The sequence below is a fragment of the Manis javanica genome, chromosome 15, assembly GCF_040802235.1.
Source record: "Manis javanica isolate MJ-LG chromosome 15, MJ_LKY, whole genome shotgun sequence".
NCBI lineage: Eukaryota > Metazoa > Chordata > Mammalia > Pholidota > Manidae > Manis > Manis javanica.
The window spans coordinates 30,439,497-30,696,961 of record NC_133170.1 but is presented as its reverse complement, the minus strand read 5'-3'; the positions used below and the strand labels follow the sequence as shown (position 1 = coordinate 30,696,961).

Sequence of the window (257,465 nt, the reverse complement as noted above, 5' to 3'; positions counted from 1 at the left end):
TGGAGAGTCTTTTCTTCTCTCCCTTCTTATTCCTCCTCCTCCCTTCTTCATATGTTGTGTGTTTTGTTCTGTGCTCTTTTTAGGGGTGCTCCCATCTAGAGCAGTCCCTGTAGGATGCCCTGTAGAGGTGGTTTGTGGGAAGCAAATTCCCTCAGCTTTTGCTTGTCTGGGAATTGTTTGATCCCACCATCATATTTAAATGATAGTCGTGCTGGATACAGTATCCTTGGTTCAAGGCCCTTCTGTTTCATTGCATTAAGTATATCATGCCATTCTCTTCTGGCCTGTAGGGTTTCTGTTGAGAAGTCTGATGTTAGCCTGATTGGTTTTCCTTTATAGGTGACCTTTTTCTCTCTAGCTGCCTTTAAAACTCTTTCCTTGTCCTTGATCCTTGCCATTTTAATTATTATGTGTCTTGGTGTTGTCCTCCTTGGATCCTTTCTGTTGGGGGTTCTGTATAATTCCATGGTCTGTTCGATTATTTCCTCCCCCAGTTTGGGGAAGTTTTCAGCAATTATTTCTTCAAAGACCCTTTCTATCCCTTTTCCTCTTTCTTCCTCTTCTGGTATCCCTATAATACGAATGTTTTTCCTTTTGTATTGGTCACATATTTCTCTTAGTGTTGTTTCATTCCTGGAGATCCTTTTATCTCTCTCTATGTCAGCTTCTATACGTTCCTGTTCTCTGGCTTCTATTCCTTCAATGGCCTCTTGCATCTTATCCATTCTGCTTATAAATCCTTCCAGGGATTGTTTCACTTCTGTGATCTCTTTCCTGACATCTGTGATCTCCTTCCGGACTTCATCCCACTGCTCTTGCATTTTTCTCTGCATCTCATCCCACTGCTCTTGCATTTTTCTCTGCATCTCATCCCATTGCTCTTGCATTTTTTTCTGCATCTCTGTCAGCATGTTCATGATTTTTATTTTGAATTCTTTTTCAGGAGGACTAGTTAGGTCTGTCTCCTTCTCAGGTGTTGTCTCTGTGATCTTTGTCTGCCTGTAGTTTTGCCTTTTCATGGTGATAGAGATAGTCTGCAGAGCTGGTACAAGTGACCGCTGGAAGAGCTTCCCTTCTTGTTGGTTTGTAGCCTTTTCCTGGGAGAATAGCGACCTCTAGTGGCTTGTGCTGGGCAGCTGTGCGCAGACAGGGCTTCTGCTTCCTGCCCAGTTGCTTTGGGGTTTATCTCCACTGTTGCTGTGGGCTTGGCCTGGCTGGGGCTGTTCCTCCAAAATGGTGGAGCCCCGTTAGAGGGGGAGCAGCCAGGAGACTATTTATCTCCGTAAGGGGCCTCTGTGCTCCCTGCTGCCTAGGGGGTTAGAGTGCCCAGAGATCCCCAGATTCCCTGCTTCTGGTCTAAGTGACCTGTCCTGCCCCTTTAAGATTTCCAAAAAGCACTCTCCAAACCAAAACAACAACAGCAACAATGAGAGAGGGAACAGAAAGGAAAAAAAAAAGAAAAAACACGCGATTTTTTTTTTTTTTCCTCAGGTGCCGGTCCCAGGCACCCGCGCACTGGTCCTGCTGCCCTGTCTCCCTAGCACCAGGGTCCCTGTCCTTTCAAGGCTTCCAAAAAGCACCCACCCACCGGTCCCGCAGGGAAGGAACGCTCAATATTCTTTGTCCTCAGGCACTGGTCCCACGCACCCGCTCACCAGTCCTGCCGCCCTGCCTCCCTAGCACCGGGGTCCCTGTCCCTTCAAGGCTTCCAAAAAGCACTTGGCAAAAAGAGAGAAAAAAAAGGGGAAAAACGCGCGATTTCTTCCGTCCTCAGGTGCTGGTCTCAGGCACCCACCCACCGGTCCCACAGGGAAAAATGCGGGATATTCTTTGTCCTCAGGTGCCGGTCCCAGGCACCCGCTCACCAGTCCCGCCGCCCTGCCTCCCTAGCACCGGGGTCCCTGTCCCTTTTAGGCTTCCAAAAAGCACTCGCAGAAAAGAGAAAAAAAAAGGGGAAAAACGCGCGATTTCCTCTGTCCTCAAGTGCCGGTCTCAGGCACCCGCCCACCGGTCCCGCAGGGAAAAACGGGGGATATTCTTTGTCCTCAGGTGCCGGTCCCAGCCACCCGCTCACCAGACCCGCCACCGTGCCTCCCTAGCACTGGGGTCCCCGTCCCTTCAAGGCTTCCAAAAAGCGCTTGCCAAAAAGAGAAAAAAAAAAAGGGGGAAAACGCGCGACCTCCTCCGTCCTCAGGCACCGGTCTCAGGCACCCGCCCCCAGGTCTTGCAGGGAGAAACGCGGGATATTCTTTGTCCTCCGGCGCTGTTCCCAGGCACCTCCTCACCGGTCCCGCCACCCTGCCTCCCCAGCAACGGGGGCCCGTCCCTCTAAGGCTTCCAAAAAGCGCTCGCCAAAAAAAAAAACTGCTCCGGTTTCTCTCCACCCGCCGGGAGCCGGGGGGAGGGGCGCTCGGGTCCCGCCGGGCTGGGGCTTGTATCTTACCCCCTTCACAAGGCGCTGGGTTCTTGCAGGTGTGGATGTGGTCTGGATGTTGTCCTGTGTCCTGTGGTCTCTATTTTAGGAAGATTTTTCTTTGTTATATTTTCATAGCTCTATGTGTTTTTGGGAGGAGATTTCCACTGCTCTACTCACGCCGCCATCTTGGCTCCCGCCCCGGTCATTTTATTTTTTTAATGGAGATGTAACTGACATATAATATCATGTAAGTTTAAGGTGTACATCACTGATACACATATATTACAACATGATTACCACCATAGTGGTCGTTAACACCTCCAGTACATCACATAGTTACCATTTTTTTCTTGTCCTGAGAACATTTAAGATCAAGTCTCTTAGCAACTTTCAAGTATAGAATACAGTATTGTTAACTATAATCATAATGCTGTGCATTAGATCTCAGAATTTATTCATCTTCTGACTGTAAATTTGTACCCATCACCAACATCTGTCTCATTTCCTCAACTCCCTGTAACCACCATTCTACCCTCTGTTTCTATGAATTCAGATTTTTTAGATTTCACACATAAATGAAATCATAGACTATCATTCTCTGTCTGAATTATCTCACTTAGCATAATACCCTCAAGGTCCATTCATGTTGTCACAAGTGGCAGGATTTCCCTTTTTTTTTTTTATGGCTGAACACTATTCAATTGTATACATGCGTCACATCTTCTTTATCCATTGATCCCTCAAAGGATACTTAGGTTGTTCCCATGTCTTGGCTATTTTGAATAATGCTGCAATAAACATGGGCATGCAGATATTTTCTTGATATCCTGTTTTCATTTCCTTTGGATATATATCCAGAAGTGGAATTGCTGGGTCATATGATATTTCAATTTTTATTATTTTGAGGAATCTCCATACTGCTTTCCATAGTGGCTGCACCAATTTATATTTCCACCAATAGGACACAAGATTCCCTTTGTCTGCATCCTTGCTAACACTTGTTATTTCTTGTCTTTTTGTGATGGCCATTCAAACAGGTGGAAGATTTTGATGTGTGGTTTTGATTTGTATGTCCCTGATGATGAATGACATTGATTATCTTTCCATATACTGTTAGCCATTTGTATGTCTTCTCTGGGGTAAATGTCTGTTCATTCCTCTGCCCATTTTAAAATTGGATTATTATATCTTTTTTGCTATTGTGAGAAATACACTCACTGGTCCAAATTCAATAAGTGGACATGGAGACAAAGAGAACAGCAGAGCAGGGCTTTAATGATGGTCTTGCAATATTGGGTGTCTGGTGGGCAGGCACACCTGGGGAGTTTGGCGCCAGTAATTTATCTTCTAGTGCGTGAGTCCCTCCCCTGGTTCCTCACTGGCTGACTACTACAGGGTTCACATTCTTCCCCAGACATCACCTAAGCCAGTTATATCTTTCCATTACATTTGTCTTAATCTTATTGGTAGGTTTAAAAACTCAAACAGGTATGCCAGGCCCTTATCAATTCCCCCACCCCCACTCTCAGCAGGAGCAGCTTCTACCACGTGGCTCTTTGTTACTGTTAAAATGTTTAAACATCCTAGTGGGAATAAATCACATTTAGGTTTTATACTCTTTCCTAACACTATTGACTGGCATGAGTTTTTTCACTTCTGGATATTAAGCCCTTGTTAGATATACTATAGGCAATTTTCTCCCACTCTTTAAGTTGCTTTTCTATTGCTTTGATGGTTTCTTTTGCTATTCAGAAGCTTTTTAGTTTGATACAGTCCCACTTGTTTATTTTCATTTCTATTGCTTTTGCTTTTGGAAGTTGATTCTTTTAAATGAAGCATAAAAACTAAGGCATTAAAGGGACAATCTATGAGGGCTATCTTTAAGATTCTGGACTGAGAGATAAAATACATTAAGTCATCTGTTTTCTAAACAAGCCCCTATCCCTTACACACACACACACACACACACACACACACACACACACACACACACACACACACCATAGGTACTTCTGGGCCACCTACTCTGTGCCTAGCACCATACAACATTCTTACCCGGAATTCTCAGTCTTAAGGAGGGTACATACAAGTAAACAGATAAATTACAGTACAACACAGTGTAAGCCTTGTATAGATAAGGAATTTGTCAACAAGAAAGACTGAAATGGTACCAGGCATAGAGCCCAGATTCTTCAGATTTCTTTCAGAACTTAAACAATAGTGCCTACATTTTTCTGCCATTGATATGCAAATTATTTTCTATGACCTTTCATTACCTTAAGAACAATTTCAGACAACCAACTCCTGATTTTACATGGCAACAAGGGACAATTAAAATCTACAGAAATTCTTAGATCACACTGAAGCCAATAAAGCCAACCTAATTTACTTAATGTTTTACCAGAACTGTTGTAGCAAATTTGGTTTCAGTTCTTTGCTCATTTTTGGGTAGAGCTATTAATGAGTTGTGTAAAAGCCAGACTGTAGTCATTCAGAGGGGAAGAGAAGCAAGCAGTCCGAATAATCAACACTACCTATGTATTAGCGCTTAAATAAAGAACACTTTCTAGTATATGCAGTAGATTAGTTTAACTGTAGGTTCAAACATAAGAAATTGCTGATAGTCACCCATTTGTAACCTGTAAAAAAATGGCTTTTCCTTATGTTCAAACTAAGATGTCAGGCAAAAGAAAGAACTTACCAAAAATAGGTAGAAAAAAGGGACTAGATCAAATTTGCTGAAGTCCTGCAGTCTACCTTCTAGAGTTCATTTATGTGGTAACTATTATTGAGCAGCTAAGTGCCAGCTACCACAGTTTAGTCAATTAGCACATAGCATCTAAGAAGACAGTAGCATGGTTCAGCTGCGGACTGATACAGTCTTCCCACATGCAGCTTTTCTGAATTGCTTTTGTTAAATCATGAAATTCCAGTGTTGAAAAGGGATTTGGAGGCCATTTAGTCTCAGGCAGTAAATACAGAACAAGAGACAATTTTTTAGGATATAGATCCTCTGTAATAAATGGGCAATAAAGTTACTATTGATCACTGACCCTTCTAAAACAATGAAACCAACAGGCAATCTGTTCTGACTGTAAAAAGCCTCTCTCAGAAGAGCAATAATTGAATTAATGGATACAGAACTAGATTTATTTTCTGTTGAAGCTACAAAAATGAAGTAAAAATAATTGTTTTGCATTTGTAGAAAGCCCTATGGTTTGGAAAGATCTTTTCTGTACTAATAATTATGTTTTACACTTGCAGGGGCACTTAAAGTTTACAATGCACTTTCACTCACAAGATTTTATTTGATCTTCACCAGAATTCTATGAAATGCATAAGCAGGTATTAAAAATCTCCATTTTAAAAGCATTTCATTGTAGCATAATTTCAGTCTTAAAAGATGCAATAGTACAAAGAATTTCTATGTACCTTACGCTGAGATTCTCTGTTAACATTTTACGACATTTGTTTTATATCTGTGTAAAATGTCTTTTTCTGAACTGTGTGAACATTGAGTGCTTTACCTCTAAATACTTCAACATATATTTTCTAACCACAAGTATATTCTTTAATTTTAATTTTAAATAGCATAATTTTCAAAAACAGGAAGTTAACATCAATGTAATGCTATTATAGTTAGTATATCATTAGCTTAAGAACAATTACAGACAACCAACTCCTGGTTTTACATGGCAACAAGGGAACTGATATTTCATGGACAATTAAAATCTACAGGAATTCTTAGATCATACTGAAGCCAATAAAGTCAACCTAATTTACTTAATGTTTTACCAGAACTGTTGTAGCAAGTTTACAGACATTATTCAAAATCTGACAATTGTCTCAATACTACTATTTATAGAAAAAGTAAATTCCAAATCAGGTATTGAATTCTATTTTCATGTCCCTAGTCTTCAATCTATAGCAGTTTCTCAGGTTTTTCTTACCTCTCATGCCTTTGCATTTTTAATGAATATAGGCATGTTGTTTGTAGAATACCCTTCAATATGAGTTTTTCTGATGTTTTATTTTCATTTTTTTAAGTGAGGAAAGTAAGACTCAAAGTTTGAAAATAGGCAATAAGGCTGAAACTTGGGACTTCTGACTTCAAAATAAATTCCCCTATGCCTCTAAAATAATAACTTAATTCGTGTTATGTAACAGCATAAACTACTTTTTATGCAGTATAGCAATCTATGAACACAGATACCCAAATATTGGCTGCTTAACTCTTTGCCAGTTAAGTTTCCCCTTTGAATGTATTTTTCAGGTAGGTAGTATTTTTCAGATTATTCTGCAGAGAAACTTAAAGGCCAAGAGGGCAGAGTTTCGGTTTACTGCCCAACTTTCACTAAGGCAGGATCACTGCATTTTCTCTGTGGCGGTTCCACTTACAATTTCATTTTTAAAAAAGGGATACTGCTTCTAAGATTATGAAAAACATTAAATAAGTCTTTTTCTTTTTTTTAATTGAGGTACATTCAATAACATGTACAAATCTTAGTGTACACCTCAATGAATTTCAACTCATGTATACATTCATGTAAGCATCACCCAGATTGAGATATCGAACATTCTCACTATTTTTTTTCTTCCTCCACCTATTTCACCCATCCTGCAACCCTCCCCTATGGCAACCACCAATCTCTCTTCTGTGTTTGTAAGTCTTTTCCCATTTTGTTTGTTTCTTTGTTTTATTTATTGGATTCCACATATAAATGAAATCATGATATTTGTCTTTGTCTAACTTATTTCACTTAGATTTATTTTATTTTTATGGCTGAGTAATAATCATTACATATCTGTACCACACCTTCTTTATCCATTCATCTGTTGATGGCCACTCAGGTTGCTTCCATATCTTCACTATTGTAAGTAATGCTGTGATAAACATAGGAGCGCATGTATCTTTTTGAATTAGTGTTTATGTTTGCTTTGGGTAAATTCCCATAAGTGGAATTACTGCATTATATTGCATTTCTATTCTTAATTTTTTGAGGAATCTTTATACTGTTTTCCATAGTGGCTGCAACAATTTGCATTCCCACCAACAGTATACAAGGGTTCCCTTTGGTCCATATCCTCATTAACACTTTTTATTTCTTGTCTTTTTGATACTAGCCATTCTGAGTGGTGTGAGATGATCTCATTGTGATTTTGATTTCCATTTCCCCAATGATTAGTGATGTTGAGCATCTTTTCATGTGCTTTTTGGCCATTTGTATGTCCTCTTCGGAAAATGTCTATTCAGTTCCTCTGCCCATATTTTATTTGTGATTATTTGGATTATTTGTTTTTTTGGTGTTGAGTTGTATGAGTTCTTTATATATGCTGGATATTAGCCCCTTACTGAATATATCATTTGCAAATATTTTCACCCACTCAGTGGGTTGCCTTTTTGTTTTGCTGGTGACTTCCTTTGGTGTGCAGAAACTTTTTAATTTGATGTGGTCCCTCTGCTTGCTTATTTTTGCTTTTGTTTCCATTGCCTGGGAGACACATCTAGAAAAAAAATTACTGATGTTGATGTTGAAGTGGGTACTGCCCACGTTTTCTTCTAACAGTCTTATGGTTTCAGGTCTTAGGTCTTTAATCTACTTTTGAGCTTATTTTTGTGTATGGTGTAAAAAATGATCCAGTTTCATTTTTTGCATGTAACTCTCCATTTTTCCCAATGCCATTTGTTGAAGAGACTGTCTTGTCCCCATTGTATATTCTTGCCTCCTTTGTCATAAATTAATTGATCATATAAGCATGGGTTTGTTTCTGGGGTCTCTATTCTGTTTCACTGATTTTTGTGTGTATTTTTTGTACCAGTACCACATTGTTTTGATTACAGTGGCTTTGTAGTATAGCTTGAAATTAGGGGGTATTGTACCCTTAGCTTTGTTCTTTCTCAAGATTGCTTTGTCTATTCACGGTCTTGTGGTTCCATACAAATTTTAGGATTATTTTCTTGAGTTATTTTCTTGGTATTTTGACAGAGATTGCATTGACTGTGTAGATTGCTTTGGGTAGTATGGCCATTTTAGCAATATTCATTCTTCCTATCCATGATCATGTAATACTTTTCCATATATTTGTGCCTTCTTCAATTTTTCATCAATGTTTTCAGAGTACAGGTGTTTCACATCCTTGATTAAGTTGATTCCTAGATGTTTTATTCCCTCTGAATCAATTGTAAATGGGACTGTTTCCTAAATTTCTCTTTCTGCTAGTTCATCATTTGTATACAGAAATGCAACAGTTTTCCTTGTGTTAATTATGTATCCTGTGACTTTACTGAGTTCATTTATTAATTCTAATAGTATTTAGTGGATTTTAGAGTTTTCTGTTTATAGTATCATATCATCTGAAAATAGTGACAATTTTACTTCTTCTTTACCTATTTGGATGCCTTTTATTTATTTTTCTTGCCTGATTGCTGTGGCTATGACTTCTAGTACTATGCTGAATAACAGTGGTAAGAGTGGGCATCCTTATTTTCTTCCTCATTTTAGAGGAAAAGTTTTCAACTTTTCACCATTGAGTATGATATTAGCTGTGAGCTTGTCATATATGGCCTTTTTAATTTTGCAGTATGTTCCCTTTACACCCACTTTGCTGAGAGTTTAAATTGAATGGATGCTGAATTTTGTTAAATGCCTATTCTGCATCTATTAAGATGATCATATGGTTTTTAGCCTTCCTTTTGTTAATATGGTATATCATATAGATTCATTTGCAGACATGGAACCATCCTTGCATCCCTGGAATAAATACCACCTGGTCATGACAAATGATCTCAATGCCGTATTTTTAAATTCAATTTTTAAAGATTTTTGCATCTATGTTCATGAAGGATATTGGTCTGTATTTTATTTTTTTAGTGTCTTTGTCTGATTTTGTTGTCAAGGTGAGACTGGTCTTATGGAATGAATTAGAAGCTTTCCTTCCTCTTTGATTTTCTGGAATTGTTTGAAAAGTATAGTTCTTAACTCTTCTTTACATGTCTGGTAAAATTGTAAGTGAGGTGATCTTAAGCTTATTTCAAGTAGTAGTGAATGGAAGAATAGATAAGAGAAGTAGAGGTAGAGACTTACACTTTGCTAAGCAAGAGAGAAAAAAAAACCAAACTTACTGAAATTACTACAAGTAAGCAATTTCTAAAAAATTCAATAAACTTCAAAAGTAATGTTTGTAGGTTATTACATTAGGTATACTATCTATGGTTCTGCAGCCTGAGTTCTGGTATTAGTCCAGACAGACATTAAATTCCAGTTCCCTTGCTGCTTCCCCTATGAAGCCTTCCTGCTGACTCTTAAGAAGTAACATCCTCACTCATCTAAATTCTATTATCTGGACTTATCATTCACTATGTTTAATTTGTGTTGTAGTGATTTCTGTATATGTTTTATTTCCATAGTTCCCTCTCTTTGTATTCTTTATAGTTCCCTGCACTGTATTTTGCACATAAGTGCTCAATCAACACTTGTTGCATGAATGCAATACAAGCAATGCCCTCATTATTTGGGAAAATAAAACTAGAATGCTAACACATGAACTTGTATATTGTCCCAAAGGCTGGATCAAGAAGTACAAAATTTTGATATAGAAGCACTTTCTTCCAGTTGCAGTTTTCCAAAAATAGATTTGCCAGGCTGCGAGGTGAGGTTTTCTATCTTGCATGGTTTCTATGAGCTGAAATGGAGTGATTACTGACAATGCATTGGGTAGAATTTTCTTCAGCTCTTAGTAGCAAAAGCATTGGCTCTAAGGCCAAGACCACCTGAGTGCAAAGTCTGACTGAAGCCACTTACCACCTAGGTGGTTTTTGGCAAACTGTTAAATCTCATGCCATGATTTCTGCATCTGCAAATTGGGGATAATTTCCTTGATTCTATAATACTATTATTTTAACATTTCTGAAATTGGGTTCCTTAATACAATTACTGTCAGCCACATGGCAATTGTGACATAATTGTCAGTTCGTATTGCTCATATTTGAAATGATCTCTATGCAATCGTAGTATATCACATGTGTTGAGTTTGACTTTCTTTTAAAATATCTTTCAAAAGATTACAATAAGTCACTGCTGAAACTAAGCATTTTGTATATGCAAAAAGGCAAGGAAGTATTTATTGCTGATTGGAAGTTTTTTTCTCTTTCCTAATGGTAAATAAAATAATGATAATCCTTAAAGTTGACAGCATCTTAGATTCAGTGAATTGGTTATTTTATTGGTAATTTCATGAAATTATTTTAAAAACTGTAAGGATTAAACAAGTTAATATAAGTAAACTACTTAGAACAGGGCCTGTCACAAAGTTAGCACCATGTAAGTATTATTATTATTTTATGTTATTTATCTAGTCAGCATTAATTTCAACAGTTGCACCCTCTAATCTAGCTTCTAATAGGGTGTCATAAGCAATAAGGTCATGGGTGATGCAAAAGGAAAACTAGTGGTTTCTTCAAGATGAAAGTATAACTTGGAAATTAGGAATTTATGTCATTCAAGTGGAGGCAAGCCTCTGACAATACAGTAAATTCTTGTAGAACCAGAGTCGTTAACCTCTTCTCAATGAAAATGCATGCAAAGGGAAAGACTTTGGAAATAATAACATCAGGGTTACGGTGGCAGCACCAGCTTTATCTCTCTCTTATTGTCAATAGTTTCTGTGCTGACCATTTCCATTCTGCCATATCACTGCCTGGCAGGTATTCCACCATTCTGAAGATGAATCACTTGCAAAGACTCACTTGATTTTTTTTGTTATCATTAATCTACAATTACATGAAGAACATTATGTTTACTAGGCTCTCCTCTTCACCAAGTCCCCCCCATAAACCCCATTACAGTCACTGTCCATCAGCATAGTAAGATGTTGTAGAATCACTACTTGTCTTCTCTGTGTTGCACAGCCCTCCCTATGCACCCCCCCCCCACATTATACATGCTAATCGTAATGCCCCCTTTCTTCATCCCTGCCCTTATCCCTCCCTTCCCACCCATCCTCCCCAGTCCCTTTCCTTTTGGTAACTGTTAGTCCCTTCTTGGGTTCTGTGATTCTGCTGCTGTTTTGTTCCTTCAGTTTTTCTTTGTTCTTATACTCCACATACGAGTGAAATCATTTGGTATTTGTCTTTCTCCGCTTGGCTTATTTCACTGAGCATAATACCCTCTAGCTCCATCCATGTTGTTGCAAATGGTAGGATTTCTTTTTTCCTTATGGCTGAATAATATTCCATTGTGTATATGTACCACATCTTCTTTATCCATTCGTCTACTAATGGACACTTAGGTTGTTTCCATATCTTGGCCATTGTAAATAGTGCAGAGATAAACATAGGGGTGCATCTGTCTTTTTGAAACTGGAGTGCTGCATTCTTAGGGTAAATTCCTAAAAGTGGAATTCCTGGGTCAAATGGTAAGTCTATTTTGAGCGTTTTGAGGAACCTCCATACTGCTTTCCACAATGGTTGAACTAATTTACATTCCCACCAGCAGTGTAGGAGGGTTCCCCTTTCTCCACAACCTCGCCAACATTTGTTGTTGTTTGTCTTTTGGGTGGTAGCCATCCTTACTGGGGTGAGGTGATATCTCATTGTGGTTTTAATTTGCATTTCTCTGATAACTAGCGATGTGGAGCATCTTTTCATGTATCTGTTGGCCATCTGAATTTCTTCTTTAGAGAACTGTCTATTCAGCTCCTCTGCCCATTTTTTAATTGAATTATTTGCTTTTTGTTTGTTGAGGTGTGTGAGCTCTTTATATGTTTTGGATGTCAAGCCTTTATCGGATCTGTCATTTATGAATATATTATCCTATACTGTAGGATACCTTTTTGTTCTATTGATGGTGTCCTTTGCTGTACAGAAGCTTTTCAGCTTGATGTAGTCCTACTTGTTCATTTTTGCTTTGGTTTTTCTTGCCTGGGGAGATATGTTCATGAAGAAGTTGCTCATGTTTATATTCAAGAGAGTTTTGCCTATGTTATCTTCTAAGAGTTTTATGGTTTCATGACTTACATTCAGGTCTTTGATCCATTTTGAATTTACTTTTGTGTATGGGGTTAGACAGTGATCCAGTTTCGTTCTCTTACATGTAGCTGTCCCGTTTTGACAGCACCATCTGTTGAAGAGACTGTCATTTCCCCGTTGTATGTCCATGGCTCTTTTATCGTGTATTAATTGACCATATATGTTTGGGTTAATGTATGGAGTCTCTAATCTGTTCCGCTGGTCTGTGGCTCTGTTCCTGTGCCAGTACCAAATTGTCTTGATTACTATGGCTTGGTAGTAGAGCATCAAGTTGGGGAGTGTGATCCCCCCCCACATTATTCTTCATTTCTAAGAGCTTTCTTTAATACATTTTTCTTTTTTCTTGGAACATACCACTCTATTCATGGAGTGCAGTATCTTCTTATCTGAGAATATTTTTTTTCTTTTGAAAAAATGTTTTTGTTGGCCTTGTCTCTTTTCATCTCTTTTGATAGCTTTTATATATGAGATATTCCTTGTGATCCTTTTTGTCGTAAATAAGAATAAGGTATTAATCAGTTCATTTGAATCTTTCTGAGGGTATGGAGGCTCTGTGATTTGCTTTGTTTTATGTAAGCTTTTAAAAATTATTTTAATTTTCATAAAAAAATTTAATTGTGGTAAAATACACATAATATAAAATTTACCATCTTAAGTGTATAGATCATTCACGTTCTTGTGCAACCAATCTCCAGAACTCTTTTCCTCTTGCAAAATTGAAATTTAGTATCAATTAAACAACAGCTCTTCCTATCTCCCCTCACTCAGCCTGGGGCAACCAGTCCTCTGCTTTCATCTTTGTGAATTTGACTATTTTAGGTATCACTTATAAGGAGAATCATACAATATTTATTCTTTTGTGATGGGCTTAATTCACTTAGCGTAATTCCTCACAGTTCATCCATATTGTAGCATACGAAAGAACTTACTTCCTTCTTAAGGCTGAGTCTTATTCTATATGTATTTACCACATTTTGTTTATCCATTTATTGGTTAGTAGAGAGTGGGGTGTTTTTCTACTTTTGGCTATTGAGAGCAATGCTGCTATGAACATGGGTGTACAAATATCTCTTCAAGACCCTGCTTTCAGTTCTTTTGGGTATATACCCAGAAGTGGAATCGCTGGGTTAGATGGTAATTCTATTTTTAATTTTTTTGAAGAGCAATCATACTGTTGCCTACAGCATCTGCACCATTTTATATTCCCACCAACAGTGTACGAGGGTTCCAGTTTTTCTGCATTCTCACCAACACTTGGTATTCTCTATTTTTTTAATAGTAGCCATCCTAATGGGTATGGGCAAGCTGTTTGTGTATAGTTTTGACCCCTGCTTTTTCTTTCTTTCTTTTTTTATTGAAGTGTCATTGATGTACAATTTTATGTTGGTTTCAAGTACACAATGCAGTGGTTCAACAGTTGCCATATCATTAAACCCTCACCCCCACCAGCGCAGTTATGGTCAACATAGGAAGGATCCTGCTTTTTCCACAGAAAATGATCTTGAATGTTTTTCCATGTCAACATTTTTCTAATATGATTTTAATGGCTGTATTATTTAACAGATTCCCTAATGTGGTATTTTAATTTGTTTCCAGTATAAGAAATGTTGTGCAGAATGTTCTTATAAAGAAATCTTTATGTACATTCCTGATATTTTCCTTAGTTGGTAAGGTCCTGGAGGTAGAATTTCTGGATCAGAGGGTATATATTTTGAATATGTATTTTCAGATTGCTTTCCTGAAAGGTTGCATTGTTTTATATTCCTACTAGCAGTGTGAGAGTATCATCTATATTGAATATTGTGTAATGAAATTATTTCAATGTATGATCATAAATACAAGGTCAGGAAGAATATATATATCAACTGATAACAATTGTTAACTCTGAGAATAGGACTGGTTTTGAGTCCTAAGTGGTCAAATAAAATGTTAACTTTATTTTTGTTTGTCTTTTTCAATAAGAATATCCTCGTGTAATATTTGTATGAAATAAATATTGTAATTTCCTATTTTAAAATGAAAATGGATGAATGGTATACTTATTTTAACATGTATGCTTTTCACTTTGATTAAAGTTAAACCTTTTTCCTATTTATTGTATTTCTCCTTTTATGAAATATCCATTCATTTGCCTATTTTTGAGTTGTTAGAACATTTTATCTATGAATATATTTTTCCCCCTTTTCTTGTTTACTTCTAAAGTTTTATTTTATTTTCTACCCCCAGCTTGAAACTTTTCTGTAGGTAGTTATATTTATCCCTCTTTTGCTTTACAATTAATTTCTCAGTTTATATATTTAGAAAGCCCTTCTCCATTCTGAGGTCAGATATCATCTGTGTATTTTTTACTTTGTTATGTGTATCTGTGTGTTTAACATTGCACCCTTGACTTGTAATTTATTTTGATGTATATTTTCATAAGGAATCTAATCCAAATAGTTAACTAATAAGTTCCAGCACTATTTTAAAAGTAAACATTCCTTTCTTGGTTGATTTGAAATGCCACCTTTATGAAATAAATTATTTATATATTAGGTCTGGTTCTAGGCTCTTTACTAAGCTTCCGATAGTGTTACTGGGAGTCCAGGAAATGGCTTGCTCTGGCGTATTACTGCTCAGATAATAAACTGTGATTAACAGGGGTTTATTGAAACAGTCTAAGGAACTCCCTTCCCACAAGTCTCCACACACCCATTTCCCTCCGGTCCCAGCTAATTTAACAAGCCGTCAGGTGATGAGTGGGTGTGCGCGAGAGAGGCTGCAGAGCTCCGAGAATCAGTACCCGGGTATGTCCCCACTGCCTCGGTAGGCTGTGCCTGTCTGGGGCGGAAGCTAGGAGGGGCTCTCTTAACCATTCTTGAGACTTAAAAGCACGGTTTTCTTTCCCGGCAAAACGCCTAGTGTCTACAGATAGGTGCTGAGAAGCTCCTCCTCCGCCGGTTGCCGCATTTTGGGTTTGCGCGCTTGTGCGGGGAAGAAGGCGCGGGAAGAGTGGGCTCCAAAAGGCCTCAGGATAAGCCTCACGCCCGGGCATGCTCTCCGGGCTCGCCAAGGGGCAGCAGAGACAGGGACTGCGGTGCTAGGACATAGGAACCCTCGCAGGACAGAGGATCAGACCTCGTGGCCAGCTTCGCGATTCTGGCTTGCTTTACGACTTTCGACAGGTTGCTTTGCGGCTCTTCTCCCTTTCCGACTTGATTTACGCCCCTCGTCCTGTCCGTAGCCTCCCTGCGGCTCTCGCGGTCTGGACCTTCTTCCCAGGGTACCTTGCACTTCCTTCCCAGCCTCCTCTGCGTGGCCCTCTCTAAACCCTCCCTGCGACGTTTAGCGCGCAGAGATCAGTACGTGCACCGCGCGCTTCCCGAGGCGCGTAAGTGGGGAGGGGCGGCCAGGTGGCGGCGCCGCTGCGGGGCCACTGGGCCGTGGGCCCTCGGAGCCCGAGCGGAGCGCTCGGCGACGTGGGGTTGGCCTCGCGGGTCACGAGCACGGAGGCCGGCCCCCAGCGGACAGTTGGGGTGGAGGGCCCGGGCTGCCGCGGCTGCTGTGGAGGGGCGCGGGGCCGACACCCCGGCGGCCATGGGCGCGGGGCGTCGGCACCTGGGCCAGGGGGAAGGGATTACCCATTTCAAAGGAACTTGGCGCTCTGTTTCTGGACCTTTTTAAAAAATTGAGAGAATTCATGTGCAACTAAATCCATCTAAAGCGAACTGTTGAGGGGCTTTTAGTATGTTCACAGGCTGTGCATCCGTCTCCCTTACCGAGTTGGGAGGCATTTCTCACACCAGAGGGAAACGGCTCAGTAGCAAACTCTTCTTCCCACGTTCCCCTGTCCGGCCCGCCTCGTCTGCCTTTTGATTCTGTGATTTTGCCAATTCCAGTAACTTCACGTAAGCGGACTCACGGTATTTGACCTTTTGTGTCTGTTTTACTTCACTGAGCATGTTTTCAAGACTCATCCACGCTGTAGCCTGTGTCAAAATGCCACTCCTTTTTATGGCTGAATAATGATATTCCACTATAGGGATGCACCACATTTTGTTTCTCCATGAGTTGATGGGCATTTGGGTTAGCACTTTTAGCTTCCTGGCTTTCTGAGGCAAAATTTGAAACGAATTTTCCATAGTCCAGCATTTAACTGTGGGGTTGAGTGAAGTGTTTCATTGGGCTCAAATTCTCTGTTCCGCACACATCAGATGGCTGAGTACCGGGCACCGAGCGGGGAAATGTATGCACAGTGTCAGCAGAGGCCCTGCTCTGTAGTTTGTAGGAGAGTTGAGTGGGTGAAAAATACAACTGAGATAGCAGTGGGTGAGAGTTTTTACCTAAGAAAGGAAACCAGAACAGGCGATCCTCATTCATGAAGTGTGTATTTGGGAATTTCACTCGCTAAAATTCTTTGTAATCCATAAACCAATACCAGCACTTTGAAGCATGACGAAAATGGGAGTTGCCCTTCCTTCTTGTTTCAGTACTCTGCCCTGAGCGAGTTGTGGGTATATTTAGTGCCACGTTTTTCTCATTTTTATTTTTGTGTTGGTGATTTCACTGTGTGAAATGGCCACCAAGCATAGTGCTGTCCAGTGTTCCAAGTACTGTGATGCACCTTAGAAAAGACGAGCTTTTAGATAAGCTTCCTTCAGGTATCAGTCATAGTGCTGTTGGCTGTGAGTTCATTGTTAATGAATCAACAGTTTACATTAAATAATGCGGCTTATTTAAAGAAACAACACATAAAAACATAACATGGTTAAGTATTGACTGGTGATCAGAAATGTTGGGGCCAGAGGCTGTCAGGAACGTAACCCTGTATTTCTCCTAGGAGCAAATTCACTATTCATGGTGACTTTATAGAACTATCATGACCAAAGAGAATGGACTGTATAACCAATTTAATTTTCAATGGCAGAGCTCCTCGTGTGGATATTTCTCAGTCTCTGTTAACTTTTACCATTCTTACACTTAAGGCATTCATTTTTAATACTGTACTGACAGTTTCAAAGTGGAGAGAAGCTAAAATAAAGCTAAATGCTCTTTATACCATTGCTGGGTGGGAACTCTGTTAAGTGCTGGGGATTCAGTAATTAGTATATGGCCTCTGTTCTCGAATGGCTGCATGTGGATTATAGTATGATGTGTGTTTTGACATATGATTAATTCTTTTCAGAGTGTAATAAGGTGCATAAGGCTTCAAAGAGGAGATGACATTTTGAGACCTGTTCTTTTTTACTTAAAACATTTTTTTCTACTCTCTTGCAAATTTTTCTTGAAGTCCCACAAACAGCAGCATGGACACAAATGAAAATAAAGAAAAAAACTTGATATCCATTCTGCTGTTTTAGATTCTCACTATCAGAACCTTAACTCAGCAAAGTCCTGTCAGTCATGCCTCCTGTAATACATATCCAGAGTCCATCCTTTCTCTACATATCCATGATCTTTGTTGAGCCTCTATCATTTCTTCTGTAGACTGTCGTAATACAGACTAACTGATCTTTCCCAGCATTCACTGTTGACAGAGAGCTTTCTGAGGCATAAATATAATCTTAGCATTCTCAGTTTAAAATTTCCTTTGCCCTCCCATGGTTTAGAAACTAGTTTCAAGCTTTTTAAGGTGGCTTATATTACTCTGCATGAGCATGCCTTCTCCTGTCTTTAGTAAAGATAAGAGGTCAGAGAAAAGGGGAAAATTTCCTTTATAACAAGCTTCATTACCTTTTACTCCCTCCTTTCTCCCTCCACTTATAATTAGAAATACTTTTAGGTGATAAGGAAATGGATAAGAAGAAAAACATTTTGCCGATCTTGCCTACCTTCTTATCTGCTGGGTTCAACCATTTCTTGCTCACAGCCACTACTCTAATTCAAGCTCTTTCCCTTTATGCCCACAAGTCTTTTTTTGATCATATAATTTTATTTCTCTGGGAGAATACCTATGAGAAAAATTCTTGGGTCATATGACATTCTTATTTTCCAAAGAAATCAGATTAATCTCCAATATTACAAAACTGTAAAGCTTCTAGGAAATTTAGAAGAACATCTTCCTGGCCTGGGGGTGTGCAAAGATTTCTTAGACAAGACTCAGAGAGCAATAACCACTAAAAAGAAAAAAAATGTTATTACATCAAAGTTTAAAACTTCTCATCAAAGACAAATCTGAGAAAACAAGTAGGCATGAACAGACACCTGTCTGACAGAGGACTGATATCCTAGGTATATAAATACCATTAGGGTTCAAGGCCTGGGAATAACCTCTGTGGTCTTCTGCTCTACCCTCTGGACACATGGCTCCACCTTAGAGTCATTCTGTTTCAGGTATGGTAGCATGTGTTTACAGCGGATAAGTTTTATCAGCCTGTTACCTGCCAACAGTGTATGAGAGGTCTACTTGCTTCACATTCTTGCTAGCTTTTGGTATTGTCAGTCCTATTTTTAGCTGTTCTGGTGGGTATGGAGTGGTATGTCATTATGATTTTAACTTTAATCCTTGAATACTAATGAAGGTGAACATTTTTTCCTGTGAAATTTGTTTATCTTCCTAATTTTTAAGTGCCTGCTCAGATCTTTTGCCCATTTCAAATTGGGTTTAGTCTTTTTTTTATTGAGTTGTAGGAGTTCTTTCTATATCCTTTCTTTATCTGGATATCAGTCCTTTGTGATTGCCTGTTCACTAGAGTTGTTTTGGATAAGTAAAACTTTACATTTTGATGTAGGCAGAGTTGCCACTTTTTTCCTTTATAGTTGCTGCTTTCCTAGTCTTGTCTGTGAAATCTTGGCCACCTACAGGTTGTTAAGATATATGTCTGTTTTCTTCTGGAGATTTTATTGTTGTAGCTTTACATTGAGGCCTATGATCCATCTCTAGTTTTTGTGAATGTTGTGAAAAGTACTTAGTGAAAATATTTCCTCATATAGATACCCCGTTGTTCCAGCAGCAGCTGTGGAAAATGCCAGTGTACTGCATCATTACCTTTGCAATTCAGAATACTGTGTAAATGATGGTTGATTTCTGGGCTCTTTTTTCTGTTCCATTGAGCAATCCTTTTCTCAGTACCAAACTATTTTAATTACTGTAGTTTTATAGTAAGTCTTGAGGTCACATCGTGTAGGTCCTTCAATTTTGTTGTCTTTCAAGATTGATTTGGAGAGTCTAGGTCCTTTGCACTTTTCATGTAAGTATTAGAACCACCTTACCAGTTTCTACAAAAATGTCTGGTAGGATTATGACTGGGATGGCACTCAATCTGTAGATCAGTTTGGGAAATTAATATTTTAAAGAATTGAGTCTTCAAATGTATGAACCCAGTATAGCTCCCTTCTTGTTTTTAATTTCTTTTAGTACCATTTGTAGTTTACAGTGCAGAGGTATTACGCATCTTTTGTTAAATTTATTCCTGAGTGTGTTTCCTTAACTGTTGTGAGATGGAGCTATCATTTTTATTGTTACTACTTATAGGATGTGCCATTTTTCCTATAACTGCTATTAAGATTTTATCCATTTTTGGTTTCCAGCAGTTTGCCTACAGTGTCTAGGTGTGATTTACTTTGTATTATTCTACTTGAGGTTTGATGACATTAAATCCATAAATTTATGTCTGTCTCCCAATTTAGGAAATTTTGGTCAACTTTAAAAAAAAATGTTTTTTTCTGTTCCATTCTCTTTAACCTGTTCTTTTGGGATTCAGCTTTATGTGTTAGTTGGCAAGGGTGTGAAGCAACTATATATCCTACAAGACTGTAAGGCTTTCATTATTTTCAGGGGTTTTTTCCTCCTCCTCAGACTGTATAATTTCTCTCGGTCTATATTAAAGTTCACTGATTCTTTTTTTAATCTCTAATTTTGTATTTTGTGAGCAGGATTGACAGATGATTTACGAGATTCACTGGCCAAGATTAAGTATAAGTGTAATGAGTGTGGTTTATCAGAGGGCTTCTTGGGGGTGGGTGGTGGTATATGTCCTTCGACTTTTAAATTTTCTCTTGTCTGGCAGGATCCTGACTTTCTCCTCTTTGTCCTGCACAGCACTGTTTCAGAGGACATCCGTCATTCCTTCGCTCACTCTCGTGCCCAGAAACACTGACTTCCAGGCTGCCTCAGCAGCCCAGCGCACCCTGAGTGTGCTTGAGTCTCTCTTCCTGGCCCGCTGTGACTGACCACGGCTCTGTCAGGCTCCTACTGCATGGGGGCCGCCGCCTCCTTTCCCAGGGAGTGAGTCAGTGCTGCCTTAGGCCCCCCCACCTCCTCTTCTCTTCTTCGGGGTCCTGCCTTGCTCTCCTTAAAGATTTGGGATGAGAGTTTTGAAAAATATCTCCACCAGAATTTGATGTTAATTTTTTCTTCTTTAGGCAATGGAAAGTTGTAGTAGTTTCAGTCTTAATTACTTTGGAAGAGACGTGATACTGTTTTATTTGTTCCTCTTGTGGCCTGTATAGTTTTGGAGGATGTACTGGATAGTTGGGTTTATGTAGCTGCCATAACCTTGGCTAGGTAGGAAGGCTTTCCTAATATTTTACTTTGAAAAATTTGAAGTCTTCAGAAAAGTTATACAATAAGTGCCTGTATATCCTTCACCTAGATTCATAAATTTGTTAATTTACTTTGTCTAGTTCTTTCCCTCTTTACACACACAAACACATTTTATTAATTGAATGATTTCAGTGGCAGAAAACATGGCCCTTAAACCACTTCATCGTCATGTATCGCTTTGTACCAAGAGCCAGTCTCCTGCACAGTCACACCCCAAAAGTTAAGCAGCAATGTACCACCATCTTCTGATATGCAGTCCGTTGTCAGGTGTCCCTAGTTCATGGCTTTTTTCCTTCTCTCAGACCCCAGCAAGGGCCACCTCGGGGGTCTCAGCATTTAGTTGTCTCTTTAGGTTCCTTCAACCCAGAAGGTTTCACTTGCCTTTGTGTTTGTTTCGTTTTTGAGACATTGCCATTGAGTCCAGGCCCTGTAGATTTGAACTTACCTGATTGTTTCCCATGATTAAAGTCATGATTAGGTTGGTAGAAATACAGCTTCAGTGATGTGACCTTCTCAGTGCATTCACCAGGGAGCACGTGATGTGACTTATTGGTGACAGTATGTTTGATAACCTGATTAAGGTGGTTATCTGCCAGATTTCTCCATTGGAAAGGTATCTTCTGCGCCCACTACATTTTCCCTCCAAGTGCAAGTAGTTTATTTGGGAGATGATGCCAGGACATACTGGTAGAGGAGAGGGGAAGTGAGATGGGAAAGAAAAGGCAGGTAACAAAGGGTGCAAAGTCAGGCCAGTTCCATCTGGGCAGGAAACCAAACCTCATTCCACTGGGGACCTCTGGAGCCAACGTAGAACTCACAGCTCAGCCTTACCACACAGAAGGAAGAAGAACTCCAGGGTCTTAAACACCAACTCTTTTCACCTACTGTTAGAGGACTGCTCCCAGGGGTATCAATTCTCTGGCATGTCCGGCTTTACAGAAACAAATGGGCCCAGGCTGCCAAAGCAAGCCTTCAGCTGAAGAGATACAGATGCTGGCATTTGGAAGTCCAGCCAAGTGCACCGTGTTTTAAGAGTTGAAGGGATAATTAGCAGAGCATCTGTAGTGTCTGTTAGACCTGAGTACTCCAGCTTGAGATAAAAACTTATTTGTGATTATTTTTTCAGGAAATGAATTACAGGAAGCAGAAGTGAGGGAAATGGGAATTGAGGAGAGAAGGAGCATTCAGTCAGTTCAAGGGTACATATTCAGATTGGCCACCCCTTGGTAACAAGTACAGCTGATGGCTTGACCTCCTAAAGCTGTCTCCTGGGAGGATGTACAAGGCCTGCATTCCAGGGCATTCCACCCGAAGGGAGGAAGGAGAGGGATTTACCCCTCCGCTTCTGTGTCCCACTGGTAGAGCTCATTGCCCTGCAGCACCAGTTATTCCTCCAAGTTTTCAGATTGTGCATGTGTGGGCATCACGTGGGTCTCACCTAAAAGACAAGAGGGAAGCCAAGGTGGGAGGCGAGAGGCACGAGCAGGAAGTAAGGGGCCATGGGTTGTGCCCATGTGCAGTCAGACTTCATGCATGTTGGGACCACATAAGGCAGACAGGGTGGAAAAGGTGGTCGGGGCCTCAGAGTAAGGCAAGGCCAAGAAGATTTGAGATGCCACGTAAGATACGCCTGATATATTTGGATCCTACTCTTAACAAATATGCACATAGACACGCACATAATACACATACATAAACAGAGACAAAAGCTATCTCCTGCTGGTGGGGGGGATTCAGCCAAATTTTACTTCTTCCTCTGTTTTTATGGTATATGTCTAAAACTTTCTAAAATAAACATTTTAATTTTATAATGGAAAAATTGTGGACAGTTTTAGAAAGGGAGGCAGAGCAGTAAGTATTTTTTTTTTTGAAGTAGAAACTGGTAAAAAATGATTCCATATTTCACTTTATGGGCAGAGACAGGATTATTCTTTTCTTTACTAAAAGGTTGAATCTTTTAAGATATTGTTTAGAAAAGAGGCAACAGGTTGCTTTTTAAATGTGAGAGGTGTAACTCATGCCTCATAAAATTAGTTTCTCAAGAATTAAAAAATATACTTCGTTTATATAGCCTGCATTATGAGTGTCTTTCATTCACTCATCTATTCATTCATTTAACTACTCAACAAACACTTCCCTTCTTGACCCCCTGCTATGTGCAAGGTGTCCTCGTAATCACTGGGGGGTGCAAAGGAGAACATTAGTACTCACCAAATGTTGGAATGCTTCTATTTCCTAGCCTCCATTGCAGTTCGGTTTGGGGCCATGTGATAATTTCTGTCTAGTGAACTGTGACCACAGGTGATCACTATCACTTCTGGCCTGCAGCTGCTCTGAACTGCTGTGACCACTTTGGCTCTTTCTACCCCTGCAGTAATGACCTTGGAGGTCACATGTGCTAGGTCACAGCTACCATGTGCACTCGATCTTGCCTGAATGAGCTGTAAAAGTTTATTGTGTTAAGCGGTTCCCCCTCCCTTTTTTTATTATGATGAAGTACACATAAAAGTTTTCATTTTAACCATTTTTAAGTGTGCAGTTCAATGGCAGTAAGTAAGCTCTATTATCTTTGTTTTTATTCAGTAACTGGACAGGTGCTCATTTGAGGCTTTGTGAATATCCTGTTCCCCAACTTTTTAGTATTCAGTGATTAATCTTGCTGGATGCTATTATCACATCATTTTAATAGGACAAACTTATGAGGTTGATCTTATTAATATACCCTTTTGCAGATAAGGAAATTGGGGCATAGAGGGGTTAAGTAATTGGCCAATTTAGGTAACTTTCCTTGTGGAGCAGAATATTGAGCCACATATGACTCTAAAATTCAAAGTATATTTTATAGCAGTGGTCAGCACAGTATGGCCTGTGGGCCAAGACTGCCACCTCTGCTGTAATTAAGTTTTACTGGGACACAGGCGTGCTAATGTCTTACGTCTGTGTTTGTTTATATCTGTGGCTGCTTCATGTAAATGTCGAAGCTGAGTAGGTAGAGACCATATGTCCTGCTCAATCTAAAGTATTTCTTATCTGGCCCTTTATAGAAGTTTGCCAACTCCTGCTTTATAAGATAGGTAGTTACATTTTTTTGTTTTTATTTTTATATGGTAGATATTTACATTTTGTTTTTATTTTTATTAAAATCATATATGTATATACTTGAAAAATGAAATAGTGCTAAAAGCTGTGTTTTGAAAAACGAGACCCCTGCCGTGCTATCCTATACCCCAGCACCACTCCTCAGAGGCAGGTGTGTGTCATTCTTTTAACCATCTTTTCCAGCATTCACACTTACATTCTAAATAATGTGCTTATCCCACAATTTCTTGATTAAACAATTTTAGACACGAATGATTGACTTATCCTACTTTTCAGTGCTGGATTATAATAATTTATCACATAGCTGAAATTAATGTTTTATGATTTAAATAGTTTTCTGCATCTTCATCATAATGTATATAAGAAAATAAACATGAACTTAGCAATAACTAACATTTATTTAGTACTTCCTATGTGCCAGGCACTATTCTAATGCAATTTTCATGCTGTATCACATTTAATCTTTTCAGAGCCCCAAGGAAATAGGTACTATTATTACGTTCATGTTTCTAGATGAGAAAAATCATTTAGAGAAATGACATGATTTTTTCCCTTGGTCAAGCATGTAGCTGGTGACAGAGCCAAAACTGGCTCGTAGAACTTGTGCTCTTAAGCATCATGTTGCAGTGGTCTGTGGAGAGGCATACCACTTGACATTCATAGATTTGTAGTTCCCTTACTAGGTAACAGACTTACAACATGTAAGTTTGCTGAGGCACAGCTTTGAGGCCGGGGTGGGGGGGTCAGGCTGTGGGTCAGCCGGGGCCGGTGCTTCTGTGAGGGTCATTGATCCTCTGATGGTCTATACATTTGCAAGGTCTCAGTTCACGGCACTGGCTCTCAGACTTGAGTTTGCATCAGAATCACCTGGCGGGTTTGGTCAACAACTGATTTCTGGGTCTCACCTCTAGTTTCTGATTTCTCAGGTTTTGGGCATGGCCTGAGAATTTGCATTTCTAATAGGTGATGCTGTTAGAGGCCAGCATCTGACTGGGATCCAGAGGCATACCAGTCCCCAGGAGATGCCAGTGCTGCCAGGAACCCACTGGTCTAATGCTCTCTTCTTCCTGAGTGATAGGGGCCTTCTGTGTTTCTTCCTTTTGCTCTTGAATTGTTTTCTGTCTGTAAGTCCTCACCCTCCAACTAGCTTGTTAGCTCCTGGAAAGCAGTTGAGTTTCTGTGGCTTACATTGCTTTTTTGACCCCTAAGGCCAGGGTCCTTGCTCATGTGGAAGTCAGCAATAAGTTCATTGCTTTCCCTTGATGTTTCTGTAATTTTGACTTTTTCAATTATGAACATTATAGTACATTCTCATTGTAAAGATCCTTGAGTAGCACCCATTACCCTAGCAAAACTGCTAGCAGAATGGTGGAAGCAGGCCCTCAAGGCTTTCCAGGGGCTTGTAGGGTGGGAGCTCGGCCCTGAGGAACAGGCCTTCGTTGGGGCAGTTCACGTGTGTGAATAAGGTGACTGGCAGCATGTTGCATGTGGTCGCTTTGACCAGAGTTTCAGTGGAGGCTCTTGCCTTTTACCTTTAGCATTCTTTGAGATTTTCTTCTAATCTTCTGTTTATGTAGAGGTCAGCCAGAATGAACATGTTTGCGACTGAGGAAACAATTCTTGGAGGCCGTAACAGCCGGCCCTCAGCTGCTGGTGGCGACTCTGTGCTGTGCTTTGGACAGGTAACTGGTTTTCATATCCCGAAAGAAGTGGGTTGTAGAGCACTGCTTGTGTGTAAGCTGTTTATTGTTACGATTTTTCCTTAGAAGCACTATTTGGGAGTCTTTGATGCTTTTTGGGACTTTTGGGACTTAAGCATCAAAATAAGGGCATTTTGGGACTTTAGCATCAAAAGACTAATAGTACTGGGGATTACATTTAGACTTTAATTTCATGCATTGTTTGGATCAGTTACAAATTCATATGCTCTAACATTCAAAGTAAAATGGAGACTAAGTGTGAAAAGTCTGTCTCCTATCACTGTGACATTTCACCCAGGTCTCCTTTCTGGAGGCATCCAAAGTTTTCGGTGTCATATTCTTTGTAGAGATATTCTGTATATATAAAAGATGTTCTTGGAGGCGGGAGCCAAGATGGCGGCGTGAGTAGAGCAGTGGAAATCTCCTCCCAAAAACACATAGAGCTATGAAAATATAACAAAGAAAAATCTTCCTAAAATAGAGACCACAGGACACGGGACAACATCCAGACCACATCCACACCTGCAAGAACCCAGCGCCTTGTGAAGGGGGTAAGATACAAGCCCCAGCCCGGCGGGACCCGAGCGCCCCTCCCCCAGGCTCCCGGCGGGTGGAGAGAAACCGGAGCAGTTTTTTTTTTTTTTTGGCGAGCGCTTTTTGGAAGCCTTAGAGGGACGGGCCCCCGTTGCTGGGGAGGCAGGGTGGCGGGACCGGTGAGGAGGTGCCTGGGAACAGCGCCGGAGGACAAAGAATATCCCGCGTTTCTCCCTGCGAGACCTGGGGGCGGGTGCCTGAGACCGGTGCCTGAGGACGGAGGAGGTCGCGCGTTTTTCCCCTTTTTTTTTTTCTCTTTATGGCAAGCGCTTTTTGGAAGCCTTGAAGGGACGGGGACCCCAGTGCTAGGGAGGCACGGTGGCGGGACTGGTGAGCGGGTGGCTGGGACCGGCGCCTGAGGACAAAGAATATCCCCCGTTTTTCCCTGCGGGACCGGTGGGCGGGTGCCTGAGACCGGCACTTGAGGACAGAGGAAATCGCGCGTTTTTCCCCTTTTTTTTTTCTCTTTTCTGCGAGTGCTTTTTGGAAGCCTAAAAGGGACAGGGACCCCGGTGCTAGGGAGGCAGGGCGGCGGGACTGGTGAGCGGGTGCCTGGGACCGGCACCTGAGGACAAAGAATATCCCGCATTTTTCCCTGTGGGACCGGTGGGTGGGTGCCTGAGACCAGCACCTGAGGACGGAAGAAATCGCGCGTTTTTCCCCTTTTTTTTCTCTCTTTTTGCCAAGTGCTTTTTGGAAGCCTTGAAGGGACAGGGACCCCGGTGCTAGGGAGGCAGGGCGGCAGGACTGGTGAGCGGGTGCGTGGGACCAGTGCCTGAGGACAAAGAATATTGAGCGTTCCTTCCCTGCGGGACCGGTGGGTGGGTGCTTTTTGGAAGCCTTGAAAGGACAGGGACCCTGGTGCTAGGGAGACAGGGCAGCAGGACCAGTGCGCGGGTGCCTGGGACCGGCACCTGAGGAAAAAAAAAAAAAATCGCGTGTTTTTTCTTTTTTTTTTCCTTTCTGTTCCCTCTCTCATTGTTGCTGTTGTTGTTTTGGTTTGGAGAGTGCTTTTTGGAAATCTTAAAGGGGCAGGACAGGTCACTTAGACCAGAAGCAGGGAATCTGGGGATCTCTGGGCACTCTAACCCCCTGGGCAGCAGGGAGCACAGAGGCCCCTTACGGAGATAAATAGTCTCCTGGCTGCTCCCCCTCTAACGGGGCTCCACCATTTTGGAGGAACAGCCCCAGCCAGGCCAAGCCCACAGCAACAGTGGAGATAAACCCCAAAGCAACTGGGCAGGAAGCAGAAGCCCTGTCTGCGCACAGCTGCCCAGCACAAGCCACTAGAGGTCGCTATTCTCCCAGGAAAAGGCTACAAACCAACAAGAAGGGAAGCTCTTCCAGCGGTCACTTGTACCAGCTCTGCAGACTATCTCTATCACCATGAAAAGGCAAAACTACAGGCAGACAAAGATCACAGAGACAACACCTGAGAAGGAGACAGACCTAACTAGTCCTCCTGAAAAAGAATTCAAAATAAAAATCATGAACATGCTGACAGAGATGCAGAAAAAAATGCAAGAGCAATGGGATGAGATGCAGAGAAAAATGCAAGAGCAGTGGGATGAGATGCAGAGAAAAATGCAAGAGCAGTGGGATGAAGTCCGGAAGGAGATCACAGATGTCAGGAAAGAGATCACAGAAGTGAAACAATCCCTGGAAGGATTTATAAGCAGAATGGATAAGATGCAAGAGGCCATTGAAGGAATAGAAACCAGAGAACAGGAACGTATAGAAGCTGACATAGAGAGAGATAAAAGGATCTCCAGGAATGAAACAACACTAAGAGAAATATGTGACCAATACAAAAGGAAAAACATTCGTATTATAGGGATACCAGAAGAGGAAGAAAGAGGAAAAGGGATAGAAAGGGTCTTTGAAGAAATAATTGCTGAAAACTTCCCCAAACTGGGGGAGGAAATAATCGAACAGACCATGGAATTATACAGAACCCCCAACAGAAAGGATCCAAGGAGGACAACACCAAGACACATAATAATTAAAATGGCAAGGATCAAGGACAAGGAAAGAGTTTTAAAGGCAGCTAGAGAGAAAAAGGTCACCTATAAAGGAAAACCAATCAGGCTAACATCAGACTTCTCAACAGAAACCCTACAGGCCAGAAGAGAATGGCATGATATACTTAATGCAATGAAACAGAAGGGCCTTGAACCAAGGATACTGTATCCAGCACGACTATCATTTAAATATGATGGTGGGATCAAACAATTCCCAGACAAGCAAAAGCTGAGGGAATTTGCTTCCCACAAACCACCTCTACAGGGCATCCTACAGGGACTGCTCTAGATGGGAGCACCCCTAAAAAGAGCACAGAACAAAACACACAACATATGAAGAAGGGAGGAGGAGGAATAAGAAGGGAGAGAAGAAAAGACTCTCCAGACAGTGTATATAACAGCTCAATAAGCGAGCTAAGTTAGGCAGTAAGATACTAAAGAAGCTAACCTTGAACCTTTGGTAACCACGAATCTAAAGCCTGCAATGGCAATAAGTACATATCTTTCAATAGTCACCCTAAATGTAAATGGACTTAATGCACCAATCAAAAGACATAGAGTAATAGAATGGATAAAAAAGCAAGACCCATCTATATGCTGCTTACAAGAAACTCACCTTAAACCCAAAGATAAGCATAGACTAAAAGTCAAGGGATGGAAAAACATATTTCAGGCAAACAACAGTGAGAAGAAAGCAGGGGTTGCAGTACTAATATCAGACAAAATAGACTTCAAAACAAAGAAAGTAACAAGAGATAAAGAAGGCCACTACATAATGATAAAGGGCTTAGTCCAACAAGAGGATATAACCATTCTAAATATATATGCACCCAATACAGGAGCACCAGCATATGTGAAGCAAATACTAACAGAACTAAAGAGGGAAATAGACTGCAATGCATTCATTGTAGGAGACTTCAACACACCACTCACCCCAAAGGATAGATCCACCGGGCAGAAAATAAGTAAAGACACACAGGCACTGAACAACACACTAGAACAGATGGACCTAATAGACATCTATAGAACTTTACATCCAAAAGCAACAGGATATACATTCTTCTCAAGTGCACATGGAACATTCTCTAGAATAGACCACATACTAGCTCACAAAAAGAGCCTCAGTAAATTCCACAATATTGAAATTCTACCAACCAATTTTTCAGACCACAAAGGTATGAAAGTAGAAATAAATTCTACAAAGAAAACAAAAAGGCTCACAAACACATGGAGGCTTAACAACATGCTACTAAATAATCAATGGATCAATGAACAAATCAAAATAGAGATCAAGGAATATATAGAAACAAATGACAACAACAACACTAAGCCCCAACTTCTGTGGGATGCAGCGAAAGCAGTCTTAAGAGGAAAGTATATAGCAATCCAGGCACACTTGAAGAAGGAAGAACAATCCCAAATGAATAGTCTAACATCACAATTATTAAAACTGGAAAAAGAAGAACAAATGAGGCCTAAAGTCAGCAGAAGGAGGGACATAATAAAGATCAGAGAAGAAATAAACAAAATTGAGAAGAATAAAACAATAGCAAAAATCAACGAAACCAAGAGCTGGTTCTTTGAGAAAATAAACAAAATAGATAAGCCTCTAGCCCAACTTATTAAGAGAAAAAGAGAGTCAACACAAATCAACATAATCAGAAATGAGAATGGAAAAATCACGACAGACTCCACAGAAATACAAAGAATTATTAAAGACTACTATGAAAACCTATATGCCAACAAGCTGGAAAACCTAGAAGAAATGGACAACTTCCTAGAAAAATACAACCTCCCAAGACTGACCAAGGAAGAAACACAAAAGTTAAACAAACCAATTACAAGCAAAGAAATTGAAACAGTAATCAAAAAACTACCCAAGAACAAAACCCCGGGGCCGGACGGATTTACCTCGGAATTTTATCAGACACACAGAGAAGACATAATACCCATTCTCCTTAAAGTGTTCCACAAAATAGAAGAAGAGGGAATACTCCCAAACTCATTCTATGAAGCCAACATCACCCTAATACCAAAACCAGGCAAAGACCCCACCAAAAAAGAAAATTACAGACCAATATCCCTGATGAACGTAGATGCAAAAATACTCAATAAAATATTAGCAAACAGAATTCAACAGTATATCAAAAGGATCATACACCATGACCAAGTGGGGTTCATCCCAGGGATGCAAGGATGGTACAACATTCGAAAATCCATCAACATCATCCACCACATCAACAAAAAGAAAGACAAAAACCACATGATCATCTCCATAGATGCTGAAAAAGCATTTGACAAAATTCAACATCCATTCATGATAAAAACTCTCAGCAAAATGGGAATAGAGGGCAAGTACCTCAACATAATAAAGGCCATATATGATAAACCCACAGCCAGCATTATACTGAACAGCGAGAAGCTGAAAGCATTTCCACTGAGATCGGGAACCAGACAGGGATGGCCACTCTCCCCACTGTTATTTAACATAGTACTGGAGGTCCTAGCCACGGCAATCAGACAAAACAAAGAAATACAAGGAATCCAGATTGGTAAAGAAGAAGTTAAACTGTCACTATTTGCAGATGATATGATACTGTACATAAAAAACCCTAAAGACTCCACTCCAAAACTACTAGAACTGATATCGGAATACAGCAAAGTTGCAGGATACAAAATCAACACACAGAAATCTGTAGCTTTCCTATACACTAACAACGAATCAATAGAAAGAGAAATCAGGAAAACAATTCCATTCACCATTGCATCAAAAAGAATAAAATACCTAGGAATAAACCTAACCAAGGAAGTGAAAGACTTATACTCTGAAAACTACAAGTCACTCTTAAGAGAAATTAAAGGGGACACTAATAAATGGAAACTCATCCCATGCTCATGGCTAGGAAGAATTAATATCGTCAAAATGGCCATCCTGCCAAAAGCAATATACAAATTTGATGCAATCCCTCTCAAATTACCAGCAACATTCTTCAATGAATTGGAACAAATAATTCAAAAATTCATATGGAAACACCAAAGACCCCGAATAGCCAAAGCAATCCTGAAAAAGAAGAATAAAGTAGGGGGGATCTCACTCCCCAACTTCAAGCTCTACTACAAAGCCATAGTAATCAAGACAATTTGGTACTGGCACAAGAACAGAGCCACAGACCAGTGGAACAGATTAGAGACCCCAGAAATTAACCCAAACATATATGGTCAATTAATATTTGATAAAGGAGCCATGGACATACAATGGCAAAATGACAGTCTCTTCAACAGATGGTGCTGGCAAAACTGGACAGCTACATGTAGGAGAATGAAACTGGACCATTGTCTAACCCCATATACAAAGGTAAACTCAAAATGGATCAAAGACCTGAATGTAAGTCACGAAACCATTAAACTCTTGGAAAAAAACATAGGCAAAAACCTCTTAGACATAAACATGAGTGATCTCTTCTTGAACATATCTCCCCGGGCAAGGAAAACAACAGCAAAAATGAGCAAGTGGGACTACATTAAGCTGAAAAGCTTCTGTACAGCGAAAGACACCATCAATAGAACAAAAAGGAACCCTACAGTATGGGAGAATATATTTGAAAATGACAGATCTGATAAAGGCTTGACGTCCAGAATATATAAAGAGCTCACACGCCTCAACAAACAAAAAACAAATAACCCAATTAAAAAATGGGCAGAGGAACTGAACAGACAGTTCTCCAAAAAAGAAATACAGATGGCCAAGAGACACATGAAAAGATGCTCCACATCGCTAATTATCAGAGAAATGCAAATTAAAACTACAATGAGGTATCACCTCACACCAGTAAGGATAGCTGCCATCCAAAAGACAAACAACAACAAATGTTGGCGAGGCTGTGGAGAAAGGGGAACCCTCCTACACTGCTGGTGGGAATGTAAATTAGTTCAACCATTGTGGAAAGCAGTATGGAGGTGCATCAAAATGCTCAAAACAGACCTACCATTTGACCCAGGAATTCCACTCCTAGGAATTTACCCTAAGAACGCAGCAATCAAGTTTGAGAAAGACAGATGCACTCCTATGTTTATCGCAGCACTATTTACAATAGCCAAGAATTGGAAGCAACCTAAATGTCCATCTGTAGATGAATGGATAAAGAAGATGTGGTACATATACACAATGGAATACTACTCAGCCATAAGAAGTGGAAAAATCCAACCATTTGCAGCAACATGGATGGAGCTGGAGAGTATTATGCTCAGTGAAATAAGCCAAGCGGAGAAAGAGAAATACCAAATGATTTCACTCATCTGAGGAGTATAGGAACAAAGGAAAAACTGAAGGAACAAAACAGCAGCAGAATTACAGAACCCAAAAATGGACTAACAGGTACCAAAGGGAAAGGAACTGGGGAGGATGGGTGGGCAGGGAGGGATAAGGGGGGGGAAGAAGAAGGGGGGTATTAAGATTAGCATGCATGGGGGGGAGGGAGAAAGGGGAGGGTGGGCTGCACAACACAGAGAGGACAAGTAGTGACTCTACAACATTTTGCTAAGCTGATGGACAGTAACCGTAATGTGGTTGTTAGGGGGGACCTGATATAGGGGAGAGCATAGTAAACATAGTATTCTTCAGGTAAGTGTAGATTAAAAATTAAAAAAAAAAAAAAAAGAAAGAAAGAAAGAAAAGGGGGATTACTCCTTAACAGGATAAAACTATTGGTAAATCAAAGATCAACGCATGCTTTAAATATCCTTAATGTTGATCACTTAAAGGGTGTCAGATGATCAGCTATGGAGGTACTCTTTTCTGATAATATTCCTTTCTCTTAATTAAAAAAAAAAAAAAAAAAGCAGTTACTGTGTGCTGACCTCCAATGAGTTCTGCACAGTGGTATAGAGGGCATGTCAAAGTGTGGGCAAAGGGTCTGTTTGTTTCTACGCAGAAGATCAAGGCCTAGCTTGGATACCCAGAAAATGAACTAAGATACGATATGAGGAGGAGCTTCCGGCATCAGCACTCTCTGGAGGACTCGTGCCGGGGGATGATCATCAAAAAGCCTCCACAGGGATCCGGACGATGCTGCGGTTGTGGCTGCATCCAGCCCACCATCTCCTGGACTTGCCATGAGAAGGAGGAGGGAGATGTCTAGGCTGGCATGTGCATACAGTGAGACAACGAATTTGACCGGATCTGTCTGTTGGAACTCAACCAGGAGTTGGGAGGGGTGCAAGTTGTAGCACCCCAAAATCTCATGACTATAGACTATCTATGGTTAAAAAAACATATGGGATGTGAACAGATCCCAGAAATGGGCTGCTTTAATTTGTCTGATGGTTCAAGTACAGTTGGAAAATATCCATCATATCATAGATAAATTTTCACAAATGCCTAGGGTGCCTAAATGGTTTTCTTGGCTTCACTGGAGATGGCTGGTAATTATAGATTTGCTTTGTTTATGTCACCGTATTCCTATTATGTCAATATGTGTGTGCAAATTAGTTAGTAGTTTAAAACCTATACATACTTAAGGTACTATACAAGAAGATATGTCAAAGAAATAATCAATCCTCCCAAGTTTCCTTCATATGCTACATCTATAGCTTTTCTTCTTCCTTCCTAATTACAAACTTTAAATAGAATTCGTGCCTCATATCGAATTTACCGAGTATCATAATTCCTCCAGGTGGTAAAGATACCTCGAGACAAGTGCTGGGCATAGAAGCCACAGGGCATAAATCTGCAAAGAAGTAAAAAGCTAACCTTTGCAAACAATATGGCTTCTCTCTCACTTACCAACTTTACATTTCCCTGTATGGCCCCGGAAGATGACTGGTTAGCCAGAGACGGGTAAGATTCCTCAAGGGAGGAACAACCTAAGACAGGCACAGTCGCAGGGGGGCCATCAGGTGAGAATTTGGGGATCAACAGAGGTGAGGCTCAGAACCTCACCCCCCCTGTTTTGAGAGAAATCTTCTGCATCCGTGGATGTTTTGCTGCCCTTGTCTAGCCTGGATTAATACTTAGTCCATAGGCACACACCTGATCATCTGATCATCTACATTTGCCTTCTTACAGCACTAAACTATGTTTTCTACCTTTATCTTGCATCTACCTACCACTTCAGCATTTTATTAAAAATAAAAATAATAATAATAATAGGAGAAATGTGGGATCAACATATAAATCAAGTACAAAAATCAAATGAATATTCATATTTGACCTGATGGTTTATAGGTCATATTTCATGATCAAAACCGAAAGTTTCTGTGATGACTGCCCTTGTACTGTTCACCATGTAAGAATTTATTCACTCTGTAAGAATTCGTTCACCATGTAAGAACTTGTTCGTTATGCTTCAGAAGATTGGAGACTGACGAGAATTAGGCTTGAGATGGATTAATGATTGTACATTGAGCATTGACCCCCCTATACTGAATTTTATTGTTGTTAACAACCATTTGATCAATAAATATGAGAGATGACCTCTCAAAAAAAAAAAAAAAAAAAAAAAAAAAAAAAAAAAAGATGTTCTTGCTTTGTCCACCCAAATTCTGTCTTTTTTACCAGAGGTCTGTTTCTCAGTTATTTATTTCATTTAAATAGGGCAGGTGGGAAGCTATGGAGGGAAATCATCAGAGCAAGTAGTAGTGATGTATCTGTGTGCAGGGCGGAGAGGGAGTTGAGTGGGAGAGGTGCTCACACTGTGGACGAGCACTGCCCCTGGCCCTTTGCCTGCGTACACATCATACACAGACCGGGAGGCACAAGGCTTTATTCCCTGGTTCTGGCTTGAGGAAATTTTGTCAGGATGGTAGTAACATCTGAGGCAGTGGTTCTCAAAATGTGGTCCAGTGATCCCGGGGGTCCCCAAGACTTTTTCAGAGTCTGTGAAGTGAAAATTAATTTCATAATAATAACTAAAGTACTGCCTGCTTTTTCACTCTCTCTCATGAGTGAATGATGGAGTTTTCCAGAGACTGCATGGCATGTGATGATGTCATTGCTCTGACGGCTAATAGAATATGTGCCTGAAGTTTGCCAGTTTTAATTTCTAATATTGGTAGACATAACCCACACAGACAAAAGCTCTGAGTGTCTCAATACTTTTTAAGAGTGCAAAGGATTCTGGAGACCAAAAAACCTGGAGACTTGGTGATGTAAGGAAAGGCAGAAATGTGGATTTGGTTTTCCTTTCTGGATTGTAGTACCAGTACACAGCAGAAGAGTACCAGGCCATCCAGAGTGCTCTGAGGCAGAGGCTGGGCCCGGAATACATAAGTAGCCGCATGGCTGGAGGAGGCCAGAAGGTAGGAGAGTTTATGCCTGAAAGGTGGAGGCTGGCTACTCGGATGACCTTGCCAGCTTCTTCTCTGGGTCCTTGCGGAGTCACAGGGCCTTTTGTTCACTGTTCCTGGATGTTTGCTAGTGTCTGTGGGAGGGGAAGGGGTCCCTCTTTCATTGCCATCTGAGTGACCCAAGCATTGTCTTGAGACTTCCATGCCAGCCATCTTAGGAATTCTGCACTTTCTTTTCAAAACGTTTCTTTTGACATTTGCTTCTGATTTTAAGGTCTGAGTATGCTTTTAGTTTTCTATAACATGTCAACCTGAGATTTGTACTTTTTTGGAAACTGAGTTTTGGAAACTGAGGTGAATGGCTATTCTCCCCGCAGACAGAATATTAGTTCTAACTGGCTCCTTCTGGAAGATCTTTGACATAAGTTCACTGAGAATTTCTCTGGAATATTTAAGGGGAGTTTTGACAAAAAAGGTGGTAAGGAATGAATTAAGTAAATTTAAGTGTGATAAGGAGTTTTAACAAGACTTTTTTTTTTCTTTACTTATATTTCCAGGTGTGTTACATTGAGGGTCACAGGGTAATTAATCTGGCCAATGAGATGTTTGGTTACAATGGCTGGGCACACTCTGTCACACAGCAGAATGTGGGTGAGTATGTTTCCTGGCAGTGGTGACATCTTCCTTTCCCTACTTTGTCTAATTTCTGATATGAGGCTGCAGGGCAGGTACACTTGGCTGCCAGAAGGAGAAAGATGGGTGAGGCATAGGCATTGGCATCCTCTTCACCTGGTTTTCTTTCCCACTCCTAGATTTTGTTGACTTAAACAATGGCAAGTTCTACGTGGGAGTCTGTGCATTTGTGAGAGTCCAGTTAAAGGTGAGGGTGTAAGAGGTCTGCTGCCTCCAAGGCTTGGGCGGGAGGTGAGAGAGCGTGGGCAGGTGGGGACGTCTGTTGCCTGTGCCCAGCCATGTTGGGGCGCTGGCCTCATTCCCTTAGGATGGTGGTGCTCAGACATTCTAGGCGTGTGTCCCCAGAAGAAGTTTGAAAAACTTTCTCTCACACATTTTTAAGTTAACACCTAAAAGCTTCCCACATAAATATAAATACAGGTATCCCTCACATTCCAGAAGTTTGCCTCATGCCATTTGCTTTACAAAAGGCTCACATTAGTACCTGTTTTTGCTAATGGGAAAGAAATCTGATGAGGATTTTCCCTTCTACAAAAGCAAAAAGCGAAAATAGCATTCACCATTTGTTGTCAGCAGCCATCATGAAGACAGTGGGCACGCCAGGCAGGAAGAGGCCCCCAGCACCTCAGCATTGGGCACCCAGAGCTTTGAACTGCGTCTGTGAACATCTGCGCTCTTATCCCGATTTAGTTGGTGCCTCTCTTAGCAAGGTGTGTCTCAAGGGATCAGAAAAGCCAGAGAGGTTATTTTTTAGATTTGGAAACACTCGAAAATACCTCTGTATAAATGAATGGTAACCACGTCTTTGCTTTACACTGTTAAGGTTTATGAAAGGTTTGTAGGAAAGCTCCACTTGGGGATGGATAGTGGGGAAGGCATGCAGTGGCAAAGGTGTGTTTTCTGGCATATTGTACAATTTGACATTCTAAAGGAAGTTTGTTACCTCTTTTTAAAAGTACCAATGGTTTCTAAATAAAGAGGATTAAATATTGTCATTCATTTAAAAAATACCTGAGCAAGCTCTTTGGTTTGAGCAAGCTATTCTTAAATCACCAGAAATTTTACATGGTTTCTTCTGGATCTCATATTTCCATTCCGTTTACTCTTTGGCTCTTATCCTAACATATGTTTATGATCGAAATCTTTTATTAATAACCTTATCTATCTCTGCCTCTTTGTGTGTGTGTATAAAAATAAACTTTTTTGATAAATTTCCAGTGATCTTAAGGCTCTAAATATTAAAAAATTTCTTTTGAGTTACTATTACAGATATTAACAAACAGTTGACAACATAACTACATCAAGATTTTTATACTTAATAGAAATAAAATTTATGGAAAAGGAATTCCTTTTTTGAAAGTGCATTTTTTAATGAGGTGGATAAAACCGTTTTTTTCTTTCAGCCAGTTTATATGCCCATAACTTAATATTACTTAGTCTTAGATAGAACATCCAGCATTAAGTCTATGCTGACTTATTTTTGTAAATAGTACTGAAAAGCCTTATTTACGTAGATAAATAGGAATGGAGCCAGTTTTGTTGTAGTGCCCTTCATTTCTTTGAATGCTTTCTGAGTTATATTCCAAAAATCACAGAGTGCTATCATCAAACATTATATTCAGTTCTCTACCAGCTAACAACTTGATCAGGTCCACCTTCACTTTTGGCAAAAGCCAAGAAACAGATACCACCTGACTTGCAAAAGGATTTGCTCTCCAGTCATTAGAGTTTTTTAAATACAGTATTTCAAGTGTTCCTTTTGTTTGGTGTCCCAAAGGTTTTTATATCTTGGGGTGATGCATCTTAGTAAGATTTGGAGTGGGATAGATATATGCCTTTTTGTGTAGAAGAGAAGTGGGAAGACAGTTGTCTCGAGGCACATTTCCAGGCAGATCGGGTTTAGCAAATAGTCCTGGCCGTTGATGCTTTTAGAGCTGCATGCCCGCTGGCTCTGTCGCATGGCCCTGGGCTGGATGTGCCCAGTTTGAACATGGCTGCTTGAGGGGAAGGAAGGCTGTGCAGCTTTTCATGTGAGACCTTGACCTCCTCCTCCACCAGGATGGTTCCTACCATGAAGATGTGGGCTATGGTGTGAGTGAGGGCCTCAGGTCAAAAGCCTTGTCTTTGGAGAAGGCCAGGAAGGAGGCAGTGACAGATGGGCTGAAGCGAGCACTGAGGTAAGCACATGGTTTGGAGTCTGACCTGCTTCATTTCAGCTCTTGTTTCAGAGCTGTTTGGTTTTGTTTTTTTTGAAAAGGTAGCATGTTCACATGGTTCAAAATCAAAATAACATGTCTCACTTCTGCCCGTGTCCCTGGCTGCCCTGCTTCCTTTGTCTCTTGTATTTTCCCAGTGCTCCTTTAGGTTTAGGCCTGCCCTTGTGGGGAACAAGTGGTAGGATTCTAGTCTGTTTTGTAATTGATTTCGCATACCCAACCTCTGCTCATTAATGTATCGTGGAGATCTGTCAACCTGAGCACATAGATAGCATCCTCATTCTCTTTAATACAACCAAACAGTTCTTTATTAGGGGTGTGCAGCAGAGTTAATTTAGGTACATAGAGCAAGGTTTTTAACCTTTAACCAAAGGGCATAGATGCCTGTGAGAATTGAAGTGAATTGAATCATCAGAAAAATACATGTATGAACATGCACCAAAAACTTGCAATCCCATAGCCTTTGGGGAGCCTTCATAGCTCAACTAAAGAACACGAGTCCTGGAGGATTGTGTCAGCCCACCATTACTTGGCAACTGGAGCACTCTTTAGAAAAAAATCCCTGCTCTGAATTTGAGTCCCACGTCCAGGAGGTGGCTAATGGGGCTTTGCGAATGGGTTCCTGGTCTTTCCATACTCACTTCCTCTCCTGGAGGGCAGGGGTTTTGTCTGCTATGGCCACTGCTGTATTCTCAGAACCTAACATGGTGCGGGAACATGGTGATGCTCAGTGAATATTTTGGAATGTATATGAGGGTCCATTTCTTCTGTCGCAGTTGAGAAGCAGCTTCACAAAGGTAACTGTTCTCTGATGCTCACATGTAACAATTCTTAACCTTGTCTCCCCTCCTCCTTTTTTTCTTAACCTTAGAAGTTTTGGGAATGCACTGGGAAATTGTATTCTGGACAAAGACTACCTGAGGTCACTGAGTAAGCTGCCACACCAGGTATGTTAGGAATGGCTGAACGGAGTGCAGTGCAGTGAAGCTGTAGTCCACTTGTGTCATGGGTTGAGTACTTGGGGATGGAGAGAGAAGGGAAGATACAGCAACTTAGAGGGTCTGCAACGTGTATTTGGCTTCTCTGAATATTACAGCCAGCAGAAACCAGCCAACTTACTTTATAGATGAAATTGAAACCTAGAGAATCTGTGCTGTCTCTCTGTAGAGAGAGCTGTGGTTGGGAATGGTCTGTGGAACCTCAAGAGGAGCACATGGCTCTTGGTAGCACCTCTGTCCTTTCTTAGAAATACTCAGAACCTCATTTGTTCAGCCCGCTTTTCCATATTAGCCCTGGTGTCTTTAAGGCTCCCTTCTGCCAGTGCCTCTCGCATGACTGAGCAGTTTGCCTTTGGGAAATGCAATCTGCAGTTCAACACCCCTGGGGTTGCACTCGACCTGTGCTGGGGTGGACATAGAATGTCCTGTTGCCTGGTGGAGTGGGGCTGCTCTCTGTGGCGTTCCCGGGGAAGATGCCCTGTCTTGTACTTGAGGGATGCTTTTGGTGGAGCCTCTGATAGAGGTGTGTGTCAGTTGGCATCTGTCAAATCTCCATTTCTTCCCTTTTTAAAAATTCTTTTTATACATTATTGGATTAGGTTGCTAATGTCTTGTTAAGGATTTTTTACATCTATGTTCATGAGAGATGTTAGTTGTAGTTTTCCTTTTTTATTGTGATAAAAAATCCAAATTTGCTATTTTAGCCATTTTCAAGTGCACAGCTCACTAATGAATAGCTCTCTAGAATTTTTTTTATCTTCTGGTGTTGAAACTATATACCTGTAAAACAACTCCACCTTTCCCCTTTCTCCCAGCCCTTGGTAACTATCATTCTACTTTTTGTTTCTATGAATTTGACTACTTGAGATACCTCATGTAAGTGGGACCACGCACTTTTTGTCTTTTTGTGACTGGCTTATTGCACTTAGCATAATGTCCTCAAGGTTCATGTATTGTTTAGTATGTGTCAGAATTTCCTTCCCTTTTAAGGCTGAGTCATCTGTTGTGTGTATATATCACATTTTCTTTATCTCTTCATTCGCTGAAGGACATTTGGGTTGCTTCTCTCCCTTGGCTGTTCCGAATAGTGCCGCTGTGAACCTGGGCGCACAAATACCCCTTTAAAACCCTGCCTGCAGATCTTCCGGATGTATGTCAGGAGTGGGATTGCTCAGCATACAGTAGTTCTATTTCTTACTTTTTGAGGAACGTTCATACTGTTTTCTATAATGACTGCACCAGTTCAGCCAACAAACAGGGCACAAGGGTTCCAATTTCTCCACATCCTTGCCACCATTTTTTATTTTCTATTTTTTTGATAGTAGCCATCCTGATGGTTGTGACACCTTATTGTGGTTTTGATTTACATTTCTCTGCTGATTAATGATCTAGGTAGTCTTTTCTTGGCCATCTGTATATCATCTTTGGATAAATGTCTATTCAAGTCACTTGCTTTTTAAATTGGGCTATTTGATTTTTTTGTTCAGCATGTAGGAGGTCTTCATGTATTTCTGTTTTTAAGTTTGTTGTCACCTCTATCCATTTATCTTGGCTGTTTGCATTCCCATGATAATTAGTGATGTCAAGCACCTTTTTATGTACCAGATAACTGTTTGTATGACTTCTTTGGAACAATATGCATTCAGTTCTTATGTCCATTTTTAAATCAGATTGATTGTTTTTTTGCTATTGAATCATATCAGTTCTTTATATATTTTAGATATTAACCTGTATTAGTTTTATCATTTGCAAATATTTTCTCCCATTTGGTATGTTGCCTTTTTGTTGTGTTGATGGTGTCCTTCACTGTGCAGAACTTTTTGGTTTGATGTTGTCCCAATATTAATTTGAGCAGGAAATATCTTTCCATTTTATTTGTATCTTCTTAAATTTCTTTTATCAGTGTCTTAAAATTTTCAGAGTAAAGGTTGTTCACCTTCCTCGTTAAATTTATTCTTGGGTATTTTTTTCTTTTTGATGCAATTGCAAATAGGATAGTCTTAATTTCTCTTTCTGATAGTTTGTTTTTAGAGTATTGTCTTTGACTTTTGACAGTTTGTAATGTATCTTGGTGTGAGCTTCTTTGGATTTATCCTAAATGTGTTTTTTTGTATGGCTTCTTGAATTTTATGTCTACTTACCTCAGATTTTGGAATTTTTTAGCCATTATTTCTGCAAATAATATCTGCCCCATTCTCTTTTCCTGACACTCTTTTAATAAGTAGTATAAGTGTTCTGTAAATCCCTTAAGGTCTTTATTTTTGTTCAGTCTTTCTTCTTTTTGCTTCTTTGACTAGATGCTCAAATGACCTGTTTTCAATTTGGCTGATTCTTTCTTCTGCCTGATGAAGTCTTCAGTAGAAGCCCTCTAATCAGCTTTTCAGCTCTTGTATTTTTGAGCTCCAGAATTTGTTTTTTTATAGTTTGTTTTTGTTGATCTTCTCATTTGGTGATGCATCATTTTCATGATTTCATTTAACTATCTATTTGTCTTCTTTTTTAGCACACTGAGATCTTTACTACAGTTATTTTAAATTCTTTGTCAGGCAGCTCATAGATCTGCATTTCTTTAGGGTCGATTTTTGTTTTATTTTGTTCCTTTGCTTGGGCCATGTTTCAGGTTTCCCTTATATGTCTTGTGATCTTCTGCTGAGATTTGGGCATTCAAAAAACAACCATCCCTCCCAGTCTCTAAGTACTGGCTTTGTGCAGGGGAAGACTTTTACCTGTCAGCCCAACTGGAGGGTTCTAGGACCTCTCAACATTTTTATGATCTTCTTTGCTTCCTGGCATCTGACTGCAGAACTGTTTCTCTAATGTGCTTTGGTGCTCATCTCTGTGTTTAGTGGCTTTCAAGCTCTGCTGCCCATCATCTCAGTGTTCTGAGTCAGGTGAGACAGAAACTAATGACTTGGGCAGGCCCGATGAGCCAGAACGTTGGACTCACAGTCCACTCTTGTGCTTCCCTCCTGCAGAAGCAGCTTCAGTATGGGAAGGTTCTTCTCGGTTGCGTTGCTCTGTGCCAAGTAGGGGCAGCCACATGGTTTTTCTTGGTTTTATGTTGGCCTGAGAACTGTAGCTTCTCAACTGGTCATTAGAGTTCTTACAAAGTATTCTACTCTGTATATTGTTGTTCACTTGGTGTCTGTAGGGAAAGGAGAGCCTGGAGTTTCTTAGTCTACTCTTCTGCTGACATCACACTCCATTTCTTTTTTTACTTTAAATTAATTTTTAAAATGAAGTACAATATATACACAGGAAACTGCATAAATGATAATGGCATAGCCTCATGAATATTTAGAAGTGAATTTATTTAAATAAATTTATTTACAAGTAGATATGTTTAACAGCTATTGACTCCTAGGTAGGAAATATAACATTACCAGCACTCCTGAACCCCATTTTGCCCCATCCATACACTACCTTGATTTCCCCTTTTCAAAAGTAATTACTGTCCTGACTTCTCTATTCTGATTGCCAGCCTCAGAGATATTTTTTCCTGTTTTAGACTTTATATAAGTGGAAATATAGTTATGCTTTATAAAAAAATCATTGAGGTAAGGGGGAAATTGGATTAAAGATGGCAGCATGACAGGTGAGACAGAGACCTCCTCCTAAAACCACATAAAATAAAAAATATAATTAATACAACTAATCCTGAAAGAGCAATAGGAAAGTAGGCTGCACCAGACTGCATGCACCTGGAGGAAAGAACAGACCTCATGAAACAGGGTAACGTACCAAAGCTGTGAGCCAGCAGGGCCCAAGCCCTTCCCCCACCCCAGCTCACCAGCGGGAGGAAGAGAAACAGAGCGGGGAGGGAGTGGAGGCCTGGGACGCTCTGGTAACACAAACCTACATTGCATGGTGCTCTGGTGATTAGTGGGGATGAAAAGCTAAGACAGGCAGAATACCTGGAGAGATGGAGATTCCAGCTGCTTGTGGAAAACAGGGACCCATATCTGGCTGAGCAGGGCGGGCAGTCTGAGAGACTTCCTAACAACGAGAGGGCTGCTAAAGGGGCAAGGATTGCACAGAGCTTACTGCTCAGGAGAAAGGACAGGGAGACAAAATTGTCTGGGTGCACTCTGCCCAGCAGGTTAAACAATCTTAAGGCACTCCATCCCCCTGACTGGCTATGCACCTCCAAGGCCCCACACTGTGATATGCAACTTGCTGCGCCTTCCTCCCGGCTAGTCTCTGCACCTAGCTCGCAAACTGGCAACCCCTGCCTTGGCATCAGGCAAGCCAGAGGGAAGCCCCGTCTATGGCAGCTACAAACACAAAGCATAGAGGCTTATACCTGTGTGTTCACCCACTGGTTCTGGCAGTGGAGACAGGCATAGCAGGCGGGAAGCAGGAAACATGACTTCCCTCCCTGCAAGGACCAACATCGCTCCCCTGTGACCCGTGACATTGCTCCTGGGGCTGAGCAGCCCCAGAGAGTAGAGCTTCTGGGCACTAGAGGATATCACAGACAAATATGAAATGTCAAAGGAACCTGGTTCAAAGCAAAATCTCAACACCAGAGAAAGGCACAAGTGAGACTGAATTAATAAATATTCCTGAAAGAGTTTTCAAAATAAAAACCATAAACATGCTCATGGAGGTACAGAAAAATATTCAAGAACTCAGGAGTGAATTTAGGACAGAGATCCAATCATTGAAGAGCACAATGGAGGGTATTAAAAGCAGATTAGATACAGTGGAGGAGATGATAAATGAAACAGAAACTAGGGATGAAGAATACAAAGACGCTGAGGCAGAGAGAGAAAAAAGGATCTCTAGGAATGAAAGAATATTGAGAGAACTGTGTGACCAATCCAAACGGAACAATACTCATAGTGGTTCCAGAAGAAGAAGAAGAGAGAAAAAGGGATAGAAAGTATCTTTGAAGAAGTAATTGCTGAAAATTTACCAATCTGGGGAAGGAGACAGTCTCTCAGGCTATGGAGGTACACAGATATCCCAACAGAAGGGACCCAAGGAGGACAACACCAAGACATATAAAAATTAAAATGGCAAAGATGAAGGATAAGGACAGACTATTAAAAGCAGCTGGAGAGAGAAATAAGATTATATACAAAGGAAAACCCATCAGGCTATCATCAGACTTCTCAGCAGAAACCTTACAGGCCAGAAAGGAGTGGCATGATGTACTTAATGCAATGAAGCAGAAGGGCCTCGAACCAAGAATACTTTATCCAGCAAATTATCATTTAAATTTGAAGGAGGAATTAAACAATTTTCAGATAAACAAAAGTTGAGAGAATTTAGCTCCCACAAACCATCTCTACAGTGTATTTTGGAGCGACTGCTATAAATGAAAGTGTTTCTAAGGTTAAATAGCTGTCACCAGAGATAATAAAAAGGAATAGACAAGGAGTACAGAATATGATACCTAGTATATAAAGAATGGAGGAAGAAAAAAAGGAGGGGATAAAAAGAGAACCTTTATATTGTGTTTGCAATAGCATACTGAGTTAAAGTAGACTCTTAGATAGTAAGGATGTTACCCTTGAACCTTTGGTAACCACGAATCTAAAGCCTGAACGGCAGTAAGTACATACCTGTCGGTAATACCCCTAAATGTAAATGGTCTGAATGCACTAATCAAAAGACATAGAGTCATTGAATGGATAAAAAAAAAGACCCAAATATATGCTGCTTAGAAGAGACTCACTTCAAACCCAAAGACATAACACAGACTAAATGTGAAGGGAAGGAAAAAGATATTTCATGCAACTAATAGGGAGAAAAAAGCCAGGTGTTGCAGTAGTAGTATCAGTCAAAATAGACTTTAAAACAAAGTCACAAGAGACAAAGATGGACATTACATAATGATAAATGGGTCAATCCAACAAGAAGATATAACCATTATAAATATATATGCACCCAACACAGGAGCACCAACATATGTGAAACAAATACTAACAGAATTAAAAGGGGAAAAAGAATGCAGTGCATTCATTTTAGGAGACTTCAACACTCCACTCACTCCAAAGGACAGATCAACCAGACAGAAAATAAGTAATGAGACAGAGGCATTGGACAACACATTAGAACAGATGGACCTAACAGACATCTACAGAACACTCCACTCAAAAGCAGCAGGATGCACATTCTTCTCAAGTGCACGTGGAACATTTTCAAGACTAGATCATATACTAGGCCACAAAAAGAGCCTCAGTAAATTTTAAAAAATTGAAATTGTACAAACCAGCTTCTCAGACCACAAAGGTATGAAACTAGAAATAGATTATGCAAAGAAAATGAAAAAGCCTACAAACATATGGTGGCTTAACAACATGCTCCTAAATAACCAATGGATCAATGAATGACCAAATAAAAACAGATCAAGCAATATATGGAGAAAAATAATAATTCAACACTGCAAAATCTGTGGGACGCAACAAAGGCAGTGCTAAGAGGGAAGTATATTGCAATACAGTCCTACCTTAGGAAAGAAGAACAGTCAGATATGAACAGCCTAAACTCACAATTAATGAAACTAGAAAAAGAAGAATAAATGAGGCCCAAAGTCAGTAGAAGGAGGGATATAATAAAGATGAGAGCAAAACTAAATAAAACCAAGAAGAATAAAACAATAGAAAAAAATCAGTGAAAGCAAGAGCTTGTTCATCAAGAAAATAAACAAAAACCCCTGGGCAGACTTATCAAGAAAAAAAGAGAGTCTACACACACAAACAGAATCAGAAATGAGAAAGGAAGTCTAAATCCCATACACAAAAGTAAAGTCAAAATAAATCAAAGACCTGAATGTAGGTCATGAAACAATAAAACTCTTAGAAAAAAACATAGGCAAAAATCTCTTGGACATGAACATAAGCAACTTCTTCATGAGCATATCTCCCCAGGCAAGGGAAACAAAAGTAAAAATGAACAAGAGGGACTATATCAAACTAAAAAGCTTCTGTACAGCAAAGGACACCATCGACAAATAGACACCATAGAACAAAAAGGCATCCTACAGTATGGGAGAATATATTCATAAATGACCTATCTGATAAGGGGTTGACATCCAAAATATATAAAGAGCTCATGCACCTCAACAAACAAAAAGCAAATAACCCAATTAAAAAATGGGCAGAGGATCTGAACACACACTTCTCCAAAGAAGAAATTCAGATGGCCAACAGGCACATGAAAAGATGCTGCACATCGCTTGTCATCAGAGAAATGCAAATTAAAACCACAATGAGATATCACCTCACACCAGTAAGGATCACCACCATCCAAAAGACAAACAACAACAAATGTTGGTGAGGTTGTGGAAAAATGGGAACCCTCCTTCACTGCTGGTGGGAATGTAAATTAGTTCAACCACTGTGGAAAGCAGTATGGAGGTTCCTCAAAAATCCCAAAAAAGAAATACCATTTGACCCAGGAATTCCACTCCTAGGAATTTACCCTAAGAATGCAGGATCCCAGTTTGAAAAAGACATATGCACCCCTATGTTTATCGCAGCACTATTTCCAATAGCCAAGAAATGGAAGTAACCTAAGTGTCCATCAGTAGATGAATGGATAAAGATGATGTGGTACATACACACAATGGAATATTACTCAGCCATAATAAGAAAACAAATCCTACCATTTGCAAAAACATGGATGGAGGTAGAGGGTATTATGCTCAGTGAAATAAGCCAGGCAGAGAAAGACAAGTATCAAATGATTTCACTCAATCTGTGGAGTATAAGAACAAAGAAAAAAGTGAAGGAACAAAACAGCAGCAGACTCACAGAACCCAAGAATGGACTAACAGTTACCAAAGGGAAAGGGACTTGGGAGGATGGGTGGGAAGGGAGGGATAAGGGGGATTACAATTAGCAGACATAACGTAGGGAGGTGGGGGATGGGGAAGGCAGTAAAGCACAGAGAAGACAAGTAATGATTTTATAGCATCTTACTATGCTGATGGACAGTGACTGTAATGGGGTATCTGGTGGGGACTTGATAATGGGGGGAGTCTAGAAACCATAATGTTGCTTATGTAATGCTATATTAATGACAGCAAAATAAAATATAAATAAATAAATAAATAAATAAATAAATAAATAAATAAATAAATAAAATGAGAAAGGAAAATCACTATGGCCACTACAGAAATACAAAGAATTACTAGAGAATTCCATGAAAAATTATATGCTAACAAACTGGATAACCTAGAAGAAATGGAAAACTTTCTTGAAAATTACAGCCTTCCAAGGCTGACCCAGAAAGGAACAGAAAATCTGAACAGGGCAATTACTAGCAATGTAATTGAATTGGTAATCTACCTAAGAACAAAAACCCTGGACCAGATGGCTTCACCACTGAATTTTATAAAACATTTAGTGAAGATCTAATACCATCCTCCTTAAAGTTTCCCAAAAAGTAGAAGAGGAAGGAATACTTCCAAACTCATTCTATGAGGCCATCATCACCCTAATACCAAAACCAGGCAAAGACACCACAAATAAAGAAAATTCCAGATCAATATCCCAGATGAACATAGATGCAAAAATACTCAACAAAATACTAGCAAACTGAATTAAAAAATACATCAAAAAGATCATCCATCAAGATCAAGTAGTATTTATTCCAGGGATGCAAGGATGGTACAATATTAGAAAATCCATTAATATCATCCACCACATCAACAAAAAGCGTGGCAAAAACCACATGATCATCTCCATAGATGCTGAAAAAGCAATCAACAAAATTCAACATCCATTCATGATAAAAACTCAACAAAATGGGCATAGAGGGCAAGTACCTCAAGATAATAAAGGCCATGTATTACAAACCCACAGCCAACATAATACTCAACAGCGAGAAGCTGAAAGCTTTTCCTCTAAGATCAGGAACAAGACAAGGATGCCCACTCTCCCCACTTTTATTCAACATAGTTCTGGAGGTCCTAGCCACGGCAATCAGGCAAAACAAAGAAATACAAGGCATCCAGGTTGGTAAAGAAGAAGTCAAACTGTCACTGTTTGGCAGATGACATGGTATTGTACATAACAAACCCTAAAGAATCCACTCCAAAACTACTTGATCTAATACCTGAATTCAGCAAAGTTGCAAGATTCAAAATTAATACACAGAAATCTGTTGCACTCCTACATCCTAATGATGAACTAACAGAAAGAGAAGTCAGGAAAACAATTCCATTCACAATTGCATCAAAAAGAATAAAATACCTAGGAATAAACCTAACCAGGAAGTGAAAAACCTATACATTGAAAAGTACAAGACATGAGAGAAATTAAAAGTACAACACATCCCGTGCTCATGGATCTGAATAATTAATATTATCAAAATGGCCATCCTGCCTAAAGCAATCTACATATTCAATACAATCCCTATCAAAATACCAACAGCATTCTTCAACAAACTAGAGAAAATAATTTTAAAATTCATATGGAACCACAAATGACCTTGAAAAGCCAAAGCAATCTTGAGAAGGAAGATCAAAGATGGAGGGGATTACGCTCCACAACTTCAAGCTTTCCTACAAATCCACAATAATCAAGCCAATTTGGTACTGGCACAAGAATAGACCCATAGACCAGTGGAACAGACTAGAGAGCCCAGATATATACACAAGTATATATGGTCAATTAATATACAGTAAAGGAGGCATGGAAATCAGTGGGGAAATGACAGCATCTTCAACAGCTGGTGTTGGCAAAACTGGACAGCTACATGCAAGAGAATGAAACTGGATTATTGTCTAACCCCATACACAAAAGTAAACTTGAAATGGATCAAAGACCTGAATCTAAGTCATGAAACCATAAAACTCTTAAAAGACAACATAGGAAAAATCTCCTGAATATAAATATGAGCAACTTTTTTCTGAACTTATCTCCTTGAGCAAGGGAAACAAAGGAAAAATGAACACATGGATCTACATGAAACTTAAAACCTTCTGTACAGCAAAGGCCACCATCAGCAGAACAAAAGGGCGTCCAACGGTATAGGAGAATATATTTGTAAGCAACATATCCAACAAGGGGTTAACATCCAAAATATATAAAGAACACACACCTCAACACCCAGAAAGCAAATAACCCGATTAAAAAATGGGTGGAGGATATGAACAGACAGTTCTCCAAAAAAGAAATTCAGATGGCCAACAGGCATATGAAAAGATGCTCCACATCACTAATCATCAGAGAAATGCAAATTAAACCACGATGAGATATCACCTTGCACCAGTAAGGATGGCTGGCATTGAAAAGTTTAAGAACAACAAATGTTGGTGAGGGTGCGGAGAAAGGGAACCCTCCTGCACTGCTGGTGGGAATGTAAGCTAGTTAACCATTGTGGAAAGCAATATGGAGGTTCCTCAAAAAGCTAAAAATAGAAATACCATTTGACCTGGGAATTCCACTCCTAGGAAATTGGAGAATGTAATTTCTCAGATTCAAAAAGACTTATGCACCCCTATGTTTATCGCAGCACTATTTACAATAGCCAAGAAATGGAAGCAACCTAAGTGTCCATTGGTACATGAATGGATAAAGAAGATGTGGTACATACATACAATGGAATATTATTCAGCCATAAGAACAAAACAAATCCTACCATTTGCAACAACATGGATGAAGCCAGAGGGTATTATGCTCAGTGAAATAAGCCAGGAGGAGAAAGACAAGTGCCAAATGATTTCCCTCATTTGTGGAGTGTAACAACAAAGCAAGACTGAAGGAACAAAACAGCAACAGACTCCAAGAAGGGACTAGTCGTTACCATAGGGGAGGGGTGTGGAATGGCGAGTGGGGAGGGAGGGAGAATATTGAGGAGTATTATGATTGGCACACATGGTGGGGGGGGGATCAGAGGGAGGTCAGTGTAGCACAGAGAAGGCAAATAGTGACTCTGGCAGCTTACCACATGTCGCGCGCCCCGTCCTCGCCGGCAAGAACAGCACGCAACAACAGCAGGATTCTTCTGCAGAAAGCTTTATTCTTCAGCTCTTTGTGAAACAAATGAGTTGGGCAGGACCCAGAGGGGAAGGAGAGGCTTGCTTATATAGTTCTCATGCTCTGACCTGGTTGGTGCGGCTCCATACGCTTCATTAGCATAACAATTTGGTGGGTCTCATTGGTCCTTATGCCAAGGCGCAATTAGCATGTGGTTTAGTGATGTGGGATGTTTTGTCACTAGGAAGTTCGGGGCTTTCCGGCTGCCCTGCATTGGGTGCCATTTTCTGAGCGCGGCTGCCAACATCTCCCCCTTTTTTGTCTAATAGAAGCTCAAGGCAGAACTTGCCAGCAGAGGTGGAGACAGAGGCCTGACCTCCATCACACTTTCTGATGCCCCTTTTTTGGAGAGGGGTTTCTGGGCATCTACCCCTATGCAGTCAGGCATGCCTCTCAGAGGGGTCCAAGACCTCTTGCAGTGCTTTGCCTCGCATCCTCTGGCTGGCGTTGGGACCGCTTGGTACAAAGGGCTTGGACCTTTCCTCTCGACCCTCTTGCACCATGAGCTTCGCAGAGAAGGCTGCGAGCAAGCACTGAGGTCCTCGGACCTGGTGCAATGCCACTTGGGCTCAGGGTGCAAGAGCAACCTCAGGCTAAAGCCGGGCTTCCTTCTCAAGCATGTTGAGCCATATTTGGGGAGAGGCGCCAACGTCTATCGCCATTAGGGCTTGAGCAAGGACTACTTTGTCCCGCTTATGTTGGCTGCGGAGCCTGCATAACAACCAGAGTAGGAGCATGAGACCTCCAAGCATGAACACGCCCATCCCAGCTATGCCCGCCCACTCCTTGACGTGGGAGAGAGCTTTGTGGAACCAGGAAGAGAGTCCTTCTGCTACGGAGATATCTAGACGGGTGGAGTTGATGTGGATTATTTCTCGCCGCAGTTCTTCTAGTGCCCCATCGACGTCTTGGGACCAGTTTCCTGAAAGATACTGGGACAGGTCTCGTGACAGATTAGTGAAAGCATTTAATACTTCTGTTAGTGATCCTGGCTTGTTTGTGGCTCTGTAATATGGCTGCGGCTAGGCCCGCGTTGGTGAGTGGTCCTCCTATTTCTCTACAGGCTTTCAACCAAGCGTGTATCCCTTTCTGTTTCCAGGGTGTTATCGCCTGTCTGCATTCATTGGTGCATTGTTCAAACACTAATTGCTCCACTAGGGGCATCGCTTGTTCCTGATCTCCAAATATTCTGCCTGCGGCCTCCATCATACGAGCGACAAAGTCAGAAAATGGCTCGCTCGGCCCTTGAACAATTTTTATTAAATTGCCTGACACTTCTCCTTTGTTGGTGAGGGCTTTCCATGCCTTGGCGGCGCACGTGTTTATTTGTGCGTATACCTGTAAGGGGAAGGCGGTCTGGTCGGCTACCCACTGTCCTTGGCCCGTCAGCATATCATATGACCACGCAGGCTGTCCCTCGGCTGCGTTTGCGCGTGCCTGGGCCATACTGATATCATGCCACAGTGCCTTCCATTCTATGTACTGCCCCATACTAGAAAGGCATGCCTTAGTTACATATTGCCAGTCTGCGGGTGTCATTGCTGTCTCTGTTAGTCTTTCAATCTGTGCTATGGTGTAGTTAGCACTGACTCCATAAGCCCGAACGGATTCTGCTAACTCCTTAACTTGTTTATGGCTCAGGGGCTGGTGAGAGCGTACGCCATTATCCTCAAATACAGGAAACATTTGTCTAATTGCCTGAAGAGTATCTGGGTGGCAAAAAGAGAGTGCGCCGCTCACGTAAGGTGGCGGGGCAACGGGCGTCGGGGGACACCCTGCTTTCATTTTTTCCTTGGTCCGCTTTTCGACTTTGCTGGTTCCCTTACTTCTGCACTCTGCGGTTTTATTTTCTTCCCCTTCCTCTGTGGACGTTAATTCCTCCTCAGATTCCCTACTGGAGAGTTGGAGGTCCCTCAACTCTTTCCAGGGGTATTTACTATTTTCTCCGAGGCGATCGTCACTCGCTTCTCGGGGCTCTTTCGCTTTTGCCCTAGGCGGGCTTTCTCCCTCACTTTGGGGTTTCTTTACTTTCGTTTTTGTGGCCTTTTTTCGGCCGCGAGCTCGCTCTGTCTCCCGTTCCGTTTCTGACATGCTCTCTTGGATGTCTGTCAAGGCTCTCTGACCTTCTTTTATTTACAGAGAACCATCAGCCACTAGCCTAAAAAGCGCGTCTCTCGGAACTTACCCCTCCGGGTTTTCTTCTGTCCTGCAGTTCTGAATCCTCTCCAGATGTCTGAAGGGTCCTCCCTGTGCCGGTGATGTTCTGGTTCCCGGGTTTCGGCACCACTTGTCGCGCGCCCCGTCCTCGCCGGCAAGAACAGCACGCAACAACAGCAGGATTCTTCTGCAGAAAGCTTTATTCTTCAGCTCTTTGTGAAACAAATGAGTTGGGCAGGACCCAGAGGGGAAGGAGAGGCTTGCTTATATAGTTCTCATGCTCTGACCTGGTTGGTGCGGCTCCATACGCTTCATTAGCATAACAATTTGGTGGGTCTCATTGGTCCTTATGCCAAGGCGCAATTAGCATGTGGTTTAGTGATGTGGGATGTTTTGTCACTAGGAAGTTCGGGGCTTTCCGGCTGCCCTGCATTGGGCGCCATTTTCTGAGCACGGCTGCCAACAACCACACTGATAGGCAGTGTCTGCAGTGGGGTCTGGGGGGGACATGGTAACGGGTGAATGTAGTAATCCAGTTGTTTTTTCATGTGATACTTTCATAAGAGTGTATATCAATAATACTGTAATAAAATAAATAAAAATCACTGAGGTATTAAAGTACATATAAATGTGTAGAAAAGTACACATATCATAAATGTTTGGCTTGATGATGTTTTAAAAAATTGAAATATAGTTGATGCGCAGTATTTTGGTTTCAGGTGTACCACATAGTGATTTGGTAATTACATACATTATAAAATGCTCTCTAGAAGAAGCTTAGTTACCATCATCACCATATAAAGATATTACAATGTTACTGACTGTATGCCTGTGCTGTACTTTCATCTCTGTGACTAATTTATTTTATAATTGGAAGTTTGTACCTCTTTATCCTTCACCTATTTTGCCCATCACCCCATGCCTCCCCTATAGCAACCACCAGTTTATGAGTCTATTTCTCTGTCATTTGTTCTGTTTTAGATATCACGTACAAGTGAAATCATATGGTATTTACCTTTCTCAGTCTGATTTGTTTTACTTAGCATAATACCATCAACTTGATGAATTTTAAAACCAGACACATCAACTTAAACCAGCAACTGAATCAAGACAAAACAATTGCAATAACCTCAGAATCTCAGTTGCGTTCCTTCCCCTTCTCATCACTACTAAGGAAAACCGTACTTAACAACGTAGATTAGTTTCGACTGTTTTGTAGTTTGTTATCAGTGTGAATTGTTTGCGTGTGGCCTCCCACCCTGTTTGTGAGATTCATTGTTTGCATGTGGCACTGTCATTGCTGTGTACTTTTCTATCACATGAATATGTCACAACTTATTTTTCCATTCTGACTTTAATAGACATTGGAGTGTTTTGTAGGTTTGGTTGTTTTGAATTGGGCCACTATTAGCATTCTTGTATGTGTCTTTTGGGGCATATGCACACTCATTTATCTTGGGAATAATGACGTCAGCCCAGAGGATAGGCATATGCTTAGTTTTAGTAGATGCTTCATTTTCCAGTGTGGCTGTGCTAATTCCCATGCTTACAGAGCAATATGTGAAGAGTTGTTATGTTCCATATCCTCAACAGCATGTAGCGTTGTTTGTTTTTTTTCAAAGCTCACTTTTTTTCCGATTTTGTTTTGGTGGTAAGGTATACATAACAAAATTTACCATCTTAACTTTAAGTGTACAGTCCAGTGGTATGAAATACATTCAGAGCGGTGTGTAACCATCACCACCATTCCTTTCTTTTCATGTTATAAAACTGAAGCTGCTTACCATTAAACACTAACTCCCCACTCCCCACCCCAGCCCCTGGTGACCACCATTCTGCTTTCTGTCTCCATGCTTTGACTAAGTACCTCCTGTAAGTGGAATCATACAGGTTTGTCTTTGTGTGATGGATTTACTTGAGTGTAACGTCCTCAAGGTTTATCAGTGTTGAAGTGTAAGCTCATTTCTTTTTAACCTACTCATTTACTTTCCAGGGTAGATAAGAAATATCACAGTATATTTTTCATTTTCAGGTATCTATCAAAATAGAGTAATCTCAATCCCTCAGTTCAATTATTCTGTCAATGTGACTTGAGGGAGAAGTTCTCCCAAGTGAGAAAGCTCTGGGTTTCTGTAGTGTTCACAGCCTAGAAATAAAATGTGTTGCCCTGTGCCACGAAGGACACAGTCACTACTTCTCACACTTGGAGAGATGCAGGAACGGCCTCTACTGGGAGACCCCCTTGCAGCCTTGGTCAGCAGCCTCTCTCAGCGCTTCCCCTTTCTGTCGTTGGAAGGATGCAGTCGTGCCTCAGCAAACCCGAGGCTGCCATGCGTGTTGTCCTTGCAGGGGAAGTGCTGGCAGAGAGGGCTGAGAAGGTGCTGCGAAGACTATAACCATTTCCATAAAAAACGAGTGAAGATCCAAATTACAGTTTAAGACCATTTGCTCTGAGTCATAACTGAGATTCCTTTTTAGCAAAACAATACAGAATGGCACAAAGCAGAAAGTGAGGTTGTTCTACTCATAAAATTAAAATATTTCTTGATGTTGTAGATCCTTTGTGTAAGCATCTCAGGACCTTAGAGGGGTTGATGGGTAGAGGATTGTGGAATCTAGATCTTTAAAGCAGGGGAAGGAAAGGGAGGGGAAAGAACTGGAGGGAGTTATTTTCCCCTTTCATCCCTTACTAGTTGCCGCTGGAAGTGGATTTAACTAAAGCAAAGCGACAAGATTTTGAACCATCTGTGGAACGAGCGAGATACAGCAGCTGCCAACAGAATGTGACTTTGGGACCCCCAAAAGCACCAGAGGTGACCTCCCCTTGCAGACCAAGCCACTCGGATGACCCCCACATGGTGATGCAGGGGGACAAGGACAACGGCTCCCGGTATGGGGCCCCGTTGCCTCCCTCTCTGCTTCTTCCCACATGCTCTGCGTACCTCCGTTTCTACCTGTGCGGCCAGCGGCTTGGTGTGCATGCGCCCTCAAAAACCGCATGTCGTTTTCCTGTTAACTGGAAGCTCACGCCCACCTTGTTGCTGTTCTGCCGCAGAAGTCTAGCCTCCGCGGTGCAGAGCTGCTCTACCTACCAGCGGAAACTCCGGCAGAAACAGCTGCAGCAGCGGTTTCGAGAGCAAATGGAGCTACGGCAGCAAGTTCACCCGCCTGCGCCCTCAGCTGAGAAGGGTCAGGGCGTGAGGAGGGCGGAGCAGAGGCCCTGGGCAGGGCCACTATGGTGGGGAAGGCAGCCGGGCGGGGCCCCTGACCCCTGGCCAGAACAGCACACAGGAGGGGCCCAAGGCACTAGGATAGTGAAATCCTGCTGTGCACTTCCTTGTTTATAGACACTCATCTTTTGGGGAGAAGGAAATGGGCATTGACATAGTCGAGAACTAGGAATCTCAGGGTATATGACTGGCTTCGTTTACTTTGGCGCGCTCTGTATGAGAAAGCCTTTCTGAGCTGTGTTTGAATAAGGCAAGATTGGAGCTGAAGATGTGGGGAGCTTTTGGCAATTACCCATGAATTTTAGTTTGAGTCCAGGTTCAGCAGCTGTAGTAGAGATTTTTTTTGTCTCTCCCAGAGAGTAAAAACAAAGAAAGGGCTTACTGTAGGCTGACAGGGTATTTGCCCAGCTTCTCCCTAAGAATTACGGAGATCATCATAGAGGACTTGCTTCATGTTTAGCTAGCTAATATTCATTCGCTCAGTATAGACAGGCTGAAACAGGAAAAACAATCCCAGCTTTCCTGGGTATGTTCTTGAGAATACTCTAGATCTGTAGCTTCCCACCCATCACAGAAGCTCCTGGAGAGAAGGGTGGAGGAGTGCGCCCCCCCCCCCCCACTCGCCCACAGTATCCCTATGCCTAGGCAGACAATTTATATTGGTTTTACATACTGAATTTCTGCTCAAGATTTTGTTTGAACAAGGGTTATAGCTTCAAAAAGTAAAAACTGGACCAGATGGCTTCTAATAACCCTTCTGTTTTTGCTGCTAAAAGAGGAATAAACTTTTCTGTTTTTTTTCCCAATTTGGTAAGGAGAAAAAAATATATAGTGTTTTTAACTTCATACAGATGGGAAGGTAGGACAGACTCAGGCATGTTCAGTTCTGGCTGTGCTGAGAACCAGTGTGACATCGGGCAGCTCTCCGGCAGGTTAGTTACGTGGCTCTGTGCCCTTGTTCCCTCTGTAAACCACAGCGGCTCTGTCGGCGCCTGTGAAGCACGGCATTCCCGTAGCTGCTGTTCCAGAACCGCTCCCGGTGGAAGACTTCCTTGCAGGTCAGCAGAAGCTAAAGGATGACTTGTGTATGAATCAGTAAATACTTACGAAATGCCTCTAAGTTACTGTGCCATGTTTTTTGGCAGTCACAAATACAGGCAAACCTGCGCGATGTCGTGGGCTTGGTCTAGACTATTGCAATGTGAATATCACAAGTGAGTCAAATGAACTTTCTTTGGTTCCTAGTGCATATAAAAGCTATTTACACTGTACTGCAGTCTGCAAGTGCCAAATAGCATTATGTCTTAAATAAAGTACATACCTTAATTAAAAAAATACAGTATTGCTAAAAAATGCCATCATAGATGAGCATTCAGTGAGTGGGATCACTGACCACGTAACAGTAACAAACACGGTAATGAAAACGTTTGAAACACCGCTAGGACTACCCATGTGGCAGACACGAAGTGAGCAGATCTGTTGGGAAAATGGAACTGCTGGACCTGCTTGATGCAGGGTGGACACAAACCTTCAATGAGTAGAAAAACTCAGTATCTGCAGAACACAATACAGCTGAGCACAACAAATAAGGGTGCCTGTGTCTTTGAGAAGAGGGACAAAGTCTGCATTTGCATCTTTTATTGTCCCATGGAGTTTTAGGAGAAAAGAGGACCCAAAATGGGTTGATGGCATTCTGAATGATAAATATACAATCAGCTCTCCTGTTGCTCTAATCAAGAGAAGCTTCAGTGTACTTTTAAAAGTTAGGGGAAACAAATTCCCAAAACTGTCAAAAGTCCATTTGTGACATGGAATTTCTTAGGAACAGATTTCCCAGCACACCCAGTGTGTTGAACACTCAGTGAGGCTTCTTTTTCTGTGATCTGTTCTTCCAGCCAATCTTGAAATGTGGAGTATGGCTCAGGATGCAGGGAACGTTGTTGCCAAGCCCTTGTCTAAACCAGAGCCACACCAGACCTCTGCCACACCAGTCCTGGAGAACCAGATGGTCGCCCAGAACAGGAACCCACAGAGCCTTTGCCACCGGAATCCACAAGCAAAACCTGGACCCTGGCACCTCCAAACTGATGACGTTAACCAGGACCTAACAGGTAGCAAAATGTTTAGAAACAAAAATTGGAGAACTTGAGTTAAATTTTAAAGGAAGAAAGCTATTGCATTTTAGGAAGTCGGATAGAATCATGCTAGAGGAATAGCAGTGTGAGAAAATAGAAAATAATTGGTTTAAGAGTCAGAACTTTTCATTTAGGGTCCTGTCCAGAGGTATAACTCCTTTTTAGCCCTTGATGGTGATGGGAAGCTTAAGCATTGAAGAGCTTTTTTCCTATTAAAAGCAGGTCCATCATGACTGTTGTTAGCAGGGATCTGTCCTTCTCATGACAGTTCATCTTGGGCTTTCAGTCTAAATCAGGATGGCTAACACAAATTACCACCTGCCTCCCAAATACTCATCTTAAAATCAAGGCAGCTGTATTTAAATGGTTTTTTTTCTTCCACAGGCAACTGTGATTCCTATAGGAAGAACCAGGACATGAAGAAAAGGAAAGCAAACCATGTTAATTGAGGATCAGGTCACACATGGGACTATCACAAAGGAATGTTCAGAAATGACTTTTTAGTCATGAAATTGTTTCTAGGGAATAAGCCTTATGTCCAAGGATTTACCTTGCTTCAGTCTCAACTTCAACAGAAGAGCTGACAATTGGAGCCTGCTGCACAGGAAGCTGAGCAGCTGGAAAGCAAGCACTTTTAAAAAGCTGGTCACACACTGCAGTGGGGAGGCTCTGGGGAACTTAGGTGCCTTCTCTTGGCTCTTGAGGGTCTTCACTATTTATTCTTAGGCTATTATAGTAATAGATATTTTAGGGATCACCAGTGGCTACTTGCCCTCAAGCAGTAGAAGCTGTACTACTGCTGAACAACAACAACTTGAACAACTGCCTCCATTGCATCACTGCGTGCTGCATGTTAGGGCTCCACATGAGCCCAGCCATGTGAGCTCCGGGCAGCTAGCCAAGAACAAATGCTGTGGTGGTTCACTGCTTTGCGTGAGTCCAGGTTGCAGTTGTCTTCTATGATAATCTTGTTCAGATTTACAATGTCACTGTCTTGCATTTTTTCTTGATCAAGGAAGTAATGATCTAAGATCAAGGAAAGGGCATTTTAAGAAAGCAAAATAAATCCTCAAGCAGTGTTTCTATTTCCTCACTTGAGATGTGAAATATTACCCACCTCAACATAAATTGTTTTCTCATAGTGTTTAGCTTTCTCATAGCTGCTTTCCCCCCCCAAATGAGTTTCCATGTTAGTTTTTAAGGGATGTTTTGGACCGCATTTTTATCTAATCTTGAAGCAGTAGCTTTTGTCAATTTTGGGGTCACAGACCCGTTTGTGGGAAGTCATGAGCCTGAGGCAAGGAGTCCCGAAGCCTAGGAAGGCGGTGAGCAGCAGCTTAGCCCTGACTTCCCTTGTACGCCGCCTCTTGTTGCACAGACTCAACTATGTATTCATCTTTTGATTTTGATAACCGTACCATTTTCCTCAGAGAAACTATTATCTTCCTTCTCTGCAGCATAATCTTAGTTCAGGTCAGAAGTGCCACTGAAAAATTTTGTGGCGTTAAGAATCCAGTTATAAATTATGCACAACTCAAAACCAAGCTAAGATCATGAAAAAGGAATTTGCTGGAAATAAAACCCACAGCTCAACAAAAGCAAGTTTGGTTTATTGAATGGTTTCATTAAATAAGTCTACAAAGGTTACAAACTGAAGCACAAGCGCCATCTCACAAGAAGCACAACACCCAGAGTTAGTGCAAAATGTACAAGTAACGGCTGCTGAGAAACCCCCAGGGTTTGGATTCAGTTTGTTTTTTTAAAAGTACATTGTTAAATAATGTAAGGAAAACATTTAATTCAGAAAGTTTTTTTAATGTGGAAAAAGGTAACGTGTACTATTAACAAAAATAATTTAAACAGTTCAGTAGCACTAGTTCATTTCTCTAGGCTTCAGTTATTTCATCCACAGGAGGGAAAAATAATGAATAGTAAATAAAATCAGTTCTTATTTTTTGTGTGTGAGGGGAAAGATCCCAAAATTATTAAACCAAAATAACCAAACAGTAATGTGCTGCATTTGGTTCCCTCATTCCTCTGGTAGAAGTATATTGTTTGATCTGTCCAAGTGGCCTGTTTCTCATTCACTTGGCACCTTCTTTGTTCTATCCTTACTCTGACCATCTACCCAAGAATTATAAGCAGAGAATAAATAAGTAAACAATTCTGAACAGGGCTCAGAACCCCTGCTCTTTTCATTTCCACCTTCTAAAACCTTTGGCTCCTGTTGCACCTCGAGGGCCTTGGCTAACTCCGTGAAGAGAACGGGACCCCTGGAGGAACGGCAGGACACCACCCGGGATCCTGCTTGCGGGGGTTCCCAGGCTGCGCCCCTGGAGTGGGTGAGAGGTTGGAAATACGTCAATTCCCCAACTCGAGTCAAGAGAAGCAGCATCCAGAATTAGAGTCCTGGCTTTGTTCCTTATCTTCAGTAAGAACAGGGATCCCACAGGTGGCCAAGTTAGTACTCGAAGCTCTCAAAGTAGAACTGTGCCGGACAACTAGGTGCATGAATAAGTAATACTGGCTGGTTGCAATTTTCACTTAAGGGGAATATTTGCTTTATGAAAAATGAGATTAGTTCCAATTCTAGACACAAAGGTGGCACAATAGATTATAATCCCACAACCAATGGACATCCTAAGGAGGAACAGGAGTAAAGCGTTCTCTCCCACAAACCATTCCTTCAGATGTGGGTTCACTTCCCACAAAATGGGTACCCCAAGCTGAGGAATGCACATACATCTGCAATAAGAGGAAAGTAAGCCAGTTTTTCTTAGAGCAACTTTTCCACCTGTACCATCACGTCCCCCAACTTAACAGGCCCCACCCCCTTCCTTTGCATTCAGCCATTTCTTCTAGGTCTCATCTGTTCAAACCCAGCTCAAGTGAGGCTTGCTGCATCCATTGGCCAGGCTTCCTGTATCTTCAAGACAAGTCTGTTCTCTTCTTCTTTACAGTCTTTTTCTTTTCACTTTATCAAACACCACCCTTTGTCTTCAAACTGCCCAATTCTGTGACAACACCCTCCTCACTGTTCCTGAACAGAGCTTATCTGCTTTCAACCACTGATGTCAACTTAACTTCCTACCCTGCCTCTCTTACACCTGCTCTAGACAAAATTTAATGACTTAAGAAAAAATACTCTTTCAATTTCCTTTTGGTGTGAGTCCCTGCTGGAGTCACATGGACCTGAGAGTTCCTTCCACATGCCTTTTACTGATCTGGGGGGTCTGATGAGAATTTGATGCTAATGGCAGAAGCAATAGAAGTCCAAGGCACTAAGATATCCAGCAAGCAATACTGGGAGACAGAAGTATTCAAGTACAGTATTGTATACAATTTTACATTCACATTTATTTATCTAATACAATGGAAATACAAAGGAAAAAGTTAAAGTGTCTCAATAAGTAAAGGATAGAGCTTGCTTTTTTCCAACCTTTTAAACCTTTCATATTTTACTCTTAAAACTACTGTTGTCCAACAACATTTATATATCACAGTGTTTCCACATCAAAACTGATGGCAAAGTTACATGTCCGCAGGGAACTTGTTTTTTTTTTTTCCTAATTGCTAATGCTGCAGTCAGAGCTGCTAATGTTTGCTTAAAGCACTAATGACCTATCATAAGAAAGAGTTGAAACCTCAGCCCCCTGGTGTTTTTCACTGAGTTCTAAAGAGCAAAAAAAAGAAAAAGAAAAAAAAAAAGTGGTGGGGAGAGGGTAGAAGAGGTGCCCATTATTTTTTTGTCTTGAGGCTTAGGTTTGTGAGGGAATAAGGGATTTGGGGTGGGTACCTTTTAAAATTAAGAGCTCCATCCACTTGAAAACACGGATGGGGTATAGTTCTCCGCTGAGCTCTCCCACGGTTCCTTCCTAGCCCTCATCGTTGCCAGATAAATAGGAAACCATATTTTGAAGCTGCCCCATCATGAGAAAGCTGCTCTTTTCTTCTTCTCCCCACCAATAAATGGGATGGGAGGAGGGTGACTCTTCACTCTGAGGGCTCTCTAAGCAACATTAAACACATTCATTTCTGGCAGGAAATAACCAGTTATATGCAGCACTAGAAGTTAGTATGTAGGCTACTTCCCCCCCACCCTCCTCCCCCGCCCCTCAGCATTCCACCTCCTGCCCCTGAATCTACTTGGTTAATGTCTCTAGGTCTAAGTGGTTCGCAGGTTGGAACCTGGGGGGTTGCTGATGGATTTCTGCAAACTGCTCATGTTGAAATTCTGTAAGGAGGCAGTTCCCACTGGTTGGAACTGGCTAAGCGGCTGTGGTGCTGGACCACCTGTCCCACTCCATTGAGTCCCAAACGGGGGAGCTGGGAAACCATACTGCTGGGGGGGGCACATAGACTTGGTGAAGTGACCTAGAGAGGTAGCTGATGCTGCAGAGATGGGGGCAGAGCTGCCCAGGTTTGAGGTCATGGAGACGCACAGCTGACCGGGTGCAGAGAACTTCCTTGCCATCCCAGGGCCCTGAAAACAAAACAACTACATGTAAAGTTTTGTGTGGGTAGAACACACATGGGTGTGAAATGGGTGGTACTAAAATACAGTTCTAGAACTGGGACTGTTCTTAGAAGGTACAGTGAAACAAAAGCCAAAACAAAATCTTCCATTATTGGCTCTACGCTCATCAAATCAGGTAAGAACTCCTGGTTGGGAGTGGCAGTGTCTGTTCATGCTACTTTGTGTCTGTGTGTCCAGTCCAGGGTGTTGAAGAAAAAGGGAAGAAGAACTGAGCTGACCAGCAGGGAACTAGGGACTCAGGGGGGAAGAAGTAAAAGGGTACTTGGATGATTTTTGTCTTGTTTTTCGAAAAGTGTTTAAATTCATGAGCTACTAAGTATAAAGTTCACTAGCCTAGGTCATTTACATCATCTCTTGATTCAGATGTGTGCTAGGTGGTGCTATAACAAATGGGAAAAATGGCAAAAAGGGAACATTTACCTCATAATTCATGTGTCCTTTGCTTCCTCTCCTGCCTGAAAGATTCATGGCATCTCGGGCCCAGTTGTCTACCAGTTTGTGCAGGTCATCTGTGAATGTGCCCTTTCTGCTGGACGTCATGGCAGGAGGCTGGGCTTGGGCTGCCTGGCTGTTTACTGTTCCTGCCACGGTGTTTGTGCTGCTGGTCCCTAGAGTTAGAAGGAGCACGAAAATGTAACCATGACAAAGAGCATGGGCTGTAACTTCAGGAAGAGAGAAAACTTTACAGGATGATGAATGGCAAGCCACTGAATGGGGAGGGGATGAATGGGGAAGCCATGCAAGACAGGAAAGTCCCAAGGTCTGTTTAGCCAAGTATTTGGCATCACAGGGTAATGAAAACAGATTCTCTTCAGGAGCTGCAGAGGAGGCTCAACAACGTAGTATACTGGCAGGTGCAAAGGGAGGGGGGCCCCCTCTGCCCCTCACAGACCCCCCTGGAGCCCTGCTAGTACTCCAGTCCCAGGGCACACTGCTGAGGGCGCTGTGGTATGGCCAATGAGGTGAGTTGCTCTAGAATATTGTGGAATGTAGGGCAAAAGAAGAGGATTCTTGAGCATTGAGTTGAGCTAAAGGAGTGCAAAGATAGGTGCTTGGCCCAGGGAAAGATGGGGTTCCCAAAGCAGGAGGCACTGCCATAGTCATTAGCCCTTCTTCAACAGAAAGAGGTGTTATAAGAAAGAGCATGTTCTTTTCAAAAAACTTTTCACCTGGACCCATAAGCATGAATCTGTAAACATAAACTTTGGGAGAGGTGGAACTAAGGCTTCAACCTCTCTCAATTTCCTGAGTAAAGACCAAGACTACTCATGAGGAAGGTTCTCTATGTTGTGCCTGAACCTTCAACTCCAGGAAGACACGATTTTCCTGAAGATGACTTCAGGTCCAGTGGGGTCAAGGATTCTCACTCTTTCCCCCCTCTTCCCAAAGAGCAAGCACTCTCATGTGGAAGCATCAGGAACATTCCAGCTGAGGCGGGTGTAAAGAAGGGGGAGCGGGAAGCTTTGAGGTCATCATGAAGGAATTCTATTTCTATGGCTTGATGAGAGGGAAGGAAGGAGTCTGTGTCCTGCCTGGTTTCGGCTCGGCCGGAGGGCACACTGAGGATTATTCGAGCGGCAAGTTGTGGGGAAGAGGGAAAGAAGAGTCATGGTCTTGTTTTTTTCCCTCGCCCCCCACTTTCTTACCAGATCTCACATTGGCTGCAGAATAAATAAAAGCTACCAAAGTAGGTTGTGAGCCACTAGGCCTTAAGATATCCAAGTAATGCTCGGGTCTAAACAAGTGCACACAAATCCCACTGCTTGCAAGGTCAAAGCAGCCCCAGAGCACAGCAGCATGCCTTAAGCAGCTCTGCCATTTAAAAACCCCATGTGATCCACTGCTGGTATCAAGTGTGCAGCTGCTCCCAAGGAACGGCACCCACAAGCATGTCTGCAGTAACAGCTAACTCTTGAGGTGCAGCTGCAGAGTGAGGAAAGCCACATGCTTCTCATCACTAAGGCAAACCCAGAACTCTGCGGTGTGGGCAGAAGCTTTCTCAGTGCCCGCGGGAGCCACGAGGGGTCGCTACCCACACACAGTGTAAAGGTGAGTGAGACCCCTGAGGCACAAAAAGGCCAGGGGGCCCAGGACAGAAGCACAGGAAACAGCCTTCCTAGGAGAGTAAGAGTGAGGCGGCGGTGGAAGGGGGAGCACAGGCAATGAGGGTGGCAGCCGAGATGACAATGAAATCCAGAAAGCAAACACGTCACATGCACGAGGACTGTCACCCTGTCTGATGAGTAAGACAATCACAGCGAGCAGAGCGGCCACAAGCCAAACGCCAGGCCCAGCGCAGGTGGAGCTGCTCGCTCATGCTCGTGAGGAGCTCATGCGGGGAGTCCCACCCCGCTAGTCTCACGTAGTTCGCCTTTGGTGCTGTGAGGTCCCCTTTTACCCAACTTTCATTTTTCATTTTAATCTTTATTACACACTATTAGATTCTGAAAATGGGGTTTATACCACGGGGGGACACAACTATACTGTTAACTTTCTTTTTCTGGCTTCTGAAAACAGGCTTTCTCATTAAAAAGCAAACAAACTCAGCCTCCTCCGACCAGTAATTAATTCCTGGGAAAAGTTGACTTGAGCACAGAAGCTAGGATAATGGGTTGCATTTAGTCTATTTTAGTAGGAAAGTGTTTAAGAACACTTGTCATCCAAGTATTTCTGAGAACGCTGCTTACCTTCCAGAGAGCATACTGACTGGCCTCTATACCTTCCCCAGTTCTGAAGAGCTCTGAGAAGTAGTGTAGGCTTTACTACCAAAAGCCCACTTACTGATTTTCTGCTGCTATAACACACTTCCCCACGCCACCAGATCCTAGGAACAATAACCTGCTATGAGCCACAATTTACTGCCCAGGATCCCAAGTATAGTTTTCTGGTTGACCCTCTAGGTGGCCTACTGGGCTGTTGAACTGTCTGCACTTTAATGAGAAATCACCAGTCTAAGAAGCCAAACTCTACAAAGTAGTGTTTCTGTCCTCACCGTGCTGGCAGACACCTCACTATGACGTGAGGGCGTGAACTTTTGTCTGCTTGGTGACTGCTGATTTTCCAGTGCCGGCACACAGCTGCTGACTTAAGGACTCTCCAAAGGAGATCCCTGACCTCTCTACACTACCTGGGCATCATCAACCCCCAAATGCCACAGAGCTGGGCTCACAGGGGGTCATCACCGAGAGAACTATGAGGTGATTTCCAATCCAGGACAGCCAGTGGTCAGCAATCAAACATATTAACTAATAAAGTAGAAAAAGGAACAGTCTGGACGGATGGAAGCTGGGAATCAGGGAGTTTGTGAGGCTTCAGGGTTCAAATAACTCATGGAAAACAGGCTTTGCAATCAAGGGCCAAAATTAACAGAAAGAAAAGATAATTACTACAGAGCTGGTTGCAAGGACAGACTTTTTTCACCATCTTCCCTGAAGCACAAAGAGAGAGCAATGTGTTAAAGATTCAGAAACATCAGTGTAAGTATTTAGAATCTCCAAACAGCACATCAGTCCCAGCAAGAGAAAGCAGGAGGGGAGACAGATGGTAGGACCTGGGAGCCCTTGCCACAGCTCCAATTCTATAGGCTGTATCTTCCTGGCTGTTTTATCTGATGGACTGTGGTACCTGGCTGACACAAGTTGAGTTTCCACATCCAATCTCTGTATCTGAGAGTATCCTGTGCCCTGTGTTTAGTTTCTGGGATGAAATCTCTCAGGTTTCACTGCTTGAATTTCAAATACCCAAGCAGTCTTTCCACTGACCCTGTCCCACTTTCTGTTTCTCCTGCTGGGTTGTTAAAAAGCAATCAATTAAATACATTAACAATTCTACCATAGTAGGTTGGTAGTACCATTGTTACAGTTTCAAGTTAATTTAAATTGGCCAATATATTTCACATCCTAGCCATATATACTAACCCCTTTCCCTCTGGAAAAATCCTTAAACCTATGTGGAAAACAAGCAACTTTTGAACATAAATAAAGCATTAAAGCCAAGCCGTGCTTCTAAACCATTATCTATTTTGAGAGCACAGAATAATGTATCTGAAACTAGTTAAGACCCTACACATATAAGCACCTGTTTTCTTTGCATATTTGGTTTATATCTGCCTTTCTAGATTTGTTCACCAAGGCTTACATGATGTACAGTATATGCCTTCAACAGATGTAGGGTGTTGACCCAAAAGGAAGTAATAAAACTTAGTATTTCTAACCACTTTCATTTGAACGACAGTTTAATATTACCTGCCTTTAAGAATGTGATGGGGATTTGTTGATTTAACTAATTGGAAGTGGCACCTGTCACATTATGTATACTTCACAAAAAGGCCTTGGCTCTCCTTCCCTCAGACATTTCAGGCTGTGTAACAGAGACCTGACATGTCAGTCTACTTCATAACATCTGTCTCCTACTATTAATGTCTTTTCATCTTTCTAGCTGGACATACAAATTAAATGATTTTCTAAGTGTCAAGGTGCCAATATGCTTGGTCCAGCCCACTCTAAACAGAAGTCATTGATCTGAGTGCTTAAAAAATCACACGTGCCTGGAAAACTACCAAACTGGGTAATGCCTGCCACCTCCACCTTTTTAAAACAGCCCTGGACTAGCAGTGATAGATGAGGCACAAGGACCTCTGAACCACATTTGAAACAATGATGGCCTTAGCACATGCATTTAAAAAGTACTTCAATAACCACATCAGAAGTTTGAGACCTTAAGAGAGAAGATTTTTATTCAAACTCTAACCAAAGCTTTCTACTCGGGACTTACTTTTTTAAACTTTTCATTTCAATATACATTTACTGACTACCTACTGTGTGGCAGGTAGGCACTGGCTAGTCAGAGGGAAATGATGTGTGTTTCCCAGGTGCTGTTTCTGTGCACATGATCTTGTTTGATTTGTACAATGGCCCTAGGAGAGAGGCATCATCTTCACTTCACGTGTGGGGAAGATGGGCTGGAGAGGTTGGGTGGCTTGCTAACGTGTCTTGTTTTAAGAAAGCTGGGAAATCCCAGTAATCATGTCAAAAAGACCATTTTCACTTGAGGTACTGGGCTTCAGTCTTTAATAAAATTAATACTTTATCAGAATAACTGCAGTGAAACCCCTTTTGAACTACTGATTTTATGAGGGAGGTAGTGGTGGTGAAAGGATATAATGAAGAGATTCTAACATCTTTTCAAATGATAGATGGTTAGGCTTTATTGAGAATTAAAAAAGATTACAACCTACTCTGGAAAAGAAGAGAGAAATAGGGTGTAACTTTTACTTACTGCTAGGATTAAGTGCCTCATGGTCAAGATGTTTTGTTACTTCTACTGCCAGAGCAAGGGATAGTCCTGAAAGGACTGTGGCGTTCAACTTCTGCTAGTCTAAATATGACCCAGCAGTTTATACTGTCTTGACATTTTATCTACCCTCTGTCCCAGATCAATGAAGAAGCAATTCTACCAGGAAGTTATTCTGAAGTGTATAGACACCTATTATTTCTACATCATCACAATTAACAGAGACCCAAACTTCTGAGGGTAATAGTAGTTCAGCGAAGCCACTGAGTAGATGATAAGAGACAAATGAAAATGGACTGCATGAAACAACAGATCCAAGCAGCAGAAAAACAAGGACAAGGAAGGAGTAAAGGTGTTACACACAAAGAGCCAAGCAGGGCGTACTCAGAAATCGGGTCCTCCTGCCACCAGGTTTGAATGTCACCTGCTCAGATGCACAGTTAAACTTCGCACAGCCTGTGAGAGGGGGAAACAGGGAAGAACAGAGAGAGAAGAGACAGAACACAACTACAAGATGTTAGAAACTCGAGGCTGGAGTGGTGAAATGCACTAAGATGGCACATAGAAGAACAAGCTTCTAGGGCAGGTCAGATATACAGGATGGGAAATACTAGGCCTCAAGTTCCTCCATCTGCAAAACGCTGAAGCTCTTCCAGGGGGAATAATACTAGCAAGTCTGTGCGCTTACCACGCACAGGCATTCATCTTGGGAAGAGACAGTCTAATCTTCAATTTCTTTGACACTGTGCCAAAAGCACCAGAGCTACTCATTTAGACTTCCTCTCATTTTTTCCCACCCACCTCCTTTCAATTGCTGTTCTAATGTTACTAGAAGTTCTTTCTTGTACAGGAATGTTTTGAATGATCATTAGTAAACAAAACTGCATTTGGACAGTAGATTTTGGATAAAAAACTGAAGTGTGGGGCTATTTACCTTAGCAAGCTATTCCCATACTTATAAACTAAAAAGTCCACACCGGCTAAGTAAATGCAGTGAGCTTTCGGAAACTGCTGCAACACCTTAGAATTTGGTCCAGGAAATCTCAGTCTAGTATTAAAGCCTTAGTTCCAAATTCCAAACAAGTCATCAACCTGGTTATATGCTTATATAGGCACAGGTATAACTTTTTGCACTAATCCCTTGAAAAAAGCTATTCCACCTGATGGGAGTAATGACCCTGCCTAATCTAATCATCACCCACCTTCCCCTTTCTACCCAAAACATCCGTAAGTGCACAATATACAGGCTGTTCTCTGGCTGGCTGATCTTCCGAGCTACCTTAGCAAGAAGATAACCATCAGGCTTTTGTTACAGACAAGGCAAAATCTCCATCTTAATATTTTTGGAAGATGATGATTGCTTTGATTTCTTACCTTGACCTGGAGCAGAAAGGCTTGGTATTGACATGGCACCATCACTGGTAAAGGCTGAATAGAGGTTGTCACTGGAGGGAGATGGCTTAAGGGGCTGTAACAACTGACTCTGCCCAGTCTCTGGGATGCTGCCAGGAGGGTGAAGGGTCTGCTGGGGGTGCAAGACTGAAGCTGAACTCTGACCAGACAGATTACCTGCCAAAAGAAAGTGGTATGTGGCAACATGTACAGTTTCCCCAATGTACTTAACAGGCACTGTTCTTATTCCTCTGGTTTGTCCCACTGGGTTATTATTAATGGGCTGAAAGGTATAATCCTCACTAACAGGAGGGGAAGTAAGGAATGAATGAGAATCAACAGGCAATAGGGCTATAGGAAACTACCCTAAAGGAGTTTCAGGTTTAGATAACCTAGAGGGTTCTAAAGTCTGAGCTGCATAAGAAAACTAGAACATGTAGTAGATACAAGGAATTTCATTTGACAAGTTTATGAGTGCTTTTTACTCTGTTTTAAAACAATGAGTTGGATCACAATACAAGTTGGCTTGGTATGCATTCTCTGTGTCTTGTAAACATGTATCAGATCAAATACAAAAGAGGTGTCAAAAGGATGTAGATGACTACAGAGTAATGTGCATTTAAAATTACTGTTTGTAGGTGGCTCTCATTGCTAGCCAAGTGTCTTAAAACTGGCCAACGGCTCCGTTCCCTAGTAACTAGTGAAACAGAAGTCGACTCAAAAAAGTAAGTCAAAATTGGGATCAACACTCTGAATGAGCTGATATCCTTTTTAATCACATCTCTACTAATGAATTGGTTTTAACGTGCTAGAGAAAAGGTTTGCATTTCTGAAAGCTTCCAGATAACAGAAAGCTGCCAAGAAGTCTGCAACTGATCTCCACTATATTTCTATTAGACCTGAAGAGCAAATATGAAGTACAGACTTAGATTTTCTATTTCTTTGGTTACAACAACTAGCAAGTTTTTTATTCTAATACAGATAAATGAAATAAAACTTTAATCAAGGAAATTACTCCTTAAGATATACCCAAATATCTGTATGAAATTTATATTCATCCCAGTTTCAATTTTGACCAATTCATTCATTAAAAGAAGAACCTTCTTCACTGGATATGGCTGGTAATTGTAGGTCTGCTTTTGTTATGTATCTGTATTCCTGTTCTGTTAATGTGTGTATGCAATTTAATTAGTAGTTTGTTAAAACCTATACATGCTTATGTTACTCTACAAGAAGTTATGTCAAAGAAATAATCAATCTGCCCATGTTTTCTTCCATCTGCTACTTCTATAGCTTTTCTTCTTCCTTCCTAATTACAGCCCTTTAATAGAATTCATGCCTCATATCGAAAATTACCGAGTATCATAATTCTTACAAGTGGTAAAGATACCTAGAAGCCACAGGGCATAAATCTGCAAAGAAGTAAAAAGCTAACCTTTTCAAAGAATATTGCTTCTCTCTCACTTACCAACTTTACATTTCCCTGTATGGCCCCGGAACACGGCTGGTTAGCCAGAGACGGGTAAGATTCCTCAAGGGAGGAACAACCTAAGACAGGCACAGTCGCAGGGGGGCCATCAGGTGAGAAATTGGGGATCAACAGAGGTGAGGTTTAGAACCTCACCACCCATTTTGAGAGAAATCTTCTGCATCCGTGGATGTTTTGTTGCCCTTGTCTAGCTTGGATTAATACTTAGTCTATAGGCACAGACCTGATCATCTACATTTGCCCTCTTACAGCACTAAATTATGTTTTCTACCATTATCCTGCATCTACCTACCACTTCAACATTTTATTACAAAAAAAAATAAGGGAGAAATGTGGGATTCACATATAAATCGAGTATAAAAATCAAATGAATAATCATATCTGACTTGTTTATAGTTCATGATGCGTGATCAAAACCAAAAGTTTCTTTGATATGACTGCCCTTGCACTGTTTACCATGTAAGAACTTGTTCACCATGTAAGAACTTGTTCATTATGCTTCAGAAGATTGGAGACTGTTGAGAATTAGGCTTGGGGTTGATTAATGATTGTGCATTGAGTCCCCTATACAGAATTTTATTGTTGTTAACAACCATTTGATCAATAAATATGAGAGATGCCCTCAAAAAAAAGGAAGAACCTACATGAACTTTACTAAAGATAAAACAATATATTTTCTTCCAACTGCCCAAAAGATTAGTGAAATGTGAGTTATATGAATTACCAGGCAGAGCTAAATGTTTATCCTTAAGAACTATAAAAATGAAGACTACCAGTAGAGAGCAATATGGATTACAATGGGATAAGCCATTGTACTCACTGAGTCTATTCCCACAGACTCAAAGAGAGGTACTACAAATATGGGGAGTAGTCAAGGAAGCGAGATTAGGAAAGCCAACCCCTTTGAAATTTAACAAAAATTAAGTTTTCAATAGGTTATACAGTTGGAGACAAACAAAAACGGAGACAGCCATGATGACCTGGTCCAGGGCATTTTACCTGAAAGCTGAGGGCTTTTATTCCCCAAGGAACTGCTGCGGCTGGATTTGCTGCCTTTGCTTTTAGTGGGCCGCCTTCTCCTCCCTGAAAGAGGGGCGGCTGGGGGGATAATGACAGCAGGGGGCACCTTGCCCAGCTTGGTGTACAAAGATTCAATTTCGTGCTTCTGGCGACTCTGCAGGTCTTGAATCTCTTTAAGATGTCTATGAAGGATAACCAAACATAATTAAAAAATATTGTAACTACTTTTGCTTAAACAAGAATTAACAATAATATTCTTTAACCTCCATTCAGGTAGTTACTTACTCATGAATCTTTTTCACAAATGTACTTAATGTAACTTATACTACCCTGAGATTTTAGTTTGTCATCTCATCTTGCTGGCCACCATTATCCAAGCCAAATTCCAACAAGCTCCTAGCTAACAACAAATGGCTAATGATGTGTTAAGAGAAAAAGATTTCCTGACTTTTGAGGCTACATGTAGAGTACTGAATTTGCTCCTCTGATCTAATTTGTAGAGTATGACTGACAAAACCTGCCAACATTATCTACATCCCAGTGCCATGACTGGATTCATTAGGTAGATTAGTAAACAGCTAAGATTAGGTTAACAATGGTAAAAAGTGCTATTACTAAAAACAATAATATGGTAACAATAATACAAAGGTGCTGAAGAAATTCTATAACTAGAAATGTCATGGGTCCTTATGAATACCAGAAACCTAATGAGAATTTAACTAGTTTTTCCGTATCATCCTCTCTTTAAAAGAAATGAGATGTAAACATTGCACTGAAAAGAATACTAATTTAGGCACCAGGAGCTGGGTCTCAATACAATTCTGCCACCTTCTTTCACAGAAGAAAACATACTTACTTTTCCCGTAGTCGTCGCAGCTCTAGCTTTAGATCTTCATCTTCAATATCTGACTCGTTGTCACTACTCATGTAAGAGGAGTTGAATGAATTACTAAGGCTTTGACTTAGGTTCTGGATAGGAAGGCTCTTTGAGCTCAGCTGATGGGGGGAGTGTGGGCTACCTGAACCTTCATCCACATCCCTACTTAAGAAGGCAGCCTCCAGGTCAGAAGATGGCCCGTTCAGAGGTGAAGGCTCTGACAGTTCAGGCTTTTCTTTCTTTGGTATTACAGGAGAAATAGCTTGTTCCAAGTCCACAAAAGGAGGACATGCCACGGGCCCCTCTGTCTTCGCCTCGTTGATCTTGTCCTCAGTTCTTGACACGGAGAAACGACCTACTTTGTTTGCTGTAGTTGTCACCTGAAAACGTCCGACCTTGGTGGGACACCCAGCTTCTAAGCCAGGAGTCTGGTGGGCACTCTCAGGCCTAGCTGGAGAGACGCTGTGGAGGGCCATCCCACTGGGTTCTGACTTTACCAGGGTACTCTCTGGGCTACTGCTTGACAGCACTGGGGACTCTGAAGTGCTGGACTCAAAATGAACAGACTTTATATCTTCTGACTTACTTTTACCCTCTTTTTGGACATCATCCATTGCAACTGAAACCTGATGGAAAGAGACCACAAATCTCCAGTATTCAATTTTTAGAAAAAATGGATCATTAAAGAGAGAGAGAGAGAAAACTACCTTATTTCCCACTCAGTGAGTAGGCTGATTATCTGTTTACACAGTCCCTCCCTCTTTGACTGAAAATAAATTGAATACCATTATAGAGAACAATAATGTATGTCTGTTGGATTGTATAGATTAAATGTAGATTCTGAGTGACTCGCTACACTTAATAAATAAGTGATTTATTTTCACGTCTCAAGTTATGCACTAAGACTTATGTCTTAGAGAAAATATAATAAATAACAACAGGTCATAGAATCTTGGAAGGCTGCTTGTAAATAAGAAAAACTACAAAGACAAATCCAATAAATGTTAAGTGCCAGCTAAGCTTCAAAAATTAACACAACTAAATGGTACTAAAAGGAGTATCCAGATCCTGGCCCTGGTCTGTCCATGTGTTATAAATACAATCTTGGCCCAGCTACAAACCCTTAGAACCTCTACAAATGAGAAAAATATCACACAGTATCTCCATCCCAAGAATAATGAGAAATAATCATGAGAATAATCAGAAAATTGCTGTGAAAGAGTAAAAACAATGATTTTTTCAAAGCTTGCTTGGCACAATATAGTAAGAGCCAGAATATATTCACTTGTTGGACAAGCTGGGAAAACAAAATGATCTATCACCTGATACTGACTCAGTATTTTCACTTCAGAAATTAATGGTAAGTAAAGTATACTAAATATGGAAAATGTTTTTATATACAAAGATGTTTATTATGTTGTAAAAATTAGAAACAACCTAATGACAACAGGATAATGGTTAGGTAAACCAATTACTAGATGGGAAAAAGGCTGTAATAAAGAATTCAGAGGAAAGGCAGGGTCAATTTTAGATACACCCAAGTACACATAATAGGGATGGAAGAAAATACACCCCAAAAAGTAATCTTGGGGTGTGTGGTGATGGGAGGATGCGCAGAAAGTAGGACTACCTACTGCATCTCTACTGTTTTAAAGTCTTTATTTTCTTCATAGCATGTGTTATTTTAAAAAGAAAAATGATAAAGATCTATAAAGTGCTATATAAAAGAAATATATCATCAAATTGGCAATTATGTCCCAAAAGGTAGGTACCAATTATATTATGTATGCCCCTCCAAAGAGGGAGTCAAATCAAGGATAAATGAAGGTCTTACCTGAAACCGCCCCATCTTAAAAACACCAGTCCCTGAACTAGTTAATATGCCAGGACCTTCTGTGACTTGAGAAACTGAAACAAACACAGAGAGGAAGAAAATAACTTAGCATATGCTCTTTTTGTTAACTCTTTTTCCCTCTGGCCAGAAATACAGCAAAGTGAAACTACTTATCGGATGAGTAAAGTTAGAAGCAAGGAAAAATTTGCTTACCTTCCTTTCCCCTTAGGCTTTGTGCAAAAAGGGGAAACAAATTTTTTGCTCTCTTACTAGCTAGCTTCAGTATGAAAGACTGTACTGTTTTTGAAAACTTGTCAAAGGCTCAAGATTTATCATCAACCCTCTACCTTTCTTTGTATACATGTACAGATGACATGGCATCACTTGAAGGAATAAAAGTTATACACAAGCAAAACAGTTTCACAGCTTAACTAAAACATTAAGAAATACTATAAAAACTAAGGTTAACAGGCAATAAAAACTTAATTTTATTCTTTAACTCAAAATATAAATATTTTATGGGGACGATGAGGTTACATCTAAGATATTAAAGACCCGTTTTTAAATGAAAACCAACTCTGGCAAACAGGTTTAAGCAACAGGTAGGCAAAATCTCCAAACAGGACAGTAGAGGCATTGGCATCATTGTTGAACAGTTTTGAGCAACTTTAAAGCCACCTAGGTCCTCTCTAGTGACAATCACTTCATTTTCTTTCTAGAGATTACATAGATGTATACCAGCACTCAATGATTTATCTTAGTTGTCATTCCATATGTCCCATTCTTTTTAATGGTTGCATAGTGTTGTACAGTATGTATGCATTATATGTATTTAAAAATGTATGTATTTTTACCAAGCTTCTACTGATGGATATTTAAGTTATTCAGAATTTCAGTATTGTAAAAGTGCTGTAATGACTATTTTCTTAGAGCTCTGTGGAATAAATACCTAAGAATGAAGTGATGAATCTTTTCCATTTAAAACTTTGGTAGATATTACTAAATTGATCTCCAAAGAGGCTGTACTAAGTCACCCGTGTAGTTAATTAAACTTCTGAATTTGCAAATAAGAGATGAGAAATGCTAACTAGCACTTGCCATTTACTTTGGATTTCGGTTATCGTGAAGGAACTTAAGTATTTCCATGTCTATGTTTCTTTTTTTTTGTATCTTATTTTTTGGTCCATGCTGAATTTATAGGAACTCTTTATATTAGCAAAAGTAGTTCTTTTTATGATATGAATGTACATACATATTTCCTAGCTTTTCATTTATCTTTGGACCTAATGGCATTTTTTTTTCCCATGCAGAGAAACTTAAATCTTTACTGTGTTTGGGTTTGGTATTAAATATAAAAACACTTTTCTCTGTATCAGGATCAATAAACCACAATCATGGACCAAATTCAAACTACTGCTTGTTTTTATAAATAAGTTTACTGGAACACAGCCGAACTCATTCATTTATGTATTGTCTACTGCTGCTTTGGGGCTATAGGAGATTGGAGTAATTGTGACAGAGACTGCATGGCCAGCAAAGCCTAAAATATATACTGTCTGGGCTTTGACAAAAAAAGTTTGTTGACCCTAGACAGTTAAAACTTTTTTTCTGTTACGTTTTCTTCAGTACTATTTTATGATATCATTTTTCATCTTTGATCCATTTGGAATTTATTTTGGTCTAGGTTAGCGATCTGTGCTTTTTTCCAGATCTGTGCGTTTGTCCCAAACCATTTATTGCAGTATCTCCATCCTTTTCTGATTTGAAAGACGACCTTTTTCACATTCTACATTCTCTTTTGGTTTGTCCATTTCTAGACTTTCTAGTCTGTTTCATTGACTTTCAAGTCACTTCTCTTAAAATGAGGGAGCCATTTCAGAATGTAATTGGTTTAGAAATAATTTAAATAAGTTTTAAGTAAAAGTTGGCATTTAAGAAAGACAGAAAGAAGTAAGAGCATTCAGGTAATCATTAATAGTTATACAAAGAGTACATTTTTGCCAAGTGGTGCTGAAGAGAATGGATGGTATAAAAAGGGAAAATTAATATTAAACATGGGCTAAGGAAACAAAATCACATTGAATAAATACAGCTAACATTTAATTATTTGTCACTTTTGAATATAAATTATTCTGAAGGGAAAGGTAACAAAAAGTAGAAATTTCAAATTTACTAGGTTCTGTGGTACTGTTGATGTGGTGAAAAGATTCACAATAAAACTTCAGAACAGTAGTAGCTGATAGGAACTTATGACTATGCACAGGTGATAAAAATTCTAATTAAATATTTAAGTTATTGGTCTTGATGTGTTTTTTAAAATTAAGTTGGAAATATGACCTTATAAAGACATTATATTTATGAACAAACCAAGTCTAAAGATTTCAGAAATAAAAATGTTTAAACTGATTAATCGAAATCTTACATTTGTATTTCTATCATCCATGTTATTTGAAGCCTGTCTCTCTCTAAATACTCAGTGTCACAAAAGCCAAGAGGTTACCAGCAAACTAACTTTTATAAATATGACTGCATTTCCTTAACTCTTAGCAAGGATGTGTCCTACCTAATAACATAAGGTCTTATGCTAAGAAATTTATTACCCCTTATGTGCCCCCTTAAAAAAAGATAACACAAAAGAGTCATTAATTTCCATATTACTACATGCTCTATACATTATCAACACTCCTTAGTCATGAAATACATAAAAATGTTCTTTAAAGAGTCTCATATACATCTATGTTCTCAAGAATATATCTTTGAAACTGTAACATCTCTGATCAATGGCAGTGAGGACTGCAAGAGGGAATAGGAGAGGAAGAAGATGCTTCTCACCGTCCTTCTGAGGCTGTGCTCCTGCTTCCGGAACTGTTGCTGGAGCTGCCATGGGCACAGGCTGCAAAACACATAATCAGACACCACAGATCTTTAGCGCCAGTCATTCTTAAATGTTTGTCCTGCTACCTTTCCTCTGGTCTTTAAAAGGGGCAGAAAGATAGTGTATGTAAAGACACACTTACATCCAAGGGAATTTTCTGTTTTTTTTTTTTTTAATAGCCTAAGAGTAAGTCTGATGTAAAGAAAGACAGATTTTTAAGAAATTTTGTGTCTTACTTCTTCTATGTTGCTTTGTTAATTTCATGGGGTACTTAAGAGTGTAACTAGGATATTCACAGAGTAGTTTTAATCAGAACATTATTGTGTCACAAGCCTGAAAGGAGAAGGCAAATTCTGAAGTACAGCCTCCCCCAAAGCATGAACAAAAAATCGATAGGATCGGCCTATATACACTTCTAACCAGAGGCAAGAACACTATCTTTCAAACCAGATTTTTTCCCATAGTTACACTGCTGGATGAATGTTAATTTTTCATCAGTCTGTCTTATTTCTGTTGGCTGGAACAAACAGACTCTGAATAGGTGATAAAGGTATTAGTAATGACCTAGGTTAAGTTCCAGAATTATAATGTATTAGAGTTCAAGATTTTCAAAACTTACACCAACTGCAGATGTCACTGCAACAGTCTCTGGACTAAGTGTTCTTCTCAACTGAGCATCAAGATCTTCCAGAGGTTGCTGGGACTGAATAAAAACAACCACAGTTAAGTACAGGTCCTTGGCATACATATTCAGAGACACTACAGATAGCAAATTTATATAAGGCATACTGGTTTATGCTTTAGATTCATATAATATAACATCTGTCTTTTCACTGAATATAAAACTCAATATACTAAGTTTGACTTAGATTGCTTGAATGATTTACCAGTCTCAAAATTTTGTCAATCTCTTAAACTTAAACTCAGTTAATTTATGTTTTTATAGTTTTGAGTCTTCTTTCTTATCTTCTTATCTATTTATCTTCTCTTTAAAAACATATTTTGAAAAATGCTTCAAGATCTATTGGCAGATTAATTGTATCACATGTTCCCTATTTTTTTTCAGTTTGGTAAATCTTTGAGACCTTATAAATAAAAGATGGCATTAACATATTCTGTCACTATCAAGGGATACTATTCTTTCCTTCAGGTCTTAACAATCTATATACTTCTAATACCCTATAAATGGCAGCACGAAGGAACAGGAGGTCTGGACCCTCCATGCTCTTAATCAGGCCTACTACCATCCATTCCAAGGCCATAACTTTTACCTCTGCCACAGTCTCTCATCCTACATCTATCTTGGCTTCTATCAAACTATTCTACAGCCTTCATTTATGCTTCTTCCTCCATATCCAGGCACTATATTTGAGGGTACAAATAAAATTTACCCTCACCCCTCCATGTCTTATTTGCTGTTTCTCATCACTCTTTAAATCCTCTTAGGAATCTGAATACATGTTTTTAATAAGAAAACTGGTTTAAAACTACTCATTTTGCATACTTTCACAATGCAATTTTCTCAAAATTTAGTAGTTGATGAAGTGGGTTCTCTGAGTTATGTTATTATGGCAAGTTCCTCAAATTATGTTCTACTGTACATCTGGGATTAAAGATGTAGGGATAAATTCAGACTTCTCAAGTTAACAATTTACCATGTTTTTCTTTTATACAATTCGGAAATGAGTTCCTAATTTAGTTTCAATATTTATTTGTCCCATGGCAGAAATTGGTTATACAATGGATTCATAATGAGTACTTTCCTTACGGGAATTCAAATAAATGTGTTGGATGGTGTAGTAGCATGGGAAAGGGAAATAATTCAAATATTACAGGCAATTCTGACCACCACTATACCCAATGAGCAGAACTGAGTGTGAAATGGGAATCTCTTGTTCATGTCACTGGTCTTAGTTCTTTCATGAGCACAGGTTAGCTGAACGGTGTGGGTTTTTAAACTTAAAGATACAGTACATATGTTTCATGAAGAGTAACCCTTACACTCAACCGTATGTAAGCCAATTATTTTATCAGGTGGTCTCTGAAAGAAATGTCAAACTTTCAAGAAAAAACTGGCAGCACTGAACTCAGAATAGGGGCATTACCAATTATAGTGTGGTACCCTTTCCTAAGGAATTTTCAAAATTAACTTTGACTATGTAAATTGTTTACTTCCACAGTGGTCTAGAAACTAATCTCGTACTTAAGATGCAGTGTCACTATTTACAAAAGTGTGAATTAGAGTTATATTTGTCTGGCAAAATGTCAACTTTGCTATTTTCTTCCTTCATGGATATGAAAAGATATAAATACCAAAAGTTTTCTAGAAGACTTGAAGCAATGTTATGAACAAAAGAATGACGAAGCTTCTTACTTTAAATGGGGTCTGGGTCACCAGCTACAATGTTTCAAAAGAAAGCTGTTCTAAGCCAACACCAAATAGGAGCCAGAAGCCAAGATCATGCAATGGAGAATAAGTAAGCTCTGTGAAAGAAAGTAGGGGCACAAGAAGAAATCTGCCAAATCTTGGGGCACCTGAGTTAGTGAAGGTCCTGGAAAAGGTGGCAGCTGCTCACTGGGTGGAGTACCAGCTGGAAGTTCAGTACCCACTGGTGGCAGGACCTATAGACAGTGAAGGGAAATTCAAGTCCATGAGACACTCAAGAGTACAGACTGGAAAGAGCAATCAACTAATTTGAATGCAGCAGCATAAGAAAAAGGCACACGTGACACCTGGGTTATACTCTGGCATCTACCTTAAATAAAGGGCATTTAACCATCATACTATTATAGGGGTTACTACAACATACAAATAAAATATATAGTAAAATTCAGTAAAAGGTTTCCCTTGGGAAAACAGAACAAAGGCTGTATGGACAGGAGAGACACAGACCAGACATTCTTAAGCCACTTATTTGGTACAGTATTATTAGGCTTTTCCTAAAACAACAAGACTTTTCTAGGAAAACAAGAGTCCAGAAATAACCAAGGGGTAGGTGTGATATCAAATAGCATCAGAAATCTAACACTGTGAAGCAACATGTGCTTTGTCTGAGTGCAGCCTATTATCCTACTAAAAAGAATCCCACATCAATGACAATGCAGAAAGATGAGTGAAGCAAACAATACAGTAGAAAAAATACAGCCTGGTTATTTGGAGAAGATCAGAGAGGTTGAAGATGGTAGAATAAGAGGAAATCCATCACAGCTGAATTAGAAAACATATTCTAATTAATTTATTCCTAGGATTAGATTCTTTTCTCCTCCACTGTATCAAATTCATCAATTTCCAATTTTTTATAAACTCCAAATTGTATATCTGTGAAACCTAAATAAAGCAGAAAAAATGCTTCATTCTTACTGAAACTAAGACTGTGAACTCCTGTTACTATGTTTAATTGCCAGCAGAGGCATGTAGCTAGCTCCCTTTTGGGATATAGATTTCTTCAGTTTGTAGTAATTAGGAAGAAATGCCTGTATTTTACCTGACTATAGTACATTCTTAAAAAAAGCATGCAGTATAATCAACCCCCAAAATTCTGCTATATTTCAAAAGAAAAAAGTATCTCATGTTTAATGTACACATGCATCCTAAAATCACCTTCAATCAATTGACTTAATAAATTCTGAATGTCTACTATACGCCAGGCATCTCTGTAACTACATTTCTAATTTGCAAGGCTGACTTGAAAAAATGCACTTATTGGAGGGAAAAAGAGTGATCATATATATCAAATTATTTCTAAACAAAAAGCTTACTGGAGCCTTGGTCAAAGGTGGCTTTAATGGAGCCCCTCCTGCTTTCCCTCCTGGTGCAGTGCTGACCGGGGTGGAAACTTGTCCAGCTGTGACCACTGGTGTAACCGATGAGCCAGTTGTTCCTAATGGCAGACTGGCTGGTGGTGAGCAAGTGCTTGCTGTGGAAGTCACCAGCTTGCCTGGTGCAACAGCGGTGGTTGGCACACCAGGTGGGAGAGCGGTCTCTACTGCCATTGATGTCTCCAGTGAGACAGAGGCATGTGGAGCTCCAGATGAGCCATGTTCACTGAAGAGAGACCGCAGTTTCTCCTCTAGAGTCTTTATGTCATCAATGCCAGGAGCTTTGGGCTGTATATCAGCATCTATTTCAGGACAGTGAGTATGGGGCTGGTTGGGAAGCAAGGCTGGCTGAGGCTGACTATGAATTAGTGTCTGCTGTACAGCAGGCACACTGGTAACAGGTTGTACCACTGGTGGGATACTGGGTACCTGGGGTAATAAGGGCGTAGGAGTAGGTCCTGCTGCTTGGGGAAGGACAGGAATAGAAGCTACAGCTGATGGAATGACCAAAGAATGGACCCCAACAGGCCCAGAAACAGAACTACATACTCCTGCTCCAGGGGAAGAAGAGGAAGATGATGCAGAGAGGGACAAAGCCAACCCAGCTGCACTGCTATGGGATGTGTTATCCAGCGAGTGTGCACTAACCACCACCGTTTCAGCTGGGGTAGGGGTAGCGGAGCTGCTGCTAAGATGAACAGCTGGCTGTGAAGCTATGCTTGGGAAGGCGGGGGTGGTAGATGCCGAAGACACCATGGCTATCCCAGAAGTACTGCTTGCTGCCTGCTGAGGTAATATAGGTGGAGGCTTAGCACCTGGGGCAGCACCACCACCCCCTGCAGAGGCTGGAGCTATTAAAACTGGTATTGAGGTCAAAGTGCCTGTACTAGAAACAATGCTCCCAGGCGCAGGAGCCTGAGCTGGCTGGGATGTTGTTGATATTGAGACAGTGGTAGCTGCTGTGGTGCCTGACACCTCACTGGTAAGTCCTGGTGATTCAGACACAGATGGTACAGGAAGACCACTTGAGGTTATTACACCTGTGCATGTGGCAACTCCAGCAACCCCTTTCCCAGCAGGCACTGTAAGCTCAGACTGAATTACTGGGGTGGAAGTATCAGTAAGAGGGCAGCTAGGTGCAGGGCCTGATACAGCAGGCGTGGCTGCTGCTGTGGTTGGCACTCCAGAAATGCTACTCATGGAAGGAGGTACTACTGGAAATGTTGGTCCTGTATGACTGAAGTTGGGAGGTGCTGTACTGGGTCCTTCTGTCATTTGGGCATGTCTAAGTGCAGAAAAGGCCTGCTGCAGACTAAGGGATGAAGCAGAGTGAGACAAGTTCACTCCAGTGCCATGAGACGTAGAAGCAGCGACTGCAAAGGAAAATATAAAATCAGAATCAGTCTGTTTTAAGAGGGTGGATTCAAAAGATTGTCTTAATAATCTGCTTTTGGATTACCAATAATACCATATACCAACAGGGTTTAAATCCTCTCCCAAAGAAAAAACAGGCTCTAAAACAGCAAAATAAAATAGTCGTTTGATCAACATAAGTTATTTTGTATGAGTATCTATTTCTGAAGAAACACAGAGTAACCTTAAAGTATGTACAATAGTCCTAAATAGAGAAACAAACACATCTACTGTATTTATGCGGCTGTTATATAATATGGCTGTCCTTTTTTGTTCTCTTTAATCCTCTCTAGTCGTCATCTATTTCCCTCCTCCATACAGATAAACGTTTATCTGTTGGTTATAATTCCAATTTTTACTCTTCTTTATTGTCTGTGTAATCACTGAACTACAGCTTGATGACCACACTTCCAACATAGCAGAGATGCTGTAGGATTTATCTAAGTGTGTGGCAGAAACAATTCTTTACCTGTGTCAGCAGATATTTCACTGGTAAAAATTTTTGATTCTTGTAATCGACTTTCTGGCACAGGACTCACTATAAACCGTCTTCCAGCAGAATGAACAACTTGAGTTAAAGAACTGGTAGGAACACCTGGGTAAAAAGAAACAATCCACTTAATCACATTACTAGTATGTACACAGTCACCAAAATGAAGCTTTAAGAATTCATTAGTAGCTCACAACTTCTTAGGTCAGAGTTAAAAGCAAACATGGAAAGAAAAGAAATTCACCTATTTGCTGGGGCATGGAAGATGCAGGAATTGGTTGTTTGAACTCTCCTTCCAATTTCTACAACAAACAAAAGTGATTAAATCTGTTCTCAAATGCAATCTTGACTCATTAGGCAAGCCCAACTGCCACAAGCAAAGAGAACATAAATGTTTGATAATCTCAGTCAGAGGTATAATGTGGTATCACTGGACATTTTGCATGGTAAATTTAGCACTACAGAAATATTCTCGATTAAGCAAAGCTCCACTGTGGGAATGGAGAACCTACTTGAGAACCTGAAAACCCATAGTCATCCTTTCCCTGTAGACTCTCCAATCCTTGGTCACCCTCTGGCTCCACACTGACATCCTCACTGAGCATTTCATCAGCTTTTTCAATAATTTCCCGAACTTGATCCACAAATGACTCTCTTTCTATTGCTAGAATAAAGTCATTGTTAACCTGTAAAAGAAATGTGATATCAGTCTGATTAGTACAGTGTTTCTCAAGCTTTAAGTCACTCACAATCTGCACTACTCTCATGACTTTTCCCCTATCTGCACACTACCTGTATTATTATTTATTTGATATGAAAGTTCTTCAGTACCTAGTTAGACATGTTCTAGACAGAAATACCTCTAAATCACAGATTTGGTGTGCCCGTTATGTCCATTGTCAAAATAGATTTTATTTTGTTTAACATTGCGTATTTGCCTAGGACAGTGGATATTAAGATCAAGACTAAGGCAAAGTTTGTAACACCAAATGCAGACATACCATAATGGTTGCTATCTCCTCGGGGTTGTCACCATCTAAATCAAACTTAAATGTAACCATTTTCCGATTGTGAGTCTCTAATTGACACTCTACTACTCGGTCTCCTTTATTTGAAACCTAAAAAGAAAAAAACAAAAGGCACTTCATATCTCAGATCAAATTCAGCTTTGTTACTGAATTTGAGAAAGTAATGCAGATTAACACTTAAGCCTCACGTTACCACTATTCTATGAAGCCCTAGTAGTCTACCTCTTAAACTGGTAGCAAGAAAGCCTTAAGAGATTACCAGCCTTTGAGTTACTTACTCATCTTTCACTGAAGAATATGGAAAAAATGTAAAATCTTTGTTCTACAAACTAACTCTTCTTTTTCTAAAAGGTAAATAATGTCTTATCACAGAAATAAAGAATTTAACAATATCATGTGGGTAAGGAGAAGACTTTAAACTCGATTTATCAATACACCTGAGACTTAGAAATATTTAAATGATACTAACTAACTATATGCAACCCACAATCAGCAATACTTACATTCAAAATTCTCAATTTAGGTCGTGAAGTCTTTTCATGACGAGAGCGACTTCTTACAGATTTTCGATAATGCCGTTTTGTAGTTCTCCCTTCATGCCTTCCACTGGATGATGGGACATTCTCATTGCCATCACTCATACCTGAAGCAACATCTGAATGTGCACTTTGAAAAAAAAGTTCAGTTTACAATATGAGATTTAAAGATTTGATATTCTGACCTTCCAGTCAAGGAAGGAATCTGACTTTACATACCTGTCTATAGAGGAGACTAGAGTGGTAGGCTGAGGCTGGGTAGGCTGTGGCTGTGCTGTTGGAACTGGCTCTACAGGAGCAACCTGGGAGACTCCCTGAGTACTCTGCGAACAGAAAGGGTAATGCATATCCTGGCAGTAATGTATATTATTTATTATTGACCATCCCCAATAAGCCACTCTTTTTTTTTCTTCCCCACCAAACCCTTACCCCCAAGTTCTAGAAGCCCTTGATTTAAAGGTAATTCTTAATATTTAGCATCTAGAGACAGTGCACTTAAAATTCCAAAGGCAGTGTCTAAGCTAGTCTCTGGTATAGACTGCATGGACACCAGCCAACATAGCTGCTATGGAGTGAGAAACTATAACTTGACATGCAGCCAACATCTTACCAGAAGTGTGCAATAGGGCAGGTAGAGCAAAGTGCAAAGATGACTCAGATCTTTCTCCTAGTAGGGCAAAAATGACAGCTGGGAGTATAGCAGGCTAAGAGACCCCTATGACTGCCAATGTAAGAATTTGTGAGAGGATAAAAATAATGGCCAAAGCGCCAGCTAAGGAAGTGAAGTGCTAATAGGGTTACTCTTCCTCAAGGCACACTCACTTCCCAAGAAAACAGCCAGTGGCCACAAGGCCCCCATATTGGCATTTCATTCTGCTGTAAGAAAAAGTCATGCAGAAATCAGTCTGAGATAGTCTCCAAATGAGTTCTTTATCAGGGGAACCTATGTTTCTCCTTTGTCATTTTAATTACATTAAATATATTTTCTATATAAACATGCAGTACTTCCATTTACCTCCAGAGCTGCTTGCTGGGAGGATGTGGTGGGGGCTTGTTGTGCTAAACTCACAGCTGGTTGGGACACTTGAATCTGTCCTCCTATACTGCCCACAGGAACCAAAAGATTTGATTCCACATAAGGCTGCACCACTGTAGGAAAGTAACCTGGTGCAGCCAATGCTTCTGTTGACATGGGAGGGGACAGGACTGTAGAAGGGATGCAAACAGAAGCCACACTGGAAGAGGAAGCAATATTTGAATCTCCTGGGTATTGTGGTGGCAGTTGAGGTGGGAAGCCCTATGACAGAAATCAGGAAGGTGAGTTAGTGCAGGTCGGCTCATCATATTAGCAAAATAGCAAGACATGCAAAAGAAAAACCAAAAAAATCAAGCACAAAGCAAAGAAGAATAGTAACCCACTCTCTTTCCAGTAATTTAAAAACTTAAAGATGATTCTTGAAATAAAATGATGGACTGGTTTCAATTTAGGGGACAGGACTCTACAACTATACTTTAAATTGTTTTTTTTTTAAATTCATGGAGATTATTTAAATAGGAGGAACAGACATAATTCCTTCTATAAAAATACCTTTTTTAGCCAATCTTAAATGGGAGAATGCAAAAACTCAAAAGTATCATTCTAGGCATATCATGACATACTCATCTTCTAAATCCAAACCCTGAAGCTTTTTATTCATAGCATGTTGGCTACTCTGTTTACCTACAAAAAAAAAAAGGAGCCTGACGCACTCTATTATTAGCCATATCTAATCTTTCAATCACCTTCACTGTTTATTAAGACCATTTTTCTTCAAAGAGGTATCCAAGAAAAATGAAAGCAAATCATCACCCTATCTTTTCTCAGAATTTTATTTAGTTTTAGCTTTTCCAGTTGGGATCAGCAATCTCTGTTATTGCTAGTTATTTTAATATTCAACTATTAGATTTTCAAGTCCTTGATGGTTTATTACAACCAAACTTTCTGGTGCCCTTTTTCATTAGTTGACACAATACCTGGTACAGAATATCTCCAGAGGGAAGTGGAACCTCAGCAGCTTGTCCAAGGTTAGCAGGTATTCCCATGGACTGAACTGCTGGCTGCAGGAGTTGCGGGTGAACCTGACTTGGCAGCTGAGTCACAGACTGCAGGAGGGTTGGAAGCTGACTAGGAACCACAGTCGGTCCCCCTGGGATCACAGTTGCTGTAGCAGATGAAGCCAAAGTGAGCAGAGGCTGATTAATGCCAGCTGCCATTGTGATGGGAAGGGATGAGAAACCTGTCTGAGCTGCAGACACATGAGCAGTTGATATGGGAACTTGAGAGATGGGGTACTGAGGATGTAAGGAAGTAGGGAGTGGCTGTCCCATAGGGAGGAAATGAGCACCAGAATGCACTGGAACAACTGAGGGTTGTGTTGCAACTGGGATCTGAGGTTCGCCTTGGATAGTTGGTGCTGCCTGGGAAACTGGAAGCTGGGAAGGTGAAGAAAAACAAAACACACAGACTTAAAAAAAAAAAAAAAAGCAAGGCTGCCAAAAGCAAGATTTAAATATTAGCCAAAAAGAAGGAAAATTTAAAAAACAACAGAAAAAACCCCAAACCAACCCTGGGTACATTAGTGTTAGTTATGCCATATAAGAATAGGGAAAGGAGAGCAGAAAAGGAGGCTGATAGATTGGCTATGGTGCCAAATCTTTTGTTGTAGAAAATTTTGCTAAATCTTCATTGTTTAACAATAAAAGAGGACCTTCTACAGGCAAGGTTGTTGTTATTTACAGTTTTACTCAGATACAGTTCACATACTGTAACCCACTGGTACGTTTGCGGTCACTAAATCTATGACTGCTATTACAACAGTTACAAATTTCAAATGAGTACTTTCCCAGTGGAATCAGATTTTATCCATACTGCTTCCACAACTCTTAAATCTAACACAGGCCTATGAAAGTAGGTATAATTACCATGTTTCACTGACTTTAGGATGCAATCATCCCTCCCCAACTCCTGGGCATTTTAACATTTATGAAACTCAGATATAACATACATTTAATGGTATGTCAGTATTCAGTGCTACATAAAACAACGGTGCATTTTATAACAGACAAATCTACATGAAAATACAGCATAGGTGCAAACCTAGAATATTAAATATGGTTGACACAATTCTAGGAAATGTCATTGGTTCAGTTACCAAAGCACTTCTATTTAACCCATCATATCTAATACCTATCAGACCAATTTTAGATTGATAAACCTGAAAGTTTTTGGACTACCACCACTATCAGCATGTACCCATTTATATCAATCAATGCATATGCACTGAAGGAACAACTTTCACTTGATTTTTGCAATGAAAATGACCAATTTCGTTATTTTAGCACTAGAGAAGGTAGAGGCCTGTTCACATGAAAGGACAAGTTACATGGAAATCATGTTTAGGTATCCTTTTAGAAACTAAGAGTTTACCTGTTTTCCAGCTGATACTTGAGGCAAGACCTGTGGAGCTTGAGGCTGGCTCCCTGACTGTGCAGTAGGGGCCTCGTTGGAGGCTGATGTCTGGGGAAGTGAATACTGTACTGTCTGTTGAGGCGGGGCTGTCTGCTGTATCCCCTGCTGTGAGAATAAAATATAATTACTCAGTTTTATTTCAAGTTATTAAAACATGTTTCTAAGGAAGTATGTTTGCCTAAGGTCTTCAGTGGCTGTAAATGATGACAGTTTATTAGTAATCAAGACATACACAAACCCAAATTCATCAATTCCCCTTTACATTTATTGCTCTTATTCCTCTGGTGTTCTTTTTGGTACCACCAAGAACAATTAACCAGTATTTAAAAACTTGAGTCACCATTGGTTCTTTACCCAACATCCTCCCTGCCCCAGCAGTGGGTCATTTACAAAGACATTTGGACACCATATCCAAATACATCTTCCCTCCTCCAAACCCCCTCCTGTTTTTTCCCTGTTTCTTGGTATTAGCTCTCACTTTGGTCCTATATAAAATGAATCCAATCTCCTCCTTTAATCTTTTTTTATCAACTGTATAATCAATATGCTTGAAGAACAGTTCTGATTATAGCTACAAAATGGTGAGAAAAACTTTGAATTGGGAATTTTAGCTTTATCATTTACTAGCTAATGTAAAATTTTAGAGACTGCTCATCTTACTGCCAAAATAAGGTTTCCTTTTTTGAAAACAAAGACGCTATCACTTAAAGTAGAGCAAAGGGAATAACATTTGGGACTCAACCATGTGCAAACCACTCTAGTATAATATACGTGAACTTATAATGCATGCTGCATATTGTACCCAAATACTAAATTTTGTAATAAACTAATACTCCCCTTCGCCTAACAAAAAGCTGAACTTTATAGCTGATTTTTAAGACTGATGTAAAGTTTTTAATTTTAGAACAAAACATCTTTTCATAATAAAATTTTAACCAATATATAAGAATATAAAGTTAAATGAAAATATCTCTACCCTATTTCTCCAGAAGCAACCATTTTTAGTTTGGGATGGTGCCTCCACTTCATGGATTTTCATATGTATAAATGGTCATTTACTCACAAGTACATTTTTCATTGTTAAAAACAAAAACATACTCATTCTGTGAATACTGTTCTCCAACATGCTGTTTTCATTTCATTTACCTATTGCATCAACAGCCTAATGATGAATGTTTTGGTTGTTTTGATTTTTTTTTTGCTGCTAAGAAATGCTACAACCACCAGCCTTTCACATATGTCCTGGCCCATATAACTAATTGGTTACTGCTGGTATAAAGATAAGCTATTTGAGTGTGTATCTGTACATGTGCACATATACATGGAGATATAATTGACATATAACATAACTATTGGTATACATACATACATATATGTATGTATTATAAAATCATCACAGTAAGTCTAGGTAACACCTATCATCATACATAGTTACAATTTTTTTCTTGCTGATGAGGACTTTTAAGATCTATTCTTAGTAACTTTCAAATATATAATAGTCTATATACAATATACAATACAAATATACAAAAGTATAAACTACAGTCATCATGTGTATATACATTGCATCCCAGGACCTATTTTTATTTGTATATTTATTATGTATCTAGCCACCTCACTGAGCATCCTAGATTTTTTAGGGTGATAATCTGCAAATAATATTTTGCTCTTCTGATATTTATTCTATACTTCTTTCTTATTATACTAATTAAAACCACCAAAAGAATACTGATATATAATAGTGACAGCAGTCACATTTGTGTTAATCTTATTAATTTCTGATAATGTATTCTAACTTAAAAAAAATCAGGAACAAATGCTGAATTACATGAAATTTATTTTCAGCAACTAAGGTGTATCGTGTATCTAATTATAGAAGACACCTCTGAATATAATACAATTTCCCTATTTTCCCAGGAAAAAAAGAACTAAAAAACTAGAAAATCTTTTTGATCAACTTGAATATATTTAAACTTTAAGTAATTCACACTGAACTATCTAACAATCATTAATTTACATACTCAAATAAGATTGTATATTTCATAAACATACTTAGAAATATTGCTTCCCCTTTTTCATTCGAACTCTTCACATGTAATATACAAGTGTCTTTATCTTCACTGGAGCTACACTACAAATGCTCTAGTTTTCTGTAGCATAACACTTTCCTTTTGTGTCTTGAGGTAAAATTTATAGAAGATAAGCAACTGTTTAAGTAATATGATAGTCAAGTTTTTTTGCATTTGTCTTATAGGCTTATTATTCATGCAATATCTGTATGGACTCCTAAAAGTGATTTTTAAACAAGCTGTTTACAGTGACATAGAGAACCTGGAATACTGAAATGCCCCTAAGAACAAGAATCAAATCTATATTCAATTTCTTGGCTTTTATTTTAAAGGCAATTCTGTCGGATGTTATCTAAAAACATTTCCGACTACATATACTATTTAAGGTTCTTACAACCATATCTGTCCTCGCCAAGTTCTACTTTATACATTAGAATTTTTTTGGTTATTGTTCAAAATAAAGGACAATGAGAGAGCACTGTAATATCAAAGTATGATAAAGGTTTGAATACATGGTGATTTCCTTCTCTATTAAGGGGAGGGGATAAATCTGAGGAAAAAATCCCCACCTTATACTTGGGCATATGATTACCTCTCTCTCACACCCCAATTAATGCAGAACCATGCTTACATCAAGAACTGAAATCAATCAACAATTTTCTTAATCTATACCTTCACTTATTTGTGTTCTAGCTAAAATGAACTATATATTAGCATTATATTAATCCTCAGTTCCTTGAACGTTTGGGAACAAACTCCCCAAATTAGAAGTTTAAAGCAAAGTTCCCAATATAATTGTTCTTAGGACAAAATTCATTCACAGTGCCTCTTAGCTTAAAATCTGCTACCCATCCCACATATTAGAAATAATTAAAAAAAGAGTATAGTATTACTAGAGTCAAGCACAATGAAAGTAATGGCAAATGCTCATAAAAGGATAAGCATTAATATAAGTAAATTATGTGTAGAATCATCAGTTTAAAAAGGCAGAATTTATACCAATAATAATGAAGTTCAATGTATGTCTAGCAGATTATTAAAAATTATGTTTAATAAAAATACATTGTAAAGTGTCAATGAAAACAAGAAAGGTTATGCCTCTTGACTTTCCTTTTAAAAACTTACCAAACCATTTATACCAGTAATCTAATTCATAAAACACATAAAATAGTGTTTTGGCTACTGCTAATTCATAAAATGTAGCAATGTTGTTCTCACCTGCTGAGAATGTATGGGTTGGGAAGATGGAACCCCCGTTAAGCTACTTGAGGATGGCTGACTCTGGCTCTGTCCCTGTGCCTGAAGGAAAAAAGTGGATGCAACAAATTAGTGATGCCCTAAGTAAGTGTATAAAGACTTCAGGCTTTTGCAATAAATATTTAAGCTACTGAGAATTTGCTTGAGCAAAATGAAACCTGAGCTTGATGGAACATGTATGGGAGAAAACACTGGGACATCTTTTGTAAGAAAGGTTAGAGAAGGGTTGTTTATCAGAGATATTCTCATCCCATGCAAAAACCACTGATGGTTGAAACCTAACCTACCATTGCTGCTCAGGCTATAATTTTAGCTGGTCAAAATATTTATAATAAAGCTCTTATTGAAAATATAATAATCCAGACAATATTAAGACTACCAATGTGAAAAAAAATATGTACCTGAACAATTAAAGCAAAAAGAGTATTCAACAATACCTTGGCTCCTTTTGCTACTTCTTGTAGTACCATGTGACTTTTATCAAAAATGTAAAAAATCTATTATCATCAACTACCAAGAACCCAGACCAATGGCTGTCAACCAGCGGTGGTTCTGCCTGTCACAACTGGGGGAGGTGGCGACTACTAGAGGCCAAAGATGCTACTAAACATACTCTACACAGAAGAGCCCCCCAACAGAGAACTGACTAACCTAGAACATCAATAGTGTTGGATCTGAGAGACCCATATCTAGTAGAAGTTTAAGCTAAAATAAACGAGAAAGTGAGAAATGAATGGAGAACTTTATACAGATAACTTAAAGAAATGAAAAGGCCCACCATGGCTGTTCCACTTCAGCTCAGGGGGGTTTCTTTGAAGCTGACTTGGACATGACATCACATCCCACTGCATCTAACCACTGTAAATATTTATTCTTCTGCAATATGTCTGCAAATCAACTACCTGTTATTTGGAATTTTGCACTGGGGTTTGAAGAAGAATGGCTGGTAGTGCATTAAGAATCACTAGTACAGTAATGTGAGTATACTGCATGTTCAGGCAGTATAATTTCCAAGGTTCTGGATCTTCTTGTTTTTTTTAGTACCATTCTAAGTAACTGATACTTCATGTATACTTTCAGGGCTGTTCATGCCCCTGACTGGGGAAGAACATAGGACAAAAGTATGAAGAAGCACATACAGCACTTTTATAGGAGAGTGGAATATTTAAAAGATCCAAATGATGTCTTGGATGTATTGCTGCAAAGACTCCTATATAGATTTTATAAGACTTACACATTTGACAAATGTATCAAAGGCATATACGAACTAGTTAATACTGACTCTACTTATTGAAATCTACTATGTCCATTACTTTGTATCTGCAAGAGAGTGCATATGCTCATACACATACAAAACAAAATTCAAATATTAGGGAAAAAATCAAGGCCTTGAGATAGCTAACGTTCCTTAGCTTGCAACATACATCACAAATTCTCAAAATGAATGATCCAAAAAACCCCCACCCCCACATTAGATTGTAACTTAATTGCTAAAAATTAGAATCAGTCAATTTTTATGGATTAACATTTTATTTGGACATGTAATACACAGCGACTTGTTTAATCAATGCCATTTTAAAGGCAACTACATTTGTGCAAATTCCTAAGATGTTTTCTTTCTGTCTTTTAAGATCTTTCCACACTAATGAAAATCTGTGCACTTTCATTACTACTGCTACAAAAAGTATTATCTATTTTCCATTCTTTTCACTTTACAGGAAAAAAATCACCCTTTTTTTAAAACTAGTTATGGTTGTTTCTAGGGAGAAAGAAAAAATTCACATTGGTATTTGTAAATAATGCTGTGTCAACTTTACATTATAGACATTTGCATTTGCACTAGTAGTTGAAAATAGTCTATATATGGATAGAATTGACTTCACAAGTGACTAAAATCCTAGGTTTTTTGTTGTATTTTCCAAGGGTTTGCACATATTATAAGTAGGCAGCTTCTCTCTATAAGTAGGCAGCTTCTCTCATATTTTGTTGTAAATACAAGTAGCTTATAATCCCCCCCAAATGAAGAAGCTCTTAATAAAATTAAACAATATTCCTCATAATGGAAAGGAGGGATAGAAAATTAAATGTAATGGTACACAGGGTAGTTTAAAAGAATCGTGGAAGTTTTCCTATAACCTGTGGATGGAGTGCAGATCCTCCTGAAGAAAATGAGGCAGATAAAGCCTGCTGAGATGTGGTTCCTTGGGGAAAACAGAAGAAAAGTGGGGGTTCTTGTAACACTGTCTGAGGCAGACGGATAAAGGGTAATGAGACATCAGAGCCAAAAGGTGCAGCTGCTCCCCCTGTAGGGGGAGGTGACTGAAAATCACTGGGGTCTGAAGAAGTAATTTGTGAGGAATCACTGGAATATTCTGGACTTCCTATTGGCCAGTTCTGTCCGATAGGCTCTACCACAGAAATGGACAATTCTGGGGCATAGTAATTCTGCTGTTCTTCAGTCACAGGCTGCAGGCGGCCATGCAATCCAACTGATTGAAGAGGCGGTTCTTCCTGTTTCAAGTCCACTGTAAACTGTCGATTTCGATAAACACGCTGAGGTAAAATTCCTCCTTCTCCTGAAGAGGAGCTTGGAGTATGAACATGAAACTCAAACACACAATTGCTTCTGTTCTCACTGTTGTGAGTTAACACAGCGGGTGCAGAATGAGGAACAAAGACAGGGTGAAATTTCAAAAGTGTAGCATCTGTACTGATTGGTGCAGACATACTAGAGAGGGGAGATCCTGGACTCAGTCCAGAATCTAACGTTAAATTCTGAAGGTGTCCTACCAAGAAAGCCTGTCCAGATGGAAATTCAAAGACAGAACTTGAGGTAGGTCCCCCTTGTACTGGCTTCTGTTCAGGTATCTGTTTCACAGGACTTGACGGGACTGTTGAGTGGTACGGAATACCCTCGTACTGTTCTGCCACCTGGGCCTGGTAATGTACCCCAGCTAGATAAACTGCTTCCTGAGGAATAAAATAGTGAGCTTCTTCTGTAAGTATTCGTCCAGGTCTATAGTCACTGTGAACTTGAGCTGGTTCAAACATAGGATGGACCTGTATCTCACATGGCTCTCCAGTTACTCTACTGGCTGTAGTGCCCAGCATAACTACAGCCTCTGGTGTCCAGTTAGTTGGGCTGCCACCAGGTGGAAGAAGATTTTGGCCAACAGTCCTCAGCACAGGTTGGAAGTGGCGAGTCTGGGCTTCCAAGAAGGAGGTGCTCTTACGCCGCTGGGCAATGGCCACCTTCGGTGGACAGGTGGGAGGTGGTGAAAAAGAAACTGGACGTTCATGAATAGTTGGGAAAAATATCTGTGATTCTGGGTATGTTGGGGTCCCCCCACACGGATGCGCCATGGACTGAGGCTGTATCAACATGAATAAGACAAGTAATTCATACATTCATATGTGAAATTACATTAGACATGCACAACTGGGTAGCTCTGTGTAACTGTATGAAACGGTTACACCAAATTTATAATTAAAGAAATAACAATGTTTTTGAAAATCATGTGCATTGTAAAAATCCATTAAATACATCCAGGGTCAATAAAATTACTCTGTGGGACTCTTTGCATTAGGTAATAGCTGCTTTTCCACAACTTTGCTCTCTCAAAGGAAATGGAAGTATTTAGCTTTTAAGTGATTATTCTGTTTTTACTCACAATTATCATGCTTACTCTTAAGACTTTTTGTAAATTATATTAGTAGAAAAATAAAGGAAGAATAAGATTAAGGGAAGACAATAAGCCTAGTGATTTTTATGATACAAGAAATGTACTTCAATTTAAGCTACTAAATAAAGTCTTCCTATACTCTTATTATCCTGTGCTGTGTTAGAGGCTTCAGTGTTATTATCTTACAACTAATATTAGTATGTCTTCTAACTAGAAATCAGATAAGGTTTTTGGTGAACAATAAAATATATGCAATTTGACTAGTGATAGCAATGTCTTCCCCATCTATCCCAAACTAGATGCAATTAATTTTACTATATGAAGCATGTTACAGATGCTAAATCACTGAATGTCCACTTTTCTGATCCTAGTTAAGAGTTGAATAATTTGGTGTTTGAATTAAGTGAAAAGGATAATATAAATAACAGTGAACTTGATTTAAGAGCATTTTTTGTTCACAGAAGCAGCTCTAGATTTAAGACTAAAATCGAGAGTTCTATGTTGTCAAGTGCAAACACTGCACACTGTAATAGTTCATTTTCATGGTTTCTTGTCTTGGAAAAGTAGATCAGTTTCATTCTTTCAATAGGGAAGACCCCTATCAAGTTAGCAAAATGGCTCAACTGTTATTTGTACACAATAGCCAAAAGAGGGCTTCTATTTCAAATGAGAATGATCCATTTTACTGTTGTTTATTCACAAAGTATCCCAAGCCATAAAACACTATACAGTTAACCATTCTCCTAGGTGAACATTGTAAGAATTTGGGGTTGCCAATATAGTTAATGAATATATTAACTATATTTACTGTCTGGAAAAGCAGCAGCAAGGTCCCACAGTATTTAAAACAAACTTTAAAAGATCTTTTATTAACACAAGGGGTCACAGAAAATCACAGGTACTATATGTGTACCTAATGTATTATTAGAGTCAAGGTTCCACTTTATTTAATCTAACAAAAAAGCCTCCATGAGGAAACATTATGTGGCTTTTTAGGTTGCTGACACATTGTTTTAAACAGTTAATATAACCAACTTTGACTCTTTAATAACTCTTCACGGACTGTGGGGGAAAAATGGACTCACCCAGCTTCATTAGTGTCTCTTTAGAACAACGTGAGGAGAAAACGTGTTGATTATGTTTGATAGGAAATTTGCTTTTGATTAAGTCAAGAATGAATTTAAAATGAAATACTACACAGATTCTTTACTACGATATGAAAATGCAAGGGTTTTGTATGTCAGTGGGGAATAGGAGAATATAAAAGCTACATTTTACTGCACACACACTGGCATGTGCCAAAGGTATTTATAAGCATTCCCTCTCATTACCTCCTTGCTTTTTTCTCCCCCTTAGAGACTTCTAACAAAAAAATTTCCTCCAGAAGAACTGGTATCCTAAAAGAATAACATATCACTAAGTTGGGTCCTATTTTTTCATGTTTATTAAAATTGTTGATGCCTGGATGTATTCACTGGTAATAAATTTTCATTTGTCAGGAAGTTTATGGTTACATACAGTACTGACAAAGAGGGAAGGCAGGCTGGAGCGTCGGCGCTTGCGCTGAGAGGCAGAGTGCATAGGCAGGACACTCTCCAATGCTTTAGAAAGCTTTTCGGCAAAAGTTTCCTCAGGGGCAGTCCGAAGGAGGGAAGGAGAAAGAGGTGCAGACAGCACTGGTGGTGGGGTGGAAGGAGCACTGGGAGAGATGCGGGACAGATAGGGAACAGCAGAAAGATGGGGAACACAAACCGACATGCTACGGCCACGACGAAGCTAAACAGAAAACAAACACACACATGAAAAACACAGTACTTTGAAAACAAAATAACGAAATGTACAGTGGTAACAGGGCATAGTAGACATAAAGAAATGTTCCATCCTCCCCCAATTCCACAAAGCCAATTTTTTTGAGGAGAGATTAATTCCACACAGCACACCTGGCGGATAACAACTATCCTCTCTACTTTGTTGGTCAAGTACAGGTTTGTTTCTTTTATGAATAATCACAAGATAATGATCAATATCTTCCTAAATATTCTGCAAAAACATTAATCGTTACGAGTCAATGAACAAGAGTGAATATGACTGACTGAAAAAGCAGGACAGGGAAGACAATGAATATTGACTTGCAGTTTCTACAAACTTATGAAGACTAAATAAGAATGGATTCTGTTAGTGTACATTTTAAGATGCAGAATATTTTAAGACTAGATGACTTTGCAGGAGCTTTGGAAACCTCAGAAAAGGCTTCTCTATTCTGTTTTAGAAGGCACCAGATAAAAAGCTTTTTGGCTCACAGTGTTTTATTACACTTGTCTGTCTTTGTAAAGGTAAAAAGTCATTTTCTACTATGAAAAGCATTAACTTTCTAGATGTAATTCACTAGGAAACATCCTGTATTTTTACTAAAATAGCTAACAGAAAAATATCCTAATTGTGAATATCTAAAAAATAACTTCAAAAATTTTCCAGGCATATTGGAGATTCAACTTGGGTTTACAAAATTGAAGCTCCTTAACAAATATGGCTACAAAGCTGTACGTCTAATACTGTAAGGCTGTTCTGAGAAAGTCTGTTATTTCCTTTTAGAGATTGTGAATTGTTTTATTTTCCAAAACTGGCTGCTTAGAATACTCTGGCCAAAATTTGTGGCCCACAAAGAGCAAGTATGTAAGTATCATCATATGATTACTTAAGTTTCATTCTTGGTTCTATTTTTCTCTACCCTATTTATCCTTTATTCTAATTTTTTTATTCCACTTATAATCGATATATTTATATAAGCCACAATAAATTATTTTTGGAATAAGAAAGGAACAGAATCATAAAATAATTTAAAAAGCCCTCAACATTTAATAAGTTCATGATACTTCCACTGAGTATTGTCATTAAAAAGCAAGACTGTCATTAACAGCCTGCTGTTAGGCCATCAATATATAGCTATGTTTGTGGCTCAAATATTTAAAATTATCATAAGTGATCATTCCATTTCCTTTTCTAAAATAGAGACCCAATGTGTATAACCTTGTGATGAGGGAAGCCAAGAGTTTAAAAATAGTTTAAAAAAAAATCTAGTTATGATGACCCAGAAAAAAAAATCACTTAGAACAAGAGTAGAAACTGACAAGAAATGATGACAAATATTTGTCAGAACACAAAAATATGTCCTCATGTCTTTATAAAGTTCTTTTTCCCTACCTATTATTTTAAAGGTCAGAAAAGCAGACTGTTAAAATAGTACATTAGTAGTTTTGTGTTTCTGTGGCCATTCACTGTGAGACCTAGCTAAAGCCAGACTGATGAATAGACTCTGAAATAAACAAATGTCTTTTATTCCAAGCCATAGGATAAAAGGCCAGGGCAAGCAGAAGTGTTTTCTTAACAGCAAGAGATTTTCATTTAATACAGAGCAAGAGTTTCACAAAATCCAAATTAAAAGCTTTCTCTGAAAGAGAGAAAGTCTATCTGCCAAAAGATCTCACTACAACTGCTATACAGTGACCAATGACTCTCCAATTCTCTCCTGAGGCACATGATGTATTTTTTTTACCTCTGAAGACTTTATGGAGGATGAACAAGAGAAAAGGGGTATTATCTCATGATCTACCTTACAGTCTCTACACGAGAAGCAAGAGTGGCTAATGTAAAACACAGGTATAATGTGTACATAAGTGTATTTTACATATATATACATAAACACATAAGATATTTCAAGAAATAATCTCCACAAATTGATTCTGAAAATAAATCAGTAATAAAACAAATACCAAATAAAGGGAAAAAGCAAATGAACATATACTGGGGAAGGAACTTGTGTCCAACATAGACTTTAAGGCAGGAACACACATAGCAACTGATGATTAACTAATAAACACAAGCGCTAAATCAAATGGTCATACAAATAAAAGATTCCTTCACTCTAGAGTACTCACATGCAGCATTCTATAATGGTTTGAAGGTCTTACCTGTGTTTTATACAATAAGAAATCTTACAGAAAATACTTGGTAATTCTTTTAATAAGTACGTTTTTGAAAAAACTCTCCATGCCCCACCCCCAAGCCATTTCTATGTCCAACTTACGCTGTTTTTAACAGTTTCAACTCTAAAGTGCTAAAGAGAGCATTATCTTTAATCAATGCAGGTTAGTCTAAGGATTGTATAGTCTTTTCACATAGGAAATACAGATAATTTCCACATATTAATGTGTACATCCCACCTTGCCTGAACTACTCCAATCTCTGTAATAGACCTATTTCCTTTAGAAATACACCATTTAGATTTCCTACTTCAGCCTTCTGTTGTTACTTGGGTAGTATAAAGAATTTGAATTGAATGCATTATCTATTGGCTCTCACAGACTTCCACTCCCTTATGCAGTTACTTACCATACTTGAGGGTGGATATGCCCCATGGGGCTGAGATTGTGCTTGCCCTGAGAGTGTGCCAGTAGAATGTGCCTGTTCATGTTGGGAACCATATGAAACTGTCTGTTGGCTGCTCACTCTAGATTCTGTGAAGACAGAAGATCCTTGACCACTGTCAACTGTCCCGTCAGCTGCAGGAGAAATGAATTGCAAAAAAAACCCACAAACAACAGAGATGAATCACAAAAAGGAATTTTATAGTTTCCCATCATAAACTCATGACTTTGGGGTTAATCAGTTTTTTCTTTACATAGACCTGAACTAAATAAATTTTTAAAAAATGAAATCTAGTTATTTTACTAAGTAGGTTTCTATATTAAATGAAGGATCCATATGTCTTCATGTCTTTTAAAAAAATTTCCTGGCTATCAAAGAACCTTATTACTTGAAGAATAAGGGAAAATATTCATCAGTCTTAGGTTTGACACAGCTTCCAAAGTCTTTTTGGAGACCAGTGGGTTATATTAAGCAGGTAGTTCGATTAGTTAACTAGCAGTCTCATTAGTTTCTAGTCTTTATGTTAAAAGAGCTGAATGAGATTAATGGATTTAGTTATAAGTAGTGAAGAAGCTTTGTTAGAAGAGCTGAATGAGATTAATGGATTTAGTTATAAGTAGTGAAGATAAACATTCATTTTTCATTAATTATATTTTAAGTAACTGTGGAAAATAGAAATCTACAAATTAGAATTTCCAAGATATAAGAATCTGTAAACTTATTTTATATCTGAATCACATTCCCTCACTGTCCTGTCCTTTTATTTTATTAGCCATGGACATAGGAATAGAAAGTAAGGGTAGATGGCAACCACTTCAAATCTGTTAGTCCAAAAGGCCAATACCAAGAGGCCAGTACACAATAGTGAACAAGAAGAAAAAAGCCAATTATGAGTATCCTTAGCACACTGTGCATGTCCAAAAATACTTACATAATACAGACATACTAGGTTGCTGGTACTGTAATTGTTGATGTTGATCTGCCTCTGGTTCTTCAGGTTCTACTTGTGTAGAAACTGAAGCTGAAGTGGTGGAGGCAGTGGGCATGCCGGTGCTAGCAGCAGGGAGCTGCTTGGTTCCTGCCTGGGAAGCACTTGATTGTTGTTCTACCTGCTGTTTGAGACTCTTCTCTTCCTGCTTTCTTTTTTCTTGCTCTTCCCGCACCAACTGACGCTGCTCTCGTTTTCTCTTAATTAGTGACACTCTGTCTTTGATGGCTTTTGCCATGGTCTTGTGATCACCTTCACAGACATAACCAGACTCTACCTACAGGATGAAAGGGTGCGTTAGGAAACAGTAGAGTATCAAAAGAAAACAAACCAAATATAAAAAAAAAAAAAAAGGCACTTTCAGGAGAAAAAGGAAGAGAGGAAGGGGAAGAAAGAACTCTTTTAAGAACTGGTCATAACCAAACTGTGAAATTACTGGTCTGAGTTATGTATCTCCCTACCACTTTTGTATATATTACAAGGTGGATGCCATCACTTCTGTAGGAACCCATAGGGCGGATGTACCTTCACTCTATACAACAAAACAGTGGAGAACCTAAAACTAAAGTTTTTTAAACCAAGTAAGTCTCATTCTATACACTCTATTTCCTGCTCAGATGTAACACTAATATTAACCTGTGTTGCTTTTACTTCTTTTTCCAGGGAAAACTACTGTAGTAAATATATATTAAGGTTAAAAAAAAAACAAAAAACAAAACTCAAAGACAGTATAAAAACTAACAATTAAAAATAATTATCTTTTTCATACCTTACCCTTCTGAGAGGCAACTACTATTGAGTGATTCTTACAAGTTCTAGTACAGATATTCTATAAGTATCTTCACATAATAAAAGCTATTTTAGATACTACAGCAAGCCTAAAATTGAAGTGTTTCTTTTTTGAAAGTGACTTTTCAGATATACTTAAAAAAATGATTCATCAAAGGCTGCCTACTAGTAACTGATTTTGAAAACTCCCTTAAAAGTAAAAATAATTTGTGACCTATTTATAGGGCTTATCCAGATGACTGATCAAAGGCTAATTTATCAATATTTAGAAAACATAACTTGTTATCCAACTAAACAGGCTTATATATATTAGGAGTCATTCAACCTTAGACTTTCAAAATTACTTCAGAATGCATTCTAGATTGATCTCTATCTACCTTCCTACCTACTTACCAACCTAATCTTACTTACCTATTCATCCATCCATACCTACCTACCTACTTACTTACCTATCTATCCATCCACCCGAATCTATCCATCCATGCATCCATCCATCCCTGTACCTATCTATGTCTGTATATGCTTTCCTCAAATAAAAATAACTTCGGGGGCCATTAATCAATGCAATTTAGTAACAGTGGGATATGCCATACATACTGCTTCATAAATTGCTTTTTTGTTCAACAATATTAATGTATATAAGTCTACACCAATTTTTATTATTTTTATATATTTATTTATTTATTTTATTAAGGTATTATTGATATTACACTATTATGAAGGTTTCACATGAAAAAACAATGTGATTACTACATTCACCCGTTATCATGTCCCCCCCATTACCCCACTGCAGTCACTGTCCATCAATGTGGTAAGATGCCACAGAATCATTATTTGCCTTCTCTGTGCTACACTGTCATCCCCCTTACATCAATTTTTAAATGGCTATTAGTATACTAATTTACCATTTCTTGAGCAACATCTTCTGGCACATCTCTCTCCAAGTCAAAGGAAAACTCAATAGCTTCATTGTCTTTGTATTTTCCCTTTAATTTCTTAATATCCTCAATACGCAGCCATAATTTAATGGCTATCTTTTCTCCATCATCTTCTTCTGCTAATTCTACCCGTACCCCTGTTTCCTCCTGGAAGAAGGCATGGTTCAAAAGATCTTTGATAGAATATCTTCCGACCGAAGAGAGGGAAAAGAAATAAAAACAAGACAAAACACCATCAGATTGAAAACATAACTCTCAAGTGTGGCTGATTTTTATTATGCTTGGAATAATGAAAAAAGGACTATGAAAAGAAAGACAGGAAATTTTATAACCCATTTTTACATTGCTCCATCTGCATAGTGATTACAGAGTTTTACTCTTAAGTTATAGAACATCAGAACAATCTCATAACAGCTAAGTGACTTTAAAAAGTCTAATCTCAGTTAATAGTGTACTAATAATAGCAAACAATACATAGATATCCTAGCTTCAAAAGACCACATCATCATTTACATAACATTTATAGTTAGTAAAATACTCCTTATACGTATTATCTCATCTGATTCTTGATCAACATCCAATGAGGTATCATTTCCTACTAGGAAATGGAGGCTTAGACAGGTTGCAAATCTTGCTCATGGTTACAAAAGTTGTAAATGTTGGAATCAAAATGTGAAAATATCTTTTGATTACCTTCTTCTACAGCAACCTTTACTTAAGTAACCCTCCAAAAATTCTCTCAATTCCTTGTTCAGCGGTTTGTGTACTAGGCAAGCAGAAACTTAATTGTGAACAATCTTAAGATAAATGGTCTCAAAATACCAGTAACCTAGTAAACTGTTCCATCCAAAAAAGAGAGAGAGTAATTTGTTCTAAGACTGGAAACAAACATTCCTTTGTTTATAGTAAAAAAGTCTCAGCCAGATTAAGGACTCTTCTTCTACAGTATATAAAAATAGAAACTCAAACTAAATTTCTACTAAAAAACCTTAAAGATCATGATGTTAAGTTCCTCCAAATAACAGTTATGAAAAGAGTATGAGACTAGAGAAGTGACAATATGGAATTCTTTAACTTGGTTGATATACCTGATCACTCACATTCTTCAGATTGATTATGCTCAATTTACAACTTATATTTGTACTGGTTGGTCTACTTTTTCTTTTTTGGAGGGGGAGGGAGGACCGTGAAGGTAGATTATATTTCAAAAACAGACATTGGACCTCTGCCATGCCTAACGGGTGATGAATCAGCTATATGGCAGATCAGACACTTGCCACTCCTCTGAGAAAAGTCTTCTGTTGGTACAAATGACTAAACTGGACCTCCTCCTAAGCTTTGGGCAAAGTCGTACCTTTTTACTCAAAGGAATTTTGGTGTTTTTCTCTTCTTCTATTCTGGCATAATGACAGCAAATCAAGATCTGTATAGTTCAGTTGATTTTAAAGAGCCAATATTTTATTTCACCTTTTAGAATTCAACAGATAAAGAACTAAGGAACAGATTGGTACTTGGACAGAGATTAAACCCTACTGGGTTTTATAAATCATGCTGATGCTGTAAGTAAGTAGTTCTCATTGAATACAGTAGCAACAGAACAGAAGGGGGTTCTGGTTTTCTTAAACTCTACCAACCACATTTTTCACAACATTCTAGTATACAAAATCTGAATACTACCTTCAATGGGCAGAACTCTATCTTTAAAAATATTACATGACATAAATGGAGAGACTAATTATAAGTAAAGTATTAAATACATTTTAGCTTGAGTGTTCTACTGAGAGCGTATTACGGTTCAGGTTTTTGTTTAAGCAATACCTAAGGGGCAACATACCTTTCATCCTTGTTTTGCCGTATGCATCCTTCAATAATTTCCTTTACTTCAGGAATTGCTACTTTGTCAAAACTGGCTGGTTTCACCCCCTGAAAACCAGAAAAATAGCAATAGAAACATATTAATGAAGGCAGGGCCTTTGAACTTTGATTTTTAATTACCTCTTAAGGTTCTATTAGATAGCCTTCTTACTATCCTGGCTTTTTCCTGATGTGCCTGCAGGAGCTGGTCCATTGCAGGACCAGAGTTGGGTAGTAGCAATTTAGCTCTCACAAGAAAACAACAAGGAACAGTTAGATACTGTGGCCACTTACCTCCATGGCCTCTGTAGGTGGTTAGGAAAAATTTTAGGCTGTTGTCAACATAATCCTCTGTGTTTAAGGTAAAGGAAGTTAAAGACTAAAAAGAAGGCCAAATATTATAATTGGTTAGAAGATCTGTTGTTCAGCCTTGTTCCCTAACACATCAATCAACACAGCATTTAACTAATTTGAACAGTGAATCCATGTATGGGCATGAATTCACAAGCTCTGTCGGGCAGGTACTCTCTTATTATACTATTCTTTAACAAACTCAACAAATACAGGAGTTAAGGATATGGATTGGTTTGGCATGGTAACTGAAGAGCAAACTCTTGTTCATTTGAAATATAAAATGAAAAGTGATACACTAGATTCATATGAAAGATAAGCTTTCCAATTAATTTCATAAGAAAACTCAAAACCAGATTTACATGTAATACTAAACAGTATCACGGTGATTTGGAACCTTCATGAAGTGTAAATTCTTTGCAAATAAAAATTTCAGCATTGTGTAGAAAATATACATAAGATATGAGAGTAACAAAATATCCCTGAGAGGTGGTGTGGAAAAACACACCTCATTATTTATTCCCACCTCATTTAAGTAAACACATGGATTGAGTTGGAGTAGCTACACTGATATATTATATTGTCCAAGTGGCGCTGTGAGTCTATGAATACATAAAACACAGGGAATAGAAATTCAGGGAAAGGGACTAGGAAAGTTAGAATTTATAAAAATTCTAATCACCTATAGTCTCAGTGACAAGATATATTAAAACAATTAGTGATAATTGAATATATCATAGAAATGCATATAACCTCTCACAGGTTGAAAAATATATCAGATGGTTAGCTCTAAAAATTATTTTATATAGCTTTGCCTTTATTTTTTATATTAAGGTACATATAGTGCAATGCACAAACCTTAGTGTACAGCTTGATGAATTCTGACGTGTGTACGCTCATATAGTCTTTCAACACTAGAGTTGGGGTGGGACTATTCTCATCAACTTTCTCACTGAATTATTCAAAAGTCCTGATTTGGAGGATTCTACCCCTAGGGCTAACTTTCCCCAGCAAGGAACTGTTTGATAGGGCTGGCCCTAAATTTAATCAATATATTTAAAAGGTTTATTTCTGAGTAATGACTACAAAGATCACTATTTGTATTACTCAGTCTTCTTTTATTGCAAATCCAGCTGTTTTCCCAACTTATCTTTGTCTTCACATAATTCTAAGGAAAATAAGAAAATGCTGCTGCTGAAGCAAAAGGCTGATATAATTGAGCAAGTTGATATGGTATTTCAAACAAATATTTAAGAAAATAGGAACTATTTTAATAGAGAGAAAAAGATGTACTAAAAGTTTTCTGGTAGAAACACTGGAGATATGTTTTTATATTTGTTTTTAATTTTCTAAAATAAACACACAAAACTGTATAAAAGCAAACTTTTACAATGTTTCTTATAAAAATAATGGGAAGAACAACCTAAAATACTGTGTATTAAGTTTGTAGAACATTTATTATTGGCAGAATATTATCTGAAAGACTGTTCTTTGGTAAAACTGAACATTAATATATAGTTGGCCTTTGCATGTAAAAGACATTCCAAATGTTAAGGAATGTGGCAAGAGAATACAGCTGCTCTTAAGAAAACTGTTCCTTCTTCCATAGACACATTTTAGGGGAATGTAATTTGGCCTTAAATTTGGCAGTAAAACTCTACATATTAACTTAATAAAGCACACATATATGATTGTATTAAAAGACTCATCTGTTTCAATTTAGCAAAGGCCTATTGGAAGAAAGAAAGGATTGAATTCAGTGTGAATTAGACAAGTTGTAGAAGCAGTTCTGAGCTTCAGGTTCCTGTCCAGTAAATGGGGATACAACCTGGGCAACTTACCTATATTTATGGCAGCTACAATCAAAAGTGATACTAGGGTGAAACTCTTTGAATTATTAAGTTTGTTGACCTAAAGCCACCTTTGAGTTCAAAGGAAATCACCAAAGATAATAAAGCTTAGTTAGGGTTAAAAGAAAGTGAAGAATTCTCTTGAGAAACAAGATACAAAGAGAACCTATTTTCACCCTTGGTTATCCTTACAATTAATCTTCCTGTTAGTACTACCCATACAAACATATACATATATATATATTCATGACTTTACAGACAGGGTTTCCTATTTATAAACAGAAATACCAGTTAAACAAATGAAATACAAGGTCATTATACCAGAACTATCAGCTGTGCATCATGTAACACCTTGAACCCACTAGGTTAAGCTACGTTCTGAATCTACAGTCAAGATTGGTATAGAAAACTCCATACCAATGCCATACAACATCTTCAGACACCACTCTGGCTTTAAAAATGTGTTGCAGGTAACAAGGTAGCCAATAAAACTGGGAGACACCTTACCAGTTCAGCAGCTGATATTAAATAAAAGATTTAGGCTGCTTACAGTTACCCACTTAGACAATGAAAAAGGTAAGAAGAAATTTTACAGTTGGCTTACCATCAGGAAGCCAGGATTATTCAATATCTATAATAGGTATTCTGATTCATTTGAGAATAATCAAGAACACAGAGGAACTATATATTAAAAATGACCTCCTCAAAATGTAAAAATGAGTATGAAAACTCACTGACCCAGAAAGTGACCAAAAGAAAAGCCATATAGGACATATAATAGAGAGCTGCTTAAAATAAACAAGCACAGCTTTTGATATACTCATTATATTCATAGGCTTCCTGTTCTTAAGAGATGAGAGAACTCAATGTATTTTTTATAACTGGTAATTTTTTAATAAAAAAAAAGTTGTTCTACATTCTAAAACATGATTTCAAACACAAGACAGAACAAAGTAATGATGAGAAGATGTTTTAATGATAAAAGATTTCATCTTTTTTTTAGCTTACATACTTCAGCAAAGATGATAAACTTACAGCTTAAAAAATCCTCCAAGTATCACCCCTTTTGTTTACCCCATGCAGTCCTATTCTATTTAGTCATGTTTTGACCAGGAAAAGCTGTTTTGTTACTTCTTCTGAATGAGGTTCAAAAACACAAAACAGAAAAGAATATTAAGATAGATAAACTGTTAACGCTTTACACATAAGAAAAACGAAGTTAAAGACACACACCCTCTTGCTCATTCAGCAGAGCTATCAATTGTCTGGCTCTAGAAATACTTTTGCTTACTTTTGTAAATTATAGGGTGTCTCTTCAGGCAGTAGTGCCATGTTTTTTTTACATGGGACAGTAGCATGTTTTACTGCATTAAACAAAAGTACTTCTTGAACATTCAATCATACATTTAAGATACTTTCACGACTCTATAAAATTATGTATTCTTAAACAAATATACAAAGGCCAGTTTTGTGCAATCTTGAACGCAGTAAAAAAAAAAAAAAAGACTCCCCAAAGACATGTCAAAAATTGATTTAAGAAAACTGTTTATAAAATATGTTGCTTTGTTTGAACTATGAAAAACCACAAACACATACACGTACTTTATAGGCTCTGAGTTTTTCTCTGAATGCTGTATAGTTATGGCTTGCCAACTAATCTGCCAGAAAAATAGGTGAGTCATAATATAGTATTTTCTGGCTCATTCCTCTAGCTCTTAAAAACTGTCAGCACTTGCTTTTTAAAAGCTTTAATTTCAGATGTGTGACATTTAACTATCCTTTCAAAGAAGTAAAACTTTTCCTTACTGCTCAGAATTAAGAAAAACCTCCTTTGTGTTCATACAAAATGTAGTGTAAGTTAACTGAACTACAAAACTTGAAATATTTTTAAAAGCATTCTGAAGTAAACAATTTTAATATATTAACTGAGATTTTCTATACATATCACCAAATGGCTACAATATACCTTTTGTATTTATTGGAAATTCTTACCCACCTCATTTACACAATCCTTTTGAGGGCAGCAGCAGCAATGAGAATTTACGATGACAAACACTGAGCAAAAATCCTTCTTTGTAAAATCCATCAGAAAAGGCAAAATAGGCTTGTTACAGTTAGAGGAAAGTGAGGGGGGGGGGGGAGATAAACTGCAAATTAACAGAGTAAATTAACCCACAGCATAAGAAAGGCAAACATCAAAGTCAGACTGAAGCACAGTTTCTTGTGTAACACTGGCCATGCTTCTCCGACTTTCAGACCTGGGTTTACTGTGCTCAACCAAAAATCTGCTTCTTCTAGACTGGCTCTTTAAACAAAACTACATGCTGAATGGTGGGGAAACTGTCTGCTACTCTTCCTCCTGCTTCTCCTCCAACAGCAATAGATCCCTAGACAAGCAAAATGAGATTTTTTACATGCTCAGAGCTCCACCCATTATGTTCACAAGTTCTGCCTCCTTGACATCCAAACTTACATTGGAAATCTATTTATCTAAACACTCCCTTTCTCCTAATAGTGTTAAAATCATGCTTTTAAAAGAAAATGGTGACTGAGTTCAATGACTGAAATACATACTCAGAATATGTAGTCAAAAGAACACTGGGCAAGTAAATCACAGCACTGAGGCTGGGTTCTCAGTTACACCTCTCATACAACAAATCTGCGTGATCTGGGCAATATCCCTAAAACTCACTTGAAAAGTGCAGATAATAGTTTCTGTTTACCTAATTTAAAAAGTGGTAATATTAAGGTAAACTGTCTTACTACTCTTTCATGGTTCATAAAAAAACAAACAAAAAACCCCACACCACAAAGCTGTGTGTGATACGTAGTTAGTACACACAAGTGGTAGGAATTTGTCTCCCTCCCCATTTATTAAAAGTCTTAATGTGTGTATCTACCAGAAGACATTTCCATTTGCTAGGAAGACCTCATCCACCCAAAGATCTGCTATTTTGATTTGAGTGATTAAGGAAAGGCTTCTCTTCATGGCATTAACAAAGCTGGTAGAAAAAGTACTGTTCACTTCATTATTATAACAGGTAACAGAACAGAGTCCTATCCCTTGTAATTGGTAAGCCTGAATCCCCATAAAGACAGAGCATTCTAAGGCTTCAATTACTCAACAACATGAGCATAAGCTTAGAAGCTGTTTGGTAGGAATACTATTGTCAAGTCTAGAAATGACTATTAATTTTAACAAGCTATCTCAAAGTAGTTGCCACGTATCTATGGCTCAACAATATTCACCACTACTAAGTAGGTAGTCTAGGATATCAGGTATTGGTCAGAAATACAGCAGTGTAGTCCAGCATTACCTTTTATTTAGGTGTTTAAGCAAGCCTGTTCAGGACTACGTGTGGCTAAATGAAAACAACAGCTAGAAAACAGGTGCCTTGTTCCCTGCTTCATAGGTTTATCAGATATAAAAATGTGGGTGGGTTTTAAACTCTACAGGGCAACAAACAAAGCCAAAATGAGGTAGCAGTTCTTTGGGCAAAAGTATAATGTAGGTACAAATAAACAGATATATAAAGACCAGTCTTTTCTATATATCAAAATAAAAGTTCAACATATGCAATAAAACTACTATTCATATACAGAAAACAGTTTCCATGTCTAAACTTCAATTCCTCTTTCTCTTCAAGTCAGTGCTTTTTCTCTGGATTTCCCCATTTCTTTCAATGATATCATCATCAGTTTCATGATCCAGAATAGGGACCTGTTATTCTTGTATGCTTCTCTCACAATATTCAAGTACTATTATTCTCTCTGAGCTCCTTAGACAAAGATAAATGTTTAAACAGCTGGTAAACAGTTCTACTGCTCTACTAGTACTCCGACTGCCCCTCCAATAGGGAAAGATCTCTAGCTAAGCAAATTACTGGCTTACTTCTCCAAATCAGTGCTTCTCTTGCATAACAATTGTGACCACCAAAGTCCAGATTATCAACACCTCACCTCTTGAAGCTTAGACAAATTTAAGATGGGCCTCACTGCTGCCATTCTCTCCATCTCCAATTTTTATTTTACACAGTGGCCAGCTCAACCATTTGGCTTTATTTAATCATCTGACATTTAACCATTTCCAATCATCTGACATCATTTAACTCACATCACACTAATAAAAAATGGTTAATAGTTCTCTGTATCTACAAGACAAGCAGAGGACCACAGATCTAGAAAGAATCTGAGAGCCCCTCCTTGTTCAAATGAGACAACTGTGGGCCAAAAAGATTAACAGCACATCAAAATCAGAATTACAACAGGCACCTATGGAGTGTCTAGTCTAGCAAGTACTCAGATACATACTACAGACAATGCATTCCCTTCAGCACCTAGAATAAAACAAACTGAGTCTATGTTTCAGTGAGTAAAGGCCTAGCCAATGGTAAAGCAAATTTTAGAATCCAGATTCCACAATGTCTAGTTCAGTGTCACTTCTAGTCCATGTTAGAGTACTTTTAATTTCCTTAACCTGGTGTGCAAAGTCCTCACAATACAACTTTTATCTACTTCTCTATTCCTATGTCCTCCGAAACAAGCCCAGTTCAACTGGTTACTTGTTCACTAAATACTTAACGCACACTTCCAATGACAACAATACTCTTTCCACTCTCCCCCTTTTTAGCCAACAGAGTTTATTTCAAGGTGTACCTCAAATCATAAGTAGCAACTTTAAAGTATCTATATCAATCTTTTGGCATGTAAGTTATTTACAAGACAGCTGAAAACTCAATACTGTTATAATGTATTTAAACATAGAAAACACCTTTTTATATCACACCTGTTTTTATTCTATAGTTTAATGTGTGAATTATAGATCAATATTCAAGGTAGATAAATAAAACCAGCTTTTCTGAGAATTCTGAAATAATGATTAGATGATTGTTCTTTGGTACCTAAAACATTGGGAATGATACCCAGAACTGTTTGGTTTAAGATTAATGGGCTGATTAAGACAAAGAACCTTTAATCTTAATGAAATCACAGTAGGGTAATGGAATGATTCTGAAAATCACGCAAAATGTTCCCAAGATAACAGACTTGATACACAAAGGTTTTTTGTTTTGCATGTACAATCCAAATTTTTGGGTGAAACAGGAATAAAATTTATAAATTTTATTTTAACTAATTCTCTTCTGGATTTGGGTCTCTGGGATAGCCAAAAAAATTCCAGGTAACTATTAAAGAAAGAAAAATACAAAGTTTTCTTCAACTTTTCAAACCCTGTCTAATCAGGAATCAGTTTCATTTGTTTCTGTAAAGGAGTAGGGTGAACTGCAATCTGGTATATAAAAAGTAAAAGGAACTTTATCCTAACTGCTTTAATTCTGTTTTTCCCAGACAGAATGTTCAAACCTTGCAATCCAAAGGCTAATGGAATCAGTGACAAAGTTAAATTACACAAACAAAGTAATTAAAAATCCCCATTCTTTCGAGCTTGGTTGTTATGAGGCTGGATTCAGCCAGATTCTTACTGGGTATGAACCATTAGTTTACAGGAATTTGAACATATTTATGATCCCATTGGAAAACAAGGCTCTTCAAACTCCCTACCAAATTCAGCTAGTCTTATCGAAGGAAATTAGTTTACCTCATGATTCCCCAAGGCTCATTACTCTCTGGATACATGAATGTTTGTGTACTCTCCAACCTCAAATGCTCTATCCTTCATAGAAAAAATTGATGCCATTGCTTACTGCTGATTCTATTATTTTAACAGCAGACAAAAGTTGTGCCAAGTACATTACTACTCTTATTCAGATCTCATTACCAGTGGCAGAGATTTACAAAATAAGTGAAGTTTTTTCTCCTTTGAACAGGGTTCATGAACCCTCTACACAAGGGCTCAGGCCTGTGATACCAGTCTTATACTCATGATACTCATATACCCTATATTTTTTATTCTCAGATTTTCTTCCCCCTTGAGGTCTAGAAAAAAAGTTTAAAAACAAAAACAAACAGGTAAAGGAAAAAAAAGTTAAGGTGTGTATCAGTGTCATATTAGAGATGCTTAATTTCTGACCCTATTATTACTATTTCTCCTGATGTCCTTGGCAAAATACTTAACCTCTCAATCCATTTTCCTACCTGTGAAATGAATATAGTATCTACTCACCAGTATACAAGATTATAACAAGATAGTGTATGTAAAGCACTTTGCAAAGTGATTGGCAAGAGGCAAGAAGACAAATGAATTATTAGCTCATTCACTCGCATTTAAAACTTGACTTTACTATAAGTTCATTAAATACACTTTAATCACTGCACTGGATAAAAGAATAGAACAAGAGAGAACTTACTTCACTACTAAGCATGTCATAATGATATTAATGATAATAATGGCAATGCCTATTAAGTACTGATTGATAACTACATGTAAGGCACTTTATTATTTTTTTATTTACATTTCTCAGTAACTCTCATAAATACCTTAGGCTCTGAAAGGTTAAGTAAAGTTGCTCAATGTATCATAGCTAGGAAACAACACTGATGGGATTTCAACTCAAGCACACCCACCTTCAGAGTCCATTTCCTCCACAGGCAACATGAAATTGTGTTTCACTTCCTATGGCTCTGTATTCATGTATTCACTTCACAAATACTGACGGAGTGCTAATGACTGGCCACTGTTGCTACTTCTCTATGTCTGTAAAATCTATGTTTTACTGTAACTATTACTTCGATGTTTACCTTCCTTACTAGAAGGTGGGAGAACAAAACATACTATCTTGTTCACTGCTGTATCCCCAAACTGACAGAAGATATCTAATTAATAGCTGTTAAATAGGTGAACATTTGATAAAAAAAATTTTTTAAAGCAATTGAGAACTAGAGCTTGTGGTTAGACTATAGAGTTCTGTGATCTTAAGACCTAAAAAGTAATCCTGAGATATTAAAGGCAGACTCTTCTTTGTATCCCTTTTCTAAGTTAGTGCTAACCCTACAGAAGGCCTTGTGTGTTTAGAAGGGGACAGCTGACTGATTACTAACAAGGTACACATACTAGATCTGGTATGGAAATAAAAAATCTGGAGTAGGGGTGGAAGACAGAGGCAGGGGGTAGTTTGTATTAGAGAGCCCTACAATCTCTCAGTGAACCACCAAGCATGTTTCCTTAATAAATGTGCAACAGGTAGGCAGATTGAAGGTAAGATGTACTTTTAAAAATTAGTCATATTTATAGCGGTTCCCAAAGGAGAGGGGTGTGGGAGGGCAGGTGGGGAGGGAGGGAGAAGGGGATTGAGGGGTATTATGTTTAGTACACATGGACTGGGGGGTCACGGGGAAAACAGTGTAGCACAGAGAAGGCACATAGTGGATCTGTGGCATCTTACACTGATGGACAGTGACTACAAGGAGATATGGGGGGGATTCGATAATATAGGTGAATGTAGTAACCACGTTTTTTCATGTGAGACCTTTATAAAATTGTATATAAATAATACCTTAATAAAAAAATTAGTCATATTTACAGTCAAAGCAGACTTAAGAGACAGTATAATAATACTTCAAGGTGCATTCTGACAGTAATAACTATTGCTTATACAATTAAATAAGTCCTTGTATAATCTAGGCATTTACTTAAATCCCCCATGTTTATCTCAGAACCCAAAACATGGGAAAACTTCAGAAAAATAAAAAGGACATAGACCCACACAGGATCTGAACAGACACTTCTCCAAAGAAGAAATGCAGATGGCCAACCGGCACATGAAAAGATACTCCACACCATAATCATCAGGGAAATGCAAATTGAAACTACAATGAAGTAGTACCTCACATTAGTTAGGATGGACAGCATCCAAAAGAGAAGTAACAACAAATGCTGGCGAGGATGTGGAGAAAGGGGAACTTTCCTACACTGCTGGAGGAAATGTAAATTAGCTCAACCATTGTGAAAAGCAATATGGAGGCTCCTCAAAAAACTAAAAATAGAAATATCATTTGCTCCAGGAATTCCTCTCCTAGGAATTTACCCTAACAAACAAGATCCCTACTTCAAAATGACATATGCACCCCTCTGTTTAGTGCAGCACTATTTACAATAGCCAAAATATGTAAGCACCCTAAGGGTCCATTGGTAGATGAATGGATAAAGAAGATGTGGTACATATACACAATGGAATACTCTTCAGCCATAAAAAGAAAACAAATCCTACCATTTGCAACAACACGGATGGAACTAGAGGGTATTATGCTCAGGCAAATAAGCCAGCAGAGAAAGACAAGTCCCAAATGATTTTACTCATTTGTGGTGTATAACAACAAAGCAAAACTGAAGGAACCAAACAGCATTAGACTCACAAACTCCAAGAAGGGACTAGTGGTTACCAAAGGGAAGGGGGAAGGGAAGGTGGGTGTGGAAGGAGGGAGAAGAGGATTAAGGGGCATTATAATTAGCACACATAAGTGTGGGCACGGGGAAGCAGCATAGCATGGAGAAGACAAGTAATAACTCTATAGCATCTCACTATGCTGATGGATAGAGACTGCAATGGAGTGGGGAGGGGACTTGATAATACAGGTGAAATGTTGAAACCACAATGATGCTCATGTAAAACCTTCATAAGAAGATTGTATATCAATGACACCTTAATTTTAAAAAAAGGACATAGCCTTTTTATTCTTCATTGAAAAAAAAATGAGAATGGAGGTTGGTAAAATCAAGATGGAATTTCTCAGATAAGAAATACAATAATTGGCAATACAGAACAATGAACTGTAGATACTACAGAACTAAATTTTCATAGTTGAGAGGAAGCATTAACTGCAATTAAATGCCTACAGTACCCTTAGAAACTAAGGATTCTAACAGTTCTGACTCAGAGAACTCAAGCATTTTATGCCATCTTTTCTATAGCCTGACTGTTATGCCTTTTTTAAAAGCAACTCCTGAATAAGGCAGAAAAATGCAATTAAATAGAGTTGAATTTCTAAGTCTGGAATCAAAAAGCAAAACAAAACAGAATAAACAAACAGCAGTAGCCTCATAGACACTGAGAAGTGACTGGTGGTTACTATGAGAGGGGTTGGGGTGGGCATATGGGCAAGGTAGGTGGGATAAACGGGGACAAAAGTCTCAATCATAACAGAAGTTGGTCATGGGGACGGTAGTACAACATGGAGAATATAGCCAATGATTCTGTAACATCTTCCCATGTTGACAGATAGTAACTGCACTAGAGGGGGTGAGGATTTAATAATATGGGTAACTTGAACCTGTGTTGTATACTTGAAACCAATATGATTGTATATCAACACTTGAAAAATATTTCTAGAGGGGCGGAGCTAAGATAGCGACAGAAATCTCCTCCCGAAATCACATTTATCTATGAAAATATAACAAAGACAACTCTTCCTAAAATAGAGACCAGAGGACACAGGACAACATCCAGACCACATCTACACCTGCAAGAACCCAGCACCTCACGAAGGGGGTAAGATACAAGCCCTGGCCCGGCGGGACCCGAGCGCCCCTCTCCCCAGTTCCCGGCGGGTGGAGAGGAGTCAGCAGCGAGGGAGAAGGAGCCCAGGACTGCTGAACACCCAGCCCCAGTCATCCGGACCAGAGCGCAGACACAGTGCATGCATGGGGTCCTGGTTGCTAGGAAAACATGGCGGCAGGACCGGTGAGCAGGTGCCTGAGGCCGACGCCGGAAAACAAAGAAACGTGTGTGGCAGTTTTTTTCTTTTTTGGCGAGTGCTTTTTGGAAGTCTTAAAGGGACAGGGCCCCTAATACTAGGGAAACAGGGAAGCAAGACCGGTGAGCGGGTGCCTGAGATGGGAGCCTGACGACAAAGAAAATCGTTCTTTTTTTTCCCTCTTTTGTTGTTGCTCTTGTTGTTTTGGTTTGGAGAGTGCTTTTTGGAAGTCTTAAAGGGGAAAGGCAGGACACTTAGTCAGAGGCAGGCAATCTGGGGATCTCTGAGCACTCTAACCCCCTGGGCAGCAGGGAGCACAGATGCCCCTTACGGAGATAAATAGCCTTCCGGCTGCTCCACCTCCAACCAGGCTCCACCATTTTGGAGCAGCAGCCAGAGCCAGGCCACGCCTACAGAAACAGCGGAGATAAACTCCATAGCAAACGAGCAGGAAGCAGAGGCCCTGTCTGTGCACAGCTGCCCAGCACAAGCCACTAGAGGTCGCTATTCTCCCAGGAGAGGAAGGCCACAAACCAACAAGAAGGGAAGCTCTTCCAGCCGTCACTCGTACCAGCTCTGCAAACTATCTCTATCACCATGAAAAGGCAAAACTACAGGCAGACAAAGATCACAGAGACAACACCTGAGAAGGAGACAGACCTAACCAGTCTTCCTAAAAAAGAATTCAAAATAAAAATCATGAACATGCTGACGGAGATGCAGAGAAAAATGCAAGAGAAATGGGATGAAGTCCGGAGGGAGATCACAGATGTCAGGAAGGAGATCACAGAAGTGAAACAAACCCTGGAAGGATTTAAAAGCAGAATGGATAAGATGCAAGAGGCCATTGAAGGAATAGAAATCAGAGAACAGGAACGTATAGAAGCTGACATAGAGAGAGATAAAAGGATCTCCAGGAACGAAACAATACTAAGAGAACTATGTGACCAATCCAAAAGAAACAATATCCGTATCATAGGGGTACAAGAAGAAGAAGAGAGAGGAAAAGGGATAGAAAGTCGCTTTGAAGAAATGATTGCTGAAAACTTCCCCAAACTGGGGGAGGAAATAATCGAACAGACCATGGAATTACACAGAACCCCCAACAGAAAGGATCCAAGGAGGACAACACCAAGACACATAGTAATTAAAATGGCAAGGATAAAGGACAAGGAAAGAGTTTTAAAGGCAGCTAGAGAGAAAAAGGTCACCTATAAAGGAAAACCCATCAGGCTAACATCAGACTTCTCGACAGAAAACCTACAGGCAAGAAGAGGATGGCATGATATACTTAATGCAATGAAACAGAAGGGCCTTGAACCAAGGATACTGTATCCAGCACGACTATCATTTAAATATGATGGCGGGATTAAACAATTCCCAGACAAGCAAAAGATGAGGGAATTTGCTTCCCATAAACCACCTTTACAGGGCATCTTACAGGGACTGCTCTAAATGGGAGCACTCCTAAGAAGAGCACAGAACAAAACACACAACATATGAAGAATGGAGGAGGAGGAAAAAGAAGGGAGAAAAGAAAAGAATCTCCAGACAGTGTATATAACAGCTCAATGAGCGAGCTAGGTTAGGCAGTAAGATACTAAAGAGGCTAACCTTGAATCTTTGGTAACCACGAATCTAAAGCCTGCAATGGCAATAAGTACATATGTCTCAATAGTCACCCTAAATGTAAATGGACTTAATGCACCAATCAAAAGACAGAGCAATAGAATGGATAAAAAAGCAAGACCCATCTATATGCTGCTTACAAGAAACTCACCTCAAACCCAAAGACATGTACAGACTAAAAGTCAAGGGATGGAAAAACATATTTCAGGCAAACAACAGTGAGAAGAAAGCAGGGGTTGCAGTACTAATATCAGACAAAATAGACTTCAATACAAAGAAAGTAACAAGAGCTAAAGAAGGACACTACATAATGATAAAGGGCTCAGTCCAACAAGAGGATATAACCATTCTAAATATATATGCACCCAACACAGGAGCACCAGCATATGTGAAACAAATACTAACAGAATTAAAGGAGGAAATAGAATGCAATGTATTCATTTTAGGAGACTTCAACACACAACGCACCCCAAAGGATAGATCCACTGGGCAGAAAATAAGTAAGGACACATAGGCACTGAACGACACACTAGAACAGATGGACCTAATAGACATCTATAGAACTCTACATCCAAAAGCAACAGGATATACATTCTTCTCAAGTGCACATGGAACATTCTACAGAATAGACCACATACTAGCTCACAAAAAGAGCCTCAGTAAATTACAAAATATTGAAATTCTACCAACCAATTTTTCAGACCACAAAGGTATAAAAGTAGAAATAAATTCTACAAAGAAAACAAAAAGGCTCACAAACACATGGAGGCTTAACAACATGCTACTAAATAATCAATGGATCAATGAATAAATCAAAATAGAGATCAAGGAATATATAGAAACAAATGACAACAACACTAAGCCCCAACTTCTGTGGGACGCAGCGAAAGCAGTCTTAAGAGGAAAGTATATAGCAATCCAGGCACACTTGAAGAAGGAAGAACAATCCCAAATGAAAAGTCTAACATCACAATTATCGAAACTGGAAAAAGAAGAACAAATGAGGCCTAAAGTCAGCAGAAGGAGGGACATAATAAAGATCAGAGAAGAAATAAACAAAATTGAGAAGAATAAAACAATAGCAAAAATCAACGAAACCAAGAGCTGGTTCTTTGAGAAAATAAACAAAATAGTTAAGCCTCTAGCCAAACTTATTAAGAGAAAAAGAGAATCAACACAAATCAACATAATCAGAAATGAAAATGGAAAAATCACGACAGACTCCACAGAAATACAAAGAATTATTAAAGACTACTATGAAAACCTATATGCCAACAAGCTGGAACACCTAGAAGAAATGGACAACTTCTTAGAAAAATACAACCTTCCAAGACTGACCAAGGAAGAAACACAAAACTTAAACAAACCAATTACGAGCCAAGAAATTGAAACGGTAATCAAAAAATTACTCAAGAACAAAACCCCAGGGCCGGACGGATTTACCCCGGAATATTATCAGACACACAGAGAAGACATAATACCCATTCTCCTTAAAGTGTTCCAGAAAATAGAAGAGGAGGGAATACTCCCAAACTCATTCTATGAAGCCAACATCACCCTAATACCAAAACCAGGCAAAGACCCCACCAAGAAAGAAAATTACAGACCAAGATCCCTGATGAACGTAGATGCAAAAATACTCAATAAAATATTAGCAAACAGAATTCAACAGTATATCAAAAGGATCATACACCATGACCAAGTGGGATTCATCCCAGGGATGCAAGGATGGTACAACATTTGAAAATCCATCAACATCATCCACCACATCAACAAAAAGAAAGACAAAAACCACATGATCATCTCCATAGATGCTGAAAAAGCATTCAACAAAATTCAACATCCATTCATGATAAAAACTCTCAGCAAAATGGGTATAGAGGGCAAGTACCTCGACATAATAAAGGCCATATATGATAAACCCACAGCCAACATCATACTGAACAGCGAGTAGCTAAAAGCATTTCCTCTGAGATCGGGAACTAGACAGGGATGCCCACTCTCCCCACTGTTATTTAACATAGTACTGGAGGTCCTAGCCACAGCAATCAGACAAAACAAAGAAATACAAGGAATCCAGATTGATAAAGAAGAAGTTAAACTGTCACTATTTGCTGATGGTATGATATTGTACATAAAAAACCCTAAAGACTCCACTCTAAAACTACTAAAACTGATACCGGAATACAGCAAAGTTGCAGGATACAAAATTAACACACAGATATCTGTAGCTTTCCTATACACTAACAATGAACCAATAGAAAGAGAAATCAGGAAAACAATTCCATTCACAATTGCATCAAAAAGAATAAAATACCTAGGAATAAACCTAACCAAAGAAGTGAAAGACCTGTACCCTGAAAACTACAAGTCACTCTTAAGAGAAATTAAAAGGGACACTAACAAATGGAAACTCATCCCATGCTCTTGGCTAGGAAGAATTAATATTGTCAAAATGGCCATCCTGCCCAAAGCAATATACAGATTTCATGCAATCCCTCTCAAATTACCAGCAACATTCTTCAATGAACTGGAGCAAATAATTCAAAAATTCATATGGAAACACCAAAGACCCCGAATAGCCAAAGCAATCCTGAAAAAGAAGAATAAAGGAGGGGAGATCTCACTCCCCAACTTCAAGCTCTACTACAAAGCCATGGTAGTCAAGACAATTTGGTACTGGCACAAGAACAGAGCCACAGACTAGTGGAACAGATTAGAGACTCCAGAAATTAACCCAAACATATATGGTCAATTAATATTTGATAAAGGAGCCATGGACATACAATAGTGAAATGACAGTCTCTTCAACAGATGGTGCTGGCAAAACTGGACAGCTACATGTAGGAGAATGTAACTGGACCATTGTCTAACCCCATACACAAAAGTAAATTCAAAATGGATCAAAGACCTGAATGTAAGTCATGAAATCATAAAACTCTTAAAAAAAAAACATAGGCAAAAATCTCTTGGACAAAAACATTAGCGACTTCTGTATGAATGTATCTCCCCGGGCAAGGAAAACAAAAGTAAAAATGAACAAGTTGGACTATATAAAGCTGAAAAGCTTCTGTACAGCAAAGGACACCATCAATAGAACAAAAAGGTATCTTACAGTATGGGAGAATATATTCGTAAATGACAGATCTGATAAAGGCTTGACATCCAAAATATACAAAGAGCTCATGCACCTCAAGAAACAAAAAACAAATAATCCAATTAAAAAATGAGCAGAGGAGCTGAAAAGACACTTCTCCAAAAAAGAAATACAGATGGCCAACAGACACATGAAAAGATGCTCCACATCGCTAATTATCAGAGAAATGCAAATTAAAACTACAATGAGATATCACCTCACACTAGTAAGGATGGCTGTCATCCAAAAGACAAACAACAACAAATGTTGGCGAGGCTGTGGAGAAAGGGGAACCCTCCTACACTGCTGGTGGGAATATAAATTAGTTCAACCATTGTGGAAAGCAGTATGGAGGTTCATCAAAATGCTCAAAACAGACGTACCATTTGACCGGAATTCCACTCGTAGGAATTTACCCTAAGAATGCAGCAATCAAGTTTGTGAAACACAGATGCACCCCTATGTTTATCGCAGCACTATTTACAATAGCCAAGAATTGGAAGCAACCTAAATGTCCATCGGTAGATGAGTGGATAAAGAAGATGTGGAACATATACACAATGGAATACTACTCAGCCATAAGAAGAGGGCAAATCCTACCATTTGCAGCAACATGGATGGAGCTGGAGGGTATTATGCTCAGTGAAATAAGCCAAGCGGAGAAAGAGAAATACCAAATGATTTCACTCATCTGTGGAGTATAAGAACAACGGAAAAACTGAAGGAACAAAACAGCAGCGGAATTACAGAACCCAAAAGTGGACTAACAGGTACCAAAGGGAAAGGGACTTGGGAGGATGGGTGGGTAGAGAGTGATATGGGGGGGGAAGAAGAAAGGGGGTATTAGCATCAGAGTGTGCTGATGTTGGAAGTTCTTCATATCGTATCTTAGTTCATTTTCTGGGTAGCCAAATTAGGCTTTGATCTTCTGTATAAACACAAACAGACCCTTTGCCCACACTTTGATATGCCCTTTATACCATTGTGTAGAACTCATTGGAGGTCACCACACAGGAACTGCTTTTTTTTTTTTTTTAAGAGAAAGGAATATTATCAGAAAAGATTAGCATGCATGGAGGGGAGGGAGAAAGGGGAGGGCTGTACAACACAGAGAGGACAAGTAGTGATTCTACAACATTTTGCTATGCTGATGGACAGTGACTGTGAAGTGGTTTATAGGGGGGACCTGGTATAGGGGAGAGCCTAGTAAACATAATATTCTTCATGTAAATGTAGATTAAAGATTAAAAAAAGAAAGAAAAGGAGGATTACACCTTGATAGGATAAAACTAATGGTGAATCAAAGATTAAGGCATGCTTTAAATATCCTTAATTTTGATCACTTAAAGGGTGTCACATAATTGGCTATGGAGGCACACTTTTCTGATAATATTCCTTTCTCTTAAAAAAAAAAAAAAAGCAGTTCCTGTGTGGTGACCTCCAATGAGTTCTACACAATGGTATAAAGGGCATATCAAAGTGTGGGCAAAGGGTCTGTTTGTGTTTATACAGAAGATCAAAGCCTAATTTGGCTACCCAGAAAATGAACTAAGATACGATATGAAGAACTTCCAACATCAGCACACTCTGAAAGACTCATACCAGAAGATGATCATCAAAAAAGCTCCACAAAGATCCAGGCGATGCTGCAGTTGTAGCTGCATCCATCCCACCGTTTCCTGGACTTGCCATTGGAATGAAGGAGGAGATATCTAAGCTGGCCTGTGCATACAGTAAAACAACAAATTTGACTGGATCTATACTGTTGGAACTCAACCAAGAATTAGGAGAAGTACAAGTTGTAGCGCTCTAAAATCTTGCAACTACAGACTATCTACTGTTAAAAGAACATATGGGATGTGAACAGTCCCCAGGAATGGGTTGTTTTAATTTGTCTGATTTCTCACAGACTGTTCATGTTCAGTTGGACAATATCCACCAAATCATAGATAAGTTTTCTCAAACGCCTAAGATGCCTAACTGGTTTTCTTGGCTTCACTGGAGATGGCTGGTAATTATAGATCTGCTTTGGTTATGTAAGTGTATTCCTATTATGTTAATGTGTGTGTACAATTTAATTAGTAGTTTAAAACCTATACATGCTTAAGTTACTCTACAAGAAGATATGTCAAAGAAATAATCAATCCTCCCATGTTTTGTTCCATCTGCTACCTCTATAGCTTTTCTTCTTCCTTCCTAATTAGAACCCTTAAATAGAATTCGTGCCTCATATCGAATTTACCGAGTATCATAATTCCTCCAAGTGGTAAAGATACCTCAAGACAAATGCTGGGCATAGAAGCCACAGGGCATAAATCTGCAAAGAAGTAAAAAGCTAACCTTTTCAAACAATATGGCTTCTCCTTCACTTACCAACTTTACATATCCCTGTATGGCCCCGGAAGATGACTGGTTAGCCAGAAACAGGTAAGATTCCTCAAAGGAGGAACAACCTAAGACAGGTCACAGTCGCAGGGGAGCCATCAGGTGAGAAATTGGGGATCAACAGTGGTGAGGCTTAGAACCTCACCCCCCCTGTTTTGAGAGAAATCTGCATCCGTGGATGTTTTAATGCCCTTGTCTAGCTTGGATTAACACATAGTCTACAGGCACACACCTGATCATCTACAATTGCTCTCTTACAACACTAAACTATGTTTTCTACCTTTATCTTGCATCTACCTACCACTTCAGCATTTTATTAAAAATAAAAATAATAATAATAATAATAATAATAAAGGGACAAATGTGGGATTCACATATAAATCAAGTATAAAAATCAAATGAATATTCATATTTGACCTGATTGTTTATAGTTCATAATGTGTGATCAAAACCGAAAGTTTCTGTGATGAATGCCCTTGTACTGTTCACCATGTAAGAACCTATTCACTATGTTAGAATTTGTTCACCATGTAAGAACTTGTTCGTTATGCTTCAGAAGATTGGAGACTGACAAGAATTAGGCTTGAGATGGATTATGATTGTGCATTGAGCAGTGACTCCCCTATACGGAATTTTATTGTTGTTAACAACCATTTGATCAATAAATATGAGAGATGCCCTCTCAAAAAAAAAAAAAATTTCTAAGTCAACTTGGTTACCTATAAGGTGCCATGAAATGCTGGAATAGTAATTTATTCAAATAACATTTTGGTGTTGAATTATTTAGCCTACTTTTTATTTATTTAACAAAAAAAAGGTACATAGAACTGGAAGGGACCTCAGGTATTCACTCTTCCAGCTCATACTTCTCAACCTTTCATGTCCGTAAGAATCATCTTTGGAGCTTATAAAATGCAGGTTTGATTCCATCCATCTAAGATGGTGCCAAAATTTTACATTTTTAAAAAGTGGTCTAGTGCCAATTCTGCTAGTCTTGGGACTGCACTCTGGAGATTTAACAAAGATCTAAAGAGTGATTATCTAAGTGTGAAGATCCCTGAGGGTCCCCAAGATCTCCTTTCAGGGGGGCCTGCAAGGTACTTCATTTTCTAACAACATTATCTGCATGAGGCCAGATTTTCTTCATACACGTCAACCAAAGCAATACATTAAAAAAGACTCAATGTAGCTGATATGAGAATCCAGTTGTCTTCTTTCTGATCAGATGCTAGAGGGATTTACAAAATGTAAAAATGCTGGTGCTGGTCTTTTCACTAAATTTTGAAAATCAGTTTCAGAAAGTTATTTTGCGTAAAAATTACTGATGTCAAGAAATACTGGGCTCATGTTATTTTAAAATTAATAAATACATTATGAAATTCTGTGTTAACTTCTAATATGGTAAAATGGGCATAACACAAGAAAACGAAAGCTCTTTGGGGCCCTCAATAAAAAGAGTTTGAAAGCCACTGAGGTAAATCATTCAAGTCTGGTAAGCTGCTATCCTGATCCCTTCTCAAAAGATCTCAACGGGCACAAGAACAGAGCCACAGACCAGTGGAACAGAATAGAGAGTCCAGATATTAACACAAACATATATGGTCAATTAATATACAATAAAGGAGCCATGGATATACAATGGGAAAATGACAGCCTCTTCAACAGCTGGTGTTGGCAAAACTGGACATCTGCATGTAAGAGAATGAAACTGGATCATTGTCTAACCCCATACACAAAGGTAATTCGAAATGGATCAAAGACCTGAATGTAAATCATGAAACCACAAAACTTTTAGAAAAAAAAAAGGCAAAAATCTCTTGGACATAAACATGAGCAACTTCTTCATAAACATATCTCCCCAGGCAAGGGAAACAAAAGCAAAAATGAACAAGTGGGACTATATCAAGCTGAAAAGCTTCTGTACAGCAAAGGACACCATCAATAGAACAAAAAGGTATCCTACAGTATGGGAGAATATATTCATAAATGACAGATCCAATAAAGGGTTGACATCCAAAATATATAAAGAGCTCATGTACCTCAACAAACAAAAAGCAAATAATCCAATTAAAAAATGGGCAGAGCTGAACAGACAATTCTCCAAAGAAGAAATTCAGATGGCCAACAGACACATGAAAAGATGCTCCACATCACTAGTCATCAGATAAATGCAAATTAAAACCACAATGAGATATCACCTCACACCAGTAAGGATCGCCACCATCCAAAAGACAAACAACAACAAATGTTGGTGAGGATGTGGAGAAAGGGGAACCCTCCTACACGGCTGATGGGAATGCAAATTAGTTTAACCATTGTGGGAAGCAGTATGGAGGTTCTTCAAAAAGCTCAAAATAGAAATACCATTTGACCCAGGAATTTCACTCCTAGATATTTACCCTAAGAATGCAGCAGCCCAATTTGAAAAAGACATATGCATCCCTAAGTTTATCACAGCACTATTTACAATAGTCAAGAAATGGAAACAACAGAAGTGTCCATGAGTAGAGGAATGGATAAAGAAGATGTGGTATTACATATACACAATGGAATATTATTCAGCCATAAGAAGAAAATAAATCCTACCATTTGCAACAACATGGATGGAGCTAGAGGGTATTATGCTCAGTGAAATAAGCCAGGTGGAGAAAGACAAGTCCCAAATGATTTCACTCATCTGTGGAGTATAAGAACAAAGAAAAAACTGAAGGAACAAAACAGTCGCAGACTCACAGAACCCAAGAATGGACTAACAGTTACCAAAGGGAAAGGGACTAGGGAGGATGGGTGGGAAGGGAGGGATAAGGGGATGGGGGGAAAGAAAGGGGGCATTATGATTAGCATGTATAATGGGGGAGGGGCACAGGGAGGGCTGTGCAACACAGAGAAGACAAGTAGTGAGTCTCCAGCATCTTATTACGCTGATGGACAGTGACTGTAATGGGGTTTGTGGGGGGGACTTGGTGATGGGGGGAGTCTAGTAAACATAATGTTCCTCATGTAACTGTAGATTAATGATACCCAAACAAACAAACAAACAAACAAAAAGATCTCAATGGACAGTATCTCAAACCTCTACCAGTATAGGCCTTTGCAGTGTGTCTTATAATCTTGCCAAGTTCTTATGTTCATTTGTGATTTTTCTGTTCTTCTCTCTTCTAGGTTAAGAAAATAACTGCGAAGCACCTCCCTCTTCCAATTTTCATATAAGCCCCTTCCCTTAAGAAATAAAAGGAATACCGGTATTCCCCACTTTTTGAAAGTTCGCTATCATACCACTTCGCTTTTAAGAAAGACCTACATTAATGCCTGTTTTCATTAACTGAAAGAATTCTGAAGATTTTTGTTTTCAGAAAAAAAGACGAAAACAAACACAGTATACACTTATATTTGGGAGTCCTTTTACTGAATCATTTGTTCTTCAAAATATTGCCTAATGTCTACAACATGCCATATCCTATACTATGAATACAGTATATATAAACAAAGATTTAATAAATCAGGCTCCAGGACAATAACTTTCAAAACACTGTATTTCATCCTTCCTGTTCCCCATTCCTCTTCAGAGGAAAGGGTGACTACAGGTTTAAATAGTTTAAGAAAGAGAAAAGGAGGAAGAGACTACAGAACTAAAGGGAAATAAACCTGTTGGAAAATAACAAATATGGTATACTCACACACTGGTATATTATTCAGTTATAAGAAGGAATGAGGAACTGATTTATGATACAACATGGATAAACACTGAAAATACTAGGCCAAGTCAAAACCAATACAAAAAGCCTAACACAAAAACAAAGCCCAGCACAAAAGGCCATATACTGTTATAGTTCCACCTGTATGAAATGTTCACATAGGCAAATCAAATCCACAAAGACGAAAGTAGACTAATGGTTTCTGGGGGCTGAGTGAGGAGGAGGAACATGGAGTGAATACTAACAGGTATGGGGTTTGTTTTCCAGAGTGATGAAGGATTCTGGCATTAGTGGTGATGACTGCAGAACACTGTGAATATGATAAAAGAAAAAGCCACTGAATTATATATCTTAAAATGATTTAAATGGTGAATATTATAGCACATGAATTTTATCTAAAAAAATGCCTATTGTAAAACTGAAAACAGGGTAAATACTATGCTAAGAATATGAAACAGTGATATTGGTCTTTCTATGTTCTATTAAACTAACACAAAGACAAAGACTTCTTTCATTTGTGAAGGGGATTTTCTTCTCAATGGAGCACAAGTTTGCATTTGCAAATAAAGATGCATTTGTTTATTAGTGTCTCAAATGTCTTTTCTTAAAAATCAGATTTGTTTTACATACTTTAATCAAATAATTGCTTATATGAATTTTTATCTGATCTATGGCAGTGGTGTGCGCCTGACAGTCTGACATCAAAGAACTCTGATGAAACACATTACTTTTAGACCTGAGTCTCTGGTGAGCAACTTTCTAATCAGTAAGGTTTAGCTCTATTTTTCACCTACACATCCTGTCATTATCTTTAACCAGTTAATCATATTTGCTGGGTTAGGTATAAACAGGGACACAATTTAGTACAGGTCACCCACAAAACTTGCATTAAAAAATTACCATATAGCATATAATATAAACTTGATTTCTTTAAATAGCAGTTATTTTTACACTTCATTTTCTATAAAGAAACCTAAATTGTATGCTCTCCTGAGACATTTTAAGTATCAACCTTTTATTTTTTTAGAGAATCAGGAAGTGAATTCACAAGATTAATCAGACACTCATCACTAAATGATGTAGACAGCCTAGTCAGTGCCCAGTCAGTGTTTGTAACAACAGCCCACAAAGCAGCAGGTCATTGCCTGTGGATACATGATGAAATCTACCCCACTGTCAAATCAGAAATACTGTAACACCAGCAAAGAAGGCTGGTGGCAGAAACAGTAGAGCATGCTTAAATATAGGGTTATCTTATATACACTTCATTCTCCTAGTCCGTTTGGTATCAAAACATTCAGTACTGTTGCAAGGTAAACAAAGGATACTGATTCAAAAACCTTTGTATTTAAAATCCAAATGATCACCTCAAGCAGTTATACTGGTTTTAAGATGTTATTTCTTAGGCTAATACCAACAATAAGTATGGCCAGTAAAAAATGTATTACATTAAAAACTCCTATGTTTTCATCACAGAATCAGAGTAATAGTTCTATTCCTAAACAGAAAAGACTGCCCATAAATTTTCAGTCATTAAATAGCTACTTGCTTGCATCAAGATTCTCGTGTCTACTAGGAGTACAGATGCTAACAGTATTGTAACAGAAGAACATTACCACCACTTTTGCAGATCAGTAATTACTTATAGAACTCTTTAGAGAAAAATTTTCAAAGAAGTTCTGGTGAGATGTGTTTAGAATAGGAGTTAGCAATTTTGTCTGTTAGGAGCCAAACTATATATTTTAGGCTTTCTGGACCATACAGTCTGTTGAAATCACTCAACTGTACCACTGTAATGTATCAAAACACACATAGATAATATAGAAACAAATGAATGTGGCTGGCTATATTTATTATTTTATTTATGGACACTGAAATTTGAATTTTGTGCCATTTATCACATGTCATGACATTCTTCTTTTGATTTTCCCCCAAACTATTTAAAAATATAAACACCATTTTTAGCTCATGAGCTGTACAAAAATGGGCAGCAGGCTGGATTTTGCCCATAGATTATAGCTTGCTATCCATTGTTTAGAGTCTGATGGAGCTAAAAGTAGTACATGGTAAATTAGTAATAAAACACACAAACATTCCATATAAAACCAGCAAATTTTATAGTCCTAAAATTTAAAGTTACATATACCTCATAATCAGGTCTGCTGTTTTGACCTTATCTTCTTAAGATATGTGCTTACAATGGATATATGTTTGTATTATTATCTATTTTCATAAATGTTAAGTGGAAAAGAACTTAGCTTAATTGCATTCTAATTCATAAAAAAAATAAATCTCTCATCCAACATGTGGCCATCTCTACTGCAACTTCTTATTTCAGAGTATCAGTCATTTCTTCAGATTACTGCAACAGCATCTTAACTGGGTTTTCAGCTTTTAATCTTTCTTCATAAATCCATTCTCCACCCTGTAGCCAGAATAATCTTTAAAATTTTTCAGAGTTGAAGTTTGATCTTATGATACCTACCAGTCTTAAAGGGCTGTGGTGATTATCCTAGTGCTCAAGTATAAACCTCTGTTCCTCCCTTTTCCCTTGACTCTTCCTTTTCCTACTTCTACAATCTGTAAACAAATGACAGATTTCACACATGCAACATTATCTTAGTCTTTCCCTATTTCTTTAATATCATTTTCCTAATTTGTCCAAACTCAACTTAATGCTTTCATTAAGTGTAACTGTTTTTTATACTGTATGGTAACTGGTTTCCTTGTTTGTTCCCTCTTCCCCTAGTAAGTTCCTGAGAGACAGGAATTTGTGTTTTATTTAATAATATTCAATACCTAGGATCTAGAAAGAAGTATGGAACATTGCAGAAATTTAAATATTTGTTGGATGAACCCATACGTCATTACAGGTTGAACTGTGTCCCCCAAAAAGATATGTTGAAGTTCTAACCATCAGTATCTCAGGAGGTGACCTCATTTGGAAATAGGATCACTGCATATTTAATTAACTAAGATGAGGTCATCCTGGAATAGGGTGCAATATGACTTGGGTCCTTATAAGAAAATGAGACCCAGAAACATTCAGGTGAGGGGAGAATGCCATGTGACTACAAAGACAGACTGTCTTACAGATGCAAGCCAAGAATGCCAAAGATTGCCGGCAAACCATCAGAAGATAAGAGGCAAGGAAAGATTCTCCCCTACATATTTCATAGGGAACATGACCCTGCTGAAACCTTGACTTTTGGACTTTTGGCCTCAGAACTGTAAGACAATAGATTTCTGTTGGTTTAGACCTCCCATCTGTGATTGTGATACTTTGTTATGGCAGCCCTAGAAAACTAATACAGGATTTATGCTCAAATATTTGGTGAACCAAATTAAATTTCAGGTGTATACTATTTCCTTGTTGGTCCCTCCATACCCTCACTGTCAACTCTTCCTTGAAGTTAGGTAAAAAAAAAATCAATGGACATGAGCAGATATTAGTGAGGTAAGTTTGATGCATTATAATGGGATAGAATAAATTATTAAATTCACATATTTGGATTCAAACAAGGATTTGTACAAGATCTATCAAAACAATTGGGTGGTTCACATGTGTTTTGATTCAATGTTTTAATTATCAACCATCCTGTCATTCCTAGCAAAATCAGGAGAGTTAATGAAAGGAATTAAAATCCCAACAAACCTAAAGGAAAAAAAAAGGGCAAATTACCCTTAGGAAAAGTAAAGACATAAAAATAATTTACATAGGAAATTTCATTTATTATTTCTATAGCTAATTTTTAAAAATAAGAAAACTGCTATATGTCACCAAAAAAGTTGAGAACTGTATGTTCATCTCACACATACAATAGACTGAATAATTATAATGGGGATGGAATCTGACATATTCAAGGAAGTTTCTTTTTTTCATTAGAAAATTTCCAGAAGCCAACCACTAACCTATCTTCTAGTGCAACCTTTGCTGATTAAACAAAGAGTCAGCCATTTTTCTCCATTCTTTCTTGCAAGTAAAGCATACACCTGCTCTGGCCAAGTCTTATACTTTTTAAAGAACTCTATTTGCAGATGAAATGACCTTGTATAGAGAAAATTCTAAGGAATCTACTAAAAAAGTATCAGAATGAATAAATTAGTTCAGTAAGGTTGTTTAGATTCAAGATCAATATACAAAATGCAATAGTACTTGTTATGAACATTAAAAACTGAAGAAAACAATTCCACTTATAATAGCATCATAAAAAATATACTACTTAGGAATAAACTTAATTAAAGCATAAAACTTATACTCTGAGAATTACAGAACATCATTGAAAGGAATTATAGAAATCTAAATGGAAAGTGAATCAAAAGTTCATCCCATGTTCATGAACCAGAAGACTCAGTATGGTTAAGATGGTAATTCTCCCCAAACTGATCTATGTATTCATTGTAATATTTATCAGGATCCCAGCTACTTCTGTAGAAACTGACAAGCTGATTCTACAATTTATATGGAAAGGACCTAGAATAGCCAAAGCTTGAAGAATAAATAGGAAGACTCATACTTCTTAATTCAAAACTTACTACAAAGCAATGGTAATTAAGACATACAGGTCCATGGAACAGCCCCGAGAGTTCAGAAATAAACTCATGTGGCTGTGATTCAATGGGAAAAGAACAGTTCTTCAATGGTGCTGGAACAACTGGATAGTCACAAGCAAAAGAATGAAGTTGGACCCTTACCACATACTAAAAATTAACTCAAAATGAATCAAAGGCCTAATTATAAAACTTCCAGAAAAAAAACATAGGGACAAATGTTTGCAACTTCAGATTTAGCAATGGATTCTTAGATATGACACAAAAAGCATAAGCAAAAAAAAAAAAGGAACAGATAAACTGAACTTCATCGAAATGAAAAACTGTATGCCAAAGGACGCTATTAATACAATCTGAAGAATGGGAGAAAATAACTGGAAATCATGTATCTCTAAAGGGCCTGCATTTAGAATATACAGAGAACCTATGTAGCTCCTTTGCAAAGGACCTGATTGGCATTTGTCCAAAGGAAAAAAAAAAATTATACACAGACAATGAGTTGTTAATAAATACTCGTCATACCATAATTACAACTGTAATTATGTGTGCTTACACATTTATGTTCTATATTAGAGCTAGTTTTCTGAAGACAGGGAATATGTATGTTATTTATCTATAATCATCTGGTGTGAAGCTCTGGACCTGGCACATAGTGAGAATTCAAATAATGTCTACATTTGCATTTGAGGCTTCTATTTGGGATAGTGCTAGGGATAAAGATAAACATAAATACTTTGTAGACATAAGATTACAAATTTTTAAGAATATAAAGCAATAAAATAATAAACAGCAAGCACTCTTTTAAATGCTTCACACATTAATTCAACTTACGAACTCATAAGTAAAATAATCAATTGCAAATAAAATTCTTTAACTTGGATCAACTGATAATCTCAGCTCAAAGAAGGCAAAGATGATCATGCAGTGAAGCCAATCAGATAAAATTTGGTGGAAGAAATCTTCTTAAGTATAGCATAAGGACTGACTGGACAGCAGAAAAGCTTATAGAGAAGGCAAATATCATTACAAATGGATAGGAATAAAGGAAATGAAATGGCATGTGTGCAAGATAACAGGAATGGCTTGACTAAAAAAAGTGTTTAGAAGAAGATGAAGAAGAGCAAAAGATAGTATTAAAAATTTGTACATGCTTTGATAAGCAATCTGGTATCACAGAAGTTCCTTACACTAGGAAGAGGTAGCAAAAAGATTCAACTGGTTTAAGTGAAGCAGAAAAACAAATGAATAATGTAACTACTTCTGGAAGACAGCATAAGGTATGAAGTAAGGAAGATATGAAATCAAGAGTTCTGACAATGGCAATGAAGAAGGCTTGGATCTAAGAGTTTTTCTAAAGCAAGAACCTGATAAGCTGGTAGTGAGTAAAAAAAGCAATAAACTTCATGAAGAGTTCAAGAATTCTAAATAAAATAAAGGATTTAATCATATGGTAAATAGCCTACCCTATGCCCAAAGATAAAAGGGAAAATGTAAATTATTATGCATTGGGAGAAGAAAGGGGAATCTTCATAAAAGACCTGAACTTGGAATAGAGAGAACTCTTAAGAGGGAAAGCAAATGAGCATTCTAAGGGCAAAACTGTACAATAATTATTAGGATACTTCAGGAATATCTGAAGGCTATACAAACTACATTTTTCCAGCTCCCAACCAGACTGCATTGAGGATCACTGCTTTGGAGAGGCCTATCATGGATTAGAAACTGGGATGGAATGGGATACGTGGACATTGAAAAGAGGCTGATAAACTAATAGTAAGGCCTTAGGACAGAGAGCTGGAGACAGTAACAATAACTGATAAAATACCATTGCAGTTACAAGGCCAGGGGTACTTTGAGAGTATATTCCCTTATATGCAAACAATCTCTATTATTTTTATTTGTTACAAAGACCCTAATGGTCCTCACCATTAATGCTGAATAAAATAAACTGCCCAAACTAAGCTCCAACCCATTACAAAATCTGCATAATAATTTACATTGTCCCTTTTATCTTTGGGCATAGGGTAGGCTATTTACCATAGGAATAAAGGAAATGAAATAGCAGCTGTGCAAGATAACAGGAATGACTTGACTAAAAAAAGTGTTTAGAAGAAGATGAAGAAGAGCAAAAGACAGTACAGCACTGAGAAAATAGTCAATGGTTCTATAACATTTTTCTATGTTGACAGATAGTAACTGCACTAGTGGGGGGTGAGGATTTAATAATGTGGCTAACAGTTGAATCATTGTGTTGTATACTTGAAATAGAACTTACCACATACAAACATACCAAAAAAAAAATTTTAAGGAATAGTCATAGTAATTATAATTAATGAGGTAACCAAAGATTTCTCAAGCCTTTGTGAAGATGCAAAACTGATTTCGTCTACCTAAAGCAAAATGTTTCCCATCAGTTTCTAGAAATACACAAAACTACCATTTAACCAACTGTCAAAATCTAAAGCACTTCATAAACACATCATTTAATACATTAAAATTCAATGAAATTGCATCATTAAAAATGGGTTAACTAGATGTTATGTGCCTCTTGACATACATGAAATACACAGCACCACATATTAAGTATTCTTGCAAAAAATTTTTAACCTAAATTTTATCAAGCCTTTGGAACGGTGGCTCTCAAACTTGTTTCCCTTGGGACACATATTTTTGAAAATTACTGAGGACCCTAAAGGGTTTTTGTTTATGTGCCCTATAATTACTGATGCTTATGATGTCAGAAATTAAAACCAAGAAAGCTTAAAATATTAATTCATTAAAAATTATAATAAATCCAGTATATGATAATAATACATAACCTTAAAACAAAAAACTCAAAATTTTACAAAACAAAAAAAACCTTAGTGAGAAGATCTACTGGTATTGTTTTATATTTTACAACCTTTGTAATGTATGGCTTAAGAGAAAATAAATGGATTGTCATAACTGTTTCATTTAATCTGTGGCAATATCATACATCATTTATGTTCTCTGGAAAACTACACTATGTTCTTGTACAAATGAGTGAAAAAGACAAAACTATTTTTACATCACTGGCATCCCTCCAACTACTTTAAGGTAAATTTGTGTTTACAGGAATATGGAAGAGAGAGTAACAAGTTAAATGACAAGGAGGCAAATCAATAATTGCAGAATGTGAAACATTCTTCAAAACAAGTCATCTAACCAGGGATGGAAGTACAGCACAGAGAAAATAGTCAGTGGTTCTATAACATCTTTCTATGTTGACAGATAGTAACTACACTAGTGGGGGGTGAGGATTTAATAATGTGGCTAATGGTTGAATCATTGTGTTGTATACTTGAAACCAATATAATATTGTATATCAAACTATACTTAAAAAAGTCATTGATTTTCTTCATTAAATCAATAGAACATAGAAAAAGAAAGTGGGGGCAATAGTTTAAGACAAAGAAACATAAAATGTCTTCTGTGCACCTTGATGGACTCTAATTTGAACAGTGACTATGAACAGGTACCTCTGAAACAACAGGGGAAATGCCCGAACAGGTTAGTGTATTAGATGATATGGAAATTACTGTTAATTTTTTCAGGTATGACATGGTTACCTAAGAAAAGTATCTTTATTTGTCAGAGAAGCACAATGAAGAACATAATGGGAAAGCAAAACAAAGAAAGATGACAAATGAAATATAGCGAAAATGGTCCCGATTTCAAGTTGCATCTAATAAATGATAATTCATTGTACTAGTCTCACTACTTTCACTTGTTTGAACTTTTCAAAACAAAATTACTAAGTGTAATTACTTGGTTTAACTTTCATGTCATTTGTGTAAAGCCTCCACATTTTTGTAGTAAACTTCTTTAGTGCTTTATGATTATAGTCCTAAGAACTATGCTTCAGGTTTCAACTGGACAACTAGGAAATACCTCTTTTGGCAGATTAACTATCTTGTGTCATTTACATTAAACAAGGTTTTAATTTACACCTTAAACATTGGGGTTTATAAATGCTTTCATCAATTGATAAATCAATTTTAAGCCATTCAGGGAAAAGTCTATGAACAAAGCAGACTGAGTTAAGAGCCTTGATTTTAACTTAGATAATAAGCTTTATGATTTGAGGGAATGAGAATTTAGATGAATAAACAGGGGGTTAGAAATAGGTAATGGGAGTATTCTTAAACATATTTTCTAATGAAGGTTTAAATGAAAGCAAGGAGGGTCCAGGATAAACTGGTGCTTCTCTGATTTTATGTTTTTTCTCACTATATCATGAGCAATAAAATATCTTAACTCCCTCTTCACCCAACACCCCAGTATGCTTTCTATTACTGTTTCCTTTTGCAAGGTTGTTATTTAGCTTGGGATTCCTTCTGAGATGTGACCTAAGCTCATCAATCAGTTAGGGGAAGACTTACACTGGTCACTCGACGGTAGATCTGAGCAGCATTCTGGCACTCTGAATAAGGGTATTCAGATGTGGCCATCTCAAGCATACACATGCCAAAAGCATAAACGTCAACAGATTCATCATATTTCTCCTCATACATCTCAGGGGCCATGAACTCTGGGGTACCTTAAATTAAAAGAACGATTCAGTTTCAATGTGAGAAGGTGCAGATGTTACTCACCTGGGGTATAAGGAGAGGTATTGACCTGTGAGAGAAAAAAGTGGAAGGGAGAGAAAAAGAAGGGAGGGAGGGAGAGGAGGAGAGAAGAGAGAGAGAAAGGGAGGGAGGTGGAGGAGGACGCGGAGGGGAAGAGAGGGATAGAGAAAGAAAGAGAGAGAGGAGACAGGGATAAAGAGGAAGGAAATCTTAGTCTGTTTCATCCAGTATCTTACAGATCTTCCACTGCAAGGCCTTCATTAAAAAAGCTGGAACCGGGTCAAGTGTCTATTCATTTTTTTCAAATGGATTACTGTTATACAATGTCAAAAGTAGAACTGTGGATAAGAAATAAGCTGGTATAACTCATAAATAGAAGGAAAAGATAAGAGACTAGCAAGGAATAGATATACTAGCATCTACCTGTAAAATAGGACCTAGGTTAAAAAAGATCAAAATACTTGTCTGCCCCCTACTGTATAGTAGTTGTAAGGTTAACATTATAACTAGTCTCTTGCCATTAACATTCCACCTGATCAGTTTCACTTTTAAGGAGGCCTTGCAGTGAAAAATGTTATGTTCAATGTTTTAAATATAATAAAGTACAATTGTCTGTAAGGACCACTCACCCCTTTCTTCACATACCATCCTACCTGCAGTACACAAATAAGCCTACTGCAGACACAAGAAATATAGTGAGGGACATCCTGCAGACAAAAAACACATACATACATGCAAATAAAGGACTCAAATACATTCTGAGTTCTGAGCACAGTGGGTATGAGCCCACAGACCAAGTGTTTCAATGTTTCCAAAGAAATTAAGTCTGGGTACCTCAAATTATGGGACATTTCCAAGAACAGACTTGCACATTATGATTTAAACAAAAAGAGAGAGAAAAAACCTCTCTTGGGCCAGATTTTTAAGATGCCAAAGATAAAGAAATGTTTCCTCTAAGGAAGGCAAAAAAAGAAATTCAGCTTTAAATAATTATCTTCCTATTCTTCTTGTTAATCTATTATCAGAGAAAATGTAAAAACAGCATTCTAAATCAAAGTTACATAATATTCCAAGGAGAACACTACTTTATAAAAATGTGCAAATTACTGGTGCTCGTATGCTTTTTAAAATTAATATGTAAGAATCAAGCCCTCTTAAAAATTAGTGATTTTTTTGTTGCTGTCATCGTCACCTTTTGGGGAGAGTAGAGTGTGAACACTTCACATTTTCAAATTGTCACACCCTCTCTGGAGAGCAAAAGCTTATCAAAATAATAAGCATTATATTATTTTTCCAGCTCTAACTCTCTCATATTAACTTTAGTCAGAAAAGACAGCCTTGTTCTTTAGATCAGTGATTCTCAACAGGGAGCAATTTTGCCACCCAGGGGCACTTAGCAATATCCTGAGACATTTTTGGTTATAGCAACTGGGGGAGGAGATGGAAAGCATATGTGCTACAGGCATCTAGGGGCCAGAAATGTTGTTCAATAATCTTACAATGCACAAGACTGTCCTTACAACAAACTGTCCAATCCAAAATGTCAGTAGCACTGAGGGTGAAAAACCCTGTTTTAGATATATTGTATCTTCTGAAGGGAAAGAAAAAGAAGAAAGCTGGTAAAAAGAAACTTTCAGAATAAACCGTCATATTTTCACATTTAAAAATAAAGTGTTAATAGGCAGGTATTTTTGAATATATATATATATATATCCAACAGACTTCTCTGGAAACTAAACTACATAAAAATTCTATTTTATGATGAAAGCAATATACTGTATCTATTAAAAAAGTAAGTATGTAATACTAAGTATCAACAAAATGACCCAGTAAGATTGATAATTACATAAGGTTTTGCCAACAAAGTTCATCTTACTTCTCTTCATACAACTTAACAAAACATCAATAGTTTCAAGATGATTCTAGAAGCATAGATACAGAGAACTCTGTGTCCCCTAAGTAGCACTGATTGCTTCCTGGGTTCAAGCTATGAATTTCTGAAGGTTTATTTCATGTAATAAAAGCTGACAGAGTCAGGTTTCCAAATAAAAGGAATGTCAGAAAGCCAGTTAGGCTACAACATAACACCTGAAACATACCTATCACACTCTTGGCAAAGGAAGCCCGCTTCAGGGTTGCCAGACCTAGGTCTCCAATCTTGACTGAGCCTGTAGGGCCAGTGATAAAGATATTGTCACACTTAAGATCTCGGTGAATAATAGGTGGAGTTCGAGTATGAAGAAACTGAAGTCCTTTAAGGATCTGACGGCACCAGCTTCTTAGAACTTTGATCTTCATCACCTTAAACCTTTTCAAGTACCTAGACAAGGAAAGGTATACCAAACAGATTATCAATGATATGAGTTTACTGCATTGAGGAATTCCATTAAATTATAGCATATCTGAGACAGGAATATCAAATTTAGAGTATTAAGATTCAGTAACCTTAAAGGTTAGTGAAACTTTTAGTAAGGTTAAAGGGAATAGGTTAACAATAGGTTGGTAAGTGAATTCTCATATAACAAAAAGCACAAAAAAAATGAATTCTTTAGAAATAGATCACTACTAAAATGATTCAAAAGTTAAGAGGTAGAGTTTGACTTCTGGTAAATGGTGGAGCAAATCTTATTGGATACAGAGCTAATTAAACTCTAGTAAAATATATATACATGAAACAACTACTTGAAGACTCAGAAGAGCAGCCAAAATCAGGCATAAACTGGAGGGTAGTTCACATGACAAAAAAGGGAAAGCACTGCTTGAGTGTCATACTCTGTTATCTGTTCAGCTGAGGGGAGGCTCCAGTCTGACTGTGCAGGTCACCTCAAACTGGATAGAAACCTGTAGCCTTATTAGCTGAGGAATATGAGGGCAGAGCTTACGACAACCTCAGCATCTGCAACAGTGCCGTGCAATAGAACTTTCAACAATGACAGACTAAATACAGTATCCACTAGAAAAAGGTGAATATTTATATTTAAATGTAGATTAATTAAACTAAGGAATTTCATTTCCTAGTCAACAGTGGCATGTAGCAAGTGAGTAACATTTTGGACAATACAGATTATAGAACATTTTCTAGTATGACAGAAAGTTTCACTGGATAGCAGAGATCTAGAAAGCATAAAAGGGGAATAAATCACAGAGAGGGGGTATATAAAGGGAGCCCCAAATTCTGCATATTCACTCTGCCCAAATCACTGGTTGACCTATGAAATATGTGTATGTGGGGAGATTCTAAGCAGCCCAGCTAATGCTAACAAAACAGAGATTTCTGATGCTACCCACTGCAGGGATGACAAACTTTGGGGACTGAGTTCAGATGCATATTTTACCTGGAAATATTCAGGAAAAAAACAAAGATAACTAAAAAATGTAAATTTAAAAGATTACATTTTCTTACCATCTTTAGAATACTTATGACCAGAGGAAAATTTGTAACAATGTATTACAGGGTTTATAGAATATATAAATGTAATATGTATGAAAATTACAGCACAAGGAATAAATGTTAGGGGTAAGCGGAACTATATAGTGCAAAGTTCATTTGAACTAATATATGAAATTGTACAGTATCAACCCGAAGCAAATTGTGAAAAGTTAAAGATATAAATGCAATTTCTAGATGAATCGCTTATAAACACACACACATACACAGATTTAACTAAAAAGCTAAAACAGAAACTAAAATGAAATTCTACTTCATTTGGTTGGGGTAATTAAAGAAATCTAGTGGTGAAAGTTGGTTTTATGGTTTAAAAGAAAATCAAAACATAGTTATCTCTGGAGGTTGAGGGAAGGGATGCCTAAGGGCATTTACTGAGATGATAGAAATGTTCTATATCTTAATAAGAGTTTTGATTACATAAGTGAATCACTGAATGATACAGTTATGATTTAGTTTTCACTGTATGCAAACTTTGCTGTAAGGAAAAACAAAGATTGCATACAAAAAAGCATACAAATATTGGAACTTTAATGAACCAAATACTGAAGTGTTTTCAAGTGAAACATACTGATGTCTTCAACTTATTTTGGAAAGAATAAAACTATAGTAGATTGATAGGGAGAGGATCAGATGGGCATATGTATATATGGTATGGCAAAATTAAATATAATAAAATATAGAATCTAGGCAGTGACTATGTGTGTGTTCACTGTATGATTCTTTCAAACTTTTATATTTATAATATTGGGAAGTTAGTGAAGCTGGCTTGATCTCTATCATATGTATAAAATGAAGTATATTTTTAAAAGGTAATAAATTATTGTGTATTAACCTTGCAGTTTATGACCTTATGAAATTTTTTAGTATCACTGGAATTCTCTATGTAAACAATTACATAACTGCAAACGGGCAGTTTCATTTCTTCTTTTCCAATTTTTATACCTTCTACTAGTTTCCCCATCTTTATGCCTCACTGTAGTGGGTGGGCTCTCTGTAAGAATACTAAATTTCAGTGGTGAAAACAAATATCCTTGCTTTGTTCACACTATCAGGGAAATAGCTATGTATGAAGTTAGATGTAGGCTTTTTTCATGGGTGCTCTTTATCAGCTGAGGAAGTTCCCTACTACTTAGTCACAAATAGATGTTGAACTGTCAAATACTTTCTCCACATATGCTGAAATGACCATATGGTTTTTCTCCTTTTTTTTTGCTCATGTGGTGAACAGTGTTGATTCATTCAATGTTAAACCAACTTTGTGGTTTTGGGATAAATCCTATTTGGTATGGATGTATTGTGATTGCTGGATCCAATCTTCTATTATTCTGTAAAGGATATTCGCATCTATATTTATGAGGGACATTGCCCTATAATTTCTTTTGCTGTACTATCTTAGGTTTTGGTATTTGTGTTATTCATAAATGAGATGGACAGATTCTTCTGCTTCTGTTTTTTGGTAAAATTCAACACACTGTATTTTACCCCCATTAAAAAAATTATAAAATACATGTAATGTAACATTTACCATTTTTAAGTGATATTAAGTACATTCCTATCATTATGCAAACACAACCATCCATCTCTAGACATCTTTTCATCTTGCAAAACTGAAACTCCATACCCATTAAACAATATTTCTCCCACTTTCTCCTCTGCTTGGGCTCATGGCAACCATCATTTGACACCATTCTACTTTCTGTCTCTGGATTTGACTACTTTAGGTACCTTATGAAAGTATAATCACATAATGTGTGTCTTTTTGTGATTTTCACTTAGCATAATGTCTTCAAGGTTCTTCCATATCATAGTATGTGTCAGAATTTCCTTATCTGCTAAAAAATATTCCATTGTACATATATACCACATTTTGCTTATACATTCTCCCACTGATGGATACTCGGGCTATTCTACCTTGTAGTTATTGTGAATAAAGCTGCTATGAACATGGGTATACAAATATCCCTTCAATTCTTTTAGGTATGTAACCACAGTAGAATTGTTGGAACATACGGTAATTCTATTAATTTTTATTGAGATATAATTGACAATTATTAATTTCAGATGGCCATGATTCAAAATTTATATGTTATGAAATGATCAGTACAATAAATCTAGTTAACACCCATCACTACACAGTTACAACTTCTTTTCTTGTGATAAGAACTTCTCAGATCTACTCTCAGCAGTTTTCAAATATGCAATATAGTATTATTATCTGTAGTCACCGTGTTGTACATTATATCCCCACAACTTATTTTATAACTAGAAGTTTGTACCTTTTGAGCCATTTCCCCCACTGCAACTACCAATCTGTTCTCTGTATCTATGACTTTGGTTTTGTTGTTGCTGTGGTGATTTGGGTTTTTTTTTTGTTTTACATTTTTCATGTAAGTGGGATCATATGGTATTTGCTTTCTCTGCCTGACTTATTTCACTTAGCATAATGCCATCACAGTCTACCCACATTGTCCCAAGTGGCTAGATTGACTTTTTAATGGCTAAAAATATTCCATTTTATATATAACACATCTTTATCCATTCATTCATCAATGGATATACTTACGTTGCTTCCATGTTCTGACTATGATGACTAATATTGCTATGAACATGGGGGGACATATACATTTTCAAGTTAGTGTTTTTGTTTCCTTTGGATAAATACTCAGAAGTAGAATTGCTGGATCATACGGTAGTTCTTTTTTAAATTTTTTGAGGAACCTCCATACTGTTTTCCATAATAGCTGCACCAATTTACATTGCCACCAACAGAGTACCCTAGCCCAAGGGAATCCTTTTCTCTACATTCTTGCCAGCACTTATTATTTATCTTTTTGATACTAGCCATTCTAACACTGGTTTTGATTTGTTTCCCTAAGATCTAGTAACGTTGAGCATCTTTTCATGTGTTTATTGGCTATTTGTCATTTTCTTTGGAGAAATCTTTATTCAAGTCTTTGTCCATTTTTGAATCCACCTGTTTTATCTTGTTGAGTTTTGGGAGTTCTCTATATATTCTAAATATTAATTCCTTTTAAGTTATATGATTTGTAAATATTTTCTCCCATTCTGTAGATTGCCTTTTTTACTCTGTTGATACTATCCTTTGTAGCACAAAATTTTTTCATTTTCATTAAATACAATTCTAAACACACTGGTTTTAAAACATTTGATCTGGCTGACATTTCAGGAATTTCTAATAACCAATATCATTTCCACTTTTGATAGAGTATTAAGTTTTCTTTTTAACTGTTGAGGAAAGTGAGCTCAAGGTCACACAACTTAAAAAACAGAGATGGCAACTGAATTCTTAAGCTTGTACTACTGCTACCACCTGACTAGCTAGCTATCTAATCTGTTATACATATTACCATCAGATAAGTCTTTCGGGAGAATGCTAGCATAGTCCCAGGCAGATAATAGACACTCAACTGTTTTCTGAATTATTCAATTGTATCACTATTGGATCATGATCAAATCCCTTCCAATGGTTCCCTACATTATCCTATCCATAAATTAAAGCAGAAATTAATCTTTCACTCTGCATTCAAAACTCTCTACATCATATTCCCAACCTATCTAGTGGAGCCTTTTCTGTCATTATTCCTCCTTATAAACTCTGTTGTTTTAAAAAAGGCTAGCCTACAGCTAACTTTTTATACCTATTTTTATACAGTTCCCATAGTACCTCAACACTTAAAAAAAAATCTACCTAGCTTTTAAGGCCTAATTTAACTCTATTACTTTGATAAAAATCTTTAAGAATACCCTAGCCAGTAGGAAGTGATTTCTTCTTTTCAACTGCTATTAAAACAAAAATTACTATGCAGTCATAAAAAGGAATGACATTTTGCCATTTGCAACATGGATAGATCTTGAGAGCATTATTTTAAGTGAAATGAGTCAAAGAAAGATAAGTACTATATAATATCACTTATATGCAGAATCTAAAAAATCCAAAAAACAAAACACCAAGCTCAGAGATACAGAAAACAGATTGGGGATGGAGTGGGCAAAATGGGTGAAAGGAATAAAAAGGCACAAACTTCCAGTTATAAATAAGTCATGAGATGTAATGTAAAGCATGGTGACAACAGTTATCAATACTGCATTGTGTATTTGATAAAGTTGTTAGGAAAGTAGATCTTAAAAGTTCTTAACACAAGAGACAGGATTAAAGATGGGGGGGTGAGAGGAGAGACAGAGGCTTCCTCCTAAAACTGGATACAATTAGAAAATTTAATTGGCGCAACTAATCCTGAGAGAGCAACAGGAAAGAGGACTGCATCAGATTGCACCTGGAGAAAAGAGCAGACCTCAGCGAACCGGGTAAGGAACCAGAGCTGTGGCTCCATGGGACGGGAGACGCCTCCCCCATCCCAGCTCACCGGCAGGAGGAAGAGAAACAGAGCAGGGAGGGAGTGGAAGGCTTGGGACTGCTGAATACCTAACTCCAGAGATCTGCTGTGGGAGCACAAACGTACATTTCAGGGTGCTTTCATGGGACTCGCATGACTACCAGGTTGGAAAGTTAATACAAGCTGAGTTCCTGGGGAGACTGGGATTCCGGCTGCTTGTGGAAAGCAGGGATCCATATCTGGCTGCTCTGGGACAGAAACATACCTGTGTGACCCACCCACTGGCTCAGGCAGTGGAGACAGGCACAGCAGCCAGAAGGCGGGGAACAGCTCCCCCCACCCCCTCCACAGCCAGGCACCAGGACCGCTCTCCTGTGACCCCAGACATTGCTTCAGGGGCTGAGCAGCTCCAGAATAGACCTTCTGGACACTAGAGGCCCCATATACAAACACGAAACACCAAAGGAACCTTGTCCAGAGTAAAATTGTTAATACAACTCCTGAGAAAGATTTAAATGATATGGACCTCGTGACTCTTCCTGAAAGGGAGTTCAAAATAAAAATCATCAACATTCTAATGGAGGTACAGAAAGACATCCAAGAACTCAGGAATGAATTCAGGTCAGAGATCCAATCGTAGAAGAACACGATGGAGAGTATTAAAAAAAGGTTGGATACAATGGAGGAGACGATAAATGAAATAGAAACTAGAAAAGAGGAATACAAAGAAGCTGAGGCACAGACAGAAAAAAGGATCTCTAAAAATGAAAGAATATTGAGAGAACTGTATGACTAATCCAAGCAGAACAATATTCGCATTATAGGGATACCAGAAGAAGAAGAGAGAGAGAAAGGGATAGAAAGTGTCTTTGAGGAGGTAGTTGCTGAAAACTTCCCCAATGTGGGGAAGGAGATAGTCTCTCAGGCCATGGAGATCCACAGATCTCCCAACACAAGGGACCCAAGGAAGACAACACCAAGACACATAGTAATTAAAATGGGAAAGATTAAGGATAAGGACAGACTGTTAAAAGCGGTCAGAGGCACCGTCTGCTACTCCTATAGCTTTTCTTCTTCCTTTCTAATTACAACCCTTAAATAGAATTTGTGCCTCATATCGAATTTACCGAGTATCATAATTCTTCCAAGTGGTAAAGATACCTCAAGACAAATACTGGGCATAAAAGCCACAGGGCATAAATCGGCAAAGTAAAAAGCTAACCTTTTCAAACAATATTGCCTCTCTCTCACTTACCAACTTTACATTTCCCTGTATGGCCCCGGAAGATGACTGGTTAGCCAGAGACAGGTAAGATTCCTCAAGGGAGGAACAACCTAAGATAGGCACAGTCGCAGGGGGGCCATCAGGTGAGAAATTGGGGATGAACAGAGGTGAGGCTTAGAACCTCACCCCCACTGTTTTGAGAGAAATCTTCTGCATCTGTGGATGTTTTATTGCCCTTGTCTCGCTTGGATTAACACTTAATCTACAGGCACATACCTGATCATCTAAATTTACTCTCTTACAGCACTAAACTATGTTTTCTACCTTTATCTTGCATCTACCTACCACTTCAGCATTTTATTAAAAATAATAATAATAATAAGGGAGAAATGTGGGATTCACATATAAATCAAGTACAAAAATCAAATGAATATTCATATTTGATCTGATTCTATATAGTTCATAATGTGTAATCAAAACTGAAAGTTTCTGTGATGACTGCCCTTGTACTGTTCACCATGTAAGAACTTGTTCATTATGCTTCAGAAGATTGGAGACTGACAAGAATTAGGCTTGGGGTAGATTAATGATTGTACATTGAGCATTGAGTCCCCTATACAGAATTTCATTGCTGTTAACAACCATTTGATCAATAAATATGAGAGATGCCCTCTCCAAAAAAAAAAAAAAAAAAAAGGCAGTCAGGGGCAGAAATAAGATCACATACAAAGGAAAGCCCATCAGGCTAACATTAGACTTCTCAGCAGAAACTTTACAGGCCAGAAGGGAGTGGCATGAGGCAGAAGGGCCTGGAACCAAGATTACTTTATCCGACGCGATTATCATTTAAATTTAAAGGAGGGATTCAACAATTTCCAGATAAGCAAAAGCTGAGAGAGTTTACCTCCCACAAACCATCTCTGCAGTCTATTTTGGAGGGACTGCTATAGATGGAAGTGTTCCTAGGGTTGGATAGCTGTCACCAGAGGTAGTAAAACCACAGTAGGGAGGGTGGAGTAGCTGATTGCGAGGCAAATGCAAAATTAAATTGACAATCCCCAAAGTCCATCAAGGGATAGACAAAAAGTACAGAATTTGATACCTAAAATATAAAGAATGAAGGAGGAAGAAAAAGGAGGAGAAACAGAAAAGAACCTTTAGATTGTGTTTGTAACAGCATACTAAGTGAGTTAAGTTAGACTCTTAGATAGTAAGGAAAGTAACCTGGAACCTTTGGTAACCACGAATCTAAAGCCTAAAAGGGCAGTAAGTACATACCTATCAATAATCACCCTAAATGTAAATGGACTGAATGCACCAATCAAAAGACACAGAGTCACTGAATGGATAAAAAAACAAGACCCATCTATATGCTGCTTACAAGAGATTCATCTCAAACCCAAAGACATGCACAGACTAAAAGTCAAGGGATGGAAAAAGATATTTCAAGCAAACAAAAGGGAGAAAAAAGCAGGTGCTGCAGTACTAGTATCAGACAAAATAGACTTCAAAACAAAGAAAGTACCAACAGATAAAGAAGGACATTACATAATGATAAAGGGGTCAGTCCAACAAGAGGATATAACCATTATGAATATATATGCACCCAACACAGGATCACCAGCATATGTGAAACAAATACTAACAGAACTAAAGGAGGAAATAGAGTGCAATGCATTCATTTTAGGAAACTTCAACACGTATTCACTCCAAAGGACAGATCCACCAGACAAAAAATAACTAAGGACACAGAGGCACTGAACAACACACTAGAACAGATGGACCTAATAGACATCTACAGAACTCTACATCCAAAAGCAATAGGATATACATTCTTCTCAAGTGCACATAGAACATTCTCCAGAATAGACCACATACTAGGCCACAAAAAGAGCCTCAGTAAATTCAAAAAGATTGAAATTCTACCAACCAACTTTTCAGACCACAAAGGTATAAAACTACAAATAAATTGTACAAAGAAAGCAAAAAGGCTCACAAATACACGGAGGCTTAACAACACGCTTCTAAATAATCAATGGATCAACAACCAAATTAAAATGGAGTTCCAGCAATATATGGAAATAAATGACAACAACAACACAAAGCCCCAACTTATGTGGGATGCAGCGAAAGCAGTCTTAAGAGGAAAGTATATAGCAATCCAGGCATATTTAAAGAAGGAAGAACAATCCCAAATAAATAGTCTAACATCACAATTATCGAAATTGGAAAAAGAAGAACAAATGAGGCCTATAGCCAGCAGAAGGAGGGGCATAATAAAGATCAGAGAAGAAATAAACAAAATTGAGAAGAATAAAACAATAGAAAAAATCAATGAAACCAAGAGCTGGTTCTTTGAGAAAATAAACAAAATAGATAAGCCTCTAGCCAGACTTATTAAGAGAAAAAGAGAATCAACACACATCAATAGAATCAGAAAACGAGAAAGGAAACACCACGACGGACCCCACAGAAATACAAAGAATTATTAAAGACTACTATGAAAACCTATATGCTAAGTAGCTGGAAAACCTAGAAGAAATGGACAACTTCCTAGAAAAATACAACCTTCCAAGACTGGCCAAGGAAGAAACACAAAATCTAAACAAACCAATTAACAGCAAAGATATTGAAGTGGTAATCAAAAAACTACCGAAGAAAAAAAACCCTGGCCAGATGGATTTATCTTGGAATTTTATCAGACATTAACAGAGAAGATATAATACCCATTCTCCTTAAAGTTTTCCAAAAAATAGAAGAGGAGGGAATACCCCCAAACTCATTCTATGAAGCCAATATCACCCTAAAACCAAAACCAGGCAAAGACCCCACCAAAAAAGAAAACTACAGACTAATATCCCTGATGAATGTAGATGCAAAAATACTCAATAAAATATTAGCAAACCGAATTCAAAAATATATCAAAAGGATCATACACCACGACAAAGTGGGATTCATCCCAGGGATGCAAGGATGGTACAACATTCAAAAATCCATCAACATCATCCACCACATCAACAAAAAGAAAGACAAAAACCACATGATCATCTCCATAGATGCTGAAAAAGCATTCAACAAAATTCAACATCCATTCATGATAAAAACTCTCAGCAAAATGGGTATAGAGGGCAAGTACCTCGACATAATAAAGGCCATATATGATAAACCCACAGCCAACATCATACTGAACAGTGAGAAGGTGAAAGCTTTTTCTCTGAGATCGGGAACAAGACAGGGATGCCCACTCTCCCCACTGTTATTCAACATAGTACTGGAGGCCCCTGCCACGGCAATTAGTCAAAACAAAGAAATACAAGGAATCCAGATTGGTAAAGAAGAAGTTAAACTGTCACTATTTGCAGATGACATGATATTGTACATAAAAAACCCTAAAGACTCCACTCCAAAACTACTAAAACTGATATCGGAATATGGCAAAGTTGCAGGATACAAAATTAACACACAGAAATCTGTAGCTTTCCTATACACTAACAAAGAACCAATAGAAAGAGAAATCAGGAAAACAATTCCATTCACAATTGCATCAAAAAGAATAAAATACCTAGGAATAAACCTAACCAAAGAAGTGAAAGACCTATACCCTGAAAACTACAAGTCACTCTTAAGAGAAATTAAAGGGGACACTAACAAATGGAAACTCATCCCATGCTCTTGGCTAGGAAGAATTAATATCGTCAAAATGGCCATCCTGCCCAAAGCAATATACAGATTTCATGCAATCCCTCTCAAATTACCAGCAACATTCTTCAATGAACTGGAGCAAATAATTCAAAAATTCATATGGAAACACCAAAGACCCCGAATAGCCAAAGCAATCCTGAAAAAGAAGAATAAAGGAGGGGAGATCTCACTCCCCAACTTCAAGCTCTACTACAAAGCCACAGTAATCAAGACAACTTGGTACTGGCACAAGAACAGAGCCACAAACCAGTGGAACAGATTAGAGACTCCAGACATTAACCCAAATATATATGGCCAATTAATATACCATAAAGGAGTCATGGACATACAATGGGGAAATGACAGTCTCTTCAACAGATGGTGCTGGCAAAACTGGACAGCTGCATGTAAGAGAATGAAACTGGATCACTGTCTATCCCCATACACAAAAGTAAATTCAAAATGGATCAAAGACCTGAAAGTAAGTCATGAAACCATAAAACTCTTAGAAAAAAACATAGGCAAAAATCTCTTGGACATAAACATTAGCGACTGCTTCATGAACATATCTCCCTGGGCAAGGAAAACAAAAGCAAAAATGAACAAGTGGGACTATATCAAGCTGAAAAGCTTCTGTACAGCAAAGGACACCATCAATAGAACAAAAAGGTACCCTACAGTATGGAAGAATATATTCATAAATGACAGATCTGATAAAGGCTTGACATCCAAAATATACAAAGAGCTCACATACCTCAACAAACAAAAAGCGAATAATCCAATTAAAAATGGGCAGAGGAGCTCAACAGACACTTCTCCAAGGAAGATATTCAGATGGCCAACAGACACATGAAAAGATGCACCACATCACTAGTTATTAGAGAAATGCAAATTAAAACCACAATGAGATATCTCCTCACACCAGTAAGGATGGCTACCATCTAAAAGACAAACAACAACAAATGTTGGCAAGGTTGTGGAGAAAGGGGAACCCTCCTACACTGCTGGTGGGAATGTAAATTAGTTCAACCATTGTCGAAAGCAATATGGAGGTTCCTCAAAATGCTCAAAATAGACTTACCATTTAACCCAGGAATTCCACTTCTAGGAATTTACCCTAAGGATGCAGCACTCCAGTTTGAAAAAGACAGATGCACCCCTATGTTTATCACAGCACTATTTACAATAGCCAAGAAATGGAAGCAACCTAAGTATCCATCAGTAGATGAATGGATAAAGAAGATGTGGTACATACACACAATGGAATATTATTCAGGCATAAGAAGAAAACAAACCCTACAATTTGCAACAACATGGATGGGGCTAGAGGGTATTATGCTCAATAAAATAAGCCAAGCGGAGAAAAGACAAATACCAAATGATTTCACTCATCTGTGGAGTAAAAGAACAAAAAAACTGAAGGAACAAAACAGCAGCAGAATCACAGAACCCAAGAATGGACTAACAGTTACCAAAGGGAAAGAGACTGGGGAGAATGGGAGGGTAGAGAGGGATAAGGGCAGGGAAGAAGAAAGGGGGTATTATGATTAGCATGTATAATGTGGGGTGTGGGGGAAAGGGGAGGACTGTGCAACACAGAGAAGACAAGTAGTGATTCTACAACATCTTACTATGCTGATGGACAGTGACTGTAATGGGGTTTGTGGGGGGTACTTGGGGTAGGAGAGATCCTAGTAAACATAATGTTCTTCATGTAATTGTAGATTAATGATAACAAAATAAATAAAACAATAAAAAAAACAAAAAAAGTTCTTCACATAAGAAAATTAGAAAAAATTCTGTAACGATCCATGACAGATGTTAACTAGACTTCTAAGGTGATCACTTCACAATATATACAAATTTTAAATCATTATGTTCTATACCTGAGACAAATACAACACTCTATATTAATTATACTCCTATAAAATAATTTCAAAAATATTTAATGAAAACACTTTAAGTTATGCATATTTTGACTCATCTTTCATTTTTAGAAATCTATTTCACAAAAATAAATAAGGACATACGTATAAGCATGATTACTGCAACATTGCTTTTAAGGGGAAAATATGGACAAGAGATCCACTTTGTCCCATACAACTATAAATGGGACGTTTTCAAACTCACAGAGGCTAAATATGGTGAGAGAGAAGTGATGCTAAAAATAGGAAAATAACCTAAAACCACCACAGCCAAACAAGATAAATGACAAGGTAGCATCAGTGCAGAAGATATAAAATTTAAATAAATAAAAAGGCTCTACCTAATAAAGCATTTCCAAGTCTTTCATTACAGCTGACTCAGGACCAATCGTCTTGAAGAAAAGCTTAGTAGTTCAAAGGCCCCACACTCATAATCATAGCTCCTAATCAGTTTTTCAGTGCTGAAATATTTAATGTGAACTGACAACCAGCTCATGGTTAAATGGGGGTAATTATGGTACCCATCCCCACAAAACTGGAAGACTAAATGTTGAGAACAATGACTGCTGAAGATTATAGGAAATGTTAGGTCAACAAACAAATGGTATCAGTAAAAACATAGAAATTATAAAAAGAAACCAAACAAATTTGGAAACTGAAAAGTACAGTAACTGAAATGAAAAATTCACTGAAGTGTGTCAAGAGCAGATTTGAGCAGGAAGAAGAAAGAGGCTGCAATAGAAATTATCCAGTCTGTGAAGCAGAAAGATAAAAGAATAAAGAAAAATCACGAGAGCCTAAGAGACATGTGGGATACCACTAAGGTAATCAACATATGCACAACAGGAGTCCCAAATAAGAGGAGAGAAAGTAATAGAAGAATATTTCATCAAATAACAGCAAAAACCTTTCCCAGTTTGATCCAAGAAATTTAACAAACTCTAAGAAGGATAAATGCAAAGAGATCCACAATGAGATAGTTATTTAAATTGCTTACAGTCAAAGGGGAAAATCTTGAAAATATGAGAAAGGCAACTTGTCATGACCAAGAGATCCTCAATAAGATTATTAACCAATTTCTCAGGAGAAACCCTGAAGGTCAGAGGGCAGAGGGATGGCACATTTAAAGTGCTAAAAGGAAAAAACCCTGCCAACCAGGAATTTTATATCCAGCAAAATTATCCTTTAAAAATGAAGGCAAAATTAACTGATTCCCAGTTTAAATGCCCCAAATAAACAAAAGCTGGGGGGATTTGTTATTAGTACACCTGCCCTACAAGAAATGTTAAAGGAAATCTTTCAGACTGAAATGAAAGGACACTAGACAGTAACTTTAAACCATAGTAAGAAATAAAATCTCTGGTAAAGATAACTACACAGCTAAATATAAAATAAGCATTAATGTATTTTTGCTTTATAGATGATTTCCTGTTCATTTCCTACATGATTTAGAAGACAAAGGCACAAAATGATTATAAATTTGTTAATGGGAACATAATATATAAAGATGTAATCTGTGACAAGAAAAACAAAAGAGGGAGCAAAGCTATGTAAGGACAGAAAGTGTAGATGTTATTACAGTTGATTTGGTATCAATTCAAACTAGAGTGTTAGAAATTTATGATGTTAGTAATTGTAATCCTCAAGGTAACCCTTAAGAAAATATCTAAAAAATATACACAAAGAAATGACAAGGGTTTCAAAATGGAACACTACAAAGAATTAAATACAAAAGAAAGTAATGAAGGGGATGGGGAACAAGAAGGTATTAAGAAATACAAAGAACAAATTGCAAATGGCAGAAGCGTTATCATTAACTACTTCAAATATAAATGGATTAAGTTCTCTAATCAAAAGACAAGAGATAGGAGAATGAAGACATATGTATATAAACCAACTGTATGCTGTCTAGAAGAGACTCAGTTTAGCTTCAAAGACCCACATAGGTTTAAAGTGAAAGGATAGGAAATAGAAAAAGATATTCCATGAAATAGTAACGAAAGGAGGGTGAGGTGGCTATATTAATATCAGATAAACAGATTAATAAAAAAACTGATGCAAGAGATATATATTGACATAAGGATCAATTCATAAAGAAAATAACAATTATAAACACATACACACATACATATCAGAGCTCCCAAATACATGAAGAAAATATTGACAGAATTGAAGGTAGGAATAGACAGTTCTATAGTAATAGTTGGAGACTTATATACCCCACTTAATAAGGCATAGAACACCTAGACAGAGGATCATTAAGGTAGTAAAGGATTTGAACAACTCTTTTCACTACCTAGACAATAACATATGGAACACAACACCCAACAACAGCTGAATATTCTTTGTAAATGCACACGAAACATTTCCTCAATAAACCTCCCAACCGAGTTGAGGACAGATGGGCTTCACTGCTGAGTTTTACCAAACATTTAAAGCAGAATTAACACCAATTCTTTTCAAACCCTTCCAAAAAGGAGTAATGTTTCCTAAGTCATTCTGTGAGGCATGCGTTACCCTGATATGAAAAATACCACAAGAAAACTACATATCAATATTTCTTAGTAATACAGATTCAACAATCCCAACAAAGTATTAGCTAACTGAATCCAACAGCATAGTAAAAGGATTATACAACACCATGACCAAGTATATTTATCCATGAAATGAAAGGGTGGCTCAACATCAATCAACATAGTACACCTAAATAGAACAAAGAGAAAAAAAAGCATGATTACCTCAGTTGATGCACAAAAAGCATTAAAGTCCTATACCTCTCTATGGTAAAAATACTCAAATTAGGAATATTAGAGAATACATTCAACATGATTAAGAAGCATTTGTAAAAAACCCAAAGCTAGTGTCATACTCAATGGTGAAACACTGAAGGCTTTTCCAGTAAGATTAGCAATAAAACAAGGATAGCCACTACTCTTCAACACTGTACTAGACGTTCTAGCCAGAGCATCTGGACAAGAAAAAGAAATAAAGATATCATAGTTGGAAAGGAAGAAGTAAAACTACCTCTATTTGTAAATACCATGATCATATATATAGAAAACTCCAAAGAATACACACACACATACACACACATCTAGAGTTAATAAAATAATTCAACTAAGTTCCAAGAGTGCAAGAAAAACAAACCCAAATCATTTGTATTTGTACACCAACAATCAACAACCTGAAAAGGGAATTAAGAAAACAATTCCATTTGCAACAGCATCCAAAAGAATAAAACGCCTAGGAATAAATTTAACCAAAGAAATGAAAGAAGACCTAAATAAAATGAAAGACATTTTATACATTGGATTGGAAAACAATACAGCTAGTTGACAATACTACCCAAAATGACTGATAGATTCAATGTATTTACAGATACATTTGACTTTGTCTATAGATAACAATTAAAATTCTATCAGCCCTTTTGCAGAAATGTAAAGCTAATCTTCAAATTCACAGGGAATTGCAAGGGACCCTAAAGTGCCAAGGCAATATTGAAAATAAGAACAAAGGGGTGGGGCAAAGGGGAAATGGGAAATTGCTTAATGGAATTTAGTTTTGCAAGATGAAGAGTTCTGAAGATTGATTACATAGCAATGTGAATGTACTTAACGTTACTGAATTGTACACTTTAAAATGATTAAGTTGGTAATTTTTTTTCTTTTTTAACCACAGTAAAAAAATTCCCATATAAATCCTAGAAATCACCTCGTTTCAACCTCTTAATTGATTTTACACATGGAGAGCTGAGGCCCTGAGACGGGGAGCTGCCCCAAATCATAGTTGTTCAGAAGAAGCAGAGCTGGGAGTAGAACTCATAGTTTCTACTCTAAGTCTAGAGTCTTTCTACTGCACACTCTCGCCACCCTAACTTTAAGGCTCTGAAATTGAAACGGGTGATGGGAAAAGAGAACTTTACATTTAAAAAGAAAAATGCCTAGGAATTTAGACAGTGTGCAATTAAAGAGTAAACATACTCTGTGGGGTGAGGAGTGGGGAGTAAATGATTAATGGGTATCAGGTGTTCTTTTGAGGTGATGAACATTCTAGGAATTTGATAAATGTGGTGGTTACAACATTGTGAATATATTAAATGCCACTGAATTGTACACTTCAAAAAGGTTCATTTTATGTTATGTGAAATTTCACCTGAATTTAAAAAGAAATCTAAATTTATTTCCATTTCCTGAATCAAATTTTCTAAGCTATATCTTTCCATCTTACTTTTCAGGTATGGGTGTTTACTTGTTTCAATTTTTAAGCTTACAAATTTATGCCTATGTGGAACAAAGGCAGAAACTCAAAAAGTCCAAAAAGCATATATAGTTGAACTTTGAACATGGGTTTCAACTGCATGGGTCCACTTATATGCAGATTTTTTCCCTCTATACATATATTGGAAACTTCTTTGGAGATGTGTAACAATTTGAAAAAATACTTTTTTTCCTCTAGCTTATTGTTAAGAACACAGTATTCACATACATACATATACAAAATTTGTGCTAACTTTTTATGTTATTGGTAAGGCTTCTGGTTAATAGTAGACTACTAGTCATTAAGTTTTTGGGGAGTCGAGTGTTATATGCAGGTTTTCGACTACAAAGGGGGACAGCATCCCTTTATCCTCCCACCCTGCTGATCAAGGGTCAACTGTAATTCCCATCCCGTTCACCTCACCAAATGCTACCAATGTTCCTAAATTGTTCTGTATTCTTCCAGATAGGAATATGGATGTTTTTTGTTATAGTCAAACAACTTAATGTTCTGCTCAGTTAAACTGTTAATGAAGTATTAACAAGCAAGTTTACAGCATTTGTTTTAATGGCTATGTAAGGGTCATCTGTAATTATATGAGAAAATGAATTTGTTTTAAACCTATTTGCTTAGGACTATACACACATCCTCATTCTAAGCCATCCTCTTCTCAAATATTGTCTTTCCTTCAAGAATGATAATTAAATCTAATGTACTCCATGTCTCATCTTTTTCATATTCTCCATCTTTTTCTGCTGATTTAGTCTTGATTCAATCTAGTTTGTTATTTAATTTACAACTGAAGTTTTAATTTTAATGATTTTTTTATTTCTAAGAAGTTCTTTCAATCTTTCCTAATTATGCCTGAGCTTTTTCTGATGGAGTTATTTTCCTTCTTCAGGGTTTCTATTCCTTCTTGTAGCATTTTAAATGCTTGTACATTACTATATAGACTTACATGTATCTTTACTGGTATCTTTTTCCAGTTACATGCTTATTTTGTAACCACCTTGAGAGTTGTCTATCACTATCTTTAATTCCTGCAGTGCTATTTTCCAGTTGTACCTGATCATCTTTACTGGTGTAATCCATAATTTAATTGTGAGGTCACCTTCTCTAAGGATTGTTTTGTCTATGGATGCTATTACCAATGAAGAATGAAAATGTCCCTGGGAGTTTCCATTGAGTTCTGGAATTAGGGTTCCCACATCAAGTAGTTAGTACATATTTATATTACAGAGACATCTACATAAGACCTAGGCTGAGATTTTTATTTACTCCCTCCTCTTCCAAAGTCCTGGGCAGAGGGACAAAATTCCTCATAGCTTTCACTGTCTGCAAGTTTTCCCTTTCCATGGGTAATTCAGTTTTTTTGACACAGGCTAAGTTCCAGTTCCCCTCTCTACTGAGTTCTAAGGCCTTTTGTCCTTGCATGTACACTAAAATGTTAATATCCAATCCTCAAGCCCCATATGTATATTTCACATACCCAAAAACAAACAAAAAACTGGCCCATTTTGGCTTTGGGTCACCTCTGCTTTGCCTTTCATCTGGAGGTTACTCTTTCTTTCTTTGGAGCTTGGATATTTATTGAAAAAGCTTTAATTATATTCCACATTTTAGTCTGTTGATGGGGGTAGGCGACTCCACAGAGGCTTAGCCTACTATGTTATCCAAAGCCCCACAATATGGTTTTTTCAAAAAGTAAACTGTTGTAAAATACTCTTGCAGGGTATGCCTGACCAACTACTGACAATCCACCTAGTATCCAAATCAGTGAAAATAATCTCAAAATGCAAATATACACACAACTACCATTATAATTCTCCTTCAATCATTCAAGTATTAATCAAGTTTCAGGCATAGTGCTAGGGAGTGCTAGTGGAAGAAACAGGCATGTTAATAACAAGAAGCCTGAAGGACTAGAATAAAGGTGTTACCACAAATTTGGGAGAAATTGTTTGGGAAATTATAATTTGCAGGGGGGAAATAATCTATTGGCTCTTTAGCATGTTAATCCTGAGCATCCAGGAATACATGCAAGTAACTACATGCAGGGGACACAAGACTATTTCAAAGATCTGGAATTAATCAGCTCAGTAGCCTTAACTGAAGAAAGTAATACACAATAAATATATACTACAGAGATAATTTTAAAAATCCAATTCCTCCATAACAAAAAATTTACACTGTTTTCCTCTCTGAGTGTAGATACTAAGAGACCTGGGATTCCAAAGATATATTCCCAACTTTTACCTTAAAGCTCTTTATTATAAGAGTTCTATATTTGACCTATCCATGACCTGAAGAGCTAGGTCTAGCTGTTTTGGCTTCAATTTCTGATATTATGGAAAGTGGAATTAACTACTAGTAACTGTCACAACGCAATTTGCATTTGATACAATATTTGCATAGATGCAGCAAAATTGCCCAATGTAATGTGATAAAACAAGCAGCTTCAACCTCATTTTAACCACTAGAGGGCTACCTTGTCATTTGATTTCTGATCCCTCAGCCACTCAATTTTAGAAATACTAATCACTATGACTTAAAATAGTTTTATTCTGCAGTAACTTCTTATTTTAATACTTAGCAATAAATACTTAGCAATATCAGACCACTTTATACACCAGAGGACTTTGTAGACAGGAAAATGTGGTAATATACTAACGACTGGAGGAGTCTCTCCTTAGGATAGCATGCTGGGCAACAAAAGTAGGACTCCTCAGCCCTGAAATAAGAAACCCAAGTTCTCTCATATTTGTTGGTCAGCTTTTATAATATTGATGGACTTACGTTTTAAGCGTTCCAGATGTCATAAGTTCAGTCACCAAAACAATGCACTTCTTTCCTTTTACTGTCGATTCCCAAGAATCATAGAATCGAACAATATTAGGATGTTGAAGGCCCTTTAACATTTCAGCCTCTTCTTTAAATCTCTGCCTCTCAGACTTTGTTAACTTTCGATCCTAAAATCAAAAGCCAAAAGAGAATATGGTTTAAAATAATAAAATACCAAGGCACAGTTAAATTTAGATGGTAAACATGTACTAAATATAATGATCTATAGTGTTAAAACAAGAACACTTAACACAAATGTTACTAATAACTAGTAACTTCATCAGCCTGTCGGTGTGAGAACAGGCTAAAGTGTATTTAAGAAAAATATGGATATAAAATCATACTTGAGATTATTTTCATATTTTTACCATTAATATGTGCTTCATACATAGTCTCATTTTGTAGGTACAGTTAACTCCCACTTCTAAATTAAGTCATCTATTGCTAGGAACAAGCAGGGCTTTGGAAGCAGAAAGATCTTAATATAAATTACAATTGTTTTTTTTTTTGTTTTGATTAGAATTTCCTTTAGGAATACATATGTTCACCTCACAGGACTATTTTAGGAATTAAATAATCTACTAGGCATGCTTTTGTCACATGTTTAAAGCACCGGGCACTTCATAGGTTAATTTACTTACCTGAGATGAACTGGGAAAAAAACCATTTAACTTGTTCAGTTTGACAAGGTCCCACATACACGAACTCTGAATCGTTTTGTAAATTAAAACTAAAACTATCTCTGTCATACTAATATCCTGTCAAAGCATGTAACACATAATATTTTAACAAAATATCCCAGGCATACGATAAATCAATGTGTCCATCAAAATAATTAAACATTACAGACATAATGTAAAGACCCCTATGTAACTAGACTTCCAAAACTACTACTTACCTGTGAATAAGCACTACCCTAAATTTAGACACACCATTCCCAAATGGACTTTTACATTTTATATAAAACGTTGAAATTTTATAAAATGACATTATAGAGTATGTGTTCTTTGGAAACTGCTTTTTTTGACTCAGTATTGGTTTTTCTTTGGTTGGAGACTGTTAAAGTATCATTGATATACAATCTTACTTTGGTTTCAAATATACAACACAGCAGTTCAGCAGTTACCCATATTATTAAATCCTTACCCTCTTCAGCACAGTTACTACCTGTCAATATAGTAAGATGCTACAGAATCACTGACTATATTCTCCATGCTGTACTACTGTCCCTGTGACCAACTTATATTGTGATTGCGAATTATTGGGCCCCTTTATCCCCTTCACCCTCCTCCCCCAACCCTCCCCAACCGCTTGCCCTTCGTAACCACTATTCCCTTCTCGGTGTCTATGAGTATACTGCTCTTTTGTTCCTTCTGTTTTGCTTTGTTTTTATACTCCACAAGTAAGTGAAATCATACACTCAGTACTGATTTGAGACCACCAATGATGGCATACAAGGAGATATTACAAGAGATCTACCATATTATTATTACAAGTTGGCTTTGTTTATTATCACTGTTAACATAGTTATCCATTTTCTGAATATATCATAATTTATATAATCTCTTACTGATGAATCTTTAGGCTGCTCTTCATTTTAAGCTACTACAATACTGCAATCGTGTGGCAATGTTAATCACCTTGGACATATGTTTAAGAGTGTCTTAAGATACAGGTTCTTAACTTGGGGTCCACAAACACCTTTGAGGCAGATTTTTTGAACTTGTGTGAAAACAAATAAATATTTATTTTTCATCAACCTTGAATTCAAATTTAGCATTTCCTTCATTATGAATGCTACCAAACAGCAGGACCAGTGATTTTCATCACAAGCAGACTTAGATATTTTAACACGTAACAGTGCAGATTATCTCAAAGTATCATTTTACACTAATCATTACTTTGACATTATGATAGCTATTAGATCTTGCAGTAAATCATATCAGTATGCACTAATAATGTACACTATATGAAATCACAAACTTAAGCATTTTTCATAACTCATTATCATTCATTTTCACTTAATCCTATGTATTATATGGACTTAAACTATTATTTTAGCCTTCTTCACTAGCCTTCAAAAGAGATCTATGGCACCAAAAAACAGTAAAGACCTATTAGGTTACATGGCTAACAGAATTACTGGATCATAAGGTATAAACACCTTCAATTTTCATAGGTATCAAAAAATTACTTTAACAATTTATCTCCCAAAAGCATTGTATCAAGGTTCCCATTGCTGCACATGATCACTCACAATTGGTAATATCAGACATCAACTCTTGTCAGTTTGATGAGTGTAAAATCATATACTTTTCCTTAATTTACATTTCTAGAGTCAATAATAAATTTGAGAAACTTCTTGTTTTCTTCTCAGATTACTTGAGATTCCTCTTCTGCAAAAAAGATGCCCAATCCTATCATTTGTTGCTTTACCTTTTTAAGTTCTTAATATATTCTGGATACTAATCCTTTACTGATTCTATGAGTTACAAATATCTTTTCTCAATTTGTGGTTTGTACTTCCACCTCACTTATTATGTCTTTTGTTTCACAGACGTTTTAATTTCACTATAGTTCAATTTATCTATCTTTTACTTTGTGGGTGGTGGGTTTTACATCTTCAGTAATTCGTCCAGACACTGAGGTTGTAATTTTTCTTCTCCTTTTTAAAATATAAATCTGTTTTGTTTACCACATTTGGGAATTATTTGTTGAAGAATTTATTTGGTTGGGAAAAAGGAAGACTGGCTGTTACCTTTTTTTTAATCAACAAATTACCACAGTACCATTTGATGAACAATACATCTTTTCCATGTAAGTGTAGTTTCATTACTGGATTCTCTATTCTATTCCAAACGTCTATTTCTGCACCAATACCACACTTCCTTAATGCTATAGTTTTTTTTTTTTTTTGAGAGGGCATCTCTCATATTTATTGATTGTTATTATTTGATTGTTAACAACAATCAAATTCTGTATAGGGGACTCAATGCACAATCATTAATCAACCCCAAGCCTAATTCTCAACAGTCTCCAATCTTCTGAAGCATAACGAACAAGTTCTTACATGGTGAACAAATTCTTACATAGTGAATAAGTTCTTACATGGTGAACAGTGCAAGGGCAGTCATCACAGAAACTTTCGGTTTTGATCACGCTTAATGCTATAGTTTTAATGATTCATACTTGGTAGTACCACTTCCTACAACAGACCCTTCCCCAAATTTATTTTCTAAATTACCTTGGTTACTTTTTTTTCCTATGAGAATACTTTCATTTTTATAACAAATTATAGCATAAGCCAACTAAAACTATCAGAATATTGCCAAGAAGTTTAATTAAAGGCATACTAATTGGAATGACACTGAGGTAGTACATCTGTTTTCCAATAACCCTTTCTTCCAAGTAGCATATATTAATTTTTTAAACTTTATTGAAGTACATACAAGTTGCATGCCACAAAAAAATCACTAATCACCACTCCCCATCTTATACCTTATTTCCCCAAATATTTTAGTACTATCCTATTACTCTTTACTTAAGTAGACACCATTATAATTTTTAATTGAACAGTATCACCTAACTTACATTTACCCATATTATCTTTGTTCATCATTACCTTTTGCTCTCCTTCCCATCTCTGGGTTCAATTTTCTTCTTTCTTGAAATACATTTTCCAAACTCTTTAAGTGAACATTCGTCCATTAGCGGCATAATCCTAGGCTGTTTGAAATGTTTATTTCATTATCACTCTTGAATACCAATTTAGATGGATGTGGAATTCTAGGTTGCAAACAACCCACCACCACCCTCTGCCAGCACTTTCAAGATACTGTTTCATGGTGTTCTGGTCTGTATTGAAGCTGTCAATATAAACATACTCCTTTGTAGATCATCAGTATTTTCTGTCTGGTTGCTCGAAAGACTTAAAAAAAAAATTGTGCTCTGCACCATTACTACCATGCATCTAGTTTTATTTATACATAATGGGGTTAACTATTTTTTAAGCCAAAAGTTTCAAGTTATCTGTCTTTAAGTCAGGAAAATTCTCAACTGTTATTTCTTTGCATATTTTCCTCCTCCATTCTCCATTCTCTTCTTTATAATATTTTATGTGTGTTTGTGTTATATGTGAAGGTATGTGGGGAGGGAGGGAAAACTTACTCTATCCTTTATATCTTTTAATTTCTCTCTCATTTTTCATTTCTTATTCTACTACCTTCTGGGTAATGTTCTCAGATCTACCTTCTTTTCTTGCTCACTAACTCTCTTGAGTTATTATATTTAACCTGCTTATTAACTCTGAAAAAAATTTTTAATGCTATCAAAATTTAAAGGAGACAGGGATGTAAAGGACATGTGACAAGATCTCAGTCCCTGCTCCAGAAATAATAAACAAACACAAACCAGATGAACACTTCCAACTGAACATACAGGTTTTGGAGGGCTGGGTAGACAGGCTATCCATAAAGAAAATAAAACCTACGAACAGTCTGTCTATCACCAAAAGTACCTACTGGGGGGTTTTACAAAGGGAACTTGGTCACTACTCCAGTCTCTACTCTCTCCACTAGCATCATAAAGTTAGGAAGGTAAAAAGAAGAAAAAGCTAGGTACTCATATTAAAGGCTTCAGTGGGGAAGGAATTCTCTTGCCATTTCTCTAGGTCCAATGCCTGGGGGAGGCATTGTAATTACCCCTCCCCACTCTGTGTTAACTCTACACATGGGGTTTTGAATGAAACATAACTGGCAGCTCAATTTGCAATGATCCCCTTCAACCTCTACTCCATCCAAGCTTCATGAACAGGTAAGTTTTCCTAGCATTCTCTTTGGAATTTCTTCCCTCTCAGGACCTGCTCCATCTCCAAATTACCACCGCAAGACTGTCCTCTCTCAAAGTTCCTGAAAAACCCCCTTTCACAGCCCTTTTATCACTTTCATTTCCACTTCCAACAGGTGGTTGCAACCAAAGTCACATGCCCTGTCCGCTGAGACTCAGATCCCTGGCAGCAGAGCTCAATCATCTTGGGTTATCCTCCTAAAATAAAATGTTCCTTTCCCAGAGAACAGAAAGCCAAAGGACAAGTCAGAGTATCTGGAGCCAGACGACCAAGGTGATACTTGTCATCTAGTTTTAAACTGTAATGCATTTTCATTTCTTGGAGCTCTGTTTGGGTCTTTATCAAATCAGTTATTCACTACCCTCCTCCATCATCTTGGTGTTTTTGTTATTTTAGATTTTTAGTCCCTTAACTCTTTTAAAATAACTTATTTTGGAGGCTCAATTCATACCACTTTTACCTGAGTTACTGGGGATCTAATTTTGCCTATTGTTTAGGTGCTAGCATTCTTTCACTCACAGTGGCCTGTTTCTTCGTGTGACTTACAATATTAGGTGCTAGCATTCTTTCACTCACAGTGGCCTGTTTCTTCGTGTGACTTACAATATTTGATAATATGGTTATCTTAAACTATGACTTGTCTGTTGGATTATCCTGTTATGGGTATACCCCTGTAGACAGGCTCCGAATTTGTTTAGGGCTATTGCGCTAACGGGTATTACCAGGCTTGGCCATACATGGCTCCATGTAATTGATTCAAATTCAAATCTCACACGTGTAAATACAAATCCTTAATTATGAATTCTCAGGTTAATATTTTTCAGCTGACCTAGAGAAGCCTGTCTTTTCCTCAGAAATAGAGTTCTTCTCTAGTCTGTCTTTTCATTAAAGGTGTAGCTCTAGGAACAACTTTATTGTCTCTCAATTCCAATACTTGCTTGGGCTTGAGATTTCATTTATCCTCAGATAAATGGTAAAACCATGTGTCTTAACTAACAAGACTGGCAACTGTCCTACAAAAGCTGAAATGTCAATTCACTTTTAACAGTCTGGTTTTTAATTTCTTCTTAGTTTTTAGACTTTCGAGATTATCCTTACATTCTTACCAGCTCAGGTATGCATTTAAAAGTATAGACTTTTGTTCTCTAAATTCTCAAAATATTTGGTGTTTTACAGTATGAAGAGTTTTTAGCTTGTTTAGTTTTCCATTTACTGATCTTCAACAGCGTTTCCCAAAAGTGTTTTTTAAATATCTTGCTTACTATTCATTCTTAAATGTTACTCATTTAAGGAAAATTTATGTAGAAAAAAAAGAAGAAAAATCTAGATCACTTGTTAACTCCCTTATACATTACTGAAACTTATTATTGTATAGCTGAATTAAGAAAACATATTTTGAAGAAACTGTGAAAAGGCTGATCACCTAGGGAGCACACCTGCACTCCTTTTGAGTGAGTAATTTGCTTTTTAAACTACTCTGCTTGTACCTCCCTGCATGACCTGCTTGCAAATTCTTCCTCAGTCAGAATCAAGAACCCTCCTGTGGGTTGAGGTCTCACCTAACACGCAGGGAGATCTCCCCAGATTGGATTGACCAACAATATTTTGGCAACCATGAAGGGACATTTAACATAGTACTAACAGTCTGGGTTTAACTTTCTTATTCAGCAAAAATGTGGATTCAGAAAAGTATCCAAGAACAAACAGTGAAGTAGATAAAAGGCAGCTTTGATTCCTCCTATAGAAGAAACAGTCTTCCCCCTTCTCCCTATCCCTTAAAGACTCTTGTAAAGCCTTTTTTTTTTTTTAACTGTTGGGTTTATAGGTTGTGCATTTGGGTCAGTTGCTATCTGGCAAAGCAAATCACTGAAACCCAGGGTCCAGAGTTATTCTGATGGTATAAAAGCTGACTGGTTGGACAGCAATAAGACCACAAAAGGAAGGAGACTTCAGCAATGACATTAACAAATGGTGGAATAATCTCAGTGATGGCCAGGGGACTTGGACAGGTATCATAGCTGCAAATGTTTTTCTATTCTGTTTCTGGAGATTACCATCTCTATAGCAGATAATGATCAGACATTCACATCCAACCCAGCCTCAAAGGTCCTCTGTTCTCTGAAGTTGCTGTCAACATTCCATCATTTCTCCTTGTTTCACATGGCCACAAATATGACTGTTTTGTGGAACTTCTCCTCCAGCATAGTGAACATTCCAGGTCAAGTGCAGTTCACAGCAATGTACTTATCTGCAGGCATTAATTTCAACTGTGTCAGTTATGTGTGTAAAGTTGACACAGGAAGATACGGACCATCACTTGGTACATTAGGCGCAATCATGACCATCTTTGCTGCCATCTGCACTAAGATCCCAGAAGGGAGGATCACTATAACTTTCCTTTCAATGTTCACGTTCACAGCAGGGAATGTCCTAAAAGCTAATATTGCCAGGGATACAATAGGAATGATCCTGGGATGGAAATTTTTTGATCATGCAGCACATCTTAAGGAAGCTTTCTTTGAAAAATGGTATATTACTTATGGTCATGAACTTATTTGGAAGAACAGGGAATCTCTTGTGAAAATTTGGCATGAAATGAGGACTAATGGCCCCTAAAAGAGGAGGTGGCTGTAAGTAAAATTGTGTTTGTCTAATACTGGAGTGTCTGGTTCACGCTGCATGAAAACCCCAGGAACACACTGGCCATGGAGCAACATCTTTGCTCCTGCCTAGAAAACACCTGGCATCTAGCTTTCCCAGTATTTTGAACTATGTCCCCAGTACATGTCTTACTAGAAAGTGAATACAACAAAGTTGTGCAATAAAGGTTTATATATCTCTAATTTAACAGAAACTTCAAAAAGTTAACTCAGCCTCAAAACTAGAAAACAATAATCACATGAGCTAAATGAATTATGATACTCTATCATTAAGTGATATTCAATTTTATTTCAATATACTGTTTGATATGTAGTTTAATATACGGTCTACCTACCTGATTATCTTGAAGCACTCATCTGTAGCAGGCAAAATTCATTTTAGTTTTAGTAGTTATTATACATCTTCATAAATGTTTGCTTAAATTTTAATATTTGGGTATCCTGTCTCAGACAATTGGATATGATGAACATAAGGGACAAGGTTCCTGCTATCCTAAACCTTACAACATTAAGAGGCAGAGGCATTAATCTTATTAAGTTGATAAAAAGAAAAATTGGGTACTTTGAGAACTATCACAGAAGACCCAACTCTGTGTGCATAAGGTAGTGTTAGCCACGTGGGAAGAGATGCCTTGTCAACAAGTTACTCTAAGCATTAAAGTGAGATCATGGGCATGTAAGTACTCACAGTTCTAGTCACATAATTCTTAAAATGCTAAAGGCCAGGGCTAGGGTTAGGATAAGGTTTTTGGCAAGGTGTATGGGCAGGATAGGGTTACAGTTGGAGTTAGTGTCTGGGTTTAATGTTAGGGCGAGGGTGAGATTGAGGTTTAGGGTTACGGTGAGGTATGGGTGAGCGATAATATTTTAATCTATTTAAATTTGTTTATTCACCAATTGTTTGAACTGTTGGAAAATATACCACAGTAGATCACTGAAGCTGAAACTTGGAATATATATTATACAGGATAAGGAAGCATAGTGCTTAATAATAATAGCTTAAATATAAATTATATAATACAATCTCTTTTGTACAAATGGGAAGTTAACTCTAAGTCCAAATAATTTTTCTCTGTAAGGCTTTCACAAAATTCTTATACAATTTAAAAGACTATGAACAATCAACTGTGAAAGGTTTTCTCTCAATGGGTATATAATTTTAGCCAGAAATTGTCACTAGATGTAAACTAAGCCTGTAGCATAACATTCTACATTGTTACTTAAATTTTAATCATAATTTAAAATTTACATTAAGATTGTTTCTATTGTGTCTACAGTTCCAAGTTTTCAACAATGTTTTAAAATACACAAGGCTTGTAAATTCTTTCTGCTGAAAACTTAAAGTAATTTACTTTGAGTAGTCTTTCTCTACTACCACAATCTTATTTCAAGCCATCACAATCTCTTCTGGAGTCCTACCATAACCTACTAAAAGTCATTTCTACACATCTCATCTTAACCCCATACAATCTGTTTGTAGATTTGTCCAGATAGAGCCAGTGTATTTTTTTCTTCTTGAAGTATTGTTGATATATTATCTTATGTTGGTTTCAAATATGTGGTTCAATAGTTACCCACATTATTAAGTCCTCACCTCCACTCATGCAGTTACTATCTGTCAACATAAGAAGATGTTACAGAATCACTGAGCCAGTGTATTTTTATGCCAACTGGCTCAATTTAATAATTTCTATGCCTACTTAACTATTTCTTAGAAATGCCATTTTTCACATTTTTAGTATCTCTGAAATTGTGTCATACAACTGAAGTTTTAGATTCAATTATGTATTGTATGCCATAACACTGTTTAAAATTATTTAATAACTTTCCACAGCCTTTAAGATAAAAGTGAGAATTGCTGTGACCTATGAGGCCCCACATACTATAGTCCTTGTCCACTCTCCAAACCTAATTTCCTTATCACTCTAATCTTTTCCATTTTTAAACATGGCATGCTTCTTCCCACTGAGGTCCTTCATATATACTGTTCCCCCTAAGACACCCTTCTATTAACCTTTTTTACCTAGATAATGCCCATTAATTCTTCAAAGATCAATTCAAGTTATTTCCTTAGAGACACCTTCCCTGACTGCCCCTTATACTCTTGGTTAAATTATCCCCTCTCCACACTTATATATGTTTTTATGATCTAAGTATATACCTCTTTCTTTGCACTTAATCACAAAAAATACTATATTGAGGTTTATTCTAAATGCAGTGATAAAATGCTTTTTCAGTATTTTATTTTTAGCATCTGACAACCTAGCATAACACTTCCAATAGCCATGTGTTAGTGAATCCATGGAATGTGCCTTCCAAAAAAGTAGGTGTGTATCCTTAGCAAGGAGTTAGCATTTCCCCAGGGATAAAAGAAATTCCTGTGATTTAAAAGGTGCTAACTGGAAGTAGGCCTCGGTACCTCAGTAAGTGTAACACCATGACCAACTTGCAAAGACCACAGCTGCTGCCATTTTGATTTTTAAAAATAATGTGTAATAGCTATGGCAAAAAAGCTGCCAACTATTTATTTTATAAACAGCTGGGTATTTATATGCATAAAGAGGAATTAAATATAAATAAAGGAAAAAACAAACAAACCAAACAGACTTCTTCCTCACCAAAAATCCTCAACCAATTTTCCTTGAGAATACACTGAACAGCAATCTTAAAATTCCATGGGAAGATTAAGATCAACTTTTATCTAATTTTGCCTATAAGTCATCTATACTACAAATTGGAGCTATTTTACGTATCTACTGTAGATTTTTATTCTCCCTGAAAATTACTGATGATTTAGTTTAAAGGGTCTGAGAACCTTGGTTGCATGAGCACAAACTATCAACTTAGTAGGGGAAAAACCCAAACAAATAATTTGGTGCTTCTTTCAATGATGTGTCAACTTGTTCTATGCCTTATAACTCAATCTCTTACTTCTTTATCTAGGATCACTTCATAAAATATCTTGAAGAACTACTTTATTTTAGCACCCAAAAGAATTTTAACTTAAGACAAGAGTAAAATAGACCAAAACTAACATAAAGCTGCAGACCAGTAAGAACAGCTGTGGCTTTAAAAGTAATAGTTCCCAAGTGTTTGCTATTTACTACTTGGTTATCTTACTTCTATTCTCATTAATCCTCAGAAAAATCTGAGAAAATATTAGATAATATTACTTTATTTTTAAACAGATGAACAGGCTAAGAAAAATTAGTATATTCCTCAAATTCACATTCAAAGCAGAAGCAAGAATTAAATGAAGATTTGATTTAAAGATCATGTTCCACTCACTAGACAAATGTATCTTAAAAATTTTGTAAAGCTTCTAAAACAATTTTCTTCTCAGAAAGCCAGGATGATATTTCTATTATTAACTAGAGATCACTGAAAAGTATTTTAGGTAAATTTAGGTAAATTACTAAATTATATGTGAGGGTAAATAAGATGAATCCATATTGCCTAAATATTACCCACTGTCAATCAAATTATCATCAAGATAATGATAAAAATTTTTAAATAAAGTATCAGATAAGATTTAGAACAGATTAGCCACTGTTGCTTTTTAGTACCTTCTCTCCAGCATTATCAATCTGGATAAACCTGGAGGCTTGGTAACACTATCCTAATTGCAGCATTCCCTACACCTTCAGAGTAAAGCAGAGCTGATGCAGCTAGGCTCCTCTATTCATTTAATTCTTTCCACCTACATAAAATTGTTTTGACAGGCAAAACCAAGGATCACCTGTCACATGTCCTCCTGTAATGTGCACAGTTCCAGGCTGCTGAAGTGGGGACTGGGGAGCTGGGCAACAGCTAAAACAACTGTTCATCTCAGTATCATCCAAATAACAGTGCTCAGTACATTATTTGCTGGTGTGAGAAAGACAATGCTAGTGTTTGGTACAATGCTCTTACAGCAATTTGCGTATCTTCAGTTACATGTTTTTAAGATTTTAAACATCCTCTACAGGCACTTTCTCTTTATTCCTAAATGTCATTATTTTCTAACGTAGCAATCCTATGCCTTCCTATTGTTTATTAGCCCCAAAGGCGAACCTTCCAAAAAAACTGTGTGACTGAAGCAGTACGACTGGTTTTCATTAATTAAATTGGAAATATTTATTATTTAACACTTGTGCCCAAGAAATATCTGGCCTTCAAGTCTCATTAACATTTAAACTTATGTAGCATTTTATTTTTAGAATATTTAACATTTTCTTACTAAATAAAGACCACATATGTGAAGTAGACTTATCAAAATGTGGGTGGAGTGAAGTGTCTGCAAATCTTTGATTAAAATATTTTAGGTCAATACTGAAGTCCTTCCTCCTTATCATTTGTGCAACACACTGACTTAGTAAAGCCCTGGGCATCTCATTCCATCTTTAAAGTGCTATTAATTGTTGGGTGTTGGGATACAGAAATAAAAACTTGTCTTCAGGCAGAGAGAACTGCAGTTTGAAACACTGCTTTCCAAGGTAACATGGATTTCAGTTACCATTTAAATTTAAAATAATTTAAAGAATCTTTCTGTATTTTGAAGGAAAAGAATAATACAGATACTTAAATTTGGCATATCTATTTCCCATAGGCCTACATGGTCTAATAACAATTCAAATATGAGAGAAGCATTTTGTACTTCTAAATACTTTTACATACTCAACATCTGCCCTTTTAACTATATAATAACTTTTATTCTTGAAAACTCCAGAATATTTACACATTGAAGGCCTTGGGAAAAGTGGGAAAATATCTAGGAGAAGCAAAATAATGTTCTTAAGCAAAATCTCTGGACTGTTAACAACAAAGATTGACAGGGCTTTTAAGGTGTTTTGAAATACAGTATGAAAATTAAGCCAGGATTTCATGTGGCCCAACCTATAGAGTAAACACCTACTAAAAATTTCTTCATGACCTTCTTCCAATCTGGTACCCTTAGAGAGGAACTGAGTCTATTGCACAAAGAGAATCAACATTAGTTGAATTTTCCTCAACAGGTCAATAGATATGGAAATTACAGGGGAGGGGAGAGAGCAAGAGGTATTTTTTAAATAGCACTGTGTCCTTTCCGTCTTCATGGAATCATCTAAGAACTGTTCTTCTGAAATGGGACCAGTTTCAGAAAGACAAAACCAGGTCACCAAAGGAATAAAAAAGAATTTGGTTGTTCTATCTAATTCCTTCTCCAATTAGTCCCTTCTACCCAATCTGGTTCATCTTTATTTGCATTTCATTTATTTACAGAAGGGTTCCTTGGTTTCAAAACAATGGGGAAAAATGACCTACTTACATAGTAAAGACAAGAACGCTTTCTCAAACCAGTTGTGCACTAACTTACAAAGTTCTACAACTGAGCATCCTCCCACTTCATCCCTAAATCTGGGCCAAATATGCCACTTTAGGCCACTTTAGGGCCTAACAATTATCTCCAACCCTCTCTTCTGGGGGACACAAAAGTCAAACAGAATTAAAAACATCCAGAACCTGGAAACTGAAAGGAAAGGAGCGACACATAGCAGCAATTCACCGGAGAGTTCCGCTTTATTAGGGAAAGGTGCTGGGTTATATAGGAAGGGGCATGAATTGATTGAGGTGTCACTTCTACGGGGCTGGTGGCTGTTGGCTAGGTGCTGGGATTGGGAGGGGGACGAGAGTTGATTGGGCTTCAGGTGGCGCCGGCGGAAACTGAGGACCCCGAAGAGAAGCCGGAAGTTTGCCATCTTACTGGTGGCGACCCTTCATTCCCCCCTTTCTCCTCTATGGGTTTGTGGACGTTGCTTTCTCTCTGGCTGCTTCCTGCTGAACAGGGGCGGAGAAGGGAGTGAGGGCTTGAGGATTGGGAGGAAAGGGTTGATAGGACTCCCCACAGTAAGGACGAGTAGATGTGGACTTCTTCAGGTTTAGAAATCAATGAAGGTTCCCTGTAACCATAGGTTGAGGACCTGTTGATTCCAATGGTGCCAAGAGGATATGGGTGTCAGGAGCCAGGCGTCTGCGGCCATTGTTTCCAGGAACAGTTTCCAGTGGAGAGAGGGGTCCATCTCAGCATGTGGAGAGGAGGTCACGTGAGGGTGAGGGATCTTCTGTGGCCAGAAGCTGGTAGTTCCTGAGTAAAAGCTGGTTGAAAGCTTGATTAGAGATTTTTCCGACTTGGGATTTGATGAACTTTATTATACAGGGTAAGAAGAGACAGGCGAGACGAATGATTATTATGAGGCCTGCATTGGGCCAGAGGTAGGTGAGGAGGGGGTTTGTTAGTATTGAAGAGAATGGGTTGGAATTGGAAGCAGAGTGGAGGCTGGAGGCAAGGTCGGTGAGTTTGGTAATGTTAGTTTCTACAATGCCGGAATAGCAGCACTCTTCCCAGAGGAAGACGCAGGTGCCGCCCTTCTCGGCTGTAAGCAGATCTAGGGCCCGCCGGTTTTGAAGGGTGACTTTAGCTAGCGAAGTGACCTGTCTTTGGAGAGAGGCTAGAGAATCGGCAGTGGATGTCAGGGCTCCCTCAAGTTTGGCGTTGAGATCTCTAACTGCCTATAGAGAGTGACCCAAGGCTTCTCCCGAAAACCCTGCCCCAATGGCTGAGGTGATCAAAGAGCTACTGACCATGATGGGAAGGAAAGCAGCTCTTTTTGTGCATGAGGGCAAGGGAGGTTGGAGCTCAAGGAATTCTGCCATGCTGTAAAGTGTAAACTATGGGATTAGGGTGACGAGAATGCAGGGTGTATCGGAGTTGAGAGGCACTGAGTTGAAAAGACTGACATTACACCAAAAGAACTGTCCCAGTTGCGTAAAAGTCTTAGAGCTGGAGGTAGGGGTGTAGATAGAGAGGCAGTGAAGTGCACTGGAGGCGGGGTTGAGTTGGGCCTACACAGTGGTGGATGGTGAGATTATCTGCGTATTCTGGTTCCCATAGGGGTATGTCTGCCAGGGGACAGAGGGGTTGTCTTTCTGCATGGAAAGGAGTAGTTGGAAATATTAAGGGGCACGGCGGCCAGCAGTGGGCGCTGTAGTGATGCACACAAGAAACAATTGGCTGTGTTAAGGGTGTGGTTGAGAAAGATGGTGGTGTCCTGAATGAGCTGTAATGAAGAGTAGGAGAAATGGGAAAGAGGGGCAGGGATAAGAAGATGAAGAGGCACCGTCAAGAGTTTGGATAATGACTTTTTCGGAATGTCTGCTATCTGATGCAACTTGAGAGATCTGGGAATGAGAGGGAACATACTTTTGAGAGATATGAAGGGTACTGTGGGGGGTCAAGGAACCCCCCCCCCATAGTAAACTGAGGCTGTAACTCTGGCAGCTCATCAAGAGTCCCAGGGATCTGGGATTGATAAGGAGAATGAGCCGTTGGGATATTTCATGAAACGGTTGGAGGAGTAATACTGTGGGTACTGGAAGTTACTCATGTAGTGAATTGCACAAGACCAGTAGGGACATCTCTTGTAGGTGTCTGGCTATCGCCTGCAATAGGCTTGTTTTTGGTCATAGAGGAAGCAGAGGTAGGGAGAATAAGGGTAGCTGCTAGTGAACACTTCAGTGGAGGGAGGAAAGTGGAGGTATAAAGGCTCAGAGCAGCTTTTCAGAGGGCAGGCTGGTGTGGCAATGAGGGCAGTAACTTTTGTTTGATGCTGTGTGTAAGTCTGTCTGACTTTGAATCACCATACAAAGGAGGCTGGGGTAGCGGGGAAGACAATAAGAATGAGGAAAAAAGCAAGAGAGCAGTAAAGGAGGAAAAAGTCATGATTTGGGTATGGATGGCAAAGGGGGTGAACGGGATTTTGAAGGAAAGAGGACAGTAAGGTCAGGAGTCTGGAGGGAGGGAGAGTCTGTAAACTTTTGTAGGTTAAGAGATCTTTTAGGTGATGTGGGGACAGAATGGTAAGGGGCACCCTGAATGTCAGTTTATGAGCTTCTTTCTGCAAGAGCTGTCTAGCGGCTAATGCTCGTAGGCAGGGGGGCCATCCCCGAACTGTGGGGTCTAATCGCTTGGAGAGATAAGCTACTGGGGCAAAGGATGGGCCATAATATTGGCCTAGGACTCTTAAGAGCTTGACTGGACCTCTCATGAATGTATAATGAGAAGGGCTTCGACAAATCAGGAAGATGGAGAGCTGGGGCTTCCACAAGGGCTTGACAGAGCTTAATGAAGGAGTGTCGGGGTGAGGAGGATAATGGTTTTTTAGGGGGGGCTCTTGCTGAGGTCGTATAGGGGTCTTGCCAACAGGGAGCAGGGAGAAGTTAGGGATCTACGCTCTAAAATATCTAGCCAGGCTTAGAAAGGAAAGGATTGCTGTCTTGGTTTTGGGAATGGGCAGGTCAGAGAGGAGCCATTTTCTGTCTAAGGTAATGGACTTTCTTTGTTGAGATAGAAGGAATCTGAGGTAAGTGACAGGAGGGGAAGAGATTTGAGCTTTCATGGGGGATACCCGGTAACTTCTGGACGCTAGAAGGTTAAGTAGGGAGGCAGTGTCAAGTTGAGACTGTTCCCACGAGAGACTGCAGAGTAGAAGATTGTCCATGTATTATAATAAGGTGGACTTGGAGTGATCATGATGAAACTGTTTGAGGTCTTGAGCTAGGACCTGTCTAAAAATATGGGGACTATCTCGGAAGCTTTGTGGCAAAACTGTCCAAGTGAGTTGTTTAGAATGTCTTGTGTATGGGTCCGTCCAGGTGAAGATGAAAAAATCTTGGGAGCAGGGGTCTAGAGGGATAGAAAAATGGGTCCTTGAGATCTAGGACTGAGAAGTGGGATGCTGAGGCTGTATGGATTTGGAACTAAGGGATGGATAGGGACAATGGCTTTGTTGATGAGGCGAAGGTCTTGGACAAGGCGGAAAGATCCGTTGGTTTTTTTAACAGCTAATATGGGGGTATTAAATGGGGAGTGAGTGGGTCTGAGGTAATTTTTGTTTAAGAGATCTTGAATGATGGGTTGGAGGCCTATGAGGGCTGAAGTGGTTAGGGGGTATTGGGCCTGACAGATATACTGAGAGGTCACATAATCTGATAGAGGCAGGGGGACATAGGGCCACAGATTGGCTTGTAATGTCCCAAACTTTGGGATTTACAGGGTGTATGAGGGCAGAACCGGAGCTTTCATTGGGTAGAGGGGGGTCGTCAGCTATGAGGGCCATCAGAAAGGGAGTACTGGGGGCTGTGGGACTGGATATAGTTATGGAAACGTGGAGAAGGGAAAGGATGTCCCATCTTAGTAAAGGGATAGGACACTGGGGCATAACCAGGAAAGAGTGGGAGAAAGGTATGGGATTGTCTTGGATTGTGCATAAAGGGGTGGGGGGGGGGGTTTAATGGGAAAATCTGTTTACCTCTTACCCTGACTATAGGAGTAATGGCAGGCATCGTAGGGCCGCGGTATTCTCGCAAGACTGAGAAGGTGGCTCCTGTGTCTAGGAGGGAGATGGGGCGACCGTCTACTGTTAAAGTAACCCTGGGCTCCTGTTTGGTGATGGAAATGGTCGGCCGAGAAGCCCCCGGGCCCCATCAATCTTCTTCTGCCAGCCCCACTACGGCGGGCTTAGGATGGGGGTTGTTCGTCCAGCCTCCCCTTCGGGTGGTTGGGCAATCAGACCCCCAGTGGCCCTTTTTGTGGCATCTGGGGCATGGGGTGGTAGGAGATCTGGGGGATGGGCATGTCCTTGACCAATGTCCCTCTTTTCCGCACTTGAAACAAGCTCCTGGGGGGGGGCTTGTCTGTAGAGGGGCGCCCAGGTTGTGGTTTTATCAGCTGGGCCAACATCTGGAAATTGGCCTGATCAGCTTTTTGTTTACGGCGTTCTTTCTCCTCCTCCCGGTTATGGAAGACTTTAAAGGCCACTGTTAGGATCTCAGTCTGTGAGGTAGCGGGGCCCTGTTCTAACTTTTTGAGTTTAGCTTTAATGTCGGGGTAGCCTTGAGCTAGGAAGTATGTCATAAGGACCTGTCTTCCTTCAGGTGTTTCTGGCTCCAGGCTGGTATACTGTAATAGGGCTTGAGTGAGTCTGTCTAAGAACTCGGAGGGGGTTTCGTCTCTCTTTTGAATTATGTCTTGGAGTTTTTGAAAATTGACTATTTTACGAGCTGCCTTTTTTAGACCTGCTATTAAGCAGGAGGCAAAAATATCTCGAGAGTGGAGACCCACGGCAGTGTTATAATCCCAGTGTGGGTCTTGTTCGGGGACAGCAGTGGGGCCAGAGGGACAGGTGGGGTCAGTCCTGTGGGTTTCGGTAGCGTGCATTTGGGCGAAGTCCCAAGCTCGTCTACGCTCTTCAGGGAGGAGAGTATTGGCCAGGAGCATGAAAATGTCATGATGCGTGAGGCTGTAAGACTGGAGGGTCCATTGAAACTCCCTGATGTATGTCATGGGATCAGTGGAAAAGGAACTTAGGCATTTCTCTAGTTGGGCTAAATCTCCTAAATGCCTTTGGATCTTGCTACCTCCAGGAGGGGGGCGATAATTTTGGGAGGCTCTCGGGACCAAGTCTGAGGGGGACTGAAGGGTTCTGGCTCAGTCTGTGGGGGAGTGATGTGGTCTAGCTGCGCCTATTCAAGCAGGTCCTGAAGTGCGGAAGGGGGGCAAAGAAAATAAAGAAAGATAGAATCAGACCCACGTGTTGCCAGCCTGCAGCCCAGCTGCTTGCCTCTGCTGCTTTAGTTAGGCCTGAACTCATGACTGAGGTTAAGAGTCCCATGCTCTACTAACTGAGCTACAGCAGGGCTCCAGTTAATTGCTTATGAAATGCGTAAACAGAATGTTCTTTGTTCTCCATTCCTGCCACATCTGCAAGTGGTGGACAGGCATATTTAGAAGCAGGGGCAGTGTTTCTACACATCTTCAAGGTCTTTCTATTTTCAGAGTGAAGAGTCTTGGCTCATCTTCGAGGACAAGATATGTTTTTGTGGACAGATAACTTCCAAGGACTGCACCGGTTGTTTTCTAGCTTGTGCTTTCCCATGCTGCGTTCAGACATGGGGGAAGGTGCTTTCCCATTCTCCCTACAAACATGTGAGAAGATAAAGGCGGTCCCTAACAGGGGAGAAACAGGTGATGAGGGCAAAGACGGATGAGGCCCCTGGGACCTAGTTAAAGGGGGGCTGAAAGGCTCAGGCTTAATCTGCAGGGAATGAAGGTGGAGGAGGTGAGATGGGGGAGGAGATGGTTGGGGAGGAAGGGAGAAGGGCTGTTGTAGGAGAAGGGGAAGGGAGTGAACAGGAGGCTTCTGCGGGGGCGGCGGCTTGCAGGCTAGGAGAACTTGGGAGGTGGCGGGGAGAGGAGGAGGCGGAAAGCTTCGATATAGGGAATCTCCTTCCATTTTTTCAGGCGCTGGCAGTAGTTAAAAAGATCGCGAGTGATGTTAGGATCAAGAGTTCCCCCTGCGGGCCATTGGTTGTTATTGTCTAGGGGGTATGTCGGCCAATCTTGGGAGCAATATTTATGGAGAAGTTTTGGTTTTATATCAGGCGTCAGGGAGAGGGTAGCCAGATGCTTAAGCAGGCATTCAAGAGGTGAACTTTCAGGGAGGGATGAGGAGGCTCCCATGGCTGAAGGACAGAGAAGGAGACAAACAGGGGAAGACAAACGGAGATCCTCAGACTGGAAGCAGACCGCAAGGAGACAAAGGGCGTCCCCGATGATCCTTGGTGGTCTGCGGAAACTCGTATACGAGTCGGAATTTCTTAGGAAGTGTGGGTCGTCACCCAGACTTCCCTAAGAAGGCAGAGTGCCGGAGTCACGAGGTATCTAGCGCTAGGCGTTTTCGGCGGACGGAGTAGAAGGAGGGGGGGAAAAGGGAGCGTTCTCATCCACAAAGGAGTCACCTCGTTTATGGCTGTTGGAGGGGGGTGCCTGAGAGTAGGCCGGAGCCGTGAAGGCCTGAGGCGGGGATTTATGACTGTCGGAGGAGGGGCCTGAGCGTCCGCCGTAAAGGCTTGAGGCGGGGATTTATGGCTGTTGGAGGAGGGGCCTGAGGGTCCGCCGCAGCCGTGAAGGCCTGAGGCAGGGAGAGTTCCCTCCTCATCCCCGAGCGTCAGGGCCTTGCCGGACGATCACGGTCAATGGCACTGCGATAGCTCGGGGAAGAGTGGCCCACTCCGGGGGGAAAACTTACCTAAAGGCCAGAGAGGAGTGGTGAGTGTGATGAGCCAACGCCGGAAAAAGAGGACGAGGGCAAGCTGCTGCTGGTGTCGGGGGGAAGATGGGGCCCAGTTGGGGTGTCCCGTCTCCCGGGTTTCGGCACCAATGAAAGGAAAGGAGCGACACATAGCAGCAATTCACCGGAGAGTTCCGCTTTATTAGGGAAAGGTGCTGGGTTATATAGGAAGGGGCATGAATTGATTGAGGTGTCACTTCTACGGGGCTGGTGGCTGTTGGCTAGGTGCTGGGATTGGGAGGGGGACGAGAGGTGATTGGGCTTCAGGTGGCGCCGGCGGGAACTGAGGACCCCGAAGAGAAGCCGGAAGTTTGCCATCTTACTGGTGGGGACCCTTCAGAAACTTTATTAATGCTAAAACTGTAGCAGATACTTATAAAAGCTTAAACAGAAAGGAAATAAACATATTTAGTCCAATTAGAAAATGGCAAACTATTTTCACTAAATGACCTACAAAATCCATTGTATAGCAACACTCAAAACACTAAACCTAGCCATTCACATAAATTTAAAAATATTTTAATGAGATAGATTAGATTCACTTGAATATGAAGGCTCTTAACTGAGAGAGCTAAACTCCACTATTGTAGGGAGGCCTTATCCTAAAAAATTCTAAAGAAAGCAAAAAGGCCCAGATGCAGACAATAAGGGAGGTGGAATGCAGATAAGGTATAAAGGTCAAAAAATTCTCGCTCATCAGAGAAAGCAAATTTTACACATCAAAGACTAATGTTATTCTGCAGCAGATAAAACAGTTACCAAAGTTTGGTAATGAAGGGTTGCCAAAGGGGAGATCAACAAAACAGAACTGAAAACTCCAAATGGCTTATTAGCGGTGAAACTTAGTGGGTCATCCTGTTATGAATGTGCCACCACAAGAAAGCAAATGTGGTGGGTGCACATCATGAGGACAGCAAGAATCTCATCAAAGAATTCACTTATTTTGATATCCTAAACTTGTTTCATTTTGTTCAGGGAAGAATCAAAGTCCAGTAATCCCAACACAATGCATTAGCTTTTCAGTGTGTGTAATCAGGTATTCACTTACGGAAATAAGACCAAACTAAAAAAACTTTTTAGATCCTAAAAAAAAAAAAGATGGTGGACTCTAAGTAAAACATGACCACTTATATGAACTTTTACATTTATTTTACTATGGTGTCATTAATATACAATCACATGAGCAACACTGTGGTTACTAGATTCCTCCCCTTATCAAATCCCCACCACATACCCCATTACAGTCACTGTCTATCAGCATAGTAAGATGCTATAGTGTCACTACTTGTCTTCCCTGTGCTATACTGCCTTCCCTCTGCTCTTCCTACATTATGTGTGCTAATCATAATGCCCTTGAATCCCCTTATCCCTCCCTTCACAACCACCATCCCCAGTCCCTTTTTCCCTTTGGCAACTGTTAGTACATTCTTGGGTTCTGTGATTCTGCTGCTGTTTTGTTCCTTCAGTTTTTGCATTGTTGTTATACTCCACAGATGAGTGAAATCATTTGGTACTTGTCTTTCTCCACCTGGCTTATTTCACTGAGCATAATACCCTCCAGCTCCATCCATGTTGTTGCGAATGGTAGGATTTGTTTTCTTCTTACGGCTGAATAACATTCCATTGTGTGTATGTACCACATCCTCTTTATCCATTCATCTACTCATGGACACTTTGGTTGTTTCCATTTCTTGGCTATTGTAAATAGTGCTGTGATAAACATAGGGGTGTGTATGTCTTTTACAATCAGGGATTCTGTATTCTTAGGGTAAATTCCTAGGAGAGGAATTCCTGGGTCAAATGGTATTTCTATTTGAGAAACCTCCATATTGCTTTCCACAATGGTTGAAATAGTTTACATTCCTACCAGCAGTGTAGGAGGGTTCCCCTTTCTCCACAGCATCGCCAGCATTTATTGTTGTTTGTCTTTTGGATGTTGGCCATCCTAATGGGTTTGAGGTGATACCTCGTTGTTGTTTTCATTTGCATTTCTCTGATGATTAGAGAGGTAGAGCATCTTTTCATGTGCCTGTTGGCCATCTGAATTTCTTCTTTAGAGAAGCGTCTGTTCAGATCCTCTGCCCATTTTTTAATCAGGTTATTTGCTTTTAGGTTGCTGAGGTGCGTGAGTTTTTATATATTTTGGATGTCAACCTCCTATCAGATATGTCATTTATGAATATATTCTCCCATACTGTAGGATGCTTTTTTATTCTACTGATGGTGTCCTTTGCTGTACAGAAGGTTTTTAGTTTGATATAGTCCCACTTGTTCATTTTTGCTTTTGTTTCCCTTGCCCGGGGAGATATGTTCATGAAGAAGTTGCTCATGTTTATATTCAGAAGAGTTTTGCCTATGTTTTCCTCTGAGAGTTTTATGGTTTCATGACTTACATTCAGGTCTTTGACCCATTTAGAGTGAACTTTTGTGTATGGAGTTAAACAACCCAGTTTCATTCTCTTACATGTAGCTGTCCAGTTTTGCCAACACCAGTTGTTGAAGAGGCTGTCATTTCCCCATTGTATATCCATGGCTCCTTTATCATATATTAATTGACCATGTATGCTTGGGTTTATATCTGGACTCTCTAGTCCGTTCCAGTGGTCTATGGGTCTGTTCTTGTGCCAGTACCAAATTGTCTTGATTACTTTGGCTTTGTAGTAGAGCTTGAAGTCAGGGAGCATATTTCCCCCTGCTTTATCCTTCCTTCTCAGGATTGCTTTGGTTATTTGGGGTCTTTTGTGGTTCCATATGAATTTTAGAACTATTTGCTCTAGTTCATTGAAGAATGCTATCGGTATTTTGATAGAGATTGCATTGAATCTGTAGATTGCTTTAGGCAGGATGGCCATTTTGACAATATTAATTCTTCCTAGCCAAGAGCATGGGATGAATTTCCATTTATTAGTGTCCTCTTCAATTTCTCTCAAGAGTGTCCTGTAGTTTTCAGGGTATAGGTCTTCCACTTCCTTGGTTAGGTTTATTCCTAGGTATTTTATTCTTTTTGATGCAATTGTGAGTGGAATTGTTTTCCTGATTTCTCTTTCTGCTAGGACTTTGTTAGCATATAGGACTGCCACAGATTTCTGTGTATTAATTTTGTATCCTGCAACTTTGCTGAATTCAGATATTAGTTCTAGTAGTTTTGGAGTGGATTCTTTAGGAGTTGTTATGTACAATATCATATCATCTGCAAACAAGGACAGTTTGACTTCTTCCTTACCAATCTGGATGCCTTTTATTTCTGTGTTGTCTGATTGCCATGACTAGGAACTCCAGTACTATGCTGAGTAAAAGCGGGGAGAGTGGGCATCCTTGTCTTGTTCCCAATCTTAGAGGTAAAGCTTTCAGCTTTTCACTGCTAAGCATGATGTTGGCTGTCAGTTTGTCATATACGGCCTTTATTATGTTGAGATACTTGTCCTCTGTACCCATTTGGTTGAGAGTTTTTATCATGAATGGGTGTTGAATTTTGTCAAATGCTTTTTCAGCATCTATGGAGATGATCATGTGATTTTTGTCCCTCTTTTTATTGATATAGTGGATGATACTGATGTATTTTCTAAATCTGTACCATCCTTTCATCCCGGGGATGCACTTGATCAGGATGTATGATTCTCTTGTATTTTTTAATTCGGTTTGCTAATATTTTGTTGAGTATTTTTGCACCTATGTTCATCAGGGAATATCGGTCAGTAGTTTTCTTAGTTGTGGTATCTTTGCCTGGTTTTGGTATTAGAGTGATGCTGACTTTACAGAATGAGTTTGGAAGTTTTCCCTCCTATTGTTTGGAAAACTTTAAGGAGAACGGGTATTATGTCTTCTCTAAGTGTCTGATAAAATTCAGCAGCGAATCGACCTGGTCCAGGAATTTGTTCTTGAGTAGTTTTTTGATTACTGATTCAATTTCATTGCTGGTAATTGGTCTGTTCAGATTTTCTGTTTCTTCCTTGGTCAGTCTTGGAAGGTTGTATTTTTCTAGAAAGTTGTCCATTTCTTCTAGGTTATCCAGTTTTTTACCATATAATTTTTAAGAGTATTCTCTAACAATTCTTTGTATTTCTGTGGTGTCTATAGTGATTTTTCCTTTCTCATTTCTGATTCTGTTTATGTGTGTAGATTCTCTTTTTTTCTTCATAAGTCTGTCTAGGGGTTTATCTATTTTGTTTATTTTCTCAAAGAAGCAGCTCTTGGATTCATTAAATTTTTCTATTGTTTTATTCTTCTCAATTTTATTTATTTCTTCTCTGATCTTTATTATGTCCCTCCTCCTACTAACTTTCGGCCTCATTTTTTCTTCTTTTTCCAGTTTCAATAATTGTGAATTTAGACTGTTCATTTGGGATTTTTCTTCCTTCTTTAAATAGGCCTGGATTGCTATGTATTTTCCTCTCACAACTGCCTTCACTGCATCCCACAAAAGTTGGGGCATTGTGCTATTGTTTTCATTTGTCTCCATATATTGCTTGATCTCTGTTTTAATTTGGTCAGTGATCCGTTGATTATTTAGGAGCATGTTGTTGAGCCTCCATGGGTGTGTGAGCCTTTTTGTTTTCTTTGTAAAATTTATTTCTAGTTTCATACCTTTTTGATCTGAGAAGTTGGCTGATACAATTTCAATCTTTTTGAATTTACTGAGGCTCTTTTTGTGGCCTAATATGTGGTCTATTCTTGAAAATGTTCCATGTGCACTTGAGAAGAATATGTATCCTGTTGCTTTTGGTTGTAGAGTTCTACAGATGTCTAGTAGGTCCATCTGTTCTAGTGTGTTGTTCAGTGCCTCTGTCTCCTTACTTATTTTGTGTCTGGTTGATCTGTCCTTTGGAGTGAATGGAGTGTTGAAGTTTCCTAAAATGAATGCATTGCATTCTATTTACCCTTTAATTCTGTTAGTATTTGTTTTACATATGTAGGTGCTCCTGTGTTTGGTGTACAGATATTTATAATGGTTATATCCTCTTGTTGGACTGACCCCTTTATCATTATGTTATGTCCTTCTTTGTCTCGTTTCTTTCTTTGTTCTGAAGTCCATTTTGTCTGATACAAGTACTGCAACACCTGCTTTTTTCTCCCTATTGTTTGCATGAGATATTTTTTTTCATTCCTTCACTTTTAGTCTGTGTATGTCTTTGGGTTTGAAGTGAGTCTCTTTTAGGCAGCATATTGATTGGTCTTGCTTAATGGAGTTTTATATTAAGGAATTAACACTTGGCATTTTCACGGTTGGTAAGATATGACAAATTTAATGTTTTGCTAATTCTGGAATTCAAATTAGTATTTACAATTGTTTAGTGGACACTTTATGATCAAAGACTTAATATCTCTCCAACCCTTCAAGTTCCTTCCACAAATCAGCTTAACCACTTCAATTTTCCTCTTTGTCTTCCCAGGCAGTAAGGATGGAACCCTTTTCAATCCTTATTAATGTTACCATTGTCCACATCTCATTTCCACTGTTAAGTGTAAGAATGTTCTGGAGTACCTGTTAACCAAGGATTCTAGAACATTTACCGCTATATTAATGCAAATCAATCACCAAGGGAAAGACTTATTATGACCACCACATTTGGAAATACTCTTTATTACATCAAATCCAAATTCCAAAGCCATTCAGATCCACCTTCTTTTTGTACTTTCCAAAATAATCCACCACAGTTAGGAGGGTTTCCTATACTCTCACATGCCAGGCTTATCTCCTCTTTTGCATTCCGACCCTTCAAGTAACTGACATGAATCTTTGTTTCCTTGCTGGTAAAATGGAAATAAATCTTTCTTGACTAAGAATTATTTTGAAGATTCAACACGCTGCATGTGAGCTTTAAAAACTGTAAAATAATTATATAAAACATAAGAACTTTGTGTTTATAGTGACTATTCCAGTTATAGTGATTTATTCCCTTGTATGTATTCCTGAATATAATTCCCATTTGGCCATTTTTACTCTTCAGTGAAACAAATTGCTGAAAAAGTCATCAGAAGTTGGAATTTTCTTAATTTTGGACTACTGACCTATCAGGAGTAGGTAAAAGAATTCTGTGTTCTAACTCAGAAAATTAACTATATATTTTTATGTATATTCTGGTTATACACATCATCTACTTGACCAAAAGATTTCACACGGCAGTTTGCTTTTTTAATTACAAATGATGACCTAAGTGGAAATTTATAAATTCAATGTTAATTGTTAATTTTGTTAATAAACTAATTTTGGCTGCAGGTAGGCTGGCATGTCCTAATTTCAGCAAGTTTCCCCAGTGAACTATTTACTCTGAATTCCTTTACCAGTTAAATAAAATTTCTTCAGTTATAATTCATAACTGAAAAAGACATCTTCATAAGACTAAGTCATGTATAAAGGAAGATGGACTGCAACAATTTGGTTAAGAAAGGTAAGTAAAACATTGATTTTAGTTGGTTTTAATTTGCATTTAAATTGGAAGTCTGCTGTGGTTTTACAATTATGTAAGATCTATAAAGCACAAGGGGTACATTTTTCTTTTCTATTCCCATGTGTAATATTTTAATACTTTAAGTCATGCTAAGGGTTCGCAAATGTATTCCTTTAAAACATTTCTAACAATGAGGTATCACTTCAAAACCACTAGGATTGCTATTATTAAAAGGAAAAACAAAAACACCTAGACACTAACAAGAGTTAGTAAGGATACAAAGAAATTGGAACCCTTGTGCCTTACTGGTAGGAATGTAAAATTGTATGGAAAACAGTATGGTTATTTCCTCAAAAAGCTAAACACAGAATTACCATATAATCCAGCAATTCCACTCCTTGGTTTATACCCAAAATAACTGAAAGCAGGGACTCAAACAGGACTCAAACACCAATGTTCCTAGCAGCACTATGCACAATAGCCTAAGGGTGGAAACAGTGCAACTGCCCGGCAACACGAGTGGAAAACAGTATGTGGTAAATATGTACAATGGTGTATTATTCACCCTTAAAAAAGAAATTCTGACACATGCTACAACATGGATGAACCATGTCTCAATAATCCAGATGCAAAGAACAAATACCGTTATGTTTCCACTTCCATGAGGTACCCAGAATATGCAAATTCATAAAGATACAAAGAAGAAAAGAGTATATTTACCAGAAGTTGGTGAAAGCGAAGAATGGGCTGTTAATGAGTTCAAAGTTTCAGTTTGGGGTGATGAAAAAGTTCTGTATATGGATGTACAATACCATTTATGTTCTTAATGCCACTAATTGTACAATTAAAAGATGGTACACTTTGGTAAACTGATGTTGTATACATTTTACCACACAAAAATCCTAACCATTACCTGATTTTGAAGAACCCTGTTTTGACAGTTAAGAAAATGAAACACAAAATTCAGGATAGAGGAGGCAGGAGGATGCTACTAGGGAAAGGCACACTGAGGACTTCAAAGGTATACATATGTTCTTCCTACACTAGGCAAGTTCTTGACATACACGATGAAATATATGAGGCTATATGTAATTCTTTTACACTTTAGAAAAATAATGTATAATGATCATCTTATCAACTCCCTAAGAAAAAAAAACAAGTTACGAATTTCACGTTTTCTTATTTTCATAGCAAGTAAATAATTCTAGCACAATACTGACTTCTTGATAACTTTAGAAACTACATTAGCCTGCATTGTCATTATTAATATGACCTAATCCAATCATTATTTCACCCAATGAATTAGTTTTAATGTATCTCTTAAAAAAAACAGTTACCACATGATCAATGAGTATATGGTGAATTTAAATACTTTAAAACTTGAGCTTTTTCAAGCATCTATAAATGTAGAATATAAATACACACACACACATATCTATGTTCACACTTTCTGTATTTGTTACATTTTAATGTTTTGCCATATTTGTTTAAGATAATCTTCTATCAAATATAAATAATACCATACCTCCTCCCACGGCCATAGTTACCCACTATCTGGAATATGGATGGCATTTATGACAATGTGTATTTTTATAGTTTTACAAAATATGTATACTTTCATGAATGATACACTGTACTGTTTGATATACTGTTATATAAATGCCATCTCAAATTAGTTTTCTTCAAATCTTGCTTTGTAGCTTATCTTTTTTAATAGACTCATTTGCCATTTCAGTAGAGAAGGTATCTTCAGAGTGTATCTGACTAAATAAAACACATATCCTTATTAAATCAGCAGCAATAACTATGGATTTTCAAAGTAACCATTATATACCAAACTATAGTTTGCAAAACATAAAACTGATCTTTGAATTAGTACATTTTTAGAAACTACTTGTCAACCAAGGAAAAAAGAATGGGCACATTTTCTTTTAGCTAAATCTTGTTTTTCATTTTCAAAATATGGATACTATAGAGAAAAGCTCTTATTAAACATCTACCTAATTTTATAAAATTAGATATGACTGCATTTTATATATAGGCTCAAGCTGGCTGCAAAGAATCAGTTACTGCTTCAAAAGTACCTTGTTTATTTACTACCCCTCTCCACACTAAGGCTGCAGTTTATATACAAGCATAATCCTCTCATTTGAAAATAACAATAATTCCCTAAAGAAACTGAAAATCAATAAGGGTCTTTGTCCACTGCCTTTTATTTTTAGAAGAGAAAATGACTGAAATGAAATCAGATTTGTTTAGTATCATGGCTTCAGCCAACAAGTCAAAGGCATCTCTATAAACAATCATTATGGAACCCTATATTATCAATCACTATGTTTTTCATCCTTAGGTCGGCACTGCAAAACCAAATTCTTACTGAAATTATAATAGGTTTATTAAGTACCATGCTAAAGTACCAACAATTCAAAAGCAATAAGAAAGTTTCTGCACCTGAGAAACTCAAAGGGAGGTAAGGGTATGTAGGCTTCAATGTAAAAAGAAAAAAAAAATGAAGAAATACAATTAACCATATTATAAAGCTGAACCAAATAAAACTGTCATTTTTGTCAGTCATAATGGGGGAATATTGGCTATGCCATGTTTCAACCTAACACATGACTGAATTACTTTTCTTTCCACTTCTCCCAGTGGTTTGGAATATACCTTATTTAACTGTACCAATGATTCCTTTTAAGTTGTCCAACAACATTCTTTAACTTGTATCTAGTATCAGGATCTTTGGAGTGTCTTACATTTGAGTTCAAAACATGTTTACCATCTTCCTTACCTGCTTTTTAGTTGTTAAAGTAATCTGGAGACTGATTATTGTTTCCTTCTGATGCCACAGTTAGTCACAAATAACATGATGTTCATATTCTTTTTATAACCATATTCACAATTCTAACTATTTCACACATATTTTTAGTCATTATAAAATGACTTTAATTTTTGAATGCCTTAATTCTTGTTTCAATACTTTAGTGCCTTTAAATACAGTAAATGCCATATCTTCCAGAATCTAATACTGGAGTAAAGAGTCTGATCTTAGATCTTTAGTAAATAATGGTATTTCTCTACATGGATATTTATAAGATGTCCTTCTTCCAAAGATTTACAGATTGAAAAGACTAAGGAGAAATAACAACTAAATGCAATGTGGGATCCTGGGTGAGATCCTAGAGCCAAAAAAGAACATTAGTGAAAAATTCATTAAATTAAAGTAAGGTCTGCAGGTTAAGTAGTAACATTGTACCAATGTTAACTTCCTATTCTTGTTTATATAGATATTAAAATTAAGGGAAACAAAGTGAAGGATATAAAAAAAAAACCTCTGTACTATTCTTGCAACTTTTCTCTAAGTCTAGTATTAGTTCAAAAGAAAAAGTTTTTAAAAATGTACAAATACCGAATTTAACAAACTTACTGCTGTGGTGCAGATGATAGAAAGGGGGGCTTTGGAGAGAGAGGCAGGGGGCATATGAGAACTCTACTTTCTGCTCAATTTGGCTGTAAATCTAAAATTGCTCTAAAAAACATTTTCTACTGAAAAAGAACAAAGGCACACATAAAAATGAATGAGGTAGGGGGAAAAAATTTACCTCCCAATCTTTAAAAGTCAATTATTCTGCTAAAATGTGGCCAAGATGTGGGTCTCTGTTCTTGGTTTTTAACAGAATGAAATGAGTTCTGTCTGTATACAAATAACTTTTTCTTTAACTCAAAAGTTTTCTTCTAGTCTATCAATTATTGGTCCTTTACAAATATCAATTTCCATATATTCTTTCTTCTCTGAACTCATTTATCTCATCATTTTTTTTAATCTGCATCTTGAAAGAATCTTCATCATTAATTTGATTTCCTATGGCATCAACTCTCCTTTTTACTAAGTTCACAATGTGGATTTAAATTCTGTTATTGTTTTCTTGAATTGCCTTCTTCACCTCTCCTTAAAATAATACTGTTTTTCTTTCTCAATACCATGAGCAGAGTTTACATGCATCTTACTCAATATGTTGGCATTTTAATTTATACTTTTGGGTCATGCATGAGTCTTCTGGATTCTCTTCTCAGACATACTTGTTTCTTTTGGCTCTTTCTTGAACGAGGACAGATTTTCCAAACAGTGCTTTGGTCACCACTGTGTCACACATGTGGAAATCAAATTTCTTTAATAAACATTAAAAAATAGTAGTACCATTACCAGTTTCTAGCAAGCTTTACTCTAGTGCAGATATTTCTCAAACTTTTGCCATTTGCCTATCATTTTCACAAATTTTTGCCAAAACCAATACCAGCTATAATGATATTTACTTGGTATTTTTATTTACAAAACACTACTATACTTAAAGCTTACTTTAGCATCCTCTTAACCAGTCAGTATTGTTGGTTTTTAAAACAAATTTATAAATATTAAAATGTTCATTCACATATGACCTAAAATTATCTTTTAACTCTAGAAGTCTATGTACCATATTTTGGATAACAAGCCCATCTACACAACATGCACATTATTAGTTACCACCTACACAGACCACTCCTCCCACCACTTTATTTACTGATATGCTGACATACAAAAAAATTCGTGAGGGCACACAGTAGAGGATTGGAAAAAGAACACCTGGTTCATCTCATATATGCATGGATGAAGTTGATGTCCACTCAATCTTCTGGTTAGCATGGGCTCCAAGTCTGACTTTTACATAAAAAATGGGGATAGATAAGGATTTTTTTCCTACTCGCAGTCTCCGTTTCAAAAAAACAAAGTTTATATATATTTTATGTGCTTAAATATTATGTAGAATTTTTTTATATCTGGCTCAATCTGCCTCGACATTAGTACCATTTATTCTCAGTTCTGTCTTTATGTCTATCAATTTTCATTTGTTGCAATGTTAGGAAATTGAATTCATTCCTGATTTCATGATTACTTTAGTAAGAAAATATGAAAGGCGGTATTTGGAGTTGCTAGTCAGCCACCATCTTGAAACTTCTTTCCCCACCCCACACCAAATTTTCAGCTCTGTTAATAAGCAAATAACCAAAGAGCTATGCAACTGACACCAAGAACAAGCTGTCTCTCCATACAGAAAGGTGATTCAACATCATTAACATTATTCAAGAAGTTTACAGGGGATTCCCATTTAAGATGTCAAAAAAAAAGTCTTACTTTACTGTTACCTACTCTTCCTCCAGACCCCAATAACATGATAACTCAACAATGTTATAGAAATAAATACTAAATGGAAAACAATAAAGAGAATTGGAAAGACCTTTCAGCAGATAAAAGATGTCTAAAAATTGATAACATTCTGGCCCAAGAGGTCTAGGATACAGTTGGAGGATACCCAAGAAAGTAGCCAATCCTTTCCTCCAAAACACTGAAAGGAGAAATGAGACATGGGATTAAAAAAACAAATAAATTATCTGTAGGTCACCTGGACTAATCAATGCCCCTTTCCTTCCTTGTACACGGCAAAATGCTCAGTCAAGAGTTTCCCTTGGGTGGGAGAGAAAAAATTTAAGTTCTGATCAAACAAATCAAAGCAACTAGTGAGGCAATTAGAGTACAAGTTAGTGTCCAAAAATAAAACACCTCAGGCAGAGCCAAGATGGCGGTGTGAGAAGAGCAGTGGAAATCTCCTCCCAAAACCACATATATTTTTGAAAATACAACAAATACAACTCTTCCTAAAAGAGAGACCAGAAGACACAGGACAACAGCCAGACTACATCCACACCTGCGAGAACCCAGAGCCTTGCGAAGGGGGTGAGATACAAGCACCGGCCCGGCAGGACTCAAGTGCCCTTCACCCCAGCTCCCGGCAGGAGGAGAGGAGTCGGAGCGGAAAGGGAGAGGGAGTCCAGGACTGCTAAATACCCAGCCCTAGCCATCTGCACCGGAGCGCAGACACACAGTGCGTGCGAGGGGTGCTGGAAACTAGGGAAACAGAACAGTAAGACCTGTGACCAGGTCCCCGCAGCCGGCGCCCCTGGGACAAAGAAAAGCGAGTGCTTTTTGAAAGTCTTAAAGGGACAGGGACCCCACAGCTGGACTGGGACACTTAGCCCAGCAGCTGGGAACCCCGGGGAAATCTGGGCACCCTAACCCCCTGTGCAGCAGGGCAGCTCGGAAGCCCCTCATGGAGATAAACAGCCTCCCGGCCATTTCCCCTCCGATGCGGCTCTGCCATATCAGAGCAGCAGCCCCAGGTAGGCCATGCCCACAGCAACTACGGAGCTAAACTCCATAGTGGCTGGGCAGGAATCAGACCCCGTCTGCGGCAGCTGCCCAGCACAAGCCGCTAGAGGTCACTGTTCTCCCAGGAGAGGAAGGCCACAAACCAACAGGAAGGGACATTCTCCCAACCGTCACTCGCCCCAGCTCCACAAACTATCTCTATTGCCATGAAAAGGCAGAATCTCAGACAGACAAAAATCACAGAGACAACACCTGAGGAGATAGACCTAACCAGTCTTCCTGAAAAAGAATTCAAAATAAAAATCATCAACATGCTGATGGAGATACAGAGAAATATACAAGAGCTAAGGGATGACATCCAGAGGGAGATTACAGAAGTGAAACAATCTCTGGAAGCATTTATAAGCAGAACAGATAAGATACAAGAGGCCACTGATGGAATAGAAACCAGAGAACAGGAATGCATAGAAACTGATTCAGAGAGATATAAAAGGATCTCCAGGAATGAAACAATATTAAGAGACCTATGTGACCAATCCAAAAGGAACAATATCACATTATAGGGGTACCAGAAGAAGAAGAGAGAGAAAACGGATTAGAAAGTGTCTTTGAAGAAATAATTGCTGAGAACTTCCCCAAACTGGGGGAGGAAATAGTTGCTCAGACCATGAAGCACACAGAACTCACAACAGAAGGGACCCAAAGAGGACAACACCAAGACACATAATAATTAAAATGGCAAAGATCAAGGACAAGGACAGAGTATTAAAGGCAGCCAGAGAGAGAAAAAAGGTCACCTACAAAGGAAAACCCATCAGGCTATCATCAGACTTCTCAACAGAAACCTTAGAGGCCAGAAGAGAATGGCATGATATATTTAATGCAATAAAACAGAAGGGCCTTGAAACAAGGATATTGTATCCAGCACGATTATCATTTAAATATGAAGGAGGGATTAAACAATTCCCAGACAAGCAAAAGTTGAGGGAATTTGCCTCCCACAAACCACCTCTACAGGGTATTTTTGAGGAACTGCTCTACATGGGAGCACTCCCAGAAAGAGCACAGAACAAAACACCCAACGTATGAAGAATGGAGGAGAAGGAATGAGAAGGGAGAGAAATAATTACCAGGTTGCGTTTATAATAGCTCCATAACTGAGTTAAGTTAGACAGTAAGGTAGTAAAGAAGCTAACCTTGAAACTTTGGTAACCATGAACCTAAAGCCTGCAATGGCAATAAGTACTATCTTTCAATAATCACCCTAAATGTAAATGGACTGAATGCACCAATCAAAAGACACAGAGTAATGGAATGGATAAAAAAGCAAGACCCATCTATATGCTGCTTACAAGAGACTCACCTCAAACCCAAAGACATGCAAAGACTAAAAGTCAGGGGATGGAAAAAGATATTTCAAGCAAACAAAAGGGAGAAAAAAGCAGGTGTTGCAGTACTAGTATCAGACAAAATAGACTTCAAAACAAAGAAAGTAACAACAGATAAAGAAGGACATTACATAATGATAAAGGGGCCAGTCCAACAAGAGGATATAACCATTATAAATATATATGCACCCAACACAGGATCACCAGCATATGTAAAACAAATACTAACAGAACTAAAGGAGGAAATAGAGTGCAATGCATTCATTTTAGGAAACTTCAACACGTATTCACTCCAAAGGACAGATCCACCAGACAAAAAATAACTAAGGACACAGAGGCACTGAACAACACACTGGAACAGATGGACCTAATAGACATCTACAGAACTCTACATCCAAAAGCAACAAGATACACATTCTTCTCAAGTGCACATGGAACATTCTTTAGAATTGACCACATACTAGGCCACAAAAAGAGCCTCAGTGAATTCAAAAAGACTGAAATCCTACCAATCAACTCTTCAGACCACAAAGGTATAAATCTAGAAATAAATTGTACAAAGAAAGCAAAAAGGCTCACAAATACATGGAGGCTTAACAACACACTTCTAAATAGTCAATGGATCAATGACCAAATTAAAATGGAGATCCAGCAATATATGGAAATAAATGACAACAACAACACAAAGCCCCAACTTATGTGGGATGCAGCGAAAGCAGTCTTAAGAGGAAAGTATATAGCAATCCAGGCATATTTAAAGAAGGAAGAACAATCCCAAATAAATAGTCTAACATCACAATTATCGAAATTGGAAAAAGAAGAACAAATGAGGCCTATAGCCAGCAGAAGGAGGGACATAATAAAGATCAGAGAAGAAATAAACAAAATTGAGAAGAATAAAACAATAGAAAAAATCAATGAAACCAAGAGCTGGTTCTTTGAGAAAATAAACAAAATAGATAAGCCTCTAGCCAGACTTATTAAGAGAAAAAGAGAATCAACACACATCAACAGAATCAGAAAACGAGAAAGGAAACACCACGACGGACCCCACAGAAATACAAAGAATTATTAAAGACTACTATGAAAACCTATATGCTAAGTAGCTGGAAAACCTAGAAGAAATGGACAACTTCCTAGAAAAATACAACCTTCCAAGACTGGCCAAGGAAGAAACACAAAATCTAAACAAACCAATTAACAGCAAAGATATTGAAGTGGTAATCAAAAAACTACCCAAGAAAAAAAACCCTGGCCATGGATTTACCTTGGAATTTTATCAGACATTAACAGAGAAGATATAATACCCATTCTCCTTAAAGTTTTCCAAAAAATAGAAGAGGAGGGAATACCCCCAAACTCATTCTATGAAGCCAGTATCACCCTAATACCAAAACCAGGCAAAGACCCCACCAAAAAAGAAAATTACAGACCAAAATCCCTGATGAATGTAGATGCAAAAATACTCAATAAAATATTAGCAAACAGAATTCAACAGTATATCAAAAGGATCATAAACCATGACCAAGTGGGATTCATCCCAGGAATGCAAGGATGGTACAACATTCAAAAATCCATCAACATCATCCACCAGATCAACAAAAAGAAAGACAAAAACCACATGATCATCTCCATAGATGCTGAAAAAGCATTCAACAAAATTCAACATCCATTCATGATAAAAACTCTCAGCAAAATGGGTATAGAGGGCAAGTACCTCGACATAATAAAGGCCATATATGATAAACCCACAGCCAGCATTATACTGAACAGCGAGAAGCTGAAAGCATTTCCTCTGAGATTGGGAACCAGACAGGGATGCCCACTCTCCCCACTGTTATTTAACATAGTACTGGAGGTCCTAGCCACGGCAATCAGACAAAACAAAGAAATACAAGGAATCCAGATTGGTAAAGAAGAAGTTAAACTGTCACTATTTGCAGATGACATGATATTGCACATAAAAAACCCTAAAGACTCCACTCCAAAACTACTAAAACTGATATCGGAATACAGCAAAGATGCAGGATACAAAATTTACACACAGAAATCTGTGGCTTTCCTATACACTAACAATGAACCAATAGAAAGAGAAATCGGGAAAACAATTCCATTCACAATTGCATCAAAAAGAATAAAATACCTAGGAATAAACCTAACCAAAGAAGTGAAAGACCTATACCCTGAAAACTACAAGACAGTCTTAAGAGAAATTAAAGAGGAAACTAACAAATGGAAACTCATCCCATGCTCCTGTGGCTAGGAAGAATTAATATCGTCAAAATGGCCATCCTGCCCAAAGCAATCTACAGATTCGATGCAATCCCTATCAAATTACCAACAGCATTCTTCAATGAACTGGAACAAATAATTCAAAAATTCATATGAAACCACCAAAGACCCCAAATAGCCAAAGCATTCCTGAGAAGGAAGAAAAAGTAGGGGGGATCTTGCTCCCCAACTTCAAGCTCTACTACAAAGCCACAGTAATCAAGACAATTTGGTACTGGCACAAGAACAAAGCCACAGACCAGTGGAACAGAATAGAGACTCCAAACATTAACCCAAACATATATGGTCAATTAATATATGATAAAGGAGCCACGGACATACAATGGGGAAATGACAGTTTCTTCAACAGATGGTGCTGACAAAACTGGACAGCTACATGTAAGAGAATGAAACTGGATCACTGTCTAACCCCATACACAAAAGTAAATTCAAAATGGATCAAAGACTTGAATGTAAGTCATGAAACCATAAAACTCTTAGAAAAAAACATAGGCAAAAATCTCATGGACATAAACATGAGTGACTTCTTCATGAACATATCTCCCCGGGCAAGGGAAACAAAAGCAAAAATGAACAAGTGGGACTATATCAAGGTAAAAAGCTTCTGTACAGCAAAGGACACCATCAATAGAACAAAAAGACATCATACAGTATGGGAGAATATATTCATAAATGACAGATCTGATAAAGGGTTGACATCCAAAATATATAAAGAGCTCACGCACCTCAACAAACAAAAAGCAAATAATCCAATTAAAAAATGGGCAGAGGAGCTGAATAGACAGTTCTCTAAAGAAGAAATTGAGATGGGCAACAGACACATGAAAAGATGCTCCACATTGCTTATCATCAGAGAAATGCAAATTAAAACCACAATGAGATATCACCTCACACCAGTAAGGATTGCCATCATAGAAAAGACAAACAACAACATGTTGGCGAGGTTGTGGAGAAAGGGGAACCCTCCTACACTGCTGGTAGGAATGTAAATTAGTTCAACCATTGTGGTAAGCAGTATGGAGGTTCCTCAAAATGCTCAAAATAGAAATACCATTTGACCCAGGAATTCCACTTCTAGGAATTTACCCTAAGAATGCAGCACTCCAGTTTCAAAAAGACAGATTCACCCCTCTATTTATTGCTGCACTATTTACGGAAGCAACCTAAATGTCCATCAGCAGATGAATGGATAAAGAAGATGTGGTACATATACACAATGGAATATTATTCAGCCATAAGAAAAAAACAGATCCTACCATTTGCAACAACATGGATGGAGCTAGAGGGTATTATGCTCAGTGAAATAAACAAGGTGGAGAAAGACAAGTACCAAATGATTTCACTCATATGTGGATTATAAGAACAAAGGAAAACTGAAGGAACAAAATAACAGCAGAATCACAGAACCCAAGAATGGACTAATAGTTACCAAAGGGAAAGGGACTGGGGAGGATGGGTGGGAAGGGAGGGATAAGGGCAGGAAAAAAGAAAGGGGACATTATGATTAGCATGTATAGTGTGGGGGAGGCATGGGGAGGGCTGTGCAACACAGAGAAGACAAGTAGTGATTTTACAGCATCTTACTATGCTGATGGACAGTGACTGTGAAGGGGTATGTGGGGGGGACTTGGTGAAGGGGGGAGCCTAGTAAACATAATGTTCTTCATGTAATTGTAGATTAATGATACCAAAACAAACAATTAAATAAATAAATAATAAAATAAATAAATAAAACACCTCACCATTCTATCATTCCCCTCCCTGAAAATTCAAAAGACAGTGAAGTTTAACAGTTAACAAGCCCACCCATATTAAGAGCTCAAAGTGAGCCTCATTCTTAAGTATCAGCAATCACCACTCTTGAAGGGAACCTGCAAAGATAAAATTCTTTGAGAAGGCTGTCAGAAAGACACTATGGCATTGGAAACTACAGGAAAAACAGAATAATACAAGGCAGTACAAAAAGGAGCTATATCTATACTATTTGACTCAGAGATAAATATGAGTTATAAACATTTGATTTTCACTTTTAGACATCTTTGAAACACAAAACAGAATGTTAGTATTAATCATCTTGATAATCTAAAAAAACATATAATGGAGGTTAGACAGAGAAGAGGGTAAGGGTGGTATTCTCTTCATCTTACAAAGTACAGACTACAAACTGCCTGTCTCTGATGGAACAATAAATAAAGGTATGGCATGGGTAAATTATCTAAAGCTGCAATGGAAACCAGTTAAACACCAATCATTTCCATATCACCATTAGGATTGCTACTATATTTTCATATCTTTTTTTAAAACCTAATATTCCCTTAAAAATCTATCTTTTTATGAGACTTAAATTTATGGTTAAAGGAACTTTTAAATTCTACTCTAAGTGAAATGTGATGCCTGCCTGATATAAAAGGTAACCATAAAAATGGGAAAATGTTAAATTCTAGCTAAATTTTGCTCAACCTTGTTAGTTCTAAAGAGGAAAATCATAGTATTAAGGAATTCAGTGTGTACTGGGGGAATATAAACCAATCACAATAAGGATGATATAATCAATATTAGAAGAATACACAGTATAGTGGACAGAAAAAAAGATTAATTTATGTCTGGGTAAACTCTTTAGGGAAAATGTTTTAAAATGAATATTCATTTATTAGTGATTCAAAAGGAACAACATGAGCATGGAAGTGAAAAACACAGTATGTATATAGATAACTTCAAAATAAAAAGTTTAGGAATTGTTTAAACATTTAATCTGAGAGTGGAAAAGGTCAGAGAGGAGGCTAGATAAACACCAGTAAAATCTTGTAGAATTTCACACCACAGTAAGGAGATTTATATTTCATAATATTTGTATTATAGATTTGTATTACAGAGAATGGAGCACAAATGAAAAATTTTAAATATGTAATCATATAGATTTGCACCTTCAAAAGACCACAGTGGCATTGGTGTGGGACACATACCAGAAAAAAGTACTTAGATTTAGGCAGTATTTCTTAATCTCTCAAATGTTTCTTTTCCTTTCTAATTATCAAGTTCCTTGTTGCATAATTCAGGAGAGTATATTATTTCCTGCTCTTCTCTCTTATACTTTCACTGATTCCTGTAATTCAGAAGAATGCATGACAAAAATAGCACCAAGAAGGGTATGGTGGAACTAGGAATATACTTAAGAGGCTTACCACTAGTCTTGAAGGGCAGAATATTATTTGAAGATTATGATTAACTTAAAAGGTGTATTATAAACTCTAGAGCAACCATTAAAAAAAAAAATTAAAAGCAAAATACACACAGTATGTGCATGGTTGAGATAAAATAGAAATGTTCAAGTAACCCAAAGGCAAAAAGATTTAAAAACAAGTAAGCAGAACAAAGAGAAAACACTTAGCAAGAGTATCAGTAGCCCTATTAAATTTAAAGGACCTGTTATAAGGGAATACTACAGAAAAACTACATAGCAACAAATGAGGTAATCTAGACAAAATGGAAAAAATTCCTGTATAGCCACAAAGTATGGAAGCTGACTCAAGAAACTGAGAATCGGACTAGACCTATAATGGCAAAGTGAATTAGTATTTTTTAAAAACTTTCCACAATGAAAAGTCTAGGGGAATTCGCTGGGAAATGCTATCAAAGGTTTAAAGAACACCAATCCTTCACAAACCCTTCAAAAGGAATTCAATGAGGCCAGTATCAACCTAATACCAAAACCGGATAAAGACATCACAGGAAAACTACAGAACAATATCCTTTATGAATAAGGACATAAAAATCCTCACCAAAAAACAAGCAAACCAAATCCACAACAAATAAAAAGGGTTCTTCTACCCATGCACCAAGTGGGATATATCTTAGGAATGCAAGGTTGATTTAATATCTAAAAATCAATCAATGTAATACACCACACATTAACAGAGCATAAAGCGCACATGACCTGAGTAGACACAGAAGCACTGAAGAAAATTCAACACCCCTTTCATGATAAAAACACCCCCACAACCGAGTAGTAGAAGGGAACTTCCTCAATCTGATAAAGGGTATCTACCAAAAACCCACAGCTAACATCATACCTAATCTTAATGGTGGAGACTGAGTAATTTCCCCCAAGGTCTGGAACAAGACAAGGATGTCTGTTCTCATCACTTCTAATTCATTATTCTGAAGATCCTACGTAGGGAAATTAGGGGAGGATAAAAAAAAAAAAGAATTTAAAAAAATATCCAAATTAGAAAGGAATAAGTGAAACTGTATGTATTTGCAGATAACATCATCTTGTATATAAAAAGTCCTAAGGAATCCACAAAACACTACCAGAGCTAGTAAATGAATGCAGCAAGGTTGAGGATTCAATATACAAAATCATCTGTATTTCTAGACTTACAGTGTTTATACACACTAACAATTCAAAATTGAAATTTAAAAAATATCTATTCATAATATCATGAATAATGTAATACTTAGGAATAAACTTAACAAATGAAGTGTTAAGACTCGATGCTGAAGTCACAAAATATTATTGAGAGAAAATAAAGAAGACCCAAATAGATGGAAAGACATCCATGCTCATGGTTCAGAAACTTAATACTGTTAAGATGACAATACTCATCAAATTGATCTATACATTCACTGCAGTCCTTACCAAATTCCCCCTAAAAAGCTGCCTTGTGGAGCAGAAACTGACTAGCTGTACGTAAATACAAGGCAACTACAAAGTCAAACCAAGCTTGAAAAAGTAGTACAAGATTGGAGAACTCACACTTTCTGATTTTAGAATTTACTACAACGTATTACTACAGTCATCAAAGCAGTGTGGTATTAGCATGAAGAAAGACATACAGATGGATCAACAGAATGGCATCCAGTCCAGAAGTAAGCCTTAGTATCTATGATCAATTGAATTTAAACAAGAATACCAAGACAATTCAAAAGGGAGAAAAAAGGTCTTTCAGAAAAAAAATGCTGGGATAACATGATACCTACTTGCAAAAGAATGAAACTGGACTCCTCATTTGTACCATATAGAAAAATAACTCAAATGGAGTAGAGACCTAAATATATGATCTAAAACTATCAAAATGTTAGAAGAAAACAGGAATAGGTCTTTGTGACCTTCAGTCTGGCATGGTTTCTTAGATATGAAACCAAAAGCATGAGTGACAAAATAAAAATCAACTGGACTCCAACAAAATTAAAAATATTTGTGCTTAAAGGACACTATCAAGAAAGTCAAAAGCTAACACACAGAATGAGAAAAATGTTTGCAAATCCTATCTCTGAGAAAGGACTTGTATCTAGCCTAGAGAACTCTTAAAACAACAAAAAGACACATCGCCCAATTAAATAATGTGCAAAGAATCTGAATAGATCTGTAAGTAGCCATAAAAGATGCCCAGCATTACAATTTATTAGGGAAATGCAATCAAAACTCTAATAAGATACCTCTTCACCTGCACGCCCAATTCAAGGCTAAAATTTTTAAAATTCATAAAAACAAGTACTGACAAAGATGCAGAGAAACTGGAACTCTTGTTCACTGCTGGTGGGATGAACCCTTTTAATTCACTGCTGGTAAAATGGTGCAGTCACTTTGGAAAACAGTCAGATCTTCAAAAGATTGAACATTGAGTTACTATTTACCTAGCAGTTTCAATCTTCAGCATATGCCCAAGAGAAGTGAAAGTATATGTCCATATAAAAACTAGTGCATTAATGTTCACAGCAGTATTATTTATAATAACTAAGAAAGTGGAAATAACACAAATGTCAATCAACTCATGAATGGATAAACAAAATGTGATATATCCATACAATTTAGTATTACTCAACCATCAAAAAGGATGAAGTACTGATGCATGCTACAACATGGATGAATCTTAAAAACATTATGCTAAGTGAAAGAAACGAGTCACAAAAGACTGTATTATGTTATTTCATTTATATAAAATACCCAAAAGGGCAAATCTAGAGAGATAGGAAGTAGGTTAGTGTTTGTCCACAGCTGGAGGGTTTGGAGAGAAATGGAATTTATTTTGGGGATGATGAAAATGTTCTAAAATCAATTGTTATGATAGCTATACAAGTCTGTGAATACATTAATAACCACTGAATTGTATACTTTAAATAGGTGAATAAAATGATGTTAGATTATCTCAATAAAGCTCTTTTAAAAAATGCAAATGGCAAGTTAACAACAGAAGCCATCATCAAATGGATTTAAGAATTATATTTGGTTTAACATATGGTCCCTCCGATCCAATATTGTCTCAGTGACAGAAAAAACCATGCAGTGATAAGAAAAGGTCCATTTCCTTTAGCAAAGATTGTGGAGAGAGACCTAAAACCATACCGTTACTCAATATGAATCTCTATTATCTAAGTATTTTTAAAAACTGTTATCAGCCTCTCTTTTCACTTGGAATAATTAGTTACAATGTTTACTACCCACTGAATAGAGAAATGATATCCTTATTTTTGTCTGTTTACTTAAATTTACTACTTGGCTCTTCTGTTGGTGTTACCTTATTTTAATATATAATAGTTAGGAAGCCCAGTAAGTTTTATTCTTCGTAATTGTATAGACATTTCAGGTCAAATTTAGTAAGCTCTGCTTTATAAAGTTCTTCCATAAACAGCTAACAATTTGGTATCTCAATGGTCCAAACACCAGAGAGAAAAGCTCTGATTTGTTTTTAATGGAACAGTCCTTTTGGTAACAGTTATCAATGCCATTACTAGGCCCCACAAAGATTTTATTCTCAAGATTTGGATGGTAGGCTGATTGAGCTTTATTGCTACAAGCTTATTTTTTTGTTATAGGAGGATGATATAGAAGTGTCCTAAGCCTTATTTATTATTAATAACAGTAGCTCCATGTGTTAGTTTACCCAGAACTAGTTACCATCCTAGGTAATCTATAGACTCATTTAATCTTTGAAATACCCTTAAAAGGTAGATGCTATCATTCTCATTTTACAAATGAAGAAAACAGAGGCTTAATGGCTAGGTGGTATAGAGGACCTTTTAACAATGCAGGGAGATTAGGGGTACCAACTAAAAAATCTACATAGAACTTTTGACTCCCTCAAACTGCTAAAAGCCTAATAGAGAAGCCATACTAATAACATAAACAGTTAATTAACATGTTTTGAATACTATATGCATTATATACTGTATTCTTACAACAAAACTAGAGGAAATACAATGTTTTTCAAATTGCTGGAAGTCTCCAAAAATTTTTCCAATATATTTATTGAAAATAATCTGTGTGTAAGTGAACCCTCAGAGTTCAAACCCATTATTGTTCAAGGGTCAACTGTACTTGAATGCAAACCATGTCTTATTTCCCTAGAGTTCCACAGGACCTGATAAGATCTCCATGAATTAAAGATTAAAAAAAGCAAGTCAAAGCACAATGTTTAAATGTGAACATATATTTGTGTAAGTGCCCAGAGAACTGGAAGCACATGCAAATAATATAGTTGCCTCTGAACACAGGGGTGAAAGCAGGAGTTCAGGGACAGAAAGGGAATTGTAGATTCTGCTATAAACATTTATGGCTTTAATATTAAACAATGTAAACATATTCCTATGTGTATATTTTTTTCTTCTAAGAGTAACAATACTACAAAGATGGAAAAAACTCATTAATCAGAACTAATACATATACTACTGTAGTTCTGTGCCAAGGTCTCTTACCTTTAGACCTTTGTCCTTCCCTCAGCCTACAACATACATTATTTCCCCCCTCTTTCATGTGGCCAATTTCTTCCTCTAGAAAACTTCCTTGACAAGCTCTCTCACTTTTGGGGGCCTGAGGGTAGGGAAGTAGAAGTGTTTAGGCATTATCAAGATAATTATCCTTAGGTTAGGCAGGGGAAAAGGCAAGCAGACAGACAGTTTGGTATGATAAGAAGTCTCCTAATTGCCCTCTTCTGCAATGGACACTTTGGCTACAGGTCCTGAGTAGAATAAAGTTTCTATTCCCAGCTGGAACCTAGAGGTGGGAGTGGGAGTATTATGAAGTATTTTAAAGCTGGACTAATAAATGACTCTTGACTCACCAAATGTATAAAAAGACTAAAGGAAGTAACCAGCCTCCTCCAATTTAAGATTAGAAATGGACAGAAAATTATCAGGAAAGGACCTCTCAATCATATTAATATTTGATATTATATACCTAAAGTACAATATTCTGTGGTTAAGCAAGCTGTAAACAGACAATTTTATCTGCCCTCCTCAATATCTTTCACAAAGTAAATCATTAATAAATACCTGATGAACTGAAATGGTTTACCATGTTAGGGTGGCACTTAGATATGAAATGTAACCTTTAAAAAAAAAGAAACTCTCTCAAGCAAAGTACTATTTCTTGCATCAGGTATATAAGCTTAAACCAGTAATTACAGAAAAGCACAGATCTAGGTTTCAGGTATGTTAGAACCATGTTGTACAAAAAGTTACGTTACGTTAGTGTTACAAAGAACCAAAAATTATAATAGCATTATGATATTGCTAAAATTTTGTATATAGACATGGAAATGTCCAGATGATCCTCCCTATTATGTAATAATTATCTTTTTCTCTTAATTAAAAGACCCTGTTCATATGTTCTTCATTTTTTAAAACTCACAGTAAAATTCTATTACTGACATTTCTAGATTTCTTTCCCAAGTGTACTACTTAACTGACGTAAACTGTGATACTACAACATCCACAAAATTTACAATAACTCACCAATCCTAACAAAAATAGTTTTAGACCCCATTTTAAAATATCAGGCTTTCCTGGGTTTAAACAGATCTAAGATAACTGTCTCTAGAATCTTAACACAGCACATTTCCCTTAGTGGAATGGCCGCAATTCATTTCCCTAAACAATGTGATTTCTACACCCAGTTTGACCAGGCAAATGATTCCAAGCCAATCATGTAATCTTTTTGAGTTATATCTTCATCTCTAAAACTTAAGACTGAGCAGAGAGAACCAAAAGATGTATTAAGTGCCATTCCAAAAAAAGTAAAAGGAAGAAAATGAGGAAGAGGAAAAAGGGAAGGGAGCAAGGAAGGAAAATAGAATAAATACTAAACAATATGACACTTAGGCAGTAAACTCCTATCTCCCAAAGTTAAAAAAAAAAATTAACACTAAGATATGGATATCTAAAGACTTTTGTCATTTAAAAAAGTAATTAGCAGGCCTTTACCTCACAAAACGTTTCTTTCCATGAAACCAGCTGCTCCATGTTCATTTTAAATATGTCTATGACACAGCTTTTATACACACATACATAGAAAGTCAAGATAGCTTCCCAGATAAATCTGTTAAACATGCTTACCATTTTCAAGAAAGCACAGGCAACAATGAAGATAGCTTAGAAGGATAAGGAAGTCTCCTTACTAACCTCTCCCTACCCACAAAACTCAGCTTAGAAACCACTTCATCCAGATAGTTGTTTCCTTCTACTTCCTCTCCATCCCTCAAGACTAAATTAAGTAGCAGGCATTGTGGATTGTCTCCCAGCCATTCCCAAGCCTCCCTTGTTGATAACCATAATCACTTATGTGGTTCAAGTATCAATCTGTGCTAGAAATAAGGTAGGCCCCAACACTAGTCCAAGGGAATGAGTCGTGATTGACTTAAGCTGATCATGGAGGTACCATTTCCAGTATATGGGCATGTGACCACAACTCTGGGGAGTGGAACATGAGACAATCCACAAGAAACTTGTCTTCTGCTGCTGAATGTGATGCTTGAGAATGGGACCCTTAAGGGCATTAGTGATATACAGCGCTGAGAATGGAAGAGAGATCTTTGATGAAATGACTGAATTAACCCACATGGAAATGCCTTGCCTCTTATGAAAGGCTATAAATTGTTATTGATTAAAGTTGGATTTTCTGCTGCTTGCAGCCAAAAACATTCTGGAGGCTTTCAGAAGACAAAGCAGAAGTACCACAGAAAATACTCTCACAGGACTTTTCACAAACACTATTCACAACTTAAAGGCAAAGAGTGGATTTGTTATCTTTTCTGTGTCTAGGCTTTAAGTACCTCACAATATGTGTTCCTTGAATAACTGTGCTATTGCATGTGTGTAAAGTATGAAGGAGATAAAGGTATAAAAATGCTGGTTGGAGAACATTAAAAACCTGACCAACCTATGTCATTAGACTTTATCTTGTAACAGGTCAGGATTTCCAAAAAACAATGTCACACAGAACACTGTTCTGGTATGTTAGAAGACATACCAACTACAGTATCAAATACTTTTCAGAAATGTTGGTAAAAATAAATAGTTTTCTTCAATTCAGGACTTCCTATGAACCGACAATATGCATTTTGTTATGTTAATAAGGGGACGTTTGTAAAGTCTCTAAGGTAAACCAAGGATGGATAAGGACTGCTGGGGGAATCACCCTGTGATTAAAAGGTTGGAACTTTTGGTGCCAGCAGCCCCACCCCTCCAGCCCCCACCAATGTCCTGGGAAGGGGAGAGGGGCTGGAGACTGAACTCAATCACCAACAGCCAATAACTTAATCCTGCATATGTAATTAAGCCTCCATAAAACCCCAAAAGGATAGGATTTAGAGAGATTTAAGTTGTCACTATAAATGTGAATAGGTTAAAGCTTTCTATTAAAAGAGACCTTAGAACAGGCTTTTTTTTTAACACTAGCTGTGTTATTAGAAATATACTTAAATTAAAATGAAACAGGAAAGAAGAAATACATGAACAAATAAATGAGATAAATACTAACAAAAGAATATAAAAAAGGTAATTGGTAAGCAAAAACAATTTTGAGACAACATATATTTTATACTGATTATATGTTCAATTACATAATATTGATGCATTTAGCCTAGTCTGAATATAAAGCACTAAATATATAGTATATAACATCAAAACTCTTAGAAATATAAAGAGAAACTGATAAATTCACAATTATTTTAGAGAGCTGACATGTTACTCAAATACTAACAAACCAAGTAGCTTAACAAGGCAATATTTGGAATTTAAACTTAAAATGAACAAACACAGAACATTCTCCCCTAAAAAACAGAACACAGTTTTCAAAGGATCATTCAACTTCGATTTTTAAAACATCCTCATATTATACTATAAGCAGTATTAAAAAAAATCCCTAGAGCCAGGAAGAAACAGAAAATCTGAATAGACCAATAGCCAGCACAGAAATTGAATTGGTAATCAAAAAAACTGCCTAAGAACAAAACCCATAGACATGGTTTCACTGCTGAATTTTATCAAACATTTAAGGAAGACCTAATACACATCCTCCTTAAAGTTTTCCAAAAAGTAGAAGAGGCAATACTCCCAAACTCATTCTACAAGGCCAACATCACCCTAATACCAAAATCAGACAAAGACAACACAAAAAAAGAAAACTGCACACCAATATCCCTGATGAACATAGATGCAAAAACACACAACAAAATATTAGCAAACCGAATTAAAAAATACATCAAAAAGATCATCCATTATGATCAAGTGGGATTCATCCTAGGGATGCAAGGATGGTACAACATTTGAAAATCCATCAACATCATCCATTACATCAACAAAAAGAAGGACAAAAACCACATGATCATCTCCATAGATGCTGAAAAAGCATTCAACAAATTTCAACATCTATTCATGATAAAAACTCTCAACAAAATGGGTATAGAGGGCAAGTAACTCAACATAATAAAGGCCACATATGACAAACCCACAGCCAACATTATACTTTAACAGCGAGAAGCTGAAAGCTTTTCCTTTAAGATCGGGAACAAGACAAGGATGCCCACTCTCCCCACTTTTATTCAACATAGTTCTGGAGGTCCTAGCCATAGCAATCAGACAACACAAAGAAATAAAAGGTATCCAGACTCACAAGGAAGAAGTCCAAATGTCCCTGTTTGCAGATGACATGATACTGTACATAACAACCCCTAAAGAATCCACTCCAAAACTACTAGAACTAATATCTGAATTCAGCAAAGTTGCAGGATACAAAATTAATACACAGAAATCTGTGGCAGTCCTATATGCTAACAAAGTCCTAGCAGAAAGAGAAATCAGGAAAACAATTCCATTCACAATTGCATCAAAAAGAATAAAATACCTAGGAATAAACCTAACCAAGGAAGTGGAAGACCTATACCCTGAAAACTACAGGACACTCTTGAGAGAAACTGAAGAGGACACTAATAAATGGAAATTCATCCCATGCTCTTGGCTGGGAAGAATTAATATTGTCAAAATGGCCATCCTGCCTAAAGCAATCTACAGATTCAATGCAATCTCTATCAAAATACTGATAGCATTCTTCAATGAACTAGAGCAAATAGTTCTAAAATTCATATGGAACCACAAAAGACCCCAAATAACCAAAGCAATCCTGAGAAGGAAGGATAAAGCAGGGGGAAATATGCTCCCTGACTTCAAGCTCTACTACAAAGCCAAAGTAATCAAGACAATTTGGTACTGGCACAAGAACAGACCCATAGACCACTGGAACGGACTAGAGAGTCCAGATATAAACCCAAGCATACATGGTCAATTAATATATGATAAAGGAGCCATGGATATACAATGGGGAAATGACAGCCTCTTCAACCACTGGTATTGGTAAAACTGGACAGTTACATGTAAGAGAATGAAACTGGATTATTGTCTAACCCCGTACATAAAAGTAAACTCAAAATGGATCAAAGACCTGAATGTAAGTCATGAAACCATAAAACTCTTAGAAAAAAATATAGGCAAAAATTTCTTGGCCATAAACATGACCAACTTCTTCATGAACATATCTACCCGGGCAAGGGAAACAAAAGCAAAAATGAACAAGTGGGACTATTATCAAACTAAAAACCTTCTGTACAGCAACGGATACCATCAGTAGAACAAAAAGACATCATACAGTATGGGAGAATATATTCATAAATGACAGATCCGATAAAGGGTTGACATCCAAAATATATAAAGAGCTCACACACCTCAACAAAAAAAAAACACAAATAATCCAATAAAAACATGGGCACAGGATCTGAACAGACAGTTCTCCAAAGAAGAAATTCAGATGGCCAACAAACACATGAGAAGATGCTCCACATCACTAATCATCAGGGAAATGCAAATTAAAACTACATTGAGATATCACCTCACACCAGTTAGGATGGCCAACATTCAAAAGACAAACAACAACAAATGTTGACGAGGATGTGGTGAAAGGGGAACCCTCCTACACTGCTGGTGGGAATGTAAACTAATTCAACCATTGTAGAAAGCAGTATGGAGGTTCCTCAAAAAACTCAAAATAGAAATACCATTTGACCCAGGAATTCCACTTCTAGGAATTTACCCTAAGAATGCAGCAGCCCAGTTTGAAAAAGACATATGCACTCCTACGTTTATTGCAGCACTATTTACAATAGCCAAGATATGGAAGCAACCTAAGTGTCCATCAGTAGATGAATGGATAAAGAAGATGTGGTACATATACATAATGGAATATTATTCAGCCATAAGAAGAAAACAAATCCTACCATTTGCAATAACATGGTGGTATTATGCTCAGTGAAATAAGCCAGGCGGAGAAAGACAAGTATCAAATGAGTTCACTCATCTGTGGAGTATAACAACAAAGAACAAACTGAAGGAACAAAACAGCAGCAGACTCACAGAACCCAAGAATGGACTAACAGTTACCAATGGGAAAGGGACTGGGGAAGATGGGTGGGAACGGAGGCATAAGGGGGAAAATGAGGCATTACGATTAGCACACATAATAATGTAGGAGGGTGGGGACATGGGGAAGGCAGTATATACAGAGAAGACAAGTAATGATTCTACAGCATCTTACTACGCTGATGTACAGTGACTGTTACGGGGTGCATGAGGGGGACTTGATAATAGGGGGAGTCTAGTAACCATAATGTTGTTCAAGTAATTGTACATTAACAATATAAAAAAAAAATCCCTATAGTAGAAATCACATAAACCAGAAGCTATTCTCTGGCTATATGGCAATAAAACTAGGAATCTAAGGCATATAAAATGAAAGATCTAAAGATACTGGCATCTGTTTTCCAATAGATTCCTTAACGATTCCCCAATAGCCCAGTCAGATCACAGTGAGACTCACAGAAAACAAACCCCAGCCATCAAATTTACCAGTTTTCAATGCCAACTCAAACACCAGCAGACAAACAAGGCTCATCAGATACTTGAAGAAAGCCCTTAGAATCAAAGGTAACTAAAACCAGTAAACAAATTGAAAAAGCACAAGCTATGACAGGAATTAAGAACTTCAAGAAGAAACTCTAAAATGTGAGTATCTCATTCATGTGACATAAGATGATGCAAAAAAAAATTCTCTTGGAAGCTAAAAAATGTTAGCAAAAATGAACCTCAATAGCATGGTCAAACCATGATTCTCCAAGAAAAACTCCATAGAACAGAATAAAGATATGAAAAATAGGAGGAAAATGATAAGGAAATTAGACCTTTGGTTTAGGAGAAACAACATATATGTAACAGGAGTTTCAGGAGGAGCAACAGAGAAAATAGAAAATAAGAAATAAAGAAACAGAAGGAACTTCTCTGAACCAATGCAAATAAATTTCCAGACACTAAAAGCTGTGATGGAAAAAAGAGGCTCACAGCCCGGAATATCACTGTGAAGTTTCAAAATACTGAGAGCAAGTAGAGAAACCTAAAAACTTCCAGAGAGAAAAAATATATTAACGGGACAGAGAATCCTACTAGCATCAGACTTAAAACAGCAACTCTGCAAGTTAGAAGAAAATAGAGCAATGCCTTTAAAATACTTCAGGAAAATTATTTCCAATCTAGAATTCAGGATCTAAACTACCAACTATTAATGAATACTTTCAAAAATGAAGGAGGAGACCAAGAAAGAAATGGGATTCCAGAAACATGATCTAATATCATCAGTTAGTGATGAAAGGAATTCCCAAAGCGAATCGAAAGACATCAATCCAGAAAGCAACTAACACAGATTGGTGATGGTCAAAAGTCCCTACAAGAGAAATCTCCAAAAGGCAAGAATATTTAGAAGTTTCAATGTATTGACAGATGATTTAAACAAGTGGGGGAAAATTTTAGGGAAAAAATTATAATAAATACAGAAAAAACTAAGTTTAGTAAAATAATATAACATTTTAGAAAACTGTTATACAGTACTTCAAAAAATTAAACATAAACCTAACATATGATCCCAACTTTCCACAGTTATTTACCCAAGAGAAATGAAAGCATATATCCACCCAAAGACCTGTACACAAGTATTCATATCAGCTTTATTTAAAAGAGCAAAACCCATAAAAAAACACAAATGTCCATCAACAACAAATGGATAAACTGTGGTACATCCACTTAATAAAATACATAGCCATAAAATAATGAACTGCATATTGTTACTTGCTACAATATGGATGATACTCTAAATAATTATACTGAGTGAAAAATGCCAAATAAAGGGCATAAAGAAACTTTTGGAAGTGATGAATATGTTCATTATATTGAATGAGTACAATTTAAACTTATTAAATTTAAATTGTACACTTTAAGTACATGCAGTTTATTGCATGTCTGTCATACCTCAAAAAAACTATTTTTCATGTAACAAAAATATTCATGTCAAATGCTAAATTATATATTATGAAACATGACAATTCATAATCACATAAAAGGCAAAAATAAATAAAACCATAAGAAAAACCTATACACAAACAACATACCAGATGGAAATTCATTCACTAAAATATTAAAAGTATTACTTTTGGATGGTGGAAACACAAGTAGATTGGTTTTTTTTAATTGAGGTTATCACTGACATATAACATTAATATGTTACTTTCAGGTGTACAATATAATGATTCAATCAAAATTTGTATATACTACAAAATCATCGCCACAGTAAGTCATAGCTAACATAAATAGTTAAAAAAATTTTTTTTGTGTTAAGAACTTTTAAGATCCACTCTCTTAGCAGCTCTCAAAGACACAATGTAGTTTTTAAACAATAATCACTATATATATTAGCAATATATATATATGTGTATATATAGTAATGTAACATTACATCCCCATGACTTACTTATTTTATAATTGGAAATTTACCTTTTGACCCCTTTACCCCTCCACCACCTCCAGCAACCACCAATCTGGTCTCTGAATCTAAGGGCTTGTTTTGTTTTGTTTTGTTTTGTTTTAGATTCCACATGTAAGTGAGATCATATGGTATTTGTCTTTTTCTGTTTGACTTATTTCACTTACCATAATGCCCTCAAGATCCACTCATGTTATGGCAAATGGTAAAGTTTCCTTCTTTTTATGGCTGAATAATATGCATATAAGAAACACAGGTTGTTCTTCTTTCCATCTCTAGATCTTCCAAAATGTACATAATGACTAGTATTAATATTGTAATAATGAAAACCTTTAAAATACATTTTCTTCAATTTGAAACTAAGAATTCAGAGAATCAGATTTCATCTGTGCCTGCAACCATAGTCTCACTATTAATATGACCTAATTTAAAACTCTTATCACCAACTTGTTGAGCTGGTAGGAACAGTTTACTCAAGAACAGCTTAACAAGAGATCCTTAGTATTCAGAAATAAAAAAATTGGAAAACTCAGAATTGAGTTGTCCAGTAATGGTAGTCATCAGCCAAATATGACTACTGAGACTTCACTGAAATGCTGCTGATGTGATTAAGTGTGAAACATACACTCGATATTGAAGGTTTTATAGAAAAAAGAAATATAAAATATAAAAATATAATTTTTATAGTGATCATATGTTGAAATGACACTTAGATATATTAGGTTACATAAAACATATTATTAAAATTAATTCCAGCTGCTTCTAATTTTTTTAAATGTGGCTACAAGAGAATTTAAACTATAGATATATGGTACACATATTTCTATGAACAGTGCTGATTTAGGACATTTTTTAAAAATCTACTTATTTGTCAAAGGTAAATAAAGTCTCTCACTGCAACTTTATTTCCATCATTTTCCTCAGATTCCAATTAGATTTCTTAATTGTAGTTAATTTCACAAACTTAGGAACCCCAAAATGATATATTCAATAGTACATAATTAAGCCCCACAGGATGATCCCTAGTTTTAGAAACATTATTCCACCAAAGTTCCCTCAGTTTTTTACTGTATAAAATAGAGATGACAAGGTATTATATATGGTGTTACTAAGAGAAGTGAATGAGATGATATAAAACAGAACCACTAAGTGTCACAGTTATAGACTTGCTAGAGTAAATAAATAGCTATGTAACTACTTCTACACTAGTTTCTCAGATATCAGGATTCGAATTCAAGCCTCAATGAACTGATGATTAGGTATGAACTTTATCAGGGTCATTTAGGCCAAAAACCTTAATTTTCAAAGTCTATGATTTACAATTATATAAAACTTGCAATATGTGATATATACATATACTATTAAAAAAATATGAAATTACTGTGAGTGCACTGTATTTTTGGTTCTTTGTTATTTAAAATAACCCAGCCAAGTATACAAAATTATCATTTTCAAGTGAGGAAAAAGGTTCAGAATTTAAGGGAGTGGGATGTTCTGGTCACGCAAATATTAAGTAGTATTCCCAGAAGAACTCAGTCATGGAGGGGTTGAGGGTGGGGAGAAGATACAGGAATCTGACAGAATTAGAAGATTGGCAAGTTAAAAAAGAAAAAAGGATCTTGATGGTTAGAACACAAAAACAAACAATTCATTTAAATAACAACATACTTATGTCTTCAAATTGAATGTGTTCTCCACAAACTTTCAAATACTCAAATCCAAAAAGGTGCTGAAGATGGTGCTACTGGTTTGTGTTACAGTCAATGCCAGTATTGTGCCAATTAATAAGGGACTAGATAAAAAGTAGAAATAAAATGAAGATTATCAAATTGTCTACACTGAAAATTAACAACTGTAAAACTTTCCACATGCCTAACTCCAGCTGTTAGGCAAAATGATTATTTGCTACTTCCCAAGAATGAACACTGTTCAGAGTCTGTGTTATATTAAGAGACAACAGTAAGAGCTAACATTCATATAAACAGAATATTTTCATTTTGTGGCAAATATTTATCAACAATTTACTGTTTGACTTAACAGTTAAGTAGTAAAAAAAAGCTTTCAACTTTATACTCTAAATGAAGTGTTTGATTTCATAGAGTGGTTTGTAAACAGCCCTTAAAAAAAAAAAAGAAATACAACAGAAGACATAACTCATCACTAATAAGGTAAGTATTTTGTGAAACTTGGCTTTTTATGTGTTTATGTGCAAAATATATTTCATAGAATAGGTCTCAGCCAAAAACTTTTGAAAGCCATTGCAAAGTAGTCTATCTACAGCAATTACACATTTAGTAACTGGAGGAGTCTTGGGGAAATCAGACTGAATCAAAGTAAAAAATCCTCCCTTCTGATTGTTCAAGAGGATAAGAATCATATTTAAGGTAACACAGCCTAAAGCTGGAAGGATCCTTAATTCTAACACTCACTTTACTAACTAAAGACACATACTTACCAAAGGTCATTTTTCTATACAGTACTTTAGCATTAAAAGCAAGTCTCCCATTCTAAATCTCTTTGCACTGAATTAGGCTGCAGAAAGGCTTTTAAACAAAAAAAGTTACCAGCATGTAAGTGCTAATTCTGAATTTCCTATGTTGGTTTCTAATAACCAAAACAAATTGAAGTTCAGCACATGCAGTCATTTTCCTCATGTACTATTCTACCAGTTTAATGACCACACCAGCTCTCCCATTAAAAGTGTTTTTCCAGCTAGTTATTTGGTACTTAGCTTTTTATGGCACTTTTCTTTTCTCATTATGCTCAGCAGTGCATGCAATAATAGTGTGTTTAGGAATGCAGCACACCGCTTTTGAAAATGCATGGCCAGGGCCATAACAGAACTGAAGTTTTCCTTTATTTCTATATTCTGTCCAAATTTTAGAAGCAAAGCACTACAAAACCCAACAACTATATAAGACCATATTTTTTAATTTGTGTACCTCACTTAGAATAAAATATTATAAATGTTTTAAGAGGTTTCATTCAGTACAGTAAAACCTTGTAAAACAAGTAAAACAAAAGATTTGATTCTCATCTCATGACAAATAAATCTTCATCAACAATTAAATCAGTAAGAAAAGAGAAGAAATATGTAAGGTTTGAAGTCTAAACAAAGTTGATCTCTCCACAAAGCACTAAAACCATTAAACATTTCAGGTGGGGGGCAGACTGTCACCGTTTCATACTACAAGCAAAAATTTATTCTATATCCTCTCTCCTAATGTCCATAATAAAGTCATAACATTATTTGCACAGAACCCTAAAAACATGATTTGAATTATTTCTTTAAGGACCATTAATTGTTCATCCTTAAACAATTCTGTTAATGATTAGCAACAAATTCCAGACTTTAAAAACTGCTCAACATTAGGACTGGCAAGATATAAAGTTATTTCTTTTCTGACTTACGACGTCTGACACTTAATAATGACTAGTCAAGCCAGTGAAGTACGTAGAAAGTCAAACAAACGGAGGGAAGAGGAAATAGACACTGACTGATGAGGTACAGTGTCTTTCACACCCACACAGACTCAAGTAAATATCTTATAGTTTATTTCTCAAACTTGCAGTATGGTCGTAGGGACATTTAAAAATCTAGTATTTTTATTTCACAGTCCAGTTAATTCACAAAACCGCATATGAATTTTTCTCTTAGAAGATTAAGGGAAAGGAAATTTTTAAATAAAAATATGTGTATGTTTATACTTTTAAGTAATTTTCACAGCAACACAACCTAGATTCTTTTCCCAACAGGGAATTCTAAATATGAAAGCAAGCACCACTCACATGCCAAATATAGGATGTGCCAAAATTCACCAATTTTTCCAAAATTGATGAAAATACGAAATTTATTACTGAACTCTTTGAAAGAGAGTAGACAATATGATCATCACTGTTAGAAGAAATACATAATCAGTGGTCGTTTTAACAGAAGAGAATGCTGTCCTGATTTTAAAGAGGGGGGGAAAAATCAGACTTCATCCATTGTTTAGAGTTTTAAAAATATGTGCCTCGTGGTTTTTTCCCTTAAACCTTTCATTTTTTCCATAGCTTAATTATGTTAATCTCTTTAAGAAGTGGACATGTCCTGTCCCATATTATTTTATTTTCATTCATAACCTCAAGCCCTAAATCACAGTGCGTGTTAGCACGATGTATGTCTCCAATTTACAGAATCACTTTATGTTAACTCTTTTCTAGATTTGTTACATTTAATATCTCATCAAAATATCTTACAATTAGCATATCTACACAAATTTTAACATCTTTATAAGACTTTTTAAAAACTCAGGCACCAATCATAGTCACAAGTATGAAAAACATCTAAATATTAAATACTGTAAGACAACAACCCTCTTCTGGTTTCCCACAGCTCAAACAAACAGTTTAAACAAAATTTAACCCTTATCAGAAGCCAAGACTTCAACTCACTTAGGCTGTAAGATAGTTCTTCTTAGATGAAAATATAATTTAAATCATTAGGAAACCCAAAACCAGCTACTATTTACAGATTTCTAGCTAGGGCACTAAGCTTGAAGTCCTTCTAAAACAACTAACAAAGTATCCATTGCCAAAAGTTTTTAACTATGTTTGGGTCATACTTACCTGTAACTACAACTCAGAAGTAAATACCTCAAAAGCTTAATAGTACAATTCTACCATATCTAAACAGGACACAAAGACAGATGAAAAAATACTGCACATTTCTGGAAGCCAAACATTCTAAAGTTTCATGGGTCTGCAGTAAATTCATTTTTAAAATAGCTACCACGTAGTATTAATATTTGTTTCAACAAGCAACTGCAGTGAAATAGAACACTAAATATCATTTGTTATTTTTAAATAAGTACCATATTATCGCAGGCTTTGCTGTCACCCTTTCTCTTCAAATGCTTCCCGGCTCACAAATCATAATAATATTTGAGAAATTACACAGCTGGGTAATAGTTCCACAAAAGACTATACCTAGTTCTATCTCAAAATTTGAGCAGACCTTGTGTGGCCCAAAGTAATATGAAGCATCTAACTACACTGATAAAATCTAGTCTTTCACAAATAACAACAAATGTTGGTGAGGTTGTGGAGAAAGGGGAACCCGCCTACACTGCTGGTGGAAATGTAAATTAGTTCAACCATTGTGGAAAGCAGTATGGAGGTTCCTCAAAATGCTCAAAATAGAAATATCATTTGACCCAGGAATCCCACTTCTAGGAATTTACCCCAAGAATGCAGCACTCCAGTTTGAAAAAGAAAGATGCACCCCTATGTTTATCGCTGCACTATTTACAATAGCCAAGATATGGAAGCAACCTAAATGTCCATCAGTAGATGAATGGATAAAGAAGATGTGGTACATATACACAATGGAATATTACTCAGCCATAAGAAAAAAACAAATCCTACCATTCGCAACAACATGGATGGAGCTGGAGAGTATTATGCTCAGTGAAATAAGCCAGGCGGAGAAAGACAAGTACCAAATGATTTCACTCATATGTGGAGTATAAGAACAAAAGAAAACTGAAGGAACAAAACAGCAGCAGAAGCACAGAACCCAAGAATGGACTAATAGTTACCAAAGGGAAAGGGACTGGGGAGGACGGGTGGGAAGGGAGGGATAAGGGCGGGAAAAAAAAAAGGGGGCATTACAATTAGCATGTATAGTGTGGGGGGGGCACGGGGAGGGCTGTGCAACACAGAGAAGACGAGTAGTGATTTTACAACATCTTACTATGCTGATGGACAGTGACTGTGAACGGGGATGTGGGGGGGACTTGGTGAAAGAGGGAGCCTAGTAAACATAATGTCCTTCATGACAAAAAGTATTGCTGCACATCGTGGAATAAATTTAACATATGTACCTAATTCTCAATAAATCCCAGAATAGTAATAAAAGGGACCAAGGTCACTTAGTCCAACCCTTTATCTTCAACACTTCTGAATGAGCATCTACTATGTGTGAATAGGGTTTTTAAATATTCTTGTCAACAACTATGACTCAAACACAGGATTACTGGTTAATTTCCTGTAGTTCATATTCTTACCTAGGTCCCCGTTTTTTTCTACTGCCTCTTGGAAGTCCTTGGAAACCACACAATTTCTCTCTCAAAGCACCAGCCCAGATACAAGTGCCACACAGAACAAGAACACAGTGAGATTCAATCTGAACTTCACATACTTAACAACACCAAAGATTAGATTGAAAATTGAGAAATTATCAATTCAGTCTTTGGATCATACACACAACTTGACCTATTCATTTTAGTGCCCACTACAAGGTAGTTAATTACAAAGACTGAAGAGAAGCATGCTAACTTTCAAAACAAAAATGAAAAGGGAAAAAGAAAGAAACAAGAATGATGTAGGCTCAAACTCCCACTTCTACCATTTGCTAGTCATGATGCTGGCAAATTATTCAAGTTCAGTCTCTTCACCTGTAAAATGGTGATTGATATCTATGTGCCACAAGAATTAAATGAAAAAATACATAAAACAGTGTCTGATCCATAAATAGTCTCAAATCCTCACCACTTCCCCAAGTCCTTTAAAAACAAAGACATACACACTTCAGACGTGATCAAACTTCACACTGATGCTACAGAATTGCTAACAAAAACACAACTTGTCATAATAAGACAGAAATTTAAAGACAATTGAATCAGAAATGATTTCTGTCACAAGAAACAGTACTACTTGATGTGCCATTTAGGTTATTGCATTATGTCTTAATTTACTTCCTAACTACTAATAAAGAATACAGAAATGAGGGAATATCTACTAATTGTAAAAGTAAAATTTTAAACACTGATGAGGAACTAGCACATTTTTTAAAATATATTTGTGCATATTAAAATAAAATTTGCATCTTAATAGTATAGGATAAATATGCCCATAAAGACAAAGCAATTTTTAAATACCAAGATCAGGAAGGTAAGAAATTAGAAATTTCATTTATCAGCTTTACAGGGTAGACTCACTGTAATACAAGTAATGAGGAAACAAAATCTAAGATAATACAAAAGAATCAGACAATGACAATACAAAACCATTAGAAGACAAACAACAGATTAAGAGAAAATATTTACAAAAGATGTATCTGATAAAGGACTGTGATCCAAAATATACAAAGAACTCTGTTTTCAAACTGGTTAAAAAATGGGCCAAAGACATGACACCTCACCAAAGAAAATATTCATATGGCAAATAAACATATAAAAAGATTCTCCACAGAAGTCATCAGGGAAATGCAAATTAAAACAGTGAGACACCACTATCTATCTATCAGAGTGATCAAAATCTGGATCACCACCACCACCAAATGCTGGTGAGGAGGATGTGGAGCAACAGAAACTCTAACATTCATTGCTAGTAGGGAGCCACTCTGGAAAATAGTTGGGCTCATAAAACTAAACCTACTCTTATTATTCAATCCAGCAATTATGCTCCTTGATAACTTACCCAAAGAAGTTGAAAACTTATGTCAACACAAAACCTACATACAAATGTTTACAGCTGTTTTATTCATACTTGAAAGCAACCAAGATGTCCTTTAGTAAGTGAATGGATAAATAAGCTGGTATATCCAGATAATGGAATATTACTCAGCAATAAAAGAAATGGGCTATGAAGACATGAAAAGACATAAAAAATCCTAAGTGCATATTACTAGAGAAAGAAGCAGGGATATAATGGGAAATCTTTGTACCTTACCCCCTCAATTTTAGGTGGTAAACCTAAAACTACTTTTAAAAAAATTTAAGTCTCATGAAGAAAAAAATGGTATTGCTGACAATTCCTAATACTGAAAAATATTTGCTGAAAATGGAACTTATTAATTTCGATTTTAAGAATTTATGGAAATTGTTAACAAAAGCACCTGACACTTAGCAAAGTATATCAAAAGGCAAAAGAGGATATGCAATTCATTATCAAGTATATGGGGGAAGATTCTAAAGAAATAAAAAATACATAAAGCAATGAGAAATTTTCAAGGTAACTGTTGATAAATGGGCAGTGAAATAAGAACTCTGGGGTCACTGAAAATATACAAAAGTATATTTATTCTAGAAAATATTCTGACAATATGTAGAGAAAAGTATTTAAATGTTCATACCCTTAGAATCAGTAACTGCATTTCTGAAATTTAATCCTAAGAAAATAAACAGTGAAGTCTGAGGTATTATTTCATATTTTGTTCTCAAGGCAACAGGTAATTCCTTTTCTCTGTTGCAAAGTCTATGTAGTCCCTAGCCTTAGGGTCTTTTGTGTTATTCTAGAACCAGCAATTAAAAGACAATCCCCTTACCTGGCTTCTGTGTGTGACAGCGTAGGCCCAAAGAGAGTTCAGCTGGACTGTACCTGAGAGGGAGAGGATGGGAGGAATGAAGGGAATTCAAAGTAGAAACTGGATGAAAAAGGGGGATAGAAAGATTCTCCCAGACCGAAATCAGTACCCTCACCTGCAATGAGAACTGCATGGGTGGGGTGGGGCGGGGTGTGAGGATGGGGTGGCGATAAGAGAGATGATGGTTAGAACTTTATTTTAGAAAATTCTGCAAAAAATCCTATTATCCAAGATTCTCTGTGACCTGGCCTTCAAAAAAACCTTCCAGGATTACATAAATCAGCATGCCATTGACAATCACTGTAGGTAGAATACTGGAAAGCGCTTTCCTAGTAAAGTTCTGGCCTGTATGAAGCTATGTAAGGACTGGCAGGAGGAGGAGCTGTGCAGAGATTAATGACAAACTAAATTAGGTGAAGACACAACACAGATTAAGTTTTAGTAGAACAGGAATATGATATTTCATAGTTACAACCTTATAGAGTAACACTTATGCCTACCATGTTTATAAAAGAAAAAAATACCTAAAAACACTGGGGGTAAATTGTGGTGTTTCCATGTAAGTAATTATCGAACAGCTGCTAAAAATACTAATAAGAATTCTTATGTTACAGTAAATTACAAAATTATCATAGCATAAAATTACACACACACACACTATGATTCCAGCAGTGCTTAAGTTCAGAGGGCAGGATTTTCCCTCTATTTGCCAACTAAGAGAGTACCTGGCACACATGAGTTCTATAAATATTTGTTGAATAAATATAAAACCCATCTTGAGAGAGAGGGAGAGAGAGAGAGAGACAAAAGAAAATATTTCAAACTGATACATCAGCATGGTCTTTTAGTGATGGAATTTTAGTTAGGTTATTTTGTCTATTTTTCCCTGTCTTTTCTAAGACATCTCAAGTATAGATTACTTCTGTAAAATAAAACAATTAGGAAGTAGTTCTCTTTAAATGCATTAAGAATTTCATGTACTTTCTAAACATCTTTGGTGTGCTCTAATGTAGATTTAACTGAAAATTTAAATGAAGGAAGCAGACTGAAGTTATCTTAAATGGGTAGGAAGTAGGAAAAACACTAAGGTTTTTTCCCCCTGTAGTTTAGTCAATATACAAAACTAAACTTCCTCAAAGGACTTTCAATGTACTGTTATTAAAGTCCCTAACACTTGGCTCTTATAAACTTGTCAACCACAGTAACACTGCTCTAAAAGCAAACTAATGATTTAAAATATTTGGACCATGTGCAAAATCATGAAAGGCAGTGAATGAACTTTATGCAAATCTCTGAACAAAGGCTTAAAGTAAAAAATAATCAGCTTTGTAATATACCAACCATGACTTTAAACTTCTATTCAGAGTGATCTACGGCATCAGTCCATCAATCTTCTAGAGCCAACTGTAATTAAATGTTGGCATTTGTGGGCCAGATATTCAACAGATTTTCTTGAGAATTAAAAAGATGTAATACTCAAGCAGGAATTCAAGGGTTGTACATTCTAACCTAAGATCAGAATGTTCTGAAACTGTATGTCCAACTGCATGCGCAGTAGTATAAAGGAACAAAACAATTATAGCTGTGTACAAACAACACCAGTTTATCTAAAATTTCTAAACGTTAACATAGAATTTTTTTCTGTGAAGTAAATCACACAAATTAAGCTGCCATACAGCATGATCACAACTTACAGCATGTAAACACAACACACCAATTACAATTACAGTATTTGTTGTTTTAAAAACCTCAAAGTTTTAAATGGTAAAACAAGCCAACTGTACATACAGCACAATCACAACTACACAGACAAAAAGCAAACACAAAGCAATTAAACTATGACAAATGCTAACAATGCTTATCTTTTGGATGAAGGGACTGACTAATTGCAGGTGGTTTGTATTTCCTTTTTTCCCGTAATTCCTTAATTTCTATAATGAGAATACATTACTTCTATAAAGTTTTTTCCTTAAAAACTTTTTTTTTGTGTCACTTAAGGATGATTATAAAAACCAAGGTGGAAATAAATGAAGTCTATAATTCAGATAACTGAGTCAAAATCAAACTAGCAGTAGCTCTAAACAATGACTATCAAAAGGCCCTTATACAAAAGGAAAATAGGTTTCTGTGCTCACTTAATTACCATTTAAAGCATGAAAAGCACTGTCTTGGCATCTTCAGTGTATTTCAACTTTATTAGCTATTTATTCAGTAAGCTTTTCATCCTTTTTATTTTATAGGAACAATTAAAGAATTAACTATTTTGGAAAAACAGTGCAAGCAAATAGCTGAACTATAATGTCTCTTTTTTAAGCAAAAGATACAAAAAATCAATTTATCTGAATTCTCAGTATCATTAAAATATGAGTATGGGTACTAAACTGGCTGACAATTTTAAGGAGCCACAATGGCTAGAAATTATTGAAAAATATAAAGAAAGCAGCATGTTTACATATTCATGATGTACCCAAACATGCATTAGCAGTTTATCTGAAATAAATCTACCATACATTTCAAGATATTTGCACTAAAAACTGATTTCTAATATTCTCTTAGCAACAACTGAAGTACTCAAAACAAGACCATAATGTCATTTCTAATACAAATATGTTGGAAATAACAAAAGACAAAGTAAAACTTTAAAAAACTAAGTGCCAATTTTCATAATAATCAGATATTTAAAGCACCACAAACTAAAAAGATTAAAAAGCCCAAATTTCTGTTTTCAGCAACAGCAAAATATTATGGCTTGTAAAGGGTACTAATGAAAGAAACCACAAAAGGAAGGTGCTAAGATATTTTTAAAAAGGAAATAGTAAACTTAATTTAGGGCAGCATCAGCTCTTTTACAGCATTTTATTTTAACAGAACAGTAGACATTGGTGATGGCCAACAGAAATATAATGTAATTTACAGCCAACAGCTATATATGCAATTTAAAATTTTCAAATAGCCACATTTAAACAAGTAAAAAGAAACAGATGACATTATAGTATTTTAATATACCTAATATACCCAAATGTCATTTCAACATGTAATCTTATTTTTTATATGGGAATATTTTAAATGTTTTTTAATAGTAAGTCTTCAAAACCCAGTATATATTGTACAAACAGCACATCTTCATTTGGATGCTAAATTTTCATCAGAAAAGACCTTAGAGAACAATTATAAATTGAATTTGATACTAACATTCCCAAAAGTTACCTATGTTCCTAGGGAATGATTGTGAATGTGAGGAAAAAACTCTCCTCCCTTATTTCAACCTTCTACAATTACGAAGAAAATTCAGCACAGTTCAAACCACCTGTTTTCCTCTCAAGTTAAACACTGCATCATATCCCCAAAAACAGCAGTAGAAAGAATATAAAAGGACAGGTAATAAATTCATTTTAAAAGAGTACTGCTATCAGAAAGGAAGATATCTGAGGATGAAGAGATAGCAGCCCTGCTGCAGTGAGAAGGATACCTGAGAGGACAACTGCACAGAGGAGCTAAAAGACTGTATTCCCAGTTTTACTCTCAACACTGATACCAAATGTGTATGTTTTTCACACCACCAACAAATCTTTCAATTCTCTGTACACCAAGCAGATATCCTACGATTCAAGTCATTTCTGACACTAATTACCTGGAGAGAGGGCAAATCCCACAGGTAAGGGCTCAGGTCCACAAGACACCCCACACTTCAGATGCTAGCTTCAGTCCCAGTAAAGTTGCCACCAATATCTCTAACAACAAGCTATAAACTGGGGCTCCCATGACCTCCAACAACTCCCTCAGGTTTGATAATTTGCTAGAGTGACTCACAAAATTCAGAACACTTTCGATACAATCCAGGAACAGCCACATGGAAGAGATGAATGGGGCAATATATGGGAGGGCTGCACAGCTTCCATGCCTTCTCCAGTGTACCACCTTCCCAGCAACCTGGATGCTCTCTGAACTCCATTGTTTAGGGGTTTTTATGGAGGTTTCATTACATAATCATCAGCCATTAGTGATCAACTAAATTCGCAGCTCATCTCCCCAGAGGTGAGCATGCGAGGTAGGCTGAAAGTTCCAACCCTCTCATCATGCCTAGGGTCTGGGACCTTTCTGGGACCAGTCTTTAATACCTAGGAGCCAGCCAAGAGTCACCTCTTTAGAAATGTGCTCCCATCACTCTGGAAATTCAAAGGGAGTTAGCAGCTCTGTGTCAGGAACTGGGGCCAAAAATGAAACACGTATTTCTCATTATGCCACAGCTACGTACAGGGGGATTATGTAAAGTCATACATATACTTATGAGAACCAAGTTTCTCACTCCTGGAGTAGGGAGGCATATATATGGAAAAGAAGAGAGCTAGAATTAACTCTATATTGAACTGAAATTAGAGATAGCAATGTGAATTCATGGCTTTCAATATACACATACAGATAAATGTACATACATGGAGAGAGAGAGAAAGGTATAAACACACATGCATGCAGTTATTTGAGCTCCTTACTATGAACCTAGAAACAGCGATACTCCCCCCTACCCCAAGTGGCAATGAGCATACCTGAATGACATTCAGATCTAGTTTTCTGAATTCCATTCTATGCTATAATGAACCAGGCTCCTTGGAGAAACAGCTGGTCCAGCGCTGGGGTAGGGAAATATTAAGAACGAACCTGGAATATTTTATGCAGGAAGTTAGAGTAACATAAAAAAATGATAAAGACATTAATAAAAAGGACAGAGAAGGCAGCTTCTGGCTAAATCTGGTATAACGTGTGTTTGAAAATATTTCACAGTAAAAAGTTTTTTAAGAAAGTATTACTGTATCCATCACATTTAGAAGGAAAAAATATTATGTACCATTTAGCTAAGTACTGGTTGTTAAAAAAAGTCAGTCATCTTTTTACCCATTAAGATGGTAAGGGTGACAGATTTTTAAAACATAAACTAATCAGGTATTCACACTGAGTACATACTCAGTAAAACTGTGAAAGTCTGTTTAATAGTGATATTTACGGGAAGTGTGGCAATTTCTTTTTTTCCTTGTAAGAGGGACAAAAAATGGTCAAGATTCTTATTACAGAAATCAAAGTTGTGCTTTAGCCATAGGATGCTCACCAGCAAAATTTCACTATGGTCACCCACCTTATGTACAAGTAAAAAAATCTATAGAGATAAATAAACTGGCATAAATGTAACACAGACAATTCACCCACCGAAAGTAAAATCTAAACTAGTACCTCTATGTAGATAAATAAACTGGTGTAAATGTAACACAGACAATTTATCCACCCAAAGTAAACCTAAACTAGAACCTCTATGTAGGTGCCTGATAAGGCAGAACAAATATTTAAGTTGACAATCTATCATTTAAAAATTGCTGATGATTTTTTTTTTTTGGTCTGGAGAGAAAAGAGCAATGCATTTAGCAGTCACCTTTGTTCTGGGAAGAATCACTTGAGTGGCCCTACTCAGTTATGTAATTGAAACAAACAGGTATCTCTTGCCATAGAGAAAGGGTACATAACAGGCTGTTTTTGACTTGAGAAAAGCTGTCTCTACCAATAATACTAAACAGTACTGAGCTAACAGAAAGTGTGCAGAAGTATGGGCCAAGAAGGCTTCTGGTAAGCAACTGAGACTCTGAGGCCCTTTTAAGTTTACTTTTATTAGAAATTCTCTTACGAATTGAGATGGCCCTGAATGAGGTCCACTGGCAGGAAAGTTTCTACCACCCTGACCATACACAATAATATCACTTAGCTTAAAGAAGGGAGAATGAAAGTCTAAACCTATGCTTGGGGATAAAGAGCAAGGGGTGACTTATACTATGTGTAGCTGAAGCTGAAAACCTCTACTGAACTCAGCTACCTTAACCACCATAGGACTATTTTGAAAAAACTGCCATATTTTGAGGTGCTCAAGTATGGATTACCCTAGTATAAAAGGGATTGTCTGATTTCAAAGAGCTGTTTTAGTCTAAAGAACATCCAGGAATCCAAGCATCTGGGATGATATGCTGATCAGTCTGTGCTGGTGGGTATGTAGGCAAACTGATACACTTTTAAGAGTTTTATCAAATTGTTTAAGTCTTGATACTTCAAAAAGAAAACACTTTATCCCTGAAAATCTTACTAGACTGATGTAACATCTTGTTTTCTTAACAATGCTGAATAAACTAAACATTCCAGAGGATTTCAAAATATAATTATGTAATTTAGATGAGATTTTTATTTGGAGATTATGCAAGTAAAAAAGCCAAATCCTTCTCAATAGCATATATAATGTCAAAGTAAACAGTGGAGAGGAAAGAGGTAACAAGATTAAAGAAAAAAAATCAAGGGAAAAAAGTCAATTTATACTGTCAGTATTAAGATCTAAGCTAACCAACTATATAACCTCAATCTGCAAAGTAAATAAAACTAAATCCTATGGAAATTATACAATAACATGTTGGTCTGTATGTTCATACTGTGATATCCTTAACTCTGGTTCCCTAATGAGTAAACATACGGCACTGGTTCCTAATAATTTTAGGAATTTAGATGTCCAATTATTTCTTACTAACAATGTAAAACTTGAAAATGAACAATCGTGTCAAAAATCCTAACACTACAAAGCCATTCAATTTGTCTCTATTAGATGGAAATTTGATACACACAGACCACTAGAAATAACATTCCTTCTCCAATACTTAAGTCTAAACAGAAGTCTCTGTGATGACCATTGTAAATAGCATCTAAAAAACTCTGAACACAGCAAGTTACCAAAATAAACCTGTTAGCTTCCTCCTTACAGAATCCACAGTGTAGAGAGACTAAAAGGCCTTTTATGTGCAGATGTATTTCATAAAGTTAAAGTATAAAAGGTGTAAGATGCTCAACAACAAATTGTAATTGCTATAACAGAGCAAAAGGACTTAAAATTCCACTAGAATTCAAACTCATCTTCTTGGCTTAACTGAAGTATTCTGTAGTATAAAGAACAAGGACTCAGAAAATGCCATGTGATCTTAAGTTATGAAACCTGAGTTAGTTTCTTCAAATACAAAATTAAGAAAACATCTGCTTTACATTGTTTTGAGAATTACAATTACAAATAATATGCTCTGGGCATAGCACTGTGCCTGTCACAAAAAAAGGGCTCTGATAATATTAGTAATTATTAATACCTTGCCAGATTAATTAGCAAGGAACACTCTATAGAAAGACAAAGCCTGGAGAAGTATATGCAGTATTTCGACTTTCTGTTGTAGAAAAGTCCACTCTGGCCACATCCTAGAAACAGTGTTTAAGTAATTCAGAACTTTTCTTATAATGGAATTTATTTCAAATCATTTCCTCAAGTGACACACAAATATGGTCATTTCAGAGAGATGCTCCACTTAAAAAATATATAAAGTATATATCACCACATCATATTAATATGCAAGTGTGGTACGAATGCCAGAATTTACAGGAGAAAAAAACTGTTTAAAAGAATCAACATATTTGAGGAAATGACAGCCTCTTCAACAACTGGTGTTGGCAAAACTGGACAGCTACATGCAAGAGAATGATACTGGATTATTGTCTAACCCCATACACAAAAGAAAAACTCAAAATGGATCAAAGACCTGAATGTTAGGTCATGAAACCATAAAACTCTTGGAAGAAAACATAGGCAAAACTCCCTTGAATATAAACATTAGCAACTTTTTCCTTAACATATCTCCTTGGGGAAGGGAAACAAAATAAAAAATCAACAAATGGGACTACACTGTGCTAAAAACCTTCTGTACAGCAAAGGACACCATCAGCAGAACAAAAAGGCATCCTACAGTATGGAAAAATATATTTGTAAATAACATACCTGACAAGGGGTTAACATCCAAAATATATAAAGAACTCACATGCCTTAACACCCAAAAAGCAAATAACCTTATTAAAAAAATGGGCAGAGGATATGAACAGACACTCCTCCAAAGAAGAAATTCAGATGACCAACAGGCACATGAAAAAATGCTCCACATCGCTAATTATCATGGAAATGCAAATTAAAACCACAATGAGATATCACCTCACAGCAGTTAGGATGACCAACATAGAAAAGACTAGGAACAACAAATGTTGGTGAGGATGTGGAGAAAGGGGAATCCTCCTACACTGCTGGTGGGAATGTAAAATAGTTCAACCATTGTGGAAAGCAGTATAGAAGTTCCTCAAAAAACTAAAAATAGATATAACATTTGACCCAGGAATTCCACTCCTAGGAATTTATCCTAAGAATGCAGGATCCCAGTTTCAAAAAGACATATGCACCCTTATGTTTATCGCAGCACTATTTACAATAATCAAGAAATGGAAGCAACCTTAAGTGTCCATCAGTAGATGAACGGATAAAGGAGATGTGGTAAATATATACAATGGAGTATTATTCAGCCATAAGAAGAAAACAAATCCTACCATTTAGAACAACACAGATGGAGCTAGAGCGTATTATGCTCAGTGAAATAAGCCAGGTGGAGAAAGACAAGTATCAAATGATTCCACTCATCCGTGAAGTATAAGAACCAAGTAAAAACTGTAGGAACAAAACAGCAGCAGACTCACAGAACCCAAGAATGGACTAACAGTTGCCAAAGTGAAAGGGACTGGGGAGGATGGATGGGAAGGGAGAGATAAGGGGAATAAGGGGCATTACGATTAGCACACACACAAGGAAGCAAGTATAGCACAGGGAACACAAGTAGTGACTCTATAGCATCTTACTACACTGATGGACAGAGATTGTAATGGGGTATGCAGTGGGGACTTGATAATGGGGGGAATCTAGTAACCACAATGTTGCTCATGTGATTGTATATTAAAGATACCAAAAAAAAAAAAAAGATTCAACAGATTACTCCCAATGCTCAACTGAGTATCAGTAAACAAGTGGATAAATGGTGTGACATGTGAAAACTTACTTGCATTGAATTTAACTATCTTCAAAGAATAAACAAAAATAAAACATTAATTGGCTTAGAAGAGACTTTTGTTGGATGCTGAGGCAGAGAAAGCACATAAAATACTGCATTTTGATGCTGTAACCTCTCAAGACCTTTCCTTGCTTATCTATCCATCTTATCCTCAATCCTGCTCTCTACTTACCCAATTTTTCTTGCCCCATAATTCATTCAAACTTGTCTAAAGAAATGGCATACTCTTAGTGTCTCCATCTAACCTTCCTCAGCTACTTCCTTAACCCACTGCAAACTTTCCACTCTTCTGTAAGATCACCAAATATAATGTAACATGTTAATCTTTGTTAATTCTACATGTAATTCTTCAAAGTGGTAACATTTTTTATTCTTATTCTAAAAAAGGAAAGACTGTTTTGTACTGCTAATAGAGGATACATTTTTAAAATGGGTAACAGGTTATAAAGACACCACTGTATATTCTTTATAGTTTGTGAATTCTATCTCAATAAAGCTTTTTCTTAAAAAAAGCATAACTGAACACAAGATCTAGACACATGTTCCAAAAGAACTTTCTGCAATGATGGAAATGTTCTATATCTGTGCCATCCAATATGGCAACCACACATGGCTTTTGAACACTTAACATGTGGCTAGTGCATCTGAAGGACTGAGTTTTTAAATTTTATTTCATTTTTATCAATTTTAATTGCCACATGAGGCTAGTGAACAGGGCAAAAATATAGCAAATTACCAGTGACTTACATCTACTTACATTATGCTGCCTTATTCAACTATCCTCTTAGGCAATCCTGAGTTTTGTTATTAATGACTTGTTAACTGCCAAACGATACACAATTTCAACAGTCTAACTAATTTCTCTATCGCTTTTTAATCCTTCTAAAATCCATTCTCCACAATTACTACTATGCAAATTGAACTTCTCTGCTATATTGTTTTCTTGAAATTTTATTCCCTTGATATTACCATTCTTGCTAGAGTTCTATTTAGTCTAACGCCTGGGCTCATTTTTCCTTTGCCCACCCATTAATTATTCCTATTTTGCCCTAGGACCATTATTCTCCCGTCTCTTCCTCTGTTTCTCTCTCTCTCTCTACATGTGTGTGTGTGTGTGTGTGTGTATCTCCTCACCCTAGATGATTTCATTTACTTCCATTATTTCAGTCATAACTAAAATAGACACAAGAATCAACAGCCTCTATCTCTACCTCAGACCTTATTCTTTGAGCTTCAGTAATATATCCAACTACCTATTGAACTTCTTCCTGGAGGTTTCACAAATACCTCAAACTCAATCTGTCAAATTAAACTCATCTCCATACCCCTCTTCTCCTCTTAAAGAAAAACCCTATTCTTTCTTACTCCCTCCCTCAGGTGACAGTTCCACCATCTATCCCCGCCCTCTATCCATGCTCCATTTTTCCTCCAAATATCAATGAATCACTAAATCCTGCATATATAATCTCCTAAGTATTTTAAGATTCTACTCCTCTATTACAGCTCTCATTCAGGCCCAGAAATCTCATACTCAGACCCTAACTAATTGTATCAGGAGGACCCTTGAAATCCTCCATAAATCAATTCTCAACAATTACCACTCTGCAAATCTAACCAATTAATTTTTTGCTTACAATCCCTTAGTTACACTCCACTGTCTATAGCTGAGTATTATGTGGGAGAGATGTGTGGAGAGTTCAAAGAATATGTAAATATTAATGTCTAGGAATACTTCAGCCATGTTAGAGATGATCTGTTGCATTTCCCAAATTTACCTTAATCCACAATGATCTGTACTAGTCCCAAGTAAGAAGAGTATTCACCTGGAGATGGATACTTCAGGTTATTTAGCTCAAAACTATTAGCCATGAAGATGATCTTATCATTATCCCATGCCCTCTGTTTACCTCTATCTACTTACAGAGAAAATGTGCACACCAGTAGTTTCACCTCTCACCATTGGGTCCATATATTAGTTTGTGTTTGATTAACACAAGACCATCCGCCACGCACACTCTGACAAAAACCAGTTCATCTATTGTTGAGAAGCTGAACCTTGGCCACACAAAAGGCATCTATAGTAATAATTAGTGTAGTTTCTCTTAACTAACCTGAGTATGATAGGTATACCAAAGAGATTTCCAAAAACTCTTTCTTATTCTTTAATTCTTAAATTTCTGAGAAAACTGTATTTGCTTGTGATGACAACAGTTTATCAGAAGAGTCTTTTCTAAAAATCACTAAGCACATTCATTTGCCAAGCACATTTAATAGCTCAGGCTTGCAATGCTAATATTCAAGTTACAACATCAAAAAATAATTCTTCATGAAAGCCCATCTAAAAAATCTAAATTAAGTCAATCACAAAACTAAGCAAATTACTGACATTTTTCCTCTCATATTGGTAGAATGTACGAATAAACCAATTATTGTACAACTGTTTACAAAATTTAGTGTGCCAACTGTCAAGGGCACCATCCTCTTCTAAATAAACACGCTCTTAAGAAGAACTTCTGGAAACTTCATTTCAGTCTGAAAAGCTGCTCCACTTTTAAGATTTGAAAAAATTCCTAAGTTGACAACGCAAAAAAGTTCCTAAAATCCAACTTTAACCAAAAGTTTAAAACGCCCAGTTTGTAACAAGTGACAACTATGGCCTTCAAAATGGATTTTTTTTTTAGCACCACTATCCTTTTATTATATTGTATATAACACTTCACATTTTCAAAGTATCTTCACGTAGTGTTTCAGTTGATCCTCAGTCCTGTTAAGTTGGTAAGACATGTTACTACTAATAAAATAAGCACTACAGACTCACTCAGGGTCAGATAATCGGGTTACACAGAACCCAAGTGTATTGCTTTTCCATTGTGCAGTATTGTATAATGCCACAGTGAACTCTCTGAATTCATCATTAGAGAATCTGCTGTGGACCAAAGAAAGGCAAGGAATATGGATGAAACAACCCTGAGATCTAGAGAAAAAAAACTTATTTATTAAAGTATATTGAGTGTCTACTTATATCTTCAAAGAGCTTGAAGGCTAGTGTAATAGACAATATGAACAATTTCAAATAAATTTGAACACTAAGAAAGGTCATAAAAGGAAAAAGATCTTAACAAATTCTGGAAATATCTGGGACAGTGACAGGTCATGAAATTAATTAAGTCAGACAGAGGAAAAGTAAAACTAAATTTGAAAGCACTGATGACACCATGTTCAACCCCAAACTTCCTCCTATATAAGTGGCAGCAATAGAAGAGTTACTACATGATTTTTCAAGCATAAATGTAAACAAATCAAACAAATCTTCATAGGTAGCCTCAAAATCAGCAGGCTCTTGTACTTCAATATGAATGTCAAATATGAACTCAAGTCACCAGACAACAATAGATTGCCAATTTGTTTTATACAAAAACAACCTCTCTTGAAGACAAGTAGGGACTCTGTGGCATCTTACTACACTGATGAATAGTGACTTCAATGGGGTATGGGGCGGGGGGGCTTGATAATATGGATGTACTAACCACATTTTTCATGTGAAACCTTCGTATCTATTATACATACCTTAATGAAAAATTTTTTAAAAAACCTCTCTTTGCCAGTTCTTACACTGGAAAAACACCTGTGATACTGAAAGTGAGGGAAAAGATTGAGAGAAAAGGAAAACACTTAACCTTCTAAGACTAAGAACTAAACACATCATTAAAAATCAGCCTAAATATAATTTTCAGTTCCTTTACCACAAAGTTTCTTTCCTACAGCATTAAATCTACATATATTTTAAATCAAATCTTACCTAACCAAAATCATCCTGTCTTTAATTTTATTCTGTTCTGTTTAGAATGGAAAAGTAATTTTTTCAAACAAGTCACCAATCATTCTTTAATTTACAAGGCAGCTCCTTGAGTTATCACAATTTTGCCTACACTCATCAGACTTTGAGAATTAAAAAACTAACTCCAAAGACTTCTCCCTGAAATCTAGTTCCTAGCACCAAAAATTACTGCATATTCTCACCTTAAGAAAAGGAATATGGCACAAATTTTAAAAGCAAAGATAAAGAAATCCTCAATATTCAAACTGGAAGGTTCAGTTCATGGAGTTACTTTAAGAACTACAGCAAAGTAATGTTATGGTTTCTTAATCACAGAACCACATCCCATTTCTGCAGCATTGCTAAACTTCTTATAAAACATGATTATCATATAGTTATGATGAGACATGAGCCTTAATTTACTAAAAGCCAGAAAACAAAATTTATTATTTGACCTCCCCTTTCAAGTAGATCTGTAAACAATCTAATCAATATATAAGGTGAACTTAGTATTTAGCAACTTGGGGAGAAAAGTAAGTAAGTCACTCCTAAATCTGTGCATAACTGTTTTCTTAAAGCAAATTATGCTACATTTCTTAATAAAACAAGATTTCTCCCAGTCCCCCAACCCCCACAGAAAAGCAAAGTAAACTCTGCAAAGTCTAGCAGTAATATTTTCTGACCAAGGCAAGTTAGTGTTAAGACATGTAATTTGCTTAATAAAACCAGATTAAAAAATCTGTCTTAAAGGATGTCAGTTATCACTTAAGATCCCATGGTATCAAACTGTTTTAATAGACAGCTATATATACTGTGGCTCTAAAAACAAGTTCAAGGTGAACAAGTTTTATTTGTTTACTACACTCCCCCACTCTCCATCCCAAAAAGCCTATTTCTCCATTTGAAGTGATAAAATAATACCTGAACCAGAAGGCTGGGATCTGCCATGGTTACAGGATCATATTTCTCCAGAAATCTGACAGTGACTTTCACACCAAAACTGAATTGCTTCATTTGAGATTTACTAATTAGCCATCTACTAAGACCACAAATTCTTTAACATTTTCCAAATTATTGTATCTTAACCATTTTAATTTTTGTTCTTTACCAATTTAAGTAAGTGATTTACCTGCTCTATAATTTCAGGTTTTTTAACAAGCAAGCAGGCAGAATAACCTAACATTTCTTTCACTTTTAATCCATTAAGATGCTTAACTCGACAACTGAACACAGTATTTCTCCTGTTTTCCTACAGAAAAATATGTTGGAGTATACATTCAGTGAAAAATATGTTAGAAGTATACATATTTTCCTTTTTCCCAATACTTTAGTAATTCCTTGGCTTGTCCTTTAGTTTGCACCCAGACAAAAACTCAAGCACTAACCTACCATATATGTGTTTATTAGGCAAGTGTCCTAGTCAAAAACACAAAAATACTGGACAAGCACTGCAATAAAGGATGCTGGGGATAGGATAATCACATTTTAAAAATCAAAATGAAAAACTGTAGGAGGGTCAGAGGAGGGAATACTTCTAAACTCATTCTATGAGGCTAGCATCACTCTAATACCAAAACCAGCAAAGATACCACAAAAAAAGAAAATTACATACCAATATCCCTGATGAACATAGATGCAAAAATACTCAACAAAATATTAGCAAACCGAATTCAAAAATACATCAAAAAGATCATTCATCATGATCAAGTAGGATTTATTCCAGGGATGCAAGGACGGTACAACATTTGAAAATCCATCAACATCATCCACCACATCAACAAAAAGGACAAAAACCACATGATCACCTCCATAGATGCTAAAAAAGCATTTGACAAAATTCAACATCCATTCATGATAAAAACTCTCAACAAAATGGTTATAGAGGGCAAGTACCTCAACAAAATAAAGGCCATATATGACAAACCCACAGCCAACATTATACTTAACAGCGAGAAGCTGAAAGCTTTTTCTTTAAGATTGGGAACAAGACAAGGATGCCCACTTTTCCCACTTATATTCAACATAGTACCAGAGGTACTAGCCATGACAATCAGACAACACAAAGAAATAAGTCATCCAGATTGGTAAGGAAGAATTTAAACTATCCCTGTTTGCAGATGACAAGATATTGTACAATAAAAAACCCTAAAGAATCCACTCCAAAACTACTAGATCTAATATCTGAATTCAGCAGAGTTGCAGGATACAAAATTAATACACAGAAATCTGTGGCAGTCCTATACACTAACAATGAACTAGCAGAAAGAGAAATCAGGAAAACAATTCCATTCACAATTGCATCAAAAAGAATAAAATACCTAGGAATAAACCTAACCAATGAAGTGAAAGACCTATACTCTGAAAACTACAAGACACCGACGAGAGAAATTAAAGAAGATACCAATAAATGGAAACACATTCCATGTTCATGGATAGGAAGAATTAATATTGTCAAAATGGCCATCCTGCCTAAAGCAATCTATAGATTCAATGTAATTCCTATCAAAATACCAACAGCATTCAATTAACTACAGAAAATCGTCCTAAAATTCATATGGAACCACAGAAGACCTCAAATAGTCAAAGCAATCCTGAGAAGGAAGAATAAAGCAGGGGGAATTACACTCCCCAACTTCAAGCTCTACTACAAAGCCACAGTAATCAAGACAACTTGGTACTGGCACAAGAACAGACCCATAGACCAATGGAACAGACTAGAGCGCCGATATAAACCCAACCATATATGGTCAATTAATATATGATATAGGAACCATGGACATACAATGGGGAAATGACATCCTCTTCAACAGCTCGTGTTGGCAAAACTGGATAGCTACATGCAAGAGAATGAAACTGGATTATTGTTTAACCCCATACACAAAAGTAAACTCAAAATGAATTAAAAGACTTGAATGTAGTCATGAAACCATAAAACTCTTAGAAGACAACATAGGCGAACATCTCCTGAGTAAAAGCATGAGTAACTTCTTCCTGAACCCATCTCCTAGAGCAAGGGAAACAAAAGCAAAAATGAACTCATGGGACTACATCAAACTAAAAAGTTTTTGTATAGCAAAGGACATCATCAACAAAACAAAAAGGCATCCTACAGTATGGGAGAATATATTTATAAATGACATATCCGACAAGGGGTTAACATCCAAAATATATAAAAAACTTACACACCTCAACACCCAAAAAGCAAATAACCCGATTAACAAATGGGCAAAGGATATGAAGAGACAGTTCTTCAAAGAAGAATTTCAGATGGCCAACGGGCACATGAGAAGATGCTCCACATCACTAATCATCAGGGAAATGCAAATTAAAAGCACAATGAGATATCACCTCACACCAGTAAGGATCGCCACCATCCAAAAGACTAACAACAACAAATGCTTGCGAGAATGCGGAGAAAGGGGGAACCCTCCTACACTGCTGGTGGGAATGTAAGCTAGTTCAACCATTGCAGAAAGCAATATGGAGGTTCCTCAAAAAACTAAAAATAGAAATACCATTTGACCCTGGAATCTCACTCCTTGGAATATACCCAAAGAATACAACCTCTCAGATTCAAAAAGACATATGTACCCCTACGTTTATAGCAGCACTTTTTACAATAGCCAAGATATGGAAGCAACCTAAGTGTCCATCAGTAGATGAATGGATAAAGAAGATGTGGTAGATACATACAATGGAATTCTATTAGCCATAAGAAAGAAGGAAATCCTACCATTTGCAACAACATGGATGGAGCTGGAGGGCATTATGCTCAGTGAAATAAGCCAGGCAGAGAAAGACAAGTGCCAAATGATTTCCCTCATTTGTGGAGTATAACAATGTAGCAAACCTGAAGGAACAAAATGGCAGCAGACTCACAAACTCCAAGAATGAACTAGTGGTTACCAAAGGGGAGGGTTGTGGGAGGGCGGGTGGGGAGGGAGGGAGAAGGGGACTGAGGAGTATTATGTTTAGTACACATCGTGTGGGGGATCATGGGGAGAACAATGTATCACAGATAAGGAACATAGTGGATCTCTGGCAACTTGCTGCACTGATGGACAGTGACTGCATTGGGGTATCGGTGGGACTTGATTATAGGGGTAAATGTAGTAACCACATTGTTTTTTCATGTGAAACCTTCATAAGAGTGTATATCAATCATACCTTAATAAAAAAAAGAAAAAAAAAAAAGAAAAACTGTAGGAGGGTCAAACAACATATGAAGTTTCTAAACCAGGGTACCACTCAATGAGCTAGGATTCATTTGGTTCTGCAGCCAAATCCTTAAGTTAAAAATAATATGGCAATATTATATATAAGGATACCAGTCTTCAGTCTGACCTTGCCCATGTCTACCCAGAGTACAAGAATCCAAGAAGTCATGAGTTCTAAGAAAATATGAGAAGCGTAGGCAAAATTCTTGTGATATTAGATAAATTTAGTTTTTTCTACTCTATCATTAGTTCAAAGATAAACTATGGGAGGGAGTGAGAACTTGATAATATGGGTGAATGCTGAACCACTGTGTTGCATATTTAAAACCATCAATAACACCGCATAGCAATACTTCAATAAAAAGATAATAAACTATCAGAAAACTCCAGGTAGTAGTAAAGGTAAACACATTACATTCTGAGAAGACTACAAAGTTACTGTAACTAAGAAAATTAATCTATATAACCATTTACTTGGGTCCAGTCTTGAGAGAACGGTAAGCAATTAAGAACAAAAAATTGTTAAAAGCACCAATTCAAATATAAAACTAAAACAGAAGAATAAAATCCAGGCTCAGTAGCAACAGACACCCTTGGCACAAAAAAGAAACAGGGGTCTGCCTGTAACTAAATTTTTGCCTGTAAACCAAAAGGAATCACACCTAAATTTTTTGAGTTATGACTGACTAATAGGAAAAATTGTTTGTTTTTTTTCCCAAAGGTCTGCCACCTCTCCAACTATAAACCACCATAAAATCGAGTTTTTATTTCACAATGCCTTATTAGTTCTATATCGTTAACTGTAAAACAGAAGAAATTATGTTCCTAAAGAAATTGTCAGTTTTCAAGTTTAATTCCTTCCACGTGTTGAGTTAATTTCCCTTCACATTTGATATGGCCTTTGGTCATTTAAAGTTGACATTCAAAGGGTTAAGTGTCAACCTTTTAGCTCGTGGCTAACATAAATTCGTAAGTCACTCAGTTACTTTCATATTCTATTTCACCTTGTTCCCATTCTTGGCAAGAAGAATACAGATTATGATATTTTTCATGTATAAGGTAGCTGACTTTTTCAGTGAGGGAAATGCTGCTCCTTCCAATAACCTATGTTCATTTCCTAGTAAGGGCAACATTCAATCAAGCTGCCTCAGGTCAAGCAACCAGTAGCCCAAATCCAGCTATTTAAACCTAGAATGTACCTGTCAACCAGAATGACACCATTATTTACACCTGAAAATCCTCCCTCCCGGAAAGATTAAACGCGAAGCACTGTGACTCCTTTGGACTCTTGGAAAAGTTTGGCTTAAAAACCTTTCATAACAAGATTAACACAACGATAAAGACAGTACAACTCTCCAAGCACTTACATAAATTTACATGAGCTCTTGTACTATTCACTGTTGAGTGGATGGGCTGAAGACATACCAGTTTTATTTAATAGCAGACCAACCGCTAGCTACCATAAGGCTTAAACATTATTAGGGGGAAAAATAATAACACTTATTGTACTTTACTGTTGTCCCAAGACATTTATCCAGAGAAGAAAAGTCTTTTTATACTTTATATTGAATGCCTGTGCAACCTCCAACTAAGATATAGCCAAAGGAAGATATATTCGTATTTAAAAAGAATAGCCTGATCACAGGGATGGAAGCACGCATGTAACACACTAGTGGCTAATCACTGCAGAGCCTCTGATGAGACTGAAACGCACAAGGCAAGAATGGCCCTACTTTCCCAATTTAAAAACTTCCCCCACTAATCCTAAATTTCCTGCCAGACACTAAAACAATACCAACAGGCAATGTGTTTGTTCTAAGGCGATTTTCATCACTCCTCCCCTAGTAGCAAATCTCTCAAGCTACCAAAAATTCTTTCTCTATCCAGCGACATGCCCCAAATTCTAGTTTCAATCTTCTCCACGAGTTGCCACCCCCCAACTCAGAACAGTGTGAGAATGATATATAAAGGGGGAACTCAGTAAACTGGCTTAACCGAGCCAAATCTGGATGCAAACCACTGTAAAATAAAGAAGTTAGTGGGGCTATACCTGCAGTTCACACCAGGCGACCTCTACAGTGGTTTCAGTGTCCAGACCTTTGTAGACCGTCTTAAAGGAGCCTCTGCCAATTTCGATGTCAAACTTGAGAAAGCGGCCATCATTGGACATTCCCACAGCCTTGGTCTCCAGTTCTTCGATATCATCCTGTTGCTGGCTCCGTTCCTCCTGTGGCTCCCTGGTGCTGCCCCCGCCGCTGCCACTTCTCGCCGACGGAGGATCCTCCCTGCTCCCCACATGGTTGGGCTGGGAAACTTGGCGGTCTCGGCTGGTACTGCTGCGGGCAGTCGCGGCGGCAGGGCCCGCGGGGGGTGCTTCCCCAGGGGCAGCCGCGGCGGGCGGCTGCTGGGCTACCCGGGCCGCGGCAGCGGCGGTCAAGGTGTCCTCGCGGTGGGGCTCCGGCGGAGCACTCTGCGGAACAACCGCGGCGACGCCAGGCTGCGGCAGGGCGAACGGGAGGCCGGGCAGTTCCAGCGCAGTGGCGTTGGAGTCGCAGATGACGCTGCGGCGGAAGAACCGATGCTCGGTGGTGGTGGTGGTCGCGGCTGCCCCACGGCTGTCCTTGTCCATAGTGTGGCGGCGACGCCGGTACTCCTCAGTCCGGCCTGTTCCAGCGTCGGTGCCCGCGGCGCCCAGCTTCTCCCCCACAGAGGAATCGGAGCTGGAGCCGTTCTTGGGGGAAGGCGCCGGCGGCGAGAGGAACAGGGAGCTCGGAGTGCTGCTCTGCTTCTCTGCGGCGCCCCCAGACATGGTCGTCGGCGGGAGCGGGGCGAGCTGGCTAAGATTTGTGAATGGAGAGTGCGGGGCCGCCAGCGAGGAGCGGTGGAGGCCTGCAGGTCCCGCTACCGCAGCCGGGACGGCTCCTCACTCAACACTGACTAGCCGCCCCGAACGAGGGGCGGGACACGGGACCCAGCTGCGTCGGCTGCTGCAGCTCCCAAGGCAGGCTCGTCGGCGGGCGATCGAGGAGCTGAGCCACAGGAGTTAGCGCCTCGCGGTCCGCATCCATCCTGCGGCGAGCGGCCGGGAAGGCTGGGGCAGCGGGGGCGCCGCAGTCATGAGGGGCAGGGCGCGGAGCCGGCACTGAGGCGAAGCGGATGCGGCGGCAATGCTGCCGCCGCTGCCCGGGCTGGGCGGGCTAGGCCCCGAGGGCGGCGGCGACGCGCGGCAGGGACGAGCACGGGCTCCCGAACGGTGGCAGCTCCCGGGCCAGAGCGAGTGGGAGGAGCCGAGGAAGGCGAGGGCGGGCGGCCAGGCTCCGGGTCAGTCAGGCAGGCGGTCGCCTCCTCCCACACGCGCCCCCAGCCGGGGAACCAATCTCACAGGGCGCCCATCGCCCGGATGCGAAGGGCCGAAGCCTCGGCACCTGAGGAGCGGCCCTCCCTTCCCCGAGGCCTCCCGCCCGCCCCGGGCCTGGCAGACGCCGTCTCCTCCCGGGCCGGTGCCGGGGGTTGACGGAGGGAGGGAAGTGGAGAGGGGAGGGCCGCTCACCGCGGGGCCCGAGCTCCGCTGCTTCTCGGGGCCGAGAGTAGAGGAGACCGGGAGGACTGGGTGAAGGGGGCTGGGGAAAGGAAAGAGCAGTCACCCCCACCAGGCGCCTTCTGTCACAGAAGATGGGGGTGCAGAGTGGCCGAGGTAGAACAGCCGCACCCGCTGAGGAAACGCTCCGCGCTAAATGGCGCCGGGAGTCTGAAGCCTTCACACAGCCCGCTCCGACCCCGCCCCCTGCCGCCTGGGGCAGCCCCGCCCCCACCCCGCTCGCGGGGTTCCCGCGCACGCGTGCCAGGACCGAGGCTCTCTGGGATTTGTAGTTCGTACATTTAAGGAGCACAAGGGACTCAGGAGGAAGGCGCCTATGACTTCCATGATGCCCTGCGGTGACTTAACTTGATGCCTCATGGGAGCTGTAGTTTCCTCTGGAAACCGCCCCGTCTGGAAGGCTGATGGGAGGAGCGTCACCGTGGTTTGCTAAACCCCATCCTCAAGTCTGTGCTAGCTAGCAGAATCATTATGTATGGATTAATTGTGGAAGATGAGAAGGAAAAAAAAAAGAAGAGGGAGGCAGGACGAGAGGAGAGACTCCCATCATGCTCTGCCGGGGCGAGAGCGCTCTTAGGGTAGCCATGCAATGAAAAATGATCTGTTGTCCATCTTTAATGGAGAGCCGCAGTAGTGTCGAGTGACTAGGGGCGCGGGGCTGGAGGGGAAAGGCGGAGCCGGGAACTGAACACGCCTTCCGTTAGGGTTAAAAAAAAAACCTTTGCTAACATTGCGCATAAGATTTATATTGCCTAAATGAATTGGGGAAGGAGGCCGAATTACCTTGCATCCTCCTCCCTCCCAGAACAATTAAAGCCAGTTTCCGAGCTCCATCCCCAAGATAGAAATTCTGGCTGTCAAAGACGGGCTGCCCTCCTGAAATCCAGGATCCTAGGGAACTCTGTTTTGCCAGAAAAAAACGGTGCGGGGGGGATTCGAGAAAAGATAAGGTCCACATATCGTTGCGTCTTTTGTCACAAACTTAAGAGAGCTGAGCTGACTTTTGCCCGCGTAGTGACTGAAACTTAATTTCCATCTTGATAATTTAGTGAAAGATCCCCTTTCTCTAGAAGAACATGAGTGTACACATGTAATTTATACCGTGGCTTGGGGCGTAGAGGAAGTCTGCATCATCCAGTGCTCAGTAATGAGATGCTTTTCTTGGAAGCATCCGTGGGCTCCTTGGACCCCTTTGCTCCTCAAAACTACTCGATTGTACAGGTGATGAGCACCAGGGGGCACTAGCCAGAGCAGGAAGTCCGACCGGGAAATCAGATGGCAGTTAAAGTCTCAGCCCAACGGGTAAAAGCGGGAAGCCCTTAAACGTAAGCGACCGCATCAGAGCGCCCGCTGAGGAACGAGCTCCGAAGCGCGTTGCCTAGCTGAGGACCACGCTCAGAGTGAGTGGTTTGGAAGCTACCGGACGCAAGATTCGTAAGAGCTAGTTTGCTAGGCAATACCCACAGTTTATCTGGATGAACTCCACTTAGACGGGTTTTGCTACACAATTCATATTAAGTCATCTGATACGTAGTTACTATTTTTCAATTTTGTGTTTCTCAAAAGCTACAGTTTCAGGTTTACAAAAAGTTGGTTTTAAAAACAGAGATTGGTAGATATCATGAAGCTAGCCCATTATGAACGTTTTAAAATACAAATACAGCAGGGGCAACTAGAATACACACTGCATTGGATACAAGCTCCTTGACAATCACCATGTCCTACACCATGTTTTTCAACCCGGAACAACTAAATTCATTGTCAACAATAAACTGTTGACTTAAGCCACCCTTGCCCACATGACAGCTTTTCCTACTTGTGTAACATTAGCTTTATTATGAAAACAGGCACAATTTTAAGCTGAGTATAATCACACTGTGTACAATGGTTAGATTTAAAGGTTGAACTGTAGTGTGAATATTTCACTACAGACACTTATTTGCTCAGTTCTCTTTTAATACTTACCAATTTCCAATTAATATATTTTCTGTTACTCATTATTGTAATATCCCTAATAGTACTTTCTGTGTCTCTGTAATTTCAATTAAGTAAGGAATTGACCCCTCCATAATCCATACAAAACACCAAGTGATGTAAGTAGAGATACCAGAAAGAAACAAGGATACAACAGATGCACTAAACTCAAGCGATTTGATTTCCTGCCAGGTGGGTCCATAAGAATACAAGTATTTTATTTTCTCTGTGTTCTTTGTTCACTTTGTCATTGTTCACTCGCCATTGATTCATATTTCTATTTCCCATCCATTCCTATTTTATGTTTACATGGCTTCTATCAATGCTAACTGGCTAGCAATGAAAGCCAGAGATAGCTTTGATTTAGACAGTGGTTGAACATAAACATACAAAATCTATCTTATTTTGTATGTGGCATAATTTATAGGGCAGCTTCTTGAAGTGTAGGGGGAGAAATACCATGTAGAGAGCATTTCTCTTTTTTGTGTGTCCTTTCCCTCATTCCCCGTGCTCTTTTATCTTGCCTATGGATATTTTTAATTTTACCTCCCTATCATGTGGACTCAAAGAAGAAAGGAGAGGAGGCAGTTAATCAATGAAAGAATATATTTTTTAACCTTTCTTATTATAAATGAAATAAGGGTTGGGACTTACCCTATATCAAAGAATATTGTAAAATTGTAGGTTAAATATACATAGTACTGAGATAAACATGGATAATGGGACAGGAGAGAGAATACAGAAACAGTGTCATGTATATATGGGAATTTCATATATGAGGAAGACAGCATTTGAGGTCAGTGGGGAAAGGTTAATAAACAGTGTTGGACAACTACTTAGTCATTTGAAAAACATTATGTTAGATGTCTGCATCATATCATTTACAAAGTTAATTTTCACATAGTTTAAAAAGCAAATTTACAAAAGAGCTCTAAGAATTTTTAAAATACAGGAAAACACAGAAAGAAATGCAAGTAACTCAAGAGTCATAAAGAAAAAATATTTGAATATATCAAATTGACAATTCTGTTCCACAAACCACAAATGATAAGCTGTCAGAAAAACTTTGGAACCTGTATAACATAAGAAAAATATCCAAAATATATAAATAACACCTGAAATCACTAAGAAAATACAACCCTATAGAATAGGGGGAGAGGAGATGAAGAGACAAATGAGACAGAAGGAATTGCAAATGACAAAAGTGAGGCTGATAAAAGGCAGAAACTCAAGAACTAGAGAAGTACAAATTAAAATAACATGCATATTTTTCCCTCACAAAATTGGCAAAATTTTAAGGATTTATAATTTCAAGTGTTGGCAAATATATGCAGAAAGTCATGTGCTATAATGAGAGCATAAATTAATACAACCTCTTTTGAGGGCAATATGTTGGTACTTATTAAAATGTAAATTGTGCCTTGCCTTTGACCCAGAAATTCCCCTTCTTGGTAACTACCTTAAAGTGCACTAAAAAATGTCTATATGAATATCCACTACAGCTTTGTCTATAACAAAAAATTAAAACAATATGCAATAAGAAAATAGTGAAACCATAGTATATCTAATTTTGGCAACACCATGCAACAACAGAAGAGAAGGAGGTAAATATATATATAAATATATATATAATGCATATATATAAATATATATGGACATAAAAGTAGTAAATGAAAACCTCAAGTTGCAGAGTAATATGCACTAGATTGCATGTTATATTAAAATTTATGTTTCTATATGTATTTAAATGCACAGAGAAAAATCTGGGTAGTATATACCAAAATGAAAAGTGAGGGGGTTACTTCTGGGGAAGTAACCTCATATCTATATTGTGTGAATTTCTTAATACAACCTCACTTATGGCAGACAATTTGAAAAATGGAGAATAGAATATGAAAGTAAAAATCTCCTGGAATCTACCAGCCAGAAATATCAGCCTTCAGTATTTCTGACTGGTAAAAACATTTATAATTATAAACATTTCCAATGTCCACAAATATGCTCTGGAAACACCACTTTTAACAGTTGCATAGTATTCTATCATAGGACAACTCCAAGTATAAATTTATTATATCATCTAGAAAGAACATCAGGGAAAATTTTAAAAATAGGAATCCATATCATGTTCCAGGCCTTAACAAGCTCTCATAGGAAGAGATCTATCAGAATCACTTAAGAAGCTATTATAAAATACACTTCCTAGACTGTTTCACCACCAATGCCCCACCCAGCTAAGGTGTATTTTGGGGGAGAGAATTCAATGGAAGCATACCTGCTCTACAAGAAAAAAGATTTTTTTAATTTCTTACAGAAAAGAAAATATTAGTACATGCATTAGTAAGTTAGGACATAAATAAGGCATAAAAAACATTGGGAAAATAACTGATTATGTTGGGAAATAGATTATGCATTTTTTCCCTCACATGAAAAGATAAACATCAATTTAAAGCAAACATAATGATAATGTATTACATACACAATAATATGTATGTAGAAGTAAATTGAATACAGTTACAGCACAACAGGCATAAGGGGGAAATGGAAGAATACCATATAAGGTTCTTAACACTATATATGAAATATTATTTGAAAATAAATTATCATAGCCCACATCAGAGATGAATGAAAAGACTTCACCTTCTTAGAGATCATAGAATATTTATTTAAGTTTAAGTGTATACAGTAGAAAAAATGTTGATGTGTTTCTAAAGATGGAGCAAATAATAAACTTATTTTATTTTGTAAAAATAATATATTGCACATAATATATGTTGGTCAGGGGGATGGTAGTACAGTATGGAAAATATAGGCAATGATTCTGTAACATCTCCTATGTTGACAGACAGTAACTGCACTAGAGGGGGTGAGGATTTAATAATGTGGGTAACAGGTGAATCACTGTGTTGTATACTTGAAACCAATATAAGATTGTATATCAACTATACTTCAATAAAAAGTGCAAAAAAAAATGATTATAAGTTAAAGATATATAGTAAACACTAAAGCAATCACTAAAATTAAAAAATAAAAGAGGAGTAATTAAGAAGCCAATAGTAAAGATAAAATTAAACCACTGAAAATACTTAAATTATTCAAAGGGAGGCAGAAAAAGAAAAAACATGGGGCAACTGGAAAACAAATAGTGACAGGAAGATTTGCATTCAACCATATTGACAGTTACACTGAATGTAAATGGTTTAAACCCTGCAAACTCTCCAATTAAAGGGAAGACATTCAATTAATCAAGGAGGAAAGAATATATAACAGGGAAAGGATAATCCTTTAAATAATTGGTGTTGGGAAAACTGGACAGCCACATTCAGTTGACAAAGGAGGCAAGAATATACAATAGGGAAAGGATAATCTTTTTAATAATTGGTGTTGGGAAAACAGGACAGCCACATGAAAAAGAACAAAACTAGATCAATTTCTTAACACAATACAAAAAAAATCTACTCAAAATGGATTGAAGACCTTAATGTAAGTCCTAAAACCATAAAACCCCTAGAAGAAAACACAGACAGTAAACTCCTGGACATTGACTTTAGCAATGTTTTTCTGGATCTGTCTCCTCAGATGAGGGAAACAAAAGCAAAAATGAACAAGCATGACCACATCAAACTAACAAGTTTCTGCATACCAAAGGAAACCATCAACAAAATGAAAAGGCAATCTACTGTATAAGAGAATATAAATACAAATCATATATTTGATAAGGGCTAACATCCAAAATATATAAGGAACTCATACAACTAAATACCAAAAAAACAAACAATTCAATTTAAAAATGGACAGAGGACCAGAATAGACATTTTTCCAAAGAAGACGTACAGTTGGCCAACAGACACATGAAAGGATGCTCACTATCAATAATCATCAGGGAAATGTAAATCAAAACCACAAAGAGATATTACCTAATACAAGTCAGAATGGCTAGTATCAAGAAGATGAGAAATAACAAGTGTTGATGAGGGTGTGGAGAAAGGGGAAACTATGTCCGCTGTTCTTGGGAATGTAAATTGGTGCAGCCACTATAGAAAGCAGAAAACAGTATGGAGGTTCCTCAAAAAATCAAAAATACAAATACCATATAATCCACTAATTCTATTTCTTGGAACTTACCCATAGAATAAGAGACACTGCCTTGAAAAGATATATGCATTCCTGTTTATTCCAGTTTTATTTACAATAGCAAAGATATGGAAGCAACCTAAGTGTCCATCAATAAGGATAAAGATGTGGTAGATATATACATATACACATACATGACAAGAATGAAATCTTGCCATTTGTGACAACATGGAAGGACCTAGAGGGTATTATGCTAAGTGAAATAAGTCAGATAAAGACAAATACCATATAATTTCACTTATAGGGGAATCTATAAAACAAAGAATACAAAACAAATGAGCAAAGAAACATAAAACACAGAAACAAACATAAATACAGAGAACAAACTGGTAGTTGCAAGAGGGGAAAGGGTTGAGTGGTTGGGCAAAATAGATGAAGGGCATTAACAGGCACAAACTTCTAGTTATAAAATAAACCAGGGATGAAAACTGAAGTATAGGGAATGTAGTCAATAATATTGCAATAACTTTTTATGGTGACAGATGACAACTACACTCATCATAGTGAACATTTCAAAATGTATATAACTGACAAATCACTAGGTCTACACCTGTAGCTAATATAATAGGGTATGTCAACTGTACTTCAATTTTTTTTATAAAGGAAGACATTGACAGATTGGATAAAAAGGCAACATTCTACTACATACTGTTCATTAAAAAGAAAACTTAAAACATTAAGACACAAGTTAAATAGATGATAAAGCCACCATGCTAATACCAATCTAAAGAAAACAGGAGTGGCTATATTAATACAAAGAAGTACTATTATCAGCAATAGAGAGGGGTATCTCATAATGATAAAGGAGTCTTTCATCAATAACATTTCAACCCTAAATATATATGTACATAATGAGAGAGCTTCAAAATACATGAAGTGAAAACCCTGAGAAGAAAAAATAGACAAAGTCCACAGTTATAATTCAATATTTCAAAATTCTTCATTCATTATTGGATAAAGACAAAAATTCATTAAGAATATATCAAAACTTGCAGTATGAAGCTAAAACAGTATTTACAGGGAAAATATATAACATTAAATACTGATATTGGAAAAGAAGAAAGATCTAAAATCAATTATTCATGATTCTACCCTAAAAAATTAGAAAAAGAATGGGAAACTAACCCAAATAAGATGAAAGAAGAAAATGGTAAATCAAAAGTAGAAATCAGTGAAATAGAAAGTGAAAAAATGATCAATTAAATCAATAAAACCACAAACTGTTTCTTTGAAAAGATAAATGAAATTCACCTCTAGAGAAGATTCAATTTACCAATATCAGGAATAAGAGAGGAAAAAGATCCTACAGACATTAAAATGATGATTGGAGAATATGATGAATAACTTTGTCAATATATTTGACAACTAAGATGAAATTAACAAATATCTTGAAACACAAACTATCAAAGTTCACTCAAGAAAAAGAAAACAGAAAATCTAGTGGCCCTAAATCAAAGAAATTGAATTTATAGTTAATCTTCTAACAAACTTTCACATCCAGGTGCCTTCATTGATGAAATATACCAAACATATAAACATACTGAGAAGAAATCATACCAATGCTACACAAACTGTTCAGGAAACAGGAGAGCAGGAAGTAATTACCAGCTTACACTACAAGGCCAGCATTACCCAGTGACCAAAACCAGACAAAGATATTATGCAAAAAAAAAACTACAGACCAGTATCTATCATGAGCATGATGCAAAAATCCTGAAAAAATTTTCGTACATCAAATCCAGCAATACTTTTTAAAAAGGATAATACATCATGTCTAAGTAGGGTTTATCACAAGATATAACAATCGGTGTAATACAAAAAGCAATCAGTGTAATTTGTCATATCAACAAACAAAAGAAAAATCATATGATCCTCTCAATAGATGCAAAAATTCAGTTGACAAACTCAACAAATATTCATGATTAAGAAAAAGCCCTTCAGCTGACTGTAAATATAAGGGAACTTTCTCTATATGATGAAGTACATCTACAAAAAAACCTAGAGCTAACAAGTGCTTTCTAAGATGTCAGATAAGGTAAGAATATTCACTCTGCCACTTTATATATAACATGGTAGTTGGTAGTCCCACCAAGTGCAGTAAGAAAAGAAAATAGGTAAGAGTCATGTAGACCATAAAGAAAGAAGTAAAACTGCCTTTATTCACAGACATCATGATGATACACATATAATATCCTAAGGAATCTATAAACAAACCCAACTAGAACTAACAAGTGATTTAACAAGGACACTGGATACAAGGTCAATATACAAAACCAATTGCATTTCTATGTAGAAGCAACAGACAATTGAAAAAATTAAAAATTTTTTCTTTCAGATGTTTGACTTTCAGATGTCAACAAGTTTCCAGTAGTCATCCCTTCATGGAAACATCAATTTGAACAAATACCCACACACAATAACACCTTCAAGAAAAGATAAGGATTCCAGATTTGGCTTATAACATGTAGGTAGAGCACAGAAATAAGAAAAGGTACATTCAAGAGGGGAGGAAAGACAGTTTCATTTTACCCCATCACCACTTCCCCAAGCCTGGGCAGCTCAGTGCAGAGAGAGACACACTGCCAGTGGGAGAAGGAGAATTAAGTAAACACAATTTCACTGCAGACCCTGGACCAGGCCCCCACCAAAGACAGGCCAGGTTCTCTGGCTTCAGGCCCACCCCAGTGCCAGACTAACCCATTAGCCCCAGGCTCCAATGGATCCAGGGTCTAGACCTGCCTCGTTAGACATGGTTCTGGGCCAGCCTCCATGGACTGGCTCTTGGACTGCTACTATGGAATCAAGCTCTAGGCCCACCCCAGCACCAGGCTGGCCCTCATGAACTCAGGCTCCAGACCCACCCCGCAAAGACCCAAGCTTCGGGCCCAGCACTGCAGTCAAAGACACCAAGCCTGCCTCTGTGAATTCAGGTCCTAAACCTACCACCTTGGACTTAAGTACCATGCCTGCTCTGTGGATCCAATTGAGAGGCCCAACCCAGGGGACCCAGGCTGCAGGCCCACCCTCCGGTGGACTCAGGCAGCAGGCCTTCCCACCTGCTAACCCAGGCACCAGATCTGCCTGCATGAGGCACCCAGCAGCAAGCCAGCCCACGGACATTACCAGACGACCAACCCAGAATCTCTGGATGGGCTGGCTGGCTTTCCCTGCTGAAACCAGTCTGTACTTCTTCAAATGCACATACTTTAAATGCACATACACCAATAAAAGGTCACAAGGATCATGAATAATCAAGGGAACAGGGTACGGCCAAAGTAAACTAATAAAGCTCCAATAACTGATCCTAAAGAAATGGAGATCTATGAATTGTCTGAGAAGTAACTGAGACTAGTCCTCTTAAAGAAGTTCAGTGACTTACAAGAAAACACAAATAGATAGACAACTAAGCAAAATTAGCAATTTCTCGATATAACACAAAAAGCAAAAGCTAAAAAAAAAGCAGAAACAAATGAGTGGGACCACATCGAACCAAAAAGCTCTGCACAGCAAAGAAAACAATCAGCAAAATGAAAAAAACCTACAAAATAGGAGAAAATATTTGTAGACTAGCTGATAAGGGATCAATACCCAAAATATATAAGGTGGGCCTTATAGCAGCCAACAAGATCCTTTCTTCATATGATATGCAAATCATACAATTCAATAGCAAAAAAATCCAAATAACCCATTAAAAAATAGGCAAAGGGCCTGAATAGATATTTTTTGAAAGGAGACATCCAAATGGGCAACATGTATATGAAAAGGTGTTCCACATCACTAATCATCAGAGAAATGAAAATCACAACCTCAGTGAGACAACACCTCACAACTATTAGGATGGCTATTATAAAAAAGATAAAACGTGTTGATGAGGATACAGAGAAAAGGGTACAGTATTGATGGGAATGTAAATTGGTACCACCATTATGGAAAACAGTATGGAGATTTCTCAAAAAATTAAAAATAGAAAAATCATATGATCCGGCAGTCCCACTTCTAGCAAAGAAATGAAATCCAAAGGAAGTGAAAACAGGGTCTTGAAGAGATGTCTGCCCTCCGATGTCCATTGCAACATTTATAATCACCAAAATATGGAAGCAACCTAAGTGTCCATTAGCAAATGAATGGATAAAGTAGATGTGATACATATACACAATGGAATATTATTCAGTCATGAGATAAAAGGAAATCCTGCCATTGCATGGATGAACTTTGAAAACATCATGTTTAGTGACATAAGCCAGACAGAGAAAGACAAATACTGTATGATCTCACTCATATATAGAATTAAAAAAAGAAAAAGAAAAGGCTGGACTCATAGAATCAGAGAGGAGAATGGTGGTTACCAGGGTTGGTTGGGGAGGTGGCAGTGAGGAAATGAAAAGGTGGTTAAAGGGTACAGAGTTGCAGATACATAGGGTGAATAAGTCTAGAGATATGTCTAATGCAGACGTGATAACTATACTTAACAACACTGTGCTGAATGCTGGAAGTATGCTAAAAGAGTAGATTTCAAGGGTACTCATCACACACACACAAAAATGCTAATTATTTCAGGAGGTGAATTGTCAATTAGCTTGACTGTACTAATCATTTCACTGGGAGCAATAATTAGATTGGAAGTAAATAGTGCAAAACAATATCTGGAAAGACATTTGTAAACAGAATATGTAGAATTCTTACCATACAACATTAAGCTAAACAGTATAATAAAAAAGTGTGCAAAAGATTTGAACAGATACTTTACCAAGGAAGATAAATGAATGGAATAAGTACATGAAAAGATGTATGGCATTAGCCACTAAGGAAGTGAAAACTAAAACCAGAATGAAATATTAACCACATACTCACTAGAATGATGAAAATTAAAAAGGCAGAGAATATGCCAAGTGTTGGTGAGGATGTGGAGGACCCGGTTCTCTCATACATTGCTGGTGGGAATACAGTGGTATAGCCAGTTTGGAAAATAATTCGACTTTTTCATAAAGTTGAACATGTACTTCACATATGATCCAGAAAATTCTCTGCTAAGCATTTACCTATGAGAAATGGAAACATTTGTCCACACAAAAACTTACATGGAAAGTTTCATAGCAATTTTATTCATGATAGTCCCAGACTGGAAACAAATCAGCAATCTATCAACAAGGTGAGTGGGTAAGTAAACTGATACTTTCATAAAATGGAATGCTACTCAACAATATAAAGAAACAAACTACTGATTCAGTAATGTGGATGACTCTCAAAAGCATTATGCTAAGAGAAAGAAGCCAGACACACAAAAAAATTACTGATTTCATTTATATGTCAATCTAGACAGGGCAAAACTATAGTAACAGAAAGGTCACTTCTAGAGTCAGGGGCTGATTGGAGGAGACTGACTGTCCAGGAGCACAAGGGGACTTTTTGAATGATGGACATGTTTTTCATCTTGATTTTGGTGGTGGTTACCTGACTCTATTCATTCAAAATTTATTGAACAGTGCACTTTAAATGGCAATTTTTTTAATTGTATGTAGTTATGCCTCAATAAAATAGATTTTTTAAATGGCATAAAATTCTGCCAAACTATTGAAGCATCATATAGTCTACAAAGCATGCTATTCTCTTTACAATTACTTCTCTTGATACCCAAGAGATTGAAACATGATACTTAAAAAGTCTACATAAACTTTTTGGGTGAAAATGAAAAAGAAAAATGAAATTACTAGTTCAGTTCAATAAACCATTGAGCAGTAGTCAATTTCACCCATTTCTATGGTTTGGAGGGATAGGGAGAACTATAAAGAAAAGTACTGAAAAGAATTATGAACGTAATTAATGAGTACCTTCTTACCAATAAATAGTGAGCTTTCCAACTGCTTACAGTCTCTCTTAAGAGTTTGCCTTATAATTTAGTCATTTATGATCAAGAAAATTTCTATGCATTACTTCAATATTTGTAATTTAATATTCACTGACAATTTTCTGAATCTTAAGGTAATGATTTTACTGAACATGTTTTGCTTAATTAACCTCCTCAGTCAGGTTCACTCTGCAATGAGTAAGAGTATTTGGCAAATTCAATAACAACAATAGTCATATTATTATTTTCCAAATGTCTTTATGTGTTTGGACCAATTAAAGATATTGTTGTAAATTTGCCTCTTAGAATGGCCAAGAATTAGAAAAAGAGCCGCAAGTTCTACATTGGGTAATACTCTACAGGAAACACAACCATACACATTCTTTTAAGAACAGTAATAACAGTCCTTAAAAAGAAGTCTCATTTTTTTCCAGATTAATCACAAAGCTCTTATATTTATACACAATATAAAGAAACAATAGGGGAAGAAGATGAAGAAAAAGGAACCCAGGCCATCTAGGTCAGTAGTGGATGAGACCTTAGCAGATACACCTTTGTAGGGTTGGACCCCTCATTGAATTGAATTAATGTTAAGTTGGCATTCCATTGTCAGAGTGGCACTCACCTCAGCATACTCCACATGGGACTTTCTGTGAAGTTTCTTCACAGTTTCTCTAGGAAAATCCTAAAATGTTCTTTCTCTCCCCCTCTACTGTTTTCCCTCCCTCATCCTTTCCCAAAATATTTCTAAATTTCTTTTGTGTGAGTATCTAGGTTAGGGTCCCACTAGAAAGGAAACAACTTTCTTTCCAAAATTTGTATGTCATGTAATTTTAATTCTTCAGTATGGGTCTAAGCAGTAATAACAGTCATGATTATAATAAGGAGCCAGGTTAGAGATTTGCTTGTGGAATCTAAATTTGAAATGTGGGGCATTTCTCGAGAAAGACAACATAATGTTGCCTCATAGCTTAGTACATTTTAGGAGTAGCTTCTCAAAATAGACCTTTTCAAATACCAGGCTGATTTTAGCTCTCTACCTGGACATCTTTACAGCTCTTATCCCAGTGCTCTGATAAGATGTATTAAGTTATGACAGACCAGGGTGGGGGCATCTTTTCACTCGTCTCTGCCTGTAACAAACCAGGACAGGTCGAAGTGTTGTATTAGCTACCAAAGAATCAGGACACAAGTGCTAGGCCTTAATTAGAAAAAACAAAGTCAGAGCTGGTTAGTAGAAGGAGGTCCAAAAGGCTGAGCTGGCCCAAAGAGAAATTAAAAACCCCTGTAAAGGGATGCCCACTCTCCCCACTGTTATTTAACATAGTACTGGAGGTCCTAGCCATGGCAATTAGACAAAACAAAGATATACAAGGAACCCAGACTGGTAAAGAAGAAGTTAAACAGTCACTATTCAGTCACTTTTTGCAGATGACATGATATTGTACATAAAAAAACCCTAAAGACTCCACTCCAAAACTACTAGAACTGATATCGGAATACAGCAAAGTTGCAGGATACAAAATTTACACACAGAAATCTGTGGCTTTCCTATACACTAACAATGAACTAATAGAAAGAGAAATCAGGAAAACAATTCCATTCGCAATTGCATCAAAAAGAATAAAATACCTAGGAATAAACCTAACCAAAGAAGTGAAAGACCTATACCCTGAAAACCATAAGACACTCTTAAGAGAAATTAAAGAGGACACTAACAAATGGAAACTCATCCCATGCTCTTGGCTAGGAAGAATTAATATCGTCAAAATGGCCATCCTGCCCAAAGCAATCTACAGATTTGATGCAATCCCTATCAAATTACCAATAACATTCTTCAACGAACTGGAACAAATAGTTCAAAAATTCATATGGAACCGCCAAAGACCCCGAATAGCCAAAGCAACCCCGAGAAAGAAGAATAATGTGGGGGGGATCACACTCCCCAACTTGATGCTCTACTACCAAGCCATGGTAATCAAGACAATTTGGTACTGGCACAAGAACAGAGCCACAGACCAGCGGAACAGATTAGAGACTCCAGACATTAACCCAAACATATATGGTCAATTAATATATGATAAAAGAGCCATGAACATACAACGGGGAAATGACAGGCTCTTCAACAGATGGTGCTGGCAAAACTGGACAGCTACATGTAAGACAATGAAACTGGATCACTGTCTAACCCCATACACAAAAGTAAATTCAAAATGGATCAAAGACCTGAATGTAAGTCATGAAACCATAAAACTCTTAAAAAAAAAACATGGGCAAAAATCTCTTGGACATAAACATTAGCGACTTCTTCATGAACATATCTCCCCAGGCAAGGAAAACAAAAGCAAAAATGAACAAGTTGGACTATATCAAGCTGAAAAGCTTCTGTACAGCAAAAGACACCATCAATAGAACAAAAAGGTATCTTACAGTATGGGAGAATATATTCGTAAATGACAGATCCGATAAAGGCTTGACATCCAAAACATATAAAGAGCTCATGCACCTCAAGAAACAAAAAGCAAATAATCCAATTAAAAAATGAGCAGAGGAGCTGAAAAGACACTTCTCCAAAGAAGAAATTCAGATGGCCAACAGACACATGAAAAGATGCTCCACATTGCTAGTTATCAGAGAAATGCAAATTAAAACCACAATGAGATATCACCTCACACCAGTAAGGATGGCTACCATCCAAAAGACAAACAACAACAAATGTTGGTGAGGTTGTGGAGAAAGGGGAACCCTCCTACACTGCTGGTGGGAATGTAAATTAGTTCAACCATTGTCAAAAGCAATATGGAGGTTCCTCAAAATGCTCAAAATAGACTTACCATTTGACCCAGGAATTCCACTTCTAGGAATTTACCCTAAGGATGCAGCACTCCAGTTTGAAAAAGACAGATGCACCCCTATGTTTATTGCAGCACTGTTTATAATATCCAAGAAATGGAAGCAACCTAAGTGTCCATCAGTAGATGAATGGATAAAGAAGATGTGGTACATATACACAATGGAATATTATTCAGGCATAAGAAGAAAACAAATCCTACAATTTGCAACAACATGGATGGAGCTAGAGGGTATTATGCTCAGTGAAATAAGCCAAGCGGAGAAAGACAAATACCAAATGATTTCACTCATCTGTGGAGTATAAGAACAAAAGAAAAACTGAAGGAACAAAATAGCAGCAGAATCACAGAACCCAAGAATGGACTAACAGTTACCAAAGGGAAAGAGACTGGGGCAAATGGGAGGGTAGGGAGAGATAAGGGTGGGGAAGAAGAAAGGGGGTATTATGATTAGCATGTGTTATATGGGGGGTGGGGAAAAGGGGAGGGCTGTGCAGCACAGAGAAGACAAGTAGTGATTCTACAACATCTTACTATGCTGATAGACAGTGACTGTAATGGGGTTTGTGGGGGGTGACTTGGGGTAGGGGAGAGCCTAGTAAACATAATGTTCTTCATGTAATTGTAGATTAATGATAACAAAATAAAAAATAAAAAATAAACCCTGTAAATATTTAGCCACTATCTTATTGTTGAATCAGTTTTGATTTGATTTTTTTTAATGGAAAAAATGCCTTACCTCTTCAGATTCCTGTGATGCATGGTTATTACCGAGGTAAAATTCCAGAAAGATTGACTAAGATGTTTTCACGTGCACAGGTCCTCTCAAGAAGCATCTCCTGATCATGAAGTTATATGAACAGAACACTATGTAATGACTTGAGGAAAAGCACCTCCGCTAGACATGGAGATGATTATTGACATTTCCACATGTTCATGCCTTATTTCTACAATCAGATGTGAGCCTTCCATAAGCAAGGACCATACCTCATAATGATTTTGTCCTCTGCATGATCTATAAGGAGGCCCTAGTGTAACAGACATTAACAATATGATTAATTTAAAATGTTAAGTTAAACTTTGTGTATCCAAGACCATCCCCCAACACATTCATATATACTCACACATACAACAAACTAGGTTTCTAATAACTTCTGTTCATCTTAACAGTAAAAGACATGCATTAAAAAGTTACAACATTTTATCTATTTAAAGGTGAGAAAACGTTTTCATTCATTGTATTCTTGTGGAGAAACTGAAGGTTCCTATGGCCAGGATTCTCACCTGTCCCTGGTGGGCTCCCTTACTACACATGTATGGACAATACATTGTTATTGACTCTATATAAAGAGCTCCGCCCAGTGCTCTGGGCAACATGTTGGCATGGTTGCACAGCTGCATGGCTGCAGGAGAGAAGAGACTGGAGAGGTGGCAGTGCTGAGGACAGAGACTGAGACCTTTATTCACACATACCTGTGTGAATAAAGTTGTGTATAAACCCTTTCACCCCAAGAACGTTCTGCTGTCATTTTTTTCGGTCTCATTGACTCCATTGTTAATTTGTGCAGGGCTGAAACCCATTGGCAAGACAATTCTTTAAAATCTAACTTTCATTGTTTATTATTCCAGCAGTGTACTTTTTAGAAAATTTAGAAAATAAAGATAAGCAAAAAAAAGTAGCAACCCTCATAATTCTACCACAGAGAGATGACCACATTAACATTTTGATATATTTCCTTCCAATAATTTTCCTTTGTTTTTATTGTTTTGATTTTTATATACTGTTTAATATTTTAACCTAACAATATAATCATATTTCTGATCAAAGTTATCACTAAGTTTTAAATTTACAATATTTTAAATGACAGCAAATCTTTCATCACATAACTAAACCAAAAGTTCTTTAAACACTGCCTCAGTTTGGGACTTTTAAGTCTTTACTAATATTTCGCTATTATATATCAGATGCTTTTGGAAGATCTCTCTCCATCCCCACATCTGTATGCGGAAGTTACATGCAGTGGGGAGTACAAACAGGATAGAAATGTAAACTGACTCCACTATTTCAGAGATCTTCTTCTCTCTCAGGCCTGGCACTTCAACACTTTAAGAAAGATTTTTAGAATTATTATTTAATACTAAATATAAGATACAGCTTTCCTTACTTCTCCATCCCAGCTTGACTTATTCAGTCATCCGGTTTGCCCTAACTCATCTTTGTATTCATTCCTCCCTTCCAAAAATTAGTTTCTCTCTTGACGTTAACACTAATGCCCATTTACTTCATAAAAGACCACTTTTAAGCTTATGCAATCAGATAATCCTGTTGCATTTTAATCACATGTAGAAAATATACAGTTGGACTGGATATTATCACTAGAGCATTCTCTTGAGGAGTTAGGGCAAAGATCAAAATGAACTTCTTAACAAGATTTTGTTTGTTGGTACAAGTTTTGTATTAAAGATTTTTATTCTGTTAGAGGGTCTGTAATGTGCCCAATTAGAAAAAGATGTCAACCTAGTAAATAGATGTTAATGAGATCATTTCACAATACATACAAATATCAAATTATTATGTTGTACATCTGATACTAACATAATGCTGTATGTCAGTTATACTTTAAAAAAAGAAATAATTCAGTAAGGAAGAGAGATGACCAGCCAATCTGTGTTGTTTTGGTCATCTTAAGCACCTCAAACTAATATATATTTTTTTCCATGACCACTGAGAATAACAAGAGTTGACAATGGGGAAAAGGTGGGGAAGGAAATGAGTAGGAAATTGTGACAAATAGACATGAGAGCCAAGCTCCATTTTAAAGGTCAACAAATCCATTTAGATATTATGATACCTTGTCAGTTTCTAACATACTATGAGCTTTTAGTATTTATTTAATATTAACTGGGGTTATTTAAGGGCCTTCCCAGTTAGTTTATAAAATACATTGTCAGGTAAAAATAAAGTACCAGGGACAGTCAATGTGTCAAATAAAATCTGACCTAAAACCTGAAAAGAATTCACTCCATAGTTAAAATCCCTTATCAACAATAGTCCCTGAACTCGCAGCTGGCAATTTATGTGACTCTTGATTTAAATGAGGCCAGCAGTCCTAATCCACACATTTAATTTAGAACTGCATAGTTTTCTAGCTGGGTTTGCGTGTCTGTGTTTTCAAAAGGTGATTCAATTGCATACTTAAACTGATTATTTGACTATTTTCCTTCTTAAAAATGTGTTCACTGGTCTTGAATGGGTTATTGTTCAGGACAGATCAATGTTAATAGCGTCTAATATTTTCCTAGTATTTTTCAAACTCTACACTCTTCACATAGTCATCCTTTATTTTCATTTTCCCATAATTCCTAGGAGGAAGGGAGGAGATTGGGACAAAACAGGAGAAACTGCAACACAGAAAGGGGAGGAGTTGGGCCCCAGTTACCCAGCAGTGACTGAACTTGACTAGTAGGTTCTTTATATCCAAATTATAATCTCTATCTAGACCAAGGCATTGGATCTTAGTAAATTTTAGGATTTTTTTCCCCCTTGTATTTACTGGTTAGAAAGAAACTTGTCTATCTTAAAGCATTCTTTCCTAGGCTAAGATCAAGTGCTAAGTGTGCTCTATTCATTCTCTTGGATTGATATGCTATGAAGAACCAGGGTAGAAATCCTGAGAGAGGAAACTAAATTTGCAGTTGATATCCAAGAGTTTTCCTTACACTAATTTGGAATTTTTAAATACAAGTCTATGCAAGCACATGAATTATCTAGACAAACTATCTGGGTTCAAATCTGACTGTTCCTTAACAGCTATTTAACTCACACAGCTACTTTAAACTCCCTCAGACTTTTCCCTTATCTGTAAAATGGGGATAATGATAGTACCTACCTAATAGGGTTGTCAGGTTAAATATGTAAG

At 37.9% G+C, this 257,465-nt stretch overlaps 2 protein-coding genes and 1 pseudogene across 35 annotated transcripts; 2 read left to right on the top strand and 1 right to left on the bottom strand.

The window, feature by feature from the left end:
* The first annotated feature begins 15,111 nt into the window (after positions 1-15,111).
* Positions 15,112-60,098, top strand: RAD52 (RAD52 homolog, DNA repair protein). 17 transcript variants are annotated; one of them, XM_017652093.3, is made up of 12 exons: positions 15,689-15,813; positions 25,644-25,748; positions 35,576-35,677; positions 36,223-36,316; positions 36,478-36,545; positions 38,417-38,535; positions 39,446-39,521; positions 55,417-55,613; positions 55,779-55,912; positions 56,931-57,011; positions 57,849-58,064; positions 58,473-60,098. In XM_017652093.3, exons 2-12 carry the CDS (start codon positions 25,656-25,658, stop codon positions 58,535-58,537), a joined length of 1,245 nt encoding a protein of 414 aa, XP_017507582.3. In that variant the 5' UTR covers positions 15,689-15,813; positions 25,644-25,655; the 3' UTR covers positions 58,538-60,098. The 17 variants fall into 17 exon arrangements, with proteins under 17 accessions (XP_036870856.2, XP_017507534.3, XP_017507565.3 ...); XM_037014959.2 differs by adding an exon at positions 16,169-16,330 and having other exon boundaries at positions 15,741-15,813; positions 55,417-55,912; XM_017652045.3 differs by lacking the exon at positions 15,689-15,813 and adding an exon at positions 15,113-15,229 and having other exon boundaries at positions 55,417-55,912.
* Positions 59,678-238,908, bottom strand: WNK1 (WNK lysine deficient protein kinase 1). Of its 18 annotated transcripts, none has more exons than XM_073223909.1 (30): positions 237,196-238,907; positions 157,726-157,898; positions 138,138-138,358; positions 135,850-136,007; positions 104,182-104,270; positions 102,315-102,534; positions 100,564-100,897; positions 99,597-99,766; positions 91,486-91,566; positions 88,157-88,303; positions 86,704-87,162; positions 85,706-85,987; positions 84,910-85,013; positions 84,658-84,820; positions 84,128-84,244; positions 83,639-83,812; positions 83,371-83,428; positions 83,106-83,231; positions 81,164-82,596; positions 79,940-80,026; positions 78,024-78,107; positions 77,362-77,422; positions 74,530-74,603; positions 72,675-73,321; positions 71,798-72,000; positions 69,292-69,486; positions 68,281-68,373; positions 66,012-66,053; positions 63,046-63,233; positions 59,678-62,571 (listed from the first exon to the last, which is right to left on the bottom strand). In XM_073223909.1, the coding sequence occupies exons 1-30, from the start codon at positions 237,952-237,954 to the stop codon at positions 62,254-62,256; spliced, it is 7,260 nt and encodes a 2,419-aa protein (XP_073080010.1). In that variant the 5' UTR covers positions 237,955-238,907; the 3' UTR covers positions 59,678-62,253. The 18 variants fall into 18 exon arrangements, with proteins under 18 accessions (XP_073080010.1, XP_073080012.1, XP_073080011.1 ...); XM_073223911.1 differs by having other exon boundaries at positions 68,302-68,373; XM_073223910.1 differs by having other exon boundaries at positions 88,157-88,300.
* Positions 162,575-171,171, top strand: LOC108392049 (presenilin-associated rhomboid-like protein, mitochondrial pseudogene; annotated as a pseudogene).
* Positions 238,909-257,465: the final 18,557 nt, after the last annotated feature.

Excerpts from the sequence above, each read along its gene's own strand:
- RAD52 (XM_017652045.3), top strand. The coding sequence starts at position 25,656 with ATGAACATGTTTGCGACTGAGGAAACAATTCTTGGAGGCCGTAACAGC. Across the intron at positions 55,913-56,930 it reads TGCGCCCTCAGCTGAGAAGG|CGGCTCTGTCGGCGCCTGTG; the intron begins GTCAGGGCGTGA and ends TGTAAACCACAG. Across the intron at positions 58,065-58,472 it reads CGTTAACCAGGACCTAACAG|GCAACTGTGATTCCTATAGG; the intron begins GTAGCAAAATGT and ends TTTCTTCCACAG.
- WNK1 (XM_073223926.1), bottom strand. The coding sequence starts at position 237,954 with ATGTCTGGGGGCGCCGCAGAGAAGCAGAGCAGCACTCCGAGCTCCCTG. Across the intron at positions 87,163-88,156 it reads AAGTATCAGCTGGAAAACAG|CTTCCAGTTTCCCAGGCAGC; the intron begins GTAAACTCTTAG and ends TCACCTTCCCAG. Across the intron at positions 73,322-74,529 it reads TTAAGATGGGGCGGTTTCAG|GTTTCAGTTGCAATGGATGA; the intron begins GTAAGACCTTCA and ends TCTTTCCATCAG.